At 56.3% G+C, this 285,253-nt stretch overlaps 1 protein-coding gene and 1 long non-coding RNA gene across 10 annotated transcripts; one reads left to right on the top strand and one right to left on the bottom strand.

The window, feature by feature from the left end:
• Positions 1 to 3,019: 3,019 nt before the first annotated feature.
• TNS3 (tensin 3) lies at positions 3,020 to 220,886 on the bottom strand. Of its 9 annotated transcripts, none has more exons than XM_045494223.1 (31): positions 219,610 to 219,858; positions 173,050 to 173,158; positions 166,514 to 166,551; positions 139,590 to 139,677; positions 125,371 to 125,423; positions 122,554 to 122,725; positions 120,782 to 120,832; positions 118,812 to 118,934; positions 115,433 to 115,497; positions 112,891 to 112,974; positions 104,781 to 104,893; positions 104,432 to 104,492; positions 103,287 to 103,362; positions 91,416 to 91,545; positions 91,069 to 91,134; positions 89,602 to 89,706; positions 71,093 to 72,331; positions 62,348 to 62,520; positions 61,400 to 61,526; positions 61,229 to 61,312; positions 28,974 to 29,145; positions 26,966 to 27,591; positions 26,145 to 26,231; positions 22,569 to 22,700; positions 18,649 to 18,744; positions 17,662 to 17,739; positions 16,768 to 16,845; positions 8,669 to 8,837; positions 7,114 to 7,182; positions 6,985 to 7,011; positions 3,020 to 5,535 (listed from the first exon to the last, which is right to left on the bottom strand). In XM_045494223.1, the coding sequence occupies exons 1-31, from the start codon at positions 219,717 to 219,719 to the stop codon at positions 5,391 to 5,393; spliced, it is 4,746 nt and encodes a 1,581-aa protein (XP_045350179.1). In that variant the 5' UTR covers positions 219,720 to 219,858; the 3' UTR covers positions 3,020 to 5,390. The 9 variants fall into 9 exon arrangements, with proteins under 9 accessions (XP_045350179.1, XP_045350178.1, XP_045350181.1 ...); XM_045494222.1 differs by lacking the exon at positions 219,610 to 219,858 and adding an exon at positions 175,049 to 175,185; XM_045494225.1 differs by lacking the exons at positions 139,590 to 139,677; positions 219,610 to 219,858 and adding an exon at positions 182,723 to 183,062.
• Positions 220,887 to 264,133: 43,247 nt separating this feature from the next.
• On the top strand, positions 264,134 to 265,629 carry LOC123607621. The gene is made up of 3 exons (XR_006716812.1): positions 264,134 to 264,215; positions 264,726 to 264,773; positions 265,416 to 265,629. It is a non-coding gene; the product is annotated as an uncharacterized LOC123607621 (long non-coding RNA).
• The last annotated feature ends 19,624 nt before the right edge of the window (positions 265,630 to 285,253 follow it).

Raw genomic sequence — 285,253 nt, forward strand, 5'->3', positions numbered from 1 at the left:
CTTCAGGCTCCACCAGCCTTGGCTTCCGTCGCTGAGGCTCTGTCTGGTGGGTAGGCGTCGAGGGTCGTCGTGTCTTCCCCGGGGACTGAGCCTCCACGGCTGTATGACGGGCCTCCTTGCGCCTTGCTGTGTCCTGTGCCCTGAAGTACGTGTGGTCAGACACTGGTACAGGGCCTTGGCATTTTAAAATTAACGTTGGCAAGATAGATAGTCTCAAATCCTAATTTCAACCCGCTGTCACTGAATCCGAAGCGTAAACAGCATGCAGTTGGGTCGTGTTTCGGGTCTCCTGTGCCAAGCTATGTCCCTTGGTCAGTGTGCTTAGTTCAAGCGTTTTTATTTATTTATTTACGTACATTTATTTATTTTTGAGAGACAGAGGGAGAGCACGAGTGGGGGAGGGGCAGAGAGAGAGAGAGAGAGAGAGGGATTGAAGCCCAAGCAGGCTCCGTGCTGTCAGTGTGGAGCCTCACTCGGGGCTCGATCCCACGAACCGTGACATCATGACCAGTTCAGGGACTGCAGAATTCATAGCAGACAGTTGCACAGATTTTTTTGCTGTCATTTGTCTAGTTTGGGGCTCACTCAGCTTCTTGAATCTACAGGCCGGGTCTTTTGTGGATTTGGGGTCTTTGGTGGCTGCCTCAACTACTCCGTAGCCCCTCCTCTCCTCTCCCCTTCCGGGACTCAAGGACACCGCGGTTGTGTCTTGTGTGACTGTCCCCACGGGTCCTGGAGGCGGCCCGTTTCTTGTGGCAGGCTCTCTCGCTCGGTCCCGGAAGGCAGGGCCCCTCTCCTGTCCCCTCCCTCCGTGACCCCGTTCCAGCGAGTTGTTGTTTGTACCTTTCCGTTCTGTAAGGAAACTTCCGTCTGCTTCGTTTCCATCGCCTGTTTCTTTGCTGTGCTTTTCTGTCTTTTCACTTGTGTGAGGATGGCTTGCATGTGCCGGCTGAAGCCTCGTCGGCTGCTTTGTCCTCGGCCGGGAATTCTGGCCTCGGATTCATCCAGATGTTGGGGGCAGAGGACTGTCTTTTCTCCTGTCATGAGTTTCCTGGTTCCCGGTACACGGGTCATTTTGGGATGGTTTTCTACCGTCGCCAGGATGCTTGGGCTCTTATGTTAGGAGACTCTGGCTCCTACTAACCTCTGATCGGTCAGCAGGCGGTGGCCCAGTGTACGTGTGGCCCCGGGTCCTGGCCCGCGGCAGGCTGTGCCCGCACGAATGGCTCGATCATCACTGTGTTGCCGCAGCATTTTGGTCTGTGTGGTTTCCCTGGTGCTGAGGCTCCCGTGGTCCCTGCGGCTGCTGCTGGCGGCACAGGTGTCTCAGTGGTAGAGACAGTGGAGCCGTGGCTCAGGGAGACTTCCGTGGCTGAGCCTTTCTGTGGACCCCATGACAGCGGGAGACAGGGTGTTCCCTGGGAGGGGCACAGCCTCCTCCTGGTGGCCCCCCACCACCCTGATATCTCAGATCCATGGGGACAGAGAGGCCTCGGGCCAGGTCACCTGTCATGGCATCGGGCACCCTCCCACAGGCAAAGGACTTTGGGGTCCGATACCCCCCACTGCTGCCCTGGCCCAGGCACTGCAGACCGTGATTCCTCAGGGACACTAAGGCCATTTCTTCTTGGATCCTTTTCTTGTTACCAGCCCAACAGCCTTGCACCCAAACGTGTCTGGATACAGCCAGTCCCGCGTCATGCAATGTCCCTGCCCAGCATGTGCCCACGGCCCCAAGTCTGCCTGGAAACTCCAACTTTGTGTCTGCTGTGTGAAATGTGACCTCTGAGGCCCTGAGGAAGCTCATCTCACGCTCTTGGTGACCACACATACCTCTATCAGAAACAAGAACCATGAGGGAGGATGGGACAGGAAGTCCCCCACGGGCAGGACAAGGGGCCATCTCCCAGAGATCCAGGGGTCTCCCAGTGGGCAGGACCTGGGTGCCCATCTTCAATAGACCCAGGGTCCCCTGTCGGCGGGACCCAGATGCCCATCTCCAACAGATCCAGGGCCCTGTGGGGGTGGGACCCAGACGCCCATCACAGTACCTCCATCAGCAGTAGCCCCTGGGTGACGAACACAGAGTTAATCTGCACGGCAGACTCCAGGCCGGGCAGTGCCTGGTGGTGGCTGGTCTCTGGAATCCTCTGGCAGACTCCAGGCCACCGTGACAAACCCAAACTGTGTTCCTGGAAACCCACCCTGCTGGGCTCTGCCCACCTTGACTCCTTGCTGTGACACTGGTGGTCAAGGGTCCAGCCCCTGCCCCCCAAACCTCTTGTTGGACACGACTCTCCCTTACGCTCCTGGCTGGGACTGAGCAGTTGTGTTTACGTGAATGGTCGCAGCCCTTGGCTTTATGATGACAGTGACCTCATCTGTGCCCGAGGCCTGCAGTGGGAAAGGAAGGCAGTGTGTGGTACAGCCCAGTGACCATCCCCCCACCGGGGCCTGGGCGACAGTTCTGGGCTTTAGGGACGCAGAGAGTGGGGGGCCATGGGTTCTGTGTCCCCATCAGTCACATGGGGAGGGACGTCGACCAGGGAAGGCGGCCCAGACCCAAGACGGCAAAAAGCCAGCATGATGGGCCCCCACCTGGCGGTGGGGGGAGACCGAGGAGGGTGGTTCCGAGCATGACCAGCATCTGTTATTGAAGCAACAGGTGAACCCACCAGACTTCAGGTTCAGGCCTCAACTCTGTAGACGCGGGAAGAGTCCCCTGGGGGGCTGAACATCAAAACGGATCAGTATCTATGAGCAGCACCACACGTTATGATTCAGTTCTTAGTATCTTCGAATGTAGGTTTTCGAAGGTCTCTGGGCAGAAATCTTGAAATGCATTCCTAAAGGCAAAACATGTTAATTTATCACGGAATCCAAGGACCCACAAAAAAATCAGCTTCAAACTCCCGATTCAACACATGCAGACACACACGTGCACACGCCCACGCACACACGGACGTGCACACGCACACTTTCATCCACCGCGAGAAATGCCTGCCTCCCCGAGGCTTTGCCACGTTTATAATTTTATTATACTCTGAATAGAGATGATATTTGAGAAGCAGAGAAAATGACTATACAAAGGTTTATAGAACATTCATTTACATACTGGATATATTCTTTACAATGTAAGAAAAGTAAAAATACCCACTAATAAGTAAGGCAGATAAGGAGACGTGAGGTCTAGGACGCCAGGGATACACATGGAGACCCTTAAATTCGGTTTGACTTAATGTGGTTATACGTTAGCACTGGAGGAATACAGCATACGGTTAACAAGCAGGTTAATAGGACCCTGGCTATGACACTGTGGGGGGCAGGCCTCGTGACCTCCCCAGGACAGGACCCCTGTGCCTGCTGGCGCCCGGAGGCCAGGTGTCAGGGACAGCGTCTTCCGCGGAGTGACCCCTGGCCTGCGTGGGGGGGGCGGGACAGGGCTCCCCGCGGTCTGAGCCCCCAGTTTGTGGATTCGTCTTGTTCTGTGAAACAGGTGTGTAACAGGGAGAAATCTGTCATACCAGCTTGCCAGAACCCGTGGAACTGGCTTCCCTTGGCTCCGGAGAGGGAGCGAACTTCCTGATGCCCTGACCCCTGCGAGAAGCCGCAGCTGGCCAGTCAGTTAAAAAAGCAAGCGGGTGTGGCTTCTGGAATGCTCCGGACAGGGACTGCACGGGAGGCCCTGATGCCTCGGTCATCTGATGGCCTGTGCTCCCAAATCCCACACCCACCCCTGCTTGGATTTCTAAACGAGACCTCTTCCTTCATCGGAAGGACCCGGGACCCGGGCTGCCGTCTCTGGGTCAAACTGGGTAGAAGCCATCTCAGGCTCAGGTCCCTTTGGCTGAATTTCTGCCACGAAGGGAAAGCTGTGATGCCAGTGGCCTCTGCCGAGGACCGGGCCACCAGGGCTTCTGGGAGACACCCAGAGTCTCTCACGGCCACCCCTACACCTGTCGGTGGAGAAAGTCCGCGAAGACCAAGGCAAACATTTGGCACAGAAATGAGGCACTTGTGATCGGTGCAGCTACTGGACCAGCCGGGGACCATGTCCGCCTTCTCAGCGCCCACGGGGGCTCGTGCACTCGGGCTGCGTGTGGCCCCACGTCGGTCTCTGACCCGCTTAAAGCAGAGACCTCACGAGACACACTCCCACCCCCTCCTGTGTGGCTGCCGGCGACTCTGGGAGGCCCAAGAGCTGGTCTGGACTTTGCAGAGCCGGGCAGGGCGGGCAGCTCCCGGGGCCGAGAGGCACCTTACACTGAAGACCAGGCCTTCCTTCCAGCTCCCGCTCCGGGGGACGCACAGGGCCCTCGGCATGAACGGCACAGCTGGCTTGGTCTCCAAGGTGGTGCAGAGCAACGGCCCTCAGCTCAAGAACAGGCTGGAAAGTCTGAGCCTCGTGCTGTTCCTCCTGTCTCTCCGCTCAGGACGCTAGAAACACAGGATCCACGGGGGCCGCAGAGGCGGGACGAGTGGCCGGCAGCTCACAGAGGGGCGAGTCTAAACCCAAATGTGACCCACCCTCCGGAACCTTCCTCCCCAGAAGGGACGTCACCCGCAGCCCAGAAATGCAACATTGACCATCAGGCTGCAGGCGGTCGAGGCTGTCGGGGCTGCGGACCCCGATCACCTGTGCACCCAAACAGGCTCAGCCCCGTGGCCCGCAGCGATGGGACCCGTCCCGTCCAGCAACAGGAAAGTGTCATCATAAATAATTTGGCATAAGCAGAATATAAATTACATGAAATGGCATTTCACGTCCCTCTTCTTTCTCCTCTTGCGGCCAGTGCGCTGCTCAGACTTGGCGTGTGAGCAGGAGGCTGGGGCCACCACCGCCAGCCGGGCCGAAGCTCTCTGACGTCATCGGGTGACCTCCCCGTCCTCACAGCCATCGCACTGTCCCCTCCCCAGAGTTCCGGAAGGGCCTGACCTGCACGAGCCTTCGTCAGACGTGCAAACCCTTCTCAGTTAGCCAGCGTCTCTGTCGTGGAGGAGAGAGGTCTCCTCCCGGGGGCACGGGACGGACCGGGGCCCTCCGCACCGGCGATGGCCCCACTGCTCACGCAGGGCCACAACCAAAGGGCCGGGCGCCCTCCTTCCCACAGACGCCAGCGTGCAAGGAACACGTTTCCTTACACGGCCCCTTCCAACACGGTGGAGCCCAGGTGGGTGTTGCAGGTGCCCAACTGCCTCCACCCGGGAAGCACCTGGCAGCAGGAGTGTGTGGGGAGCAGTCTTCCAGGGGAGGCAGGAGAGGGCGGGCTGTGTCCTCAGATCTATAAAGCCGGAGAGGGATCCCCTTCCCCTCCTGGGGCTGCATCAGGCTCACCAGCCGCCACCCGGCAGACGCCCCGGCCCCCCTCCTGTCTCTGGCGGGCAGGGGCTCAGATCTTCTTAGGGGAGCCGATCATGACCTTTGACACAAAGTTGACAATGGCGCTGGCAGGCTGCTCCGGGTCATGCTCCGCAAATAAGTGGCACACGTTGTCTGTGGCGCTGCCCTGCTTCCGGGCCACAAAACCGAAGACTCTGCGAAAGGAAAGCCGAGGTCAGACTGCCAGCGTCCGTCTGCTTCCTCCCCACTGCAGCCACCGCGACCCGCCACTCATGCTGCCCCCTAGCCCGACACCTGCCCACACCTGCCCGTACCTGCTTGACACCTGTCCACACCTGCCCAAGAATCTGTCCATACCTGCCTGACACCTGTCTACACCTGCCCAACTACCTGCCCACACCTGCCTGACACCTGTCCACACTTGCCTGACTACCTGTCCACACCTGCCCGACAACCTGCCCACACCTGTCTGATATCTGTCTATACCTGTCCAACACCCATCCACACCTGCCCACCTCACAGGTCAAGCAGTTGTGTGGCTGGCCACTGCCCCGGTCCATTCCTGGCCAGAATCCTGCAGACTCTGGACGGGATGGGCTCCTGGGCCCCCACCCAGCATGTGGACCCCGCCCAAGGGAGGGCTGGGGTCCTCGGGTACGGGGGCAAGCGGCTTGCTCTCTCCTCGATCAGGTTACGTGGGGGCACAGACCTCATGGGGCACCGGGGCGGTGAGGGGAGCGCTCACACCTCCAGGGGTCAGAGCTCCCCTCTCCAGCCCCCTACACCCCAGTCAAGACAACACGCTACCAAGGAGACTGCTTAGACGCACAGCACATCTAATTATTTTTCTTAGAAGAATGGAACTGTTCTCTGGACAGGCTTCCGTGAGCCCTCAGCTGCCCATAGTGACTTCCATTGTCTGGTTCCCTGGCAAAGCCCCTTCTCCATCTTCGAAAAATGAAGGATTTTTCTGTTCCTGTTTAGCGGTTTCCAAGTGGGCTCGCCTCAAGTAACCCCGATGGCGTCGCACATTCCATGCAGGCACGAGTGCCGTCAGCCCCACGTGCCAGAGCGGGGCAGTCCAGGCCCCACCTGGGGTCTCCGTGCGCTTTATCAGACCCTGAGACAAACATCACTGCGAGATGGGGACGCCAGAGCCAGACCCCTGTGATGTGACATTCCAGGCAATCAAATTTAGGTTACACCGAGGAAGCCGGCCTGGGGAGTGCACACAGCTCCGGAAAGTTCTGGGAGCGCCGTGCGGTTTCAGCCCGCCATCTGCGTCTGGGAAACACTGACCACCGTGTGGTTCATGCTCACACACGGGCAGTCCTTCCTTCCACCCTGACCTTGACGTGCCCGCCACACACACCACTCTGAGCAGCCAAAAAGCCGCGCAATCCGGTCCTCGCTACCCGACCACACGTACAGGCCGAATGGAAGTGCTGTGCCTGCAGAGAAGAGCCCGCAGAAACGCAGACCCTGGGCAGGCCCTTCCCACGGAAAGGGATACTTTCAGTTTTGTTTACGGCACAACCCAAACCCACTGGCGAGATTCAGTCATTTCCTGACGGAAACCCCATTTGCAAACCTGTAAGAGAATGTACTTTGGAGAAGGAAGGTGCGGCATCCCGGGACCTTACCTCGAGCAGGGGCCGTCTGTGATCCACCTTGTAGATTAAAAGAGGAGGAAGAGTTACGTTAGTCTCTTTATTAACTTAACGGGCAAAGGATGCTTAACGCATCGCTTCATACACACAGGGATTTCTTACTTCCTGTCCTGTGGATCCAGCGCGCAGAAAATCACACTGCTCACGGGGTAGTGCCTCCGGAAGAAGAGCCTGTGGGGACAGGGTGGAGGGGGACAGGGTCCCACCACCGGGTATCAGGGCGACGGTGATGCGTGGGGCAGCCCCCCCACCAAAGGCGGTTTTATTACTGGTCAAAGAGCCCTGTGTACCACCATCAGAGGTGGACAGAGCGGGCGTGGGGGGAGCTGGCGCTCGGCAAGAGGGAAGCTCTCAGCAGGGCAACCCTGTGCAAGTGCCAGCCGCGTGGAGTCGGGACCGAGCCCGGGAGCCCTGGCACCCAGAGAGAGGGGCCAGTGAGCCTGGCCTTCCTGTTCTCAGCCCACGAACCACCCACCATCGCCAGCTGTATTTCCTCGCTGGGGACAGGGCGTCGTCGAGGATAGGAACCCAACTCAGCTATGAGGATGCACCTGATGGTGCCAGGGGGAACTGTCACACTGGCTGCGGGGCAGGTGCCGAGGACGGGTCAGGCTGCACCGGGGAGGGTGGGTGCCAGGGGACCCGTCCTGTGCCCCGTGAAGCTCCTGCCATTCTTCTGCTCTTACTGTTGAGGACCCGGCTGTCTTGCTAACCACACCAGTCTGTTTCCGTAACAGGTAAACGGGAAGTGCATCTGAAATGCCTTCGATCCTGAGGTCAAAGGCTCCGCGGGGGCGGGGGAGGACCAGGCACTGTCTGTGCACCTGACTCCTCGGGCTGGGCTCTACACTGTTCCCGCCAGAACTCCTACTGCATAGAAACCACTCGGTGACAGCTCTGATGAAGGCCACCGAGATACTGTCTATCACCCGGATAATCAGACACCGTCTAGACACGTTAAGGTCATCACCTGTTATATAATGTCTGGATTATGATGAACGATTATTACTAGCACGTGTTACTCTTACCCAGAACTAATCACTATTAGGTTACAATCATCTGGACGCTGAAATAGTATCTAGCAAGGTCACCTGAGCTCCGTGTCACCTGAGACGGGACGACCACCCATCACATATACGGACACTGAGCAGACCGGTGGACTCTACCATGGTCCCCGGGTGTTTTTACAGAATCAACTTAAAAGATATTTGCGTTTAAACATTACACAGGCGGGGCGCCTGGGTGGCTCAGCTGGTTAAGTATCTGACTCTTGATTTCAGCTCAGGTCATGATCTCACGGTTCGTGGGTTCAAACCCCACATCCAGCTCTGTGCTGACAGTGTGGAGCCCGCTTGGGATTCCCTCTCTCTCTGTCCACCCCTCCCTTGCTCGCTTGCATCGTCTCCCTCTCAAATAAACTTAAAAAATTTTTTTAACGAAATAAAAACTATACACACGTGTGTGATACTCAAAGGTCCAAATCTCTCTCTCTTCTGACAATTTTACCACATCCTAAGAAGAAAACCTTTGGGCTGAATATCAGGGGGTTGCACGTGGCTCCTGGGAGGTGCAGAAGGGAGTGTGGGTGAGGGACGCATCCCCAGGGGCCGCGCAGGCTGGCGGGGGGTCTGGCCCCGGGGGTGCCCCGGGGACTCACTTCCTCTGGTTGTCGGTCAGGGTGATGCCCTGGGCGGACACCTTGAAGTGCACGACGGTGCACAAGGGAGGCGGCTCCTGGACCAGCGTGAGGCTCAGGGCCTTCTGGACGGCCTGGTGGCCGGTGAGGGACTCTGTCTCCACCGAGTTCAGGTACCAGACGTTGCAGGCTGCGAGACGCAACAGGGAGACGCTGTGTTAGTGTGACCCCTGCCAGGTGCCCCGGCGCAGAGCCCTTGGCCCCCGATCCCGAAGGCGTGGGGAGCGAGGGACCGGGGACACACCTGCCCTGAGGCCCCAACCCGGAGTCTCCTGGCGTCCCCGGTGGGGCTGGGGTCCCCTCCCCAGCCTTAGTGTGGGCGTGAGTCCACAGATAAGCAAATGTGCCAGAGGGAGGCATTTGTGTGATCCGCGTGGGCCAGGCTGGTCAGCCTGTCCTGCCCGTGCCACGTGCTGCCACGGGCTGGGGGCTTCTCTGCAGCAGCTTCTCTCAGGGGAAGCAAACTGCTGAGTGCGAGTGGGGCTTAGTAAACAGCCCGATGGCGCTGAGCCCGGATCCCTGCAGCTCATGCAGAAGCAGACGTCGGGCTTTGGGGGCGTGTGGGAGGTCTGCGTCACTCTGCCTGCCACCTGCTTCCTGCAGGAGCCACGGCCTTGCCTGGCCGACCACCACCACCGTGTCCCCCGGAGCATAGCCGCCTGCGCCCCTGCTGGCCGGACGCCAGGGTCCGTGTGAGTGCCCACAGCCGGCGAGCTGCTAGCCATCCACTGCTTCTAGGCAAATGCTGCAAGCCACAGCTAATTCACAGCTAACTTTTAAAGTTTGGGAAGCTCTGGGCCTCGAAGCCTCAGTGCCTCGGTGAGACCCGGGTTTGCGCCAACAAGTTCACGTGCCCTCGATCCCGGGGTGCCAGGCGCTACAAGCCTGCTGGCCAGGCTCTTTACCGACGTAGTGGGGAAAAGCCACCCAAATCCAATCGTCGGAGTCTCTGGAACAGGCCCAACTGGAAAGGCCAAGAATGAAGGAAGCAGGTTGCAGAAAACCTCCCGGGCGGCGTCTTCTGCCGGAGCGTCCCCCACAAGGAGCCTCCGACAGGCTCAGCGGGGAGTTTCCCCCAAGACACTAACTGTTCTCTGCAAAGTTCCCCGAAGCATCCGCTCACTCCCGCCCTCGCCAAGGGGAGCTGGAGACTTCACCCCTGTCGTGGCCAGACGTGCCCTGTGCCGTCAGCATCGTTCAGAGAGAAGTTTCCACCCCGAACACCAGTGTTTCCATTTCCCCGAGCTCTGCTGACGTTGCTCAGTCCTGAGGACACTCAGTGTGTGTCCGGCCGCGACAGACGCTTCCCAGACACCATCTCACCCAGTCTGCACCCTGTCCCGGGTGGAGGGGCGTATGAGTGAGGACACTGCGGCCTGGAGGTGCCAGGAAGGTGACAGAAACCTTGCAGCCCCTGGGTGTCCAAGCCCCCGTGCCACCCCAGCTTCGTGCTGGCCGCTGCAGTGCCTACCGAGAACCTACTGGGTACCAGGCAGGTTCCCTGAGAAATGTCGGCCAACGTTCTGGAGGGTGAGCTGTGGACTTTACCGTGTGCGACTCTCCCCGGCCACAGATATGCCTGCAGACGACGCCCCGTGCTCCTGCCGACCGCAGGCACCCCTTTAGACGCCCGCACCTGCACCTGCACGTTCCCACCAGGAGGGGGTGATCAGGGGCAGGCGGAAACGGGAGACGCACCCCGCTGCTCCCTGCTGGCGGCCACCGTCCCCACCATCCCCAGGGGACCTGAAGCTGCCATCTGACCTTGAGAGCTTTACAGGTGCCATCTTGGGGCAGAGCGTGGGTCAACACAAAGTCCTCACAACTGCAGCCGCCCAGTGCTCGGCCCCTGCCACGCTCTGACCAGACGGACTTTTACGAAACACAGGCGTGAACCAGGACTGCGCTGGCGGACGATAACCGGGCAGCATTTATCAGGAGGCTCGGAGAACAGGGCTGCACTCGCTGACCCAGAGGTCCCGCCTCTGAGAAGGCTTAGAAAGGAGGGCGACCAACCCGACCTTCTCACAACCAATGTGACAGGGGAGCGCGGGGGCCGCGGCTGACGCTGCGCTGTGGTTCGCAGGGAAGCCAGAAAGGGAGGAATTCTCGGCACAAGGAGAAGACGTTTTCTTTTCCTCGTGTTGTATCGAGACGAGAAGATGGATGCGGGCGGAGCCCTGGCGCGTAGCCACCTCCCGAGTTAGGTGCTCGAACCCTCACGCCTCACGCCCTCGGCTCGCGCAGTGATCGTACACCAGCTCTTTCTGGAAGCCGCACACACGGTAGAGGTTAATGGGGAAAGCGGACTAGAAACCACATCCGTGCTACGGTCAGGCGTATAAAATAACACGCATGAGTGTGAGAGCGGGAGCTGGATGGGTGCCTGGAAAATTTACCATACTGTGACTTTCGGGGGGTGGACATTCTGCCTTTGATTTCATTCCTGTCACTGTGATGCAGTTCCAAAAAAAAAGAAAAAAGAAAATTCTGATCTAACTACAGTGAAATCCCACACAGCTGGCACGGCCTGGCTCTGAGCCAGGACAGGCTGCCACCAATCTCACCCCCACTCCCTTGCGGCACCACAAATGGCCTTTTGATGAGGAGTCGGGGTTTGGGGAATCTGGGTCCCGAGGGCAGAGTCACGTGGTCCTTCCTCAAAGCAGAAAAGGGAGGTTGCCCCTCCCGGGGACTGCTCTGCTGAGCCTGAGGGTCCTGGAGCCCCTGCCTTCCAGGAGATGAGGGAGTTTGTCCTGGGGGGACCCAGCCCCGACCAGCGCTCCAGGTGGGGATGACCACGTGCAGTGGGGCCACACCCATCAGACCCCTAGGGATCAAAGCCTCAGGGACACACAGGTTCACCCAGCCCGTTTCTGGGAATGTGGGTCCCAAGACAGCGATGCAAGATTCAGAAAAACAGACGTGATGCAGACAACGCTGCCTGTACTGAGCAGCCAGAGAGAAGTCAAGCAAAGAAACAGCCAGACGAGCGACCATGAGGAGCCAAACCACGAGATGGACCATTTTGCAGCCACTAAAAACGAGACCCACATCGTGTGCAAAATACGGCGACCTTCTTACGTGACATGAAGAAAGGAAAAACATCCAGGGTGCGTGGGAAACTCACTTCCTCTCTCCAGTGTCTTCCCTTCCTTTAACTTACAGATCAGACTTCTTTTATAAAGAAAAGAAATGTTGTGACATGGCTAGTTTAAGAACACAACCTGACGTTTCTGGGAAATGTGCCAAAGGCCTGGTAACGCCTTCTCTGGACGGAACACGCAGCCGCTGCTTTCCCAGCACCAGGGAAGAGTGCGGCCCAAACCCCAACAGTCACCGAGGCCAGAACAACCCACAGGGCCTGGGCCCAAAGGAGGAGAAGACGTGTGCGTCCTTGCTGGAGCTGCCCACTCCTGCTAACACTCCCTAGTGCGGCTTCCTCAGCTTGACGGGGAGGAGACTCGGAGAATTCGGGGAATTCGAGAACCACTGCCAGTTCTGAAGGTGGATTAGGACACACGCAAAATGTAAGAAAAATCAGGGGCGCCCGGGGGGCCAGTCAATTAAGAGTCCGACTTCGGCTCAGGTCATGATCTCACGGTTCGTGAGTTCGAGCCCTGCCTCAGGCTCTGTGCCGAGGCACAGAGTGGATGTGCCTGTTTCAGATTCTGTGTCTCCCTCTCTCTCTGTCCCTCCCCTACTTGCTCTCCTACTCTCAAAAATAAAATAAACATTTAAAAAACAAAATTTAAGAAAAAACACTAAATCCATTTCCTTGAAGTGATCGCCAGTGGGACAGTCTGACCGCCTTCCGGCCACGGTCGTCCCACACTGTGGGGCCTTGGGGAGCTCCTTGCTGGCTCTGTCCTCGCTCCAGCCACGGATCTGTGTCCTGATGCCACTCCCAGCCTTGTCGCCCAGGAAGTGAGCTGCGTGGAAATTTAACCGCCTCCGTGTGTCTTAGAAACGTGAGATTTTAAAAGGACATTGTGTAAATGCTCAGCTCAGATGCTCACAGAAGACTCCAGGGTCCTGCCTCAAGTCCTGGGAACTGCCACCCTTCACAAAGGCAAACCAATGATAACTGCCGCATGTTACTGAACGAGATTATAAAGTGAACCTAAAAATGACCCCCTGCAATAGAAGAAAAGGCTTTTGTTTTCTAAATATACATATATATATATATATACACACACACACACACACACACACATATATGTATACACATATATATGTATATATATACACACACACATATATATGTATATATATACATATATATGTGTGTGTGTATATATACATGTATACATACACACACATATATATATTTATTTTGAGACAGAAAGACAGTGCGAGGGAGATGGGCAGAGACAGAAGGAGAGAAGAGAATCCCGAGCAGGGCTCAAACTCGTGAAGTGGTGAGATCGTGACCTGAGCCCAAACCAAGAGTCAGAGGCTCAACCGACAGAGCCACGCAGGCGCCCCGAACAAAAAGCTTTAACATCTAAAAATAAGGGCGATTATGGTTCCCAATTACGAGTAACTAGTTCATTGATCCATTTATTAATTGTATATTTGTTGGGAAAATGTTTGATAACCATGATGCTTAAGGAGAAACTTGCCAGGCAGCTTGCCGTGAGATGATATAAAGCCAAGTGCACAGTCCAGAGGCATGCGGGCTGGGGTGTAAACCTGAGCTGAGCACAAGCAGAGATGTCACAGCAGGGGGGAAAGGCCATTTCTCCCGGGCCAGGAAGAGCATTTTTCCGTGAAAGCACAGTGGCAGGCAAACAACAACCTTGTGGGTGACCACATTATAGTTCCCATGGCAGTTTTCAATGTCAGATTCACTTGGTCTCTGCAGCCATGCTGTGGCAAGAGATCATTATCATTATACTAAGATCTGTGTGGCTGAGTGCATCACCGGAGGTCAAAACCCTGAGTGGCAGAGCCTGGACTTGAACCCAGGACTCACACAGCCACATTCCACATTTTTGGGGTTCATGTTCTAACGCACTCGCTGTTTGGGGCAAACTCTGTCACCTTTGTTCTCGCCACACAAAACTTACCCCTCAAGGATAAGTCTGAAAAGAGTTCAACACAAAATCATTCGTTGTGAAACCAGAGAGATGAACTTTAGCTGAGCAAGAGGCAGAGAGACAGGGAGTTATCGCACAGAAGAACAATGCACGTTGTACAGAGGAAGAAAATAGCTGTATGTTTCACTGACCTCCATCACAGAGCCACAGTTGTAAGCTATTCTACAGATAAGAGGTGCAGAAAGGAGGTATTTCGAGCCCAGGCCTCCACCAGACTCCGAAATTCCCTCCCCAACATTTCCGAAAGCAAACACCCACCATGTATGAAAGGCCTCCTGTGGGGAACTGGGTTCCCTCACAGCTGCAGACCCACAGGAGTCCTGTGGCCTCAGCCTTGTCCACACTGGGGCCATAGGGCTGCATCTAATGCTGCAACAGTGACCAGGGTGACAGAGCATGGCAGGAAACAAGATTACTACACAAGTCAATCCCTTACCATCCACCAGCAGAGGACAATCACAATTTGGAACTAAAAGAACAAAACAATTTAGGTTAGCAGCTCCAAAAGCAGAATACCTAGGTATAAATCCAGTAAAATTATGTATAAGATCTATTTACGAGAAAAACTACAAAACTTTGAAAAAATAAACAATAACTGAATAAATGGAGAGATTCCACTTTATGAATAGGAGGGCTCAATTTTGTCAAGATGTCAATTCTTCCTAACTTGATCTCTAGATTCAATACAATTCCAATAAAGATCCCAGCAAGTTATTTTGTGGATATTGACAAACCAGTTCTGGAGTTTCTATGGAAGCAAAACACCAAGAAGAGCCAAAATAAGATCAAAGGAGAAGCACCGAGTTGGAAGACTGACAGTACCTGACTTCAAGATCTGTTAGAAAGCTGGAAGTCAAGGCTGTATCACTAGTAAAAGAACAGACAGAGAGATCAATGGAACACAACAGACAGCAGAGAAACAGACCCCCAACAATACAGTCAACTGATCTTTGACAAAAGAGCAAAGACAACACCATGGAGCAAAGATGGTCTCTTCAACAGATGGTGTGGGAAGGACGTCCCCATGCAAAACAGGGACTCTAGACAGAGACACCACCCCACAACACTCAGAGTGGACCACAGACCTGAATGTAACATGTAAAACTAGAACTCTTCTGGAAGATCCCACAGGAGAAAATCAGGATCACCTTGGGTTTGGTGATAATTTTTTTAGATACAACACAAAAGGCACAACCCATGAAATAAAGAAATGATGAACTGGATTTCGTTAAAATTAAAAACTTCTGCTCTGCAAGAGACAGCATCAAGAGCATGAGAAGGTGAGCCACAGATGGGAGAAAATATTTGCAAAAGACATGTCCGATAAAGGACTGATCTCCAAAATATACAAAGAACTCTTACCAGTCAACAATAAGAAAACAACCAACCTGGGGTGCCTGGGTGGCTCAGTCGGTTAAGCATCTGACTTCGGCTCAGGTCATGATCTCATGGTTCGTGGGTTTGAGCCCCACGTTGGGCTCTGTACTGACAGTTCAGAGCCTGGAGCTGCTTCGGATTCTGTATCTCCCTCTCTCTCTCTGTCTCTCCCCCTATCGTGCTCTGTATGCTCTCTCTCTCTCAAAAATAAACATTAAAAACAAACAACCAACCCAACTAAAAAATGGACAAAACACCTTAACAGATCTCTCACCCAAGAAAGTATACAGATAGCAAAGATGAAGAGATGACCCCCGTCATGGGCCATCAGGGAAATGCAGGTGAAAACATGGCACCCCACTACACACCTATTAGAACGGCCAAACTCCAGAACCCTCATGACACCCAGCGCTGGCGAGGATGCTGAGCGGCGGGAACGCTCACTCATGGCTGGTGGGAACGCAAAATGGCGTGGCCGCTCTGCAAGACACTGCTGGAAACATGCTCCCACCACCCGATCCAGCAGCCGTGCTCCTTGGCATTTACCCAGAGGAGGGGACATCAGAAACCTGCACACGATGTTTACGGCAGCTTTACTCAGTTGCCGAAAGCTGGAAGCAACCGGGATGTCCCTCAGCAGGTGAACGGATACATAAGCTGCGGTCCATCCAGATGATGGAGTATTACTTGGCACCAGAAAAAAAACAAAAATGAGCCACCGAGCCACGAACAGACACGAAGGAGACTTACACCACATCGCTAAGTGACAAAAGCCAATGTGAGAAGGCCACCAACCATACGATCCAGCTATGAGACATTCTAGAAAAGGCACAACTTCAGAGACAGTAAAAGGACCAGTGTTACCAGGGGTTTGGAGGGCAGGGATGAGGACGGAGCACGGAGGAGTTTAAGGACAACAAAGCTACTTTGGGTGACCCTCTAACGGTGGATATGCATCATTGTCACATTTGTGCAAACCCACCGAGTGACTACCACCAAGAGTGAGCCCCAGTGTAGATTGCGGACTCTAGGTGATAATGATGCGTAAACACTGTAACGGGGGGCGCCGTGCATGCAGGGGCAGGGGGGTGCGTGGGAAATCTCTGCATCTTCAATTTTGACGTGAACCTTAAAGCGCTCTAAGGAATAGTCTATTAATTAAAAAAATAAAGTGCCCAGGTGAGCCCCGTGGGGGAGCGGGGGGGGACTGTGCCCCCTGGGCTCGGGGCAGCACGGGGGAAACAGTCATCCTGTTTAGTGAAGCCCTCTGAACGCTCTTATATTTACAGCTGGAGGTGCGGCCCCCGCACCCCATCTCCCCAGATGAAACGCAGCTCTGGACTTTCTCCTACTGTCTGGTCTTGTTTGTGGTGGGGTATCTGTAGCCTGGGGAGTCCTGGTTCTGTCCCCCCGCACTCGGTGCCCACCCTATCCTGGGGTGGCTTCCAGAAAAGGAAGCTCCTTCAGGCACACAGCTGGGAAAGGAAACCCGCAGACCCGAGGTGACAAAAGAGGCCTTGTCACTGAGCCCCCTTCCGCCCCCAGGAACCGGGACGCGGGAGCGCGAAGCCAGCTACTGACCTGCCCCTTGCTTGAGGAGCTCGGCGGCTGAGTTGGCTGCCGTCTGGGGAGAACTATCGGCTATTTCCTCCAGCGGATCTGCGAGAAGGAACAAGAAAGAAAACGCAGAAATGAGTCCGGCTCATCGGAAAACAATCTTCACGACACCATTACACTCGTGACCGAGTTCCCAGGCGGTGACCAGCGCCAGTCTGCGGAGCTGAGATGGTCTCCTGGGGACCACGGCCCCACCCGCAGAAACCAGCACCAGGTTCTGAGCAGGGGGTGCAGCAACACGAGCTGGCAAGACGTCTTCCTCACCTCTGCATCACTGTGTACCAACAGTTTCAAAAGGTACATCGCACTCACCTATATTTTAAAGTCACCACTATGGGATACAGTAATATTCTGTGAAATTAATACTGCCTACCTAGGGAGCTGGGAAATATGGCCAATCCCACCGTTGGGCTTTAGTTCCCTAACTACAGAGATGGTCAGACCGTCACAAAGGCAAAGAGAATACTTTGTCACCTAAGCTCAAAAATATCAACAGCCTGCGAACTTGTAGAATCACAAAAATTAGCGCGAACGGCCTTGAAAGTCTCTCGCTGCGGGCATTTTCTATCCAGGGGAACGGTTCACAAAGCACGTCAGGTGACAGTGTTGCTGAGGGCGGCCTCGGGTCTGCAGGCTGGGGTGCATCACCGGATGCTCAGCCTTTAGGGTTTACCCACAGAGCAACACTCTGGTCTGGTTTCCCTCAATGGATCGTCACGGGCCCGGCACTGCTGTGCCCGACACGTACCCACACACCTGCGCGCGCGCACACACACACGCAAGCACGTGCACACACATACGTGGGCACACACGCATGCGCGCACACACCAGGCCAGCACCGGGGACCCGCGGGCGTACCTCTGTCTGGAATGAGCAGCTTGCAGGGCAAAGCCAAGGGTGTGATGGAATGCTGACACACCAAAGCCGTCAGGCTCCCTGCAAACAGACGAGCAGACAAGAGTTAACACGGCCCTAAATACCGCATCGCTCGGCTGATTTACCTGCGGGAAAGAAGCCGCCGCGGAGGGTGAGCCTTTATATTTTTAGCAACTAACACGCCCCATGATTGTGGGACTTTGCGCAGAACTTCAATAAAGTGACAAGTGCAGGTGAACAGCTAAGAAGTGGGGGCGCCTGGGAGCTCAAGCAGGTAACCGTCCGACTTCGGCTCAGGTCATGATCTGGAGGTCTGTGAGTTCGAGACCCTCATCAGGCTCTGTGCTGACAGCTCAGAGCAGCTCAGAGCCTGGAGCCCGTTTCGATTCTGTGTCTCCCTCTCTCTCTGCCCCTCCCCCATTCGTGCTCTGTCTCTCTCTCTCTCTCTCTCTCTCTCTCAAAAATAAAATAAAAACATTAAAAAAAAAAAAAAACAGCTAAGAGGTAAAGAAACTGCAAGTGACTCTCAGCCCAGACACACAGTCACCAATTTATAAAGAGTAAGTCGGCCGTCTGCCGAGCCTGAGGCCACCTCCGTGGACCCCGCAAGGTGCTTCTGAAGGTTAAGACAATGCCATGCTTAAGTCTGCACGTGAGTCTGGGCGTCTTCCCAGCAAGCCTGCGACGTCAGGGAGTTCTGGTCTTGCAGGGCCGCACTCCGGCTCTGACCCGGTCCATGCTCATAGCCCTGCGTGCCCACCAGAGCGTGGACATCTGTATTTCAGTCTTGAACCTGCTTCCCATCCGTTTGGTTTCGGGAAAGCTTTCAGAGCATTTCCATACCCAGTTTATTCCAGAGACGCTAAGGGAGAGAGGCACCCTCAGCGTGATAGCCCTGCCTCTCGGGGGCGGCAGGGGGATGCACACTGCGTGGGCCAAAACTGGGACTGTGCCCCCTCGGCCACTTACCGAAATAGGGCTCGTTGGGGCAGCCTTTCAACCGCACTCCCTTTGGGGTACACTCGATCAGAAAGTGCCGCACAAGCTCGTTGGCCAGATCTCCCGCTGTGGGAAGAGATTTAAAAGGAAAAAGAGAGAATTTAAAAATGGGAGTCCAGGAGGATGGGAGAGGGGGACAGAACACGGGCTAAAGGGAGGGGCCATGGGTGGGGCTGTCCTGGGAAGGAGCGCGGAGCCCCCATGGGGACATGTCCGGAGGTGCAGGGGTCCTGGGGACAGACCTGCAGACGCTGTGCAAGAACCCCCAGTGTGGGGAACGAGTCAGCAGCTGCAAGCAGGAACACGGGCGTCTGGCACCTTCCCGTGTTACGTACAGGGGGTATCAGAGGGCTCGGGACACAAGGGGGATACTCAGGAGTGAGCCACTGAGAAGAGTTGGAGGAGCCAGTCTTGTGGGTGCGACTGACCCAGGAGCCGTGTAACAGGCCCCCAGGAAGGAAGCCCCCCCCCCTCCCCGTCACTGTGACTGCACAGAACACCGGTGTCCCCGCTGGTCACGCATCCTACGAGGAGGCGCCTGACGAAAACGCAGCCAAGGGCACACCGTCTGAGGGCAGAATACAAATAACACAGTAAACACAGGGAAAGAGGCGACAGTTCTGTGCCCCCCGTGCCCACCACGGACCGCGTCTGCGGTCACTTCTGTTTCTGAGCAGGAGGCAGCCAGACAGCAGGACCCGCTGCTGGGGGTCTGGTCCCTCGCCTTCACCGTGGGCGGCTCGCACCGTGGTCCACAGACAACGGTGGTGACACAGGGACAGTGGGGCTGGCAGGAAGGGAAAGGGCCAGACTCCTCGAGAGGCAGCATGGCGCCTCATCTCTGAGGAAAATGATCCGCGTCTTCAGCACTGAAGGGGACACACGACCCTGGTGACGAGTGCCTCGGAGGGACAGCCAGCTGCCCAGAGAACAGATCTGTCCTCAGGATGACTGTTGCTGCGTGGTCTCCGGGTACCACAGGCAGGATGCTGGCATGCTGAGCTCTCTCCTCCCAAACTTATCTGTGGACTAGGGCTGGGCAAGGACAGGCAGCCTGCGGGTGCCGGTGACACTGTGCTTCATGCACCTGCTGTTCTGTGTCCTGTTTCGTCATCTTCACCTCAGGGCTGAGTCAAAGTTGGCCTGCATGGTAGACGCACACCTGGAGGCGAGAACGCACTCACGGCATCCTCTGTGCTTCCAAGGTGACAGTGTGACACTACATGCAGGAAAGATGTTGGCTGGAAGTTTCCATGGAGACCGTCCCGGCTCTCCACCGGGACCCCATCTCCGCAGACACAAGATGCTCCGGTCCCCAGACTCTTGTCTGCTATGATCTTCACCCAGGACTGGTGGGGACACACGGGGCTTCTGGAGCTGCTCTCAAGGCTGAGCTCTTCCTTTTTTTTGTTTTTTAATTTTTTTTTTTTTTTTCTTTTTGAGAAAGAGACAAAGAGTGTGAGCAGGGGAGGGGCAGAGAGAGACAGGGAGAGGGAGACACAGAATCCAAAGCAGGCTCCAGGCTCTGAGCTGTCAGCACAGAGCCCAATGTGGGGCTCAAACCCATGAACCGTGAGATCATGACCTGAGCCAAAGTCGGATGCTTAACCGACAGCCCCCCAAGTGCCTCCCAAGGCTGAGCTATTATACTTGATCTGCACGAAGCCTCCTCCCCCCTTGCTTCCAGATGCCACTATTCAGACTTGGGGTCTGTGCTGAGTCATGTGCACCCCCACCCACAGCCACCTGTGCCCAAAAGGACACCTGGGTTTCCCTCAAGCCCTTCGGTCGCGCCTGAGGCCGGACGCCTTGACTGCCAAACCTCACGTCCCTCCAGGCGCAGCCCTAAGGCCGTTTCTCCTGGAAGCCGTGGGCACAGCCTCCGCCCAGGATTTCTACACACCCTCTTCCGTCCTGGGCGCGGAATGTGGGTGAACCATGAGCTCTTCCCGCTCCCAGTGAGGCCAGTGCAGGGGAGCTGCCTCGGTTTACTGCCTCTCGCCTCACTGTGCTTCCCAGATGTTGCGCTGTTTACAACCCGACGGTTTGTGGCGATCCTGAGTCAAGCCAATCCATCGGTGCTATTTACTCGCTTCGCGTCTCTGTGCCACAGCTTTGGTGTTCTTGCAGTATTTCAAACTTTCTCATTATTATTACGTTCGTTACAGTGATCTGTGGTCAGTGATAGGCAGTTAGCTTTTTTATCAATGAAGTATTTTTTCATTAAGGTACACACGTTGACTTTTTAGACTTAAGGCTATTGCACACAGAGTAGCCCACAGTACAGAGTAAACGTAACTTCTACACGCACCAGGAGACCAAAAAGCTTCTTGGATGCCCATTATTGCGATATGGGCTTTATCGACCAGTCTGGAGATGCGCTCGCAAGGTCTCCGAGGTGGGCCTGTGTTCATGCCCTGGAAAGCTGTCAGTGAGGAAAGACAGCAACAGATAGGAGCAGTCTCACAAGTAGAAAACAACGAATCTTGGGGTGCCTGGGGGTAGGGGGCTCAGTCAGTTGAGGGTCTGACTTGATCTCAGCTTAGGTCGTGATCTCACGGTTCGAGACATGGGGCTCCAAGTCGGGTTCAGCACTGAGCACGGGGCCTGCTTGGGACTCTGTCTCTCTCTGCCCCTCTCCCCTGCTTGCTCTCTCTCTCTCACTCTCTAAAATAAAACATCAAATAAAATAAAGTAAAATAAAACAATGAATCTCATAATATGAGCAAAAGCAGGTCACAAAATACACGTTAGTTTCCTTCTATAAAGTTGAGAGCAGGCACAACTATGGATTCCTATTTTGGTGGTTAATATAATTTAGGTGGTTAATAATTTAACCTCCTACTTACAAGGCTTCCCTGGGTGATCTGAACCGTGTGTGTGTCAGGAACGGAGGAAGGGACAGGCGGGAACTGGAAGGGACACGCGTGTCACTGGGGAGGGCCCGAAAGGGCACGTGACTCCCTACTGGAACTGTATCAGCATGAACTCACCAACTTTTTAAAGTGATACAGTCCCTCCTCTGGTCACTAGCCAGAAGCAGGGACACTGTGACACCAAGAAGCCCACCCAGCACTGACACATTCCGGTTTCCAGGCTCTGTCCCCCAGCACACAGACGCGGGGACTTTTGGAGGAACGGCGGGGCAGGGAAAACTGGAGGTGCTCACAGGCCGACGGCATGATGTCAGGACATGGGGCCAGTGCCAAGGGCCTCACGGAGCCCACTCTGGGGTGGCTGGAAGGTCCCGCAACGATGGATTATGACGCATGGGAGGGGCATGCAGGGGCTTGCCCCCAAGGTTGTCTCCTGGGCCATGGGAACGTGTGTGTTTGCTTCAAGATCACGTGTGTCCTGCACCAAGGCATCGCAAACTTCTCTGCGCCCTGGTTATGTTCACGACAAAAAGGGTTCCAGAGAGTAAGCAGATTAGAACACGCCGTACATGGTTCATCAGGCCAAAGAAAGATCATGTTATGACTCCAGGCTGACACCAGCATCACTTTTAATCCACCAAAATGCTCCGCCAAGAGTAGGCACAAGAATCGTGCATGCGGGACACTGCCTTTTACGAGGGAAAGAAGGAAAAGTGCGTGTTTCCATGCACTGGACAGACGGTCGGGAAGGACACACAGGAATGTATCAAGGTTCCCGGCGCAGAACAGGGCCCAGGGGCTGTTCGCTCTGGCAGCTGGACAATGGAATGCGTTGCCTACTCGAAGCAATAAAGAAATAGAATTCACAAATAATTATCGTCCTTGCCTGAACAAGGACGGCACAGAGAGAAGGAAACCTGAGCGCAGCTGTAAGAGTCGTCTCACTGGTGGAAACGTGAGCCACACACACTCCACGTGGGTTACTTCACCCGACGGGCCCCCCCGGGTCCTTACCTTTCTTGTTCAGCTGCAGGACGGAGGGCGGGGGAGTGGCCACCTTCATGGCCAGGCCGTAGGCTCCTCGGAAGGAGTGGCTGTCCCTGACAATGAACGACCCAGGCTCCTTGTCCTTCAGCATGGCAATGGCTGGGGAGGGAAGCAGAGAAACACACACGTCTGCCAGGGCCCCCCACGGCCCAGCACGCCACCTCCATTCACGGCCTTTGCAAACTGGGTCAGGGGGAGCAGGCCCACGTCCCTTGGGGGGCGAAGGGGGGGCGGGGCTCTGTAATGACGCATAGTTTTCAAGGAGGGCCTGACTGCCAAGGACGCAGACCACCCCGCCAAATGTTGGCTCACGAAGGTACCAGTCATGGTCCCCGAGCTCTCCTGGCACACAGCACGGCCGTCACCCCACGGCACCTGTGAGCTATGAGGACCCCAGCTGACTGCCCAGGACACCGGCCCCCAGCCGAGGTGCCCGGCCCGGGTCTCCATACACACAACGTGGCAGGCAGGAAGGAGGCACAAGGTGGTCTCCCATCCCCGCCAGGGCCCCGTCCGGCACCCTCTCCCCGTGGGGAGTTTTTCTCAGAGACTTTAGAGTGTGTGCTTCCCACGTAGCAGAAGGAAAGAAGCCTCTGTTACATTTTCCAAACACAAAAGGATGGGCTCCAAAAGTTACTGAACATTTAACGCAAATCCCAACACTTGCCTCAGGGGATGGCAAAAATGTGGCCGCACGTGGCCCTCCGTCCCCTGGGTCCGTGGCAGCCTGGATGGGGCTGGGAGCCCCCTACCCACGTGGCTGTCATCAGTCAGGGCTGACAGCTGGGCCTGGCACAGCCATCCTCCCAACTTCCCGCCTAAGGCTGGGGGCTCGCAGCGAATATGCGGCTTCGAAATCACACCCCTCCCTCCACGTTCAAAACCTGGGCCCCGGGGCCTGGGCTCGGGGTCCTGGAAGATGGCAGCTTGGGGCAGACGACAACCTGTTGCCCAGACACCGGCCAGAATGTCCACTCGTAACCGGACCACATCTTACAACTTAGCTTATCGACTTGAGGAAAGAAAGGGATTTCAAGTATAAAGTGACCCAAAATGACAGCCACGGAACTGCCGTGTCTGAAATGGAGCAGGACGTCCACGGGTGACATCTCAGCAAACAGTGCCGTGGGGCCCGCTGTCCGAGGCCCAGCTCCCAGTGAAATGACCAGGTTCCCCTTCTGTCACGTGGGACGGCGCCCTCCCCCGCGTCCAGGCCGAGGCCCCTTGCGCAGGAGCGGGCAAACTGCACGCAGTGGCGGCGAGGGCTGGGCTCTCCGGAAGGGGGCAGGTTTGGGGTGGCCCTGGGAGGTGCCTTTGCCCCTGCTGCCCGACCGTCTATACGGGCTCGGGGCTGCAGGGCAGGTGGGCGCGCTGGGGCACCAGGACCCGGCCACCGACACCAGCAGGCTTCTGCTCCTGGAGTGTTTCTACATCTGGGGGCTGACCGTGGAAGCGGGAGGAAACGATCCTTAGAGAATGACCTATTTTCAACTGTGATCTACCTCACAGAGCCTTTTCTTTCCCTTTTAACGCCGTGATCTTCCCTGGCTGTGGCGGACAGAGGCGCCCCAGCCTCAAGGGCACAGGGGAGGCTGGGTCTGCTCTGCGGAGGAGGGGGGGGCGGGGCTCGAGGACAAGGTCAGACCCTGTTCTGAAACAGAATGAGCCAGGACACATCCTGGACGCGGCACAAGGCCCTGCCCAGAGCGGGCCTCACGCTCCCCTCGGAAGTCGGTGGTGGGCAGTGGCCATGTCCTCACTGTCTCGAGAAACCGGTGCTTTCAAAGCCAGAGCATGGGAGCCCAGTGCATCCTGCCGGAACAGCTGTATCTCGTATCTACCTCACCTGGAGGCCCCGTTTACCCTGCGTAACTTCTACGTGCAGGTTAAAAAACTCCCGAGGCACCGACCTGGACACGGGCGTATGTGACCAGTCTTGTCCCCAAAGAGGCACATCCCCACGGTTAAAACACAAAGCAAACCAGACCAAACTAAACCCACAGGCAGCTTTCTGCCATCTGCAGAAGGTGGGCGCTCAAGGGAACGTTAGTCGGGGGTTGGGGGGGTGACCTCTACACAAAACACGGAGAACACGGAGAAGTTGTGCTCTGTGTGGCTCAACCGGGAAACTCCATGCCCAGCGCACATGCGAACTATTTCAACATGAGGTCCCAGCAGAGAAACACTTGTACACGTGTGGCACAGAGGACCACCCCTGCATGCCTACCAGGCGCCCCCCCCATGCCCAACCTCTCCAGAACCTTCCAAGGCAGGGCCCTGCCACGTGTGTCCTACGGGACCACCTATCTCTAGGGGGAGCCCCGGCTCCTCAGAAAGCCCACCCACCCACCATCCCAGGCTGGAGGCTGCACCAGCGGAAAAGGAACTTCACACAGAATCTTCTAGAACACAGTGCGTGACAGGCCCTTTTCAGACTGTCCCACTGGACCAGGCACTTAGCACTGGGGTTCATGGCCTCAGTCATGGGGGTTCTTGCACCACGAGCAGGGAGGGGACAAGAATGCGGTGCTCCGCCACGCAGCACGGCCACAAAGGCCAATTCAGGAACTCGGAGGTCCCCCCAGGCCGCAGCTCCCCCCATGCAACGTGACAATAGGTTCGTTGAGCTCGTGGGAAGAAAGGCACATTCTTACCGTGTTTATGATCCACTTAACTGAATACAAGAATTCCAACGAGAAAGTTGAACAGTGCCGTTTTCCAGCCACTTAACTGTTTCTCTCCAGGCAGTTGTGAGAACTAATCTTCAGGACGAGGCCTGAGGACTTTGTGCAGAAACTGTCCCCCATGTGGGCTGCGTGAGGACCTGCCCTTCATCCCTCCTCCCTGCTCTGAGGCACGCTGTCCCAGCTCGGCCCCCGGGATTTGGCTCAGACAGTGCACTTGCAGCCACATCCCTGCCTCCAGCGACCCCACTAAGCCTGCGTCAGGATGACAGCTGCTCACCCCAGGGGCCGCCCCCACCTCTTCCCCAGCTGGCCGCCCCACTCCCGGACACCACTCCTGTGAATCTTCCAGGAAGAAGTGATACGTGACTTAGCTGCTCAAAAACACCAACGACTTGGAATTTTCCCAGCTGCCGCGGGGCAGGACCACAGGCACACACCGTGTGGCATGTGTGTGAGGCAGGTGGGGACGCCCACCACGGGCCCCCTGGTTGAGTGCCTGTCTTTCCGCTGTGGACAAATGCACGTGCACAGAGGCCAGGGTGTTGGGGAGACTTCCAGCCTTCCTCCTTCCCCCGAGGCTCAGGGCCTGGACAAGGACACCGGGAACATCTCTGCCTGTGACCATCCGCAGTCATCGTTGCCAATGGCAGCTGGCGGAGCCACCAGAAAGCACACGGGCATGCCGCCATGCTCACGGGCAGCGCTCACGCCTGCCCAGCTCCCTCATTAGGACCGAGCCTCTGCTGTAAAAACCTAAAGGTGCATTTTCTGCAGAGGTAGGTGATAAAGGGCAGGCCTTGCTCAAGGCCATGAGCCCTGGACGTTCCCACCCCGGGGTCCTGTCCTGCCCACGCACCTTGCTCTCGGGAGATATCCGCCTTGTACCAGAATTTGGATGTGTCTTGGACAAAGTTCACGGACACATGTTTATCACCCGCATTATCTGCAAAACAGAATGTAAAACCGGTCACTGCGGAGGGTTTATGGCAACCGCTCACGTCTCATAGAACCAAACGTTCAAAGTCCAACGCGGGGCAAGGATGGGGTGTCCTGGGAAAGAGCGCCGTATTTAACTACGCGGGAGCCGGCTGGTGCGCGTCAGGGAGCAGGGCTTCCTGACCAGCGCAGACTTGGGACGACACGGCGGCCGGCCCCGGGGAGCAGGACAGACAGGCAGACGGAGTGGCTGGGTGTGGCTTAATCGTGTCAGTATCTTATTCTTACACATTTGAAACATTTCATAGTTAAATTTTGAATGAGTTCACTGAATTCGAAAAGGGGGTAGGGGGCGCCTGGGTGGTTCAGTCAGTTAAATGTCCACCTCTTGGTTTCAGCTCAGGTCATGATCTCACAGTTCGTGGGTTCGAGCCCGGCATCGGGCTCTGTGCTGGCAGCTCAGAGCCTGCTTGGGATTCTCTCTCTCCCTCTCTCTCTGCCCCTCCCCTGCTCTCTCTCTCTCAAAATAGAAACAACAACAAAAAGAAAAATTTTCAAAGAACAAGGATTCCCAGTGGCAGGAGAAACAGAACCCACCGTGGGTCAGCGCAGAAGCAGAGGGAACAGAGACCCCACTGGACGGCTCTGGGCTCCGCTCTTAAGGCGCTGCCCAGACATCCCAGGGCACCCTCCTCGCTGAGCGAATGCACATGGGGCTCCCACCGGCGGAGACGTGCCTACCTGGGCTGGGTGCCACTGGCTCCAACGCCTTGGGGAAATCCGGGAGGATGTTGGGGAATGGGATGCTCATGGAACTCCCACTGTGGGGGCTGGAGAAGCCGCTGGATGAAGGGGAGGCTGAGCCCAAAGACCGGTCCCCCTCCGAGGCTCGCTTCTTCTCGGGTAGGGGCGGCTGCCCAGGCAGGGTCAGCGGACTGTGGTGGCCACTGTGGCCCGGCGTCACCGTGAGAAAACTGGAGGACAGGAAGCCGCTGTCACCGGCCGCTGCTGCCGTCCGCGGGGTGCTGGGGGCCTGGGGTGTTCCGTGGGAATGGACCAGCAAGGCCCCGGGGTCGTCCCCAGGGGCAAGGCAGCTCCCCACGGGGGCAGTGCCGAAGCCCAGGAAGGCCTGGCCACTCGGGGGGCCCAGAGCTTCAGGTGGCTCCGCCAGGGACAGCTGGTGGTTGTGGAAAGGGGCCTGGAGCTCGGCGGGTGGGAGGTGGGGCCTCCCGGGGCTGTCGGGGCCGAGGCTGGAGCCAGGGAACTCGCCGGAGCCCAGGACGCTTCCTGCCGGCCGGCCGCTCCCCAACAGGGCCAGCGAGGCTTTGGGGCTGCTCTCCACCCATGGGAGCTCGGCGGATGGAGGGCTGTTGGAAAGACAGAGCAATCAGAACACTCTAGGAGGCGCCCGGAGATCAGCAGGGGTCCCCCAGGCGGCGAAGACAGACGGGAAACCGGTGCTGAGGCTCCCCCAAAATGTCAGCAGTCAGACCCGCCCTTCCCTCTTCGCCGCTCACCCCAAGATGCTCAGCCCCTCGCACCCGATCACACCTTCCCTGCCTCCTCCCTCCTCACCCGGCCAAGGCCTTTCTGCTCAAGACAAAACCCAGGTCCCGGCTCTGAAGCCTCTCAGCCCCGTGTCCAGCTGGCAGTCTGTGCCTGCCCCTGCATGCACGTCGGCCACGCAGTTCACTGTGTGCGGCTTCTGGCAGAATGGCTTCCCCAGGCACAAACCACGCTCCCCATTTTCTTCTTCCCCCTCCCCTGATAGCTAGCCAGGGCACCTGACTCAGTTTCCCCTAACCAGCTGATTAAAGGAGCCCAGTAGTAATAAGAGAAGTTACCCTACCCGAAGCCAGAAATTCCAGGATGGAGGAAATCAGAAATTCCAAATTTCTGGAACTCCAGAAAGTCAGCTCCCAGCCAGCAAATCACACACACTCCCTAGCAAACACTTACTGCCCCAGGCATCACACCAAGTCCTCAGATGAGACCCTGACCCTGGTTTGAAGAAGAAGAACGGGACGCCTGGGTGACTCAGTCAAACGTCTGACTCTTGATTCGGCTCAGGTCATGATCTCACAGTTTGTGAGTTTGAGCCCCACATCGGGCTCTGTACTGATGCTTGGGATTCTCTCTCTCTCTGCCCCTCCCCTGTTCTCTCTCTCTCAAAATAAATATGTAAACTTAAAAAAAAAAAAAAAGAGGAAGGAGGCAGAATCAAGAGTGAGGCGGGGCATGACGTGTCCTAGGGAAACACCAAGAAACCGTTCCTGGTCAGGGCACGTGCAGTGGTTCAAGGGCCGGCCCCCACAAAGCACCGACATGACCTCTCTCCCTCTGTGTGCCCCTCCTGCTCTCGCAATCCACCAAGGGGGTGTCGCTGGGCTTTCCCGAACACCAGGACAAACTCCATGTCCCCAAGAGCACCGCCATCCTGGCCGCCGAGGGAGACCAAGCCCGAGCACCCCTGCTCCAGCCTTGGCTCAGAGCACGCTGTCACAGGTGCCGGTCCTGAACTGGCCACTGTCCCCAGAGTCCACCTGCCGGTGGGTTCCCTGGGGTGTCCTGTCAACAGTGGGGGGACGCTCTCAGGAGTGTCTATCTGTGATTACACTTCTCAAGAGCGACGGTTCTCAGCGCACAGAGCAGCTGCGTGTGGGCTGCAGGCCGGGCCCTCCGCCCTCCCCTCCGTGGCCGTTCCATCTGCAAGGGCGGCTCCGCTAAGCGCAAGGGCCCGTTTCCCTACCTCTCGCGCCGCTGGCCGGGGCTGCTGCTGGAGGTGGTGCTGGACGTGAACGCCCGCTGGAAGGAGGAGGGCGCGGCCGGCATGTCAGCCCGGAGCGTCGCGGCTTTGGGCCCGACGGGGCTCTCGGACATCCCCACAGCGCGATGCGGGATCTCAGGGCAGCCTCGAGGTTCTGCAGCGAGAAAACCAGAGTGGAGATGTGCTTACAGGCCTGGTCACTATTCTTCCAGAAGGGGTGAAATGGCTTCTGAAAATCTGTGCTGCAGGGGAGGGGCCCAAAGCCACTAAGCAGGGGTCACTCTGGTCTGGTGCACTCCCCAAATGCAAGACACGGACGGAACACGCGCCGAACTTCCCCACGCTACGGTGAGCTGACGAGCTTCGTGCAAAGCTTTGTTCTGCCTTGCACACGTCATCAACATCCTGCAGGCGACTTTACACAGACAGACCGACGGTGATGATGAAGCCGGCTGGCTGTCACTTTAGAAAGGGGCTTCAGAGGGCACCTGGGGGGCTCAGTCAGTTGAGCATCCAACTTCGGCTCAGGTCATGATCTCACAGTTCGTCGGTTCGAGCCCCGCCATTGGGCTCTGTGCTGACAGCTCGGAGCCTGGAGCCTACTTGGGATTCTGTGTCTCCCTCTCTCTCTGCCCCTTCCCCACTCATGCTGTCTCTCTCTCTCTCTCAAAAATTAATAAACATTGAAATAAAAGTCAGGGGTGCCTGGGTGGCTCAGTCGGTTAAGCATCCGACTTCGGTTCAGGTCATGATCTTACAGTTCATGAGATCGAGCCAGGCTCTGCACTGACAACTCAGAGCCTGGAGCCTGCTTCCGATTCTGTGTATCCCTCTCTCTCTCTGCCCCTCCCCTGCTCACACTCTTGTCTCTTTCCCTCTCTCAACAATAAACATGGAAGGAAGGAAGGAAGGGCAAGGCCTTCTCTCTGAGAAACAGCAGAAGAGACTCCACAGAAGAGACACTTTCCACAAAGTGCAGGCCCTGTGGCTGTGGCTCAGTGGGCACTTCACCTCCATGTGTCCCGAGTTGGTATCTTAGTCCACACCCTGGGCTTCGAGCTTCCTAGCATACATCCCACCTCAAGCACAGCACTGATGGCTGGTGTCCCCACCCCAGCAAGATGCAGAGACCCCGGCCCGGACCCTGTCACTCAGGGAGTGAGAAACTGAGTGCCATGGAAACCTGCTGTTTAACACCAAGCCAACACCTCCCTGGAATTTCATACATTTTCACGGACAAAATGCCCATCTGGTTATGGCCCAGCATCTCCATTATTTCTGGATATTTGTACAATCTTGCCTTTTTCGATATTTATTTTTGAGAAAGAGTGAGCAGGGTAGAGGCAGAAAGAGAGAGAGGGAGAGACAATCCCAAGCAGGTTCCACACTGTCGGCACAGAGCCTGACGCAGAGCTTGAACCCACCAGCTGGGAGATCATGACCTGAGCTGAAGCTGGACGCTCAACCGACTGAGCCACCCAGATGCCCCACTTGCCTTTTTTGTAAACTCAGCTTCTTAAAAAATCGACCATGGTCAATAAAATAACATTGTAAGAAATACAGGTTATTTTGCTTTCTGCTTTAGAACAAGGGAGACTTGGGGCACCTGGGGGGCTCGGCTGGTTAGGAGTCCGAATCTGGATCACAGTTGTGGGACTGAGACTCCCATCGGGCTCTGCACTGAGCATGGAGCCTGCTTAAGATTCTCTCGCTCTCCCTCTGCCCCCACCCTGCTTGTGTGCACTCCCAGTCTCTCTCTCTCTCCCTCTCTCTCTCTCAAAACATCTAAGTTAAAAAAAAAATAACGAGAGTTGATAAAAGCATAGTAAAGTCTTTAAAAATTCCAGATCACTCCTATGACTCATTTCCGGGAAGGGGATGGCATTAGGGCGGGTAATGCATCCTGGCCACAGACCCCTTTGAAGCACATGGAATATAGGCTGGACCCAAGTCTGTGGTCAGGGCTGTGGAAGTCCCACTGATCTAGAGAGAGAAAAAGTGAGGTTCTGAGCCACTTGGGCAGCTGGGACTTGAAGTGAGCCCGATGCCTGGTCACCAAGGCTGAGGTAGCAGTTGGGAAGCCACAAAACAAGCAGGGGTTTGGGCAGTTTCACGGTGGGGCTCTAGGCACTTACCCAGGAAGAGAGGCCCTTGCCAACAGGGATTCCAGGTGAGGCCCCAGAGGGCCACGTCGTGGGAACACCAGCACCAGAAACAGATCAGGCCCACCTGGACCTAAATGTCTGCCTGGAGAAAATCTCCCTCTCTGGAGATACACCACCCTCCACCACCTGCCTGTTTATTCATCGACTGATTGATCCATCCATCTTTCCATCTATCTACCCACCCACCTGTCCAACCACGTATCATCCATCCACCCCATCATGCATCTGTCCATTCATCATCCATTCATCCACCTATCCCATCAATCCATCCATCCATCTGCCTATCCAACCATCCATCCATCCATCCATCCACCTATCTAACCATCCAGCCAGTCAGCCAGTCATCCACCTACCTATCCAACCATCCATCATCTATCCATCCATCCAGCTACCTAACCATCCATCCATCCATCCATCCATCCAGCTACCTAACCATCTATCCATCCATCTATCTATCTATCTATCTATCTATCTATCTATCATCGATCTATAATTCCTGGACACAATTCAAATATTTAAAAAACCGATCAGGGAGCACCTGGGTGACTCAGTCGCTTAAACATCCAACTTCAACTCAGGTCATGATCTCGCAGTTCGTGAGTTGAAGCCCCGCGTCGGGCTCTGTGCTGACAGCTCAGAGCTTGGAGCCTGCTTCAAATTCTGTGTCTCCCCCGCTCTCTACCACTCCCCCACTTGCATTGTCTGTCTCTCTCTCTCAAAAATAAACATAAAAAAAATAAAAAAAACCAATCAGGCAAGCCAGGTAACAGAACAAAGAAATTTAAAACAAAGACAAAAAAAGAGAAAGAGAGAGAGAACACTCACAGCTATATATATGTTGGAGTTAAAAGGCATACATGCTTTAATTAAATGGAAATTGTTTCAAAAAATGTAAGAGAATTTCACAAAAAACCTGGAGTGCATTAAGAATAATCCAGTGTCGGGGCACCTGAGTGGCTCAGTCAGTTTAAGCGTCTGACTTTGGTTCAGGTCACGAACTCCTGCGGTTTGTGAGTTCGAGCCCCACATCGGGCTCTGTGCTGACGGCTCGGAGACTTGAGCCTGTTTCAGATTCTGTGTCTCCCTCTCTCTCTGCCCCACCCCTGCTTGTGCTCGCTCACGCATGCGCGCGCGCTCTCTCTCTCTCAAAATTAAATAAACATTAAAAAAAATTTAGAAAGCAATCCATGGAATCTAACCAAGATAAGTAAAAACAAAACTACACATTTTCACTTAATAGTCAAACTTATGAAAATCAGTGACAAACGTCGAAACACAGCACCTTGTGCAATCCTGGGAAGGGGGAAACGGAGGAACCGATTTCAGTGGTTTTTACGCACTCAGTACACTTTTCTCTACAGAGAAGCCCAGCGCTAATGTATTTTTTTTTTTAAGTTCATTTATTTATTTGTGAGAGAGACAAAGAGAGCACAAGCAGGGGAGGGGCAGGGAGAGAGGGAGAGAGGATCCCAAGCAGGCTCCCCACTGCCAGCACAGAGCCTGACATGGGGCTTGAACGCACCAACTGTGAGGTCGTGACCTGAGCCAAAACCAAGAGTCGGACACTTACCGACAGAGTCCCCCAGGCTCCCCGCTAATGCTGTACTTGTACAAACCACACTGTAAGTCCCTGAGGACTGGCACTCCTGCATCCACAGAGGCACTTGTGGGAGGGACTGCTCTGTCTGCGGGAGCTGGAGGGCTTCCTGGAGGAAGCATGTTTGATGGGAGCCGGGAAGGATGCGGGATTCCGGTAAAATGGACACTATGGGAGTGCTGTGCACCTTCTGCGGGCTTTGTTTTTTTTTTTTTTTTTTTAAATTTTTTTTTTTTTTTCAACGTTTATTTATTTTTGGGACAGAGAGAGACAGAGCATGAACGGGGGAGGGGCAGAGAGAGAGGGAGACACAGAATCGGAAATAGGCTCCAGGCTCTGAGCCATCAGCCCAGAGCCCGACGCGGGGCTCGAACTCACGGACCGCGAGATCGTGACCTGGCTGTAGTCGGACGCTTAACCGACTGCGCCACCCAGGCGCCCCCTTCTGCGGGCTTTGTGTGCACAGGGCGGGACAACCCCACTGCCCCCTGCCGGGCCCCCACCCCTGCGCCGACGTGAGTGTCTCACACCTGCTATGAAGTAATGAACGAGGCTCCGAAGTTAAAGGAAAAAGTCGAGGGCAGGATGTGGAAACAGCCCTGGGGGCTGGCCTGAGGACTCAGGGTGGTGGTCCTGATCGCCACAGGCCCGGCCAAGGAGCAAGCACCCAACTTCTGGAGTCAGAAGACCTGCTTATCGATAAAGGCCAACATGCCCGCATGAGGGTGGCTGGAGCCTGGCGGGTCACGCAAGAGCGTGCACAGCACCTCCCCCCCGGCAGGTGACTCCGTCACCAACGGTGCTCTCGGTGGTCCTGCTGCAGCCACAGGGGCACACGCTCTAGTGTTGCCGTGCCACAGCAGCCTCAGGAATCCCACGCCACAGCCGCGTGGCGCCTGAGATCGCCACCCCCGGGACCAAGGCAGGAGGGAGATGAGATCCCGCTTTGTTCCTGTCACCCCATCCCGGTTCCGGAAAACAGCATGCTCAGCGCTCCCCATGAAAGTGGCTTTGTTCACAACTCAGCACCAACTCTGGGCAGTGGCTGGGTTTTGTTCCCTGCCCCGGGCCACAGAGCTTAATTAACCCTCAATCTGGAGAAGGGACAGCCAAGGACCTCAGCGTGGAGACACTGGCTTCCCGGCCACGTTTGCCACAGAGCCAGGCCCTCCTGTGTGCTCAGAGACGCACGCACGCAGCTGAAGGTGGCCCCACGGGGCTGCAGGGCCCCCCACCCACCCAGAGGGAGTGGGGCCTCGAGGAGAAAGGGCACGACCTCCATCCTCAGAGGTGCGGGGCGCAGGCCCATCCCCGTGGGATATCCAGAGAGTGTGACACAGGAACCCCACGGGGCTGGAGAAGACACTGGAAACCTGAACCAAAAACAAGCACACCAGGTCTGGGAGTTGGCCCGCAGACGCAAACCTGCCTCGTGGACCCACCACCTTCCAGGAAGCGCACGCGGGGAGGGCAGGTGGAACACGTGCGGCTGACAGTGTTCACCTTGAACCTCTGCTGTTAGCAGTTACGGTGACGTTTTGAAAGGACTGTCCCTGGGCCCGGCCGCCTATTCCAGGCCATTGGCTTCTGCATTCTCAGTCTGGGTCCGGACGGAGGCCCAGGGGTGCAGTGAGGACGGTCGGGAGCTGGTGAGGCGTCCCGCCCGTGAGGGAGCTGCCTGGCCGGTGACATGTGAGGGCCCCGGAGGCCCTGACACGTGCCTCTTTCACGTCCCCAGCATCCTCCAGGCAAAGCCACGTTTGTGTTTCTCCTGACATATTCTCACATTTCCCCTTTCCTGCTGACACCCCAGGAGGAGGCACAATTCCATCAGTGTTTGGAAACCAGGCCCCTGGCTTCCTGGTTCCCTGGGCCAGCTGCTGTCCTGGCGCCCCTCCCTCCGGGGCTCCCAGACCTTCCAGGACCTTCCGGGCCCAGGCTCCCCTCAGCTTCCCCTTCCTGCACTTCCTTTACCCAGAACAGGGGTGACAGAGGGTCGTGGGCTTTTTTCCAAAAGGTCTATTTTTAGGCCCCTCTGGGGCCGCTGCAGGAGGTTCCGTGGGAAGCTGGATAACATCTGCTCCCCGCTGGCCGCGATTCTCAGCACAGGAAAAGTTTCCAGGAAGAAGGGGGCCCCGCATGCTCGCTGCCCGCCCAGCCCGAGCTGGCCAGACCCTGAGGTCTACGCGTGCTGGGACGTGGCCCCCACCTTAGGCGCAGGGACCACAACGTGCTGCACAAGTTGGGGTGCAGGACATCAACACAAACTCATGCCTCCTTGCCTTCTTGTGCGTGAAGAATCTTACAAAGCACAACGATTGACTCGTGCGTCAGTGACTGTTAATTACAAACTGCAGCTACACTTCCACATGGCCTTTAAGGAAACGTGAAATAAATTTAGCAGGGGGGATGTCAAGAGGATACTCACCTATCCCGGGGAAGAAAGAGGAGTTTTGCTATTTGACCACCTGACTGAGCCTCAGGCCGTGAGAAACAGGCATATTCTCGGCCCCTCTGGAAGCGAGTGTGAGGCTGTACATACGTATGGTCGATCCATCATCGATCGATCCAGCCTCCACCATCATCCATCTGTCACCACGTCCCCCCAACACCCTGCCCTCCTGCTCACACCCGGGGACTACAGAGTTAACTGTGGACCATCAGAGAGATTTCTGCACGAGTAGTATGAACACATTTTTCGTCTCAGTCCCTGTATCTCCAGGTGTGAAGGTTGGGGCTGCTGGGAAGGTTGGGGCTGCCCACACCCCCTGAGGTTCTGGACCTGGGCTCTTGGCCACAAGTCACGGACCGCTGGCCGCACTCCCAGCCTCTGGCAACTCCATCTGCAGAATCCCACCCGTGAACAGCAGCTCAGATGTCTTCTCGGGTCTGTTCAGCTCTAAATTTAAAGTGTTATTTTTAAAAAGCATGACTTTGCATGGGAAGCTGGGTAGAAGTGATTTTTTTTTTAAAAGGAAGTCCTTATCTTAGCACGCTTCTGTTATTTGTCTACGAACAGCAGGCCATTAAGCCGAGCTTCTGGAAAGCAAAGGAAGGACAGCCAAGCAACCAGATAGAAGGAGAATTAAGTAGGGAAAACCCCTGAAAGGCTGGAACAGCCAAGGCCTCCGTGTGTGTTTCTGGATGAAAATCAAAGCCGCGTACCCGCAGCCCCACAGAAGGAAATGGCGGATGACCTCCGCGTGGACGGACACGTACTTTCTCGGTCCTGAGCTTTTCCCTTCGTGCATCTTCGGGTCAAAATCTCTGACCGTGAATGTGTTCTACGGCTAAGGTCAGCATTTTCCGTGCATAGCCGGAATGCCCCCCCCCCGGGGGGTGAACTGGTTCCCTCTTCTAGAAGGACTGATGTTCTCGTTCCCCCGACAGACTCAGAAGTGCCCGGCCGACGCCGGGGTCAGGGCTCCTGTCTGGGTGCAGACGGCTGACCCCGCCGTGACGCCCTCCTCCAAGCGGGAGGTACCCCCTCCAGAAACATCTGCAGGCCTCCCCCAGCCGGGAGAACTGAGAACCTGGGCACACAGCTCAAACAGCCCATTGCAGTCGGGACCCTGTGTTTTCCAGCCTCTTTGAGGATGTCCCTTTTCCATTCAGAGGTTCTGATTCAAACACGCTGGCAGGAAAACACACTTCCCCCTAGTTAGCTGGGGTGGTGCCGGGAATTCTAATGTGGAAACGGGGAGAGTTTCCAAAGCATTTGCTACCCGTGCGATGCACCACGCGAGGCCAGTCTCTCAGGCGCTCACGGGGCCCCGTGGCAACCCACAAAATTGGGCTTTGGTGTGTGCGCCCAGGAGGACAAACTGCTTCCGTCCGCAGGGCTCAGCAAAGAACGGCATCGGGGCCGGGGGTCCTGGGGATACCGAGAACACCCGGAGCCTGGACATGGGAAGCTGCACACAGAGCGGAGAAGTAGGTGGGGGTGAGGCGTTGTGACCAAAACCCAAGGCCAGAACCTTCCTCTGCGGCTCACTGACATCTCCCTTTCCAAGAAGGAACGTGGTAAAGGACACGCAAACTTCACGATCTTAACCACCTGTGGTGTGCAGTTCACACCCGGGATGCCCACGCCGTGCGCCTCAGCACTGCCATCCTCCCAAACCAAAGCTCTGTCCCTGTTAGACACTCCTCCCCACCCCTCCCCCAGCCCCGCACCCACCTTCCTCCTCCCCGGACGGGACCCTCGCAGGACCGTGCCCACATGGAATCATCCAGTATGCGTGCTTCTGTGTCTGGCTTCTGTCCTCAAGGGTCATCCGTGTGGCAGCATGTACAAAAATGTCCTTCCTGGGGCGCCTGGGTGGCTCAGTCGGTTAAGCGGCCAACTTCGGCCCAGGTCATGATCTCGCGGTCCGTGAGTTCGAGCCCCGCGTCGGGCTCTGTGCTGACAGCTCAGAGCCTGGAGCCTGTTTCCGATTCTGTGTCTCCCTCTCTCTGACCCTCCCCCATTCATGCTTTGTCTCTGTCTCAAAAATAAATAAACGTTAAAAAAAAAAAAAAAAAGTCCTTCCTTCTTAGGGCTGATGATATTCCACTGCTGGACAGGCCATGTTTTGTTTATCCTTCATCCAAGGGTGGGTACGTGTGTGCTCAGCCCTCTGGCTCCTGGGAGTAGCCCCACGTCTTTCTCCCGTGTTCTGTCAGCCAGTTACGTGGTGGGGACCGGTCACTTGCAGCGGCCCCAGTGATAGGAGATCTTGAAGCTGCTGTCCACTGGGTAGGAATCAAGGCAGACTGGAATGCATACGGCAGATGGCGTCGGGCTACCCGGGGACAGGGCGCCAGGGAGAAGGAGGCACTGGACCTCCCTCAGGGAAGCCTTCCTTGTGCGGAGGCCAGAGCCCAGAGAAAGTGCTTTCCAGGCAGAGGGGAGCCTATGCACCTGCTGGCGGGTCAGCCGAGGAGAGACAGGGAGTGTGGTCACCACAGCCTGCGTCCCGGGATTTACACGCAGATGGAGGCCAGCAGCAGACATGGACCCCACAGATGACGCCCAGGTGTGTTGGTGAAGATGCCTGTCCTTGTGACCCCCGTTTGGTTACAAGTCCCAAGTTCCCAAAACAATTCCAGCCCCACAACGGGGCCAGGCCACAGGACAAAAATTCTTGATGCTTTCTTCCTTCGGGCACAATTCCAGCAATCGGCTTTCCGCTAGAAATGCACGTGGGTTTCATGTGAAACGCTGCCACGGGACGTCTAAGGAAAGGTCACTTCAGCCCGGCTGACATATGGACCCTGAAGAGCCTTCAACCAGTATGTGGGTGGGAGCCTTCTTCCCACCATGACTGTACTGCAGAACTTCACAGTCACGTTCAAAGGGCCTGTGGCACAAGCCTGCCTCTTGCCATGACTGGAAGACCCCATTTCCCACAGAAAATCTGATGGACATACATCCAAGGCATCCTTATGGGATGCTTACGCCCCAGAACCCCTGGGCATTTGGGGACCTGCCTCTGGGACCCCAGCAGGCTAATGGGAGGTTTCTGTCCCAATTTCAGAAACCAGAAGTCTGCCGTTTTCAGGAGATTATCACTGCTCAGATCCTAAAACCAGGTCCCTAGCCAGGCAGCAGTGAGTATGCAAAACCCGTAAATCACCCTGAGATCATGGGATCGATCGCAAGATCACAAACCCTGTTAGGTCAGTGCTGGAAATCTCAGCCTCAGTTAAAACCGCGTGGTTCCCTGGGTTCCCGCTATCACTGAGTGTGTGAAGCTGATACGTCTTCACAATGTGTGCCAAGACACAGAAGATATTTTTGTTAGAAAAAGCAAGTTTTCATAGAGTGTCAGCACATTACCAATAATCCCTACGTGCGGGGCCCTTTGCAGGCTTACTTGGTCCTCAAAACAACTGGTCAGGGTCTGCATTGTCACCAGCTGACCTGACGGGAAGCCACATCTTCCAGAAACTCCTGTGCCTCGTTGGCCGGAGGGGATTCCAGAACCTTCTCCTGAATTCCCATCGTCATGCTCCTCTTCCTTCTGGACCCGGACTCCCTGGGTCAGAGTCCTGGTGTCACACATGTACCCGCGATCTATTCCTCACACAATGCGATCTATTCCTCAGGTCCTGGAAGCTAAAGTTGGAGATCCAGGCGTGGCCGGGCTGGTCCCTCCCCAGGCCTCTCCTGGATGTAGGGACAGCCGTCTCCTCCCCGTGTCCTCACGTGGTCGTCCCTCTGCATGTCTGTGTCCTGATGTCCTCCGCTTACAAAGACGCCATCACACTGGACCAGGGCCGCCCTAATCATCTCCTTTCACGATAGTCACGTCTGCAAATCCCTGCCCCCGAATCCAGCTGCATTCTGACGTCAACATGTGAACTTCCGGGGAGGACACGCCCACAGCACTAGGCGCACGTTTTGGGGCGACGTAGCCTCTTTGGAAATGGCAGGATAAGAATGGGGGAGCATGCTTCAGGGTCATGGGGAGGACTCCCTCGGGAGGACACGAAGGGTGCTCACTACGGCGGGCAATGAGGAACGAGAGATGGGAGGAGGAGACCACCTGTCATCTTCCCTCGTCCTCGGGGCCCTGGATGGCGGCCCCGACAAGGCTGAGGCAGACGTCCAGAGGCGCAAGCAACCTCAGACTCTGGGAGCCCTCGCCGGACGGTGCAGTGTCCACGGCACCTGCCATCCCTACCTGCAGCCTGGTGGACGATCAGGAGGCTCCAAGGGGACGACACTATGGCTCCCTGGACCCTAATGTCTTCACTCTCGCTATTTTCCACTCGGGTTCCCACCCGACACCATTTCCGACAAGCAGGCTGGTCACGCCGATGCGCAAAAGGTCTTTGCTAACACAATCCTGGTGGTCAAGGTGTGGGGGAGGATGTGCACGCACGTGAGAGCTTCAGGCCTGCGTTGGGCTCTGTGCTGACAGTGGGGAGCCTGCTTGGGATCCTCTCTCCCTCTCTCTCTGCCCCTCCCTCCCCTGCTCTCTCTCTCAAAAAAACTTGGAAAAAAAACTTGCTCCAAACATCTCACTGTAACTTCCAGCACCCAGTCACCACAACAGACGCTCCCTCCACAAGAGGCCAGGCCGGACAGCAGGTGGCCGCCCCCACAGAGCCACATCCTGGGACCCTCTCCCCAGAATGACCCCTCCCCCAGGACAGGATGCAGGAAATCGCTCCACTTTGGGGGGAAGGAGGAAACAGACCCGAGGGACCTGATCCTAAGACACATTTCCTTCTCTCCAAAGCGAAGGGCAAACCAAAATCCGCAGCGGATACTGGAACTCCGCTCCTGGTCTCAGACGCCCCAGCCGCCCCCCACATGAGTGGTCTGTCCTGTCTTCACAGTCCCTTAAACAGAACCACGAGAACTGACAGGGACCAAGCGTTCTCTGACCTTCTCGGCCCTCCTGGAGGAAGGGGGATTCTCTGCGTCCAAAGCATGAGCCGTTCCCTGAGCCGTGAGAGAGGGTCAGCCTGGCCCCGGAGACCCGTACAGGGACCCAGATGGGGACCCACACTCGCCGTAGCGGGGGAGACAGGGGAGGGTGAGATGAGAACAAGCGAGCATAAACAGGAAGGGCGAATTTCATGATTAAGGGAAGAGGAAGGCAGAAAGAAGCTGGTGGAGAAGTCTGGACAGGGCCCAAGTGCATGTGCACGGAGGCCTGGACGCCCCAGACAAGTCCGGGGAGCGCTGCACCACGGTGGAAGCTTCCTGTCCTCCAGAGGGGTCCCTCATGGTGACAAGCCCCTCCTGGGTGCCGGTGCCCTTGGCCATCCACGGCCAGAACCCCCTGCAGATCCTCCAGGGGCCCCAAGAGGGAGCCGAGGCCGCTCCAGTCCTTGGGGCACCCCCGGACTCGGCGGGGGCTGCGGGTGGGGACGCAGCTCCCTGCCTGACCCTGTCCTCACAGAAACCTGAACTCTGCGTGCCCATCTTTTACTACAAGGGAGCCACGGTTTACTGACACCCCAGGTGCCTGGGTCCACAGGGCACCTCCCCGTGAGGACGCGGCTCTCCGGAGCAGGAAGCCGCGGAAGAGGAGGCAGAGCTGAGACGTGGACGCGGGAGTAGGGTCTCCGTGGCGCAGTCGCAGCTCCAGCACCATGGCCCCTGGCCTGGCGACAAGGGGGCCAATGCCTTCCCTCTTCCCGCAAGTCTGCCCAAGGTGCGCGTTCCGGGCAGCCTGTCATGGAGGGGTCCCCACCCTGTGGCCACGTCCCCAGAGGGCCATCAGGCACCACACCAACCCCTGCCAAAAGATAAGGTTCTGGGCCCTCCGGAAACATCCACCTTCCTTCAGGGCAACGGCCAGGGGTGTGCCTCTCCCCTCCCTCCCTCCCTCCCAGCAGATCCCTCAGCCACAAAGACAACACACAGTCTTACTTCTAGCCTCTTCATGATAAACTGTCCCCACGTTCTACTGCAACCCCGCCCACTCCGGGGAACAGGACAGCATCCCGAGCTCAAGGCTTCACACCCCACACGGGATCCGCTCATGGAGTCCCCAAGTGCCCCTTGCGGCTAAGGCTGGGATTTACCTCCTTGGCTCCCGCGGGCCGCTCCAGGTGCCCGTGGACCATGCCTCCGCCCCGAGAGTCACGTCCCTACTTCACCTCGGTGTCCCATGTCTCAGCACCGAGGACGTGTTTGTACAGCAAATGTTTACCGAATTAGCAAAGCTAAAAACAGTCTGGTTGGGAACTTGTGGTTCCGGCCAGAAGGGAGCAGCCTCACCGTGAAACTACACCCTGGATGTCACCGGGCCGCAGCCCAGGAGACCCGGACAGGTGCACAGGCAGCGGCTCCCCAGGGCCCTGGGACCTGTGGGGGGTGAGCCACCTGCTGGCCTTACTGCCTCCCACAGGTCCCGGGACTACCGACCAGCACGGACAAATCAGCTCCAGGAAAAGCCTGCTCACCTCTCCAAAAGGCCAAACCAACCAAACAAAAGTAAGTGGCCACACAGACACACAAAACCATTCTGGCAATACCTGCCCCAGGCCAACTCAACACCCACAGAAACCCGTAATGTGGGTTCAGGACAGCCAGGCAGAAAGCTCATCTTTCCCAACACCCCCGCTTCCCGGAGGAAGGGGGCCCTCAGGATGTGCCCCCAACCCCGGGAGACATCGGCATGGCGCAGGGCCCTCTGCCTCCAGCCAGAGGCGGAACAGCAGGGCCGGCGGGAAGGTGAATCTCACCACCACATGGTCCATGCTGCAGAAAGGAGACCAGACAAAATAAATCCAGAGCCTCCCCACATGGCATCAGGAAGGCCCCCTCGTCACACTAGGGACCAGGAAAGTCACTTGGACGAGCGCAGACTGTGAACGATGACGGCGTCAGCATGAATCGGGTGCTGGGATTACCTGGCAAGGATTTTACAGCAGCCTCAGAACCCTACTTCTGGAAACATGTGCACACTCTCTTCAAACAAATGGGGGGGAGGGGAACAACAACAAACCCAAAATCTCAGTAAGGAAGTAAAAGTTACCAAAAAATGGTAGAAATGAAACATGCAGTAAGAGAAGTGTGAACAGCAACGTGGGGGGGGGGGGACAGGGAGGGGATCCTGGCCATAAGGTCCAGCAGGAGCATTTATCCCACGTGAACAACACAGCAAAACAGGCCCAGGGGAGGGACCTGAGCGCCAGCAACAGAAGATCCGATGGCTGTGCCCTGGGGGACCCAGAACAGGGAGAGCCCGGCTGGAGGTCCTGAGACGAAACGATATCTGAAAACCCCCAAGATGTGGCCAAGCAGCTGACTGATCCCCAAACAGGATAAACAAGAAACACCCCACCCATCATGAGGAAGCTTCTGGACGCCAGAGACAAGGAGCCCATCCTACACACAGCCCCAGAGAGGAACACCTATGGGCAACTTCAGTTCAAACATGGGTAACTAATTCATCTGAAACCAAGAGGCCACAACGAACTGGCCCCCATGTCGCAATGACCGAAGGAAAAGGACTGCCAACTGGGAGTTCTATCAGGCGGCCAAAATATCCCTCCGCCACTGGGGAAAATAAGACATTCGCAGATGACGGAGAACGAACAGAATTTGTTGTTCACAAACCTACTCTTAACGAATGGCCAAAGGACACTGTCCAGAAAGAATGACAGTCACGAGGCTTGGAACGTCCAAGATAAAGGAGACATCAGAATGGGTGAAAAGTACCTAAGACAGGCAAGAAAACAGAAGCCGAGGGGCGAGATCCAGGGCAGCAAACAGAGGAACGCTCCGCCCCTACTGCTCCCAAGAACTGTGCTTGATGTTTAAGCCCCTGCCCCACCTGCACGTGACGCACACATGCGGCAGAGAGGGGTCCACGTTGCCCTTGTCGGCGTGGCAAACCGTTCTGGGATTCTCTGCAGAGCAGCCCCTTTCCGGTGGACAGCACCCCCTTTTCTCGAACCAGACTTCTAGTCGCTGTGAGTCTGGTCTCACCTTCACCTCCCAGGTGATGGACAGGCCCTTTGCACGCTCAATTCTCCGGCTCGCTGGCAAGTCCTCGCGTCCGGTGGCGGGACCCTAACTAATGAAGATCCTTTACTCCGTGACTTCTAAAAGCACTTCATCAAGTCCCATTGCAAGAAACCCATCGGTGTTCTGATTGGAACTACATTAAATGCACACACGAGGTTGGTAAGATGTGACACCTTCACGACGTTATCTTCCTACCCAGGAACACGGTCTTTCTCCTCCTTTATTTGTATCTTTTTAAACATCTCCTTACTAAACTTGTAAACGTTCCCCTATTAACAAAAGAAGTGTCACTTCAGACAGTGTGCAAGCAGCTTTATTACCCCAGTTTTCCTTCAGCTGCCTCCATGTCACTCCTGGCTTGCCTTCGCCCAGCCCAAAGGCCAAGACCCTGCTGAAGACAGAAAGTCTACAGACAGCAGAAGGGACAAGACAGCTGGAAAACGGCATCCTTCTCAAAGGTTCTGCCCTGGACAGACTGTGTCACATCTGCTCCTGTAACAGCCACAAGGAGGGGCCCCAACACCCACATCTTCTAAGACCAAATTTCATCTTCAGGGGACCCTTCTTCTTACCCCCTCAAGCGCTGTCAAGGAGCTCCATAACATTCTAGAAGCTTCTCTCTCTGCACTCAGTCACCCGGGAAAGCTGGCTCATCCTTGGGTCCTCCAACCCCATTCTCTCCCACTGAGTTTGTAAAAGTCTGTGTCACTTTCCTTGACCTGGTTTACCTGGCACCCACCTGATCTCCCTGAGGCTAATCACCTGTCAAGTATCAGACAGAGAACATGGCTCGAGGCCGACACTAGTTAGTGGCAGAAAGGGAAGCTGAGCTGGTCCACTTCCCTCAACTTACATCCTGGCAGGATGGAGTGGACAGTGGGCATGGTCTGGACCCCAGCTCTCACTGTCCCTGTGACCCAATTCCCTCCATGTCACAGGGGAATGCCAGCATGGACGACTGGTCTCAGGTGACCTTAGGTAAAGTGAATGGGGAGGAATTCGCCACGGACCCAACTTGGCACCAAGGCCAGCGGGCCACTGATGCCTGCAGAGCCACCAGCCTCCACGGGTCACTTAACGTCCTTCAGCCACACAACCTCACAGCCACCTTCCTGACTCCAACTCAGCTCGGCAGCCTAATGCTTTCGGATGGCACTTTGCTGCTTTCTTCAAATACAGGGAGAAGACACAGAAGGACAGGACACACAAAAGTCAGACAGGTAGCAGTCGGGGACATCTTTCCACAAGCGGTCCTGAACGCATAATCTGTGTGCCTCCAACTGACAGAGGGACCCTCCAACCCAGACCTTCACCCGGCCCTCAGCCCAATGCTGTGTGAGCAGCTCTGGATGCCCATGGCTTTCACATCAGATTTCTCCAAAAGGTTTTAAAATCCCGGTTACGTCACACATATCAACTTTCTTTAATCCTCATGAAAACGTTCCGTGTGCAAACCATTAGCCCTGCATTGTGGACGAGCTTCTGAACAGTGAGGTTAATTAAGAAACTTGGGGGGCGCCTGGTGGCTCAGTTGGTTGACTGTCTGACTCTTGATTTCAGCTCAGGTCACCATTTCACAGTTCATGGGTTCGAGCCCCGTGTCAGGCTCTGTGCCGACAGCTCAGAGCCTGCCTGGGATTCTCTCTCTTTCTCTCTGCCCCTCCCCTGCTCATGTTCTCTCTCCCCGAAAATAAATAAAAATAAACTAAAAAAATACACTTAATTAAAAAAAAAAAAAAAAAAAGACCCTTGGTCAAAGGAGACCAGCTCATCTCTGTGACTCGGAAACCTATGTTCTTGCCCCGAGACGACTTCGCCCCGCACTGGGGAGACGTCCAAGTCAAAACCCAGCCCTAAGGTACTGACTCTTCCCCCCCAAATACAACAGATGCCACCGTGGGCAGGGAGTCCCCTGCATGTTGAGAAGGCACAGGTGCAGGTGAGGCATCTCCGGCCACTGACACTGATGGAAGGACAGAACGACCTCTCTTCTCCTGCAATCAACGGACCAAAACTCTCGAATCTCACACCTCAGGAGTCAGAAAAACACTCCCATGCTACCCAATTTCTAGTATCTTGATGTGTGCAAGAAATTCACAGGAAATTACTCCCATGTATGAACTGTGTACATTTTAACGCATTAAACCGGGGGTAACACTGGAACAGACACTACCTTCTGGGCAGGAGCAGAGGAATCTCCCAATTCTGGAAGGGAGCACACACAAGACCCTCCGGGGAAAGAACCAGAAGGCGACGACTGATCGGTTTGGGCTTCTCTTTCTTCAAGAGGCTGAATACCTTTGAACCCTATGAAGCATCTGGGGTTTTCCCATCTCTCCCTCTTACCCATCCCCATCCTTCCAGCTACAGCACCGGCACGGTGTGGCACCAGCCCAGGGGTCAGCAGATGTGGAGGCCAGCACTACCCTTGGGCACGGGTGCCGAGTGGCCCCTCAGACCCAGGCACCTGCTCTGTCCACGTCCTGTAGACTCTCATGGGTGCAGTCGGAGGACAGATGCAGGGAGGGACCCCATCCCCCACCCCCACCCCCGCCAGGTTCTGGCTGCAGGGAGGGACTCCCACCCCCACCTCCCAGGTTCTGGCTGCAGAGAGGGACCCATACTCCCCTCCCCCAGGCTCTGGCTGCAGGGAGAGACCCCCCACCCCCACCCCCCAGGTTCTGGCTGCAGGGAGGGACCCCCCCCACCCCCCCCCCCCTCCCCACCCCAGACTGCTCCCAGTGCCTCCTCTCACACTCGCTGACAGTCTACAGCTCCCAGGAAGCTGAGTACAGCACCTGGGTGCAGCCCGGGCCTCCACCACGGGGAAAGCTGACGTCCCCCAGGGCCTGGGGCAGACGGGACAGCCCTGGAACAGGGCAGGCAGGCTTGCTCAGTCTCAGCAAAAGAATGTGCTGTGCTGGGAAGCAGCCGGGCTCCCAAAGCCGCACATCTGTGAACCAGGCTTTCGGCAGAGACAAAGCGTGGCTTTCTTCTGGCAGGAGGGGCCCCCTGGGCTCTGGGGCTGGGGTGTCTATTGCAAAGTCTTAGGGCCCAAGGGCTGTCACCAAGTGACAGGGGACACGGGGAGGGGAGAGTTACCCTCCTCCCAAGTCTAGCTCCCCAGCTCCCAGGCCCTGGGACTCTGCACCCCTGTCCCCTCCCCCCGCCCCTCCCCCACCTCCAGGGAGCTCAGGTTTCAGCCTGCCCCCCCCTCCCAATGCCAGCAGGCTTCGGGTGGACCAGAGAGGCCGCTTACCTGGGCAGCTCGGGGCGCCACTCAATCCACGGAAGGGCCCGGGAAGTCGTGGGCCAGGCGGAAGGCGCTCCCTCCGCGGGCTGTCCCTAGCGGCCCAGTGTGTGAGCAGCGTCCCCCACCCCTGGGGCAGGGCGACTCTGGGTTCCGGTGTCCCGGGGGGGTCGGGGCGGGACGGGGGCGGCCACCTCCGTGGAGGCCCATTCAGAGGGCGGCAGGGGAGAGCCCGTCCACGGAAAGAATCCGGGACTGCTGTGCGGGCCGCCTGCCCAGTCGCTGCCTCCAGACGCGGCCCCGCCTGCTGGCCACGCGGTTCGCTTCCTCTCAGTCTCCCTTCTCCCTGCTTTAACCTCTTACAAACCCCCCAGCTGAAGCCGTCCCCAGCTCTGGTTCAGCCCCTCGGCCGGTGTCACCCAAGGGATGAACAGAGAGTCCAGGGGGCCCTGCAAGCCCCCCTTCCTGAGAAGGACTAGCACCCCAGGACATGCTCTTCCAGCCCCACCTCCCCCAAAGTGGACCAGATCCTCTGGGATCTCCGCTCACAATGGAGAAGCTCCAGCAGCCACCGGAGTCCCTGGTCAGCCCTGCCCTGACTACCAGGGTCCCCCGGATGGGGGCACACCGCTCACCGGGGCTGCCCCCACCAGCCCGGGGCAGCCAGGGACCTGCCTCCTGTTCAAACCCTGGAGGTTTCCTTCCTGACCACGGTGGACTCCAACACCCGCCACCCGCCGCCTGCCACCTTACCATGTCTTTCCAGCTCTTAGCTGGGTCCCCTGGCTGCCGGCCCATTTCCCCAGCAGGCTGCTGGCGGGCCTGAACATTAGGTCCCTCTCCTCCCTCTTCTCTGTTCCTGTCCTTCCCTCTATCTGAAAAGCCACACTGCCGCCCCCACAAACAAACTGGTGAAGAACTCCTCCTATACACTCTTCAAAGCCCATTTCGAATGACCCTGCATTTTTACATGACTTGGAACACCATCGCACTCAGTCACACGGAGGTATGTGCTCCATCCCCCTGCGGCCTGGCTTCCCCCAAGGCCCCAAGGCCCCCTCAGAGCACGAGGTCCCTCCCAGGACACCCGTTTCTTGCTCTCGTCCCAGCGGGGCCTCCGGAGCACTGCAATGGCCCTGGGTGCACACACACAGGGGAGCTTCCAGCCACTGCCTGCCTGGCCCTCTGATGCACTCATCACCCTGTTGAAAGCCGGCAGGCCTGCGCCCCTCACTAGGACCCCCGGGGCCACCTCTCTGTTACTGGCCAGGAAGATCCCTGGATTGCTGTCCTCGAGGTCCAGGCAGGGCACTTCCTGCGGATTGTTTATGTGCCTGAGGGAGAGCAAAGGATATGTCGGAAATGCCTGACCATGGCGCAGGGCAGCCTCAGCCGGCGGATGGACGGGCCCTTCCCGTGGTCGACTCTGCCTGAACAGAAAGGAAGGATCACGTCGTGTGGCTGGGCCCAGGAAGGCACTCCTCAGGGTGGGTCCTTCCCGTGGTGCCCGGCAGACGCCACCGCAGGCCTGACGAGTATGGGGCAGCTGTCGGGGCGGTGGGGGGGGGGGGGGGGGGGTGCAGAGGGGAAGCAGCACAAGCTTTCTGCAAATGCCGCTACCGTATGGCTTTGGTGCAACTCTTCCCTGACCTGGGCTCTCGGCGTGGGCGGGAGTCTACAGACATTTTAGAACCTTCTGGAGATGTGTCTGCCCTGCCTCCTTCTCCTCTTTGCTTGGGGGTCCCAACAGGGATGAAACTTGTCTCATGGCTGTGCTGTGAGTAGCAGCAAGTCAACCGATGAAAAGTCAGGAGATTGTCTCCTGAAACTGCTGACCCCCACCTTGCAAGCCCGACCTGGGTCAGCGGGAGGACACTCCTGAGCTCACCCTCACCTCGCTGGGCCCCGGCAGGCTCACCCCCAGGTCGGTAAGGTCACAGATCAAATGCAGATACGGCCCGTCTACTGTGCTGCCCCACACGCACGGCCCGGCTGCCCTCCCTCCACGCGCTCGGCTCAGACGGCACCCACTGGAATCAGGTCCTCACCAGGCCCGGATGAGCACCCCGCCCGCCTGGGGTTCACCCAATGAAGCTGAGCCTGACACCCAACAACTGGGGTATCAGCAGGATACGTCTTAGGACTAAAAGCTCCTCCTGTGTGCACAGGAGGGGGCCCCGGGACCCCAGAGAGGAGGCATCGGAGACCCGCACGCAGGACTTCAGCAAGGGCTCTGCCCTAGAAACACAGAAGTGAGGGATCTCCGGAAGGTCCTGAACGACACACATCAGACAGGGGTCCTCAGGGTGGTTCTGACACCCTCCCCCTGCTTTCCCAGGGGTCCACTACCCCCCCCCCCAGCATCTGGGGAGGCGCTGCTCTGGGCTGCTTATGATCCAGTCCACTGATGGGCTTTTGCAGAGAAGGGATGAAAAGCAAACACTAAAAGCAACCGCACAAGCTCAGTGATACTCTGACTACACGGTCACCCAATGTCAAGGTCCTCCAATGCCTGGTCAGACCGCCCATCTGCCTAGTATGAGACCACCTGCACCCATGGGCACACAGAACTCACCCACAAACCCACTGGAGCGCACGCTGGGCCCGGGAGCATCTGAAAGGAAACTCTCCCTTTTCTCCCCACTATTGAATTCTTACTTCCCTGGCTTCTGGGTTTTCTATACATTCGCTCCCTTACAGAAGCACACATGAAGGCATGGCACGTAATAAACGCTGAAAAAGCGACGAATCCCTCAACGTAGGCCTACCTAGGCATATGTGCAGGCGCTAGTCCACGCCACATGTGTGCGGTCACGCGCTGACACGTGATGGTATTTAAACCAATGACTGTGTTTCTTTGCCTAAACGGTGGTTTGGTCAGGGCCTCTGTCCCTCGGGGACACACCCTAACCTGAGGGCTCAGGTGGCAGCCAGGAACGCGGGGGGGGGGGGGGGGGGGGGGCGAGAGACGTCTGGCCCTCCTCAGGCCTCGTAACCCACGACCTCCCTGAGTGTACCCAGCAGCACGTGGTGTTTACCCGGTGCTCCGTGGCGCTCACCTCTGGGTGCGAGGTGTGTGCGGGGCGGGAACGGGGCCTCTGTCAGGAGGACTGTGCCCGCGTTTCCTTTGGGTCCCTCCCCCCCATTCCAAGAGGTGTCCGACTGGCCGTGGGGACTCCCCACCGCACACACGCCAGGGGCCGCTGCAGGGCGGACAGGAGGCCGACCCACCCATCCAGTCCCAGGACCGAGCCCAGTGTTTCAATGTTGATAACCGACGGGGCTTTGGAAGTGCATTCAGAATTAAAACAAACAAACAAAAAACTTACAGGAAGGCAAATTTTTGGCAGGTGATCCTCCACAGACTGGAATCCACCTTCCTTTCTCAGAGACCGCCCCCCATGCCACCCACAACACAGCTCCTTAAACTGTTGTTTAAGTTTCAAAGATGCCAGAGGTCCCACAACTTGTGTAAGACCAGAGAGCAGGGCCCCCGGAGGCTGTCACCAAGGCCTGGGGCTGCAGGGCTCAGGATCAAGGGGATAGCAACCTCTCCACACACACACACACACACACACACACACACACACACACACCCTCCCTTCTCCCCCCCACCTCCAGCCCCCACTGGGGAAACACAGAAGTTCAGCGCTCTGAGATTCAGGAACAGTCCAGCAGAGGGGGAAGCAATGAGCTGAGTCCACTAAATTGGGAAACACAAAGACCCCTCTAAGCCAAAGGAAAGCACACAAAAGACTGCATTCATCGCAGTCGGACACAGTCAGTTCATGCGGGCACTTGCAAGCTGGCCGGCTCAGCAGACGAGGTGCTTGCACAGAAGGCCAACGTGCGTATTTTCAGGGCTGCATTCACTCAAGTGAATGAACGCTCTCATTCCCAAGCCTGGCCGCACACGGACTCCACCAGCCCACCAGGATGTTTACTTAAAAAGAAAAAACTTTTTAATGTTTATTTGTTTTTGTGAGAGAGAGAGACAGACAGACAGAACACAAGCAGGGGAGGGGCAGAGAGAGAGGGAGACACAGAATCCGAAGCAGGCTCTGGGCTCCGAGCTGTCAGCACAGAGCCCGACGTGGGGCTCGAACCCATGAGCTGTGAGATCATGACCTGAGCCGAAGTCGGACACTTAACCAACTAAGCCAACCAGGCGTCCCAGGATGTTTATTTTTAAATAGATTTTGAAACACTCAATCTTTCTTTCTTACTTTCTTAATCTGGGGCCTCAGGGGTCAGGGGTCTGGGCAACAGTTGTTCATCCATAGCCATTTTGTGGGGTCAGGGGGCCCTGTTGTGCATGGGTCAGTGTGCAAGGGCATCACACGTGTGCAGAGACGTGGATATGCCCTTTCCGTTCACACACAGGCACCTAAACACGGACACAGGATCAGTATATACGTAAATGTGCTTGTTTTTAGGATCTGCAAGATTCAAAGCAATCAGGGCCATCTGTAAACGTCACACACGTTCATGTTCAGCACATGCCTTTACTCCTACCGTAAACACTCTCATCGCAAGTTCATCGCATTTCAAAAAAAAAGCCAACTCGGGTACAGGAAGGAAAGGGGATGCTTGGTGGAAGCATTTTGCAATTTGTCAAGCTTTGAAGAATGACAACTTTTTTTTTTTAATTTAAACAAAAAGAAAGCATTGCCTCCAAGTACTCTCTCTCACTCTCTCTCAACGAGACATTCCAGGCTGCTCCCTCTGGCAAACGTCCCCTGTCTCGGCCCTTTGAATCCAACTCCAAGGGGTCCCAGCAGCACTACCCCAAGACCAGGGGTGAAGCCCTATATACTCTGTCCTGCCGGGGGATCAGAATTCCTCCTGGTCTCAGGGCACCCGGGTGGTGCAGTCGGTCAAGCATCTGACTCTTGATCTCAGCTCAGGTCATGATCTTACAGTTCGTGAGTTCAAGCCCAAGTCAGGCTCTGCACCAACAGCACAGAGCCTGTTTGGGATTCTCTCTCCCTCGCTCTCTCTCTCTCTCTTTCTCTCTCCCCCCCACTCGCACACTCTGTCTCAAAATAAATAAATAAACTTGAAAAACAAAACAGCTAGTTTTATGTTCCATTTTACTCTAGTTAAAAAAAAAAATCTATCATGGATTAAATTTGAAGCTGATATACATCAGAGGCAAATTTTGTAATGAAACATTTTCTCATTTTTTCCCACTTTGCAAACAAATATCAAGGCTAAGTATTGGATCAGAAATGACAGAACAGCTCACATCCTGAACTCCATCATTCTGTCTCTTTCCTGTATGAGGCTTGCAAGCAAATCACCCCTTCACGCAAAGTCTTCAAACTTTGTTTTCAAGAAGCACATTTCCTCCTGAGGCTTTAAAAGCTTCACACCCAATTCCAAAGTGTGTAGGGGGTCCCCACCCCAACAAGCAATTCTCCGACACGACACAGCTGGGGCTCCTACAATTCGCCTTGACTCTGACACCATCTACCCGGTGAGACAGCGTCAGACCCCCAAGCTGAGGGCTCATCCTCCAGCACGGCCCCTCCCCCTCCAGACACCAGTCCACGTGTCACCTGGGTTCTGACCCACCAGCTACAAACTAGAGGCTCTCACGACCCCTCCCAGGGTTTGGTGAACTGGCTGGAGCCGCTCACAGGACTCGGGGGACAGATCGCTCACTAGATCGCTGGTCTGTTGTAAAAGGATTAAGTCAGAACAGAGGGAAGGGAGAGCTGCCCAGGGCGCGGATGCGGAGGGGGCGCCGAACTCCCTGCCGCCCCGGGGCCCACTGTCCTCCCGTCTCCACGTGCTCACCAACCCAGAAGCTCTCGGGATCCGTCTGTTGGGTTTTATGGGGGTGTCATTACAGGAGCCTGATTGATGAAATATCGGCCATTGGTGATGGATCCAACCTGCAGCCCCTCCTCCGGAGGCCAGGGGGTAGGGCCGACAGCTCCCCCTGTAACCACGTGGGAGGTCCCGCTGTAGCCCCTCCTCCCGAGGTCAGAGGGTGGGGCCAATAGCCACGCTCCTGTGACCACGTGGGCGGTCTCCCTACAGCCCCTCCTCCCGAGGTCAGGGGGTGGGGCTGACAGCCCCGCCACTGTGGCCACGTGGGCGGTCTCCGTGGCAACCAGTCCCCACCCCCAGGTGCTTTTCCAAACTCCTGTTAGCACTAGAGACACCTTTCTGCTCCTCCACTTAGGAAACCCCGAGGGTTTGGGAGCTGTGCTGGGAGCGCGCCTGGAGACCTGATCTGTCTTACTATAAACCAGAGTCCCAGGGTCCATTCTGGAATCGCTGAGAAGTCTAAGGATGGCGTCCCCGCGTGCACGTGTTTCCCGGGCGTAACCAGGCAGGTCAGAGGGGCATTTCACACACACACACCATCAACCGTCCGGGGCTGCCACTGCAGGCTGGCGCTGGAGGGTCCTGGGTGGGAGACCTGCCCGTCTCCGTCCTCACGGGGCTCCCTGCGTCAAATGTGAAACCTCAAAACCTCACAGGACGCCACCCTGTGTCCCCTCCTGTCCCCAATCCTTCCAGTTAACCAGCACCCCTGGTGGTTACAACCCGCCTCCTGGAGAATTAAATAGTATCTGATCTGAATTCAGATTGAAGTGCTGATTATTTGGGACAAGTGTTTAAATGTCCCTCTCGGTCCCTGAGCAGGCGCTGTGAGAGCAGCTTACTGAGGCCCCCCAACAGCAGGGAGGGGCTGTCTGGGCTCTGACTCTCCCCCACCCCCACTCCGGCTTCTCATTCCTGAATCTCCCAGTACTCCTGGCGCACAGGCTGACACACTTTCTGTTTATCTGGCTTGTTCACTGCGGAGGGGCTGGTGTCTGGTGAGGGGTGAATGAATGGCAGGAGGCTCCGCCAGGCAGGCCGCCACTGAAACCAGGTGGCCAGAGGGAGACCAGAGCACAGGACCCGTGGCCCAGGGAGCACCGCTGCACCCAACGCCAAGCTGCAGGATGGGCCTGACCTGCGACAGAGTGCCTCTGTGACCAAACAGGACTCAGGACCTGGGAGCCCCTTCTCCAGAGGCCCCTTGGCCAGCCGGCCTCGGAGCGCCCTGATGTGGCCAGGATTCTGCAAAGTCATCCCCACCCTGTGTCCAAGCCTCTGCCCTCCAGCAGCAAGAATCCTGCTGGGCCAGTTTTGCAAAACGCCCCCTTCCCTTGCCCTGCCTCTCAGTAACTTTCCACCCACTGACCTGTCCCTGTGCTGAAGTGTAGCCCAGATCTCCCCTGCAGGCTGTCTTTCCCACCTGCACCCGGTGCCTATCACCCTCTCTGACACCTGTCTGGTGGGTCTGGGTTTCTGCAGACTCAGAGGGACACAGAGAGGGTTTCTGCAAAGTAGAGTTCTGCTAACTGTGTGCTGAAACGAAGCCAGAACGTCCCTGAGACTGTAATGTTCACAGCAAAAAAAATGAGAAACCCGCTATTTCTCCCTTAGCCTAGTTAGAGCTTAGCCCTGCTCCCCCTTCAAACTCGCAGACCTCCTCAACAGGCAACAACCGGTGCGAACTGGCCGAGCACACTGGGTCCTCTCCTGGGGTCCTCGCCGCCCCAGGATCACTGATCCTCCCGGATCACGCCCTGCACTTCCAGGAGGGCGGGGCTGGTTGACCACAAGTGCCCAGGGCACTCGTGAGGACCACACCCACCACCAAGGACTCTCTTACCTATACTTTAACTTCTCATCATGCAGAATCCCAAACACATACAGAAGGAGGCAGAACCATAGGATTAACCTCCGTGGAAACCACCCCCCCACCCCCAGCTGGTCAACTGGCAGCCAATACTCTCTCTTCAACCACACCTGAACCGTCTCCCCCAGTGGGATTTACACCGAACTTATGAGTTTGAACCCCTTGTAAATTCACACACAGCTATCAAGCGTTACACAAGGATGCCCCATACCCCCCCCTTTTTTTTTGCAATAAAAAATTATATTAGTCTAGAAGTTCTTAAATTTAAATTCAAGTTAACATAGAGTGTAGTAATGGTTTCAGGAGAACCCAGTGGTCCATCTCTTATATGTAACAGCCGGTGCTCACTGCAACAGGTGCCCTCCCAATGCCCATCCCCCAGCCAGCCCATCCTGCCAACCACCTACCCTCCATCAACCCTCACTTTGCTCTCTGTATTTAGTAGTGTCTTATGGTTTGCCTCCCTCTGTTTTCATCTTAGTTTTCCTGCCCTTCCCCTACTACTGTGTTCATCTGGTTGTGTTTCTTAAATTCCACGAGTGAAATCATACAATATCTTCGTCTTGACCTCTTTCACTCAGCACAATACCCTCCAGTTCCATCCACGCTGTTGCAAATGGCAAGATGTCATTCTTTTTCATCGCTGAGTACTATTCCGTTCCATCATACATCCCATCTTCTTTATCCATTCATCCTACCCTACAACCCAGCGATTACACTACTTTGGAATTTATCCAAAGGATACAAAAATGCTGATTCAAGGGGTGCCTGGGTGGCTCAGTCAGTTAAGCATCTGACTTCAGCTCAGGTTATGATCTCACGGTTGGCAAGCTGGGGCCCTGTGTGGGGCTCTGTGCTGACAGCTCAGAGTCTGGAGCCTGCTTCGGATTCTCCCTCTCTCTCTTACCCCTCCCTTACGTGTGCTCTCTCTCTCTCTCTCTCTCAAAAATAAACTTAAATACATAACTAAATAAGCAAATAACTAAAAGGAAAGACTGAATTTTTAAAAATGCTGATTCAAAGGGGGCACATGCACCCCAATGTTTATAGCAGCACTATTTACAATAGCCCTATCCTCCTTATCCCCTTTGCCCCAAAGGCAGAATCTGACAGAAGGACACCAGGACCTTGACGTTGATACAGCCAACACAGGCAACATCCTCACCCACAAGGGCCCCTCTAAAACCACACCTTCCCCCACATCCTTCCCCCCTCTGTCCTTCCTATAAACCCCTAGAAGACACTATAATTCTTTCTACAATTCTGCCATGGCAAGGGCGTTACAGACATGGAACCATACAGTATGTCAACTTCAGGGAATGACTTTGCTCTGGAAACTCATCCAGGTTATTCCATGTTATCAGGAGTTGGCTGGGTTTCACCGTGTGGACGGAGCTCGGACCGTGTGACCATTCACCTGCTGAAGGACATCTAGGCTGTCTCCTAGACAGCTGTGGGCTACTAAAAACAGAGCCGCTACAAATCCCTGCGGAAGGGTTTTTGTGTGACTGGAAGTCTATTTCTTCAGGATAAAAACTCAGGGGTCCACTGCATAGGTTTTTTTTTTTGTTTTTTGTTTTGTTTTTTTTTTTTAGAAAGTGCCAGACCATTTCCCACGAAGAGGCAGCACCATTTTACACCCCCACCAGCAGTAAACGAGACTTCCCATTTCTCCACATCCTCACCAGCATTTGGTGCTGACGCTATTTTTTATTTTTCCCATTCTGCTAGGTCCGTATGATCCTGAAGACTACACTAGCATCTCGCTGGTGGCTCATGGTGCTGGATGTCCTTCACATGCTTATCTGCTGTCTGTCCATCCTCCTCAGTGAGGGGTCTCTGGGCTTATACCCGCGTTCTGATCACGTTGTTTCTCGGTATGTAGAGGGCAAAGACTTTCTCTCAGCCTGCTGTTTCCCTTTCAACCTCTTAGCAGTCTCTTCCTGAAGCAAACTCTTTCAATTTTGATGGAGTCTAACTTTATCAATCTTCCCTTTTGTGCTCTGAGTGCTAACTCTCGCTTAGCCTGGGATCCCAAAGATTTTCTATTTGTTTTTCCTAAAAGTTTTATAGTTTTATATTTTAGTTTGTGATCCATTTAAGGTTAGTTTTTGTATAAGATACAAGACTTTGGTTGATGTTCTTTTTGGGGTTTTTTTTTTGTTTGTTTGCTTACTTATTTTTGAGAGAGAGAGCGAGCGAGCACAGAGGAGGAGCACAGAGAGAGAGGGAGACACAGAATCCGAAGCCTTCTTCAGGCTCTGACCTGTCAGCACAGAGGCAGATGCAGGGCTCAAACCCACCAATTGTGAGATCATAACCTGAGCTGAAGTCGGAGGCTTAACTGACTGAGCCACCCAGGCGTGCCCCCCCCCTTTTTTTTTGACTGTGTGTCCCCAGTGGCTACAGATTTGTGAAAAGGACAGTTTTTCTTTCATCGAACTTGCTTTTGCACCTTTTCCAAAAGAAATCAGTTGGGCATATTTGTGGGGGTGTATTTTGGGGTTTTTTATTCCATTCCACTGGTTTTATGTCTGTACCACGCCCCACCCCACACCACACAGTCCTGATTTCTGGTGACCCAGAAAGTCTAGAACTTAGTTAACCCATGCCTCCTACTTTATTCTTTTTCAAAATTATTTTAGCTATCCTGGGGCGCCTGGGAGGCTCCGTCGGTTAAGCGTCCAACTTTGGCTCAGGTCATGGTCTCTTAGTTCATGACTTCGAGCCTGGAGCCTGCTTCAGATTCTGTGTCTCCCTCTCTCTCTGACCCTCCCGCACTCACGCTCTGTCTCTCTCTCTCTCTCTTAAAAATAAATAAACATCAAAATTATTTTAGCTATCCTAGTTCCCCTGAATTTCCATATAAGCTTTAGAACTGTCTTGCCTAGATCTACAAAAAAAAACCTTGTTTGGATTTTATAGGAATTGTGTTAAAACTGTACATAAGTTTGAGAAGAACCAACATGTTCACCAGGGTGAGTGTTCCAACTCATGAACACGGTATTTCTCTCCACTTACGTATATCTTCTTTGATTATTCTTCACCGACACCATGGAGTTTTCGACATATGAGACTTGCATGTTTTCTTTGGCTTACGCTTTAGTATTCGCTTTTTCGAGCTATTATAAATAGCACTGTATATTTAACTGAGGTCTATACGTGTTCACTGCTGGTATATAGAAATATAATGGATTTTTGTGTGTTTCTCTGGTGCTCTGCAACCAGCTGACTTAATTGTTCTGGGAGATTTTTTTATAGATTCCTGGGAATTCTCCACAAAGATAAATCGTGAATCTGCAAGAAGGGGCAGCTTTATTTCCTCCCTTCCACTCTCATCTTGTATTTCCTTTTCTTGCACAATGCCCCCTGTAGAATTTCCAGCATTATGTGCAAGCTGCAGGGTTTTTTAGATTCTTTTTTTCAGGCTGAGGAAGCTCTCCTCTGAGCTATTCTACCGGGAATTTACAGTCATGAACAGATGTGGATTTTGTCCAAAAAATTTCCTTTGCATCTACGAATATAACATCATGTGGTTTTTCTTCTTTATCCATTAAATATGATGGATTACACTGACGGATACGAAGGAGCTTTGCATTTAGAATAAATCCCATCTGGTCAAGGTGTGTAATTTTTTATATATACTATGGTTCTATTTACTCATGTTTGGTTAAGGGATTTTGAGTCTGTTCATAAGGGATATCGGTCTATCTTCCTTTTTGTTGTCTGTGTCTGGGTTTGGTACTAGGGTAACTCTGTCTTCATAGAACAAATTCTATGTTTCTAGGAGTTGTGTAAAATTAGTGTTAATTGTTCTTTAAATATTTGGTACAATTCTCCAGTAAAACCATCAGGGCCGGGAGATTTCTTCTGGGGGAAAATGTGTAAATTACAAATTCAATTTCCTTGATAGTTACACAGCATCACACTGTCTGTTTCACATTGGGCGAGTGGTCACCACACGTGCTCACCACTAACCCCTGGGTATGGAGCCACTGTCCCGATCCTGTCTGCAGGGTCTGTGGTGACAGGCCCCCCCTCTTCACTGCTGACATTACTAATCTGTGCTTCCCCCTTTTTTGTCTGTCTTTAGAGAGATCTGTCAACTTTCCTGGTCTCCTCAAAGAAGCCGCTTTTTTTTCATTTACTTTTTCTCATTTCCTTATTCATAACTTCATTGATCTTATATTATATATTATCTATTATATTATTGTAATTTCATTGGTTCTGCTTATATGTATTATTTTCTCCCCTCTGGCCATCTTGGGGTCCTGGAGGCAGGAGTTCAAACATACCCATTCCAGACAACGGGTATGTTTATGGCCGTGAACTTTCCCATCAGCACTGTTTGAGGTCTCTCCCACCAATTTTGAAATGTTTTACTTTTGCTGTATTCAGGTCAAGATGGTTTCGGATTTCCCTTGAGAGTTCCTCTTGGACCCACGAATTACGGGCTGCTTCATTTCCAGGCGTTTGGGAATTCTCCCGTTACCGGGAGGAAGCATGGCACGCTTTCTTTTGGCTCTGTGATTTCACATCCCAGGATGCGGTCCCCTCGGGTTCCGTGGTCCCAGTACCTATGGTCAGTCTGCTTTTTCCCCCCACCATTCAGCCTCTGGCACCTGTTCCACACAGACCGCCAGGTGTGCAGTCTCACCTTGCGGGAGGAACGGGGAAAACAACATCTAGTCCATGCAAGGATGACAGCGCCACCCTCAAGATGCGGATCTAAAGCAAATCCTCTCGTGTGTCCACACAGTGGCATTTGGCTCTAAGTGACACAGAAGCAGGCATTAAGTTGCCTAGCAGATCCCACCCCGACACGGCACACTGGTCCCAAACGGGGCACTGTTGTACCTGCAGATGAGGAAACAGGCTCAGAGGGGCGCTGAGTCGGAGGCATGGTTCTTCCATGATAGGACTCAAATCCCAGCCCCCTGAGACCATCCCTGTGCTTTCCCAGCACTGACACGAAGTCACTCCTGGTCTAGCTGAGGAAAGTGAAAACCGAGTCCTGTCTACTCTAACACCCTGGATCAAAAGCCCCCGGCTGGGGAGTGAGGCGGACCTGGGCCTGCTGTGTGGCTCAGGGGGATGTGCTTCACCTCTCTGTGTAGGTTCCTTACCTGTGAGTAGGACGGCCCCGTCACGTGACCACAACGTGAGAGAAATCACACTGGGAAGAACACAGAGCCAACGTGGACTACGCATGACCTAGTGCAGTCACCACGGAGCCACCCGCGGTCTGGGAAAGTCACCCACCACCCAGGGGAGTCACCCGCCGCCCAGAATGAGGGACCAACCGCGTCAGGACGGCCGGACGAAAACTCCAGAAGACTCACGGGTGTTCTTAGGATGAAATACACTCCCTGTAACGCGTTCGCTTCTTGTATCTGAAATCAAAGCCCTACATCTCCCACGGGGACATTTACACAGGGAAGGCACTAGGACGACGCGCTGGATACACTGATGCCGAATGTGCGCTGGCTGCGTGGGGCCGTGGACCCGACCCCACCAGCCCCACCCACACCGTTCCCCTCTCCGGGCCTTTCTCAAGTTCCGGAAGGGTTGATACTCCACACAGGGACCCCAGAGGCCAAGTCAGGGGCTGCTGCTCAACCTGAAGGTTCTTTCCGGCATTTTCTGTCCTCGGGCTGATCATCCACACCCCCCAGCCACCACCAGCACGTCTCCAACAAAGCTGGTCTCGATACGCCGACATCAGCCCTTGGTCGTGGTGGGCTGGTGGAGGAGGAGGTGGGAACGAAGTCCCTGTGTTTGCCACCATCTACATCGTCCCAGTACAGGACAGACTTCTCCGCATGACGCTTACGGAACACACACGTGCACCAGCACCGAGCACCCTCTCCCTACTCCGCGCTTTACTCCCACCTGCTAGGAAAGGGGGCAGTGTGACCGCGGGGCTCTGCGCGGACAGAGACACAGTATGGTCCTGGAGCCACAGGGGACTAGGGGAGAAGGACAGCCCTTCCTCTAAAGGACGCACAGATCTGGTTTTCTCTAGGAAAGGAAGGACGGGGCACCGGCTGTCGTCACAACAACCACTGCTGGGGAAGGAGGCAGGAGTTACGTGCTCTCCCAAAAACTGTGCGAGACGACCATTCAGGGAGCCTTCTTCCGCAGGAGACAACCAGCAGAAGGAATCCACACTCACAGAGAAGAAAGATTTTCAAATGCGTCTGGGGGGCTCAATCGAGCATCTCGTTTCAGCTCAGGTCATGATCTCATTGTTTGTGGGTTTGAGCCCTGCATCGGGCTCTGTGCTGGCAGCTCAGAGCCTGGAGCCTGCTTCGGATTCTGGGTGTCCCTCTCTCTCTGCCCCTCCCCCGCTCATGCTGTCTCTCTCTCAAAAATAAATAAACATTAAAAAAATTTTAAATAATAAAATGAACACACATTTAAAAAATAATACTAAATGGACGTTGGGCTCTAACTATAGCCCCTCTCCATGTGCCTGAGGTCATGCTTGAGGTCAGCCCGTCCTGGACTCTCAAGACAAGTGGTGGGGGTGTCCGCAGGAAGGGGTGTAGAGCAGCCCCTTCACTGCTGCTCAGCTACCATTCCCTCCCGGGGCCCACATGTCGTACTTGAACACCGCGCTGCGTATGGGAAGTGTTTGGGGGCTGCGACAGACCCCTCCTGACAGCCGTCGCTCCCCTGGGAAGATCCAGGACAGTGGCCGGGGGTCTCGGGTGGGCGGCCCTGCTGCGGAGCAGGGAGCTCCCCGGCCCTGGGGCCCCAGTTCCTCTGTAAAGGGCAGGCCTTCTTCCAGCTTCTGGGCAGGGAGGAGTGGAGAAGCAGGGACTCTCCGCCCCAGAGCCCACCGCCCCTCCCACCTTGCTCAAGTGGCAGGCCCGGGATGTACCACAGACGTGCACCCACAGGACACAGGTGGTGGTCACCCCCAGCATCTGCACGGCACAGTGACAGCCCTCCTCGCTTTCCAGGCTCCGGAGATTGGACACCCGCGAAAAGGTTTCTGCGTGAGACGCCCAGGCGGGGGGAGGACAGACTCTTACCGTGAGCGCCTCTGTACAGACCGCTGGCGCTGCCCGTCTGCGACCCGGGCGGGCTGAACGGCGCATAACGCGGGGGCGTCGTCACTGGAAAAGAAAGAAGAGCGGAGCCCTTGTGGCTGCGTCCTCCCTGACAGGGCGCCCTGCCCACCTCGAGCCTGGCTCCGTTCTTACCATACAGTGTTTCCGGAGACACGGGAAACGCGGGCGTGGGAGAGGGTGAGTCACTGCCGCTTTTGGTTGGAGAGAAGTTCCTGCCACTGATCCCATCGGGGTCTGGGGGGTACGCGGCAGCCACCGTCTGGAATTGGCACAGGGAGTCAGGTGAAGGCCACCTCCTGACGGCGGGCCTGGACTGGCCCACCGTGCGGGGACAGGAGGCCGCGTCCCCGCGCACAGCCCTGCCACTGGCGGCCACAGAAAACTGGGAAGAGCTTCAGTAACACGAAGGAAGAGGGACATCCCTGCGGCCTGTCCACCCCCCCTGCCACGGAGCTGGCAGAGACGGCTCAGCCTGGGGACGCGGGCGCTCGGGGGAAAAACAGGATAAAAATCATCGCTACCTGTGGTGTGCCGGTGGGTACGTGAAAGAACACAGACACACCCACGGCACAGAGAACAGTCTGGAAGTATTCATCCCAAACGTCTCTCTTCTGGTCTATTCTGGGCTCCAATCTTCTCCCCCCAACCCCCGACGAGGAGGAAGACACGGAAGGGGAGGGCTCAGAGTACCGGGTTCTGACCCGTCTACCTGCAATATCTCAGCCGCACCCCCCTGGAAGATGCTCCGTGGATCCCACCATGGGGCCCCACACCCACCCCGACCCACTTCCTTCCTGCTTCCCTCCCGGGGAGTCTGTGTGCCCCTGGCCACCGCCGTCCACCTTCAGCCACCTGCCCGCTCCCACCTCACCCCACTGTGCAGTCAGGGCGCAGAGGCTCAGAGGAGCCTACGGTGGCCACGCCGTGCCCTCTGGGGAGGGCCGTGCACCCGGGCTCTCCCGACCGCACCCCCTGCTCTTCCGGGAGGAACCCCATCTGTGAGACAGGAGGGACTCTGGGGTGTCAACAGGACCGCGATCGGGAAGTGTGCAGGCCCCGCTGTCAGGTGGCGGTGCGTACCTCCTTGGCATCCGCCGGAGACAGGAAAGGCGCCAGGCTCACGGCCTGTTCCGCACCCGGGGTCTTTCCCCATCCACACTTGGGGAAGGCCGGCTGCCCCGCACCATCGTTGTCATACTGCCCGAGGCTGAGCTTCCGGAATCTTCCTCCCGGTGGCTCGTCCCCTGGGGAGCCTGACAGAGAAACACGTGGGCTGCAGGTGATTTTACTGCAGCGAGCACACAGACCTTAATTAAGACCCGACCACACTTTCTCAAAGGGTGCTTCCTATTTTCTTTCACTTTTTGTTTGTTCTAGTTCCAAAACATTTTCATCTCCCAAAAGGAAGCCCCACGCCCCCTCCCTCCACCCCCGGCAGCCTCTGTGGACTGGCCTGTTCCAGACGTTTCCTATGAACGGAATCACACACCACGTGTCCTTTGCTGTCTGGCTTCTGTCACCGAGTGTGGTGTCCCAACCTGCCACTGTCTCACCTACCTTTGTTCACTTCCTGTTTCTCCCAGGAGGGATCTTGGTGCACCTGAGGCCAGGACGGAGCCCGCCCTCCCCTCGCCGAGGGCGCACGGAGGATCCTTGGTGGCTAGAACCCGACCCGGCCAGGCCCCCTGATGGCTGCAGGCGCCTGGGGACTTTATGATCTGAGACCCCTCACCCCTTATCAGGCTTCGGGGTCCACTTTGGGGTCAGACTACTTGCATTTTGCTTTAGGACAGCCCAGGACTGAGCAGAGACACAGGATGTTTCCCTGACTCATGAACATGCCCCGTACGCACCTGCCTGCACAGACATCTCCCTTGTTCAGATGCTGTCCCTCCTCTTTAACTAGGCACCCTGTCCATCCCCTATTTGCTCACACGCATGACCCCAGCACACGTGGATAGTAACATCACATCTGTTAAGTCGTTCACCCTTAATTTCCTGCCTGGTCGGTGGTGCTTGCTCAGGGAGACACGGGGGTTGCTGTCGATGGATGTGCACGCGACAGGGGTGTCCTCACCCTTGGGGTGCACAAGGCAGCCCCGCCAGAAACCAGCAGCTCCTGCAACCGAGCCCCCCCACCCCCCCACCCCCCGCTGCTGAGCCGGATTCGGGGCAGGACAGAACCTTAGGACGCACCCACCATACCGAGAAAGGACTGGACAGGTGTCCAGTGGCAGGTGAGCACCAGGGACCTGTGGACCCATCGTTTGCATGAATCAATACCTCCTGCTTCTGAGCCTGTAAGAACATGGTCCAGGCAGCCACTAAGGGTCTGCTGCTGGCATGAGGCCCAGGCAGCCACTGAGGGTCTGCTGGAATAGGGTCCAGAGCATGCTCGACGGAAGTGGGGGGCATTTTCAGGCTATGATCTGCACAGAAGCATCTCATGAAAGTTTCCCTTCCCAAAGGAGCAAAAACACAGGCCACATAGTCAGCAGAGGCCAGGCCTGTCTCGGTGACAGTCCCTGGCCTCCTCTGGGACCGAGAGCCTTCATCCCAGGGTGACACTCCTGGAAAAACAGGGCAGGTGTGAGATGCGGCCACAGCACAAGGACAGGCCAGCAGGAGCAACCCCTGCCAGGTGGGCAGGGCAAACCGAGTGAACCCGCAGCATGGAAAGTTAGGAGTTCGCTTTGAGGAGTAAAAAAATGCACCAAAATGTTCATCGACGGCTGTCTCTGGTTGTGGGGTTCCAGGCAGCGTTCATGTTTCTTGTTCGTTTCCACCTTCTCTCAAGTTGTCACTAATGACATGTATTACTTTTTAATATTTATTTATTTTGACAGTGCATGAGCACGAGCAGGGTGTGGGCAGAGAGAGAGAAAGAGAGAGAGAGAGAGAGAGAGAGAGAGAGGATCCCAAGCAGGCTCTGCTCTGTCAGCACAGAGCCCAACGTGGGGCTCGAACCCCCCAACCATGAGATCGTGACTTGAGCCAAAACTAAGAGTCATACACTTAACCGACAGAGATACCCAAGTGCCTCTGATATGTATTACTTTCAAAGCCAGAAAAATAAGACGCATATGGTCTCCCAGGAGGAAGGTTTCCTTCCGCTCCGCCAGGTCCTGTGTGCCGATTCCCACCCCCCGATGCGTCTCTGTGGCTCTTCCGCTGGCAGAACCGATTCTGTGCCGGGGCGACTGTCTCTCTGCTTAGGGCCAGAGCCCGAGTCTGCGCCACGTCTGGGGGGGCGGGGCTGGTGGGGGGCGCACAGCCCAGCGAGGGCAGGACAGTGTCCCCAGAGGCGGACACAAAGGCAGCCCGCCCTTCGGTCACTGGGCAAACTGGAAGGCAGGCCTGCCCACCTGCCGGGAGGGCCTCCCTTGGACTTGCATAACGAAATGCTGCACGCCTACTCCCGAACTGTATGAAGAACCTGCGCCATCACCCCGGTGGTGCCCACGTTTTTCCTTTTCAGTGAAGAAGTCAAATCCAGGGAAAGGAGAAAACGAGACCGAACGAAGGCAGGAGAGACTCTCTGAGCTAAAGCTGCATGCCGGGAACACCGGCAGGTGGGCTCAGTCCCCAACGGGGAGGGGTCAGCTCTGAGAAGGCTCCCTCTCTGGGCCCCTGGGCACCTGCTGTCCCCACGCACCCCCTGCCCTGTCCCAGCCCTACATCCCCGTTCAGACCCCCCGCCCCCACACTATGATTCACCTGCTTCCTGCCACTTCCCAGCCAGTAGCCAAGGCACCGGGACCTCACCAGCCCTGCAGGGTCACGCAGGATGCTGGAATGGATGCAGAAAACAAGGCAGTCCAGGGCCGCGGGGGTCTGCGAAAATCCCTGGGGACCTGCACATCCGCCCACCTGCCCTGATCACGTTCTCAGTGCGATGTCCACAGAGGGCAGGTCAGAGGGCTCCTCCTTTACCGGCTGCTGTGAGCCTGCCCCACCCGGGGACCTGCTTCTCCTGCCCACATGCGGCATGTGGCCTGCCACACGATGGTCACACAATTGGACGCCGCCAATTCCTGCGGTCCCCGTGCTGGGTATGCACGTGTCTTCAGGCTGGTCTCCTTTCCTCCCGCCACCGGACACTACTTCCCAGGCTTAAAGTGGGGCAGGTGTCCCCGGGAGACCCCCTCCTTGCCATTCCCAAACACCAGTATGTCTCATGTTTGCAATTTGACTTTATTCCCGGGGAGGGGGGAGGTACTGGGGTCACACCCTGGACTGTTCAGGTGTCACTTGGGCCTCGGCCAGGCTCGAGGAGGCTCAGGCTCACTGAGGGATGCAGGAGCTCGCTGAACCTGAGACTCAAGCAACGCTGGGTCCTTCAGGCATTCAGGGGACACGCAATGACGGAGCCCCGCTGGGACTGAGGCATGCACACAGGACGATAGGTGGCCTCAGCCCCCGCACACCCAGTCACTCAGTCTACGGCGGATGCAACTTACACCACTCACCACCAGAAGGTGGGCAATAACGTCACCCTCGGTAACTCAGAACCCACCCATACCCTCCCTGCACCACCCCACGGGGGTCATCTGATCGGGTCTACGAAGGACTTGAGATCCTACAGGGTGGGGTCACAGCCCCTCCTCCGTCCCACCGAAATAAATACTGTGACAGGAAGGAGGACTCACCACCCTGGTCCCTGGCATGGGACCCCCTCCATCCTCCAAACTCCACAGCAGGGCTGGAAACCTGGGCGGTAGGGGAGTTACCTGCGGGCGGGGCTCTCCCGCCTCACCCGGCACTGGGTCAGCCCTCCGGGGACTGGGACCCACGCCCAGTTAGAACCACAAATCTAAAACAGCCGTTCACAAACCCGGCTGCATATTAGAATCGCACTAAAATTCCTGGCATACAGACCTCCCCGCCTTTCCCGTGCAGCCTGCGGGGAGGGGGGCCCAGATTAGAACCTCCCGGTGTTACCAACACACAACCAGGCTGAGAACCGAGGCTGGGGTCGGTCGAGCCCGGATTCACACTGGAGTCGTACAGGTGGGGAGCGCTTAGGATAATTCTGACGCCCCCGTCACAACCCTGGTCAACTCAACCTGGCCCTCTAGGGGCAGAAAGTGGCCATGCTCCTGCTCTAGAGTAGACAGAAACCCATGACCTTCTAGAACAGCGCCTTTATCTCCCATCTGGGCCGGCAGAAGGCGAGGTGCCCTCAAGCTATTTATTTGTCTTTATACCAGCAGAGAAGAGTGAAGCCCTGCGTCACACAGGCCTGCACAGCAGGTTCTGGAAACTCCCGTGCATTCTTAGGAATGAAAACAAACAAAGTCCAAACACCGCCCCACGGTGTGCTTGTGGCCTCCGCCTCCGGACTTCAGCTCATTCAGCTAAACGCACCCACCTCCTCCAGAGACAGTGGGAGAGGTCAAGGGGCAGCATGACAGTGAAAGGCCCACCCTTCCTAGCTGAAAGTTTCCAGGAGGACACGGCGAGCTTTATTTCTGCCTAAACGGAAACAGGGATTGGCTGGCCAGATCTAAGAGGCGTTTGTTAGAAAGGCCTAGTGATGGGGCGCCTGGGGGGGCTCGGTCCCATAAGCATGCGACTCAGTTTTGGCTCAGGTCCAGATCTTGTGGTTTGTGAGTTCCAGCCCCCAGCCCTGCGTGTCTGGCTCTGTGCTGACAGCGTGGAGCCTGCTTGGGATTCTCTTTCTCTCTCTCTCTGCTCCTCGCCTGCTCCCTCTCTCTGTCTCTCTCTCAGAATAAAACTTAAAACAATTTTTAAATTAAAATTTAAAATTAAAGGTTTTTAAATTAAAAGAAAAAAATTCCTAACGCTGACGACCACGCAGGACCACAGCACGAACAGCCTTCAGCAGCACAGACCTCTGCTTCTGGGGCTGTCTCCACCGTCTGTGACCCCAGCCCAGACTCAGGAGAGCCCACAGGAACGGGCCGTCACTGGCAGAAGGATGCTAAGAGGCCAAGTGAGACAAGCCTGTCTCTCTGCATTGCAACACTGAAAGGCCTTTTCACCGGACACACTGAAGCGCTCGGTCAGCTAGCTAGCGCTGCTTGCAAAACGGCCTGCTCAAAAGGGAAACGGTATGTCCGAAAAGCTAGGAAGTCTCTCCTGCCAGTATGAGAAACTTAAGCAACACGCCTCGCATGTTTCACTCCCCTAAGCTAGGACCTCAAGCACATACGGGGGAAGCCAGAGAGCCGCCGAAAGGCGAGATCGCGCCTCGACTCACACGGGACTTTCAATTTTTTTTCTTAATCTTTGTTTTTGAGAGAGAGGGAGAGAGAGAGAGCACACGAGCAGGGGAGAAACAGAAAGAGAGGGAGATGCAGAATCCGAAGCAGGCTCCAGGCTCTGAGCTGTCAGCACAGAGCCCGACGCGGGGCTCGAACCCATGAACCGTGAGATCATGACCTGAGCCGAAGTCGGACGCTCAACCGACTGAGCCACCCAGGCGCCCCTCACACGGGACTTTTACACTCAAGACACCATCAGCAAAGGCTAGGACCTGGCTTCGGTTCCCTTTTTTGCTTATTTGAATTTATCTTCCTTTTGAATGATCCTTCCCCTCCCCAAATGGTCTCTTCAGACATGTCATCTCCATTTTTAGCAGCCGTGGCGTTGACGGAGGACGGTTGCCAGAGCTGTCCACCTGCAGGGCCGCCCTCAGTGGACGTGCGGGCAGGTGCCAGCTGCTGGGCTGGAAGGAGAAATGACGCACGAGACTTCTGAACAGAAGCAGGAGTTGGGACACTCCCGGGGCCGTCCCTGCTCAGACGTCATGACCTCCCTACCCCGTTAGAGAGGATCTCACCACCCTCTATCCACAGACTGAAAAATAAACTGGCACCTGTCCAAAAGTGAGGGTGCCTGGGGCCATCACACCTGTGCGGACTGGCTGGTTGTACCACACCAGAGCCCAGAGGGTCTCCAAGGCGAACTTTCAAACATCTGAGGGGGTGGTCCCCAAGACATGTTAAACAAGAAATTGCCACATGGCCTGGAGGTTTGACTCAAGAACTGAAAACATCCCGACTAATACCTGTATGTGGTTGTTGCCGGCGGCGGTGCTATTCACGGCAGCCCCCCCCCCACCCCGTGCTCGGATGAGTGGAGACACGTGACGTGGCCCAACCACACAGGGGAGTACCATTCAGCCCCACGCGGGAACGAAGCTCTAACATACGCCACACCACGGAGGAGCGTGGAAAAGTGGACGCCCGTGAAAGCAATCAGACACGGCAGGCCACACGTTGTACGATTCCACGCACGAAATACCTGGCACAGGCCAACGCGTGGGGTCGGAAAACAAGCCAGGGGGTGGGGCCGGGCCGGACTGCTGATGGCAATGAGCTCGGCTGGGATGCGCACTGCAAAAGTTACTAAACTCGGGGCTTTGGAGAGTCGCCACGGACGCAGCGGGTCTCAGACGCTCTGGGGGCTCCTACGCCAAAATGCCACGGGCTCTTCCATTTCTCCTAATACCCGGTATCGGGGTAGGAGCTGCGGCCACCCCTCCGACATCTCCACAGGGCAGGCCTCACTGCCAGGCTCCCACTCGGGGCCCCCCGCCCCGCAGACATGCTCAGAGGCAGCCATCCTGGCGCTGAGGTGACCCTGGGCTGTGGCACGTCTGCAGGTCTCTCCCACGGGAAACAAGGTGTGCAGGGCCACGGGTTCAAGCTGCTTTCTGAGCGCCAGCAAACCCTCACGATCCCACAGCGGATCCCTTCGCTTTGGGGTTGAACGTGTAACTTAAACGGATGGGCCTTCCACAATCGATCGTTGCAAGTGGCTGCTTCTCACTGCTCTGAATTCCCCTCAGTATAAACAGTTCCCCTGACTCGGGAGTATTAGAGTGACAGACGCCCTCATCTGTGGAAGCACATGAAGACGCCGGCAGTGAGGCCCGCCCGCAGGATGGGGGCCTGCCGGGGTCCTGTAATCGTGGGCTGGGGGTTGACGTAACAGGAACAAAGTATTCGGCAACACGAAGCAAGGAGCCCTCGAGGTCCGGGAATAACAGAGCCCACTGTCTGCCGTCGGCAGGACCACAAATTTCACAGACTGGGTCATTTCTTCGGTTACCTGGTGTCATCAGGTGACGTCTCCCCCACTTAACGGATGTGACCCAAGAAACCGCCTAACCGGGCTGCAGGGAGGGGCGCACAGACGTCAGCCACAGCCAGGGAGTCAGACCAGCACGAGGGAGCCACAGAGGTACAGAGGGAGCAAACACCACGGAACCCAACTCCCCCCCACCCCGTTTCACCAGGTCAAAGCTTTCGTCAGAAAGCTCTGGACGGGGGCCAGGCTCCCCACACTGTCCTGTGATGAACCTCCTGAAGGGCCCAACTCGGCAGAGCCATCCACTTTTCCGCCAGCACCACACCCCCCTGCTGACAAACACCGTGCCGGGACACAAAGGGGTTTCCTGGCTCGTGGTGGGGTCAGGAGTTTAGCGGAAGAAGGGCTCAGCCATGCGATGCAGGGTCAGACAGACGGTAGCTCTGTGCACCTGCCACGGTAGGTGCCGAGATCACAGGTGACGCAGGGAAGCTCAAACATAACGCCTGGAACAGCACGAGCACTCAGTGACAGTGCTTACTCTCGCTGTTAACCATCGTCATGAACAACGCCAGTATCACCCTGGTGATCATCAGTCTCACCATCTCCTCCGTTACTATCTTCGTCACCATTGTCATCATCTCCATCACCACCATCCTCCTCAGAAGCAGGCAGGGCGCATGGGGGCAGGGACCTATTCCTGCTCTACTGCAGGGGATGCTGGACAGGTCACTTCATCTCTCGACGCCTCCCAAACCTCAACCATAAGATGGGAATCCATCCCGGCGGCGAAGGGGCCTGAGGGAGAGGAAGGGGGTCCGTAGAGCAACGCCAGAGAGCGGCAAGGTTGCCATCAGTGTGACCAGCTCAGCAGGACAGGTGGCCTTTGGGCCCACACACAGAAGGAAGAGGAGGTGAGAGTGTCCCCCGCTTTGTGACTCCCGTCTTCACTTACAGCAGGGACCCAGGGAGCCTGCTGACATACCAGCGCAGGACGGCCTGGCCTCGTGTGGACACCATGCTCTTGAGGGGGCGCTGGGTCCAGACCCTGCCTGAGCCCGGCCGGGCGTCTTGTCCTCGGCCTCCCCGGACGTTGGTGGCGCGCAGGCTTGGATGCCCGGCCAGACTCCCTGCAGCCTCCACACGCGGCTCCCTGCCCCTCACAGCCTCCCTCCATCCCAGCACCACTGCCCGCTGGCTGCCCTCCCAGGCTGACCCGCCAGCTCTCCGCGGCCCCCAGCTTTATGCCACCCAGACACAGAGAACAAGTCACAGACCCCGTCCCAACACCTGTCCCTACGTTCACGAAGCCACACACCCCGAGGTCACCGCCTGTCTGCTACAGCCACCCAGGCCTCCCAGGCCCCACAGCGGGACAGCAAGGCCCCACCCTGGTCCCTGCACCACACGTCCCAGGGCTCAGGACCCCGCAGCCCTAGCCTCCTGAAGTCAGCATGGCCCCACAGCAGCAGGGGCACATAAAGATGGTGCCTGGATCCGCTCGTCCCCGACTGCCTGGAACCCGCCCCTCCCTCCATCCTTCCCTACGCCTGAGCCCCCCACTCTCTGGGCCTGGCCATGAGCAGCCCCCTGCTCCCAGCAAAGCCAGCTCGGGACTGTGCACTTGCTGACCTGTCCCCACATGGTCGTGCCCAGGGGCCCGACTGTCCTCCCTACGGGCCTCCCCCAGACCCAGAAAAGAGCCCAGCGCGCGAGGCCCCGTTCTGTAAAGGCACGCATGAACGCAGTGTGCAACTGCCCGCTCACCTTGCCGCATGGGGGCCCTGCCGGGGCCCTCTCCCGTGTCCCATAGCCTGCCTCCCAGGCTGTCGGGCGGCATGGGGCCGTTGGCCTGGATGCCTGGCGTGTTCATGTGGGTGGGGACGGGCTCAAAGGTAGGGTCCAGCTCCAAGATGAGCCTGTTGAGCTGCTCGATGGACTGGTCGATGTCCAGGGTGGGCGAGCCCGGGGAGGGGTCCGCGCCGGGCTCCGGTCCGGTCCCGTTCAGGACCCTGACGTCTGGAAACCTGGGCTTGAAGGCTTTGCCGGGAGGGGGCCGCTGTGCATCGGGGAGGTGGGGCCCGGGGCCCACGCTCCTCTGCGGGGCCACTCTGCTGCCGGTCCCCCGGGTGGGGGTGACCAGAACCCGGGGCTGGGCCTGCAGCAGGCCGGACCCGTCCTCCGGGCCGCGGCCGACGAGCCTGGCCTCCCCGTCGGGAGCAAAGCTGTACTGCTGGGCGGCCACAATCTGCTGCTGGCACACCCAGGTGTGTGTGGAGTAGCCGCTCTGCCCGTACGCCTGCGTCTGCGCGGACACGGAGGGCCTCCGCAACGCGGGGGGTGGCTGCTTGGCCTCTCGGATCCCAAAAGCCCGCTCCCGCTCGAAAGGGGCGTCCACGCCGAGGCTCAGGTCGGGGGCGAGGCCGCCATGCGCATCTTCGCCAGCACTGCTGCCAAAGCCGTCAGACAGGAGGGAGTTCTGGCTGCTCTGGTAGCAGGCGAAGGGGCCCAGGTGGGCCGACTGGTGTCCCTCCGAAGACGACAGGGTCCCGATGCTGTCCACGCTGTGCAGGTCGTGGCCGGGCATGTCGTCGTCCAGGATGTCCGTCTCCCGCTCCTTGAGCGCGGCGTCTCCGTTCACGTGCACCTGAGCCGGCACAACGTGGCGTGTGCCGCTGTGCTTGCTGGGAGCATCAGTCATATCCTTGAGGGGGCTTCCGGAATCTTCCAGGCCAAAGCCACTGAGCAGCTGGTCCAGCTCGGCCTTCTCCTGGGGGCTGAGGCCCCGCCTGGGCCCCGCAGCGAGCCGTTCCTCCGTCCTGTCGGTCCTGACGGAGGCGGTGGAGTGGCCAGAGTCGCTGCTGACGGACAGGGTGTGGTCACCGTGGTCTGGGCTGGTGGCGGAGGGGACGGCAGGGGCCCCGCCTGGGACGCCGGGATCTGAGGCACTCTTCTTCCTCACCTTGGCATACAGGCTGCCATCGACCGGGCCCTGCGTGTGCGGCACTGGGGGAGAAAACAGAGACCGGCTGTGAGTCAAGGTTGAAAGCGGCCTTCAGGCTCCTGGGATGCACATGTGCACCTGCCTGAGCCAAAAGACGAACCCGTAACAGACAATGCGCTGTAATTGGGGACAAGTACTCCTCTGGGACCCCAAAATTCTGCATTCCCCCCCCCCCACACCGGCAGAGCGAGTACCAGCCCAAGCAATTATAGCAGCTTCAGGCCCCAGAACCCTTTCTACCTTTTTACGCAAAGAGCGCCATCACTGAGAGAATTTTCCAGATTCTCCAAGCTTAGGAGTCATCCTGTCTGGAGGACTGGGAGTTAATTTTGTCACGAGCCTGAACCCTGAGCACGGCCGAGCCTGCAAATCATCAGGAGGCGAGAACCCATCGTGCACGGGACACAGGGGCCGGCCAGCCCTCGGTGGGGAGAGACAGACAGGGGCCTGTCGGGACTGCCCCACGGAGCGGTGTCCTTCCACCGGGAGGGTGAAGCGAATCTTCGTGCACTGACCTCCCTCTGCCTGGCAGGACAGTCGGGAAACACAGATGAGGCCTCACATCAGGGCAGGAAGAGCGGACCCCCGCTACTATTATTAACTACGGACGGGCAGGTGCAGAGTGGGGTCCCGGGTGAGCCGGTGTCCACACCCTCTTGCCCCCCGGGACACGGCAGGGACACCAGAGCGAGGCAGCTGCCGAGGGCTGCACCCGCGCTCTGGGCACCTGGGAGCCACCACATCCAGGGGTGACTGGGCCTCTGGAGAAACTCGCCCTGAGGTCCAACTCCCGGCCTGGCGGGCTGGGTGCCCGCGACCACGGAAGTGCCCGGGTCACACTCCGACATGCGGCGGGACTCGTGCAGGGCCCGTGTTCCCATGGCCCGTGCTCCCCCGGCTGCAAATGAGGGTGTGTTCTACATGCAGGCTTGACATGAGGGTGAGGAGACACAGCGCGCGGATGAGGGGCTTCACTGGCCTGAGAAAACACGCATTCACTTTGGCTTCCGTGGGAGCCCCTCTGGCGCTGGGAGGCATCAGCCCCTGCGAGACCCACGGAGCACGCGCCTTCCCTCCCCATGAGGCCGGAGGCAGCTCTGTATGAATCTCAGACCCCGCCACGTCGACGGACAGAGGGGTCCGAGGAGGCCTGGCCAGCGGGTGTCTGGCCAGAGCACAAACCACTGGGCCGCACAGCCGGGCGGCCGTCACGAATTCTAGAAGCGCGTCCCACCTGCCAGAACTGTGCATCCATGACTTCCACATCCTTCTCCCTCAACCTCAAATAAACGCACAGGCGCAATGACTTTTTAAAGGAAGCCAAGAGTGGCACCTGGGTGGCTCCGTCGGTCAAGCATCCGACTTCAGCTCAGGTCATGATCTCATGGTTCGTGGGTTTGAGCCCCGCATCGGCTCGGAGCCTGGAGCCTCCTTCAGATTCCGTGTCTCCCTGTCTCTCTGACCCTCCCCCACTCATGCTCTGTCTCTGACTCTCTCTGTCTCAAAAATGAATAAACATTGAAAACATTTTTTAATAAAATTAAAAAACTAAAAAGTTAAAAAAATTAAAATTAAAAGAGGAAGCTAAGAATGAATGGTACAAAATTTCTTCCAGTGATTGTTCTGAGTTAGAACCCCTTGGCCAGCCCCAGGCCAGGAATGGCCTACAAGGAAGGGTCTGTGTGACGGGTACACAGACCCGTGTGCCCTGGGCCGAGGAGTCCCCAGTTACCCTCAGTACCCTCAGCCCTACCCTTAGTAGCCATCTCAAGACAATAGCAAACGCATTATGACCCCACACTGGCTCTGTGTGAGACCCAGCACTTAGGACATTGGATCCGTAGCCCCCAGGGGGCTCAGGGACCTTCCCACCCACAGTGCGGACAGGACGCAGACATATGCCACCATGGGCTTCCACCTAAATGTCCTACCACACACACAGGTTGCAAGACCCATGTCCCATCTTCAGGAAAGGAACAGGAAGCAGCACAGCCCCAAGACAGACCTGCCCAAACCTGGGGATCCCTCTGTCGGAGCTCAGGTCTTCCCAAAGGCCCAGGAGCTCTGGGGACTGTCCAGATGTGCCCACAGACACACCCACTTGTGATCTGGGGGCGGGGGAGTTGGCTGTGGGGCGAGGAGGAGGGGAGGGGCCTCGGGCCCCCACGCCCCCACCCTGTACTCTGGCCAAGGGCTAGCACTTCTACAAGCATCTGGACTGGTTTTTCACTTGAAGGAACAAGATGTCCCTGTTCCCCTGCAGCCTCGAGATGGGAGTCCCTATCCGCATTTATGCTTCTGCATTTAGCTCACTCTCTGTTCAAGCCCCTGGCTCCTCATTTACCAAACAGACTAATTATCCCTATCTTTTAGGGAGGTTACGGGAGAGAACAACACAGGGGGCCAGTAAGCTATCATCAGCAGGCAGAGAGAGGTCTGTCCCAGGTGGACAGAGCCCAGGAGTCCCTCCCTGCCCCCCCGCTGCTCCTAGACCACAGCAGGCACACATCTGCCCCTGCCCCAGGGCCTTTGCTCATGCTGTTCTTTGCCTCCATGGCTCTCCATCCCGGCTCATTCCCACCTCTCCTCAGCAGAGCTTCCCTGACCATCCTTTCCCCTGGGGTAGGGGGCTTCCTCTGTTTGTCTGTGGTACAACTACCTGCAAACACGCTTGTAGGTGTGCACACATATTATGTACTGTCTGTGCCCCCCACCACAACACGGGCTCTGGGAGGCCGTGGGGGTTTTTGCTCCTGGTGGTATCCACAAAATTAGGGAACAGATCCTGGTACCCAGTGGGCACCAAGTAACCAAGAGACACAATGCTCTATTATGTTCTCACGCAAGAAAAACTGGGGAGCTATTCTGGAAAGTTCCACCATCTCTGTGGGCAAGAGCTGAAAACCACTAACTAGGCCAAGACAAACACACAGCAGCAGGGTGTGAAGGCAGACGTGGCTGCAGCCCGGGTTCCCCACCTCCCGGCAGTGGTGTCCCCCCCACACCGGACCACCCCCCACCCCCCACCCCCGACCCCGTGAGCCTGGCCCGGGACAGTAGTCACGCTGCTGGCTGGTCTCCCCACGCTACAGAGCAAAGCTGCAGGAGTACCTGAGGGCACCCGATCCGAGGCTCCAAGACATCAAAGAAAACACATTGTGTCCCACTGTGTCCCTGGGCAGGCAGAGGAGCCAGTCGGGGGCCACAGGACGGGGCGCAACCGTGAGGAGGGCACAGCCCTGGCATACAATGGGTGCATTAACGATGGCACTGTGTCTCTGCACTTCCCGCCTCCTCCGCTGCCCTGCCTGCAGGCTTCCCCATAAGCCACGTCTTCCCACAGGTTCACGGCCCACCTCTGGCTTCTGCACCGCACACGGAAAAGCCCCACGTCACCTACAGGGGGCTGCTGTCGTGTTTCCAGAGACCCAGCATGAAAACAGCAGGGCATGGGTGGTGAAAAGCCTCCCGGTTGGGAGCCCAACGCCAGGGGCTTGCGTGGCCACCCACCCAGCCCTCCCCAAAACACTAACTCAGGCCCCACCCCCTTGTGCAGAGCCCCCAGAGGCCTCGTGCCACTGTTAAGGATGCCCGTACTTGAGGATGGCATAGGGCCCCTTATGATGCGGCCCGGGTCTAGAAAAGAAAAGTGCAAAGTGTTATCCAGGGCCCAGATGCAGCCCAGAACTCCGGCTGTGGTCCCAGGTCCCTTGTGCAGGTGTGGCTGGGCCCAGGGTCAAGAAGGACGCGGCCACTCGAGGGAAGGAGGCGCCAGGCTTCCAAGTTCCGCACCATCTGGGAACTGGACACTAGAAGCGGCCCCTGGGGGTGGGTGTGTGGCTCAGAATGGAGATTCTGGAAGGTGCAGCCAGTGGCTTCTTCTGCCCCCGGGGGATCTTTTTATCCAGTTCAACAATTCGTTTTAACTTTGTTATTTCCAGCTCAAAGGGAATCTGACTGATCCTTGTTCCGCCAGGGAAAACCCTGATCCCAGAAGGTAGGGGCCGAGGGGGACGGCACCTGTTCAGTGCCCCTGTGCTCAGAGCTTTGCAGCTGGGCATACAGACTCACTGCCTTCACTGGTCCAGCCCGGGACCAGCCAACTCCCCCCAAGCCATTCCCCCCTCTCCTGTCATCTTTCCCTTCGAGCTGCCCCCACCCCTCGGGCCGGAACCCCAGGCTCCTTTCCACAGGAGGCCTGGGAGTTGCCTGGTAATGATTTCCCCACCCCCAGGGCCTAGTTAAAAATCAAACACACAATAATTCAGCTCTGATTAGGGCTGAATGACACAGCAGGGCGGTTTATCATCTGGAAAAGAACAAGAAGGAAGAAAACACAGAACAGGCTGGGACCCCACCCCGGCCCTGCCCACCCCCACCTGCCCTGGGAAGGGGGCTTTCCTACAAAGAGGGAAAGAAGTACTCAGAAAACATTTCAGAAGTAATGCAAGAAACTGGGTAAGACCAAAAACAAACCAAAACAGAGGAGAACATACCTTCCCATGCTGGCTGAACACACATTAAGCAACACCCACCTGTGCTCACAGGTGTGTTAAAAATCAGCCAAAGGGAACGGCGGAATCTTCTCCCAGACACGGACCGCTCGGCCCCCAAAAAGGCACAGAAATGATGGGCAGGATGGGCCGCTGTCCCGGGGCCCCGCTTCCAACAAAAGTCCACTCAAAACAAAGAACAAACCCGACGGACTTATATAGCGACCTGGATTCCTTTCTTTTTTCCACATACTGACCCTGAATCTTACGTTCTATTCTTGTGTCAGGTTTGTTCAAGCCCGTTAAGCGTCCGACTCTAGACTTCAGCTCAGGTCATGACCTCACGGTTCGTGGGATCGAGCCCCTCGTTGGGCTCTGCACGGGCATCGCAGAGCCTGCTTGGGATTCTCTCTCTCTCTTTCTCTGCTCCTCCCCCGCTTTCTCTCAAAATGAATAAATAAACTTTAAAAAAAAGAAAGCTCAAGTTTCATTTCAAAAGAGAGAACAGGGTGCTCCCCATGAGTCCTCATTGGAGAAATCGAGAAAGCGCCCCGGGGGAATGTTCACCGGAGGGCCCCACACACTTCACGGCTGCCGGAGGCCAACAGAGAAGGAGGAGGAAGGGTCAGGGGACTCCCTCCTGCGCGATCAGGCCGGGCTACAGGGGGAGAAGCAGGAGGTGAGGGAGCAGCGGGCACATCTCAGGCATCCGATGGGCCGACAGGGGCAGAAGGGGGGGGCAGGATGCGAGAAGGTGAGTGCCCAGACGGGGCTATGCCTTCAGGGGAACAGAGAGGTGGGGACGCCCTTTCCCGAAATCGCCATGGCATCTGGATGACATTCTGACGGCAAAGGCTCTTCGTGCCTGGGCTCCGTGACACCCCCAGGATGGGTCTCCCTTAATCCCCAGAGCGATGCTGTGAGGCAGGAATTGGAAACCCCATTTTGCAGATGAGAAAACAGAGGCTCGGAGAGGCTGTGCAGATGTTTCAGACAAAAACAGGCCTCCGGAACGGGGGCAGAGCATCTGGGACTCCACCGACCTCGGACCCACCCCAGGTTCCTGCCGCCCGGTCTTTTAAAACACTGAACTTCCAGAGCTGACCAACTGCTTCTGTGGAATTAACAACTTAATTTTGGAGAGGAATTCGCCGGAATGTTTTCTCTGCAATTTCCACATACACACCCCACTCCCTCCTCGGCAACCGCCCGGACAGTGTGCTTTCCTCCCTAACTCCTGACGTGCCTCCTGGTGCAGATGGTGTCCCGCGTTCCCAGGCCGCTGGGCTGGTGCCAGGTTCTGTGTCCCTTTCCCAGGCTGCAGGGCGGTCGGCACCCAGGCAGACTGTGTGTCTCTGTGCTCAGAATCGTGACCTGCCCCCTCCCGCTGTGCCCACAGCCGCTGGGGACAGGACCCCCCAACCCCGAGAAAGGGAAGTCCGCCTGCCAGGACGCACCTGATTGGCCATTTCTCTGCACTCGGAGGGTCACAGCTGCCTCTGGCGGGACCCAGGGGACACGTTCCGGTCACCCTCCACGTGACTCGCTCCGGCCACCCAGCCAGACCGACCCCTTCAGCACCATGTCCCCACAGTCTGCGGTTCTCACGGCTTCCCAGCAAGGAAGAAGGAACATCACAACTGGCCCCCCATGGCCTTCTGGGATAAAGGCCCTCGAGGGGAGGCACGGAGGGGCCCCAGGGGTGATCGGCGACACAGAAACGTCCTGTATCTTGGCTGTGGTGGGAGCTTCGTAGAAAGAAAGGCAAACTTGAACAGCACACTAAGCTCAGTACATTTTACGGTACGTAAAGTACCCCGCAATCAAAACCCCCGTCGTGTGAAGTCAAGAAGGAAAGGAAACTCAGTGTGCTGCGTCCACCCTGCTGTGGCTCCCTCCCCCTCCTCCCTCTCTTCGAGGCCTTTCCTTCCTGCTCCCAGGCCCCGTGATGTGGCCAGAACTCTCCTCCCCTTGGGGTGGCGGTCCCTGGGGCCCCTCTGTGCCCCCCTCTGTGCCACAGAGTCCGTGTGGACTTTTCCACTGGAGTGGATTATGAGCATACTTTCACTCCCTTCCACAATCCATCTGGGTTCCAATCCTGATTAAAAATCCTGACCGCAGCTGTGTGACCTTGGGTGAGTTAGCCCCTCTGACCTCACTTTCCTTATCTGCGGAGAACTGACCCGGCGAGGGGGAGGGAGAGCAAGGGTGAGTTGGAGGAGAGCCGCTCTGGGATCATGGGACTATCCAGTGAGACCACCACAGACACAGTGTCACACGTAGGCCCAGGGCGAACACTGTCCCCTCCCTGTCCCGGTGACCGATTCCGGGATCCCCTACCACCTGTGTCTGTGTTCTCTGGGCCCAGAGCCTGGGGAGGAGGAGCTAGTCCCATCAATGAGTGCCTGGAATTCAGCTCAACCAACCGTATCCTTTGGGAACTGAGCTGAAAGACGGATTCTTCACAGAACAGCGAAGAAGATGGTTTTTTAAAATAACATCCCCCCAGTGCTCCCGAAGTCCCGGTCTGACCTGACCCAGACCACCAGGCAGGCTTCAACTATCCTGCACATCCCACAGCCTGGCCCTGGGACCCAGCCGCCACCCCAAGCTCCTTGGGGTCCTTAATGGTACAGAGGACACAAGTGGCCACCCTAAGCGGGAGGCGGTTCCCAGGGCCTCTCCGCCGCCCTGTTAGCTCAGCACGAGCCCTGGAAGGCGTAGAACTCCCCGCTGCAGAACCACGATGTCCAAGGGGCTCAGCAGCTGCGTGACAGTCACCCCGGCTCCAGTGGACCTTCCAGCACAACCCTGGAGCCTTCAGTCTGCACCTCCGGACCCCGGCGGGGGTGGGTAGAGACCGTGTCTCCTGCACCTGCTACCTAGGCTCTGGCACACAGATGCAGCAGCAGTGTGGACGGCCCAGCTTGCTATTCTGAGAATGGACCCTGCAGGGACACCGACCTGCGTCCAGACCTTTGGCATTGGGCCAGTGTCTCGGTGCCCGTTGTGTCATGCAGAGGGTGCACCCAGGTCCCAGCCTCTGAGACCCAGAGAACTCTGTCCCCCAGCAAGGCGCCCGGAAGGGGGATGGGACCAGACGGGGAGACGCGGGTGTCCCCGGGATGCCTCCTACCCTCAGGGGGCCATGGGGAGTGAGACCTGAGGCCCCACTTTTCACAAGTGCCCGGCAGGAGCCAGTGGGGGCGGGATCCTTCAGGTGGAGGGGCATTATCTCACCAGGTCACTCAGAGATCTCTCTCTCCTCTCGGGCACGTGTAACTGCACCCCTACAAACCGCCCCTGAAACCAGGTTTGCTTTTCTTTTACTCCAACGGGATTCCGCCCCTGTGCTGATTAAAGAACACCCTGCATTCATATCAAATTATTTCTCCTTCCAGAGTAAATCCAGAGCTATGAGCAGCGACCACGCTTAAGTCTCTGAGAACACAACCTCTCATCCCCAAAAGCAGACACGCAGTGACCATGCAGCGACTCTGACAGATCACAGAGTGACAGGAAAGCCACCCCCTACCCTGTGCCCGGCTTCTGTTTACCAAAAGCAGAAGATGCCAGAATTGCACGGCCATGAAGGCAGGGCCTGCCCACTGGACCAGGATACCCGGCTCCTCCCCTGAGGCCCAGAATTACCTGCCTCCTGGGACGGGGCTCCCCGTGGTGTGCCTTCTTACCTTGACAGTGAGCGCTGCCTGGGGCCCCCAACTCAGAGCCACCAACCCCCCGCCCCCAAAACCACAAGGCAGGAACGGGTCTCCTGCCAAGCCGGCATGGAATTCGCTCCCTCCGGAGCCCAGATGAGCTCTGGGAGAACGTTCTCTAGAAACAAGGCAGGCTGTAAATTCTCGGAGAAACACGGAGTAGGAGGGGAAAAAAATGCAGGAGTGGAACATTCCAACGGGAAGTCTGCGGGGACCCGCCTCTCCAGGAAGGGAGGCACCCACCGCGGGGGCCCAGCGCCTCAGAACTGGGACTCCAGGACTCCAGGTGATCCCTCCTGTCCCCGGGCGAGGCGCAGCACGCTGCGACGAAGGGCACTGGGGCACATGGCAGGGCCGTGCCCGGACAGCCCACACAAAACACCACGGCACGGCACCTCTCCTAGCCGACGCCCCAGCTCACGCCCGTCCTGTCCAGGGCATTTATCCGGGCAGTGTGTGACCGGCTCCCTTCGCCGCCACTCCTAACTGTGAAAACACATTCCAGACCCAGCCGGCCAGGGGAACAGGCCATCCCCGCCGCCGAATCAGAGCTCCCCCGGGCTGGCCGGCCACAAACCCCATCCCAAACCACCACTGCCTCTCTAAGAGGAGAGGCACTTATGGGGCCCCTAACCTGCAAACAGTCTTCCCTGGGCCCGCATGGTGCTCCTTCCTGCCAACCTGAAACGGATTTCTTTACACCCCAGGCGTCCTCCCCCTTTCTGGGGAGCACCGTCTCCTGCCTCCCGTGGTTCTGTCTGGTTTGCAACCTCAGAGAAGCGCGGGGCTCTGCTGCAGGTCTGCGAAGCCTCGCAGAAGCCACGCACGCACACGCTCCCCGCTCACCTTCCTTCCAAACGGCCCAGAGGTGTGCTCAAGCTATGCCCGGGGGACCCGCTTTTCCAGGCAGGACGGCAGCATCCCGCTGGGGGGGTGCAGGTCGGCCTCCCTCTCAGGCCAGGGCAGAAGGTAGAAGGTCTAGGCTAAGAGGGGGACTCGATGGCTCCAAAAAGGGCAGCGCAATGTAAACACGAGGGCGGGGTTTCGCGCAATCAGGTTCAGTGAAATTTGAACCCTGGAGGCTGAGGAGGCGGGGAAAAGTTTCTCCAGAGCCACTCAGCCAGACCTCAGCTTTGACTTCCAAGCCTCCAGCTGACACCGGGAGCCAGCCTGACCTGCGTCCTGTCGACACGCCACAGTGTGAGCATCCGACAGCCGGCCAGAACATCCCCGCCTGGCATCCTTCCTCTCTGGGGCTGTGCCTCCTTCTCCAGCTGGATGGGGCCGAGTCTGTCCTCCGTGCTAATCGCACAGCCTGCACGCGCCTCCCCTCCCCGCGTTCCCCCACATTTCAGGCCTCAGTACCTGCTACCCGGGTGGTCTGCGGACCCCAGTTTACCCCTGCCCTGGCTGCACAGCGGTGGGGCACGGTCACATGCCTTTACTCTTTAAACGAACAGAACACGCCTGCACAAACCAGCACAGACCATCCGACGCCTGCACATCCCCACAGCACAACCAGAACCCTTACCGGGGTCACTGCTCCGTCACCGTGAGGTGGGACACAACCAGGCGGTCAGCGCGGGCAGGGCAGCGCCCACCTCCGATAAGCCACCCCCAAGTGGCCACAGAGACACGAGGCATGGACAGGAGGCCACGACAAAAGTCCGCGCTCACCCAGGAAAAAGGATCTCTTCTATTAGGGGCACAACGCACGTTTCTTGCGCAAGAAGGTCTATGCAATCTGGCACCGGCAAGGTCACAGATAATCCACTTGCCATCGAGGGAGGGGACCTCACCATACCTGCTGTGCAATTAACACTGTCACCGTAATCATGGAAGTGACTCACTGAGCACATGGTATTTCCTCTGTGAAGAATTCACACGGAAAGGAAAGAAATCAGAGTTGGAAGTTCTCCGGGGCCTTCCAGGCTTTGCCGGGTTGGAGCCAGCTCTGCGTCTGGGTGTGAGCGGGGGTCCCGGCCTTCTGCTGGACGAGACCCTGGAGATCAGACCCACGCGTCTCAAGCTGGCGCCCGTGCCAGGACTCAGCGGTGAGAAGGAGACGCGAGCGTCTATACTCGGACCTGGGTCTCCTCTCTCTGTTTCTAACAGGCTGCAGGTCTCGGCGTCCACGCTGCTGGCCACTGAGCACGTTCAATATGGGGTTACCTCCCAGCACTCCCTGCCAGTGGGTTTGAGTACACGGAGCCCGTTCCGGCCGTTAGCATGAACCTCTCCCGAAACAACATGGTCTTTGAGGCTTTGCTGATGTTTGCCCGGAAGGGAGCTGTGTGGCTCAGGGTCTGGAAAGGCCTCAAAACTTTTAGCCCACACAGAGCTATTATAATTGTGCTCACAGGGTGACCCATCTAATGCAGAAAAGACGCGGTGGGCTTCCCGAGTGTCTCTGGAAGCAGTCGGCAGGTGGCACAGGAGTCCTGCAGGATGCCCGGTGGACCCTCACCTGTGGGGTCCAGGCTGAAAGATCATTCCCCTCACGCCCTGCTCGTCGGGACCTGCTCCTCGTTCAAAGGCAAAGTATCACTGCTGAAATCTTGCCTGAATTCCCAAGATCAACGCCAGTATATCCGTGGGTGTTTGGTCTAAGGGTAGTGAGAATGGATTCCAGGTAACAAATGTGCCACGTTCAATATGGATTTAAAAACAAAGGGGCGCCCGGGTGGCTCAGTCGGTTTAGCATCCGACTCTTGATCCTGGCTCAGGTCATCGTCTCATGGTTCGTGAATTCGAGCACTGACAGGACAGAGCCTGCTTGGGAATCTCTCTCCCCCTCTCTCTTTGCCCCTCTCTCATTCTCTGTCTCAAAAATAAACTTAAAAATTTTTTTAATTAAAAAACACTGCTGAGCTTTCATAGCAGGACTGTCCTCGGAACGTTTCCACCACCAATCCTGATTTACTTCCATTTCCCGTAGTGACGTCCCCAGAGCCAGGACAGCACAGGGTACAGCAGGCTGTGAACAAGCCATGGTTATGTCAGTATAAACCAACAAGGTAAGTCTCTCCATGCCTCTTGGTTTCGGGGAGATAACCTCCTAGGGACAGCTGCGCACCTGTCCAGGGCCCGTTCAGTGAGGGGGTCACTGACTATGCAGGTGACCCCACCTTTAGGACAGCCAGGCCGTGGGCAGGGCAGGCCCAGGGAGCTGTCAAGATGCTTGTCCACTGGGAACCGCTTCCTTGGCTTCTGCACCTGCCCGTCACCGCAGACACCCTCCCCGCCCCCCACCAGCCTGACATCAGCCTCCTCTCTCAACCAGACACACCTGTCACCCAGTCACCTACAGGCCAGGTCCCCACCAAGAAGGACCCTTCTAGGCACGGTGCTGCCCTGTAGCGCTAACTCCCTGGCTTTGCTCCCAGAACATGTGTCCTCCATTCAGGGGACAGGGGCATGGAGGATGCCACCTTCACTGCCCTCGATGGAAGCCCCCCTACTCACACACACACACTGAGCACTTTGAGGGCACTTGACGCTCACACTGCTGACACAGTGTCACATACTGCCACTAAAATGACCCCAATTCCCAAGAAATGGCTGGATGTTTTGTGAGCCATATGCTCTGCAATCTGGGCTGGACATGCTAAATATAACTCCAGGACAGACACTCTGTCTCACACTTGCTCCTCCCACCATCCTCCCTGCCCCTGATGACAGCTTCCAGAACAAGAACAATAAAACACAGCCACACCCTCTGTCCTTGGACCTGTAGTGAGAATAAAAACCTAATCGTATGCAATTGCGTGTGTAAAAATCTCGTTTGCTGGAGTTTGAAGGTGATTTCAACTATGTGCTGTCCCAAAACAACCACATGGGCAGTGGCTTCTGACTTCTGGCTTCTGACTTTTAATGGCAGAACCTGGTCTTCAAATAGGACCTTCTACACAATCCCGACAGGGCGGATATAGGAGACCTAAGGATGGACGATGGGCAGAGAAGGTCCCGGCAGGGGAATGGGTGGGGAGGGGAAAGTCATCTCCTGAGGTGCCTGCTGGAGACCGTAGACTTGCAGGACATGAAGCCTGTGCCCAGAGACACCCTCGCTGCCACCTGTTACCTAGCAACTCCTGGGGCCAGAGCCAGAACAACAAGACTATGTGGGCGCGCTGGGGGGCGGGGCGCGCTGGGGGGCGGGGCGCGCCGGGGGGGCGGGGCGCGCCGGGGGGGGCGGGGCGCGCCGGGGGGGGCGGGGCGCGCCGGGGGCGGGGCGCGAGAGCGCAGGTGCATCCCAGCCCCCACCCGGCTCAGGCTCTTGCTCTGCTGACCAGATAGTGAAAACTAGGAATCCTTCCCACGTGGGTGGCATCAGACACCCAAAGTGTTGCCGGACTTTTCCTGTAGCAAATGTCCTGGCCTTCCTTTGAGAGGTCACTGTCCCTGCCGACTCGACCTCAAACATCTGTTTGCAATGAGCCCACTAGGGATCAGAACTCTTAAGGTGCTGGTCCCCAAGGCAGAGTCCCAAGACTGCACTCCAGGTAAGGATCAGGGACAACCAGGAACTGCCAGGCTGTGTAAGCAGGTGCAGCCATCAAAGGGCGGGCATGACAGCCACCCCTCTCACAAAGGACAGGAGGAGAGTACAAGAGGGTATATGTGCGCTGGCCTGACTCTGAGGCGGTCCAGGAGCTGCCCCTGCCTTTCAGACCCCTGTCTGTGTGCACAGGGGACTGTCCTGAGCGCATGCCCTCACAAGGCTGTGTGCGGTAGAGGCCCATGACCCCAGCCAGACCAAGCGGCCTCTGTGCCTGTGCCTACTGTCTGTCCAGGGCTAATCTGCTCAACGGAGCCTGGCCGTCCCCAGGGGGGCTCACACGTGTTAATGAACGCAAACTGGTCCAAACGTGAATTCCGATGCACGCACTTTCCCAGATGGCACTTGGGCTAGAAAGGCCATGGTCTATGAGTGACAAGACAGCTCAGGGCCGGCTATCACTCATTAAACTGCCTCCAGCATCACACGTATTCTTGTCACAGGATCCAATCCGGTTTCAGGTTAACACCCAAAGGATGTTTGCATATGGTTCTTAGCACAGAGGGTGAGACTCTTGTATTTCAGATAAGATGTGCCGTCGCCCTCCTTCCCAACTGGTGCCTGCTGTCTGGGCAGATTAACTCTCTGGGTCCTGGGATCACACGTGACAGGGACCTTGGGGGCCAGGGACTGGAGGCGCTAAGTCAGGAGAGTAACGGGTAGGTGCTTGCTGAGGTCTGCACAGAGCAGAGCCAGGCCCACGGTCTCATCTGCCACATTCTGGCGGACCCTCCCTCTGCTAAGCTGTCGAAGCTCCAAAGCTCACTTTGCTTCTCCAAACGTAAAACCCCAGCATGCTCTCTAAGCAGAAAAGCTTTCAGATCCACTTGTGAAATGCCAACACCTGATATTACAAGTGGATCCGGAACGAGCACACCCTGCTCTTGAGCCAGCTCCACACACTCCGCAGCCACACATTTCCTGCCCAGCAGCCCCTCCGCCCCTCCCCGGAGTGTGGCGGAGCGTCCTGCACCGAAGGGGAAGAGGACCACACCTCACTGGGAAGGGGCCGAGGAATCCAAACCCCTTCAGCCATCTGCTGCAGCACTGACAGCTTTCAGGGCACCCCCATGTCACCCTCCTGGGCCCTCCGGCCAGGTCGTCCTGGACTGTCATCCACCAGAAAGCGGTCTCTGCAGGATAACACTTCCTGAGGGGACAAGCCCCCTTTCCCTCCCCCAGCAGCCACTGCTTCCTCAGGCACACCCCACGCTCCTCCACGAGCCTTCCCGCATGCCCTGCCTGCAAGAGCCCCTCCTCTGTGAGTCTCACCAAGTGACTGGCCAAGTGGCAGCTTCTCTGAGAGTTTCCTAATTCCCGGCACACACTCCAGTTCTGGCACACGGTGCATCCTATGGGGACGGCAGGGGGGTGGGGACAGGTGCATGCACAGATACACACCCACCCTCACCATATACAAATACGAGTATATTAGCATACATGCACATACCCACACATATACATATGCATACAAACATATATACACACATATCCATGCATATGTATATTCATATACACACATACACAAATATCCATATATAGTAAAGTTGTATACACAAATATATATACACATGTACGTAAATATACACATATATACACACACGAGTATACACATATACACGCATATAGTGTATTTGTACACACACATATATGTAAGCATATGCATACACAGATATGTACACACATATATACACACAGGTAGATACACATCACACATATGTACATGTGCACGTGCAGACACACATGCACATATACATAGACACATGCATATCCAGATACATACACATATACAGAAAATACACACATACCTATGTATACACATATACACATATGTACACACAAATACATACACACATACGCATATACACTATATTTGTATATACACTCACATAATCATGTACATATGCAGATATATACACACGTGGACATATCTGCATATACATGTACACATATACACACATACGACTACATGTACACACATATACATGTATTCGCACGTATACATATATTTAGATATACACAGATATACACAAACACATATGCACACATGTGTAGATGTGACTATTCAGATACACATACAGAAATACATGCATGTATGTGCACATGCACACACACACATATATACGTAAGCATATATACTTCTGTATATATACGTATACTCATAATCATGTATACATGCAAATATATACACACATGCAAATATATATGCTTATGCACATGCACACACATATGCACATACGTATACACACATACACACACACACACACCGACATATACACATACATACATACATACGCTCATGCACACACACACACACACACACACATCTCCCCCATCAGAAGGCCTGCTCGCTTCTCCCTGAGCTCCTCGCATGGCAGAAACCTGGCCGGCACGAAGGGAACGAGAGCTCAGGGCAGGCGAGCCGTGTGCACAAGGAGAAAAAAAGAACTTGCAGAGGTGGAGGAGACCTGTGGAATGATCTCCTGAAAACAGGCCATTTTCCAGGTGGAGACACAGAGGTTCAGACGAGAAGGAGGCTCAGGAGTGAGCAGAGACCCTCCCCGCGGACAGGGCGCAGGGCTGCAGGCACCCCAGCCCCGCACAGCAGAGTTGGCAAGGACGGACGGGATCGTGACCCGGCACAGCAGCCCTCGGGCAGCAGCACTGAGATCTGCCATCACTGGCCTCTGGGGAGTGACACTCCAGACTCAGGAGGTCCTGCTAGGGCAGTCCCCTCCGTGTGATATTCCGTGATGTTCAGTGACGGTGTAGTCATGTATCTTCGAGCAAAACAGGCAGAAAGGTGACACGGCGGGAACAGAAACATTTTCTATGTGGAACAACAGAGTCACTGGGGTCCCAGCACCACAGCCCCTTATCACAGACCCCGGCTCCACTCAGTTCCGCTCTGCCGTGGTGCCATCCACCGGTGCAGGGCGAGACGGGAGACTCCTGCCGTCCCACAGGCGTCTCAGGCTCCCCAGTCTCCACCGACCCCGTGTTAGGGTTCTCATCAAGCCCTGAGCTCCAGGGCAAGTGACGACAGCGTCAGGGGACCCTGTCAGCTGTGGGACATGCGTGGTGGTCACAGGGACCACGTCCACTCAGCAGCTCTGCCTGTGCGATTACTGCCCGTGGGGAGCAGAAAAGGGCACTGAGAGGTCAAGTGACTTGTTCGAAGTCACACAGCTCCCGTGGAGACGAGGGAGGAACACGTGGGCGGCCAGGGCAGAGCTGCGGCTCCCACTCCCCCCTGGAGGGAGGGACAGTCCCGCAGGACACACGAAAGGCGTGGGAGGAACTGCAAAAATCAAGGCCAGCAAGTAGATTCCCCCACCATGACCCTGACTCCATATCTGCAAGTTCACCTACTCACCAAGAATTTTTACTTCTAACCCCAGATCAACACGTGGCATTTTCGTGGCCATCCATGGAGGCACACAGAGCGGCCACGATTTGCAGTCGCCCCACGTGCATGTTCCCAGCTCTCACGCCATCAACATGCACCCTCCAGTCCTGCTTGAGGACACAGTTTTTGCATGTCTGTGCTCTTTGCTGGTACTTTTGATGTTTATGATGACTCCCCCCTGAAGGGCTGCCCAGTGTCCTGAGCGGGAGAAGCTGAGACGTGCCTTCCGGGGAAAACCCGTGTGTTAGAGACACTTTGTTTCTGCATGGGGGGTTCACTGAATCAACAGCACAGACTAAACAAGGCCTTTACGCAGAACCACACGTATGATGGAGTAAAGCACTGATGGGCTTAAGAAAATACAGTGACATGAGGCTCGCGAGAACCCAAAACGCCCCTGGGAGCAAAGGCTGGCGATCACTAATTCAGTATCACAAAGATTTTACAGAGCATGACCCCGAAATGACAGGGTGGCAGTCCTCCAACACAGGCAATGCCCTCCTACCGCTCCCAGGACCAGGCCTTCGAACAGGACGCCCCCCACGGCCTCCCGCCACCACCCACCCGCTGTGGCAGAGAAGCCTGTCGCTGAGTTCCGGCCACCGCCTGCATGCGTGAGAGCACCGTAGGACAGGCTGGGTCTGCTCCAGGAGCTCGCATGCCCGGCCCAGCAAGAACCTCGTCAAGTAAGAAACCAAACAGACACCAAGGTGGAGAAGCACAACGGGGAGAGGAGGAGACACTGAGCTGGCTCTCTGGGCCTCGTTCCTGTCACCTGACACACGGTAGCGGGGGGGGGGGGGGGGGGTTCCCTGCCCATCCCAGGGAGTGCCCCCCCCACTGGCAACGTCCAAGTCAGCCAGCCCAGTGCAGAGACACTGACACCTTCCCAGCAGCTCGCAGCCAGCGCCCCAAGGAGACCTCTCTGCTTCTCACATACTCTCCTGAACTCACAGCCCCGGGGGCTCTGGATCCCAAAAGAGGGCAGGGTTTCTGGCATCCGAGCAGACCGCAGGGACATTTCTGATCTAACCGCCAGCAGGCTGCCCTCGCTGCCCCTCCCCTGGGCCCTCACGACGGCTGCTGGACATACCTTCTCCGCCGGCACTCAGGCTCTCGTACGAGTCCCAGCGGATCAGGGGGTCTGCCGTGTTGAAGTCCACGATCACTCTGTGGTCATTGCACAAGTGTTCATAGCCTACATGGGGAGGAAGTGTCAGCCACAGCCCAGGCACGCCGCCGTGCGCCAGCCTGGAGGACCAGACGGAGGCGTGCCGGGCCTGAGTGCCGAAAGCCAGCGCCAAGACCCGCGTTCCTGCTCCCAGGAGCCTGGCGCTGACCACAGCTGGTGTGGACTCTGGCTCTCCGTCCGCTGTGCACTCAGTCCACTCTGGGCTCTGACTACTAACTGTGCACGCCAAGACCACCCAGATCACTTCCCAGACCGGGATGGAGAGGCACCGAGCAGTCAGCCCTGAGGCAGAGGGCAGAGAGGCGCGTTTATGCCCAGGCTCCAGGCTCCCAGACCCCTGCGCCACTCTGCCCACATTCTGGGGAAGCCAATGGTTGTGACCTCACACACCTCACACTTAACTAGTAACTGAATTAGGGCACTGACCTCAGAAGGAAGGGGACTATCTTCTCCAGCAATTCAAGCCTGAGTTAAAACATTCTCGGGGAGCCTGGGGGGCTCAGGCAGTTAAGCGTCCAACTTCAGTTCAGGTAACAATCTCACAGTTTGTGGGGTCAAGCCCCATGTCGGGCTCTGTGCTGATAGTGTGGAGCCTGCTTGGGATTCTGTCTCTACCTCTCTCTGCCTCTCCCCACTAGAGCACACACTCTCTCAATATTAAATAAACATTTTAAATAATAAATCAGTAAAAAATAAATTGTTTTTGAGTATGAATCTCGCTAAAGAAAGGAACCACTCCCCTTGATGATAAAGGGGCAGATTCCTCTATTTTTAGAAAAAAAAGGAGAATCTATTTGTTTGCAAATAAATATTTGTACTCAACTGTACTTCTAATCATCTTTAAACACATTCAACTGTTTGTTGGGAGAAAAGTAAACAATCAGCACGATCTCCCGGAAAGAGGGACAAAAAGCTGAGGGACCAAGGGTCCGGGCTCTTCCTCAGGCAAAAGATTCCCCATGTCTGGGGTCTTACTGATCCAACTGGGCCCTGCTGTCTGTAAGTCGCCCCTCACCACACTGAAAACTATCCTATTATTTGAAACTTGGGGGATGCCCGATGGCTCAGTCGGTTAAGCATCTGACTCTTGATCTCAGCTCAGGTCATGATCTCACAGCTCATGAGATCGAGCCCCGCTTCTGGCTCCACGCTGACAGCATGGAGCCTGCTTGGGATTCTCCCTCCCTCTCTCTCTCCCCCTCCCTCACTCACGTTCTCTCTCAAAATAAATAAACTTAAAAAAAAATTGTGATGACAATGTCCCAATAAGCACAAAGGTGGGAGAGTGTGCCGAGACCCCATGGGACCAGACCCTCCACCCAAGCTGGCGAGCACCCTGCCTCCGCGTGCATTCTGCACCCCACCTACCTTGAATCTTCTCAGGAGTGGCAGAGAAAACTAACTCAATCTTGCCGTTATCAGGAAAACGGTCATCTGAAAAACAAATCGTGTTTGGACAAGTTCAGAGATGAAGGGGCAAAAAAGCCCGTACAAACTCCAGCCAGGATGGCGCCCACACCCACCAGGGCAGGCCCCATGGCTGAGGAGTTCTTCATGTTTCCAGAACATTCTCTGGACCAGAGCTTGGTCTTCTGTGAGACCGGCAGTTAGTGGCAGGTGGGTTCAGCGCATGGGGTGTGGGGAGAACAGGGAGAGGAGCAAAGAGAGACCCACTGCTCACTGTGACCTGCGTCCCAGCAGCCCGCGGGCCTCACCTTGGCTTGCGGTGTCCAAATCCTCCTTCCCGAACACCAGCCCGCAGCCCTGGACGGCCCCGGTGTGAAACTGCAGGCGGAAGATGACGTCGCGGGTGGCCGAACGGTACTTCTTGTGGTAGCACTTGATCTGGTGTGAAGAGGGGACACACAGGCCAATTCTTGAGCAGCAGGGGGTCACGGGGTAGGCCTCCCCCCACCAAGCCCTGTGGACCAGCTGCAAATGTCACCACTTCCAAGGGACCTAAGTTCTGACGGCCACAGCCACGGCCCGTGGCCATCAGGCCAATGCGGATACTCTGGTTGCAGAGGACACGTCAGGATGAACTTCCCCAGGGTCTAGTAACTCCCTGTGGGGAAGACGTCACTTTCATCCACATTCTCTAGGTGTCACAGGTAGCTGGGCCTCACCATCCACGCTTCATGTGCTAAATGCCTATGTGTGCGCTAGGATTTGGAGAGGAGAGCACAGGAGAGAGAGAGAGAGAGAAAGGGAGAGGCAGAGGGAGGGGAGGAGAGGAAGGGGTAGATGGGAGAGGGCCTGGCATTTAAATAACCTGAGCAAGGCTGTCCCATATCCTGGACGCTCACTTGAGAGCAGCCTCCAGAATCATCACGGCAGTGATGTGAACTCAGGGCTGCGGGTGCCCTGGGTCCCCAGGGACACCTTTATGTGGAAGACCCCCTCCCCCGCCCAAGGGAATGAGAGAGCGCCGGGGCCGCGAGGAGGTCTCCCAGCCCACAGCGGGGTGATGTCTGCAGGCGAGGACCCCCCCCCACCACAAGCAGGGCAGGGGCTCCTTCCCAGGGTGCAGGCTGGAGTGTGGGTGGCCGGTCCCTCTCCTGTGCGTGCCCGGCAGGGTCGGGGGGAGGCTGGGGCTCTCAGAGGCAGCCATGCTCACAAAAAAGATTTTTCTAGGGCAAAGATGGGTGTTAAATATCCAGTACATCACAAAGGCCAACAAGAAGCAGCCACGTGGGCCGGGTCCAGACAGGCAATGCAGGAGAATGCCCCAGCTGAAGGCTCTGCCGTGCGGCTGCCCAGGCAAACTACCCCACAAAGGGAAAGTAAAGCCCCAGGAGCCTGGGCCCACTGGCCAGGAAGCGTGCCCCCCTGGACAGAGCCAGGCCGTTGTTTCGCTCTGCGTGTCTACAAGGAAACAGTCTGATAAATACACGAAGTGTGAACAGACCAAAGGGGAGTGTTTCTTGTTGACAAACATGCCCGGGGCTGCCTGGTGCATACACAGCCCAACTCGGACCTGGCCTCCGTCCTGGCCTCCGTCCTGGCCTCTGTCCTGGCCCCCAGAGCGTCTGCACCAATCACCACAAATTCCTGAGAAATGGGAACTTGGCAATCTGCTTTCAACCAACAATGGACCTTCATCCACAGGGTCTCCTCCTGCGGCCACCTGGGGTCACAGACTCCTCAGCGGGGCCCAACCGAAGGCCGATGACGGCTGGACTTCCTTCCAGAACATGCCATATGCTCCTCCCCTCCTGCGAGCCCTCACCTGCACGCACCCCGGGGACTGTGGTCTCAGCAGAGGTGCCCACCCACCTGGACCGCAGAGGAGACCCCCCAGGAGGCCCCCCCAGGATGCAGCAGGTCCCCTGGTATCCCCATCTCTCCAGGAGGACGGGAGCCGCACCTGGCAAGTACGGGTGACCCGGGGAGAAGCGGGGCGGGGGGGGGGGGGGTTCCAGGCTCACTCCAGGCCGGTTCTTAAATCTTTCTAAATGCCAAGGGGAACCAGAGCTTTAAACAACGTTCTGAGGGGGACAGTGCCCCGCCGCCAGCCTGCACGGTCACAGCGCAGTGAGGAGCGGCCTTGCCAAGCGTGGGCGCCGAGGCCTGCGTGCGGGACCCCCGGTGAACAGGGGGCGCAGCAGGCGCTGGGCAGATAAGCCCCTGCGCCCATTAAAGGGCTCATCCTGTAGCCGGCGCCCCCCAGGCCAGGCCCCGCCCTCCCCGGGGACCCCAGGGGCTCCCTGCGCCGCTCACCACGACTCAGCACAGCCGCCCCACACACGCCGTGTGGCTCAGTCACAAATCGCAGCCCCTCCAAGTGCCAGGGAGCAGAGAGGCGGAGGTCACCATGCCTGGGGCAGGGTCCAGGATGGGGATCGCCCTCCCCAGGCTGCCAGCTCCCGTCACTTCCCAGGGCCAAGTGTGACTCTGGTGTCTGAAGACTCCTGGGTTTTTCCAGGACAAGGGCTCAGAACGGAAGGAGGAGTGACCGTTACGGGGCAGCTGCCCGGTCCCGCTCTCCCACAGGGTGTCCCGTCCGCAGAATCCTGACAAGCCGGCTGGCGGACACCCCAGGCCTCCCTCCACACCTCCAGAGGCTTTGAGCTGAACCTCTCTTCCCGCAGATGGGGAGGCACCCGCCGGCCCCCCAGCCCGGCCACCTGCCCTGGGAACAGACGCCAGGTGCCTCCCGAGGACACAGAAAACCCCAGGAACCTTCCTGCACAAGGTCCGGGCAGCCACCACCACAGAGCAGCTCCGACCCAGAGACGGGACCCACCCCCACCGGGAGCCCTGCTGGGGCACGGGCACCAGAAGCAGAGCCCGTAACCATCCCCCGCCCAAGCCGACAGGTGTCAGCATCAGCGGCGAGAGACGAGAATCCCGCTCCTCGAGACGAGAATCCCGCTCCTCACACTCGGGGGAAAGAACCATCGGCAGCTACTTGACGTGAGCACCCCAAGTGCCCCCTCTAAGATACCAAGGACAGCACCTCGTAACGATCACAGTGACCGAGGCCTGTAACATCCCCTTTGTCCCTCTGGGGTCGGTGAGTTTTCATAATACATCCATCCCCTGCCTTCAGATTTTAGAATACGCATGTCTGAAACAATTCAAAGCGTAGCAGCCTGGACTCCGTACAAAAGGGGGAAGGACATCCGTCCACCACAGCCTGTCCCCAAAGCCGCAGGGGGGCACACGGGTGTGACACGAACGACACGACCCACCGGGAACTCTTGGGTTGGGGGAAGGAAGGCGCTCAGGTGGCGCGTGGATTTCTCTGGCAGCACAGCAGCTGTTCTTTTTTTTTTTTTTTTTTTTTTTTTTTTAAATTTTTTTTTTTTTCAACGTTTATTTATTTTTGGGACAGAGAGAGACAGAGCATGAACGGGAGAGGGGCAGAGAGAGAGGGAGACACAGAATCGGAAACAGGCTCCAGGCTCTGAGCCATCAGCCCAGAGCTCACAGCAGCTGTTCAAGCAGTGACCTCCCGTCTCCATCCCGAGGATGATCAGCTCTCACGACACATCCATACAACAAGCGAGCCCAAACGCACGTACCGGCCTGACGCCATCAGAGGCTGCAAGCTTCTAGAGGGAGGGGGCCCCGGGGGACGGGTCTGAGCGTTTGGAGCCTTCCTTGTCTTGACGAGACGATCCGGAAACCGTCGCCCAGCGTAAAACCCACCCGTGCCCTTGAGCGGTCGGCGCCCGGGCCTCGGTCCCCCCGCACCGCACACTGTGTGTGCAGTGGCGGTCCCGTCCGCGACAGAATTCCAAATCACACATGTCATGGATCCATCTGGTGGGCAAGGAGCCGGTAAGCTGACCTCCCTGCTTAACACTTGGGCTGCACGGATGTGTTTTTAATTCAAACTCTCCATCAACAAGAGAACGGCGCCTTGGACCAAGGGCTCAAAGCTTGAGGACGCAGCCCCGGGAGCGCCTGTGCCCAGGTCAGAGGCCAGCCCGCAGGTGTCCCCCTCCTCTGCCTGCCGCCAGCCCGTGTCTGAGGCAGCTCCTACGTGGAGCCACCTCCCACGAAACATCCCAGCACCCACCAGCTTAGTACAAACAGCAGAAGAAACAGGACCCTCGACACTCCCCACCAGGAAACAGAGTCCCCCAACTGCAACTCACTTTGCTGGTGGTCCTGGTGATGGCCGTCCAGATAGGCTGAGAGGACAAGCTACAACCTCACACTTGAAAGACTGAAAACCGTGATCTCTAACCCTGGTAAGTCTGAACACCCACATCACCCAGTGCCAACACGAACCGCAATTTCGAAATGCCGTAATTCGTGTCCACACCCATGGAAAGGTCAGCAGGTGCTGCCTACGAACGAAAGCACAGCCGTGGAGCTAGGACCGCGGGAAGGATCAAGCCCCAGCCTGGGTCTGGGAGGTGGCCCGCACAGTCAGGGAGGAAGGTGTGCGCACATAAGTCACAAGGAAACACAGAGGCAGGCACAGCGGGAAGTGTGTGGGAACTGCCTGCCGGAGGAGCAAAGTCCACAGAGGGAGCTGAGGACACGCACAGAAGTGCCCCCAGTGGGAGGGAGTAAAGGACAGTGCTGGGTGTCTGCAGCAGCTCCCGGAGCAGGCGTCCCCTCTGTTTAGAAGTTGGGTCACGGGAGCAAGGTCGCGGAACCCCACAGTCACTAGGACACAATGTGAGTGGCCACAGGGTTTGCACAAGAGGAGACAGCAAGACCAGGCACGCCGGACGGGGAAGTGTTTACAAGCCCATCAAGGCCCTGGGCCGCGGCCAGGATCCCACTGCATCCGCACCCACGCGAATTCCTCAGCGAGGTTACATAACGGCCTGGCTGTGCTCACGGAGCTCTGGCCTCCTCCCCGAGGACCTGAGGCCCTGCCCTTCGGAAGGGGTGGACCTGAGAGATGGGAGGGTCAGGTGTGCAGAGGGAGGGCGAGGGGGTGGGCCGGCGGTGCTCAGGCGGTCAGACTGCTCCCTCGGCCTCACCAGGACCAGGACCGAGCTGCGCCCTCCCCAGCGCTTTCCCGGCCCATCAGAGCCGATGCGGCCCGACTTCCCGCAAACGCAGCCCCCGATGTCTTGGCTAACGGGTCTCGGGTGAGGAAAGGGGCAAATCTATCCGGGCACACTTACCAGATCAAGGAGGGGAAAACCCAGAGGGCGAGATGCCTTCGGGAACATGATGACCGAGGACAGTGAGCCAGCCCTGGGAACTCCTCCCACCTTCGAGGGCAGGGAGGTGGGCTCAGCGAACACCAGACCGAGAGCCAAACCCGCTACAGGTGTTGGTGGTGAACCCGTAAGCGCCCTCCCTGCTCCTCAGCACACTGTCTGAGTCACGGCTGTCGCCCAGTTCTTGAGTGGAAATGAAAATGCCTTTGTGAGGGAAGCCCTGTAACTCAATCCCCCCGGGCAGGGGACCTGGGGCTTCTCCAGGCTCCCACGGCAAGGGGCAGGAGCAGGGGTGGCTCTCACCGCCCTGGAGACGCTCCACCAACCTCAGGGAAGTTTCTGTAGCATCTTTCTCCCGCGATGATCCCCGAGGTCGATTTCGGGTGGAACCAGAAGGCCTGGGGCTCCAAGCTACCGCAAAACGTGCACCCACAGATGACGACCTCCAGGCCAGCCGGTGCCTCTCCCATGACACCCCCGGGATGCTCTCCCCCCGCCGGACCCTCACGTGTCCCTCCATTGAACAAGTCACCCGCCTGCTCGTCGCACTCAAAACGGGGATGTAACTCTCGGAAGTGAGGTCTGCCTGTGACTGCCTTTCCTGTCCTCCGGGCTACGTGCACTGCCACGAACGACTGAGGTGACCCATCGTCACCAGCGGTTCTTGATTTCACTGCTAATCTCGCTGGGATAGGGCTGCGAACGAACACAGGTGTCATGGGCTGGGTTGTGTCTGCCCCCCCCCCACACACAAATTCACATGTCGAGGCCTAACCCCCAGGACCTCAGAACAGGCCTGTGTTTGGAGACAGGATTCTTCAAGAGGAGATTACGTTCAACGAGGTCACCAGGACGGGCCCTGATCCACTGCCTGGTGTCTTGTAAGAAGAGGAGATCTGGGGTGACTGGGGGGTTCTGTTGGTTGAGCAACCAACTCTTGGTTTCGGCTCAGGTCATGATCTCACTGTTTGTGAGATCAAGCCCCACACTGGGCTCTGCACTGACAGTGTGGAGCCTGCTTGGGATTCTTTCTCTCTCTCTCTCTCTCTCTCTCCTGCTCGCTCACTCTCGCTCTCTCTCAAAATAAAGAAACTTTAAAAAAAAAAGAGGGGATCAGGAGAAGGACAGCACAGAGGGACGACCACACTGGGACACAGGGAGGAATCAGCCATCCATACACCCAGGAGAGGCCTCGGGAGGGACCATCCCAGACATGCCTGGATCTCAGACATCCAGCCTCCAGCGCCAAGAGAGAAGAAATGTGTGCAGTTTACGCCCCTGGTCTATGGAGCTTTGTTAAAGCCAGCTGGCGGGCGCCAGGGAGGGCTCAGTCAGTTAAGTATCTGAGTCTTGATTTCGACTCAGGTCATGATCTCACGGTTTGGGAGTTTGAGCCCCGCATCTGGCTCTGTGCTGACAACATAGAGCCTGCTTGGGATTCTCTCTCTCCCTCTCTCTGCCTCTTCCCTACCTGTGTGCATGCTCTCTCTCTCTCTCTCTCTCTCTCTCTCTCAAAATAAATAGACACATTTTAAAAAGAAGAAAACGAAATGAGACCCTCTCTTACACTCGTGTTTCTGAGTTGGGTCGATTATTCCTTCCTGTACTCACTTGTTTATTAAACACTTGCTTGGGATTCTCGGTCTCTCTCTCAGCCCCTCCCGTTTGTTCTCTCTCTCCCTCTCAAAAATAAATAAATAAAAACTTAAAAAAAAAAAAAAAAATAGGCCAGCTGGGAAACTAACCCAAGAGGCTCAGATCCTATGTTACTGGGAGACAGATTCCTGAACTGAACGTCTCGGGACTCACTTCCGTGAACAGCACAGAAGTCACCCTGTGTGATGGAAAAATACCCCTTCCCAGCTGGAGCCCCTGCACCCTCCTTGTATCTGGTAACGCTGCAGAGAGCAAGTGCAGAGGGCACAGAACTGAATCGTAAACACAGGAAACATCAATCAAGTAACGGTACTGACAGTGGAGTCCTAAAATTACCCTGCGGCAGGAACGCACAGAGGTGGGGGAGAGGCCGCGTCAGGGCACAAGCATCTCCCGGGAAAGCAGCTGGGACACCTTCGCAGGCTCTTCTCATGGGAACACAAGCTCGTAGACAGGGGCCAACAGGAGACCAAACACTCACCCCGGGAGAGCCCCAGAGCGCCCGATCCGCACACTCCCTTCTGCCTCGGTGTGGGTGCCCCTGGGGCTGCCAGGGCCCATCCAGTCGCCGTCCACGCTCCTGAAGGCCGGCAGCCCCAGGCACAGGCTCACGAGGCGGCCTGTGGTGGAGACCTGGCTGGCCAGCGTGCTCTGGTCTCTAGCCTCAGGCGTGGGCCCAGCGGCCACCCTCACCGGCTCACAGCAAAGCTGAGCCATTACTCTTGACAAGCACAATGACCAGCTGTGCACAGACAGGACTAGCACCCGGCCCCGCACCATCCAGCATGGGACACAGAGGCGTCTCAGGTGACAGATCACAGATCACGGCCTAAAGGGGGCAGCTCAGACACCCCACCTCTGATGGATAAGACCCAAGGAAAGGGGCATCTGGTCACCAGCAGAATGAAGCTTCTCAGGGGACAAATGATCGAGGGGGCAGGAAACCCCTCGGAGACCCCGCCCTCCCCGCAGGAGGGTGCTCAGCTGTCGCAGAGCAACGCTGCATGTGGACAGGGTCACAGGACGTGGAGCACGGCTCTGGGGACGCACAGCGGCTGTGGGCTCAGGAGGTGCACGGGCAGCTCAGGACTGGGTGAGATGCGGGGCAAGTTCACACTCGGCGTCCAGGGGACACGTGGGCAGGCTCCCAGAAACCAGCACGATGGGCGCTGGAGGCTGGTGGACACGGGCCGGTGGGAGGGGTGGACCCGGGGGCCCAGCACGGTGCAGAAGGGAGCGAGGGGCAGCGTGGACCTGCAGGGAGAGGCGGGGAAGACAAGGCGCGACCAAGACGGGGGTGGGGGGAGTTTGATGGACGGTCAGGAGCAGAGGGGGCTTCAGGCCAGGAGCCGAGAGAAGAGAAACCTCTGGCCGGGACCGAGGAACTTGCAGAGACAACTAGACGGGGAGGGTCTCTAGGTCTTGGCCAGAGGCCAGGGGGCTGGGTGGGAGGGGACCCAGAGAGATCTAGAAGGCCGGGCAGGCAGGAGACCCCAGCATAGCCCTGTCCCCTCCCCGAGGCCCCCTTCTCAGCGGGAGCTCCAGGCCCCGAGGTGAAGTGGGGTGGGACAAATGGGGGCCCAGACAGGCCCCTTCCCCTGTGCTCCTGGGGTTGGCCCCACTCCCCACCCACATCCGGCCCCCTCGAGTCCCCAGCACAGGGTTCTTGCTGCCACGCATCTTCTCGTGGACCCGCCACTCGACCCACACCTGTCTGTGCTCCCCCCCTTCGTGACACCGTGGTAGGTCTCGCTTCACAGATCCCCAAGGACCGTGAGCATCGGCCGCACAGCCCCCTCCTGATGGCCCAGCTGCCAGCCCAGTCTGGCCTCATCCACCCGGGGACCCGGGGGCCCCCACGCCCACATCTGTGCCTCCGAACACCTCTGCTCTGCCCCAGCAGCTCACAAGTGCGAGCTGGGAACGAAATAGCCACAGAAGTGCCCCCTGATCGCTTTTTCAGACTTCCCGCCATAGCAAAGGAGGCCCAAGGAAGAGCCAGATGCCGCAGCGAGCCCCCTGCAGCCACTGGATCAGATCACGAGTACACCTGAGAACCATGTGGGCCAGTGCACGCAGTGACAGGCACCTGTCACGCAGCTGTAGGCACCCAGAGGCACCCTCCATGTGAATGCAGCACAGGTAGAAGCGTGCCCAACACACAGGATGGCTTCTGGCCGGAGGGACGTCACGTGGGCAAGCTCGCCGTGTGACCCGCCAGCTCTAGGCACCCGCACATCGGCCGGGCCTCCCGTCCCCGCCGGCTCCCCTCCCGACCTGCCTCCCGGACCCCAAGTGCCAGACCGGACCCCTCCCACAGCCTCCCACGCTACCTGTCAGCCGCATTCCAGCTGACCCACTCCTGAGGTTACCTTGGGCCTCCAGGGGTGGGACAGACACAGGCACGTGGCCGGGGCCTGCGGGGTTTCTGGGGTGAAGGCCGTGGAGCCAGCCATCCTAACTCACCTGACCCCCTCACCCCGTGGAGGTCCTCACTTAGCAGAAGGGGCCTTCGAGCTCATGGAGGCGGGCCTCCGAGGCCACCCGGACCCTGCAGGTCGAAGCGCTGGTGGGAGCCCAGACATGGGGCCCAAAGCCAGTCCTGGGGACGCGGCCAGTACCCACGTGCGGCCGTTCGGTGCGGCCCCGCTTCCCACCAAGGCAGGGTCCTGACCCCTCTGTCCTCCCTGCTGCTCACACTTGCGCTGACAAGGGTGACCCTCCAGGGTGAGCGGCATGTTCTCGGGTGGCTGAGAAGAGCTTCGGGAACACCAGCTTTCCCGCAGGAAAACCGCAAGCCTCCAAGCCCGCACAATCTGGCAGCAACTGACTGTCACCCAGACATCGGGACACACCCAACAAGCCTCTGGTGCCTCGAGGCCTGGGGACCCCGTGCCCTTGCCATGTGCCTGCACCCGAGTCAGACCACCCTTCCGCCCGCCCACCTCACCCACAGTGGCCCGTCCTGAGATCCGTCTCCCACAGAAGGTCCACGGCCCCACCAGCCTCCTCCGGGACGAAGATGTCACCCTGTCACTCCCTTCCTTCCTGTGCTAGGGCCCCACACAGAGACCCAGAAAGCTCAAAACATTCAAAACAGGACAGTTGCGTAAATAAATTCCTGGTAAGGAAGGAAGGAAGGAGGGAGGGGACGGGGAAGGGTGTGGAAGGGGGGAGGAGAAGAGAAGGAAAGGAGGGAGGAGGCGGGGATGAGGGACCCAGGCCGCCGGCCAGGCCTCCACCACCGCCTCACAAAGACCCCGCAGCCACCAGCCCACAATCAGGTGGGAGGGAGGCCCCCCACGTTTGAGAGTCATCTTCCACACCTCAGGGCTTCGGCCACCTCCCTCGGGTCCCCACAAGGGGACTTAGCTGCTGACCACAGGGAGCACCCATCCCAGGGACAGGGCCTCCAGAGGCCTCTGCCTTGCCCAGGAGTAGTGACTTAGGGATCTGGGTGCACGTCCTTAACAGCGTCCTCGCTAGCCTCTCCTGGCCTCCTCATCCCCGGCCTCTTTTTTAAAGCTGGAACACCAGACCGGCGCACGGAGAGGGCAGACAGAAGCCACAGCCATGTGCAGCCCCGGGAGGGGGTGGGGTCCAGAACATAGCAGGTGCTTCCTCACTGCTCTGCCCGATGGCCAACAATCGAGGAGGTCCTGGAAGACACACCCTCCCCTCTCCCCCTCGGTCTCCCCACCAGAGGGAAAAGGCTGGGAGTTGCTCTCAGAACACTCTAGAAGAGAAGCCTTTCCTCCCCGGGGACGGTGCAACACAGTGGCCCACCCGACACCTCAGTTCCGTGGCCTATGGAATGAGGACACCAGCCTCTTTCACAGCGAGGTCCCCAGGGACAGGGGACAAGCTGTGACGTGCACCTGAGGAGAACTCTCGCAGGGACACAGCAATGTAACATCGGTGCCCAGGGCACCTACGTTTGTGACCCCCTGACCTGACTTGCATGAGAATTCAGGATGGGTCAACCACTGAGAAAGGGTTTTAAGACCTTTTAGGGGCGCCTGGGTGGCTTAGTCACTTGAGCATGTGACTCCTGATTTCGGCTTAGGTCATGATCCAGGGTCATGGGATTGAGACCCACATCAGGCTCTGTGCTGAATGGAGCCTGCTTAAAATTCTCTCTCTTCTCTCTCTCCTGTCTCTCCCCTGCTTGCACACACGTATGCATGCTCGCTCGCTCTCTAAGATAAATAAAAACTGAAAAAAAAGATCCAAAGGTTTAAGGGAAATTGATAAGAATCCTCAAAAACTTGGAATGAGCCATTTCCAATCTGGTCACAGGTGCTCCCAGGCCCTGGAGACACTCAAGCAAATCAATTCAGTGTGCGTGGGAAGCCATACTGCCTCAAGGTTTCAAGGGAAATTTCTCTAAAATTCATTAGATGGAAGATTCTTTCTACATTCAAGACAGAGAAAAGGCAAAAATGTAGCAGCTAATCTCATCCCAGAACCAGTACATACAGGAATCAAACTCATCCAGAAGAACCGCTGTTTAGGACATCAGCCAAGCTGTGATTCGCTAGCTGGACTGCACACGGGGGCCTCTAAGGACGCCTGAGATCGCACATCACAGCCGGGACCAGGGACCCTCGGAAGGGCAGTGGCCGAGCCGGGACTCGCATTTCGGAGAACATACTGCTAAGCGGTTCTCACCATTCGCCCTGTCCCTTCTACTAAAATAGCTCTAGGGGTGTCTGGGCGGCTCAGTCAGTTAATTGTCCAACTCCTGATTTCAGCTCAGGTCATGATCTTGTGGTTCATGGGTTCGAGCCCCGCATGGGGCTCCATGCTGACAGCTCAGAGCCTGGAGCCTGCTTCGGATGCTGTGTCTCCCTCTCTCTCTGCCCCTCCCCTGCTCATACTCTGTCTTTCTCATTACTTGGAAATGCAATTTTACAAAAAGGAGAAACATTGGATTGATAGCAGCTACTTTTTGGGTGGGAGAAAAAGAAAGGTTGGGAAGCCTGGGGGGCTCAGTTGGTTAAGGATCCAACTTCAGCTCAAGTCACGATCTCATGGTTCGTGAGTTTGAGCCCCGCGTCGGGCTCGGTGCTGACAGCTCAGAGCCTGGAGCCTGCTTCAGATTCCGTGTCTCCCTCTCTCTCTCTGCCCCTACCTACTCACGCTCTGTCTCTCTCAAAAATAAATAAACATTAAAACAATTTTAAACCAAATAAAACAGCTTCACTCAGACAACAAGCCAGCTGCCCCAAAGTAAAGGCCACCCTTCACTCCTCGAGGCACTGACCAGGAGGGGGACACACCGCGTGCACTCACCATGATGTCCCCCTTCAGCAGCTGGGCCGGCTCGATGGCGATGTGGACCCTGCCTTGGTTTCCCGGGCCGATGTTGCTTGGGGATAAACAAGGTAGAGCTTAATGCAACCTCACGACTTAACAGAAACGCTGTGTGAGAAAAGCGACTTCGTAACGCAAACTCAGAGATGACGCGAAACATCCCGCCAGGCTCAGGGATCCAAGTTGAGCGCATCACGGCCAGGCTGCCACCCACGTGTGGGTCCACGGTCAGTCCAGACACAGGACGGCAGCTCGTTCTGAGTGGTGGCAGCACCATGAGGCCACATCTTACCTGATGCCCTTTATACTAACGCTCATAAAACATCTAGGGGCACCTGGTGGAGGGGGGTCTCAGCTGGTTAAGCGTCGGACTTCGGCTCAGGTCATGATCTCACAGTTTGTGGGTTCGAGCCCCACGTCCGGCTCTGTGCTGACAGCTCGGAGCCTAGAGCCTGCTTCGGGTTCTGTGTCCCCCTCTCTGCCCCTCCCCTGCTCATGCTCTCTCTCTCTCTCAAAAATAAACTATAAAATTTAAAATAAAAATAAAACATGTAAATGCACACAAAAGCAAACCAGAAAAGCCTAGAAACCATACAAATTCCGAGGACATGTGTCTGCCCTTTGTCTAAAATGCACAGGGGAGGGGCACCTGGGGGGCTCAGTCAGTTAAGTGTCCACCTTCAGCTCAGGTCATGATCTCACAGTTTGTGGGTTCGAGCCCCGCGTCCAGCTCGGTGCGGACAGCTCAGAGCCTGGAGCCGGCTTCAGGTTCTGTGTCTCCCTCTCTGTCCCTCCCCTGCTCTCACTCTGTCTCTCCCTCCCTCTCTGCCCCTCCCCCACTTGCACTCTCTCCCTCTCAAAAATAAGCAATAAGAAAATTAAATTAAATTAAATTTAAAAAATAAAACGCATGGGGGAGAGAAAAGCACGGGACTCTGGTATGGCTACTTCCAGACAGTTTGGGGCCTGCCCACCCTCCAGGCCCCGCGTCCACACCCCTCTCTGGAGCCAACCGTGAACCTGCCTTGACTGCTGGCCAGGCACTCCCAGCTGGACGCCCCCACCCCTTCCCGCAGGACAGGCGGCTCGGCAAGGCCCATCTCCTATGAAGGCGGCACACTTACTATATCCCCGATGTGTACACGGGCTGCATGGCCTGGTAGAGCTTCAGAAAGGGCCGGCACGCTGGAAGAGAGGCGGAATCATCTATAGACACAGGAGTGTGGCCAACAGCAAAAGAGAGACAAGGTGGCCACGGGCTGTGCCCGAGCTTCAGAAGCAGCGCTGGTATAAGGTCACCGGGGTCCCTGGGGAGAGGAGCCCCCCCTCACTGGCTTTCTCCGGCCGGTGACCAGGACACCCGGGGCGCGGATCCCATGTGAGCCTCTCCGTGGGAGAAAGGGGGGGCCTGTCAAGTGCAGGGTCTGGGATGGGCCAGCAGACCTCGAGACCCCACTGGGAGCGGACACTCACCTCCACCCGTGTCAAAGTTGGGGGTGCCGTGCAGGATGACAAAATGCAGGAACAGTGGCGAGGTGTTCATTTTCACCGTCCCCGACAGGAGCCCGCTGAGGAACTGAACGTACCTGCAAAGCGACGGCGGCTTAGGGCCCCTGCAGCAGGGGCCTAACCCCAAGCCGGACGTTTCCTGGGGTTCTGGGAGGGGCCCCAGCCCCCACTGCTCACAGCGAGGGGGGCCGCAGCATCCAGGTGTGACCCTGGGGAGCACAGCCTGGGCACGCAGCCCCGTCGGGATCTCTGGACACCCCACACTGCGGGCAGCCTCTCCGTCTGTCCCCAGCCCAGAGCCACGTGGGGCCAGGCCACAGGGCTGTCACAGTCCTCCACCCCCCCCCCCCCCACCGTGGGGGAGGAGAGGCTCTGTAAGCACCTCACACCTCTAACAGGGTCCCTCTGCCCTCACCTCCCACCCCACGCAAAGACCCTGGACAGGCCCCCTGCCCATCAGAGGGGTCAGAGCGCCCATCACCAAGCAGGCGTGGGTTCTCATATCATGAAGGTTTAGCGGGGGATGTACAATAAGCATGTCTGTGACCACAAATGCCATTAAGGAACAACGAATCCCATCCACCCCCACCCCCGCACATCACCCCACTCCTAAGACAAGCACATATGACAAATGTCACTCGTGTAAAGTGTGCGGACAGAGTGGAGCCTGCACCCGTGCCCCTCCCCCCAGCTGTGACAATCACAAGTCTGTGGCTCCTGCTTTTCGAAGGCAAGCCCCAGCTCAGCACGGGACCCTCGGCTCTGCGCGCCCAGCCCCAGCCCGAGACCCCGACCCAGGCAGGTCAGGACGGCAGCCAGAGACGGCTGGTCGCCCCTTCCGGTCTCCAGGGCCGCAGGCAGCTGACTGGCAGCAGATCCCAAATGTGCAGCCGGGCCGGTGGCCCCGCGTGTGCCCACTACCGTGTGCCTGCGTGCTGGCCAGTCCACGCACAATGCTGGCCCCAGGGGCTCCTCACGGGTGCTGGGCGCACACATCATTCAGACCCCGTCTCTACGCCCTGATTTACTCCAGCGTGCACGCAGGGAGGGGTAAGAAAACCTTGTACGGTACAACACGTGTCGAATCTCTATGAAGTTCTCTTTGGGGTGGCCTCGTCCCGCTGTCCCCCAAAGTGTCAGCACAAGCGCGAATGCCCCGGGACGACAACCACGTGCACTGCAAGCCTGCTCGGCAGCTGTGGCCGGGGTCGGCGGCCGAGCCAGCGGAGGCTGCACACGGGGGACAGGTAGCCAGGCCACGTTCCACAGGTCTACATCTGTATGCGGCCATCCGGAAGCCCCCGTCAGCGCCAAAGACCAGAAAATCGGTCCACGGGTGGACAGGAGACACAAAAGAAAATGAAAGGGCTTCCTGATCAGTTCCTCCAGCAGACTGCGGGTAGGACCGGTCCCAGCTGTGGTGTTCACCCGCGGTGAAGGCAAGAAGGAGCGCAAGGGCCCCAGCCGCCTGCCCGACTCTCGCAGCACACAGCTTGCAAATCCCGTTCCAAACAGCTCCACCGTCTCCCACCACCTCCTCCTGCTTTTGAGGGAAGAAACTCCCTGGGAGGTCATTTTCCCGCTCATCTCTGTGCAGAAGGTGCAGACACGGCGCGTGTACGGGAGGGAGACACACACGCGTCACTCATGTGCCAAAGCAGCTTGAGATCTGCCGACATTTGCCACGCTGCTTAACCAGCTGCCAAAGCGGGAATTTACGGCTGGGGCTCCCTTGAATCTCAAACACGTGATCTGCACTTGGGTAAGCCACAGGAGGGCATGGGGAGGGCCACCCTGGCTCCGAGGGACACCTGATGGCCGCAGCAGGCACGTTCCCCAAGGAGAGAGGATGGGCACCCAGTCCCTTTGCACCCACCTGCCTCCCGTACAAATGCTCTTTCAGACACACAGGCATTGTGTCAAGACTACAGAAACGTCAAAGCCAAATGAAACTATACTGGGGTGTGTCTGGCTCTCAGACACACCTACGAATCTTAAGTTTCTGCAGGCCAGACATCAGGGCTCTGGCCCCTTCACCATGCAGGGTCGGTCACAGGAAGGACCCCACCAGGGGCCTCCTCGGGACCCCTCCTGCCCTGCGCCTCTGGGAAGGTCCGCTGGTCCCTCCCTGATGGAGTCTGGACACGTGTGCCGCTGTCTCGACCCCCTCCCAGGAAGAAGAGTGCAGAGGAGAAGGGGCACAGAAACCTCATCGTTCACTCGTCACATGCACAGCGTTGATGACAAGCTAAGACTGAAGAAACGGTGTTCTAAATTATTTATCAGAGCAAAAAGAACGCCACATTCATCAGCAACCCCGGGGCTTCATAAAGGGGCTCCTCAGCATCAGCCGGAAGCCGACCGCTCTGTGGCTTTTGAGAGTAAGGAACAGGGGCGCCCGGGGTGGCTGAGTCGGCTCAGCTCATGATCTCACGGTTCGTGAGTTCGAGCCCCGTGTCGGGCTCTGTATTGACAGTGTGGAGCCTGCTTGGGATTCTCTCTCTCCCTCTCTCTCTCTTTCTGCTCCTCCCCTGCTCACCCTCTCTCTGTCTCTCTGTCTCGCTCTCTCAAAATAAATAAATAAACATAAAAAAAATAAGAGTAAGGAACAGAGTGGCAGAGAATGGACCCCCTGTCAAACAGGGTCCCGCCTTGGAGCTCATCACCAAGTATTAATTAAGCGAAAGCTTGGAGGCGGCTTGCTGTTGAGGCCCCAACAAACCCCCACAAACCCCCGGCAAACTAATTAAGTCACTTGCCACGAGACCCATTTTGAAACGGTTTCTCAAACGCAGTCCTGACATAGGCCACGACGTCCCCCCCGGGGTGGCCGGGACCACAGGGAGGGGGTCGTCAGAGCCTCTGTCACACAGATGTGTCCGTCCTGGGCTCTTTGGGCCTCAAAGTGCTTCCAGGCGTACTGTATGCACGCACTCAGTCACCTACCCACTTGAGAACATCTCCCAAGGCGGGAGCTGGGTAGAGAACATCCCTCTAGCCTGTGGGTGCAGGAAGATTCACCTGGGAATGCAGAATGGAGCCCATACGACCATTACGCAACGTCAACATTACAGCTTTCAGCGCACGCCGACAGGAAGTACACGTGGCAGGCGTGGGTTTGCGAAAGTGAGAGGGCTTTCCTCCATTTTCCACACTCTTGCACTGCTATTAAAAAGCTACAGTAAGGGGCGCCTGGGTGGCGCAGTCGGTTAAGCGTCCGACTTCAGCCAGGTCACGATCTCGCGGTCCGTGAGTTCGAGCCCCGCGTCGGGCTCTGGGCTGATGGCTCAGAGCCTGGAGCCTGTTTCCGATTCTGTGTCTCCCTCTCTCTCTGCCCCTCCCCCGTTCATGCTCTGTCTCTCTCTGTCCTAAAAATAAATAAACGTTGAAAAAGCTACAGTAAAAGGGCGCCTGCGTGGTTCAGCCGGTTAAGCATCCGACTTTGGCTCAGGCCATGATCTCACGGTCCGCGAGTTCGAGCCCCACGTCGGGCTCTGTGCTGACAGCTCGGAGCCTGGAACCTGCTTCGGAATCTGTGCCTCCCTCTCTCTTTGCCCCTCCCCTGCTCGTGCTCTGTTTCTGTCTCTCGAAAATGAATAAATGTTTAAAAAAAAATTTTTTAAAAAGCTACAGTAAATCCTAAGAGCAAAAAGAAGAAAATAAGGCAAACATTCTTCTTTGGTGGGTGCTGAGCATTTTGAGTGGATAGAAATACAAACCATATGATGGTATCAACAGATGCAGAAAAAACACTGGACAGAATACAACGTTCGTTTATGATAAAAAGTCCCAACAAAGTTGGTATACAAGGAGCAACCCTCCACATAACGAAGGCCATGCATGACAAGCCCACAGCCAACGTCGTACCCAATGCTGAGAAGCTGACAGCTTTTCCTCCAAGATCAGGAACAAGACAGGGATGCCCACCCTTGCTACTTTTACTCAACATAGTGTTGAAGTCCTAGCCACAGCAATCAGACAAGAAAAAGAAATGAGAGGCATCCAAATCAGAAAGATTTAAAACTGTCATGGTTTGTGGGTGACATGATATTATACATAGAAAACCCTAATCCTCCCTTCAAAAATTGTTATGACTAATAAATGAATTTGGTAAAGTTGTTGGGGCGCCTGGGGGGCTCAGTCGGTTAAGCATCTGACTTCGACTCAGGTCATGATCTCACGGTTTGTGAGTTCAAGCCCCACATCGGGCTCTGTGCTGGCAGATTGAGCCTGGAACCTGCTTCAGATTCTATGTCTCCCTCTCTCTCTGCCTCTCCCCTGCTCATGCTCTCTCTCTCTCTCTCTCTCTCTTTCTTGAAAACAAATAAACAGTAAAAAAAATTTTTTTTTAATTTTGTAAAGTTGAAGCATACAAAATTAACATACATCAATAGGTTGCATTTCTAGACAGCTAAGAATGTACTACCAGAAAGAGAAATTAAGAAACAGCCCAGGGGCAACTGGGTGGCTCAGTCAGTTAAGCATCCATCTGACTTTTGGTTTCAGCTCAGGGCATGATTTCACAGTTTTGTGAGTTCAAGCCCCTGCTTGGGATTCTCTGTCTGCCTCTCTCTCTGCCCCTCTTCCACTCATGCTGTCTCTCTCTGTGATAAATAAACTTAAAAAAATTTTTTAATAAAAAAAAAGAAAGAAAGAAACAACCCACTCACAACTGCATCAAAACGAATGAAACAGCTAGAAATAAACTTAACCAAGGCAGTGGAAGACCAGTACGCTAAAAACCGTAAGACGCCGATGGAAAAAACTAAAGATGACACACACAGAAAAACGTTCCATGCTGATGGATTGGGAAGAACAATATCGTTAAAGCGTCCATCCTACCAAAAGCAAGTTACAGATTCAATGCAAACCTTATCAAAATTCCAATGGCATTTTTCATCAGAGAAATAGCAAAAAGCAAACAAACAAAAAAGCACCTTAAAGTTCACATGGAACCACAAAGGAGCCTAGACAGCCAAAGCAGTCTTGAGAAAAAATAACAAAGCCGGAGGTATAACACTTCCCGATTTCAAACTAAGTTACAAAACTGTAGTAAACAAGACAGTACGGCACTGGCATCAAAACAGGTCAATGGAACAGAAGAGAGAGCCCAGAAATAAGCCCACGCACGTCCGGTCAATTCGTTTATGACAAAGGAGCCAAGAATATACAATGGAAGAAAGCAGTCTCCTCAATCAACAGTGTTGAGAAAACGGGGCCACTGTCTTACCCCGTGCACAAACTAAACTCAAAATGGATTGAAGACTTGAACATAAGACCTGAAACCATAAAAATCCTAGAAGAAGACACCGGTCTTGGTGATGACGTTTTTAATCAGACACCAAAGCAAAAATAAACACGTGGGATCGCATCAAACTAAAACAACTTCCACACAGCGAAAGAGTCCATCATCAAAAGGACGAGGCGGCCCACGGAATGGGAGAAGATACTTACACAATGTGGTTAATAAGGGGTTGGTATCGAAAATATATGCAGAAGGGATACAGCTCCACAGCAAAAAAAACAAAAACAAAAACAAACAAAAAAACAATAATCCAATTGAAAATGGGCAGAAGACATGAACAGACAGTTCTCCAAAGAAGACATCCACATGGCCCACAGACACATGGAAAGATGCTCAAATCACTGATCATCAGGGAAATGCAAATCAAAACCACCATGAGTTACCACGTGACACCTGTCAGAACGGCAAAAATAACAGCACCGGAAACTACAGGTGTTGGCAAGGACACGGAGAAAAAGGAACGCCCTTGGGCTGTTGCTGGGAATGCAAACTGGTGCAGCACTGTGGAAAACCGTGTGGAGGTTCCTCAAAAAGTTAAAAATAGAACTACCATATGGTCTGGTAACTCCACATATGGGTATTTTGCCGATGAAAACAAAAACACCTACTTGAAAAGATCATCTGGGGGCACCTGGATGGCTCAGTCAGTTGAGCATCCGACTTCAGCTCAGGTCATGATCTCAGGGTTCCTGAGTTCGAGCCCCGCGTCGGGCTCTGTGCTGACAGCTCAGAGCCTGGAGCCTGTTTTGGATTCCATGTTTCCCTCTCTCTCTGCTCCTCCCCTGCTCTCACTCTGTATGTCTCTCCCTCTCAAAAGTAAATAGACATCAAAAACATTAAAAGAAAGAAAGAAAGAAAGAAAGAAAGAAAGAAAGAAAGAAAGAAAGAAAGAAAGAAAGAAAAGGTCATCTGCACCCGTGGTTACTGCAGCATTACTGATGGTAACTGATGGAAACAGCCCAAGTGTCTATCAAAGGACAGACGAATAAAGGTGTGGCATAGATATACCACAGGATGTTAATCAGCTCTAAAAACAAGAAAGAAATCTTAACATCTGCAACAACCTGGATGGAGACTACCATGTAAAGTAAAATCTCCAACAGAGAAAAACAAATATCCTATGACTTCACTTACATGTTGAACCAGAAAACAAAACAAATGAACAAATGAAACAAGCTCCAAAGCTCACACACACAGAGAACACACTGGTGGTTGCCAGAGACAGGGGTTACTGGATGGGCAAAAGGCGGGAGAGGAGGAGGAGGGGGAGGAAGGAAGAAGGAGGAAGGGGAAGAAAAAGAAGAGAGGAGGAGGAGGAAGAGGGAGGAGGAGAAGGAGGAGGAGGGAGAGGAGAAGGAGAAGCAAGAGGAGGGAGGGGGGAAGGAAAAAGGAAAGAGGAGGAAGAGGTAAAAGGAAGAGGTGGAGGAAGAAAAGGAAGGATGTGGAGGAGGGAGGGGGAAGAGGAGGAGGAAGAGAGGAGGAGCAGAAGGATAGGAGAGGGGAGAGGAGGACAGGGGGAGGGGCAGGGGAGAAATGGGAACCCCCTTCCCTGGCGGGAGCAGAGCATCCAGGGGGCTCCCTCCTAGTTTCAGTTACACCCACACGGGAACATCTGCTGCCACCCTGGAAAGGGCTCAACAGGGAAACGCCACGTCAGGGTTCAAAACAGAACAAGGGGCTTGGTGTACCTGTAATACTAATGAAACGCTGGGTTTCTTGCAAGCGACTCACACTCCCTTGTGGGGTGTGTGGCTCAGAGTGGGTTCAGACTCAGGGTCCCACACCGCCCACACAGCCGGGTCTGAACACACACGGACCTGGACACGGGAAACACCCAGGAAAAAAGGAGGCAGTGCCTTTGGTGGTCCTTGAAATCCCTCTCCCAGATGGAACCGAAACACGCCTGTGAGCCTCCCCAAGGATTCCCTCAGAGGCTGAGGGAAGCAGGTGCAGGAGACAGAAAGCCATCCTGGCAACTGCCTCAGCCATCCTTGGCAAATCCCCTGCTGTCAGCCTTAAAATAGAAGCACAGAGGCTGTGTGCCCGGCTCCGTGTCACTGTCAGCAAGACGTGGGGCTGGGAGGAGGCCGCCCAGGACCCCTCTCGCTGGACCCTGACCCGCTGCGCACACCCTGACCCCGTCCGCCTTCTTCAGCTGGGCGCGGAGGGCGGCGTGCACTCCCCTGGGGACACATGGCGAGAGAGTCGGCTGTCCCAGGGCCCTTCCGACCCCGCACACCGAGCATCCCGGGGGCTCCAGAGAGAGGGTAGTGGGCAGGCCAGGGAGGCTAGCATGATGGAAGACGCCCCGGGCTCAGGAGCTGAGCGTCTAGCACAGGGGTCGGGGCCAACCACAAACCTGCCACAGAGCCACGTTCGCTCATTTCCGAATGCCTGTGCCGCTCTCCTGTGAGGACAGCTGTGACAGAGACCACGTGGCCTGCACAGCCCAGAACCTCCACCCGCCAGCAGATTACAGACACAGTTCACCAACCCGACCCGGCAGATAGAAACCAGTTCCAGCATCAGAGCACAAATCCACCCCTGCGCCGAGTGTGCGGGAAGGACGCCTGGGTCCCCCTCTCAGAGCCAGCCGGGGCCGGGGGCTCCCCTCCCACCCACACACAGTGGCTCATCTCTGCCACTGGGCACCCACCAGCCCTCCCCTCCCGTTCTTGCCTCGTCAGGGGAGACGCCTCTTCTGTCCCCACCTTTTGAAATATGAAATCTCACCCACCTGTTCACTCAGGCGTGGGGACACGTACGTACCGTTTCTGGGACGGCTGCATTAAATCCGAAACTTTATCATCGTAGAACTTCTTCATCGCAAATCTATCCAGGGCCTGGTCGGCGCTGGGGAAGAAGAGAGACGGACGGAGACACGGCGTTAACCCCGTGGAGTCACAGATGGCGGGGGTGACACGGGACAGGTGGTATGGCTGTCCTGAGTGACCGGCCCCCCACGGGAGCCCACCTCTGCCGCGCCTGCACGCGTGCACCCCAGCCTAGCATTAGCATCTCCTCTTGGACCCCAATCCCGGGAGTATGTTCGGGCCACCGTGGAAGCCAGGACTGCGGGTCTGGAGCTCTGTCCCAAACAGCAGGTGGCTTCCATGGGCCCCGCATGAGTCTTCGGATCACCGGGGTTTGGGGCACAGTCAGAGCTCTACGGTCAGCAACACCCAGCAAGCCCCCGGAGAGCAGTGTGGGACCCACAGGGGGGTTACGACTGTCAGCAGGCCGGGGGAGGTGGGGGTCAGAAGGCTGCGCCATCATGGTTCCGAGGTGGCCACCACGGGGAACGCTGCTCACCAACAATCCCACGCTGACCTCAGCTCTACAACGCCCACCAGCGCACACGGCAGGATCTAGGAGACCCCGTAATGGGGCATTTCACGGGCCTGCCTGATCTGACTCAGATGAATCGTGGAACGTGGGTACAAGAGGTCGCAGCAAAAAGCTTCCTTGGAAATGTGATCTACGGGTGAGCCCTCCCCTTAGCGCGTGTACGTGCACCTCCAGAAAATGGGTATTTCACCGCCTGCGTTTGTCTTAAAGCTGGACTGATGGGTTGGTCCCGTACGGAAGATCCCCTCAAGTTCTGAATATTTACCATGTCGAGGACTTATGTTTTCAAGCTGGAAAGTACGGTTACATATCCACCCATTCGCTTGTAAGCACTCCTTTCCCCGGAGCTCCCGTGTCCCACTAAACATGGGACACTGATAACGCATCTGGGCCTGTGCGTGTTCAGTATTGATGTCACTGTTAGCATCAGGAGTGTTCCCGCTCATGGTCTCTGTGATTGCTCGTCTTCAGGGAGCCGACACACGAGCATCCTCCCTACTGTTTGATTTCCAGTTTCGGATCTGATCTGGAGCACGGTTTCACGACAGCTCTTAAAAACACGTGCTCCAGGGGTGCCTGGGTGGCTCAGTCAATTAAGCGTCCCACTTTGGCTCAGGTCAGCCTGCTTTGGATTCTGCCTCTCTCTCCCTCTCAAACAAATAAACATTAAAAAAAATTTTTAAGAAAACAGAAAGGCAGGTGTCGCTCCATTTTAGCGAGAAGTACTTAACACCATTACTCGTGTGGCTGCCAACAGCATTAACAGCGGCAAATACCCGAGTACTGGTACTGGACGTTACATGCCACGATGCACTGAACGGCCACAAAACCCCACGAGGCTCAGCCACCATTCCCCTCTTCGCAGGCGAGGACCCCATGGCTCTGAGGTTCATGAAAATGGCCCGACTCTGTGGCAGAGATGGGCCCCGACTATGGAGAACAGTGGAGGATTGAGGAGGGGTGTTGCGGGTGCTCTAGGGCTCGAAGCCGCTGGGCTCTGTGCCCCCTGACCTGCCAGGTGAGCCCCCGCCCATGGAGCCCGGGTTGCAGGCGCAGCCACGTGGCTGCGGCAGAAACAGGGGACGACGCTGTGCAGGCGGCATGTGGTCTGTGTCGCAGGCTGTGGCTCGGCGGAGGGAGTCCGAGTGAGCAGGAGCCTCGGAGTCTGGCACACGCCCAGCCGCTGACTATCAGTAAGGGGGGATCCGGTTTGCACGGGGGGCTGGGTCCCCCCCCCCCCCCGGCAGCCCCAAGCTCCCTGGTCCACGTCCAGAGAAAACATTTGGGAAGTCAAATTTCACTCCTTGGCGCTGGCAAGGCCAGGATCCGTGGGCCGCTATGAACAGGGCGCGTGTCCTCAGAACTGGGGCAGCTCCCGCTTCACGGGAGGGTACGTGTGGACGCAAACCCACAGGGAACAACGCTCTGGGCTGGGTTGCAGCGTGAGTGGTTCGCACCAGGAGGTTCCTGCCAGCCTCCTGCGCCCGACGTCCCGGCCAAGGGTCCCGTGGTGGCTCTTCCGGCCCCCGGGGACCAGAGGGGACCGGAGACAGCTCCCCGAGCCTTGGTTTCCCCATCGGTAAAGCATGAGCGGTGACTAGTTCACCCCCTGGGTTACTCAGGAGGATCGAGGGAGAAAAGACCAACTTGCAAAGTACATTCCAGACGCCAAGGACACGCAAACCGCCATGGCCACTCGTCTTGACAAGGTACAAGGTATCCAGGGAGGCTACGCAGCTCTCGCTCTTAAGACGGGTGACGTCCGTCCCTGCTGTTTTCGTCACAGAACGAGGGAGCGCTCGCCAGCTGCCTCAAGGCGACGTCGGGGTCAATCAGACACCTGCACGTCCTTCTCAGCAGCGCCAACCACTAGCGGGGCGCTTTCCCCGCCCTGAGGGCCTGCCGAGCCTCCCACCCCATCCCAGAGCTTCCGACGCCCAGGGCAGCGCGATGCCCCTCGTACCTGGCCGACACGTTGGTGAAGTGCATGTATGACGATATCACCACGCCGATGCGTCCCTTTCCGCCCTGCAGGAGACAAAAGAGGGACTCAGTTTCTCTGGACTCACACCGCAGAGACGGAACGCTCGCAGATGACAAAGAGCCCGCTTTGGGGGGGATAGCCACCGTCAGCCTCCACCGGTCCCCGATCTGGGGATGGCAGCATCCAGCGGGCAGGCAGCGTGCACACCGGGTGCCCACGGCAGGTGCCACCTGGGGCATGGGGCAGATCTGCATGGAGGTGGCCGGTCAGGTCGCCATCTCCCACTGGGGACTAGCAGCATGTGCGGGGGGAGGCACGCAACGGGTGTAGACTCGCCTGCAAGTGAGCTGAAGCCCCGCCCCACAGGCCGAGGTTATGAGGGCTGCACACGCAGCCTGGAAAGCCCGGAGGGCAGATGCCAGCGTACTGGCAGCACCTCACCCCTGCCACCGCTTACCCAGCCCTGCCTGGTTACACACAGGGACCGTGGCCCAAGAATGCAGGGGCTCAGTCCGTGACCACAGACACACACAGCCCAGACGCGGCAGCCAGCCGGAACCACGGGCCAACGGGACCCACAGGACTGGGTGTGTGGCAACACCACCACTGTGACAGGCTGCCTGCCACCTTCTGGAACATACTGCCACAACCCAGCCCAGCAGTCAGCAAACCACACTCCACCAGCCCCTTCTGCCCACTACCTGTGTCCACACAACCTGCAAGCCCAGGGCTATGTTTCTGAACAGTTGAAGAAGAAGCAAAACTATGACATCTGTGACACGTGACAGTCACCTAAAGGTCAGCTGTCACTGTTTGACCCCGGCCATGCCCGTCTGCTTAGGTGCACGAGGGGTATTTCCACCGTCAACGGCAGGTGTGAGCAGTTACGGTCACCCCGCACCCGCAAAAGCCCAAAATATTCAGTCTGGGTTTTTCATGAAAAGTCAGCCAACTCGGACGTAGAGGCGCATGAAGCCAAAATGGCAGGGGCACCAGCACGCAGGCCCCCACGTCGGTCCTCGAGAAGAAATGGCCAAGCAGATCCGGTCACAGCTCTGAGGACCCACACCGCATGGGAATGTCACCTAGGAGCGGGCAGCTCTCTGCCCATGCAAGTCAGGTACACAGACACACGCCATTTACCGGCACAAACCCACTGCTAGCAAACAGCCCCTCGGCCCGGTGGGGCACTCATGGGACATTCACGGCCACCGCGCTCGGTCACTCATGGTCTCTGTGGTGCTCGCACGAGACTCCGAAAGGTTCAACTCCACCAGCTGTCTGTCCTCCACAGTTGTCAGAATCACTGACTGCACAAGTTGCTGAAGGTGAGTCCTTTGTACAGACTCAAAACCAGATGATGTGGGCATGGAAACTTCTAGAAGAACCGTCTGCTCAGTCAGCAGCTAGCAGGTGGTGGGTGGGCAGTGAAGGAGACTAGGGGCAAAACCGCACAACCCCTACCCTTCGCAGCAGACAGGAGAGCAGGGCCGTTGCAGGGCTGACCTGTGTCTGCCCCCCACCCCCGAGGCCAAGCGCCCCAGCTCTGCCCGCATTCCTGGAGCGTGCGGAAGGAAACACACACTCTGCTGAGCTCGCAGGTTTTGGCCAAGTCCCCGACGTCACCCCTGCTACGATCAAGGTGAACTTCTGTTAACGCCGACATCTAAAGTTCACACTCAGAGGGGGCTTCTCTCTCACGGCACGTTTTCTAGAACACCTCGGGAATGGCTTCCACGCCCCCAGAACGGTGCAAGGTTTTCCAGAACTCTCAAGGTCTAGTGTGCCAGAATCCTCCGGGGGCCCGGCCTGGGGGCCTATGAGCCACAGGGGCATCACCGTCGCTCCACCAAAGTCACCAGGCCACGGCAAACGAAGACCCGTTTGTTTTAATTAACAAGAATTGGTTAAAAATTTAAAAAGCCTATCTTCTTTTGAAGTGTGCAGCAAGACGCAAATTCGGAGAAGGTCCTTCCGTCTAATGCAATCCTGAAAAGCTCCACTTAGCTTAGTTTTGTAAGAAAACTAGTGGGGGGCCTGGCTGGCTGTTTGATGGAGAAGGAAAATCAAGTTAGAAATGAGAAAAAGCAAGAAAAGCAGAGAAAGAAACGTCGTCCCTGTTCGTGTGCACCTGACAGGCTTATCCTCCAAGCTGGGAGCCACCGCACTCCATGAGGGGGGCCGGGAGGTGTCCCACTGCCCCTAGAACAGGGGGTCTTTGTACCCTGGGGGGAGACTGTGCAGAAAGCCCCACACAGCCCGAGGGGGAGGTTCTCTGAAACTAAACTCCATAACGCGATGGATTTTCGTGCAGCTTTGGAACGTGAAAAGATCTGAAAAGGAGACACCCCAAGAAGGAAATGTCAACGCTTTCAAGATGCTCTGACAGTCACAGAACACGGTGTATAAGGGACAAAATGGGGAGCAGACCCCTTCCCTCTGGGACCAATGCCCACCCACCGCACCGTCCTTTCCCAAAGCACCTCCTGCATGAAGGGTATGGCCCACAGGCTTCCCCGCTCGGGAAATCTGCTCTCCGTCTGGCTGCACTCCACGGCAGCCGAATCCAAGAAGCCAGGGAATGCAGGGAGGCCGTGCGAAACCAGAGAAGAGAAAAGATCCCAGGTGGTCGGAGGCCAGGCACAGCCCGGACAGTGCCCCCACGGCCAGCGCCCGCCAGCCTGCGAGGGGGTGGCCACGTCCGGTCCCCATCCAGCTGCCGACCGGGAGACTACCACGTTTGCAACAGTGTCCTGCCCACAGCATGGGGGTGGGTACATTACAGCAGGAGTCAGACGGCACCCCCAGCCCACTGCTGTCCATCCTAACAGCACCCTTTTCCTTCTCAAAGGGCTTTCTTGGGGCGCCTGGAGGCTCAGGTCATGACCTCAAGGTTCATGGGTTCGAGCCCCGCATCGGACTCTGGGCTGACAGCTCAGAGCCTGGAGCCTGCTTCAGATTCTTCAGGTCTCCCTCTCTCTCTGCCCCTCCCCTGCTCATGCTCTGTCTGTCTGTCTGTCTGTCTCTCTCTCTCTCTCAAAAATAAACAATAAAAATTTTTTTTAAAGGGCTTTCTTTCAAAATGGCAGGAAGATAAAATGGCTCGCTATCATTCCTGCCCTTCATTCGTTTCAAAATGTTCAGCTACGTGTTCAGCAACCCAAGTCCCACAAACTCTGGAGCCAAACTCTGGGAGAGGGGAATGACGGCTCTTCATTTTTAAGGACAAGTGCGCGAACATGACCACAGAGGCTGATGGACAGCGCCATGGGCGTGACAGGCGGTCTCCTCGCCCTCCCCGCCCCGCCCCCGGCCTCCCCCACCCTGCCCTCCACCCCAGGTGTGAGGTGGCACTCACCCTGCAGTGGATGACAACCACGTGCTGGGGGTCACTGTTCAGCCAGGACTCCTGCGCCTTGCAGACGGTGCACACCTGGTCCAGGGGTGGCGCATGTAGCTCGGGCCAGCCCACGTCCAGAATCTGCAACGAGACACGGGCCCCGGGGGTCCTCTTGGGGGCTCTGGTGGCACCAGGCACCCCACCACGGCCCTTCTATCTATATTTCATCTAAGAGTAAGGAACACTGGGCCGAGTTCCTCTTCTAAAACCTGCTGGGAAGGCCCCGGGGTGGCCTAGTCGGTTGAGCATCTGACTCTTGATTTCAGCTCAGGTCATGATCCCAGGGTTGTGAGTTCAAGCCCCACATCAGGCTCTGTGCTGACAGTGTGGAGCCTGCTTGGGATTGATTCTCTCTCTCCCCCCCTCTGTCTCTGCCCCTCCCCACCTCGTGCACACACGCGTGCACGCCCTCTCTAAAATAAAAAATAATCATGATAAAACTTATTTTAAAAAATTAAAATAAATAAAACCTGCTGGAAATTGTGGCCAGGCTCCTTCACTGGAAAGAAAAACGTGAAGGATTATGTTCCCCCAGTGAGACAACTACTCTGCTTTTTGCAGCTGGGATGGCAATTCTAGAAAAGACTTTCAGAGACGCTAATGGGGCAGGGCTCGTGGGGAGAGCCAAGGCCCGGTCAGATCTGAAACTGGAGTTCTTGGCCGGAGCTACTGCCAAAAATCCCTCCGGGCAGACGAAAATCGCAGCTTGGGGAAATTCAGGGAGCCATTCCCCACGCAGAGTGCAGATAACATCTCAGAGAGAGGCCCGCTGGGTGCACTTGGGAGAAACACGGTCCTCAAAGGACAGAAGCGGGCCCACGAAGGAGGAAGCGCCTTGAGCCCCGGCTTCAATCTGGAGCCGGAACAGAGAAGGTCCTCATCGCCTGACACCAACACCAGCACCCGCCCCTGCCCCGCGACGCAAAACACTTTCTATTTTCCTTTTCCTTTCTTGAAGGGGAAGGGAGGGCCGAGCTCCCTTCCCTAGGAGTAACAGAAGTAACGTGAAACGATGGAAAATTTCAGAGAAATGCCGGCAAGCTGAAAAATATCACATACCCCCTTCCGCCACTCGGGGGAACAGCTGTAGCATTTAGGTGACACCCTGAGGTTTTTATCCACATAGCGGAGACGCTACTGTCTTATCCCAGTGGCTGCAGAACGTTCCCACGCATGGATCACGTATGCTGTTTACGCCATCACTTACACACGTGAGCAATTTCAAAAATTTCCCCTAAATCTTGACAACTAAGAATAACGGAGGGAGAACGAAACAGGTGGCAGGCAGGAGATCCTGGCAGAGGAGACGTCACACGCGTGTGCACACACGCTTGTGGCACACACGTGTGTAAACCCAGGAGTGGCTGAACGCAGTCTGTGGATCACACCAACATCGACTTCTGGCATCGACATTTTATTACTTATCATTAGTTCCACCCGGGGGAAGACAGGGGCCGGGACAAGTGGGCTCTCTCTGTATATTTCTGCAAGTTCCGGCAAATGTGTACTTCCTTCAGACTAAAGCAGCTGATTTATTTTTTAAAAAAAATTTTTTTTTAATGTTTTTATATATTTTTGAGACAGAGAGAGACAGAGTATGAGCAGGGGAGGGGCAGAGAGAGAGGGAGACACAGAATCCGAAGCAGGCTCCAGGCTCTTAGCTGTCAGTGCGGAGCCTGACGTGGGGCTTGAACCCACGGACTGTGAGATCATGACCTGAGCCGAAGTCAGACACTTAACCGACTGAGTCAAGCAGGCGCCCCTAAAGCAGCTGATTTAAAAATAACCCCCAGATAAGGCAGTTCCTGATTCCCCTAATGACGTCACATCCCACAAAGGCTTGCCGGGAACAGCTTCCGCACCAGTAGATACGCATCGTGCACGTTTGATAAAACAAAACTCAGAACATAAAGGGTGAAGGTCCGTACCTTTGGGTTAAGCTTCGTAAGGTCGTACCTCTTTTCAGAAAGGTTTAACACCTGTAAAGGGGAAGGAACAAGCCGTCAGACAACTCAGCGTCCTCGGAGGTCAAAGAGGAAACCGCTGGTTTTCACGTTCACCCGCCGCCTGCCTTCGAGGTACCGAGGATGATAAAAGGTGGAATCGTACGTAGGAACGGAGGACAGCTGAGCACAGGGGCCTGTCCAGCTGGTGCAGTTCGCCACCCGCTTTTCTCAGAGCCAAGAGCCCTCCTGCCTGATAAGACCCGTCACCCTGGGCAGCCTCGCTCAACGGCCTGCGGGTTCAGTTAGTTATACTGGCTGCATGTCCATCAGAGGATGCAGGTGTAGACGGGGAAGAGATGAGCCCATCCAGGATTCTTAACTCAGATCTGTACCAGACACGCACACGGGTCTTTCTTCAGACATTTCCAAAGGGTCCTAAGGGTCCTTGTCCCAAAACAAGGCAGGGACCGCTGCCCTCACTGTTGGCGGGGGCCAGGGGTAGGCTCTGGCCCTACAGCCGCGTGTCCAGGGCCCAGGGCCCTCCCGGGTCTCAGAGGACACCTGCAGGGGACCAGCCGTGCGCTGACCCCTGGGCCAGGCATCAGGACGGGGCAGACAGTTCCTGCAGGGCCTTGGGGAGAAAGAAAGCCCCTGGGACAAGAGTGTGATGGGACAAGAGTGTGACGCTCTCGACTAGGACAGGCTTTCCCCTGCCCGCAGCCAGGTCATCACGCCAAGGACTGGCGTCCGAGGGACCCAGGAGCCAGGACGGCGCGGCTCCAGCCCGACCCTGACCACTCAGCTCCGGGCCGGCACAGCCTGTGGGAAGCAACGCGGGGTCACCTCCGCTCGCCCTGCCTCGTTCGCAGGCAGCAGGCGGCCGATTAGTCATCTGAGACCGATAAGGGCACAATAACGGCCTTGTCGTTTAGAGCGAAGATTAGCTGCTTGGATGGAGATAAGAACAGCGTCGGGGCAGGTGCAGCGGAGGCGTGAGGGGTTGTAATTTAACCCAAGATCACACGGGGCCGCTCCCCTGGGGCTGCCACGGCGCGAACACACAGGGCAAGCCAGGGGATGTGGGAGACGCTGGCCGCGCTTACCCCCAAGCGGGGACTCTCCCCCTCCACAACATCACACGCGTTCTCGGCTGTCGGCAGCAGGGAGAGGCTTAGCCGTGATGCAGGGACGCCGACCCCACAGGGGCTGGCGGCCCCCTCCTGACGCTAGCACCCAGCGCACCAGGATGGCTGCCCACCACGCGCTCAGGGGCAGCGGCCGTGGGCAGGGGACAGCTGCACTTCCCCGGGGACACTCGTGACCTCATGCCACAGCAGGTGGCACGTGGAACAAAAGCCCCAGTGGGAGGGAGCCCGGGGCATCTTCATGAAGCCAGGCACAGAGTGAGGGACCACAGCCACCCCACAGGCTCAGTGGCCACCCCAAGACTCTCAGTGGTTTCTTCACATTTCAGGAAACTCAGTGTCTTCCCAGTCACAGTGCCCAGTGTTCCCCCACACCATCCCTGCACTCAGTGTCCCCTCTCCTACTCTCCCCGCGCTCAGTGCCCCCCCCCCCCGCACCATCCCTGTGCTCAGTGTCCCCCCCATATCATCCCCAGGCTCGGTGTCCCCTCCCCACCATCCCCACATTCGGTGTCCCCCCCCCCTCCCCAGGCTCAGTGTCCCCCCCCCACCATCCCCAGGCTCAGTGTCCCCCCCCACCATCCCCGCATTCGGTGTCCCCCCACTCACCAGGTAGTTGTCCCCGTGTTTGGACCTCAGCATGCGCGTCACCTCCTGCAGGTTGTGCAGGTAGGACTCCTCGGAGCAGCTGGCGGGGAAGGACACCGCGATGATGCGCTCAGTGATGTAGGTGAGGTCCAGCTCGCGGCCGTCCTCCATGGCGGGGCTCAGCACCGCGGGCCTAGGAGAGGGGGCCGGTCAGGACGCGGAGGTGCCCACACTGGCTGCTCGCAGGGGAGCCCCGGCGGCAGCCCCCCGGGGGGCTGTGTGTCTATTCCGAGTGTGTTTGCATCACAGGAGCCCCTGCCCTGCGGCAGAGGGAGACCCCCAGGGGACGGACTCTGGAGGGAGGAGCCTGGTCCTCACTCCTGGGGGTCAGGATGGTGGGAGCAGAGGCCCTGTGGCGGGTCCTCAGGTCTTCCTGCCCCACCTGGAGACAGGTGTGGGGGCCATGGAGGGGACACGCTGGGAAGGAGTATGGGCGGCCACCCTACAGGTGCCTCCCCTTGGCCACAGGGGCGGCCGGCTCTACCAGCAGGGCTACTGTGTGCGGGCTCCTGGGGAGTTGGGGGTGGGAGGGCAGGGGTGCGGAGGCAGGACCACCAACCACAACGGGGCCTACAGAGGGGAGGGCTGCTGAGGCTGGGACGGCACCGTGGGGATCATGTCCTGAGAGCCCTCCCTCCTCATCCTCATGGCAGGGCAGGCCCCCAGAGCTGACGGTGGCCGGGGATGAGGTGTTAGGTCAACCCCAGGGCGGTAAGACCCACAGAAAACCCACAAAGGGACACAGGACAGTCACAGGAAGGTGGTTTTGGTCCACAGCCATTGCTACCAGGAGCTTTAAGCCTTTGTGGCTGCTACCTGTTTATCGACTGCCCCTTTTATAGGTGTTTCTCTCCTAATTTTGGAAAATCCAAAAACCTACAAAAGTTTAACCAACCGCTACGGACCCACCGTCTCACTTCGACATTAACACACGTTTCCACCCACACCCCCTCGTCCACCACTCTGGCCACCGTGAAGAAATCCCAGACATTGTTACCACCTCATTTATAAACATTTTAGTATTTCCTTCTGGAAGACAGACGCTTCTTAGGAATACCTACGGTGCTGTTATTATACCCACTGGAAGGAACATCATCAGATCCAGCATCATAAACTTAGTCTTTTAAGTTGATTTATTCAAATCAGGATGCAAAACATCACCAAGATGTTTTTTCTCTGCCTTATGCACATATGGCCGCAAAAGAGTTTTGATGACTTTTAAAAATTAAATCAGGGGGCGCCTGGGTGGCGCAGTCGGTTAAGCGTCCGACTTCAGCCAGGTCACGATCTCGCGGTCCGTGAGTTCGAGCCCCGCGTCAGGCTCTGGGCTGATGGCTCAGAGCCTGGAGCCTGTTTCCGATTCTGTGTCTCCCTCTCTCTCTGCCCCTCCCCCGTTCATGCTCTGTCTCTCTCTGTCCCAAAAATAAATAAACGTTGAAAAAAAAAAAATTAAAAAAAAAAAATTAAGTCCAAAAGGAGACAGATGAAAAGAGAAGAGAAAAAGCACTGATGGTAAAAATGATAGATTTAAACCAAACCACGTCAATAGTCAGATTTAGAGTCGATGGTCTAGCCACTCCAATTAAGAAACAAAGATTGTTGGGGCGCCTGGGTGGCGCAGTCGGTTGAGCGTCCGACTTCAGCCAGGTCACGATCTCGCGGTCCGTGAGTTCGAGCCCCGCGTCGGGCTCTGGGCTGATGGCTCAGAGCCTGGAGCCTGTTTCCGATTCTGTGTCTCCCTCTCTCTCTGCCCCTCCCCCGTTCATGCTCTGTCTCTCTCTGTCCCAAAAATAAATAAGCGTTGAAAAAAAAATAATACGGCATAATATTAAAAAAATAAATAAATAAATAAATAAATAAATAAATAAATAAATAAATAAATAAATAAAAATTAAATCAGGTTTTGGGGCATGTGGGTGGCTCAGTCATTTGAGCATCTGAGTCTTGATTTCATCTCAGGTCATGATCCCAGGGTCGCTGGGTCAGACCCCATGTCAGGCTCTGCACGGAGGATGGAGCCCGCTTAAGATTCTCTCTCTCTCCCTGGGGCGCCTGGGGGGGCTCAGTCGCTTGAGCGTCTGACTTCGGCTCAGGTCATGATCTCACGGTTCATGAGTTCAAGCCCTGCATCGGGCTCTGTGCTGATGGCTCAGAGCCTGGAGCCTGCTTCAGATTCTATGTCTCCCTCTCTCTCTGCCCCTCCACCACTCACACTCTGACTCTCTCTCTCTCTCAAAATAAATAAATAAAAAATAAATAAATAAATAAATAAATAAACATTAAAAGATTCTCTCTCTCTCCCTCTGCCTCTCTCCCCAACCCCCAAATAAAATAAAATAAAACAAAACAAAACAAAATAAAATAAATCAGGTTTTTAAACACTGATATAAAAAGTAATAACGTGTCTTATCCACCAACCACAGCTCCTGAGAGACCGCCCCGCATGGAGCACTGGCCGTGGCCGTCCCAGCAGGCCCTGCCCGGACTCAGGCAGACAGAGCTTGGTGTACCTGCTGGGCTCAACTCTGGAACGCCCCCCAAGTTCACCTGCACAAAGAAGCCAGGGCTGTGCATGGAAACAATCACATTCCCACAATCTGGGCTTCAATGCTGGGAAGGTGCATCCAGGGGGGAGAAAAAAAAAGAGCTTTCTACACCTTGGAACACGACCACAGACACGCATCACCTGGAAACATGACCACAGACTTGAGGAAGACCACACTCAGGCTTCCTGTCGTATCTGGCCTGAGGCAGGGACACCAGGTTCTGGACGCTTACCTGGACGGCCCGGCACGGCAGACAGCAGCAGACGGTGCAGAGCCCCCCGGAGCCTGCAAACGACAAAGCACAGGTCAGTCCCACGCGGTCCACAGCCACCAGCCCACAGAGAAGGAAGGACGGCCACCGTTCTGTGATTTAGTCATTAAGTGGGAAGTCAAACACGGTGACTGCTGGCGCCTCTTACGGCCAGGGAGGGTCTCCAGCACGTCAGGGCCCTATGACTGCAGACCCCCAGCCACATGGTCCACGAACCCCCAGCAGGACAAACCCACCCACGGCACCTGTAAATGCCTGTCCCCTGTATACAGGAGGTGTTCGACCAACGCTCACTAGATCACTACCATTATCATCAGACTGACTCGAACAAAACAAAGCCTGATAATTCTCTATTGCTTCTACTATTTGCTTTTTAAGGTTTGTTCATTTATTTTGAAAGACAGAGAGAGAGAGAGAGAGAGAGAGAGAGAGAGGGAGAGAGAGAGAGAGGGAGAGGGAGAGGGAGAGGGAGAGGGAGAGAGGGAGAGGGAGAGAGGGAGAGGGAGAGGGAGAGGGAGAGAGAGAGAGAGAGAGAGAGAGAGAGAGAGAGAGAGAGAGAATCCCAAGCAGGCTCCACACCATCAGCACAGAGCCTGACGTGGGGCTCGATTTCATGAACCTTGAGATCATGACCTGAACTGAAATCAAGAGTTGAACACTTAACCCACTGAGTCACCCAGGCACCCCAACATCTACCATTTTTTTAAAAAGCCCATCCTGCAGGGAAAAAGCCTCAGGTGTGATGACTTTACAATTTGCAAGATCCTTCCCTCTGTGTGTGTGTTAACGTGATCCACAAAGGCCGCGTAGACACGATCTCAGGAGACACGCCCAGCAACTTTGTGAGTAGGAATTACCTCCCACATTTCAAAAGTGGGGAAACCGAGGCTCAAAGAGGTGTGCAAGGCATTGCCGAAGATGGCAGAGGCGGGAGAGCCCGTAAGCCCAGCACGGTGTTCCCGAGTGCCCTTCCTGGGACTCGGCGGCCCCTTCCCGGAGCCTGCCGCGTGTCCTGGCCCCGCTCCGCGGATGGAGTGCTCAGTGATGCTGGGAGCGTGTGGCGCAAGAAGCACAGAGTGCCCAGGGAGGCTGCCCGCTGGCTGTCCCTGGCGGACGGGTGCCTCTCGTACAAGTCCTGCCTTACAGACGAGTCCAGGACTGAGCCGGCTCCCTTGGTGCCTGGGACTCTAAGCAGCGTGGACAGCGGCTCCCAGGAGGTCAGGGGGCTGGGCCCACTCTCCCCAAAGCAGCCCTGAGGCCCAGCACTTCCCAGAGGGGTCCCAGCCAGCCCCCAGCCCAGGGAATCCCCACCTGCATCCCCTGGCATGGATGGATGGCAGATAGATCCAGGGCAGACACACGACAGGTGCATATACACGATGCGTAGACACATACGTGAAAGGCGGGTCGCTAAACACACGTGCACACACACACAAAGCAATCGGAAGGCCGGGCCGCCTGCCCCTACCCCTAGCCCCACCTGCAGCCGCCCCACGGTGCCAGTTTAAACTGAAGTAATGTGCACGGACTGAAAACCAGACAAGATCCACGCGTGTAAGTTTGTAGAGAAAGCACACGTTCCTTGAGGGCAAGGCCCTTCACGCTTTCCAGCCCACACATCACCTAACCGGATGACGGGCCAGAACCACTGCTCACCGCCTGCACCCCCTCCTCCCAGCCCGGTGGTGAGGCCTCCCCAACCCCTCAGGTGCACAGGGAGGTGGGCAGAGCCGCAGGTCAGCGTGGAGGGGCGGGGGTCCCTGCAGTGAGGGGGTCACCTCAAGAGAATGTGTCCCAGGAAGAGCACAGCTGGTGACTGACCATGAAGTAGCTCTATTCTGCATCTTGGGGACAGTGAGGAGACGGGCGTGGCCCGAACAGGTGCATGGAGGGGAAGAGCGGCAGGAGGGGTCCCTAGAACAGATACAAGGCCAGCTTGGGACCCTGTTTCTGGCCCTCTCCCTGAGGGGACGGGGTCCGGGTCCTCTGACCACGTGGCCCCCTGTTCCACCAGCAGCATCTTGTGACAGGCCACAGTGGACTGCGGTCAGAAAGCTCACCACACCTGGTGGGCCACCTGGCTCCCGGTGGGAACCCCCATAGGCAGCCTGGGAAACAGCATCCAGAAAGACCGTGTTGTGTCTAGAATCGCACAGTGAAGATGTGATAGCAACTTCTGACACTAAACCCAGGGCTCTTTCGATCCCCTGGCCCTGGTGGCCCAACGGCCCGTGCTGCCGAGCCCGACCCCGGGGGCCAGGCCAGCATCAAGGAGGTCAGGAGAGCGAGCCCAGCCCCCACCGCAGAGGACAGAGCGGCTGGGACCGAGCCACCTCTGGAAGCCAGCCTCTGAAACTCCATGCGCACCGGACTCCCTCCCTCAGAGGCTACGTTTGGAGCCAAGCAGATGACGTGTGGTTGATGGGCCCCCGGGTACACAGAGATGGTAGCCCCTTGGGTGCCCACTCTGCTGTGTAGCGGCTAGGAGACTCTACAGAAGGGGCAAGACTTCCCAAAACACGTCACTGGCCAAAAGGGTACCCTCAGGTATGCAGTCTCTATGCATCTGTGCTGGAGAGCAACGAACCAATCTGCTCGTGGGGTTCAAAAGCCGAGCCCCCCTTCAAACACCACAGCGCATTTCACGGCTGAGGAATGACCCAGAAACCAGCTTCCTGGAAATCTACCAAAGAGGAAGGTCCCTTGTGCACCAGAATCCTGCATCCTAACCCCATACAGGAAGTGGGAGAAAACCTCTCTGCGGAAAGACCCCAGGCCCCAGGGGCTGCGCTTTGATCGCAGTGCTTGGCAAGAAGACGCTACCCACCCACCTTCCCGGGAAGCCTTCTGAGGACACCGCCAGCCACTCTTATCGTTACTGACCAGAGCGACAGAGATAACACAGGCCATTCCCGAGCTGGCTCCTGGTCCCCACCTGCCTCTGCCCAGCCCCGCCTCCTTCACCCCTGTCGATCTGGCACCCGCTTATCAAAGCCCGCAACTTCTAAAGGCGCGAAGAAACCTGGCGGGAGACGGAGGGGAGGGGCACCGGTAGAATCCGTGGCAAAGGTTACACCTGCAACAGGGGAAGCGCAAGCCCACGCTGCCCCAAAGGCACTGTTTCCGGTGAGGGCCAGGCAGCGCACATGCTGGGCCCCTAAGCGGTCCTGGGACCCCGACCAAGTCACTGGCCTCCCTGGCCAGCAGTCGCTTTGGGTCCAGCACTTGGAAGGCAGAGAGAACGCAGCCCCGGAGCCCAGGACTCTGGCCAGCAGCCAGGCGGGCGCTCCAGCAGGTAACCACTCGATCGCTGCATCTGCCCAGAGGGGCTCTCTTGCCCAACACACTTTTGCAATAATCGATCCTCATTTCTTTTGCTACTGGTGTTACTTCTATGTTTGAAACGCGCTCAGAAGTAGCAACTCTGTAGCTGTGGGATATAAACCCCCAGACCCATCTTGCAGGAGGGGACACCGATCCCCCGTGATATCTGCACGCAGACACAACTGTCTTTTTTAAGAGAGGCAGACAGAGCCCGTGCTCGCTCCGGTGGGTCACCCCAGGGCCAAAGGCAGGGCTGCATGGCTTTTCTTGGGAGAAACTGGTCCAGGCCTTGTCAGGAGACACGGTTCCCCGTGAGACCGCCTTTGTGCTGTCACTCTGCACCCTGCAAACCTGGAAAGGTCCTTCACCTGCTCCGGCCTCAGCCACCCTCCTCGTCTTTCTAGAACAGGGGTTCCAGTCCCCACCTCACCTGGGGGCTAGGGCCCACACAGGACTTGCAGGAAACACCTGCTGTCCATATAGGGATCCTGCAGCGCCGGCCCTACAGGACCCAACCCCACGCTCCAGTGTCCCCTCCTACAGGACCCCCCACCCGACGGCCCCTCCTACAAGACCCCACCCCCCCGCGCCCCCTCCTATAGGACCCCGCCCCCAGTGGCTCCTCCTACATGACCCTGCCCACCCACCCGCCCTGTCCCACTGGACCCGCCCCCCAGCACCCAGTCTTATAGGGAGCCATTCCCATGACCAGTGGGTAGCACTAGAAAACTGGCCCAAATTTGGGTGACAATGGCCCAAATATGTCTGTGAGACAAAGGCTTTGCCACTAGTAACCCGGCCCCTTTCTAAGCAGATGGCCCGTGGAGGGAAAGCTGGGGTTCCAAGCAGGACCCCGAGCCCCGTCAGCTGTGGGGCCTGATCACTGGTCTCGTCTGGGATCTGATCAGCAGGCTGGCAGGGACCTTCCCCCCTCCCTGGGTACCGCAGGGTCTGCAGCTGTGGGACACCCCAAAGTCAGTGTGGGCAGCATCAGAACCAGACCAAGCCAACCCCCAAGACTCTGCCCGTTCACACACCCTGCAGCACCCCAAATGTGAACCCTCAGCGCAGAGCCTGGTACTACAAGCACACGTTGTTTCCTACTTTTTCAGACGAAAAGTACAGTCCACACATGGCATGAGACAGACACCCCGAAGACCTGACTGTTAGATGCACAAAGTCCCGTAGGACCCACAGGGCCCTGCTCTCCCACCTCAAGTGACTGGCGTCCAGGCCAGAAGACAGGACACTCTGGGTCTGAACCGACAGGTTGGATTTCCAACGATCACGTCCCAGCAGCAGAGGACTCGCTCATGGCTTCGAGGAGGGACGCTGGACAAACCTAATGCAGGGGTGAGTCTATACCAAGGACTCCTGGCCACAGAGCACGGACCCCCCCCCCCCACCAAGGGCTTCCAGAAGGACCCAGCTTGGGGGCAGGGAGGGCAGTGAGGACACCTAACACCCAGCCGGAAAACAGAGGGAGGACGCAAACAGCGTGCCCCCGACACACGTCACCTGGCAGGTAAGCAGCAGGCCACGGCTGGACGACGTCGCCCCTTCCCGGTGGCTGTGACCAGCCACGTGGGGACGGCCAGCAGGCACCTGGCCAGGGTAGCCACCCAGGCTGTCCCAGAACCGCAGGACCTCCTGCAGATGAGGGCCCTCATCTGTAAAATGGGCTCCTACATTCAGCAACCTCTCTGCAGGGGTGCTGTGGCGCCACAGCAGGCCCGGCACGATGCACCCTTAGCATCTACGATTCTGCGTGTTGTCTGGGAAACCAGGAAGATGGAGAAGACCTGCCTAATGAGACTCACGAGGTGGATGGTGCCCCCATGTCAGCAAGGAGGGCCTGTCCCCAACGCGGTGGGCTGGCGGGGACACCCCAGGTGGACGGGAGCCTGAGGAACAGAACTCACAGCCCATCTGTAGGGCTAATGCTGGTGCCGTGTCCCCACATCCCACTGCGGTGAGCCAAGGGCAGGCACCTCCCTCTCTCCACCCCTGCCCCATGGCCCTTCTCTTCCAGTTTTCCCAGCACACTCCACCCTTCCTGCCTCAGGACCTTTGCATATGCCCTGCAGGTCTGGAATGCTCTTCACCCACTTAGGCAAGCCTCACCTGGTTAGCTCCTTTTAATCCTAGACCTCTCAGCTCAGATGTCACCTCCCCAGCAAAGCGGCCCCAATCCCTGGCCCTGTTTGTATGTGCCATGATGGCACAGCCCTCAACTGCACAGAAATAACTCGCCACATGAATTCTCGCCCATGCTGTGCACCCCCCTCCGCCGCCCCAGGTAAAGACCTGCAGAGGCAGTGGCTCCCACCTTCCACCTGGGGACCACGTCCTACCCCAGCAGCTGGCAGAGCACGCAGTTTGTGGGATACAGGAGGGAATAAGCCCACCGCCAACCTCCACACGTCCAAGGGATGATCTGGCCATGTTAGAGGCACGGGGATACCGCTCTACGTTTCGGTCCTAAATGCCTGTCATGTTTATTCGTAGGATAATAAAGTCAATGCACCGAGCGGCCTGAACACCTGGCCCCTAAAAGCAACAGAATGAAAGGTAGGAAGTGTGTCCGCCTTGGTGAGGTCACAACAGAGGGAATCAATGACTCTGGGGGATACCTGGAAAGAAACTGTCCCTTGCACAGCCACAAGGCAACACGAGGCAAGAACCCGGAACGGGGGTGGGGGGTTCTGGCGCAGGTGGGAGCTCGCCCTAGCTCCTGCTCAGAGACCGAAGGCTGTGCCCCTGCTGCCCACCTCCCTTCACCCTCTCGGGCTTCAAGATGACGAGCAGAGACCCTCTGCGGCAGGGGTCCCAGCCAGGTGTGGACCGCAGGGAGCCGCGGGGCCTGTGCGCTGCTCCCAGCCGCTCAGACGGCCCTGAAACCCACAGCCACTAACAGTTCCGTAAAAAGGAACAAAAAGGACAGTTGCGTAACCGAAGCCAGATTCACAAGGAAGCAGGGCTCCGGGGCCAGGGGCAGGGAGCAGGCCAGCCGCGCGCGCAGGAAGAAAGCACAGTCCACAGACCAGCGGAAGCACACCGCACAAGGCAAACGGGAAAAAAAAAATGAAAACCTTTTGCAAAGGCAATAACCAGCCACGTTCACTGGACAAATCCGAAGGCACGGATTCGTTCACTCGCTGCCCAGCAGGCAGGGTGCAGCAGTCAAGCACTTCCCGGCTGCTTCCCGGGCTGTCCAACCTTGAGAATTTACTCAACCTTCTGTGACTCAGTTTCCACACCTGGAAAGCAGAGGTGTCGGCAGCATTGGGTGAGGAAGCACGTGGACAGAGCTAACACCACCAGCTGTGCACCCAGTCGCCGTATGGGGTGCCAGGCGGGGGCTGGCCCCGAAAGCCAGCCTCCCCCAAAAGCCCATATGGACCGCAGTGCCTGGCGAGACCCTCTCACCACCGTGCAGCGGGAGAATCGAGACCTTCCCAAAGCCAGACAGACAGACAGACAGACAGCCACTTCTCCCTTCCACAAGAAGGCCAGAAACAAAGTCATTACCAGGAGCGCCCAGCTTGAACGTCTTTCTTACCGCACTTAAACACGAGCAGCAGTGAGTGTCCAAAAAAAACATAGCAGGCTCGAGTTAGGAAATTAAAAGAACGTCACTCTGCTCCCCACCACCCCCCTGCCCCAGCTCCTCTAGGAGCAGCACGGTGTCGCTCCGAGGGAGGTTCTCTCTGAGCCAAGTCTACACCAAGCACTCAGCACTCGGCGGGAAGTAGGCTGCACCATATGGAAGGAAGGCACCCGTGAAAGCAGAGGGCAAGGAGGAAGGGGGTCCCCAGAAGGGGCAGCCCAGGAAGCCGCCGGCGGGAGAAGCGTCAGACCTGGCGCTACATGGAACTTTTACTGCCCCCTCGCAGCACAGCAAGGACGTGAGCAAACAGAGCAGGGGCACCGGGGAGAAAGCCACTGCCAAGTACACGCGGCCCCACAGATCCCTCCGGGAGCAGAACTCACGGCGCTGCTGAGGGGCCCCGGGGCCAGGGCTTCGCCTTCAGAAGCAGGCCCCTCTCACCGCCTGGCTCCTTCCCCGCTTCGAGTCCCGCGCCCTCTCCCTGCCCGTGGCCTCACAGGGAGCAGGTGGGACAGCGCCCGCCCCGCCGTGGCTGGGGAAGTCTCAAGGGCAGCGGTGCCGGAGCCGCGGGCAGGCCCAGCCCACAGCAGCAGCACGCATGCCTGCACGCCGGGCACCAGCAGCATGCGCCCAGCCCGGGCCCTGCAGGACCCAGAGGAGCAGGACAGGCTCACTAGGCAGGGGCTGCGTCCCTGACGGCAACCTGGCTTCCGGGGGGTAGGGGGGTGGAAATGGGGGCACAGTGAGAGGTGTCCGGTGTCCAAAGCCCTACCCCCACCCTCCCTCACCCCCAGAGCAGCCTACTGCACATTCCTGGGTGGGCAGGTCTCGGGCCTGCATCCCGCGCTCCACAGGTGCCTGGTGCCCACCCTCCTCTCTCTGTCCCTTACGTGCACACAAAACCACAACGTGGACACAAACACAAGGTCTGAGTGCGTAGCCGGACCAGAGAGAAGAAGCAGGGTCTCTCCTAACACGTGCCCCTCGGGCTCCAAGGCTCCCGGAGACCAAAACAGAGAGAGGGGGGCTGGACATACATCAGACAGTGGGACTACAGCGACTTTTCAGGCACCCAGGCTGTCTGCGCCTGGATCGAACTGGGCCGGTCGTCACTGAGAGCTGGGAGAGGAGGACCCGGAGCAGAGCACACACCCCACGGCCAGGTCTACGCTGGCAACCATTGGCCTGATTTCGTTACCAAACGGTCAGGCTCATCCCCTACATTCAGAGGGAGATACAAGCGTGCTCGTTTGTAATTCTGTCTTTCACACACGTTTCTTTTATTCTGATCCATTATCTCATAATGAGAACATCTCTCCCTATAAAGAGGACCACGGGAGAGCATAGTGGGTCCTCTGGGCCCCTCTCGACCCCGTCCCTGGCATGAGGGCCGGGGGACACCGGGTCCACACGGGTCTCCTTCCAGCCAGATGCGCGGCAGGCCTGGAGCCCACAGGCCGGGGTCTGCCTCAGGTGGCTTGGCTCCTGCAGGCTGGCAGGCCTTCCTGAGAGCAAGCGTGGGGACAGACAGCCGCCCCTTCACCTGTCAGGTCAGCCGACCTGGGAACAGACAGCATCGCTCACTCTTGGGAGCTCCGGCTCCCACCTCTGTGAACCAGGTTGACAAGAGAGGTGTCCCACCCTGGTTGTGAGGACGGGAGAGGCCAGAGGGACACGCGGTCCCCAGGCTGTGCATGGCGGACATCAGCACACTGCACAATCACCGGCCCCGTAAGGGGAGAGAAGGCTCTAGGCCACCTCCCATGTCGTACAAGTGCGGGATGGGACAGGGAGGCGGTGGGGGAGCTTCCTGGTGGGGGAGCAGCCCAGACGGGCCGAGTGTGGGCATGGGTCAGGCATTTATCCCTTACCGCGTGGGGACAGAGGACATGCCAAGCCAGGGATCCAGCTCTCTCAAAAATGCCCTCAAATTCCCAGCAGGAGCATTTTCAACTGAGGCAGCAACAGCTAGGGAAGTGAGCCAGCACACGGAGTGATCCTCCACGGTCGAGGAGCCACGCCGGCCACGCTCTTCCAAAGGCAGGAGGGTCCCGTCATTCATTCTGCAGTTGGAAGCTTTAGCGGCAGGGACCCGAGTCTGCTCCAGGTGTGCCCAGCGGGGCCATGTCCCCATCCGGCCCCAAGGTCCACCAAGGGCAGCCCGGATGACGCCACAGAGACCCTCAGACGCTGACAAATGTGGACCAAGAAGTAGGCCCTCCACCCCGCCCCCAGCGGTCCCCGAGGGAAGGTGGCCTGGGGTGCCCACCGAGCCTGCTAAACAGAGACAGCCGACAGTGGAGTCTAGGACATGCCGTCCCTGCCCTGAGAAGGGAACAGCAGGCCTCGGCTTTGGTCACTTATGAATCATCAGGTTTCCAGGATGGCCATCCTGGTGCCCTTGACCACCGGCAGGTGGACCACTTCCTGTGGCCCCATCTGTCCTCATGCATGCCTAAGACAGCCCAGTGAGCGTCCTCCCTACCAGCACCAGAAACACGCTCCATTAAACTGCACCATCCAGGGGCGCCTGGGTGGCTCAGTCGGTTAAGCGTCCGACTTCAGCTCAGGTCACGATCTCGCGGTCCGCGAGTTCAAGCCCCGCGTCGGGCTCTGGGCTGATGGCTCAGAGCCTGGAGCCTGCTTCTGATTCTGTGCCTCCCTCTCTCTCTGCCCCTCCCCCGTTCATGCTCTGTCTCTCTGTCTCAAAAATAAATAAACATTAAAAAAAATAAAATAAAATAAAATAAAATGCACCATCCACCCAGGCTGGGGCCTCCCGGGCTGCACCACTTGGGATCCTGGCACTGTGCCCACGTGACGAACCGAGCGATCCCCAGAGGGGCTGGATGACAGTCCCACAAGCGCAGGAAAGCAGCAAGAGCATAGGTGACGATGGTCACTGATGGGCCTAGGGACAGGAGCACCACCCAGCTACAGAAACAGGGGGAGGGGACCTTTGGGAGACCGCCCTGGAGACGGCCAGAGGAGCCCCAGGGAGGGGCCCAGACCACACAGGGACGAGGCGACAGGGGGCACTGAGGTCAGGGTTTCTGGTGCCTGAACCCAGTCAGAGCATTTCCCGGGTCAGGAGAAGTCCTGCAGAGGTCTCTGAAAAGGGGTGACAAACAGGGTCCTAGATGTGTTCTGAAGGGGTTTTCAGAACCCCTTGCTGGCAGCGTCAGCAAGGTTCACCAAAGGTGGCGCACCTGACCACAGATGGTGCGGGTGGGAACCCAGTGCCACCAGCTGTGGGGATAGGAGTTGCTCCAGCGGGTGCCAAGCGTGCGTCCCCCTCCTGTGAGGACAGTGATGGCATCGGGTGACCACTGGAAGCCTCGGTTTCCCCACTTGCCTTCTGGGGCCAGTCACTGAACACGCCTAAGCGTGGAGCCGTCGGATGAGACCCCGCCCAGAGAGAGAGCTCAGCACCGTGCCTGGCAGGCGGTAAGCGCCCATAGCATCAGCTTTATCAGTGTTGTAATCTCACCACCGAGGCCCGCCACAGACGCCAGGAGCAGGGGAAGGAGCGCAAGGGCTGCTGGGGCCAGGGCGACCCAGAGGACCTGAGAGAAGGGTGGGTGCCCACAGGACCTGGTCCCGTGGCTGAGGAGGGGGACGGAAGGGGGTCCAAGGACCAGAGCCGTGGTGCACGTGGGCAAGCCACACCCAGAGGACCCACAGGCCACGACCAACCTGACACGACAGTATTCCTCCACTTTCATTTAGTTGCTGCTAAATTTTTAACAAGAAATTCTCCAGAAAGATGAGAAAAAAAAGAAAATTGGGTTTGATCGTTCACTAGATCCCTGGTCTATTGTAAAACCATTAAGTCAGGAACAGAGGAAAGGGAGAGCCGCCCAGGGCATGGTTAGGGAGGGGGCACCGACCTCCCTGCCGCCCCAGGGCCCGCTGTTCCCCCATCTCCACGTGCTCACCAACCCGGAGGTTCTAGGGACCTTGTCTGTTGGGTTTTATGGGGGTTTTATTACAGGAGCATGATTGATGAAATCATCGGCCATTGGTGATTGATCCAACCTGCAGCCCCTCCTCCCGAGACCAGGGGGTGGGGCCGACGGCTCCGCCCCTGTGACCACGTGGACAGTCTCCCTGCAGCCCCTCCTCCCGAGGTGGGGGGGTGGGGGTGGGACCGATAGCCCCGCCCCGGTAACCACGTGGGTGGTCCCCTGCCAGCCCCTCCTCCCGAGGTCAAGGGGTGGGGCTGATAGCCCCGCCCCTGTGACCCGTGGGCGGCCCCCCTGCAGCCCCTCCTCCGGTGGTGATGGGATGACTGATAGCCCCGCCCCTGTAACCACGTGGGCGGTCCCCCTGCAGCCCCTCCTCCCGAGGTCAGGGGGTGGGGCCGAAAGCTCCACCCCTCGTAGGCAGTCTCCCTGCAGCCCCTCCTCCAGGGGTCAGGGGGTGGGGCTCCCGAGGTCAGGGTGTGGCACAGACAGCTCCGCCCCTATAACCACGTGGGCGGTCCCCCTGCAGCCCCTCCTCCCGAGGTCGGGGGGGGGGGGGGGCCGACAGCTCCGCCCCTGTAACTATGTGGGCGGTCTCCCTGGCCACCAGTCCCCACCCTCAGGTGCTTTACCTCCTTAGCACAGTAACAGCCACCTATCTGCTCCTCCACGTAAGAAACCCCAAGGGTTTGGGGCGCTGTGCTGGAAATGGGGACAAAGACCAAATCTGTATTTCTTACAAATCACAGTATCCAACGTCCCTAAATTAACCGCTGCCCAAAACCAAGCTCAAACTCCATTCCCCTTCATGCTTTCCTACCAGTGAAGATACCAGATTTCCTAATCTTCAGGGAACTTCCTAATTTCCTAATTTCCGGGGAAATTCCTTCAAATGACCACCTGAAATTGCCATTTACCAAGTTACCATTTCAAAAACCATCCCCCAAGGTTTTGGGCTCTTCACTGCCACCTAAAAGGGCGCCTCTCGCTTCCAGTCGCGTCCAGTTGCTTCCCCAGTGACCCTGGGGAAGTGCCTTCGGTGGGAAAAGCTGGGCTCAAAACCCAGCCCAGTCTCTACAGACAGGACGCTCTTGGCTCAACCGGCGAGCCAGTCCACTGGGATCCTCGTCTGCGAAAAGGGGAAGGACATTCACCCAGGGTGCTCCCAGCAGCCCGTAAACAGGGAAGCTGGCCCAAAACTACCTGCTGCCTTTTCTAACCTGCGCTTGCTTTTGCAATGAGATCTCCTTTCCGATCGCTCCGCTGACAACTAAGAGTCAGACGAGTGAGAAGGTGGCACCATCCAATAACCCAGAGAACACAGGTCACATCAGGAGAGTAGTCTCCTTGGATCAACCCCTACCCACAAAACCTACCCACAAAATGGGGTCAACCTACCCACCACATACAGAACGTGACCTGCTGGGCAAGCTTTGTGTGCAATCGTAATTCCTCACTGAAATGCTGTTCCCTCTTGTACCTGTGAGGAAGTCAAGTCCCCAGCACCAACCCAACCCGACCTGACCAAGGGCACAAGGCTCATCCGTGAAAGCCCCAGATCCCCAAGGTCGGTGCCCAGGCCCAGTCTACCCACACAGGCAGACAATGTGACACTCACCTGGACCTCAGGCAAGCACAACTTAAAAATGGTAAGTTTTTAAATGGGGGTCACTTAAAAAACAGTCAAATGGACGGGGCGCCTGGGTGGCTCCATTGGTTGAGTGTCCGACTCTTGATTCGGCTCAGGTCGTGACCTCGTAGTTCATGAGTTCAAGCCCTGCTCTGTGCTGAGAGCCTCTCTCTCTCTGCCCCTCCCTGCTCTCGCTCTCTCCAAATAAGTAAATAAACTTTTTTAAAAAATGATAAAATGGGGGCGCTTGGGTGGCTTAGTCGGTTAAGCGTCCGACTTCAGCTCAGGTCATGATCTCACGGTCCGTGAGTTCGAGCCCCGCATCGGGCTCTGTGCTGACAGCTCGGAGCCTGGAGCCTGCTTCAGATTCTGTGTCTCCCTCTCTCTCTGCCCCTCCCCCACTCATGCTCTGTCTCTGTCTCAAAAATAAATAAACGTTAAAAAAAAAATTTTTTTTAAATGATAAAATGGTGACTATTATATTTTCAGAGGTGTCCTCTAAACACAGGGCTTTGATCTGGGAATGCTTCATGGGCCAGTGAGGCCGTTTAGACCAGCTGTGCCTCCCACAATGGTTTTTCTCTCTTTTCTGTACTCAGGAAGGTCATGTGTCCAGCACATGCTGGACCTGAAAGTTTATATGATATAATTAATGCAATGATATAATTAATACAATGTGATAGGATATACAACATATAATATGATATGATATACATGATATACAATACATATATGATAGGATATAATATAGTATATGATATGACATGATATAATATAATCCTCAAATTTTCTCCTACAAAGTAGTTTTCAACAGCTGCATGGCATCCAGGGTCGAGCAGGAGCACAATTTCCTCTGTGCCTGAATGTCATTTGGGCCCCAAAATTTGTCACTCGCAAGTGGCACTGTGATCAGCCCTTTACGGTTTACAACTTTTCAGCGTCCTTAGCGGCTGCTTCAGGGTAATCACCCCTCTCTCTCTGCCCTTCCTGGGATTCTCTGTCTCTCTGCGCCTTGCTCACTTATGCTCTCTCTCTCTCTCAAAAAACAAAACAAAAAAAGCAAGAAAATGGCAGGTGAGTCTTGGCGGGAGCCATAGTGACAGCCACACGGCAGTTTGCAGATTAGACTTGAACCCTGTCTTGCCCTCCAAGAACCGAATGAATGAAGTCACTTTCTTTGAGTAAATACCCAGTAGTGCAATTATTGGATCACATGGTAGTTCCATTTTTAATTTTCGGAGGAACCCCCATACGACTGTCCAGAGCGGCTGCACCAGTCTGCGTTCCCACCAGCAGTGCACGAGGGCTCCCCTTTCTCCGCATCCTCGCCAACACCTGTTCTTTCCTGAGTCATTCATTTTAGCCACGCTGACAGCTGTGAGGTGCTGTCTCATCGTGGTTTTGATCTGCATCTCCCTGATGACGAGTGATGCTGAGCATCTTTTCATGTGTTCTGTTGGCGTCGGGAGGTCTTCTTTAGCGAAATATCTGTTCAGACCCCTGCCCATTTTTTAATCAAATTATTTGGCGTTTCAGTGATGAGTTGCATTAAGTTCTTCACATATTTTGGATATGCTCCTCTTAATGGATACAGCAAAACAATGATTGGAAGAGCTGTGTGCACCCCTTTGCTTACTGCAGTGTTACTTACACCAGCCAAGATACAGACGCAGCCCGAGTGTCCATCAATAGACGAATGGATATAGGAGACTGTAGTACACACACAATGGAATATTTCTCTGCCATAAAAAAGAGGGACATCTTTGCAACAACGTGCATCGAGCTAGAGAGCATTGCGCTAAGGGAAATAAGTCAGACAGAGGAAGACAAATACTGTATGACTTCACTCACTATGTGGCTTCTAAAAAGCAAAGCAAATGAACCAACAGAAAGCAGGAACAGATCCATAAATACAGAGAACAAACCGATGGGCTCCAGATGGAAGAGAAAGAGGAGACGCAGGTTATGGAATGAACAAGTCACAGGGATAGCATAGGAAATACAGTCGATGGTACTGTGATAATGTGGTATCATGACAGGTGGTACCAACGCTTACCACAGTCAGCGCTGTGTGCGTAACATATACAACTGTCCTATCACTACACTATACACCTGAAATCAATATAACCTTGCATGTCAACTCTATGTCTTTTTTTTTAATGTTTATGTATTTTTGAGAAAGAGAGAGACACAGTGTGAGTGGTGGGAGGTGCAGAGAGAGAGAGAGAGAGAGACATAGACAGAGACAGAGACAGAATCCGAAGCAGGCTCCAGGCTCCGAGCTGTCAGCACAGAGCCCAACGCGGGGCTCGAACTCACAGACCGCAAGATCATGACCTGAGCCCAAGTCAGACGCTTAACCCACTGAGCCACCCAGGCGCCCCTGTCAACTGTATTTCAGTGATAAAAACATTTTTAAGTAATTTAAATAAAGCCATCCCAAGACTGCCCTACTAGCCTTCAGTAATCCTTACCTGGCTGGTCATTCCTTCCGTTCCGGAAGATGGACACGGGCAGCGCAGTGCCTCCGGCTGGGCGCCCGGAGCCAGGCCCTTCAATCCTGGACCACATCCCCCGTCACCCTGCAGGTGGACCGAGAGCCCACCATGCCGGCCCCCGAGCCTGCCCTGGCCAGATGTACTGGCTGCCGTCACTGCACAAACCGACCACATGTGAGCCTCAGAAGCCAAAGACGTGCTGCTCCTGGAAGGTGGGGATCCGTGTCTGGGCTCCATCGGGCCCGCAGGGCAGCTGCAGGGCGGGGCAGAGCCAGGACTCGGGTGTGGGCAGGCCGTCCCGTAAGTCTGGTGAAGCTTTCACAACGAACCCTCTGCGGAGGCCGAACGGGGAATTTCAGGGCAGGGGAACCCCAGGCTGTCAGATGGAGACAGAGCCAGACGGGGACGGCTGTCTGTCTCAGACGCAAGTATGTGCTCAAGTGTAGGATTCCGCAAGTCAACAGACATTCAGATCCAGCAACCACCCACAACCCCTGATCGTGTTAAATGGCAGGTCTGACTGTGTGAAGCAAACAGCGCAGGATACACAAGCACCTGTCGCCATCCGTGTGCACGCCCAGCCCAGAGGCCACCTCCGTCCTACCGAGCCGGCACAGCATCCCCTGAGCTGAGGACCCTCCCACCCCCACTGCCCCCAGAGAGAGCAGAGGCCCAGGCCGGGCAGGGGGAGGCACAGCGTTAACGCGCGGCAGGGCTGGGACCCAGGGTCCCAGAGAACCTTTCTGCACAAGGACGGACGGTCTACTTCTCTCTTCCCTAGCACCCCCAAAAAGTCAAGAGAACTGCCCACCCCAGGCATGAAGGGAGGCAGCAAAAGCGGGCTAGGGTCTGCGCTGACAGGCAAGCCAGGGGTACAGGAAGTTCGCAGGTGACGACTTAACAATGGAGCTGTCTGAGGACCCCCGATCACTACCCCATCAGTGCATTCGATTCTTGGTATTCCAGATCATGCTGTCCTACAAAGTCAGGGTGAACACCCGACAGCTCTCCTGGGCCTGGAGTGCTAGACCCCGCAGCACTGCAGATGGGCATTTTCAACTGGGAGAGCACTAACAGGGAGCACCGACGTGCAAGACCACGTGCACTGAGCATCACTTGCTGGGGGCAGGTGTTCAGCTGACGCAGCACCTCCTGGGGTCCCCTGAGCTGGGGGGGCCAGGCTGGGGGGGCAGCTCCCATGGTCTCCGTCCTGCATGGGTCCGTGGGTGTCCACAAACACGCAAGGACTGTGGATTCGGGATTACAAACTCATTCCAGCAAGGCTGCAAATCCGCAGACACAAAATCTGCAAATGAGACGGTTCGACCACAGCTGAATCTATGAGAACCCGCAGATGGGGAGTCTTGGACTCACATAAGAAATAGCAGGAAAATGTCCCCATTTCTTTCCCATTTTTTTATTGATTTATTTGGGGGGGGGGGCAGAGAGAGAGAGAGAGCGAGCCAAGAAGGCTCTGTGCTGTCAGCGTGGAGCCCGATGCAGGGCTGGAACTCACAAACCATGAGATCATGACCTGAGCCCAAACCAAGAGTCCCACGCTTAACCGATTGAGCCCCCAGGCGCCCCAAATGTCCCCATTCTAACGTCCCCACAGAGTAAATCTGTCACGATAACATTACAGAACAAATCACGACCACGGTCTAGTCCAGTCGTATTTCCAAGCGTGTGACCCTGTCTCTTTCCACCGAGGATGCCTTACACTCACAGTTCAGGAGATCGCACCCAGGCTCTGACGCGGAGCCTGCTTGGGATTCTCTCTCCCTCTCTCTGTCCCCTCCCCCACTCGCACAATCTCTCTTGCTCTCTCAAAATAAATAAAATGTTAAAAAAGATCTGGGGACTCCCCCCACCCCCGGAATGGCTCACTCAGCTGTAGTGGAGCAGAGAATATGGGTCCCTAATCTCCCACCTTGACAATAAGGCTGCCGATGTGGGATCACACATTGCAGCCCACGGACCTGAATACTCTGTGCCCTGCTCGGTTTGCATGAAAAATCATGTTACCAAATGCAATGCTGGCTCGACTGAAGCATTCCTTGCTGTCACTGTTGCAGACCCCAATCACCTTAGGAAGGACCACTGCAGACTCTACTTGAATACCCCCAAGGACAGACAGCTCGCTACCTCATCACGTCCAAGCCCATTTTTAACTCTGAATTTCCCAAACTTCTCTGCCATACTGAGTCCAAATCTTCCCCCCACTCAATGCACGCACCTTGGCCCCATCTCTTCCACCAGCAAATCTTATTAAAGTTAACCTCTGGGGAGGGAACTAGATGGTCTTCCTGGGGGAACAGAATGAGAATGCCCTTGGCTACTCTGAAACAACCCCTATTCTTTATGAGGAATAATTGCTTTAAACAAGGCATAAATGAACCAAACGTTGCCATTTCAGAAAACAGTTATCAACCCTGTGTCACGTGCTGATGAACTCAGCAGGTTTGCGGTGAAACACTTCATCAAGCAGACTCGTCTTTCCAGATGTCACCAGCCCATCTGTCCATCTGTCCGGAATGCCACACTGATGACTCAGGGGCAAGCCTGAGCCATTAGGTCACACACAACAACAGAAACACTGGGGGGCAATTCCTACCAGTAAGGGGGAAGAGGTCCGGGCCCTGACCTCCGTGCTCACACTTAAGCCACATCCTGGCCGGACTCCTGAGTTCCAGGGGCCACGTGCTCACCCCCAAGAGCCCCCCCACACCCACCTGCACCCCTCCCTGCACTGTTGTAAGGCTGGCCCCACACATCACATCACCTCCTCTGTAAATGTTTCAGTAAGCGTTCTCAGAAGCTGGTTTTTGTTTTTTATTTTAGAGAGATCATGAGCTGAGGAAAGGGGCAGAGAGAGACAGAGAGAGAGAATCCCAAGCAGGCTCCACACGGTCAGCACAGAGCCCAACGCAGGGCTAGAACCCACGAACTGTGACATCATGAACCTGAGCCGAAATCGAGAGTCAGACGCTTAACCGACGGAGCCACCCAGGCACCCCTGAGTTTTTTAAATACAACCACAAAATGCCTCTAACATTAACAATAATTCCTTAATGCCACCACACAATGAATCAACATTCCCATTTCCCTGTCTTACAAGTTTTGTTTTTGTTTTTTGTTTTTTTTTTTACAGTCAGATTGTGGGAATCCAGCTCCAAATAAAGCCTGACTATGTTTATTTAATGTCTCTTCGCTTCCTTAACAACAGAGGTGCTTCCTCCTCTGGCAAGTTTTTTGGAGGTGACCACGTGCTTTCTGCCCAGAAGAACTTCCCCACCCTGGATTCTGCTGACCCGACGGGAACTTCTCCGTATCGCCTGGCCCCATGCTTCCTGTATGCTGCGGATGGGCCTGGGGTCGGTGTGGTTCTGGTCTGGTTTCTGCCAGGCCCACGTGCCTGGCCGACTTCCCCCGACGAGGCACATGACCCTAGCAGCTTCCTTTTGTGACCCAGGAGGTCACAGAGGGTCAGGGCCGCTCAGTTATTGCAACTGGGCACATTTTAACTCGGTCACTTTCTGGACATCTGCTGGCCAGCATTTCTCCTAAAACAAAACTTTCCCTCTTTGTGAAAAAAAAACAAAAAAACCAAGCTTTCCCTCTTTATCTATTTTTAACCTTGAGGTACAGCTTGTGCAACAAAAGAAGGTTAAAAGCTGGTTTCTCAGGGCGCCTGGGTGGCTCAGTCGGTTAAGCAACAGACTTTTGATTTCCGGCCTGCCTGGGATTCTCTCTCTCTCTCTCTCTCTCTCTCTCTCTCTCTCTCTCTCTCTCCTTCTTTCTCTCTCTCTCTGAAAAATAAAAAAAAAGCTTGTTTCTCTTTATTTACCAATTTTCAGGAAGAGTTGGCCCCCTAACACTCCTCAAAGGCCACTAACAAAGTTTCAGGTTTGGGTTTTTTTTTTTTTTCCTTTAGTAAGGCCTTTTACATAAAGTCTGCTGCCGAGATCAGAAAGTGACATCGCAGCCCCAAGTCGCAACGCTGACCGCTCTCACAAAGGGATCCAGCCCCACGTCTGCACCGGTCCTCGGGAGTCCGCCATCCAGACTCCGTTCAATCCGGCGACGGGCCACCGCCCTCACCACACAGCTGGACACGCGGGTGACGGCCAGCGAGGGGGCTGTGCCTGGTCCCCACCACCGGGAAGCAACGTGTGAGCCCGGTGGAGAAGCTTCTCAGAACCCGGCAGGGGCCCAGCAGCCGTGTGGCATCTTCGTTGTTCTGTCTGCACAGGCGGGCCTCAGACTGCGACGGGACAAAACCTTTCTCTTGACGGAACCGTTTCCTAATAACTCAAAGGAAAAGCCGCAGGAAGTGCACCAGGAGAGTGAGACAAGTGAGCCCGGCGGGGAGGCCAGAACTGCCCGCTGCCTGGTGGCCTTCACCCACACACGCACCCCAAACACACGGAGCGACCTCCCCAAACCTCAGAGACGCGTGCAGTGACCCCAGGAAGGTACCTGTGCCGGGCCCCTGGCTCTCCGAACAGAGACGTTCCCAGCTCGGCCGGGACACCACAGACATCACCCCAGCCAGCCCGACACCTGCTTCTATGGCTAAGGAAACAGGAGGTAGAGACCCCAGTCACATAGAACCCAGGGAGGAATCGGGTTCCGGAATGCTGGGCTCCCTAGGCTGGCGGCCAGGGTCCCTCTCCCGCAGAGACCCACACGGCTCTGGTGGGGGCGATGCTGTTGTGTGCGTTTTTGGTAGTAATTACCCCTCTCAAAGGTAAAAACGCACTCTGGTCACTTAAGTCCCATCAATGGCACTTAATGGCACAAAGTGCCACGATGGCACAAAGATGTCTCTGCCAACACTCACGGGGTCCTAACTCGGGGTATTAAACCAGTCAGTGCTCAGCCCTCCTTCAAGTGGCACACCGCTATTTCCACCCCAATCCCACTCAGCCACTGCCTTCCAGGGTCCCCCCACATTCGGAGTCTGTGGCTGCTATAGAATCCATGCCGCAAAAGAAAGGCCACTCAACCTGACCTTCTTCTCCGTGGCAGATTCCAGCCTGGGGACGTGGGGACACTCATTCACCGAAGAACGGGGCCCCCGTCGGCCCCGAGGGCCAGGGCTGCTGAGCACCGGAAGCAGCAAAGCCCACGACGCAGTCAGTGGCCCGTGCCCGTGTGTCCCACACAGCTGGCAGTGGACGTGAGGGACGCCAGTGTCACATGCTGGACGGGAACAGACGCAGACAAGCCTTGGCTGGTGTGACCGGCCTGCAGCCAGCGTGGGTGTTAATCATCAGCCAGGCTCTGCGCTCCCCCCTGGAGGTAAGCGGACACCAGGTCGTGTCCCCTGCTGTGTGTCCCTCCACCTGCCACCTGCCGCCTGGCCACCAGCAACATCTAGGTCAGCCCTGCTTATCAGCACGGGCTCATTGTGTGAGGCTCAGCATGGGTAGGGGGGCTCCTGAATTCCTGGAGGCCCGTCCCTCCTTCTCTAAGGGTCTGTGAACCGAGGCTCCCGGTCGCCCACCGGCAGTTCCCACGAGGGAGGCGCACACGGGGCCGCCTTGCCCGGTAATGCAGGCAAATGCTCCCTGGCCAGCTGGAAAACACCAAAGGCCCGGATGTAACATTAGGTGCGGGAGGAAACAGTGAAATCAAAGCAAAGTGCGGACCAAAGTCTGGCCTGTGGTTGGAAAGGGGCGGGGCCTCGGTTTCCCGGAGAAATCTGTGCCAGGTGCAGAGATGGCCCCAGGGCTGTACTGGGGGGAGGCTCAGCCAACAGGTGCAGACGGAGGCTGGGGGCAAAGGTCAATGCAAGAGGGCCCCTCCCCCCCACCCCATGGCACACTCAGGCCGACTTAATGCCCGTCCAGGCCCCGGCAGACGCAGGGGCTTGGCTGGCCTCCCCCGGAAAGCTCTGGAAGGCTGAGTCCCCAAGTTCAGAACCACTGTTCCTCCTTCAAACACCTTCCCTGCTCCACTGCATGCCCACAACGTCCATGGGGTCCGCAGCAGGGCTCAGACGGTCATGGCCAGCCATGCCCAGAGCCACAGAGTGCACCTGTCCCCCACGATGGCCCCAGCACAGGGCTGTGGTCAAGAGCAGGGAGAGCCCAGGAGCGCTGGGCAACACACGAGGGGTGGAGGGCGCGTGCACTGCGCTGCCGGCAGCCGCTCGGAGACCTCCTTCCAGCCTCTTGGGGCTCCTGGGGCTGCCGTCCCCCGACCTCTCCCGTGGCCTGCGACCACATCCCCTGCTCTGCTCTTGACGACATGGGTTCAGGCTGACTTCTCCACGTCCGCAAACTCAGCCACATCCCGGGTTCCAGATGGACAGGAATCTGGGGGGCACACAGGTCATCACCCGGGCAGGTGCGCTATCCGGGTCAGGGGCGAGGCCTCCTCTGCTCCTTCTCACTGCGGATCACTCTGTTATCTCAGATGCCAGCTGGGGGACTGCGCTGGGAGGCCCCTCTTCATCCAGGATCACTTGTTCCCTGCGAGGGCAGGGGGCTCAGTCAGGTGGGCGTCCGACTCTTGATCTCGGCTCACATCATGATCTCATGGTTCGTGGGTTTGGGACCTGCGTCAGGCTCTGCGCTGACAGCGTGGAGGCTGCTTGGGATTCTCTCCCTCTCTCTCTGTCTCTCCCCGGCTCGTGCACTCTCTCAAAATAAATAAACTTAAAAAAAAAAAAAAAGATCTGGACTACTACCCAACAGGACTCCTGAGACATTTCCCTATAAGATCTGAGCATGAAAGAACAAGGACGTTCGCAACACTCTGCTGCCTGAAGCAAGTTATTCCATCGCGGCCCCGGTGAAACACGCTTGTGTGAGATGCACAGGCGCGGCAGCCGTGGGTCCAGACACAGCCATGCATGCACACGCGTCCTAGATTTTGCGACTTCCGGAAAACAGGGGCATCGCTCAGCTAAGACCCTGCCGTGCCGAGCAGATCCGCGTCTGTGCTTCTGAGGCGTCCTGCAGCGTGGAACTAGTCTGTGGGCAGGGATGATCCACAGCCGACCACAGACCCGCACGTACTGAGGGGAAGACAAGAAAGCCGCACGGAGCCCACGGTGGACTGGAGCCGGCGAGAGAGGCCGGGCCATCCCAGGACCTCCAGCGACCCTGCTATACAAAGCCCCCTCCTGCTATTTGACAGATGGAAAGCTTGACTGTGTGTCGCTGCTAGCTAATCCTGCAATAAAATAAAGGCCGTATCATTCAAGCGGATCTCCTCTCATCCATCTCAAACTTCCAGCTGTCCCTTTTGGTGGGCATTTTTTCTGAAACAATCCAGTACGTTTCGGAGAATCCATCACGGCCACAGGCAGCATGTGCTCAACAGTCACTCGGCCCTTGTGCCCATCTCCCCCCATCAGCTCTTCCTCTGCCCCTGTGAGTTTACACAAACCACACTGAACTGCATCCCAACGCGCACACACACCCCATAACCCGCACGCACACGCAGGTGCCGCCAACAGAACCCAGTGTGGCAACTCTGGCCTCAGTGTGCGCAACCTGACACCTAAGGTCACCTGCTACAGAAACCAGCCACCGTCTTCACTTTAATTAAACACAGAGAAGTCCGGCCACGTGAGCTCGGTAAACAGCGAGCTCCAATTTCAGAAGCTATTCTGCACGGCCCCTCCTGCAGCACGAGAAACCGCAACAGCCCAGCAAAAACCACCGCTGTGTGAGCCAGGTGAGGGCTGGCACCTGCCTCCTAAGCCGAGCCTGGCGCTGCCCCGGAGGCCTGCGGCACGTGGCCACCGCAAGGCAGGGACGCGGCACCTCAGACGCCGAGGAGCCACGCTGGCTGTTGGGGCCCTCCCTGGACCGAGGCCGCTGTGTACTTCCAGGAACCCTGGCCCTGCGAGGAGTACCCGCCTGCTGGGACTCCAGCGTGTGCTGGCGAGAGCCACAGCTGCACCCGGAGAGAGTCGAGGTCCGTTCCCGCACTGGCGTGAGTCCGCTCCCCTGGAGGGACATGGAAGGCAATAACCGGGAGGGAAACACCCAATGGCACCCTGCCTGGAGCACCAGTAATCACCCACCACCGTGCCCAATGCGGGCGCCCTCGACATCTCCCAGCAGGCTCCGGGGACGCGAGTCCCCTGCGTGTCCATCCAGGCACCTCCACCCCTCACTAGCAGATGGAACGGTCTGGAACTGATCAAACCAGTTCTCCCTGGCCAGATGGCAAAGGAACAATGGTCAAAAACAAACAAACCGAAAGACCTTTACTGCCCTCCCGCATTCGCTGAACAGCAAAAAAGGCTCTTGCCCTCCCTGTGTCTTTTCCACGTGCCACAGCCTGTGCCCAGATGTTCCACGCGCTATTCCCCCTGCTCCTCGCGGCGACCCGCGAGGGAGGGGACAGCGTCCCACGTGCAGAGAGAGGTGGAGTCCCGTGCAAGGTGGTGCGGCTCTCCAGGTGGTCCGGTGCTTGCAATCACCAACGCGTTCTGTGCCCGTGTGTGCCCATGCGCACGCATGGTCGGTGTGCCCACGCTCGTCTGCAGAAACACTTCAAACAGAGGCCCAGCTCGGCCTGGGAGAGCCTGACTGCCTCTCCCATCACGAGACCTCGGCTACCTGGAGAACCAGCGGTGCCTCCACTGGTTGGGGGCCAGCCGACCGGGCTCCTGGGGGCCGTCCAGGCGGGAAGCAGACAGACCAGATGGCCAGGGTCATTCTTTCCTATCCTGGTGGGAGCGTCAGCCGGGCCGCCATGGCTCAAGCCGTGCCCCCAGCCACCGCCCGCACCCTGCATGATTTCCCATGACACACATCCCCTGCCGATTCCTGCCGCCCTCCCGCAGCCCACACCCCACGTGACTTCCCACGATGCACGCGACCCCCATGGATTCCTGCTGCCCTCCTTGCTCACAAGGTGTGCACCTTCTATCCTGGTTTCCTTTCCACACAGACGCCCTTTGACACAGGTGCCACGGCACCGTGACCCACACAGACACCCTGTGACACGAGTGCCACAGCACCGTGACCCAGACACCCTGTGACATGAGTGCCACAGCACCGTGATCCAGACACCCTGTGACATGAGTGCCACAGCACCATGACCCACACAGACGCCTGGCCACATGGGCACCATAACACACACACATCCTATGACACTGGTGTCACAGCACCATGACCCATACAATCGCTCTGTGACATGGACACGTTATGGACTGAGGTATCTTCTGTCACAGACCAGGAAACCCAGGCTGAGCACAGGAACCCCTGACGTCTGGAGATCTGAAAGGCAGATGTTACAAGGGCGAGCCTGGAAAGCGTGAAAATGGCCTGAGGCCAGGGGTCTGTGCAGAGGCTCTGTGAGGAGAGCAGGTCCTGTCTGAGGTCCACGGGGGGCCTGACAGCCCCAAAGAACGCCCCACACGAAGAAAGAGACAGTCCCGCGTGACAAGCCCGGGGCCCCGGGAGACACCGAGGACCCACCTGTTCCACGTGCACCTGTGGTGAGTCACCCCCGGAAATGGGAAGAAACAGGGTAAGCAGACGGGCTCCCGGGAAAACTCCATGGAACGTCAGCCCGGGCACGGCCCCCGAGGCTGAGCCCATCGGACCCCGCTCACGGCCACGAAGCTGCAGCATCAAAGACAAGACGTGTAGTTAAGAAAGTCCAGATTTTTCCTCACTTTTACGAGGTCTAGCTCCTTTTAGAGAACGTCATAAAAAGCATGGAGCCTCCCCTCCGGAGCAGCACCCCCTGCTCCCACAGAATCTCCTCTGCAATTTCAAGCACGCAGCGGACTCCCAGGCTAGGAGCTCAGGAGCCAGAGGGGGGCCCTCCCCACTGCAGCGTGGGGATCGGGGCCACAACGAGGAGGTGGGGGCCCTGCCTGGTGGTCCTCAGGCCGCCCCCACACCGACGGCCACACCTCGTGCCCATATGCCCTCCAAAATGAACTACCTTTTCTAGAACTCTTGCCTTGAGTTGCTCTGGGGCCCGACCTCCTTCTCGGAGCAGAGGAGGCGGGAAGAGCTGGGGTGCTCAGAACAGGCCAGCACGGGACAGGCTCTTCTGCTCCGGGAGCACGAACCGCCCTGGGCAGACAGGTGAGAGGATGACACCTGTCGTGCAGTCCTGTGAGGCCAGGATCCTGGCACCTGCAGGCAGGAATCGGCCCCTCGTGAGCCGCTGCCCCCCAGGGCCCTGGGACTGCCCCCCACCCCATCCTCAAAGTAGAAATGTGCACAGACCCCAGGGATCTGACTCACTGTCCCTGCGGCCTGGAGTGGGTGGCAGCATGACCTTGGCTCTGGCCGTGAAGACTATTTATAACCCCCTTGCTTATCTTCAGTTCCTCAAGGAACATGACACACGGTCACTGGTTTGTCTGGAACGTCCATCGCTCCAATGCTGACTCATATGCTCGTCTGGGGCAGGGCTCTGTCTCCTGACATCCACGCCCCCCACCCGCACCCCCTCCCCACACACAGCCCCTCGCTGCCCAGATCTGCCCACCCGATGGCCAGCGTCCCTGCGCTGACTGATACCTTCCGGAAACAGGAACATATCTCCGTGACACGTGTGGCCTCAGCTCCACACACACACGTATCAACGTTTCACGAGTGTGGGAGGGAATACGTGAACAGATACACATAAAGCAAAAAGAAAAGGAAGAAAAACGGTCTCTGGAAATATGGGGAGTTAGACAGGCCCTACAGGGTGGTGACAGCCAGACAAGCCAGCCCATGGAGCATGGAGGTGAAGTCTGTGCGTGGAACTGTCCACGCAGCACCTGCACAACCCAGTGCTCCCCTCGATGGGGACTTGCGAGGCAAGGACTTGCGAGGAATTGGGGCTCCTGTCTTTGGAAAATCACTACCTGGGACGCCTGGGTGGCTCAGCCAATTAAGAGTCCGACTTCGGTTCAGGTCATGATCTCACGGTTCGTTAGTTCGAGCCCCCGCGTCGGGCTCTGTGCTGACAGCTCAGAGCCTGGAGCCTGCTTCGGATTCTGTGTCTCCCTCTCTCCCTGCCCCTCCCCTGCTCATGCTGTCTCTCTCTCTCTCTCTCTCAAAAATAAATAAACATTAAAATAAAAGTCAGGGGCGTCTGGGTGGCTCAGTCGGTTGAGCATCCCACTTCGGCTCAGGGCATGATCTCGGGGTTCGTGGGTTCGAGCCCCACGTCGGGCTCTGTGCTGACAGCTCAGAGCCTGGAGCCTGCTTCGGATTCTGTGTCTCCCTCTCTCTCTCTGCCCCTCCCCTAACTCATGTGCTCACTCTCTCTCTCTCAAAAATAAACATAAAAAAAGAAAAATCACTACCTATATTCCACGCCAGGGAACTTGTTCAGCAATAAAAAAATATGAAAAGACACAGAGGAATCCCAAAGGCATATCACCCAGAGAACGAAGCCAGTGGCACAATTCCAACCTTGGGACATTCTGCTAAAGGCAGACCAGTGGGGACAGAAATGAGATGGGTGGTTGCCCTCGGGGCAGGTGCGGGGTTGGGGTGGGGGGAGTAGAGCACAGAAAATTTTTAGTGAAAATGGTCTGTGTGACGCTATGAAGGTAGATGCATGTGATCCAGTGGTCCAGATCCACAAAACGCACACCACCAATGTGTAAACCATGGACTGCGGTTAATAAAATGTATCCGTATCTGCTCATCAAGAGTAACAAATGTGCCACATTACAGCACGATGGTTAACAAGGAAATCACGAGGGCAGAGGGCTATCCACCTTTGCTGTAAATCTAAACCTGTCCTAAAAAATAAAGTCTACTCACTATTTCTCATTGTTCACAGTCTGAAAGCAAGCGTTTGCTGGGTGAGTAAAAGGAAAATGTATATTCAATCTCAGAAACGGGAGTCTCGGGCGCCTGGAGGGCCCAGTCGGTTAAGCCTTTGACTATTAAGTTTCAGCTCAGGTCACGATCTCACGGTTCGTGAGTTCGAGCCCCGCATCGGGCTCTGTGCTGACAGCTCAGAGCCTGGAGCCCACATCGGATTCTGTGTTTCCCCCTCTCTCTCTGTCCCTCCCCTACTTGTGCATGCTCGCTCACTCGCTCTCTCTCTCTCTCTCTCAAAAATAAACATTTAAAAAAAAAAGTGAGTCTTAAAAACAGCAGCTACCAAGTATTCTGTCCAGAAGCCGCTGCTCCCCACACGTCCCCCAGGCCACAGGGGTGTGGGGACTTTGCCCACCTGGCCCGAGCATGTCCCCCCAGGGAATGAGTGCAGGCTCCGGACTGGCCTGATGCTCACAGCAGCCCCATCCATGGCTGACGACTCTGGAGAGCCCTGCCATTCTCCATGGGGGCAGGTCAGACAGGTCGGAGAGGAGGCCTCTCCTCTCCCATCACAAACCGCACAAACCATAGTCTTCGCTGGAGAGTGAGCAGGGGCGGGGAGGGGCGAGCGGGCTCCCCAGCTCAGAACAAGACAAGCAGAGATGCTCAACCTTTGCACGTCTCCAGTCTACGCTCATGCCCGGAAAAGAGCCTCTGGGCCAGAGAAGCGATTACAACCCGCCGCAACCAAGGTCTGTTCCCGCCGCAGCCGCACCGTTACAAACGTTACAAAATGCAAACACAAAACATCTCAGAGCTACAATGCGTTTGCAAATAAAATTGCACAAGAAGCACCAGGTCACAGAAGAGGGTGTGGCCTGGGAAAGCCACCTGCCGGTAAAGAGAAAACAGTAATATTTACGTCAAGAACCACAAGCACCTAACTTGGCAAAGACCGCTGTTGAGTGGACGCAGTGGGCACGTGTTCCTCCGGCGTGGCTCAAGCCGATCATCACAGGGTGGGAGGGAGCTACGTAAGAACAGACTGCACGTTCAGGCTGCGTCCCCTCCCTTGGAACAAGACGGAGGAGGGCAGCAAACCGTGGCCCAGCACAACCGTGGTAGGAGGGCCCAGGGGGCACGCCTGGTCACCCGTGGGCCACGCTGCCTGGCACTGGGATGGAAGCAGCGACGAAAGAGGTACCTCTCCCCCTTGCGTATCCTAGACACTCGGGTGCTCCCTCCAGCTCTTCGGCCCGACCAGAGAGGCACCGGGCTCTCCGCCAGCCACGCACCTGCCGCTCTGACCTGGGGCCCGCCTGCCTGCCCCTGGGGACGGAGACATCAGGCCGCCACGCCACAGGCGGCTGTCCGGGGGTCAGGTCGGGTCAGCCACGGCACAGCTCACTCACCTGCTTTCTGTCCCCAACTGACTGCGACCTCAGATCACACACCCCACAGCACCCCCTGCTATTTTCATTCCACAAAATACGGCGGTGGGGACCGCTGCCGGGTGGGCCTGGCCCTCCTCGTCACCAAGGAGCTGATGCTTCTCAGTACTCAGGCCCTGCAGGAGCCGGTCTTGCCTCGCAGTCAGAGCTCAAAACCTGGCAGCACCAGGCTGGGGGACCGACGTGGCTGTGCCCCTGGGAGCGGTCCTCCAGCAGGATGCCCACAGATCCCGGGGCGCACAGCCGGTGCGTTACAGGGAGGCCAAGGCGGCACCCTGGGGGTCTGGGGAAGCCCCTTCCTGCTCTGGAGGGGGGCCCAAGCGGGCAGAGGGAGGAGAACAGGGCCCAGCTGCCGCCACCAGGGAGCACCCACGGGGATACCCACGGCTCCGCGAAGGTGCACGTTCACGTCCAGCAGGGCCAAGCGCCGTGTCGACAGGTTCCGCTCACTGGCCCTTGCTGCAACCCAGGCAGCCAGTGGGCATCCCGTCGACGCGTGAAGCGTGAGTCCCAGAGACGCCGGGCAATGTGGGCAGGTGCCACCAGGTCCCAACTCCACGTCCCCGGCTGCACTTTCTCACCACAAGCAGCCGGAGCGTGGGCGAGGGGAGGAGCCCACGGGGGAAGGGCAGGACAGCCGTACCAGCACCCCCACCAGTGACTAAGAGAGCCCCAGAGAGGTGGCGGGAGGCCCACTTCCAAACCACCTTATGGCCGTGTCATAGCTGTATTTGGGGCCCCGTCACGGTAACCAAGGACGACCACAAACAAACAGGACTGCGCCCGGCCACACCTGGCCACACCGCAAGATGGTATCTAAACCTGTCCCCCAGCCAGCAGGTGGACAGGTGACCAGAACAGAGGCGGGATGGGAGGGGCAGGGCTCACACCCAGGAGCCACTGTGCCCTAGGAATGGGAGTGTGGGTGTGAGCGTTGGTGTGCGTACGTGACGGAAGGTGTGTGCACGTGTGTCTGTGCACGTGTGTCTGTGCATGCTCACACACAACCCAGGCCTGGGGAACCAGGATCCTCCGGTCAACGCCACAGGGCTGACCCAGGCTAGGACAGTCAGGCCTCTTCTCCGCGGGGAGGGAGACTGTCCGGTAACGGCTGGCCTGACCCCTCTGTTTACTTCTGGAAATGAAGGTCCTGGGAAAGAAATTACAGTTCGTCTCTCCCGGCGCCTTCCAGAGATGGTTTCCTTTCCATCGGCTCAACAAAACAATGAACTCAGCTTTTGGTGTCCTCAGTTCTTACGAAATTTTGCTTTGCACAAAGCCACATAAAACAGGACACTTCCCACTGGTCTCTCTAGAAATGTATCCGAGGGCGCAGAGGAAAGTTAAAGTAGAGCTGACCTTCTCAGAATCCTGGACAATCCCAGTCGTGCTGGGCCACGTGAGCCAGCCCCCCAGAAGCCCGCAGAAGCCCACAGAAGTTCACAGAAGCCCAGAGAAGCCCGCAGAACCCCAGAGAAGCCTGCAGAAGCCCACAGAAGCCCACAGAAGTCCACAGAAGCCCGCAGAAGCCCACAGAAGCTGGCAGCTAGGTCTTCTCTCCGGCCATTCTTCCTACCTGCTCTCCAGGTAATTCTGCCCACAGTTAAATTCTCCCCAGTCTGGCCTCAAGCCAGCACGCAAGAATTCTCATGCCCAGGTTCCAGAAGGGGGCATCACCTCGCGAGTACCAAGTTATTAAGATGCATTAAATCGGGGCGCCTGGGGAGCTCAGTCCGCTGCGCATCCGGCTCTTGATTTTGGCTCAGGTCACAATCCCAGGGTTCCTGAGCTTGAGCCCCATATTGGGCTCTGCGCTAACAGCCTGGAGCCTGCTTGGGATTCTCTCTCTCCCCCTCTGCCCGCCCCGCCCTCTCTCTCAAAAAAAAAAAAAAAAAAAAAAACCAAGATGCATTAAATCAATGCACCCACGTGCCCAAAATAAACACACCCACCACCACAGACGTCAAGCAAGACAACAGGGAGAGAAAACCAGGTGGGCCACCGACTCACCTGGCAGGTGGCTTAAGAGGCCCTCACGCACAACTTGCCTCATTAACTAAAATCACTTCAGGGCAAACATGTGGATTCCAACAGAAGCTGTGCAGAACCAAGTTTACCTTCGTTCTTTACAAAGGCGATTCTTTACGAAGGAAATGCTGTGTACTGAGATCACGCTGCAGCCCCTTCCTCCCGAAATGCTAATCCCACAGACCCCCTCCCTGCTCCCTCATGCCCTGAGCCAGCCTGGACAGACGGATGCCCCGGTGCAGGGCCTGCCACCAGCCCCACGAGTGCACAGAATCTCGAAGTCCCCAAATCTCTGCACAGAACAGCAGCCCGGAGGGAGGAGGGCAGGAATTTCCTCCAGAATCTTCAATATTCTCTTCATCTTTTATTATTTTACAGCCTAAACCTCTTAGGCTGTCGTGTTACGACCGATAAAACACCAGGTGTTTTTATCCCCCCATGACATAGAATGGAGAAAAGATAAAAGTTCAATTGTGTTCACTCGTGTTGGTTATAAACAGGGGGCAGAGTGATGACAAGAAGGAGGCCCCTCTCCCCGTGACAGTCGGCTGGGCGGTCGGAGAAAAGTCCTGCAGACCCCGCACCTGAATCAGACGTCTATTCCCTCCCATCCCTGAGGGTGCGAGTGCGCGATCCGTGCATGGCAGGGCCAGATCCCCCCCTCCCCTTGGTGCCCTCCCCTTGGTGCCCACGGCCACCTGCTCCCCATGTCCACACAGTGGTCCCTCCGTGTGCGTGTGGGTCCTGATCCCCTCTTCTTATAAGACCGCTGGTCCTATGGGATCACTCCAGCCATGTCACTGAACCTCGATCACCTCTCTCGAAGCCCCGTCTCCAGATACAGTCATATTCCAAGGGTCTGGGTCAGGGCTTCAACTTGTGGATTTGGGGGCGGGGGCACATTGAGCCACAGTGCCCCCAACAAAGGTCTGACAGGGCTGGCGGAGAACCACGGTCAACACAGGACCTGCCCACAAGCCCAGAGGGAACAGGGTCCTCCAGGCAGGGCCCCGGCGGCTGCCATGTGGGCAGGTAACTGGGCTCCTTGCCCGAGTTTGCCTGGAAATGCTCCTCCGGGTGGGGCAGGAGGCCACAGAGTCCTCTGAACAAGGACAGTGACGATGCAAAGGGATGGGCACACAGAGCACAGAACGGAATTAAAACAATACAATACTGCCCGGCATTCATCTGATTACAAACATTTGCTGGAGACCAGAAACCTCAGGGGAGTCTATTGTGGGAACAATGTCCCAGTCACGCCTCTCAAGGGGGCGTGGAAGAGCCCCCATGAGCCCACTGTGGTACGCTCGCCCAGTGACCAGCTCGCACTCCTGTCCTGGGTCTGCGTGACCAGATCAGGCCAAGTGGGGAGGCCTGGCACCTCCCTGATGGTCTCACTTTCCAGGAGAGGCAGCTGGGGGCCTCAGAGGCAAAGTGTCGTGTGCAGGACTCCAAGCACCTGAACAAGGCCAGAATCGAGCCCTACAGACCCCCTGGCCTGGGCCCCTACCAGAATTCTGACTCCAATGTTTTTGCAAAGAGAGAGAGAGAAAAAAAAGACATTATCCAGTAGCTTAATAAGATGACAATGGCTTGCTAAAGAACCAGAAAAAAATCTCATAAATACAATTTAATCGTATAAAGGCAATTATATATTATGTAACTTAAGCAGCTTTGAAAAAAAAAACGTGTTTACTGTCTGGTCATTCGAAAGACCAAGACCAAGATGTAACTGCGCCCAACTCCCGGACCCATTTCCTCAAGAAAACTGCAGGTCTCAAATCCAAACCATTCGGAACCAGTTTCATCCTGACCAGCCTGCAAATGCATCACAAGTGACTGAGAATTGATAATCATAAGAGTATCCGAGTCGGCAGATAACCTACATTTTAATTCACTAGAAGAAACCGATGGCCACCCCTACGCCTGTGCTATGTGCAAAGCTTCCCTGTGAGGAGCCAAGCAGGTTGTGTCTTCGCGGTGGGGGCATCACCACACTTTGGAGCGCCACTCTGCTGCGCCCCGATCAGGGGGGAACAGGACAGAGGGTGGGCTGGCACCCAGGAGACGCACAGAACCAGGCAGGTCCGGCGAGCGCCGTCCTTTGCTTTATCCCCACAGGGGGACTGGAGGCAAGCAGCTCTCAACTGTCACCTTTCAAAGCACAAAGCAGCGAGGACCCCACAGGTGACGTTGGACCAAGAAAGACTATGACACCCCGGGTGTCCACCTGCTTCAGGGGCAAAGGCCACGAATCTCAGAGGCGGGGTAGACGAACCTCAGAGGGGGCAGATGGGGGAGGGTCTCCAGCGGTACAGCAGGTGCATGTGGGGCGAGAGCACTGTCCCCGCCTCCCGTGTGGTCACGCCCACCGGCCCACGGTCAGGCTGCACATTTAGGACGCAAAGCTTTTCTAACCATGTGCTTCAATTTTAAATTAAAGTTTACCTTTTAAATATAATATACACACATTTCAAAGGCACTGAGTCCGTTGGATAGGACAGAAAAGTCCCAAGAGGCACAACCCCCTGCCCTCCCCGCAAACCCATCTTCGCACGTCCTCTGTCCTCCCCCGTGCCCTCTCCTAGTGGCCTGATCAGCTCAGGTGACGCCTCTTTCCTCAGCCACTGAGGTTTCCTCTACTCCCAGCAAGCCCCTCCTCTCTTTCTTCCTCCACTAAGCCCCTCCCCTCCCCACCAAGCCCCTCCCCCACCCAGCCCCTCCTCTTTCCTCCCTCCACCAAGCCCCTCCCCCACGAAGCCCCTCCTCTTTCTCCTTCCAGGAAGCCCTGACCCTCCCCATCTAGCCCCTCCCCCACCCAGCCCCTCCTCTTTCCTCCCTCCAAGACCCTCCACTCCCCATCAAGCCCCTCCTCTTTCCTCCCTCCACCAAGCCCCTCCCCTCCCAATCAAGCCCCTCCCCCACAAAGCCCCTCTCCTCTTTCTCCTTCCAGGAAGCCCTGAGCCTCCCCGCCAAGCCCCTCCTCCCTCTCTTCCACCAAGCCCTCTTCCCCTCTCCCCCACCAAGCCCCGCACACACACTTCATAGGAACAACTGTGTGGTGGGAGGTCTTTGCAGACAGAGAGATGGGGTAAGAGCCCTCCCTGGGCTCGGACACCCGCACCAGACAGATAGGAGATAGCACTGCCGTGTGCAAGGTGCACGGGGCCAGGAGAAAGTGTGCGCTGTGCCAAAACTCCTGAGTACAGAGTGCGCGCTTTTGTTTAAGAGACCAGCCTAAGAAGGACAGGACCCCACCCCGTGACGTTTTTAACACCTTCCTCTTGCTGCCAGAGAAAGGAAAAGAAGGCACAAACATACTGCAGTCTTTTGAGGAAGGAACGGGTCCGCCCCACAGGGGGTGCTGAAGGGGACTTCCCCAAAAACACTCCTTCTGCAAGGTCCACGAATAGCACAGTGAACTGTTTGGTTTGCACCAACTCCCCTCGTGATCCAGGGAAGGGCTGCCAACACAAGGAAAAAATGACAAATTCTGACAGCTTGCAACTTCTCCTCAAATCTGAAAAGAAAACATTTAACTCAGGCATCAGGGGGCAGAGAGGCAGGCTGCCCCCCCCACCCCGAGTGTCCACAAAGACCTCCCTGGGTTCTCTCCCATCACAAGCTACACTGGAGTTCACGGTTACAAAGTCCCACCGCACCCAGAGCCGTCTGCAGCCCCATCCATCTGCCGTGGTCTGCCCAAAAACGCCAGACTTAACTCCCTGCTGGCCCTCCGTGTGCACCCCCCCATTTCCCTGTGCAGCACAGAACTTTCCAACGGGCCTCCCACAGCCGGGTCAACATGCCCCACACACTTCTTAAGTCAAAAATAAACCTCTAAAAGGACAAAAAGGCATTAAATAAAGACTCTGGAATCAGAATTGTGACGTCAGAGCCATTGTGAACCATTCAGGCATGCTGTCCTCTCTGCCCCCCGAAAAAGCAGAAGCCTGGGGTGCCCCCCTGCAAGGATCGAGGGGCAGGCCCAGCTGCGTGGGGGCAGAGGGAACCCTACGGGGCTCAGAGCTGCAGCACGGGGACACAGGGGACCCGCTCTGCACGGCCCCCGACGCCAGCGCCTGGCCCACCAAGACTGCCAGCCGTGGAAAGAATGGGCCAGGGAAGATGCACAGAGAGAAAAGCAGAGGACGGCAATGGTCTGTGAATTCTAACAGGTGCACTGCAGCCGTGGGGCAGGAGCAAAGGGTCTGGGGGAAGAGGGTCCATGAAGCCACAGGAGCACCAGGCACGGGCAGGCTGGGGAGGGCGCAGGGCAGCAGCACGGTGGTTGGTGGGGGAGACCCCGGGGAGCTGGGGAGAGAGGCTGGCGGCACAATGGGGGCATGGAGTACAGATTCTGAGCAGCTCAAAACACGCATGCTGGTCCATAAAAGGCGGTAGCAAGTCTGGAAAAGTAAATCACAAACAGGGATTAGCTCACAGGCAATGTGAGCGAGGGACAAAGAACTGGCATCTTCTAGAAAGCAGCCAGGGCCACTGTAGACACAGGCGAGTGGCAAGGCGACCGTGGAGAGTCTGGAGTGGTCTGTGGAGGGGACCCCCCCTTGGGCCCCCCTTGTATGGCAGACAGAGGTGATGAGCAGGCCACCAGGAGCATGTGGAAGTCAAACGTGGCAGCATCAGGGGCGTGTGAGCTGATCCACGCATGTGGGTGGCTTGGAAGGAGCCACAGGGGTACATCCGGCCTGGGGGTCAGCAGGTCGTAACCTGCACCTGCACGCCTGAGCAGGGCGGGGAAGGGAGTCAGGAGATGCAGAGAGTAGCTGTCACAGCAGGTAGGCGGGATGGTGCCACCCCAAGAGGGGACAGATGAAGAATTCCACATGTACCTGGCACATGCGGCCTCAGGGCCAGACGAGGGGGGAGGGCACGGAGCTGGCCAGAGCCAAGGCAGCCCCGACAGGGACGAACATGGGGGCGGCCCCGGTCTCAGGAACAACGAGCCCCCTCCAATGCCACTGGCCGGACAGAACCACGTTCAGGTTGGACCCACGCTGCATAAGAGGCACAAACTTAGCCAATTAAATGAGATTTGTCTGCTTGAAGAAGATCCTATTCCCGGGAGGAGAAAACACACCACACTTTAGCATTGCGTAAACAGTTAAGAAACAAAACGCATATTGATTTGTGCCGTTCACGCACGGGTCAACGTGCCAGGAGACGGCTGAACTAGGACAATGATGACCGTGACCGCAGAGAGTATGGTCTCCAGTTACCACAGCTGCAGAGAAATACACCTGTTTCTAGGACGCAGGATGCAAATGAGCCCAGTACTCCAGCTCAAGGCGGAGAGGCTCCCTCCAGAAGGCCCCCCCAGGCTGCTGAAGCTGGTTCTCGGAACCACTCGTGAAAGATGTCTGTGTTCCGATTCCGTGATGAAAGGGACCACAGCCAGAGCTATAGCTTCCATGGGGTGGTCAAGCTCAGGCCCGGGGTGTCTCTGTGGGCCCCCTGGTTTTGCGGGCTGCTTCTCATGGCTACACGTGGAAAGTTCTATCTTCCACTTCCGTTCTCCCAGACGGAAAGCAGGCGTGAGGACAGAGTTTCGCAAACCGGTGAATCCGGTCACTGACGCTTAGAAAGAAGGAAAGTCTTCGCGGAGCGCTCCTTCTTGGTTTTGTCCACAGTCGAGGGCCACGCGCCCCCAGCAGCCTGTCAAACCATTACTGCTGCCATTCATCCCGCTCCCCCACGTCCCATAGATGCAGGGGACACAGGACACTGGCTAATCTGTCACGCAGGCCTCCGTTCGAGGGGTCTCTGTAAAGGATAAGACACTCAGGCCAAATGTGACAAGGCAGGAAGGCCCATGCTCCCAGGAACCTTCCAGAATGTCCACATTTAAACGGCTGCGGCTCTGCATCTCCCCTCTCGTGGAGCTGACTTCAGAGGCTGAGCCAAGCCCTTTGAGGAAAACCAGTGACCGAGGCAAGAGCAGGGACCTCACCACACACTAATGCCAGCGATTCCGGGATTCATCAAAAATCCAGTCATCCCCACAGGCCCAGAGCCCCGCCACCAACAGAGTCCCGGAGATGTGCCCCCAGCCCTGCTGGCACTTCCAAAGGCAGCCTGAGAAACTAGCACTGCCCAGAACTCCAGGCTCACACTGGAGAGGAAGGACCCGAGCAAAGCCCTGGGGGGGGGGGGGGTGGACAGACATCCCGCGGGCATCATCCCTGGGACAGAAGCAGACACCGCGGGACCAGGCCTGGAGCCTCCCGCTGTTTCGGAGAAGAAGCAGAGGGTGCGGGCTGGGGGGTGGTGAGGCCCCAGCTCCACAGCCAATCCAGGAAGAGCACACGGACGGCAAAAACCTGACACCCCTGACACAGTGGCCAGTGACAGTCCCTGCTTGCGGGTCCGATGAGGGGGGCGCCCAAAGGATCACACTGGGGACACTCGCAAGCAGGGGAACCGGCAGGTGTAAGTTCATGGTTACAACGTCTCGCTTACACCAGTGGACACCTGGCAACACCAAGGACAGGCATGACGGTGGTTTCTGACGACATCTTGGGCTCTGGGCCTCGTGGCAACTCCTGCACCAACCACAGCCGTAACACAGGCATCACTAGCATGTGAGGCCGGCAGAGGCAGGAGCCGAGGGCTGAGCTGCCACGGCCCAGACATGGTTCCCGGGGAGGGGCCAGCCTGAACCTTCAGGGAGAGGAGCCACGTGCCCATTACCAAGCTCGGCATCTGGCAGGGGGAGGGGGGGTGGAGGCTAAAGGCTCCCAGCTTGGCAGCCACGTGACAGCCACAGAAAGCAGGCCCTGCGGCAGCCGGTGACCCCTCACCCCTCCTGAAGGGGGCCTCCACTCACGGAGGTACAGTCCTATACTTTATCTCCAGCAAGGCATGTCCAGAAAGGGGAGCGGCGAGCCAGCCCTGGGCAGCACACCGTGGAAGGGACAAAGGGGTCTGAGCACAGAGGCATGGCTCCCGAGACAGGTGGCAGGTGGCTCTGGCGAGACTGGCGGGGGGACCCTGCACAAGGTGTCTGCCCCACAGCCCCTGCACGTGTTCAGCTCTGCCATGTCACGTGTCAGTCCCCACGCGGAGGCCTCACTATCCGGAGGTCTGCAGAAAGAGTGCCGATTCAATACTTAACGCTCTGAACTGAGGGCGCCTCTGAGAGCACATGTGTCTGGTCTGGGCCGAAGTGGAAGGGACCACGTTGGACCACACACATCTTGGCCATCAAGTGGGAGGGACTCCTACCCTCCCACTCGCCAAAGCCCAGTGGAACCCCGCCTTCGGCACACTTGGGAGATACCGGGGAACCCCCATCCCCTGCCTTTCTAAAAAGGTTCTTTCTCCTACTTCCTTATGCTTCTGCCAGTGAGTCAACCAGCGGCCAAGGGAAAAACCAACTCATGATGCCCAAGTGATGCACAAGACTCCAGTGAATGAGCACGGCCTCCCAAGGAGCAAAATATTTGGAATCCCAAACTTTGCAGCCATTATACATAGATTGTGGGACTTCCTGAAAACCTAAACAATCAAGATTACCATAATCAACAGGGAAGAACATAATCCACGTGGACTGGGGGACCTGTTTGACCCATGAACAAACCGTAGCCCCAGAGACTTGCTCCAGCAGACAAGAAGCCCCCACAGGGATCACAGCCTGGGTCACTGCCCCCGAGTGCTCCCTGAGCTCAAGGCCTTGCCTGAGGGGCCACACTGCCCAACGGCCAGGAAGACACTGACCTAAGTCCATCCGGCCTTCTAGGTCCCAACTCGTGGTTCGGCTTCCCTGCCTGAGACCTGTGGCCTGTGGCTCAGCTGGGTTTCTGGAAGATGGCTCTCTCCTTGGCGACGACAGTACGGTGGGGTTCACCAAGGAGGTTACAGAGGGAACCCACCGTGCCTGCCTTCCCCAGGTCAGCGAGCAGCTGGACCTTGTTCTAAACCACAGTACCCCCTTTTCAGTCAGGAAAGCCAGCAAGCCCTGGGCATGTTGCACGCATGCGCGCGCGCGCACACACACACACACACACACACACACACGAGGTAAGCAGGGACCCACGCTGCCTGAGAGAGCCGCATCTCGGCTCCTGGGAGACAGAACTGTCCCCCACCCCTTATCTCCAGGGGCAGCTGGGAGTTTATGGCCCCTCTAGGCGCGGCAGCAATGGCGCTATGGATCTGGAATAAGAAGGGGCTTTGTTATTGCTGGTGGAATGCCCTCCTGCCTTTCAAAGCTGGCTATCGAAAAAACCGAATACGGATACATTTCCCCTACCCTGATCTACTGAGAGAGAACGCTTATCTACCTCTCAGCAAACTGCCAATTACTGCGGCTAGAAATGCCAGAATCGGTGATAGCTAAGACTTCTGGTATAGTCTCTGAGCCAAAGAATTCAATCCCATAAGTAGCCGGCTCTGGGCCCCTTCAAGAAACGGCGCCAACAGGAGCGGGGCTCAATTCTTCTCTGTCAGGCAGGCGTGGCCGGGCCTGTGATACCGTCACAGACAGAGGCGCACAGTGGCACACACACAACACACACTCGCATGCAAGCATCTGCATGTACACATATATGCACATCCAGGCACACACGCACATGCACACACATCCAGGCACACACACAGGATGACAGGACAGCCAGCACTGCTGTTCGGATGCACATCATCTGACAGCTCTGAAAGGTGGGGGAACCAGGGGTTCGAAGAGGACGGTGCTGCCGGCCCCCAGGCTGGGTGACCCTCTCCACTCCCAGTGCGCTCCAAATCCCCCATACAAAAAGTTTAAAAAGAAAACTCATTTAATCTCTTCCTTGAAAAAAAACACAGGGCCGGACTAGCCTTCCACCTGTGTGTGCATGTGAGGGTATATGTGTCTGTGTGTGAAGAGTGTGACTGTGACCTGTGTGAATTGTGTGTGTGTGTGGGGGGGGGGTATTCCTGCATGGGTGTGAAGTGTGTGTGCATGTATGCATGTGCATTCCTGTATGGGTGTGACCTGTGTGTGTGTGCATGTGCGTGCATGTGTGTGCGCGTGTGTGCCTGTATGGCAGTGGCCGTGTGCATATGTGTGTGCATGTATGTTTCTGCATGGGTGTGAGCATGTGCATGTGTGTGTGTGCATTCCTGTACAGGTGTGACATGTGTGGGCGCACATGTGTGTGCGTGTGTGTTTCTGTATGGCTGTGGCTGTGTGCGTGTGTGCACATGGCATTCCTGTATGGCTGTGACCATGTGCGTGCATGTGTGTGCGTGTGTTCCTGTATGGCTGTGACAGTGTGCGTGCATGTGTGTGCGTGTGTTCCTGTATGGCTGTGACAGTGTGCGTGCATGTGTGTGCGTTCCTGTATGGGTGTGAACTGTGTGTGTGTGCACACATGTGTGTGCATGTGTTCCTGTATGGGTGTGACTTGTGTGTGTGTGCGTGCATGTGTGTGCCTGTGTGTGCCTGTGTGGCAGTGACCATGTGCGTGTGTGCACATGCATGTGTGTGTATGTTTCTGTATGGGTGTGATCATGTGCATGTGTGCGTGTGCATTCCTGTACAGGTGTGATGTGCGTGTGTGCGCACATGTGTGTGCGTGTGTGTTCCTGTATGGCTGTGACTGTGTGCATATATGCATGTGCGTTCCTGTATGGTTGTGAACTGTGTGCATGTGCATTCATGTGTGTGCATGTGTTCCTGTATGGGTGTGACTTGTGTGTGTGTGCGTGTGTGTTCCTGTATGGCTGTGACTGTGTGCGTGTGCGCACATGTGTGTGCACATGGCGTTCCTGTATGGCTGTGACCATGTGCGTGCATGTGTGTGCGTGCGTTCCTGTATGGCTGTGACCGTGTGCGTGTGTGCGCATGTGTGTGCGTGTGGCGGACAGGGTGAAGGGACTCGGCATCCCTGGCCCCCCCACATAGAACTTCACGAGAAGCCAGCTCAAGTGCGAGCCCGCCCCCAGCACCCAGCCCTGCCCGGAGCCGGCGCCAGTCGGAAATTCCCAGCAACAGCTGCCCAGGAGGAGCCCGGCAGCCACAGAATCCCAAGGCTCTCCAAAAGCCCATCTCCCCTGGGGCCTCCAGCCACGGGGCCTGCGGGACCTGGGGGGGGGGCCTCCCACTGAAGCACGGCAGGCCAGCCAGAGTGGGGGTGCCACACGCTCAGGCCCCACTGCGGACCGCCAGCATGCCTGCAAAACTTGGAGGTGCAGACACTGTGACCCAGGCAGAAAACCAGGCCTCAGTCCAAGGGTTCCCATGATGGCCCACCGCCATCTCCAGGCCTCCTCACTGCCCCACAGAAGTCCTAACCCCACCCCAGCACCCCAGACTTCCAGTGCTCCTAGGGGTGCTTGGCAACTCAGCCCTCCAAGGAACTCAAACCCCAGCCCAACTCTCCCCGATTCAGGGCCCCCAACTCCCGTGACAGCCTGAGAACCCCAACCGATCTAAGAACAACTAACCCTAATGAGCCCCCCAAATCCCCCCCACCAGGCCTGTGCCCTAAACCCTATTCCCACCCCCACAGAGCCCCAAAAAGTGGCATGATGTAATCATGAGAAAGAAGGGGTCGCCCGCTGGGCGGGACGCCTGTGCCGAGGCCAGGGCCAATTACTTGATTCTCATCTGAAACCAAATTCTTGAGTTTTACTTTCTATAATTAGGAGCACAGAGCCCAAGGCTCTAAGGCTTCCTCCGGAGACGAAAAGTATACGTGCTATCGAAGCATCTAGCAGCCCTTTCCCGAGGGTTTCACGCCTGTGGCCACAGGCCAAGGCGTCCGTCTTCTGCACCCGCCTGCCGTGGGGCAAAGGCCAAGGCGGGGTCATGGCCCCCGGGGAAGGAGCTCAACGGGTGCTTACCTTGGCTTCACATTTCTTGTGGCAGGGATACTTGCAGGCTGCAAGACAAAGAGAAAGAAGGTGTGTAAGTGGAGCAGGTTCTGCAGCACCAGGTCTGGCACCCATGAACCCTCTGGACCCTTGGGGATCGGAGCTGCAGGGGGGCGGGTCCGCCCCCACCCAGTGGCTCCAAGCTTCGGCCCAGAGCCCAGTGCCCATGGTGTACAGGCACCCAGCTGTGGGCGGCGCTCCCGGGATCCCGGGAGGAGACCCGTGGTGGATCTGAGTTGTACGAAGCCTCCTAAGTGCCCGGGGGGATGCCAGCTTCTCCCTGTGGATGGGCGGACGGGAAACTAGAAAATCCACAACCTCCCCCCCCATCCCCCGCCAGAGCCAGACCTGGCGCCTGTCACTTAGTGAGAAAGCTGCCAGCGGAGCGCCACACTCCCCGCGCTTCCGGACGGCCTGGGAACGCACTGTCAGAATCAATCCACGTCTGAATTCCTGCAGGGGAATCCTTCAGCTGGGGCCATTGTGTGAGCAGCGGAGAGACTGTGTCAGTCCGGGGGGCCCCCGACGGTGCAGACTTAGAGCCGGAACCAATGGGGATTTCGCAGGCCCGCCCTTCAGAGGCTGTGGCCGGGCTGATGGCAGGACAGCGCCAGCGGCCCCCATGAGCCTCGGGCACGCGGCCAGTGCCCAGATGCCAGGCAGAAACCGCGGGGCAGGGAACCCCATCGTGGGGTCCAGGGGCAGCTGTGAGATGGGGGACAAGGACCTAATCGACCACACTGCCCGGAGCCGGGCCAGTGACCTCTCTGGGCCTCCATTTCCTCTCCTGGGGTGACGGCAATGCCCAGGGGACCCATTCAAGAGACCGCTTTCAGACTACAAACACAATGTCAAGGTACACAAGTGTGCGGGGTCCTGAGGGAATAAGGCCTCGGGGGTCAGGAGGCAGGCCCCAAACCCGGCTAGCACATGCGCGCGCACACCCCGTCCCTCTCTGCTCCAGGAGCTGGACTCAGAAACACTGAACTGATGCAGGTCCCTGCAGGACTGACTGAGGATACCTCAAAGTAAGGCGGCCGCTGGCGGATGGTTACTGGATCTCCAGGACCAACGGCCAGGGTAGTTATCTTCGCGGGATCTCTTTTCTGAATGGTTTCTCTCTGCCTCTGAGGTTTGTGAGATTATCCACAAAGACAAATATTTACTCTCTGTGTCCTAATGGGTGCACACAGCCAACAGGCCATGAGGGATTTCCTCATCAGGATGGGCTCGCCTCCGGAAGGGGCTTCCAGATGAGAAATGCGGAGGGAAACACGGCCAGGGGCTGGAGGGCAGCGGGGGTCCCGAGGCAGAAGACGTCTGTCTGGCAGAGGCCCACGGCCTTTGCGTAAGTGAGAAGTAGCAGAAATGCACGGAGGAACCGCCCTGGCGGGACGGGTGGCTTGCAGCCTGGGACTGGGACAGGAATCTCATGGTGGTCAGACTTCCAGGATGGCCCGAGGGACCCGTGTGCCCCTGCAAAGAGCCTCATGTGGGGGAACTGAGGCCTCGTCAGCCACCGAGGGAGCCGGCTCGGAAGGCCTGGTTAGAGCCACAGGCCTCCCAAACCCCTGTCCCACAGACGCGGGGAGAAATGAGACACACTGTCGCCACGGGTCGGCATGAACTTCTGGAGGAATCCACCACGCCGTGGCAGATGATTACGACCACGGGCCAACTCAACCCGGAGAGGGCTCTGGTCAGCGGCAGGGTGACGGTAGCGTGACACATTCATGGTGAACAGCCAGCCGACTCAGCCAGAAGAGAGCCAAAGGCAAAGCCGCGACATTCACAAAGGTCGACTTTACAGCAACGTGGTACAAACCACGCAAGTGCTAAGGTGGTGACCCAAGAAGTGGGCCGTTGCTTCTAGAACGGACGCTGGCGACCCCCATAGTTTTATGGACGGCCCCTCGGGTTGTCCTCAGAGTAGCGATTTGGTGGTCAACCTGAGGCCCCACCATGTCCCCCCCATCCCAGCGCTTCACGGACACCTGCCATCTGGCCCCGTGCCGCTGTCTCTGCCTAGAGCTCCCCACACACCCTTCCGTGTCCCGCTGACTCGTTTCTTTCTCCAAGACTGAAAGCGGCAGCCGCCTTCTCCACCTGGAAGCCCTCCATCACTCCTCCTAGGCCGGGCTAAGTGCGTCAATGTGTTCCAGAAGCCCCAGCCTGCCTTCCTCTCCCACTCCCCACTGCTCAGCACTTCACAGTGATCTCTGCCCCCGTCTGCCTCCTCCGGACCGAGCTCACCCAGGACGGTGTCCTAGGTTGTACACCGCCAACCTCCCGCAAGAGCATCATGAACACAAGCAAGGGCGGCTCGTGCCGACCGAACGACCACCGCGCACAAGGTTGCCGCAATAACACCTTCCACGGCACAGGCTTGCTGGACTTTCACACGTTTCCTCTGACCGCCAGCCTCACCCTAACCTCGTACCCTTCTCAGAAGCCAACACGGCCACTCACGCCCTGCTGCTGTTTGTTCCGGCTTTCCTGCTGTATAATCGACAAAATTGTATATATTTAAAGGGTACATACAGCTTGAATACTTGACACAGGTCTACGTTGTGAGGCATTTGCCACAATCACGTTAATTATCACGTCCATCGCATGACGTGGGTGTGAACGCTTAAGATCTATTCTCACAGCGGGGAGCCTGAGAGGCTCAGTCGGTTAACTGTCCGACTTCGGCTGAGGTCATGATCCGAGAGCTCACGGGTTCGAGCCCCGCGTCGGGCTCTGTGCCGACAGCTCGGAGCCTGGAGCCTGCTTCGGATGCTGTGTCTCCCTCTCTCTCCCTCAAAACTAAATAAACGTGAAAAAAGAAGAGAGAGAGACAGAGAGCGAGTGGAGATCAATGCCACGGGTCGAGTGGGGGCTGCACTCAGCGCAGCCCTGCTGGAAGAAGGTCGAGGGTCCGCGTGGGGCCTGTGCCTCCCTCGGGCTCTGAGGCCTGGAGGACAGACAGGCATCCGGTCCGCCGCCGCGTCCCTTCACCCCCAGGGTCTGTGCGCCACACGCAGGGCTCCCCGTGCAGATACGGGGTCTGCAAAGCGCAGGTGCGAATCCCGGCCCCGCTGCCCAGGGCTGTCCCGGAAGGGCTACCCCCTCCAGAGCCTCGGGGCCCAGGCCGGGCAGCACCCTGCACATGGCACCCCGCACATCCCTCCCGAGCGAGAGACGGCCCTCGCCACTCAGCCTCAGGTTCACCAGCCTCCCCCTGTCGCCAGGAACTGGCCGGGCGGACAGGCCGGAGGGAACCGGGGGCCCCAGCCTGAGGACGCCTGCCTGGACACACACACTGCTCGGCCACACTGCTCTCTTGGTTGACTCAATGGTCCCATCTGCCACCGTGTCCCGGGGTCGTAACACAGCATCAGGCACAAAGCAGGCACTGATGGCGAATACCAGCGATCGGCCACCTACCCCAAGCTTCACCCATGATCACTTAGCATACTGTGGACTGGGATGGCTTCATAGACGGGACTCCCCACTCTGTGAGCCCCTCACACACAGGACTCCCAACTCAGACTGTGTTGCCCCCACACAGGACTCCCCCCTCAGACTGTGTCCCCCCCACCCACGCACACACACACAGGACTCCCCTCTCAGACTATGAGCCCCTCACACACAGGACACCCCTCACAAACAAGACTTCCCCTCAAACTGTGAGCCCCACACACACGGAACTCCCCCTCAGACCGTGTTCCCCCCACAGACAAGACTCCCCCCTCAGACCGTGAGCCTCCGCACACAGAGCACAGTTTCCTCATCCCGTCATTCTAGCAGGTACTTAAAATGTGTGTTGTTTAGTGAAGGGGCAAAGCCATCATCAAATCCTCCCGACAAAACCACCTCCCTCCGCTTCCCTCCGGCCTCCTTGTTGCTCCCTCTCTCAGCCCTCATCTCCTCAGGCTCCTCCCTAGAGTGCTCCGCTCCACAGCCTTCCTTCATTCTGTCACTTTTCCACCCGATCTGTCCTCCCCTATCCAGTCTGAGATCCGCGCAAAGCCTTTCCGGCGGGATCAGTGCTGTGTGGCCGGGGCCCCGTGTCCTCCCGGATCCGTCTTCCCCTCGGGGCAAAATCCCCAAGCTCACATCTGTCAGACCCACTCAGAACCACAACAGTGAGGGCACCCGCACCTGTACCCTCCACTGGCTTATCTCACATGTGACCAGACTGGGTGTGTGAGAGCATTACCCGTGGAAACTGAACCCCTCAAGCCACCCGAGGGGACCTGGCGGAGCCGCGGGAACAGGTTACCACACACCCTAACTGTGGCCGGTGCACGTGCTCAGAGCAGCTTGAGGCGAGCCACAACCAGACACGTAGCCCCACCAACACCCTCATTTCCATCTCTGCATGTCCCTGGAAAGTTCCAGAAATAGGGATAAAATAGCCCCAATGTGCAAGCGTAACCGCTTCTTAAAAATGAAGCATTTTCGGGGCACATGATGGCCCAGTCAGTTGAGTGTCCGACCCTTGATTTCGGCTCAGGTCATGATCTCATGGTTCGTGAGTTCGAGCCCCGCATCGGGCCCTGCACTGACAGCATAGAGTCTGCTTGAGATTCTCTCTCTCCCCCTTTCCCTCTACCCTTCCCTGGCTCGCTCACTCGCTCTCTCTCTCTCTTTCTCAAAATCAATACACTTTTTTAGAAACTAAACTTTTTCTTCTAACCTAGTCACATAGGAAATATGTGGTAAGTCAAGAGGTTAAAATGTGAAAACAAGGCATTTGAAAGTCAAGAAGGAGCCAGAAAAGGAACAGCAAAAACATGAGCCTGAGTCACAGAATATACCCCAACCCTTCTCCACCATCACCGTCAGCATCATCTCCATTGTCCCATCGTCACCATCATGATCACCATGGTCACCAACACCATCACCAACGTCACCACCATCACCATCACTAACACTTTTGGACACTTTCCTGAGCCAGTCGGTCAACGAGCTCTGTGTTCCACGTGTACTTACATGCTCAAAAGGAAAATTCAAGCACAGACAGGCAGAGCGAGAAATCTCCACCGTCCATGCTCCCCTCCAGCACACCCACTGCTCCTCCAGAAATGAACCAAAGAAAGGGCCTCCCACCACAACCTCATGAAGCTCGCATGCGTGGCTGCTCAGATGACACGTGACGGGCAGGCCTTACCGTCCACGGGCGCCACGCACACAGGGGCTCGACACGCAAACTCACGTGACGGGTATCGATCACAGGACAGAAAACGACTCACGGTCTCTTTTCTGTCTCTAGTTTACTGAGAAAAGGAAGAGACCATAGAGACAAACTATGTTTTGTCAGGTGCACCAAACAGAACCACAGAAGGGCCATGATTTCCCCTGAGCAGCCAGTCACTCACCCTGCCGGGCCCCGTCTACACCGGCAATGACCCTGCCGAGCTCCCGACTCCAGCTCTGGGAGCAGCATGCCCACATCCTGCCCCCATATGTCCACAGGTGTGTCCATGGGGCAGGGGAAAGGCCCGGTCCTCAGAATGCCGAAAATACCCCAACTCTCCTGATTTACCCCCATGAGATCAGTCTTTCCACGGGCCTTTATCCCCTGACAATGTCACGGCCACATCGGGAGCCATCAGAGTGATCCCTGAACAAAAGAGTATCAAAGCCTGCCATGCAAGACCTCTCTTGGCCTGGGGTGCAGCTCACAGGGAACCAGTTGAAGGGGGTCCCCCAGACCCTGTCACACAGGCCACCTCCAGGGAGAAAGGAGAGGGCCACACACTAGCAAAGAAGAGGCCTCAAGGTCTCTTGAGATTCTAGGGAGTTGGGCAGGGGGGCACTGCTGGCAGCTGTGAGACTGATGTCTCCGGGAGCCCCATTGGCAAGCGCTGTGAGGAAGGGTCACCTCCTCACCCCGCGGAAGGAAGTCTGACCATCCTCCCCGCCCCCCCCCCCGCCGTGACGCGGACCCACAACCCCCAGCCCAGACTCCAGGGCTCAAGGGAGCCATTACTCACCGTTGTCACAGACTGATTAATGCGCAAGCAAGCAGGAGAAACACGTCGCAAACATGTCGACCGCCTGGTGCTTAAGCATCAGGCGGCGAAGCTGGTGGCTTTGTCTCCCGACGGCAGTGGCACCTGACAGCGGGCTGAAGCGCCCCACACAGCAAGCCCTGACCCCGAGGTGCAGAACGTTCATTTGCAAACTCTTAAGGGGTCAGAGCACACGACTCAATGACCAGCATCACGGACACCACGGGGCGGACAGAGGGCAGTCACGCCCGCGCGGTCACTACTGTCCCCAACCCGACACCAGTAACTCTCTGCTCCTTCTGGACAAGCTTCCTCCCGGCAGAAATCTGTGTAAATACGGCGGGTCCCTGCCCAGCACAGCTGGGGGATAAACACAGGCCAGGAAGGGGAATTCTGCGATTTAACTTCTGGAAACTCCCAAAAGAAGGTTTTCATTTTGGTTTTCTGTTTGTTTGTTTGCTATGTTTCGGTTTCACAGCAAGAGAATGAGAAACACAGACTCACCTCGGCATGAAATTCCTTGGCTGTCAATAACCTGCTTGCAAACCCCGCACACCTTGGGTTTTTTGAAGGCTGTGCTCTTAAAGCTGTGCAGGCTCGGTAACTCTTCTGGCTGAAAACGCAGAAGGAGAAGCCGTCAGCTCTACAATTCCTAGGGCGTTTGCTCGCTCTTTTCCCTTCCAGGAAACAAGGCGTCCAGGCGGAGTTTGGGAAGAGCTAAAAGAGGAACTTGACCCGTTACACAGAGAAGAAGGAGAAGCCGGCACTGGGATTCCCCGGGGGAGCCTCGGATACCCCGTCAGCATCTCGACGCCAGAGACCCCACGGAAGCGCACCCCCACCCTGCCCACAAATCCCCCTGTAAATGGGTGATGGGAGTCGGGAGCCGGCACTCATCAGTGCTGTTCATGTGATCGCGTGTTAGCTCCCACGCTGTGGGCGCACAACCACCTAGTTCCCGGACAAAGTACCCCAGAGGCATTCCCGGACCTCATCGCTTGCTTGCTCCTCTGGAAGAAGTGCTCGGCCAACAGCACTACTGTGTTCAGGGGAAGCCAAGTGACTGATAATCCCGGCCCCTTGGCTTCTCCGAGGGAATGTGCACGTCTGTGGAAGGAGAAGCGGTCACGGATGACCAGCGTGTCAGATTCATGGTTCCTCCCTAAACCTGGCACAGCATGGAATCCGCTACACACACTGGTCCTGAGAGTAAACGAACCACTTACCTACCCAACCCGCGTTGGGAGGGTCAAGGCTCACGGCCGCATCTGATAATCTTACAAAACTTCAACCTGCCTCAGAAACCAAACACCAGTCCTCCCATCCAATTGGTGATACGTGGCGCTGCGTCCCCCACCCCCACCCAGTAACTGACACCCACGTGGATTCACGAGGCCCCACACCGACCACCAGGTGAAGCCTCGACTCCCTGGGAGATGAAATGTTACCAAGAATGTAACTCCAATGATACAAATACAGTTTCTTATAAATGTTTTTAGATCTACACCAGTTCTGTGACCCAGCAATGTTACTCCTGCAGACGCTAAGGCAGATATAAGTGCATATGCCCACAAGTCTTGTGCAAGAATGGTCAGTGCTGCCTTACTTAATAGTGCCCGAGGGACGCCTGGGCAGTGCAGTCGGGTAACCATCAGACTTCAGCTCAGGTCATGACCTCACGGTTCGTGGGTTCGAGCCCTGCGTTGGACTCTGTGCTGACAGCTCAGAGCCTGGAACCTGCTTCCGATTCTGTGTCTCCCTCTCTCTCTGCCCCTCCCCTGCTCATGTTCTCTCTCTCTCTCTCTCTCTCTCTCTCTCTCTCTCTCAAAAATAAATAAACATTAAAATAGAAGTCAGGGGCACCTGGGTGGCTCAGTTGGTTGAGCATCCCACTTCGGCTCAGGGCATGATCTCACAGTCTGTGAGTTTGAGCCCCAGGTCGGGCTCTGTGCTGACAGCTCAGAGCCTGGATCCTGCTTCAGATTCTGTGTCTCCCTTTCTCTCTGCCCCTCCTCTGTTCACACTCTGTCTGTCTGTCTCTCTCTCTCTCTGTCTCTCAAAAATAAACATTAAAAATAAAAAAAAAAAAGAGTGCCCCAAAGAGGAAATAACCCAAATGTCCATCAGAAGGAGACTGGACAGAGAAAGCCTGATATATTCCTACCATGGAACACTGTCTCAGGTGCACGCAACAGCTTGCTACTAATACACATGACGTCACGCATCCCGGGTGGGCATCGAAAGCATGACTGTGCTAAACAAAAACACTCCGACACAAAAGCACACAGCGATGCCTATTTATAGGAGGTTCACGAACAGGCGAACCAATCTATCTAGTTCCTCAGAGGCAGGGAAAAAGTGGCCCGAGTTCTGTGACTGTCCCAGATTCCTGCACCGAGCAAGGTCCCAGGATGCAGGGAAGAAGGGGGCCAGGGTACCTACTACCGGGATGGAAGAGACGGTGCTAAGCGTCCACAGAACAAAGCAGAAAGGGTTCACTCACCCGAACACCACAAGACACAGCTGCATGGAAGGCCTAAGATGTGCAGAGGGCCCTCTGAACCGTCCAGCCGGGTACTGATGAGCACGTGCGTGTGGATTGTGCGAGCGGCACGGTATGAACTGCCCGAAACAAGACACAGAAAGAAGAGACCCCCTAAGTAAAGAGATAGATGAACAGAGCATCAGTGAGAGGGGGGAAAGCTCGAGCAGCCTAACACAGGTGTCACTGGGGCCTCTGTAAAGGAAGGAGGGGAATAGTTGAGAAAATAATGGCTAAAACTTCTCCAAAATCTGAGCAGAACTCTAAACCCATAGACTGAAGAACAAATCCCAAGTACAAGAAGTGTGTCAGTGGGGTTGCCGACTTTGGCTCGGGTCATGATCTCACAATTTGTGAGTTCGAGCCCCGCGTCGGGCTCTGTACTGACAGCTCAGAGCCTGGAGCCTGGTTCAAAGTCTATGTCTCCCCCTCTCTCTGCCCCTCCCCTGCTCTCTCTCTCTCTCTCTCTCTCTCTCTCAAAAACAAACATCAAACACTAAAAAAGGAAGTGTGCCAGAAATGACACACAATAATCACACTGCTTGAACCCAGTGATACACAGAAAATTGTGCCCCCCGAGGGTAGGAAAAGGCATGTTAGGACAGGGGATGACCATTAACAAAACAGCAGATTTCTCTCAGAAAATAAAGCAAGTAAGAAAACAGAAGAGAGATACAAAGTGCTGAGAGAAAATGTGCCAACCTAGAATTCTGGACCCGGCAGAAAGAGCTTTCAAAAACTCAAGTGAATTTAAAAATTCTTATGATACACAAAAGCTGAAATAATTCATCACCAGCTGACATGACACCACAAGACAAGCTGCACGTCGTCTGAGCGCAAGGAAAATGATTGCGAGCGGAAAGATGGCTTTACGCAGAAGGTACAGCACCAGAAATGGTTAAGTATGTGCACAGATCGGTACGTAAGATTTTCTCGTACTGGAAACTCACTACAAGATAATTGGCCAGGCAAAAACTAATAATGATGAAACGTGAGGCTCAACACATGTAAAAGTAAATACAATAAAACGCACAAAGCTCAGGAAAAGAGGAATGGAAGCATTTTACTGGAAGGCTCTCCTACTATCTGTGAAGTTGTATACTATCACGCAAAGGCAACTGTGATACACTGTAAGCCCCAAAGCAACCACTAAAATAATGAGGGATAGATAGATAATAATCCAACAAAGCAGATAAAAGGGAATTATTGTTTACAAATTCAATTAATCAGGGGTCACCTGGGTGGCTCAGGCGGTGGAGCGTGTGACTCTTGATCTCGGGGTCATGAGTTCGAGCCCCATGCTGGGTAGAGAGATTACTTAAAAAATAAAATATTTTTAAAAAATTAAAAAATATGGGGCACCTGGGTGGCTCGGTCGGTTAAGCGTCCGACTTCAGCTCAGGTCACGATCTCGCGGTCCGTGAGTTAGAGCCCCGCGTCGGGCTCTGGGCTGACAGCTCAGAGCCTGGAGCCTGTTTCCGATTCTGTGTCTCCCTCTCTCTCTGCCCCTCCCCTGTTCATGCTCTGTCTCTCTCTGTCTCAAAAATAAATAAAACGTTAAAAAAAAAAATTAAAAAAAAATTGTTAATAAAAATGTAAAAAATAACGAATTAAATAAAAGTTCAATTAATCTAAACATGGCAAAAAAGAGAGAGTAGATCAATGACTAGGTGAGAGAAATAGAAAAGACGGTAGATTGAAACCTCACCGTATTAGGAATCACATTACACAAACAGTTTAAATACCTTAATTAAAAGGCAATGGTTGTCAGATTATACTCTTTTAAAAAGACAAGGAATAGAAAAAATATACAATGATAATGTTAATCAAAGGAAAGCTGGAGTGGCTATACTGCTATCAGACATCGTAGGCTCCAGATCAAAGAACATTACCCACGATTTCCTAATGACAAAAGCGTACATGCATCAAGAGAGCATACGATCCTAAACATGTACGCACCTATTAACAAAATGTTCAAAATACATGAAGCAAGAAATGACAGGATCACAGAGACAAAGAGACAGATGTGTAAATACAATCAGAAACTTAATTATCCCTGTGTTAGACTGAACTGTGTCCCCACGAAACTCATACATCGAAGCCCTGACCCCAAATGGGATGTATTTGGAGATGGGGCCTCTAAAGAGGTGATTAAGGCCAAATAAGGTCATAACGGTGGGATCCTAATACAGTAATTCTTGTAGGTGCCCTTACAAGAAGGGGAAGAGAAACGGGGGGGGGGGGGGGCTCACATGCCAGGGTCGTCCATTTGGGGACTCAGAAGAAGGACATCATCTACAAACCAAGGAAAAAGGTCTCAGGAAAGACAAAGCAATAAGCAAAGATACACAAAAGCTGAACAGCGTTATCAAATAACTTGGCCTAGTTGACATCTGACCCCAAGCACAGAAGACACATCCTTTTCCAGGGCATGGGGAATGCTTCCTGAGGCAGAACACAGTCTGGAACATAAAACAAGTCCAAATAAACTTAAAAGTATTCAAACCGTACTAAATATGTTCTCCGACCACAATGGCATTCTATTAGAAACTATTAAAAAAAAAAAAAAAAAAAAAAAATATATATATATATATATATATATATATATATATATATATATGTCCCTGCAAAATCCTTCAAGTACTTGGAAACTAAATAACACACTTCTAAGTAATACATCATGGCAAACAGGATTTGTTCCAGGGAGGCAGACTTAGTTGAACATTCAAATATCAATAAACTAAAAAGAAACCTACAATCTTTCAATTAATCAGAAAATAACTCTAACAAAATCCAAGATCCATTTCCTGAGAAACACTCTCAAATCAGGACAGAAACTTTCTCAACTTGGTAAAATCTACCACAAACCCCATATTTAACGACGACAGACTGCTTTCCCTTTAAGCTCTGGAACAAGGCAAGGATGTCTTCAATCAACATTTCTATTTAATGTTGTTCTAGAGGTTCTAATCAGTGCAACTGGGCAAGAAAAATAAATAATAGGTATCCAGTTTGGAAAGGAAAAGGTAAAACTGTCTTTAATCACTGATGACACCACTATCTATTAAAAAAAAAAAAAAGGGCACCTGGGTGGTTCAGTCGGTTGAGCATCTGACTTCAGTTCAGGTCATGATCTCACAGTTCATGAGTTCAAGCCCCACATCAGGCTCTATGCAGAAAGCTTAGAACTTGGAGCCTGCTTCAGGTTCTGTGTCTCCCTCTCTCTCTGCCCCTCCCCTGCTCATGCTCTGTCTGTCTCTGTCCCTCCCCCACATGTGCTCATTCTCTCTCTCTCTTTCAAAAATAAATAAACATTTGAAAATAAATAAATAGGGGCGCCTGGGTGGCTCAGTGGGTTAAGCATCCAACTTTGGCTCGGGTCGTGATCTGACAGTTCATGAGTTCAAGCCCCACATCAGGCTCTATGCTAACAGCTCAGAACCTGGAGCCTGCTTCGGATTCTGTGTCTCCCTCTCTCTCTCTCCTTGCTTGTGCTGCCTCTCTCTCTCCCTCCCTCTCTCTCTCTCTCTCTCAAAAATAAAGCTATAAAAATTAAAACATAATAATAATAAAAATATAAAGAAACAAATATCTCACAAAATCTACAAAAAAGTTCTAGAACTAACAAGCAAGTTTAGCAAAGTGGAAGGACAGGAGATCAATGAATGTACAAACTGTATTTCTACATACTAGCAATGAACATTCAGAATCTAAAATTCAAAGAACATTACCATTTACAGCATCATCAAAAATACTAAATCCTCAGGGATAAACCTTACAAATTCTGTGAAAGGCTTATAAAGGAAAAACTATAAATCATTTCAGAAAGAAAGTGAGGAAGACCTAAACAGATAGAGATATACCATGTTCATGGATAATGTAGTTAAGCTGCAGTTCTTCCATAAAATCCACAGATTCAACACAATCTGAATAAAAAAATCTGTTTTTTTTTCATTTACAGATGGATTCTAAAACTCATATTTAAATTCAAAGCACTTAGAATTGCCAAAACAACTTATAAGATGGCACATAATTAAGTGTACAATCACATTTTCTATTATATTTTGAAACTGCATCTTCTTCCAAAGTATATTCTCAGGATCCCACATCACACTAGCAAGTACGAGGTGTTGAAGGAACACTCTGAATCCTAGTTTTCGACAAATGTTGCCTTGAGGTCTACGGAAGCGCGATTCATCAGCACACAGACCACACCTCCTTACCCCCTGACCTATGGCAGACATAACTAATCACTCACAGCTCCTGTCCCCAGTTGGTCTTACAAGCTGGTCGGCAGACAACTCCACCAGCCACTGCCAAGGGACGGAAACTGGCAGAGGGGCGATTCCAGTGTGAACAGATGCTGGGGAGGGTCTCTCCTTCCCTGCAGTTCAACCTGTCCTGAGTGCTGGCAGCTTACAGCTTTCCAGGGGACCGTCTCTAGTCCCATTCTCACCCATGTCTTCCCTGACCACGTCTAGTCCCTCAGCCATCTTGTCACTTCATCAGTCATCTCGTGGTGTTTTTGTTGACCTTGCCAAGCCTAAGGAGGCAACGTGTCATGAACCAAGCAGGACACAGGTTCTGCTGCCTGCAGTACAAGCTCTGTAACCCTGGGCAAGTCACTAGAGACTTGGGGACACAGAGGATACCTTCCCCTTCTGCCTATGAAGAGAGCTCCTGTCAATGACCAACCGCTATACCAGGTGCCAGTTGTGTGCCCCGGCAGCCTAAGGGAATCACCTGGTCAGTTTTTAAAACCACTCTGCTACGGGCACCAGAGTGGCTCAGTCGGTTAGACTCCAACTCTTGGCTTCGGCTCAGGTCACGATCTCACAGTTTGTGGGTTCCAGCCCTGCATCGGGCTCTGCACTGACAGCGCAGAGCCTGCTTGGGATTCTCTCTCTCCCTCTCTCTCTGCCCCTCCCCTGCTTGCTCTCCCTCTCTCAAAATAAATAAATGAACCTTAGAAAACAAAAAAGGAAACCACTCTGCCTAAACCCCACCCAGACCAGTGAACACAGATAATCTGGAAATGGGGCCAGAACACAAACTTTTTCAAAACTCATCCCATGATTCCGATCTGCAGCTGGCCTGAGAGCCACTGCTACATAATGGACTATTCTATAAGGATCCATCCTGCATACACACAGGGCACTGTTAGCATGTGCTTGTTCACATCCTTATTATTACGGGTTTTTTCAGGAGACTCAACTTTTTTTTTTTTTTAATGTTTATTTATTTTTGAGAGAGAGAGGGCACGCAGAAGCTGGGGAGAGGCGGCAAATCCAAAGCGGGTTCCGTGCTAACAGCACAGAGCCCAATTTGGGGCTCAAACTCACAACCCGCGAGATCATGACCAGAGCCAAAGTTGGAGACTTAACCAACTGAGCCCCCCGGGTGCCCCAAGAGATTCAACTTTATGATAGCGGGGCTCCTGCGCTCGAGGTTTGCAAAAGGTGGACGCAGGAGCCCATAGGACAAGCTCAGGACATTGGCAGGCTCCTTCTGTGCCGTAACCATGACCACCACTGTCCCACAAACAGGGAAAAGATGCAAAACCGAAACCACACGGCCAAAGGAAAGGGTTGTGGGCTCAGACCCTGTCTCCACCCGTCTCGTGCTCAGACAGGAGCAGGCTCTCAGGCATCTAAAAATACAGTCCTCTGTGGCAGTGGCCCAGTTGGCACAGGCTTCCCCCCTCGTGTTTCAGTCATTTGTTTATATGCCTTCTCGCCTATGCTCTATTGCAACGTCCCAAAGGCAGGACACGGGGCTCTCATCCATTAGCCTCTGAGTCTCCCCCCCCCCCCCCACTCCCCGCGAGGCGCCTGGCAGAAGGGCGAACCTTTGGACCTTCAATTAACATTTGTTAACGGAATGAATTGGCCCCAGTTCCTGGGCCAGTGGAGGATACTGTGACCTTTTATTCCTTACAAATACCTTTATTGGAACCGGGGAGAAAGAGGCACTGTGTTCCTGCGGTTTCCTGGCCCGCTGGGCCGCCTCTAGAAGACCGGAGGGGGAAACAGCAGAGGTGCTGTTCGGAAGCCGATGCCTGGTCGGTGGCCGCGTCCCCGAGGACCCCGCTCCAGATAGTGTAATAACATCTGCTCACGCTTCATCTGTACATAACATCTCCATTGTGAAATGAGCTAGACGGGATTAGACTGCCTTTGTTTTCACCTGATACTTTGCTTTCATTTCTCCAGGGGAGGTGGGGCCGCGGGGTGCGCGGGGGAGGGGAGGCTTCAGTGCTGCCGCGTTTAGCAAGCTCGGGTTCAGGAATCTAAATTGCATTTAATTGTCGGGAGCAGACAGTTGGAAGGGCAGCGAGCAGGGCTGCCCGGTCCACGAGGACTCCCCGAGGGGTACCCAGTAATTAGTGCCGCTCTTAATTGTGAAGTCTCTTTTCAGACAAAAAATTTTTGCAAAGCTGAGCAAGGAAAGCCCCACGTGAGCGGGGAAGGGTAACCCTCTGCTCCGCTCTACGCAAGTGCAAAACTGCACAGACCTCTCTCCCTACGGTCAGGGGGCTAATGTTACAGTAGCGAGGCAGGGACCCTCACAAAGGCTGAATCAGCACACCCTGAGCTGTTCTCCTCTTGGGAAAGAGGATCTCGGGGTGAGTTCTGGTACTTGGCATTCTGGCCAGCAGACGGGGGAACCAACTTGACCCTGAAGTTCAAGGGCCACAAAACCCTTCTGCAGGGACACAGTGGCCCCTAAAGCCGCCCACCGAGGTTTCCACCCCATGGCAGCCACAGATCACAGGCGTCCAGACAGATGCCCTTTCCGCACAGCACACTACACACAGTCCCCAAGCTTCCCAGCAAGAGTGCCTGGCTGCTAAACTGAAAATCGCAATGGAGGACAACCCAAAGTGACTCAAAGAGGCTGACATTTTGACTTCTCCTTTCTCAGAACCTTAGAAAAGTTTCCTGGAAAAAGAATGCACTAAATGCCTAACCATTAGATTCAAAGAAAGGGGTGCTCAACCTTCTGGGGGAATCTGCTGGGTCCAATGCCAACGCTGCGGAGGACTGTCCCCTGCACCACGGACTCCAATGTGGCCCCGGTGACCTTGCACTCTGACAACATGCTAGCGCATCCCCGACATCAGCACAGGGCCAGCGGCCCTCTCCCTTTGAAAGAAACCTGCGCTGCGCCTCAGGTCTGCGTCACGACCAGTGTCCTACTCCCACTCGGGAAAAGGAGTCCACGGAAACGGGTTCGAGAGGCAGCTGGATTGGAGAGTTAACCGTGAACCGCCCCCCACTCCACGTGGGCTCACCAGGGCCCCCGCCTCCCACCAGGCAACGGCTGGCATCCCCGCTAGGGGCCCCCTGCGCGCGCACACAAGGTACTCACGCGCGTGCACACAGAAACATGCGGGAAGGTGCACGCTAGCGCACAGAGAGGGCACGCGAGCACACACGGGCGCGCACAGCCACGGGCGCACGGACGCACGTGGGCGCAAGGACACGCTTCCACCCGCGCGCGCACCGGTCTCAAAGCGCTCCCCCCGCCCCGCGCCCTCGCTCCCAGCTCCGAGCGCCCCGCTCCCCCTCTCCAAGAAGCCCGAGCCGCAGCGCCCCCTCTGCCCCGCGCCCCTGCGGCCCCGCACCCACTCACCTGGCGCCGGTGCCGGCGCGCCCGGGCCCCGCGCGCGCACCCTCCAGGGGGCCCCGAGGTCAAGGCGCGCAGCCGCATGGCCGCCCGGGCGCCCGCAGAGAGCACAGCCCGGCCCCGCGAGGTCGGCCGCGGCGGGCGCTGTCCCCTCTCCCGCGCCCGAGTGGGGCTGGGATGCCTCCAGGGCCCCTACGCCTGCAAGTCCCAGGAAAAGTTGGACCCCGGAGCCCCGAAAGGACGCAGCCGGCACCTCCACGTCCACTCTACCGTCAGGAGTCAGACGCCGGGAACAAAAGCCAGGCGAGCGAGCGCACGGTCCCCCGGGCGCCCCTCCATCTGACACGAATTAGCCCTCCCTCCCCCGCCCCAGACCGCAGCTCCAGAGCAGGCAAAAGGCTTCTCAGCCAAACGCAGGCAAAGTGGAGAAGAAACGCCTCCCCGGGCAGGGCTGGGGGGCAAACCTTCCGCTGCCATCAGACTTGATTACCCACGCCTTTGGCTGGAGGTCAGCTTGGCTAGGATTTCAGACCTCTCCGGGAATGCCAACCCAGGGGCTTAACATCAAACCTGCCGGCTCTCAGGCTTCCAGGATTTTAAAATCCTGAGTGTCGTTCACTAAACCTGCATCTGTAATGCTCAGTATTGAGGGCAGTCTGCGCAGCTAACCAACAGTGCGTTTGGGGTGGAAAGAAGGAAAATTCCAACGCAGAAAGGTTCTCTTTCCAGTGCACCTCTTCAAGCGAGGAAAGCAGGCAGCCCTCCCTGCTAGAGATGGCTGAGGACCACGTGCGGGTCCCAGCAAGCTCGCAGCTAATGATTGGGGTCCTTCCACAGCTGGGGGGCTGGGATCCCCGCTCTCTTCCCCGCCTCACCATCCTCGGGACCGTCCAGCTGCTGGACAATCACATCCTGCTTTCTAGAGTCCTGCTTTCCTCTCTGGCTCTGCAGCTTTAGAAAGAAATTTAAAACCCCAAGCGTGGGAGGTGAAGGTGACCCGGAGGGTCCGGGCAGAATGTCACAGGAAGAGGAAGCCGGACACCTGGAAAGTGGAAGGGTCACTTAGCCTGTAGGGCAGCCCAGAGCCAGGCTGGATGCACGGACAGAACAGCTCGCTTCCTAAGCTCACCAGAACCACCCCCCCCCCCACCTGCCTCCACCGGACTGAGGGGACACGGCTGTCACTGTGGAGCAGTGGATCTCAGCTCACTGGCCTGCCTCTGTGCCCGGCCCAAGAGCCATCCTAACCCCCACCCCCACCCCCACCCCCCACACACCACAGCTCAGCCCTGCGTGGTTCTAACACTCTGTTTCGCATCTCTGATTCCGTGAGCGACTCCAATGCCTTAGCGCCGGGAGCAGTCGGGGTGGGCTAGAGCTAGGCCTTTATGGCTAACACATGTGCGAATTCCAGCCGCGGATTCAAGGCCAGAATTAACCTCTCGGGTTCCGGCACTGAACACCCATCTTCCTGTTTCTGCAGAGAAAAAGCAAAGCTCTGACTTTCAGCCAGCCACACACACACACACACACACAACAACAACAACAACAACAACAACAGCAACATAACAAACAGCATCACGCCATTCGGATGCAGACACCTGTTTATTCTCATGGCTCCCACTCAGCTTAAGCCTCTCTTCATTCATTCATTCATTCATTCATTTCCGAGATTCATTCATCACTATTCATTTTTCTGGGTCGCATTCAGACTTGTGTTTTTTGCAAACGTTTCTCAGTCCTGTTTCTGTTAAAAATTTTTTCTTAATGTTTATTTAGTTTTGAGAGAGACAGACCGACCGCGAGCAGGGGAGGAACAGGGAGAGAGGGAGAGACACAGAATCCGAAGCAGGCTCCAGGCTCTGAGCTGTTAGCACAGAGCCCGATGCGGGGCTCGAACCCACAGGCCGCGAGATCATGACCTGAGCTGAAGTCGGACGCGTAACTGACTGAGCCACCCAGGCAACCCTCTCAGTCCTGTGTCTACTATACGTCCCTCTCCCCCACTGAGGGACACGGGACCTGAGGTGCCATCTGTGCCGAACTTGCTTCTGATTCCCCGCCATCTAATACAAGATGGGGTACCAACCAGCGTCTAGAGGCTGAGCTGGAAGCACATCATTCTGCTATCTGAAAACACTCTTTCCAGAAACCAGCTGGATCTGCCTCCAGCCTTCCCCATGGACCCAGCAGAGGTGAACCCCAGCCACCATCAGGTGCCCCCCAACGTGGTCAGGCTCCCTGACCTGGAGGCGGGGCTCCACACTCTGCAGCGGGCAGAGGACCCCCTGCAAATGGCCAGCAAGTGCTCAGGAGCTCCAGTGCCCAAGATGCTCTTGTGTCCAAAGGGACACCCCAAAACCCCTCTCATTTGAAAAGTCCATCATTCAAAACATCAGTGCACTTTAGTACTACTCGTGGGTCAGATGTACGTGGTATGTGTCACGGGTGACAAGCAATAGGTGAGAATCAACAGATGAGACCAGGGGCTTTGGGTCCGAGTCCAGAACATGACAGCCCAAGTGAGTCCCCCCAGCACACGACACTGGGAGCCCCGCCATGGCTCCCCACTTTGCCGACTGGCCACTGCTCCAGCCCCCCTTCCCCGGGCCCTCCTGCAGCGTCCCCCAGACCCAGGCTCCTGGGCTCTGTGCCCTGGCGGGTGCTGGGGTCCCCCTCAGGGCTTCCCAGAGTTTTCCGATTCTCCTTTGTTGAGTGGAAAGTACGGCCTTTCCAGGCTCAGCCCAGGACCCATCTCCTGCGCAGCCTCCCCACCTGCGCACCACCCCTCACACCCAAGCCCACCTCAGCCGTGGCCTGACTCTGCAGCGCGGCCGTCTGTCTGAGCCTCGGCCTGGGCCTGCAGGGTCCAACCTCCGTCTGGGGTTTTCTACACAACACAAGTGGGGGCAATAAATGCTGGGCAGGAATGAAAAAAACCCGTTTCTCTGCATTTCCGTGATGTCAAGGCCAGCTACTCCGTCCGTCTCAGCTCACCGTCTGGCCCCCTCGGAAGCCAGGGGTCTGGGGGCAGCGGAGTCTGGGGGTGCTGGGGAGCCCAGAAGCCAGGCCAGGCCCTGACCTCCAGCCTGCAGAGGACAGACCTCAGGGGCTCCAGGGTCCACACTGCGAGGGCAAACTGCAGTGTTGGGCGTCAGACCGGAAGCCAGGACCGGACTGGGGACGGGAGCCCAGGACGAGGCCAATGCCGACACAGGATTCGGGGCTCCCTGGGGGAGGGCGGGAGTGGGGTCTGCTCCCCACACACCCCCGCACCCACACGCTTACAGAGCCGTCCAGAAACACTGATGGAGCCACTGTGTGCCTGACATGGCTGGGAGAATGCCCACCGCTACCCCCGATGGCAGAAACACCCCCACAGGTGCCCGAGGGGCCGTGGGTCCACTCGCGGGAACGTCAGATGTTTCCCAAACAGGAAAGAGCCAGGGACCAGAGCAAGGTCACAGCACACGGCGTTTCAGTGAACTGAAGGGACCTGGGTGGCAGTAAGGTCGGGCCAGGGGATGAGTGCCAGTGTGGGGGTGGAGAGCCTGGTCCCAGGCCATATTGTCGCAGGGGGGCCTGACCCCAGCATCGGTGGGGAGACAGGAGCTGCATGAACACCGGGTCCCAGGGGCCCCACGGTGCAGCAGTTTGCAGTGAGGGCAGAGGGAGGCAGGTCGGAGGGGAGGGCCAGGAAGCTGCTGGATGTGAGGACCGGGGAGGGGTGTGGGGAGCGGAGGACATGGAGGAGGGCGGTACAGGAGGAAGGACCAGGGAGGCATCTAGGGCAAGAAGAGCAGAGCCCATCCCTTGCTAACGGGGACAGGAAGAGTCAGGAAACGCCGTGTTGCAGGCCTGAATCGGATGCTGGTCTGGCCCGTGGTTTCCATGGAGACACAGATACAGACAGAAATGAAAACTGATGTCAGTGTGCACACACACACACATCCACACCCGCGCACGCATCACCCCACGCCCCAGCTCTGTCCACGGCGAGGAAGCAGCCCCCAACAGCAGTGGCCACACCCGGCACCCAGGACTCGATTTAAAATCCTATTTCCCAGGGCGCCTGGGGGCTCAGTCAGTTAAGCATCTGACTCTGGGTTTCAGCTCAGGTTGTGATCTCACGGTTCGTGAGTTCAAGCCCCACATCGGTTCTGCAATGGCAGCTCAGAACCTGCTTGGGATTCTCTTTCTCTCCCTCTCTCTCTCTCAAAATAAGTAAACTTTAGAAATGAAATAAACTGAAGTTGAAAAGAATAGAATTAAAATAAAATAAAGTAGAAACGAATAAAATAAAGTAAAATAAAGTTGAATAGAATAGAGTGGAGTAGAGTAGAGTAGAATAATTCTATTTCCCGCTAAAAGAAACCAGGGCTCCTCGCAGACATGGCTGATTTCAGGTGTGAGTCAGGGACCGTAAAAATGAACCTACAATACCTTGTTTTTATTCTGCGGCTTTTTTTGCCGGAAAGTAAGGGAACGCTCACAGAATGATGGGGCCGTGTCTCGAGGACACCAGAGCAGCCCCGAAGAGGCTGGCAGGACCAGACACAACTTGAACATCAAAACAAACAGTGATGACACCCGGGAATAAAGTCGGACCCAGGAGTCCTGCTGGTAGAGATGAGGGAGCACCCTGAAGGTCCGATGAGGTGCCCATGTGGTCTCGAGGCACCTCCTCATCTGGAAGGACAAGGGGGGACAGGCTCAGAGGTAACTGAGGGGCGGGGCATAAGTGTAAAGTTCAGCTTCCACGCGTCATGGGAGCTTGGAGAGGAAACCCATCACCTGCCGTTCAGTCACGGTCCCCCTCTGCAGGTGGGTGCGTGGTCTCAGAGTACCTCCCCTCACTGTAACGGGGCAAAGGGTGAGCCGGCCAGAGAAGGCTGGCCGTGCCCCTTTGGCACAGGGTCAGAGCGACCGAGACTTTGGTGGGACCCGTCCCCCGTGAGAGCTCGGCTCTAGGGCACAGACCGACCCTGACCCGAACGGGGGTGTAGGGCCCCAGATCTGCGGCCCCCGGGGACTGGATGCATCCTGGATGGGACCTGCAGGGGGCCCACCAAGCACTCTGGGCAGACAGCTCGTGTCTTCACCCCCCTCCCCAGCACACATGAGACTGTCACAGGCCAGGCATTGGTCCCTGCCGGTCCACAGCTGGCCCATGGCTCGATGACCCTGAGTGCCAGGGAGTCTCCCAGAGCCACCTACGGCACTTTGAAAAGCACTTGGCCTCTGATGATGTTAGAGGCTCCAGGCCCAGGGTTTTCTGAAGCCAGCAAGCGGCTGGCAGCTCTCATCTGCAGCGACCTCTGGGCACAGCCTTCTCCCCTCGTGCGGAGGCAGGGACGCCGGCCATGCTGGGGGCTGGTCTCACACCTGGGCCTCCTCCAGCACAGGCCTGGCTCTCAGGACCTTCCTTCTCCTCCTTTCCCTGCTCCCCCTGCTCTGTTCTGCCCACGGGAGGGTGGCAGGACCCAGTGGGCCTTGAGGGGTGCTACCCACAGTCCACTTCTTCCTGACTCGGCATCACTGAGGAAGCCCCACATGCCCCTCTCACTGCTGGTGACACAGCTTGTGCCCAGACAGTGCCAGGAGGGGGAGAAGATGGGCCACTGGACAGAAGGAGAAACTGAGTCCCAGGGCATCCAGAGATGCATGGGGACCCAGGAGAGACAGAGAGCTGGCTTGCAGTGTCCCCCAAGGAGCACAGATGCGTGACCCCCCGGGACACGGGGGACAGGATCAGATGTTTAGAGCCTGACCCTGGAAGATGCTTAAAGGAGCAGGTGTGACCTACTCAGAAGGGTGCCGAACCATCAGGGGTTCCTTCTCCAGGCTCTGTCCTTCACACCTGCCTTTCTGGAGAAAGTCACAGCAGGTGCTCAGGAACCCCATGGGGAGTCCCCTGGCCTGGTGGAGGCCATACAGCCCGGTAACCAAAGTGTCTTCCAAGTGACTCCCTGCCAGAGCTCATAGCCCACTCCCCACGTCTGGTGGCTTCTTCCAGAAGCAAGATGGTGACCTCTGACACCCTCAGCACAAAGGTTTCTGCTGATGCGGAGAGAGTGAGCTCCTATTCTCACTTCCCCCGTGTCGTCCTACCCACCCTCGAAAAGCACGGAAAAGGCACTTTTGCTACAATGGCGACCTCTGAGGTGCGGGCATATGCCCCCCCCCCCAATCCTGCTCCAAAACGGCAGCTGCTTCAGGAAAAAACTAGAAGTTCGGGATGAAGGGAGGTGGATCCAGGGCCGCTGCCCCCCCACGCAGGCTCCAGGCGCCCGGACTACTTCTTCCTGTCGCCACGTGGTGACCGGGATGAGGACAGGATGGGAGGACAGAGGAGGGGCTGGGGGAGGCGGGGAGGTGTCTTTGCTGCTGCACCTGCCCAAGGTGGGGGCACGAGGGCAGGGAGGCTGCACAGACCCCCGAGCACCACGGACACCTGGCCCTGAGGTGTGTGGGCTCCTCCTGCCCAGCGGACGTCACAGCCTCAAATGCAAACCGAAAAGGCAGAAGCAAACCCCACTGGGCGCCTCTTCCCTGCGTCCACCCCAACGGGCACAGAGCACATCCTTCATCAGGTGACAGCGGACCCCCGCCCGGGAGTCCATCTGCAGGAGGGGCCGGACGGGAAAGGAAACAGACACCGAGGTTCTTGCCTCTGCACGGAGATGGCCCAGGGGAAGGGGAGCTGGGGGCCCTCGGGGAGCCTCTCTGCCACCCACACCCACAGCCTACCTGAGGCCGAGGGCCCCGGCCTCTGGTCAGCACTCACGGTCCCCGTGGAACAGACCCAGGGCGGACAAGCCCGCAGCCACCCCATCCTGTCCCAGTTACCCTGGAGGCCGGGCGGGGGCCCAGCGAGCGGCCTCTGTCGAGCACGGGGAGACAAGGCTAGGCGGGGTTGGGGGCTTGGCCTCCGCTCCCCGATGCTCTCCGCATTGACACTGCCTCCAAGTACAAGGAAACCCCCGGAATCAGCTAGTTTCTGAGCAAATCCGCCAGGCCCACGAATGCAGGATGGGACCCTTCAGTTCCTCCCCCAAACCCAGGCTCTCGGTACGCGCCCCCCCCTCCACAGTGCTCCCCACTGCCAGCAAGCTGACGGATCTCAGAGCTAGTTCTATGTCCCACCGAGGAAAATCGAGGTCCCTGTCCAGGCCTGGTGGCGGGCCTCAATACACCAACTGTGGCTGGACATTCTCCATCCCCCAGCAGGCCGGTTCTGGGGGACGCGATCTCCCGTTTCTCAGAGGTAAATGGAGGCTCTGGGAAGTGAACCTGCCCCACTGCCTGGGTAGCCCCAAACCCGTGCGTTTCCCCAGGCAGGTGTGAGGACAGGGGACCCAGGCCCGCTGCCCATCCACAGGAGCGCACGGCCCAGCAGCCCTCGAGCTCTCCAGGCACCCCCCCACGCCTCCCCCGGCCGCCCCTCCCCGGCTCGGGGGGCCTGGATCCCACGGTGAGGATGAGGATTCGCGGTACGGGACAGGTGGACAGCGCCCCCTCCCCCCGCCACGCTTGGGTCACCAAGCTGCATCTGGAACACCCTCGGGTTACCCTCGGCCCACCCATAGGCGTCTGATCTGCAGCCGGTGACACCTGGCACCCCAGCACACGCCCCGCTGTCCCCCGTGGCCTGGAGCATCATACCCCAGGAGGCTGGACCCACACAGGCCACACAGACGCAGACGAGACTGCGCTAGGCTGCGCCCTGACCCTCTCTGCTGCTGGCTGTGTGTCCACAGGTCTGCTAGCAACCACTCTGGGCCAGTTTCTTCACCTGCCGACGGGGACGGCAGCATCACTACCAACCTCCACCAGTCCAAGGGGCTGACTCTACGTGCCTTCCTCCCCCTCGCTCAGAGGGTCAGGCCCTTAACAAACAACGGAAAGATAAAGTCGAGGCGTCTGAGGAAGCGTCACTTTTGACCCATTTCTAACTCTTTATTCCTGAAGTTTTTAAAAAGGCCAAAGCGGTTTGTGTTGACTACTGTCACTGTGAGTCCGTATTCTTATTCCTGGGCAGGTGTTGATGCAGGGCTGGGGGTCGGGGGAGACGGGGACTTTGGGACCGCTCCCCTGGTACCTGGTGCCCCTCAAACCCAGGGAGGCCAGGAATCTTCTCTCTCTCCCTCACAGAGAAGCTGTGAGCCCACCTGGCCCCCCGCCCAAAGGGAGCTGATAACCAAATCCTGAGGTTTGAATTTCCACAGAAGGCAGCCTGTCCTTCCCACAGATGGGGACTCACCCAGTTCTCATGGCCCATAGCCTCGCTAAGGCTAAATGGCCACTGATCAGTCTCCCACCTGAGCCACCGTCCAGGGACGGCTTCTGTCATTCACACGGGACCCAGGCCTCACTGTTCGGAGCTGGACTGAGCCTCCCTGGGGACAGCTTTTCATTCATCTGGCTCCTGCTGACTCCAGGGCCCTCGAGCATCAGCCCACGGGGGCTGGGTGGTGCGTCTGCCGGGGACTGCTGTCTGTCCCCCCACTTCCAGAAAGGTCAGTCATGTTGCGTTTATAATTTTAAAATCTTCGAGTTAATAAATAAAGCTTTTACATTCTATACTTTTGACAAGTTTAAAAGCTTTGATTTTCAAATGAGTGCTCTGTATTAGAGTCATAACACTCATACGATAAATAAATTTATTTTCACCCTGGAGTTACCAGATCTTAAAACCAACCAACACTCTCATTTTTACAGCTAAGATACATGAAAAAAATTCTTTTTTTTTTTATTTTTTTTTATTTTTTTTTTTCAACGTTTATTTATTTTTGGGACAGAGAGAGACAGAGCATGAACGGGGGAGGGGCAGAGAGAGAGGGAGACACAGAATCGGAAACAGGCTCCAGGCTCTGAGCCATCAGCCCAGAGCCTGACGCGGGGCTCGAACTCACGGACCGCGAGATCGTGACCTGGCTGAAGTCGGACGCTTAACCGACTGCGCCACCCAGGCGCCCCATACATGAAAAAAATTCTTAAGTGCCAAAATTTTGGTTCAAGTGCTTTCTCACTCAACTTACGCATCTAGAAGGTATTCAATCTACAAATCTTAATAATCACAATTAGATGAATTTCAGGCTTGGTTCTTAACGATCTAGGAGCAGCCATTTACAAAAGTGCCCCAAATGGTATCATTTCATTCAAGGCCACCAAGCATGAGCCTGTTACGCCCTGGAAACCAAAGTCCAACGTCACAATGACATCATCTGGCAGATGAACTTGAAATCGATTCCAGCTACAATGGCTGAGTGACAGACGGTGACTTACATTAACAAAGCTTACCATGGTGACCATCTTGCAATATATACAAATACCGAGCCACTATGTTGCACACCAGACGCTAATACAACGTTATACATCAATTAAACCTCAATTCTAGAAAAGTAACGATAAAGGTCAGAAGAGTTTTTAATCAGTTCATTTTGGGAGAACAGAAAATCTACCGGCCAACGTACGTCTAGTGGGGAAGAAGGGTAGAAATGACCGTGAATTACCTTACTGACTTCCTTCCGTGGCTAAAAGACCCAGATGAAGGAAGGTTTAACAAAACCATTAAAGAGGAAAAGAGCCCACATGCATTCTGGGCTTGGGCTTACAAAAGTACAAATTCAGAAGTTAGAGAGTATGTTACAGCACAGGATCCATCCTGCTCCCCACCCTCCCTTAGGATGGGCTATTCCACGTCAGCGCCAGTCAGCACCGGGATTTTCCTGTGGCATCACTGTGCCCATCGCACAGAAGCAGCACGGCGTGTGGCTGGTGTCCCTGAGCATCCCCCCCACCACCCCGCGGGGGCAGACACATAACCGGCCGCACAGGTAACTGACTGTGGGTCAATAAAGACAGACCAGGTTTGAAGGTGGCGGTCACTGGAGGCCACACCCTGCGGTCACACCCATGTTGTATCTGCTGCCCTTTGATTTCTGATTAGCTGACGGACAGTGATTCACAGCGACCATTCACCCACCCATCATCCACTCCCCAGTTTACTATGTGGGAGGGACCAAGGGAAGACAGCGCCCTAGGAGGGGTGGTCCCGGAGGCGCCGGGGCTGGGCTCAAGGTTAGACTTGACCCCTTCGAAAACAGGGAGGCTTGTAGCCAAGGGTGGGAGCAGCAGGGGTGGAGACAGGCACTGGCCGGGACCTGCGGAAATGCCTGTGGGAAGGACTGAGGCCGCTCCAAGGGGTCAGAAGGACCCTGGCTGCGCTGAGGACTAAGGGCCATTCAGGGCAGGAATCTTCAGAGCTCATGGGCGCTGGGGCTAAGATGAGCCCCCATGCTTTCACAGGAGGACTCCCCTAAGTGTGGGCTCGGAGGCTGTCCTCCAGCTCTCGGGGTCTCCCCCGCATGGGCACAGGGGCACGGGGACACCTGTCCTTCTACTAGGTGGCCAGGTCCAGACTGTGTACTTGCTATGCACCAGGTCAGGAAGGGGAAGGTCAGGGGCACAAGCCAAGGTCACCGCCCACAAGGAGGGCTCAGTGTGGACTCCAGGAAACCTCTCCACGGGGATGCTGCGTTCATTCATTCACTCATTCACTCATTCACTCCTCTGACCACCCACCACCCTCCGTGGTCGGCACCTGTGGGTGTATAACTGCTCTGTTCTTTTTTTTTAACACTTTTTTTTGAGAGACAGAGAGAGAGAGAGAGAGAGAGAGAGAGAGAGAGAGAGAGAGAGCATGAGTGGGGGAGGGGCAGAGAGAGAGGGAGACACAGAATCTGAAGCAGGCTCCAGGGTCTGAGCTGTCAGCACAGAGCCCAATGCGGGGCTCGAACCCACAAACCGTGAGATCATGACCTGAGCTGAAGTCAGACACTCAACTGACTGAGCCACCCAGGCGCCCCCTTTTTTTTTTTTTAACTTTTTTTAATGTTTTGTTTATTTTTGAGAGAGAGACAGACAGACAGAGCATGACCGAGGGAGAGACAGAGAGAGAGGGAGACAGAATCCCAAGCAGGCTCCAGGCTCCAAGCTCACAGCATAGAGCCTAATGCAGGGCTCGAACTCACGAACCGATCCGCAAGATCACGACCTGAGCCGTAGTCAGGCGCCCCTAGCAGCTCTGTTCTACGCACACAGGAGCTCAGCTGCCGCCCCAAGTGCAGGCCACCCAGCTCGCGGACACCCTCAGCAGCTATATCCCGAAATGAACACACAGCAGGCTGCCTCCTGCCTGGAGCCCAGCCCCCCGCCCCCGAGGGACCCGGCTCTCGTTCCCTCAAGGTCCTCACCAGCTTCTTCCTCCCTGCACTACCGTCCCCCAGCAGACGCACACCCCAGCTTTAAAGACAGCCCTCCTTGGCCGCACCTCCCTTCCCTGGCTGCTGGCTACAGTGCCCACTACCCACCGTCCCGTTCACTCCAGGACCCACAACAACAGCCCACCAAAGCTCCTACCTGTCCCCAACCAGCCACCGCGGTCACACCCACAACTGACTCTGCTCCTGTCAGAGGCACCTGACGGCTCCTTCCTCCCTGGTTTCCATGACCCGTGCCCTAGACCCTCCCCTCGCACCAGACGGGCCCTAGTTCCCCTTGGGGGCCCTCTGCCCCTGGTCACCACTAAGTGTCCTGGACCCTCCCCTGCACACACACCCCACTGCTGTCCCCTCCAGCCCTTCCTCCTGAATACTGAGCTCTGGGTACCACCCACTCCTCACCCCCGCTGGGCTGTCCGGAAGGCAGCATTAACCTCAGCCCTCCCAGTCAGAGTTCGGGATTTTCTCCCCAAACATGGCCCTGGTGTCCAGGACCACCACCCTGTTCCAGGCACCAGCAAGCTGACCGTCTCCTCATCCGCAGGCCAGCTAGATGCATCGTCATAACCAGGGATCAGGACATGACAACCCTCTGGCACTCCCCAGCTTTTGCAAGGACACCTTTAACAAAAAAACCCGGTGTCCTGGGCCCATAGACCCCCTGAGCCAGCCCCTGCCCACCCGGACCTGCTTGCCTCCCAGCTCTTCTCTAACCTGCTGGGCTAGCTGCTGCCTCAGGACATTTGCACGTGCTTTTCCCGCACATACAACTGCAACTTCCCGTTGTCCATCAAAGCACAACCCCTCAGGCCTTGCCTGACCCCCTGTGGAAACAGTCCACCACCTCTGCCCACGCTGGCTCCGCCTTCCACCACGTTTTCCTTCAGGTCCCTATTACTATCTAACATCAACGTGCACGGGATGGGCAGTCAGCCCACACACCCCTCACTCTGAGGGCCCGGCCCAGAGGCTGCGTCTGGCTCCTCCTGGCAGGGAGCCCACCCTGTGCTTTGGTCTCCGTTCTGCCTTCCATTTGGGGGCATGTGACCGCCAAACGTCCACACAGGTCTCCCCAGCACAGCCCGCTCAAGACTTGGTCTGTAACCCAGACAGAAATGGAACCACTTGGAAGGTTCTGAGCAAAGGAATGCCGTGATGTGACTTGAAATGTTTAAAAAGGTTCCTCAGGCTGCCCTGTGACCAAGAGACAGGGGATGGAGGGGTGGCAGGGTGCGACCCAATGCCCCTGGCCGGGGACAAGGTGGCTCACGGATGGCACCAGGTGGGGGCAGGTGTCCGGGGAGAGGCAGAGGCAGGTGGGGGGTGGACAGCCATGGACAGGATGGTCCCGTCCCACTGCGGTGTTCACACGGCACTCGTGAAATCACGAGGCCTGGGGATGGACAGAAGGGATGGATGAGGGATGGGGAGAGACGGGGCGGGGCTCCACACAGCTGCGGTCAGCGTCCAGAACTGCAGCCAGGGGCCGGCGGCGACCTGGGGTCACACCTGGAAAGTGATTTGACCCTATGTGATCTGTCCGGAGAGCCACAAAATCGGTCCGCGCTCCTGGCCCGACCACCGCACCCCTGCGGGCCCAACTGAGGGCTCTTAAGACAGAAGCACCAGGCGCCAAGGGGTGGCCACACCATTGGCAGCGGGAGGCACCCGAAGTCCACCCACCGGGAGGATACGGTGTCCCCAGCACCTAGCCCAGGGGACACATCCCACAGACAAGGAAGAAGGAGCCTGCGAGCAAATCCATAGTTGGAATCATTATGTAAACATTAATCCTCTCCTCGCAGAAGAGACACAATAACGAAGATTGATCTCTGCTTGTTACTGGGAGGAAACACAGAACGGTATGTGGGCAGCTGGGTGGATTCCACAATGATCTGTGCCAAGGAAGCAGCAATTTCTGGGGGCGCAGGGGCTCCCTCCTCTCCCCCCCACCCCCCACCCCCACCCCCCCCACCCCCCACCCCCGCCTCTCCAAGGTATCGTGGCCGCGGCCTGTGTCATAGGACGGGGAACGTTTGCACAGACCTTGCAAAGGGGCAGCCAGCGTGTGTCTGCAGGCACCCCACCCCCAGCACATTTTTCTGACACACCCAACGCATTTCTTTTTTTTTAGTACTGTTCCCCCGAGGCTATTTTGGCTGTAAGAGAGATTCTAACAAAATAGCAGGGATTTGACAAATAAAAGAACTACTTAAAGATGCGTTCCCGTTCATCTTGCCAAGCCCGGAAGCCAGTCTACAGCGCAGCTCGTGAGCGAGCGTGAGAAACAGCCTGCCTGGGAAAACAGAAAAAATCCCTGCTCTCCCGGCCTCCGTTCCAGAAGTCCACAACACGCATACACACACACAAGCATGCACCCACACATCTATGCAATGGTACACGCGTGTGTGCATGCACCAGCATGCATACCCACATGTACACATATACACACAGCACTGCGTGTATGTGTGTGCACATACACGCATAACACGTGTGTGCCTGTATGTGCAGTTACACACCGCGTGGGTGTGCGTGCACGTGCAGCCATACACAGCGTGTGTACTCCACGGACTACTGGGCACTGGGCAGCTCTGTAGGAGATTCTGGAGAAAGTTTTATTTATTTTTTATTTATTTATTTGGGGGGAGGGGAAAGGGCAGAGAGAGGGAGAGGATCCCAAGCAGGCTCCGTGCTGTCAGCGCAGAGCCTGACATGGGGCTTGATCCTCTGAACAGTGAGATCACAACCTGAGCCAAAATCGAGTGTCAGACACTCAACCAACTGAGCCCCCCAGGCGCCCCTGCAGAAGCTTTTCAATCAAGATGTGATCTTTTAAAAATTCCTTTCGTGGGGCGCCTGGGTGGCGCAGTCGGTTAAGCGTCCGACTTCAGCCAGGTCACGATCTCGCGGTCCGGGAGTTCGAGCCCCGCGTCAGGCTCTGGGCTGATGGCTCAGAGCCTGGAGCCTGTTTCCGATTCTGTGTCTCCCTCTCTCTCTGCCCCTCCCCCGTTCATGCTCTGTCTCTCTCTGTCCCAAAAATAAATAAACGGGAAAAAAAAAAAATTTCTTTTAATTCCTTTCGTTTAATGAAACTGAAGTCGGAGACCCTGAGGTCTCCTTCTTGGTCTTGGATGCCCGTCCTGGACACCAAGGGCCATAACCCCCAGATGGGGTCTCCCCTGGCTGTCTGCAGCCCCTCTGCCCCCCACCGACACTATGTCCCACTCACAGCCCATCCCAGAGATCCTGGGTCGTCACGGGATGCTCTGCGCAGCCCACAAGGGTGTGATTACTGTTTGGTGCTTGACCTTCTTTGTGTGACCCCCATCATTGGGCCCTGCCGTGAAACAGCTGCTCTTGTCAACAGGTGTACCTCCAGGTCCCCTTCCCCAGAGGAGCAGCTGTCAACAAGTGTACCTCTAGGTTCCCTTCCCCAGTGGAGCAAAGCCGCAGCCTCCCTCGCAGACAAGACCAGAGGGGGACAGGACGAGATGTCTGAGGCAATTCAGCGCAGACCCCAGGCTGGACCGTCTGCCATGTCCCCAGACCCAAAGGGCAAGGCTCCCCCCACAAGTGCTCCTGTGCGGGCTCAGCCCCTGCGGCTGGCATGGCCCCCGTGGGTTCCGGTGCGGAGGGCGCGGTCCTCACTTGACAGGGGCGGGCTGCGGCTCAAAGGGCTGTCCCCATGCAGAGCGCTCCAGGAAGGCCACCCGAGAGCAGAAGGGTGAGTGGGCAGGGGACAGAGCACTGTGATGGACCCCCGATCCAGAGACTGACCCCAGGAGAACACCCTCATTAGAAAGGTCTGGAGCCAACCACGGGCTCGGTGCGTCTGGGAAAGTTTCCAGCACCTTACTCAAGAGATGGGTAGACTTTCCTCTCCCCGGTCTTCTTCCCGACAGGAACAAGGAACACGGAACGCCCACGCGGCCCTGAGGGGCCGTCCACAAACAGGAGCCACCGTCACCTTGACCCCAACACCGTCACCTTCACCATGACTCATTCCCGCTTGCTCTGAGCTTGCAAAGCAACCTTTTCTGAGCTCCCAAGGCAATCTTTTCACCCAAACACGGGCCACTTTAACCCAGTCCTCTGCCTGGCCAAAGCCTTCCATGCTTTAATCCTGCAACAACAGGAAATGGATGTCCACGATGGACCATGACCAGACTGCCACATCATTGTTTTCTTCCCCGTTCATTTTCTCAAGGACGGACGGCTCTGCCCAGCATCAGCGGGCACGTCAAGGGCATCTGGAAACATGAGGGACCCTTGTTTGTTTTCATTGTCACCACTGGGGCGGCCGCGAGCTTTGGGAAGGAGGAGGTAGGAGGGATGCTGTAACATCCTGGGGCAAAGCCTCCAACAAAGAATCATTCCACCCGGGACGCCACGAGGCGGGCATGAAAGGGTGGCATCCGTGTTCCGAAGCCGGCATCATGGAATTTTCCGGAGAGAGCCTACAAACTGAAAGGTGCCCTATTTTCAGAAGGCCCGGGTAGGAGGCGGGCAGTGAGCAGGCCAGGCCCTCAGGACATCCTCTCCCCTCGGTCCGTCTGTCTGTCTGTGGCCCACTCCCACCGCACAGAGGAGGCCCCAGCAAGTCATCGGGCTGCACAGGGGCGACGCTTCCTGCAGGCAGATAGGAGAAGTGCTTCCAGCCAGAACGCGGGCACCCCGACATCACAGGGAAAGGGAATGTGCTGGAAGCAAGCCGCTGCAGGCCCAGGCACCCGGATCAAAGAGGCTGGGCCAGCTCCCCACAGGCCCTGCCAGGAATGCGCCGGCTCCCTGTCTCTGTTTTTCTTTGCTTTTCGTAGCCAGCGGCCAAAAGCAAAGCTCCCCGTCCTTTCAGACCCACTGGATGCTCGCAAAGGATCCACACCCTCCCCCCGGGCGCTCCCAGACTCCCCCAGAAATGTCCCTCAGCCCAGAGAGCACCCCTCCCCTACAGTGAGGGCGGGTGGGGGGGAGGGAACAGGCCCTGGGTTTCATCCTACAGAGGCGGGGTTCATTCATGCCACTCCAGCATCACCCGCTTGCAGATTTCAACTGGCTCTTGTTTCCTGGCTGGAAAAACTGGGGCGCCTGGGGGGCTCAGTCAGTTGAGCGTCTGACTTCGGCTCAGGTCATGATCTCACGGCTCATGAGTTCGAACCCCATGTGGGGCTCTCTGCTGATAACAGCTCAGCTAGGAACCTGGAGCCTGCTTCGGATTCTTTGTCTCCCTCTCTCTCTACCCCTCCCCTGCTCTTGCTGTTTTTCTCTCTCAAAAATAAATAAACATTTAAAAAATTAAAAAAAAGAAAAAAGAAAAGAAAAGACAAATTGGGACAGAATCACCCCAACACCACACAGCACAGGGAAAGGACAGAGACATTGGGGCTCTCCCGGCCCCGACGTCTCTGTCCCCTGCACACACCCAGCAGGAAAACCCAGCCTAGCACCTTCCTCACAGGGTTGCAGGTTATGCCCAAGACAGGGGGTCAGGAGGGGGCTTTCAGGAGCCCGTCCACGGGCCGGGGTGTGGGAAAACGACCGGAAACCTGCCACAGCCCAAATTGCCACCTGGGAGCTTGAAGGACCCCAAGAGGCAAACGCCCAACTTCCATTCACAGGAGTTGCTCCCTTGACCTTTCAAGTCCCATGTCGAGTGCCTCCTTCCATTAATATGAAACACTGGGGACACATGCTCGGATTTTAGTAACGGGGGCGGACATCCCCCAGGGCGGCAGAAGCAACATTATGATGTGGACCATCTGGTGAGCTCCAAGGACCTTCCGGCACAGGCGGTGACTCAGACCCCAGGGCCACGCACCAAGAATGGAGACCCAGGGGCTGGGGCGGGGAGCTGACCTTCCCGTCATGATAACCACCATGACCCAGCAAGACCGGTCAGTTTCCAGCTCTCCTTGCCTGAGGCCTGGGCAACGCAGGGCAGGGCGTGACACCTGACCTGTCCTAGCGTCAGGTCACCAGGGCCTGGAGGCGGCTCCCCCACAGGCCATCTCTCCATCTCTGTCCCAGTCCACCCTCCGCCCTCCATCCAGCGCCCTCCACCAGTGCGGACAGAGCTGCTGGGGGTGGACGCAGAAGGACCAGCCGCCAGGAGGGCACAGGAAAAGATGCGGACTAGGCGACCAGCAGGGAGAGGAGATGCGAGCAGGTGGAGGGGGAGGCGTGAGGAGGGCAAACTGGGGAGAGGTGAGGTCCGGCATGCTGGTTTTAGGGCTACATTCCTGCTTTGGGGAGTGATCGAAAATAGTCATCATAAATACTGTTTTGCACTTTGGTTTTTTTAGTGTGGTTTTTTTTTTTTTTTTGAGAGAGAGAGAGAGCAGGGGAGGGGCAGAGAGAGAGGGAGAGAATCCCAAGCAGGTTCCACGCCGTCAGCGCAGAGCCCAAATCGGGGCTCAAACTTATGAACCGCGAGATCATGACCTGAGCCGAAACCAAGAGTCGGACGCTGAGCCCCCCTGGTGCCCCCAAATACTGTTCCTAAAGGCAGCCCTCACGCAAACAAGGACCACGCTCACTGTCAGGGGTGCAGAGCCCCAGCTCAGGAAGCCCCTTCCCAAAGCTTAGGGGACGACACTCCATGCCGTGGCTCATGCTGGCAAACACAGCTGGTGCAGTGACAGCCACCGTGGTGCAGAGTCAGGGAAACTGAGGCTCGGGTGGACGAGGAGACAAGAACTTCAGGTACTAGAAGGAGGCGGGCCTAGCAGCTGACCCTGACCTCTGTCCTCACATGTGCCCTGGCTGCCTGATGAAGCCACGAATCTCCGAAGGCAGCTGTCCACACACACACAGCCTCGCAGGCCGAGCAGGAACCCGAGCCCGGAGCCTCGGTTCTGCCGACTGGCGTCCAAGGACTGTGCCTCGAGTCCCCTGCCCAAGCCCCACAGGCTCCTGTCCTGACTCCCGGCCTCCTGACATCACAGCCCTTCCAGAAGCCCCTAGGGGAGCCCCTTGAATGCTGCCTCCCCCGCCCCCCATGGCAGGCCTCCCTCTGCTCCTGCCACACGTGGCCCCTCAGGCCGACCCCTAACCTCTGACCTTCGTGTCCGCTCGTGGGGACTGTGGGCTCACCTCCACGTGACTTCACCAAACCTCACACCACCGTCACAAGGACACTGGGGGTCAGCGCCCGGGCCCGGGTCACAGAGCGAGGCCACCATGGGGCTGGACGCTCGGCCTGTGTCTCCTGAGGGAGAGGTGCGGCCTCGGGGATGCTCAGAAAGTATGTCCCCACGGGAATGTCCTGCTAAGCCGTGTCGGGGACCAGCAGAGCACAGTCGCCTCTCTCCCCTTGACCAGCCCCCCGAATAAACAAAGGAATGTGGCCAACGTGGCAACGGCACTGTCCGGTCAGTGTGAAAACTTCCGTGGAAGCAGCAGGACTGGGGGGACAGGGGACAAGGACCGCCCAGAATGGCAGGGACCCCCAACTCCCAGAATCCCGAGGACGCCCTCCTCCCTACCTTCCCGGCAGCAAAGCCACAGGAAGGCACTGAGAAAGTTCCATCATGTCCAAGCTGAGACCTGCAGCCGGTGTTCAACATGCCCAGGACACAGGCCCCGAAGTGTCACTGCAGTCACCAAGGGCAGCTCCTGACGCGCCTCCCACCTGCCCCTCCCATGGGACCTGAGCCCATGCACAGGATGGAGCCTGGTCATCAGAGGCTGGGCACGTCTCCTCCAGCACCGGCGACCTCCTCTGCCCCGTGTCAGCACATCGGGACACCCCTGGACCCGCCCGCCCGCCCGACAAGCCACGCGAGCCACACAAGTGTCTCCCATTTTACAGCGATGACATTTCAGAAAGAAGCAGGTGATGTCGACTGTAATGATGTATTTTCTGTAACCCAATACATCCGAAGGTCACCTGCGTGTAACTGAAACGAAAACCATCAGGGAGACAGTCAGCCCTTTTCTGTACGGTCTTCAGAATCGCGTGCATTATATATCCTGCCCGCCCATCTCCATTTGGACACATTTCCAAGTTACAGTGAAATGCAGTCTTAGCAAAAGCAGCGTTTTTTTTTTAAAGTTTATTTATTTTGAGAGAAAGAAAGAGAGAGTGTGAGCGGGTGAAGGGCAGAGAGAGAGAGGCACAGAACCCAAAGCGGGCTCCAGGCTCTGAGCTGTCAGCACAGAGACTGATGCAGGGCTCGAACCCACGAACCGCGAGATCATGACCTGAGCCGAAATAGGAGTCGGATGTCTAAACCACTAAGCCACCCAGGTGCCCCCCCAAACAGCTTTTAAATTGAATTATAATCCACAGAATATCGGTATCGTCCTCCCTCGTCACCCACCACACCTGGCGCGTGGCCAGGAGAACACGCGCTCCGCCGAACAGACTCAGCCCACGTCAGGTTCAGAGGAAGACGGCTCAGCAACACAAGGGTCTCTGCGAGGACTCACCAGGCCAGCCGTGTTCGAGCCCGTTGTGTCAAATTGTGGCAGCGCGGCCCCCAAGGCGCCCCAGGGAAGCTATTGCGGGCATGCACCGCTCGGAGGGCACAGTGGGGAATGTACGTGGCCACCTCTGTGGCCCTTGGAAGGCTGAGTCCATTCTCCTGTGGTCCCGGGACACCCTGTGCAGTTTCATGTTTGCATCCAGGACACCTGGGTCCCTAGGAACGTTCCTCCCACAGACCCGTATTTCTGGCCGATGCCCTTGGCCGCCACCCAGGGCGTTCAAGCCCGTGTGTTCCCCCAGCGTGTTGGATGGACAGTGTGGGGGGACCCCCAGAGGCATTTCCCTCAGGACTCAGCCTCAGAAACACCTCCGCTCCCTGGATCAACTTGGGTTCCCGTTATCTGCTTTTAGCGTGATCCATTGTGTTTTATTTCATGGACACGGCAGAACTACTGACAGCAATGGTTTCCCTTCCCGCGCTGCTGCCAGGAAGCTCACGGCCAAATCCCTGCGATCACGGGGACTTCGTGCCGGACCCGCCAGATGCTGACCTTCCACAGGCTCCACGGTCTTGTCAGATCGTTTCTCTGGGTCGTGCATTTTTTTTTTTTTTTTTTAATATTTCATCCCTCTGTATCTGTTTCCGTGTGCTTTTCTTTTTTTTTTTTTTTAATTTTTTTTAACGTTTATTTATTTTTGAGACAGAGAGAGACAGAGCATGAACGGGGGAGGGTCAGAGAGAGGGAGACACAGAATCTGAAACAGGCTCCAGGCTCTGAGCTGTCAGCACAGAGCCCGACGCGGGGCTCGAACTCACGGACCGCGAGATCATGACCTGAGCCGAAGTCGGCCGCCCAACCGACTGAGCCACCCAGGCGCCCCTCCGTGTGCTTTTCAAATCATTTTGGGAACTTGGCAGGGTATTGAATTATGAAAATGAATTAAGATTCTGTGGGTTAGGAGAGGCTTCTGGGGCCCAGAGGCCACCATGGGAGACCCTGAACTCACCTCCCCCACGGACACGCTAATTCTATAGCTGTGCACAGAGCCATTCCCCCTGAAGAAGAACCGAGGGCACAGGGACCACACTGAGAACACCAGGGAGACATGGGCGCCGGGGGACCCGCTCCCCACACAGCAACTGGCAGGAGGGAGGGAGCTCACTGCAGATCCCACGCACGCTCCCCGCCCTGGGACGAGAGGAGACAACCAGGCTGTCAGTGAAGGAGATCCATGTACGAACCCTGGAGCATCTGCCAAACAGGCCAGGAATCGCTGGAACTCTCTCCAAGGTTGGAGGCCCCGTCCAGGATCACTTCCTATCTTCCCCTTTACCCTTAGTGCAGATGTGAGCAGGGTCCAGGCACTCTGCCAGCCCTTCTGGGAGCCCCCCTGCAAGCCCGTGCCCCCAGCCCACAGCAGTTCCTGCCGTCCCACCACGGTAGTCCTGGCAGGGCTTGCCTCGGGACACACCCAGCCCACATCTGCTCTAGGCCACCTGGTCCACCAAGGTGAACCCAGTGAAGCTCACACCGGGAGCCTCTGACCCACATGCCCTCCAACTCCAGCCGTCCCACCACGACAGCCTAGGCACCTTGAACCCCAGTATCCCCAGGACCTTACCCGCAGCAACGCCAGCACACCTGCCAAGACAGCCCCAGTGAAGGGCACCCAGGACCTCCCCACCCCAGGCAGTACTCACTCCAGACCAAATTGGAAACACAATGGTCCAAAATCTATGGGATGCACCAAAAGCAGTTCCAAGAGTAGAGTTCATAGCAATACAAGCCAAATATGAAAAATCCCAGGGCACATGGGCGGCTCAGTCAGTTAAGTGTCCAACTCTTGATTTCAGCTCAGGTCATGATCTCACGGCTCATGGGATCGAGCCCGGTGTCGAGCTCTGTGCTGACAGCACAGACCCTGCTTGGGATTCTCCTTCCCTCTCTCTCTGCCCCTCCCCCATTCTCACTGCCTCTCTCAAAATAATTTTAAAAAAGAAAAGAAACGTGAAAAATCCTCAATAAACAATCTAACTTTACACAAAGAAGAGCAAACAAACTCCTAAGTTAGTAGAAGGAAAGAAATGATAAAGATGAGAGTGGATATAAATGAAACTGAGACTAAAACAAAATTTTAAATACCAATGAAACTACAAGCTGCTTCTCTGAAAATATAAATGAAATCAATAAACCTCTAGCCTGACTCATCAAGGAAAAAAGAGCAGGTCCAAATATAGAAAAGCAGAGGAGACGTTACAACCAGCATCACAAAATACAGAGGCTCGTAAGAGACTGCTACAAACAACTATACACCAACAAACTAGACAAATTCCTAGAAACATACAACCTTCCCAGACTGAATCACGAAGCGACAGAAAATCTGAACAGACTTATTACAAGGAATGAAAGTGAATCCGTAATTTAAAAACTCCCAAAGCACAAAAGTTTAGGATGAGACAGCTTTGCAGGTGAGTTCTAGCAAACATTTAAAGAGTTAGCACCCATCCTTCTCAAATCGTTCCAAAAAATACAAGAGAAAGGAATGTTTCCAAACTGATTCTATGAAGCCAGAATTATCCTGATACCAAAGCCAAAGATACAGACACACACACACACACACACACACACACACACACACACAGGCACACACACAAAATGATGCTTCAATAACCCTGATAAACACAGACACAAAAATCCTCAAAAAAATACTAGCAAACCAAATTCAACAGTGCGTTAAAAGGATCATTCACCACGATCAAGTGGGATTTATTCCAGGGATGCATAGATGGTTGGACATCTACAAGTTGGTCAGTGTGATGCACAACATTAACAACACGAAGGATAAACATCACATGATCATCCCAATAGATGGAGAAAAGGCACTTGACAAAATTCAATATCCACTAGTGATAAAAACTCTCAACAAAGTAGGTATAGAAGGAACATATCTCAACATAATAAAAGCCATGTATAAGAAGCCCCAGCAACATCATACTCAACAGTGAAAAGCTAAAAGCTTTTCCTCTAAGAAACAAAACAAGGATGTCCAGTCTCACAACTTTTACTCAACACAGTTTTGGAAGCCCAAGACACAGCAATTACACAAGATGAAGAAATAAAAGGGATCCAAATTGGAAAAGAAGTAAAACTGTCACTATTTGCAGATGACATGATACTATCTGTTGAAAACCCTTAAGACTCCACCAAAAAATTATCAGATCTAATGAATGAATTCAGTAAGGTCACAGGATACAAAATCAACATACAGAAATCTGTTGCATTGTTTTTTTTTTTTTTAAATTTACATCCAAATTAGTTAGCATAGAGTGAAACAATGATTTCAGGAGTAGATTCCTTAATGCCCCTTATCCATTTAGCCCATCCCCCCTCCCACAACCCCTCCAGTAACCCTCAGTTTGTTCTCCATATTTATGAGTCTCTTCTGTTTTGTTCCCCTCCCTGTTTTTATATTATTTTTGTTTCCCTTCCCTTATGTTCATCTGTTTTGTCTCCTATGAATACAGTCATATGATATTTGTCTTTCTCTGACTAATTTCACTTAGCATAATACCCTTCAGTTCCATCCACGTAATTGCAAATGGCAAGATTTCATTCTTTTTGATTGCAGAGTAATACTCCATTGTGTGTGTGTGTGTGTGTGTGTGTGTGTGTGTGTGTGTGTGTGTGTGTATATATATATATATATATATATATATATATATACTACATCTTCTTTATCCATTCATCCGTCGATGGACATTTGGGCTCTTTCCATACTTTGGCTATTGTCAATAGTGCTGCTATAAACATGGGGGTGCATGTGTCCCTTCGAAACAGCACACCTGTATCCCTTGGATAAATGCTTAGTAGTGCAATTGCTGGGTCGTAGGGTAGTTCTGTTTTTAGTTTTTTGAGGAACCTCCACACTGTTTTCCAGAGTGCCTGCAGCAGCTTACATTCCCATCTGTTGCATTTCTATACACCAATAACAAGTTATCAAAAAGAAATTAGGAAAATAATCCATTTACAACAGCCGGGAATAAATTTAACCAAAGTGGTAAAAAAATCCGTACACTGAAAACTATAAGACACTGATGAAAGAACTTGAAGATGACACAAACAAACACAAAGATATACCATGCTCATGGATTAGGAGAATTGATATTGATAAAATGTCCATACTCCAAAGTGATCTACAATACAATGTAATCCCTACCAAAATAGCAATAGCAATCGCTTCTCAGTCTTTTGGCTAAGATCAAGTGTGAAATACCAACAGCATTTTTCACAGACGGAACTAGACCAAAGAATCCTAAAATGTGTATGGACAGCCACAGAAGACCCCTAATAGTCAAAGCCATCTTGAGAAAGAACAAAACTGGACATACCATGTCGTTCATGTCAACTGTACAAAGCTGTAGTGATCCAGTGTGGTCCTGGCACAAAGACAGACACAAAGATCAATGGAACAGAATAGAGAACCCAGAAATAAACCCACAATCGTATGGCCAATGAATGTATGACAAAGCAGAAAAGACCATCCCCAATAGAATAAAGGACAGTCTCCTCAGCAAGTGGTGCTGGGAAAACTGGACAGCGACATGCAGAAGAATGAACCTGGACCACCACGTTCTCACATCAAACACAAAAATAAATTCAAAGTGGATTAAAGACTTGAGTGAGATCCAAAACCATAAAGCTCCTATTAAGTTCTTTACATTGGTCTTAGCGATATTTTTGGGGAACAGTCTGCTGAAGCAAGGGCAAGAAAAGCTACTGTAAACACGTGGGACTGCATCAAACTAAAAAGCTTCTGCACAACGGAGGAAACAACCAGCAAAACTAAAAGGCAACCACGGAATGGGAGAAGATATTTGCAAATGACATGTCTGATAAAGGATTAGTATCCAAAATCTATAAAGAATTTATACAACCACACACACACACACACACACACACACACACACACACACCAAACATTATCCAATTAAAAGTGGTCAGAAGACATGGGGTGCCTGGGTGGCTCAGCTGGTTAGGCGTCCAACTTCGGCTCAGGTCACGATCTCACAGTTTGTGAGTTCAAGCCCCACGTCGGGCTCTGTGCTGACAGCTCAGAGCCTGGAGCCTGTGTCTCCCTCTCTCTCTGCCTCTCCCCTAACTCACGCTCTCTCTCTCTCTCTCTCTCTCTCTCTCAAAAAAAAACTAAACATTAAAAAAAAAAGCGGTCAGAAGGCATGAACAGACACTTTTCGAAAGAAGACATCCAGATGGCCACAGACACATGAAAAGGTGCTCAACAGCACTCATCATCGGGGAAATACAAATCAAAACCACAAGAAGATACCACCTCACACCTGTCAGAATGGCTAAAATTAACACAAGAAACAACAAGTGTCGGCGCGGATGTGGAGAAAGGGGACCCTCTTGCACTGCTTGGTGGGAATGCAAACTGGTGCAGCCGATCTGGAGAAGAGAACAGAGGCTCCTCAAAAAGTTAAAAATAGAACTGCCCTCTAATCCAGTGATTTTACTTCTGGGTATATATCCAAAAGAAATAAAAACATTAATTAGAAAAGATACATGCACCCCTATGTCTACTGAAGCATTATTTACAGTAGCTAAGATACGGAAGCGGCCCGAGTGTCCATTGACGAATGAATGGATAAAGGAGAGGCGGTGTTTGTACACAATGGGATATTACCCAACCATAAAAGTGAATGAAATCTTGCCATCTGTAACAACATGGATGGACCTAGAAGGTATCATGCTAGGTGAAATGAAGTCAGACAGAAGAAGACAAATTCCATTTGATTTCACTTACATGCGGAATCTAAAAACAAGAAAACACAGACAGACTTCTAGAGAACAATGTGGTTGTTGCCAGAAAGAAGTGGGTGGGGAATGGGCAAAATAGGAAAAGAGAATTAAAAGGTACAAACTTCTAGTTATAAAAGAAAAAAAATGAGGCGCCTGGGTGGCTCGGTCAGTTGGGCGTCCGACTTCGGCTCGGGTCCTGATCTCAGGGTTAGTGAGTTCAAGCCCCACATCGGGCTCTGTGCTGACAGCTCGGAGCCTGGAGCCTGCTTCGGATTCTGTGTCTCCCTCTCTCTCTGCCCCTCCCCTGCTCATTCTCTCTCTCTCTCTCTCTCTCTCTCTCTCAAAAATAAACATTACAAAAAAATAAGATGCTGGGATACCATGCACCACATAGGGATTATAGTAACAGAATGGAAGCACTTTGTATGGGACAGATCATATCTAGATTTACGGTAGTGGTCACTTCATAATGGGTATACATGTTGAACCACTATGTTGTACTCCTGAAACATACAACATGGTATGTCAGCTACACTTCAATAAAAAAGGAAGAAAGAAAGAAAGAAAGAAAGAAAGAAAGAAAGAAAGAGCTAAGTAAACATTTTAAAAAGAGCCCCAGACTGGGCCTCCAGTCCCTGGGACACGGGAGGTCACAGTGAACTGGACAGGGGCGCCCCTCTCTGAGACCAGCCGCACCATCCCTGGGGACAGGTGCATGGGGGGGGGGGGGATGTGCTCCGTCCTATCCCTCCTGCCGGCGCGGTGGGTGACTTTGCCTGTAACCTCTCCTGCTGGTGGACAGCCGAAAGAAGAGAAGCAGGGACCCCACAGGGTCTGGGGACACCTCTCGGGGCCTGCTGGGGGGAGGGGGGGGCAGCCAGGTAGCAGCTGCGCCAGAGGAACATGTCCAGGCAGACACAGCCAGCAAGCCGGTGGACCCGCTGCCCCCACCCCTTCAGTGTGCTGAGGGTCAAGAGCACCAGGAGCTCAGCTGGGGTGCAGTAAACATCAGGTGCCCAAAAGCACTGAGTGAGGGAGGGGACAAGCAGACAAAGGACTGGTGCCCCTCCTGCCCATTTTCGGACACCAGCCTGGGGCCTGTGAAGTGACACGCGCCATGTCAATCCTTAAGCGGGGGACACACGCGCACACTAGGGAAACAGAGCCAGGCAGTGCAGTCACACCATGGCCCTCGAGAGGCCAGCTGCCCACTGAGAGAAGGGCACACGGGCCAGAAGACATAGGGACGGCAGGACCAGCGAACGAGGCCAGCCTGGTGCTATGTACCCCCCGCCCCCGTCCCTCATCCCAACGGCGAGCTGTGGGCTCCCGCCAGCAAGCATACACACAGCAGATGGAAACAGCTCTCCGAAATTTGGCCAGGTTTGTTAATGTTCATTTGTTTATTTTGAGAAAGGGAGAGTGTGCAAGCAGGGGAGACAGAATCCCAAGCAGGTTCCGTGCCACCAGCACACAGCCAGACGCGGGACTCGAACTCACAAACCGTGAGATCATGCTCGACCTGAGCCGAAACCAAGACTCAAATACTTAACCGTCTGAGCCACCCAGGTGCCCCGAGGCCAGTTTTTTGTTTTGTTTCTTTTTGTTTCCTTTTGTCTTGTTTTTTTTTTTATGTGTTCCATGCGAAAGAATTTATGAACGTGACCTCGGCAGGCTGGACAGAAAGCCGGTTAAGGAGGACGGGCCACTGCTGTCCCCGCAGGAGTCTGCTGGGTGCCCCGCGTTTTTACCAGAACAAAACCCTCGTTTAAATATTAGACAAGAGATTACACATCCTGGTGAGTCTGCATCAACACTGGAACCCATTCTGAGCGTGAGACAAAGGAAATCATTCTTGCCATTTTTTTACAGTGCGGGTTTCAAGGAAACCCCACCACTCGCTCGGTCCAAAAAGAATATTCTTTTGTGCTGCGCGACCAGTAAACTCAGGCCTTGTGTTCGCGGCTCTGGTCGGGGAGCCTGCATGGGTTCCTAGCGGGCATTTACTGGCAACTCTCAATAATATGACAACTTGAAATGTGGCAGTTTTCCAAGGAAATAACAGTGGGTCGGATTCTCAAGTCTGTAAGAGGCCGTGTCAGCGGCCCTCGCCTGAAAGTTAATGGAGCTCACTGCAAAGCAAACCTTCCAGAAAAAAGAAAATGGCGGCCCTGAAAAAATTACTGAAACCCTGGGGTAATGCGTGAGCACGCCCCTCTTTTCCAGTAAAGAATCAGCTTCTAGAAGGTTTCCCTTGGGGTGTGGAACTGTGTCCTTGGTTTGTGAAGCACGCCAGGCGTGCTGCCGATGAGGGGGGGACAGGGCTCCCGGGACCGGTGACAAAACGTCTTGCCCAAGGGCACACCGTTAACTCTGTGCAGCTTCCAAAGCTCTTATCTTACAAAATCGAAAGCAGCAGCCTTGGAAGAGCTCAGATGTTAGTGAGAGAGACATGTGAACACAAATGAGCGAGCTGATCCCAGAGCGCGTCAGGAAGGGTACACGGGCTGTGACGGCCAAGGTCCGCAGCCCACCTCCTTCCCAGGTGCCTGGCAGGGTACGTAGGGGTCAGAAATGCTTACTTGGGATGGAGTCTTCTGAAAAGGCTGAGAAACTGAAGATGAAAAGGAAGGAAAACGCAGTGTGTCCTCAAGATGACCTCACACGCATGCTGTCACCAGGGAGCGTCCTTAGGCTGTTCAGCAAGGCTGCGAGAGAAGCTCCCTCCGTGGCTGTCCCGGGTCCAGGACTGCAGGCCGGCTCCCATTCTGCCCCAGCCCCAGGGTATACAGCCAGCTGCCCCCAGCCAAGGGCCTCTTCTCTGCTCAACACCATCTGGCACCACAGGATGTAGACATGCTGATGTCCTCAGAGCACTCGGGTCTCACACCAGGCAGAACACAGCGGAAACAACAGGTTTAGACCAATGGAAGGCAGGCAGGCAACCCCAAAGTCAATGGGGGGCAAACAAGAGAGACTGAGGTTGGCCAAAGGCTCAGGCAGCCCCCAGCCCGTTGACCCAACCCATCTTGGCTCGAGATCCAGGAAGCTGAACCCGTCCAGACCCCACAGAACACTCCAGGCTGCAGAGCTGAGCTCGGCCCCTCCAGGTCCTGGCCACACGATTACCCAGAGCACTGGTCACAGAGCCTCGTGAAGCCACGGCCAGCCTGCCTGTGGCCTCAGTGCCCACCATCCTGACACACGTTGTCAGCTACCGACTGTTGTTCACCCTGCACGTGGTGACCCCGTAAGGAGACCTACATTGGCAGGGCCCTGGCTGCCAGCCCGAGGAGTGGCGCAAGAGACCTGGACGCTGGGGACCGTGGACACCACGGGGCCTCCCAACTGCACCCACCCGGTGGCCACATCACCGTGGTAACAGCAGTCGGGCGATGGCATCTCCAGCAATAACGGAAACGCTGTGACAGCTAACTATGCTCTCCAAGATGACGCACACCATGGGCATTCCCCTAGAAACAGGGTGGGAAGGGGCGAGGACAAGAGAACTCGACTCTGCCATTGCCCCTGACCTCATCCAAACATCTCATCCGGTCACAATCACAGGCTTGCAGGTGGGTGACCAGAAAGGGCTTTGTGGGGCACCTAGGAGCTGCCAGGGCCATTCCAGAAGTGGAGGTGCACAGGCTTTGGGAGAACAGACCTCGGATGCTCCCAGCGTCCCCCCATGCGGCACCGGATGGGCAGGGCCTCCCAAGGACCAGGCGGCGCATCAGAACTTCCTCAGGGCTCCAGCCCCCGAGCTGCCTGCCCAGAAGCGGGTCAGGACCCCGTGTGCCAGTGCCCTCCTTCCCCGCAACTCCCAACAGCCCCCAGCCAGGAGACCTTACTATCCCCTATGCTGGGAAGTGTCCTCATCAGGGGCCTGTGCGCAGCCCGGGACGCAGGCCTGGTCCACACCGGCTGCTCCTGTGGGCTGAGTGTCTCCCCCCACCCCCAGATGCAGAGGGCCAGGACCCCTCCCCGCTGCAGAGGGCCACTTCGTCCGGCGCCCCTCCTGTGTGGCTGCCTGCACTTGGGGCAGCCTGCTGCAGCTCCTGGCCACACTAGAGAGCTCCCATGGGCCCCGTCGCAGACTTCGCCCCCACTGGTTAAACAGCGTGGAGACTTGAGGCTTTGACACTTTCCCCAGGTTAGCAAGTGGAACGTTCCATCCTGTGCCTTCTCATCCCCTTTGCCCTCCTCCACCCCATCCCTCCTCCAGGGCCTCACGCTCCCAAGGCCGCTTCCCCGAGGGCTCCTTCCCCAGAGCCCCCAGGACTCCCCCTCTCCCAGCTTCCCTGCAACTCTGCGATCCAACTCCAGTCCCCTTTGAAAGAAGGCCCCAGGCCCAGCCTTCAGGGAGCCCCGTGCCTGGCCTCAGAAGAAGCTTCCATAAGGGGGAAGCCTGTAAGAATGTCTGCCCCTCCGCGTCCCCCAAACCTGACCAATGCCGCCAATACCCACGTTGGAAAAGATGCCAGTGAATCTGGTCCAACTGCAAGGCAGGGGAGATCTAGGGCCTGCTCCTTGGCATCCCTGACTCGAGATCCTACACGCATTCTTGGAAGATAAAAATTAACCAGCGACCACCAGGCTTGGGCCTCTTGCTCTCAAGGCACAGGTCGGGACCTGTGCACAGGTCGGGAGGGTGGCCTGTCCCCAAAGCTCAGCACCTGCAGAGCCCCGGCACCGAGGCCAAACCAAAGCAGGCCCGGGTCCGAAAAGCGGCCGATGGAGCCCTGGGTAATTGCGCTCATAGATCATAGACTCTGGCATGCGGTTCCCAGACTGAACTATTTATCCAAATTAAAACCATTCTCCAGAAACAGAATCAGACCCTTTTAATTGAAAATAAAACCAAGCAACTCTGAAGGCTCTTTTTTTTTTTTTTTTTAAATGAAAGACATTCTTCCTGCCTCGTTCCATTAATCACTGAGTTTACACAATCTGTCAAAATAGCTCAGTAAGAAGTCTCCGTCTTCCTTCCCCTGCGGGCCTGGTTTCTACCCTGTGGGCGCCAACTAGGCCCAGCAGTCAGGGATGCTGGGCAGACACAGAGAGGCTCTAACGAGCACATTGCGATGCGACTGTATATATCAAGGGGACATCCAAAAGTCTATGTCCTCTCCTGGGCACATGCCCAGCAGAAAGGAAAGCGGGGGCTAAAAAACAGATACCTGCACGTCCTCGACCACAGCGGCCCTGCTCACAACAGCCAAACCCGAGTGACCCTCTCCGAGGGAGAGAATGTGCTCCATCCACACGAGGGAATATTCTTCAGCCTTGAAACAGAAGGACATTCTAACACCTGCTGCAAGACAAGTGAACCTCAGAGGTCGTGATGCCGAGTGGGATAAGCCCAAAAAGACAAATTGTGGGGCGTCTGGGGGGCTCAGTCAGTTAAGCGTCCAACTTCGGCTCAGGTCAGGGTCTCAAGGTTCGTGGATTCAAGCCCCATGTCAGACTCTGTGCTAACAGCTCAGAGCCTAGAGCCTGCTTGACTTAAAAAAAAAAAAAAAAGACAAATCGTGTGTGACCTCACTTGAATAAGGTCCCTGGAGGACTCATTCACAGAGACAGAATGTAGGGGGGATAGAGCGGGGGGGGGGGGGGGGGGGCCTGGGGGAGGGGGTGGGGAGTTAGTGCTTCATGGGGACAGGGCTTCTCCAGAGGGAAACGGATCTGGGGATGGACAGCATGAATGTGCTCAACGCCACTGAACTGTGCGCTTGAACTCTTCAAGTTAACGTGGAAAATGTTATGATTTATGTATTTTTACCACGATACCAAAAAGAAGTTTGTGTTCTGACCTCGGTCAGACTGGCAAGTCCTTCCGCGGACATGACGGGCCAGGATCTTGCTCAACAGCCCCCGTGCAGGGATGATGCATGCAGGCGGTGCATGCAAAGGACACACGGCCCTCACGTCCGCTAGGACACATCCCTCTCCTAGGGCACTGTCACCCATGCCTGCGCGTGTGCAGAGGTAGTTACAGGGGGCAGGGGGGCAGGGCAAGGGATGCATTTACTGCCTTGTTGGTGCTAAAACTGCACGTGATCTCAGCGAGGTAAAGTCCAGAAGCACAGCCCTCCAGAACACTGCCTCCGGGCCAGTGCTTATAAAAAGACGGCTCTCCAAGTCAACAGCCAGCACGTGTTGCGTGACAATTATTTTGTAGAAAGAGTCCGAAATCAATTTAAGAAGCTAAGACATCCACTACCTGGGAAGCTTCTCTGACTGGGGAACAATGTTGGTGACAACTGTCCCCTCCCCTCCTGGCCCAGGACAAGGGGAAATGCCTGCCCAACCAGCTGAGGGCATAGATAGGCCCCTTCCTTCCCTCACTGCCCAACCCCCCCCCCCCACCCCGGGGGACTTCAGATCCCGTCCCCAGATCACTAGGACAAACGAGTCCCACCACTTCCTCCAAGGATCACACTGCTGGCCCCCGTGGGGGATCAGATAGCGCCTCCAAGAATGCGGAAGTGGTATTCCAGCAGGAGACCCCGGAGCTATGGAAATTCAGCAGTGGCCCTGGGCCACAAGCAGCGAGGAAACCCCAACCTAACTCCAAGAGGCAACCCCAAAGTTGCCTCCACGGGGCACAAAACACCACCACGGGGGCTTGCTGGGCGTGCTGGTGTGAGTCCCCTGGAGGGCACCGAGGCCCGAGACTGCAGGTGGGGAGCCCCAAGGATACTCCCCACGACAAAGGGCAGCTTTACCCCAAGTCTGTGGCCACCAGAACCCACTCTTTCCTCCCAGCAGGCTGCCCGAGCCGTGCCTTTGATCTGCGTCCAAAATCCCCAGTAGGGAGGGAGTGAGGCTCAGGAAGCCCCTGGGAGGTGATGAATTAGGAGGGAGGAAGGCCAGGACCCAGTCAATGGAGCCCTTTTGTTCCCCCAGCCAGCTCCAGCCCGGCTCCGGGAGGAATGCGCACAGAACGCAGACGCCCAGCTAATGGCCCGGCCTGGCCCCAGGGCGCCTCGCCAGCCAGATGTGGGCCTGCCCACGCTTCTCCTGCGGCTCACGATGAGTGACAGGCAGCACCCTGCAGCTGTGTGCCGGGAACTGGAGAAGGGTCCCCACTCCAGGCCCGTCCTGCCCACAGCAGAGCCGCCAGAGGCCGGCAAGGCCTTCCGGGCCACTCCAGTAGACACTTGCCTTCTCTGTCGGCTGCAGCTAGTTCTTGGGCCTTCCGAACCTCAGGGGGTGGTTTCCCTGCTCACAGCCGCTCTCAGAAAGTCTACACTCAGGGCACACCCTGCGTGGCCTCTGAGCACAGTGCCGGCTGCCTGGAGCCTCAGCCTCCTGGACGGGGCCCACGGGAGCGTGAGCGGTTCGCCACTCGGGAAGCTGGAACGGGGGCCCACAGATGACTCCTAAAGCTGAAGAACAAAGCCGGGGCTGCCAAGGGTGCAGTGAGCGCTCTCCGGTCTCCCCAGGAGAGGAAGAGGAAGGCGGGAGCCCCCACGCGCCACAATGAGCACTGACGGAGGAAGGAAGAGAGGCAGAAAGCGACAACAGGCTCCCTGTCCGAGGAAGCAGCTGGGGCAGGAGCCCCGCCAGCTGCGGACACCTCGCCAGCCCCTCGCGGGGACCCATGGAGACCCCTGGTCTTGGGAACAAGTCCCAAGATTGCAGATGGACCTGGGTTCCAATCCGGGACGCCCCCCCACCCCCCGCCCCCAGCACCACACCAAGGCATGCACTCAGAGGCTCTGCCCACCCGCCCATCACTAAGGCAGGACAGACTGTCCCCATCAGACCAGGGTTCCAACCAGCCCCAGGTCTTGAGAGCTCTGGAAAGCGGAGACAAAAACCACGCCTTGCGAGGAGGGTGGGGGAAGATCAGGTCCTGTGTTGGTGAGGACAGCTAAGCTGTCAAAAAGGTGCTACTGCAAGGCCATTAGCTGAGCACAGAGGCCCTGTCCAGCCCAGGGACGAGGGACAGATGCATCAGAAAGACTTCTCTCCCAGAGCTGGTGGCTCCAAGTTGCCTGATCAGGAATGCCCCACCAGAGGGAATTTTCCTGATTACCGACCAAGACTCCTTAAACACACATTTTTCACCAAATTAGCCCATTTGGGACAATATATATTAATACTAGATCACTGCCTTCTTTTTTAAAAAAAATTAACATAATTTTTAAAACGCGCAGGGGTCATCGCTGATGACACGGGCAGGGGGCAGTGACACAGGGGGGCACTCTGACCGCTCCAAAGGGCTCCCGCAACCTGTGGTGGTCATCCTTGCCCTCGCAGGCCTCCCCCGCTCCAATTCAGCGGCTCCCCAGGGGGATTCTGGGACACCCGGCAGGGCTGTACCAAATCCAGGCACAGCAGATACCCAGATGTCCCCGAATGCACAGCCTCGTGGATGTGACAGAGCCCCCCTGACCCACACTGCCCCATGGACATTCACCAAACACTGTGCAGACAGGCAGAAGGCAACAGGAAGTTCTAGAAACCAGGAGATTCTCGTTTCCTGCCCTTCTAGGAAAGGGACAGTCGTGAAGAGATAACCGTGCCTACCCTGAGCCCACTCCAACTGTGGAACCACCCCGCCCGCTGTCCACAGGGTTCAGCCCATGAGAACAGACTCACAACATTCACTGAAGCCAGCAGAATTCACGTTCAACGGCACTTTGATGGAAGCGATTCTGAACGTCTAGGTGTTTTAAAAGCAGCGGCGGAATGGTGTTCGATACCAGCTCCACATGGGCACCCCCAGAAAGGCGCCCCCCTGCATGCACCCCGCCCCCCGCTGGGCAGCAAAGTTTCCAGCAGCTAGAACAGTGCGCGGGACCCAGACATTGACAGTGACCAGTGATGGCTTCCTACACCCAAACAGTAGCTCTGACTTAACCAAACACCTACTGAACTAACCAACTAACCAGGAGTCCTTTTTCGGGATCAACAGAGGTGACTACAGGGCCCTCCAGGTGCACAGGGCACAGATCACCCCGTGCTTATGGAGTTCTACCAGAAAGGGCCTGTGTCTTCCGGACCCCAGCCCAGCTCCTGGGGGCAGAACCAGACCCCGCCGGAGGCCCAGCCCGGAAACAGGGCCTCTCCCAGAGAAAGTCATGGCTGGGAGCCACCCTAGGGAAGCCTCCCACTCAGAGAGTGGCGGCCCCACAACAGTAACACTGCTGGCTAAGGCTGGCGGGTACTCCAGCAAGAACGCGCTGCACCTCTCCACCCAACAGGAGCTGGGGGGGGGGGGGGGGAGGGGAGGGGAGGGTGCTGGGAGGGAACAGAAAGCTTTCTCCCCACAGGGGGTGGTTTATGCCAGGCTGGTCCTAGACAAGGAACCTGAGCGCCAGGGCACCAGCCAGAGCTTTGATGGGATCCCTGTTTGTCAATTTACTCATTTGTAAAATGGGCCAGCCAGCAGTGGGTCAGAAACCTTTCCCACTAGGCCCCTCCCCTCACTTTTCTTGCCTTTTAGCCTTCTTCCCAGGCCTTTCCCCCCCCCCCCCAAATCCCCATCAGCAACATCCCCTTCAGGACCATAATATTTAACCCTGTGACCTTCACCTCCCACAGGCACATTTGCAAGTTGCTCCTTTTGAAACCATTAGGTGCCAAACCTACACTTTGTAAAATCTGGTCAATTTGCATCCAGGAGCACCCGGTTCCCAGCAGCTACTACTTTTTCCACCTTCTGAGTGCTTTGCAAAGCAAGAACTCAGCTGCTCCCACAGCTCACAGTTTGCACCTCAGCTGAGGAACCTGCTGTCAGAACCTGCATCCAACAGCAGGGGCGACGACAGGGCCCTGCAAACCTCCATCCCGGCTGGAGCCCTGCACCACACCACATTTCATCAACCTGAACAAGATGCTCGGCCTTTCTCTGCCTCCATTTGTGCACCTGCAAAATGGGGCAACAACCCCAGTCCCATCTGAGGAAGGCCACTGGGATGAAATGCAATAAAGGCATAAGGAGCATTTAGCACAAGCAAATGCTCACTAAGTACCTGCTGTTACTATGTGATTACTTTGCCTCAGAGGTCACTAATCCTTGGCAATATTGCAAAGTAAGATACTATTACTTTGTCTTTGAGGTCAGGAGTCTGGCCTTCAGCCAGGTCCCAGGCAGCTCCCTGTGCACAAAGGTCCCCTCATTCTCCGGGACTGGCCTTGTTCCCTCCACCCTCCAGCTGCACAGACTCGCCGGCCCCTCCCAGGCTCCTCCAGGCCTCTCCACAGAAACGCCTTTCTTAATACTTGTTGATTGATTTGCAAATATAACCTCCCAGGCCCCACAGAGGAGAGAATCCAATCTCTTTCAAAGGGCAGAGAACTAACTACAGCACTTCAAAGACGGCAACAGGCAGACCAAACACACCAAAATGTCAAACCGGCTAGTTCTGAAACGCTTTGCAACTTTAATGCAATGAAAACTTTAATGAAATGAAAACTTTTACCCGATTTTCAGTGCATTTTTAGTCTTTGAGGATCACGTTCATGAAAACCTCCAGAAGGTCAAAGTGTGTGGAGGACTGGAGCCCCCTCAGGGTCGGGGGACTTCTGAACAGGCAGTGACCGCCCTCCACAGTGCGCCCTGCTGGCCCCACTTCCCTGGGCGCTTTTATTAATCGCGGTGGGGAACGGGGTCGCCTTCTGGCAGCTCCGGAGTCCCTTCCCGCCACACCACAGATTTTCACATCCCTTCAAGCAAAGACCCCAGCGCCCCGGTAGGGCCGCGGCGCCCACCCCGAACGCAGCCCCCCGCGGGCGCCCCGCGCGCCCCGACCCTTCCCCCTGCCGCTTGTCAGCGACCGCGCCGGCCGGCCGGGGGGCACGTGCCACAGGTGGCGCCGGCCCCGAGCGCCCCCCGCCCCGGGCGCCCCCCGCGAGGCTCCTGCGCCTTCAGAAGTCAGGAGGGAGCGCCCGGGGACCCCCGCCCCCGGCTCCCGCCCACCTCGGGGACCGGGACAGGGCCCCGGCGCGGCTCTCCGCCCTGCGGTCTCGGGACGCGTCCCCGAAAGCGAAGTCCGCAGCGCAGCGCCGCCCCGGCCGCGCCCCCGGACCCCAGATCCTCGCCTCCGACCCCGCTCTGCGTCCCCGAGCCCCTCCCCGCGCCCGGCGCGCGATCGCGGCCGCCGGCCCGACACAAAGCGGGCGGCGGCGCGGCCCGGTACCTGGGCGAGCGGCGGGTCCCGCGGGGCGATGGCCGCAGCAGGCCGGGCGCCGAGCAGCGCGGCGGCAGCGCGGGCGGGCCGTCCTCCTGGCTCGCGGCCGCGCCCGCCGCAGGGCCCCCTCGAGGCGGCGCGGGCAATCGCCACCGCCGCGCCCGGCCGCCGGTCACCTGGCCCCGTGCGCCTCCGCGGGACCGCGAGACGATGAACCCACCTGGGGGGCCCCTGCTCCCAGTGTCCGCGGGCTGCGGGTGGGGCGCGAAGGGCTGCTGGGGCCGGATCCCTGCAAAACTGGCTCGTTCGTTCACTCCTGCATTCACTCATTCATTCAGCCACGCACGCGTGCATCCGGCGCTAGGGTTACGCGCTCTCGGGAACCCAAACCTCCCTGCCCGCCTGCAGCTTACAATCTAGTAGGGTCGTGCAGACGCAAAGCCGCACAGCCACGACAGGCAAAGCACAAGATGCTTAACAAGTCCCTGGAAGGTCAGGCCAGTGGAGGGAGGGGTCAGGGAAGACTTCAAAAGTCACATGACTTCTTAAAATGAGCCTGGAGAAAGGAGCAGGATTTAGGCTGGCCAGGAGCATTCTGGAAGAGCGGGTCCGGGGAAGAGGGGTGCTCAGGGGAGGAAAGGCAGAGAGATGCCATCATCCCCCAGACCCACATATCCCCTCAGTCAGCCTCTAGGCCTTGGTTTTCCCACTAGTGAAATCCGGGAAGTGGGCAGCAACCTCCAAACATCCCCTTGGAAAACGCACACCCTTTGGCAGAATTAGAAGCGCTGTACCTTGGGACGCCTGGGGGGCTCAGCTGGTTGAACGTTCAACTCTTGATTTCCCCTGGGGTCATGACCTTGCAGTTTGTGAGATCCAGCCCCACCTGGGGCATATGGATTCTGCTAGGATCCCACCAGGAGAGGGCTGGGCTTGCCTTGAAGTGCAGTTACCAGGAGCGTCCCCTGATCAGGGGCCCAGCGCCTCTTCTCAAGTGCATTGCTCTCCGGGGTAGCATTATTTCTCAAGCGGTCAAAAGCACATAACTCATTCTCAGACTGAGCTGTGCATTCTTACTCTGGGGTAAATGCTTCCTGAGCATTGAACCCCAGGCCTCAGGAATAGGACAGACATTTTTCCTGCCCTCTAGGAGACCCCAGCCCCAGGGCTGACAGGAGGGGGAGGGGGGACCCAAAATGGAGCCTCAGGGGAGGAGTCCACAGCCAGCTGACCCCTAAATGGGGCTGAGGCTGGTATTGACTATTCTTTTTACCCATAGGGAAACAAGCTGAAATCCTAGATAATTTGTCCAAGGTCCCCCAGCTGCTCAGCAACAGAAAATGAGAAAGATCCAGAACCATCAGGACAACAAGCTATGCTTACCCCTTTCGGAGCTGCCCGGCTCGCCCCCACCCCCCCCCCCCAACATTTGCACCAACTGGCTCTTTGCTTGAACATCCCGAGCCTACCAGGTCTATCCATCTTGCATGTCAGAATCTGTCACGATGTCCAGGTCCCTAAGTGAACTCGAACTTCATAAGGTATCAGGATGTCCACTTGCCGGAACAAGGCCAGATACGCTCACGGCTGGGAAGCTGGGTGTCTTCATCCTTACCAGGCAGCCTCTTCTAGAATTTCTGTCCTCAAATTGCTCTCCCTCAAAGTCCCACCCACCCCACTGCCTCTCGCCAGCTGGCCAGCCGCACCACCTCCTTATTTCTGGGGCTGTGGGGACTTGGAGGCCTATTGAGACAGTGTCTGTCCTCATTCCCCCCTCAGAGCCCTAAGAAGGGAGGAGGCACCCTGCACCTGGTGTTCTCGAATATTCTACCTGCCGTAGTCCGTGCCACTGGCTCCCTGATTCAACAAAGTGCAGGTGGCCACACATGCGGGGTGCTTTCTCAGGTCCGAGGCCGCCCTCCTTCACTGCCCACAACTTTGAGTTTCCAAGAACTTCAACAAAGAGTGGGACAGCCACAATTATCTGAAAAAGCGACACGCATTTTTTCCATTCTTACCCATCCAAAAATATCTCAATCTGAAAGGAAAAGTCTCAAACCAGTTTAGCTAAGGGAAAAATGGCTTCTCAACAAGAGCTGCCAGTCCCTTCCCAGCACAGCAGACAGGACAGGGGGGAGTCTGGGCGAGGGCTCCGCCGAGTCTCTAGCACCCTGAGCCCCTCTGTGCTGCCTCACTCTTGTTCCCACTGGAGTACAGAAAGAACTTTCTGGAAGCTTGTCTTTGCTATGAAGATGGTCTTGGCCGTGGCCAAAGCCTGATAATTTAGTATCCCTGGGTCAAAGGAAGCATGTGGCCAAGGACTTGGATAATTTTCTCACTTTCTTGAGCTGAAAATGAGCATTTTCCAGAGAGCCAGTTGGAAGAGGCAGCAGAAAACAGGACAAAGTTCACGGTGCTGTAGAAATCATGAGGCCAGAGCATGGCCCCAAGCCTGCGTGGCACATGTCAGTAGTGTGCTCCTTGAGAGATCTCTGGGATACGGTATCCTCTCCCCAAACACACAACCCAGCAGCTGGCCTCTTCTGATTCCCAGAGCCTTCCCCAAACCCGCGGGACCTTGGTTCCCTCTCCACCACAGTGCGTGCACACACCCTCTTCTGTGGCTGTGGCCCTGTGGCCCAGTGCCTGTGCGGTTGCGGGGGCCGAGGGTGTGGGTTCTGAGACAGAGATGAGCAGGGTCATCCCCCCAGAGATGAGAGGGAGGGGAGGCAGCGGGTGTGGTGCTGCAGGAGGCGTGCTAGGACACATGGGTCGGTCTTGGGGGTGGGCCACCCTGGGAAGGTGGACCCCTGCAGAAAGACACTCTTTGCAGAGGAGGCCGACCCCCAGAGCCTGGCCGGCGGCAAGGGCTCATCGAAGGGAGCCAGCTGGTTATTGCAGGCCCCTTGCGGGTCCCACTGGGCTGGCACCCTCTCCAGAATGACTGGCTGGCTCTTGGGGCTCCGGCCATGCTCAGAAGAGTTGGGGGGCGGGGGGAGACCTGCCCCAGCCCCGCGAGCAGCCTGAAGACCGAACCCAGCAGGGCCCCATCCTACAGGTACTTAGAGTGGGAGCCCAGGAGACCCAAAGCCAGGAGTGTGAGGACAAACATGACATCGGCCAAGGGGAAGGGAAGATGCCACTGGGCAGACCCCATTGGGGCTTCTGGTGCCTGCTGTCGAGGCCCCCGGCTGCCAGGTTTTCTGTTCCTGCAGCTAGGTGCCTTCCTAACTGGATCAAGATACACGGACCCACCTGCCGGTGCTTCCCAGGACTTCTGAGCCATGGGGAGGTCCCTGGCCACCCGAAGGGGGAGCTGCTTGGAGGGTCTGGACTCTGCCTCCTGCCCCACCCCACCTCCCTTCACCCCGTGGTCCTGCGTGGCAGGGGCAGAGCCCCAAAGCCCCAGCAGTGAGGAGCTCACACGTCTAGCCAGCTGGGGGCTCTGGTCCAGAAGGAGAGCCCCAGCGGTCATTGGTGCTCCTGCTGCCTTCTCCCCAATAGGTCTTTTCTCCCCGATGCTGCACTGGGTGCATGGGCCACAGAGCGTCTCCAGCGAGGGTTCATGTTGAAGAAATGGGAGATTCTGGAAGAATGGACAAATCCAGGGAGAGGTCTGGAAAGTCGGGGGGCGCTAAGTGACTGACGTTTAGTCCAGTGTCCCAAAGGGGTGAAACATACTGTACATACCTGTGAGAACATCTAACCCTAACCCTCCAAATGCAGAAGAGGGTCGCAAAGGTGCTTTGGTCCCATCTCAGGGTCAAGAGAGCTGAGCTCCGGGTGGTCCGGTGATCACCCGAGGTCGCACCCAAGTCAGCAGCGTTTTCTCTGGCTTCCTTTGAAATGAACTTGATCCTTTATTCAAAACACCACTGGATGGGCGCCTGAGTGGCTCGGTCAGTTGAGTGTCCGTCCAACTCTTGATTTCGGTTGGGGTCGTCATCTCGAGGTTTGTGAATTTGAGACCCACGACTGTGCCGTCAGAGCACAGCCTGCTTGACATTCTCTCTCTCTCTCTCTCTCTCTCTCTCTCTCTCTCTCTGTGCCCCTCCCCCCGCTTGTGCTTGATCTCTCTCTCAAAATAAATAAATAAACTTTAAAAAATAAATAAATAAATAAAATAAAACGCCGCTGGAGAAGACTGGGAAGGAGTGACCCCAGGGCCAAGAGGCACCCCTAGCTCCCAGGCCCCGGTTCTAACCCCTCTCCCCACTAAGAGGAGCGGGGGCTCTGGGAGAGGCGGCTGGTTCTAGGGCGGGGCAGGAAACCAGTGAGCTGAGCCTGGGGCACCTCGTGGTGCCAGAGAGCGAGGCCGTGCTCACAGCCTAACAGGATGGAGGCAGCCAAAAGGGCACGGCCTCCAAGTCTGACGAGCTCTCTCTCGGTGGTCAAACCTAGAGCAACGTGGGCCACAAAATAAATACAGTTTTGGGTTGTAATTCAAAATATACATGCCAATACCCAGGCGTCCATACACATTGACTGATGGATCGATTGAAATGTATGCTGAGTGACAGAGAACAGCCAAAACTCCCTGGCAGAATTCCAAACAATCTATGTGTGTAGCTCCCCTCCAGGAGACAGGGAGACGGCGCCTCATCCCCACGCGAGTGTGGCTGCTTTGGTGACCCCCTTCCTCTGAGAGAGCAGGGGTCGGAGGCCTGGGAGCAAGTGAGGCGGGCAAACTGGACAGCAGTGACCTCAGCCTGGCGATCAGGGTGCATGGTGATGGGTGGCTCCCATGTGAGCTGGTGGCACTAGGGCCCTGCTTCTGTGCTTCCTCCCAGCTCACCCTGAACCCCAGCCTCAGGAGGAGAAGCTGGCCCGTCCCAGCTGAGGGTCAGTCCAGAAAACACCCTACCAGTCTCATCAAAACTCCCAAGGTCGTCAGAAACAAAGTCCGAGAACTGCCCGGCCAGAAGGATCCCTGGATGGGGTCCTGGGACAGAGAAAGGACAGCGGGGTCCAACGAATGAACTCCGAATACGTGTGGGCTTTGGGAGAGAGTGAGGTCCCAGCTCTGGTGTCTTAGCTGTGCCAAGGTGACACTGTAATGCAAGGTACCCATCAGAGAAGGGGGGAGGGGGAGGGGGAGGGTCTATCCGGGGACTCTCCCCTGTCCTTGTTCTCAAATAACAAGCTTATTTTCAAAAGGGCCAACGGAGCTGTAAGGAGAAACGCCTTCCTTATAGATGTGAGCACAGCCATGCTTCCCTGGCTGCAGATGTCCTGCAGATCCCGTCCCCGCATGTCCCCTCCCCCCGTGCCCCCAAGTGCCAGATGTCCTGCAGACCACCCCTCCACACCCTGGAGCGAGCAGAGCCCCCCCACCCACCCAAACTTCCTGTGAACCTTTGGCCACAGAGAAACCTGCTCTCCTTGCTTGGGGAGCTTGTCCAAACCCGCACTTGTGGACGTTTGGCGCTCTTTCCCTCAATCTCCCCAGCACATCTGCACCCTTCTTAACTTTTTTTTTCTTTTCGAGTGAAATACTAGAGTTATTCCGAGAGACGAAATGTACTGGTTGAAGAATCTGTGCAATACTTCTTCTGATTCTGTGCCTGGGACAAATGGCCACACGGTCACCGGCATCTCTCACCTGAGCACGGACAGTGGGCACTGCTTTGGGACATACACTGCAAAGAAAGCCGTACACGGGTCCGTTGCTAAACCATACATGTCCCTGCTTCAGATAATACGAATATTTCCTGAAACTTCAGAACACCAATCACACCTGACTTTCAACCTGCCGATGTAAAGGGAACTACAAAAGGTAGTACCTCCATCTTCCTTTATTCCGTGTATCAGAGTGAGGAATGCTCTAGATTCCTGAAAGTGGTAACAATCCCTGACAATCTAATTGCTTTCTGCACGAGCAGCACAGATTCCAACATCACCATGGGGGAAGCCTGTTTCAAGACAAGCCGTGATTCCTGCACCAAGCCGAGGTCCAGGCCCCCAGAAGACCCCAGAGTCTCCCCTGCAGAGCCTGGGAGGGGGAGGGCTGACCGTGGGCAGCTGCGGGAGTCCGGAGCCTCTGGCCATTGTCCCGACCAAGCCCGGGACAGCGGAGAGCTGAGGTCAGCTCTCCAATGTGAATGACAAGCCGAGGGCCAGACTGAGCTCGGATCTCCTGATCCAGTTGGACCAGCCGGAGAGCAGTACGTCCCCACCAAATATCACAAGAATGAGGCTATCTGGGGCAGGGGCCTGGGGAGGTGACATGGAGGGCCCTTCCCTCTAGACCCATAGACACATCCCCATGCACACAGCCCCACCTGCAGGGCCCAAGACACAATCACCTCCGGTGGGAGAGAGAGAGAGAGAGACCTTCAGTGGGGAAGGCCCTCTCACTAAGCCCCTCTGTCTGGGGCCTGAGGGGAGGGGAGGGGCGTGGGGGGAAGCAGGGCAGGCCTGTCTTCCTGGAAACCGGTCTGCAGTCCCAGGCCCAACACTTCAGATGGGAGCTATGACAGAGAAAGGGGGTCTGCCAAGACAGGACAGAGGGAGGCTGGGTCTCTGCAGCCACACAGAGAGAGCCCCCGGCTGCCAATGCCATGGGCACCGACATAGACGAGCCCCGGAGGGGAGCCCCAGGGCTCTGCGTGTGACAGCAGCACGGGAACGGCGGGCGGGGGCTCCCCTGTGGGACCTCGATGGGCACCTCCCCGTGTGGCGTGGCCTTCACGACATTCTCAGTCACCTGCCCCTCGTGAGGCCGCTGTGCTGAACTGGGATCCCCAAAATTCACGTGTGGGAGTTCTAACTCCCGGGATCATGGAATATGACTGTACTTGGAGATGGGGTCTTCAAAGAGGTGACTGATGTGAAACGAGGTCACTAGCGTGGGCGGGAATCCAGTGTAACCGGCGTCCTTATAGGAAGTGGGGATCAGGACACACGGGCAGGGGGAAGGACCATGTGAGGACACAGGGGAGGAGACAGCCGCGTGCACGCCCAGGAGCACAGCCTCGGGAGGGACCTGCCCGCTGATGCTCGGGTCTCCGATTTCCAGCCCCAGAAGGTGAGAGACTGCCTTCTCTCCTTCCTCAGAAGGTGTTTGACCTGCCAGCCAGCTGGTACTTCACCAGGAGCCTGAGCGGAGTAAGAAGCCCCGAGGTCACTGGCTCGCTCGCTCGCTCACCCACCCAGCAAGGTTCACCGGACCTACTGTGCGCCAGGCACGTGGCACTTAGAGGCTGTAACATCCATCCAACAGACCTTCAAAAGGGCACGTGCTCCGGCAGCCGTGCTCGTTCCCAGGCCCTAAGGGTGTGTTCACCGAGCAAACCAGTACTGAGCCCTCGTCGGTGGCAGCCGCCGGGCCCCTGCCTCCGGGACCCCTGCAGTGAGATCCCAGGGCCAGAGTTAGGCGACTGTGGGTCATGCCAGGCCCATCTGAGAAATCCAGAATGTTCGAGCTGGAGAAGTCCCCGACCTCCACCTTCCAGGTCAGGATGTCCCCTTTACCAGGCTCACACTCATGAGGCTCAGCCTGGATGCTTCCAAGCGAATGGGACCCCCCAGCCCCAGAAACGTCAGCCCACTGTCCCCAGTTCTAAGGTCCGGAGAAGCTGTGATTGTGTGAAGATGCCCCGAGGGGTGTGCAGGGCAGGTACCCTGGAGGAAGAGGAAGGTGTGGACGTGTTGACCAGCGAGGCCCGGGAAGGAGCCGGGTGTGGGGGCAAGGACAGCCCTCCTGAGCCTGGGTGCAGGCATCCAAGGAGGTGGGCCTGAGGGGAGGGGACAGGACCCCAGAGCCCAGCCGGAGTGGACAGGACCCCAGAGTCCAGCCAGAGTGGAGAGGACCCCAGAACCCAACAGGAGGGGACAGGACCCCAGAACCCAGCTGGAGGGTCCCTGCCTCAGGCAGGAGAGAGGCAGAGGTACAAGGCTCAGCTCAGGCCCTTTCAGTTCTGGGAGAGAACCTGTAAACCGAGGCCATGGCCCCTGTAGTCTTGGGGTCTGTGCAGGACGGAGGGGGGGCCTCCCTGTGGCCTCTGCACAGGGTCTGCCATCCACTGGTGCCAGTTCCGTGACCACGGAGACCTACTGCGGGGGGTGGGGGGGGGGCACAGGGCCCAGGGCCGGGGAGAGAATGCAGGGAGGGCCAGTCCGTTCTCCTCTTCCTGTTTCTAGATGGGCCAGCAGGCCAGCGGCCAGGGCTCTGTGGCTTTGTTTTGTTCCTCTGCGTTGAAACGATTATGAATTACAGAAGGAATTACTCGGGTATGCACTAAGCAGCTCTCCACCGAGAACCCCGCTGCAGAGAAAATCTGGCTCCGCAGATGCCCCGTGGTTCGCCTTGTAGGGTCTCTCCTCCCCCGTCAGACTCCCTTCAGATGCTCCGGGCCTCTCCCCACTCCGACCCAGAACTCAGCACACTCGGGGAGCGATTTCTGTTCCTCAGCGCCCCCCTTCACTCTCTGCGACCTTTTGCACAATACACCAGTGTCTACGAATTAGACCACAGGTGCATAATCTTCTGGGAAATGATGACATTTTCTTTTTTTTAAGCTTTAATTTTTATTTTCTGTTAAAGTTTATTTATTTTGAGAGAGATAGAGAGCAGGGGAGGGAGAGACAGAATCCCAAGCAGGCTCCGCACTGCTGGACGCAGGGCTTGATCTCATGAACCTCGAGATCATGACCTGAGCCGAAATCAAGAGTCGGACGCTTAACACACCGAGCCACGCAGGTGTCTCAATGATGCCATTTTCTGCTGAGAAGGGGATCCTAGGAGGAAAGAGGGACCCCTCAATCTCTGTCCCGCATCTTGAGCCAGTGGTGGCCCCATGCTGTGTCCAGGTCCCCGAAAGGCTGGCCGGAGGCTCATGGGGGCTCAGGCCCTAATCTGATATCAGTGGAGGCACCGTGACAATGAATTTTAAACTGCTCTCAGTTTATGTCTGCATAAGTTTTCTTCATAAACACCCAAAACTAAGGATCACTCCTTGAATCAAAGTCAACATTACCACTCACCTTTAGCCAGACTGCATCCCTCAAGTGCCATCAAAGGAAATGAGAAAGCCCCAGCTGTGCATTTGCCCATCAGAGAAGGGGATCTGGAAACTTCTCTGCAGGGGCTGGACCAGTTGGCCTGCCCCACAGCTCGCTCCTGATGAGTTCTTACCTCAGCATCCAGCCGGCTCAGCCTGGGGGTCCCTCCCGGCACCGCCTGGGTGGGAAAGGTCAGCAATAGGAATCCAAAAGAGAAAGCTAGGTACCGGAGTGGATGCCTGCCTTGGTGGGGCCTCTGCCCCCCCCTTCCTCCTCCTCCCCTCCACCCACACGCTCCAGGAATTAGTTATAAAATGATACTGGTTTACAAAGGTAGTCAACAGCAAGATTCTTTCTAAACATATATTCCTTTGAACATGTAACATGTAATTTATTTATTAGAAAAACAAGCTTGCATGTAACATCTCAGGAATGCATCTGTTTCTTGCAGCCGTGCTCCCCCATCCCTGGCTGAACAGCAGCCACAGGCCCCACAGACTGCACCTGACCTCGGGGCGGTGTGTTTCAGAGTTGCTTTTGGTTCTGAGGTTCGAAAGCCTCCCTATGCTGGACAAGATAGCATCAGTATGAGAAAGATAAAGGCCGACTGATCTGGCTCTTCCTTTGTGGGGTGTGTCTCTGCAGAGCTGGGGGCCTGTGCACCGCGCCCCCCACAGTGGCGTGTGGGTCCCTCTGTCTTCGCCTGGGAGCATAGCTGGGAATCAGGCCGAATGTGAAACCCTAGAGTGGCCGAGTATTTGCTATGTGACTTTGGCAAGTTAATTAACTTCTCTGTGCCCTGGTTCCCTCTTCTGTAAAAGATGGCGAGGCTGGGGCGCCTGGGTGCTCAGCCCGGTCATGATGTCACAGTTTGTGAGTTTGAGCCCTGCGTCGGGCTCTGCGCTGATGGCTCGGAACCTGCTTGGGATTCTGTCTCTCCCTCGCTCTCTGCCCCTCCCCTGCTTGTGTGCTCGTGCTCTCTCTCTCTCTCTTTCAAAATAAATAAGCTTAAAAAAGAAAAAAGATGGAGTTGATAATTGAATCAATCCCATCCGGCTGTTGGGAGCACAGGCTCCCGAGTTCTGTTTAGAACCTCGTCCCGTGCTCGGCGCAGATGCAGCCACCTTGGCCGCTCTCTGTGCGACCTCCCCCCAACCCTCCCTGTGACCCTGACACCCCTCGAGGACAGCAGCACCTCCACTGTCACCAAGGGAGGCTGGCGTGGCTTCTGCTGACTGAACCCTCTTCACCTGGGTCCCCCTACCTCCACCACCGCAGAATCTCCGGCCTGAGGTGTGGCTTCCCAGCAGGGGGATCACCAACATCTCCTAGGGGGAGGGGTGGATAAGCAGGCAGATCCCTGAGGCCAGGGCTCCAAATTCCAAGGCTGGGTCCAGGAATGTGCTGTAAAAAAAAGGCTTGTTTTTGTCATTCCCGCCCGAGCGAGAGAGAGAGAGAGAGAGAGAGAGAGAGATGTATATATTTAGGAGAGCTTTGTTTTCCCGAACATTATTAACCAGCAACTCCTTTCTATTTAAAGACCAGCTTCCGTGGGGGGGAGGGGAGGGGAAGCCCGAAGATTTTAAACTAGTCCAAGAATGTAGGTGGGCGTATTCCCAGCAGATCTAAGGGAGGAACTCTGTCCTGCAGGATTCCTTAGCCCGGCTGCCTGTGCCCCAGGGCCTGCGCTCTCAACGCCTTGTGCCCCTCCTACCTGGGCTCTCCACGGGGTCAGGTAGGACAGGAGTGTTTGGGGGAGCAAACCTTTGGTACATGAAGATTCTGACGGTCTGACAGGCACCCGGGACACTGAAGGTTTTCAGAGAAGAGGTGTGAACGGGTCCCCTGAACACACCCACTTTCGCCCAAGGGCAGAGGAGCCCCTCCGGTGTGCGTCCCCTCCCCCAGGCCTCAGGAAGTCCCTTGCCCTGCTGAGTCACTCCTGCTATCCCCTGGGGTACCCGCAGCAGGGCCCCCAGCCTACAGCTGGAACAAGTGAGGCTGGCTTGCGCCGAGTCTGCTGACAGCACCGTGAAGAGCATTAGGTCCCCAGGGCTGTGCCCCTAGAAATCTCGGGGACCCGATGGTTGCACCACCGGAGTCCCCAGATTGTATCCCAAGACATTAGGGCCCTCTGGGTTTGTATCCTGACACACAAGGGCCCCTTAGACTGCACCCTACGAAACCCCAAGCCCCCTCAGATTGCACCCTGAGAAATCTTGGGGCCCGGGGATCATATCTTGTGAAAATCCAGGACCCTTGACCCCTCCAGGGTTGCACCCCAAGAAACCCTGGGACCCCCCAGGTTGCACCCCAAAAGCCTAGCCCCTCTGGCTTGCAGCCCAAGAAACTCTGTGGCCTCTAGATTACAACCCAAAACACTAGAGCCCTCTGGGATTGTATCTTTGAGACCCAGGGGCCCCTCAGACTGCACCCCAAGAAACTCCAAGCCCCCTCGGATAGCACCTTGAGAAACCCTGGGGTCCCCCAGTTGCACTCCATGAAAACCCAAGACCCCCCACTCCCTCCAGGGTTGCACCCCCAAGGAGTCCCTGGACCCCCAGACTCCTTCCAATGATCTCGTGAATGATATTTTTAGTCCCAAGAGGAAACGTAGCATCCAATGGGGTCTCTGCTCTGCAGACCTCAGGTGAGAGACCCTCCTTGGGTCTCCATCCATGTCTTTGGAAGGGGGTCTTTGGAGAGGAGGTGGGGGCTCCACCCTGGCCTTCCCTGGCCAGGCCAGAACCACAGGGCCCCCGGGGCTGAATAAAGATGAATATCTTTATTTCTAAATAAGTAAATACATATCAGGGACGCCCTCACTGGTTTCCACCCCTTGGATCCTCCAGGGTCCAGCATGAAGGAGCACAGAGGCCACAGGTCCCCCCTCTCTGCCCCACCTGCCCCGCCCCATCCAAGGCCTCTTCAAGGAGAGCAGCAAATCAGACACCTGACAGTCGCCCATCACCGCTTAGAAACATGGAGCCTGACCTTCCCGAGGTTTCCGAGGGGAAGCCGGGCAAAGATGATGCAGACAGTAGCCGAAGTCCTGGCTGCTGCTCTTATAGATCAAACAGCGAAGAAAGGCAAGCACTTGGATAATCTATTGGTAATTAAATAAGACTTCTTCTGAGCCCCGCAGGCTCCGGGATTCCTTCTGAGCAGAGCCCCCCTTTGACAAAGGAAAGCCACGGAACATGGGACCAACAAACCACTCACCTGCCACGGCCAGCCTGAGGAGCCTCACGGAGGAGGAACCATTTGTTTTTTGTTTCGTTTTTTAACACAAGCTCTACGCCCAACATGGGCCTTGAACGCACGACCCCGAGATCAAGAATCACATGCTCTTCCGACGGAGTCAGCCTGGCGGCCCTGGAGGAACCGTTTTTATGCCCTTACATTGCATCTGGGGCGTGTGGGTGGCTCAGTCAGTTTGTTACGGGCTGGAACGCTGGCGGAAAAACCAAGCGGCACTCAGAGACCGTGGGGGATCGGAGATTTATTTAACACCGGCGGGCTCAGAGGAGACCATTTCTCCAAAGATCTGAGCCCTGAATGCGAGCGGGAAGGGTAATTTATAGTTATCAGCCTCCTTATTTGTGGGTGGGGAGTGGTTTTCATGCTCAGCAAACAAAGGAAGAAGAACCCGGAGGAGGGGTCTCTAAGCTAGAGACCAGAGTTTGTTTTAGTCCAATCAGCCACCTTTGGTGTACTTTATCCACTTCCCCAACGGGTTGAGGGTCTAACCCTTGATTTGGGCTCCAGGTCACGGTCTCACCGTTCGTGAGTTCAAGACCCACATCGGGCCCTGCGCTGATGGTTCAGACCCTGCTTGGGATTCTCTGTCTCTGTCTCTGTCTTTCGGTCCCTCCCCTGTTTTCACTCTCTCTCTCTCTCAAAATAAATAAATAAACATTTTTAAAAATTGCATCTAAAAATGTCGAAAGAAACAGTTGAAAGTATTTGTCATAAAACGAGGCCTTTCCCCCAGACAGCTCTTGATTTTAACTTTTATCCTCAAAGTGAGGGGCCAGAAGTGAGGGAGAGGTCTCTGCAGTTTTACTGTTTAACACACACTATCAATCACTAAACCCAGGGCTGCCCCAGAGGCCCCTCAGAGAGCAGGGTGACCTCCAGTGACCCGGCTCTGCCCTCCAGCACTGGCTCTCCTGCATTAAAGCTACCTTCTCTGGCCATCACTTGACCCCCCAAAAGAAGGAGGTCATGTCCCACTTTGGTCCTCTGTGGGGCCTTGATCAAGTGGCGGCTGGGATTCAGCCTCAAGGAAGCCGGCCGTGACCCCGCCTGACGTTCAGGTGCAGAGACGGTCAGCGATCTTGTTTGTAATTACAGAAACGCAACAACCGGTCAGTACTTCCTGAGGACATCACAAGCCTTCCGTAGCTACTGTGACCCGCTTCGGGGCGGAAACCCCCCCGGAGGCCGTGTGGGCCCCCGCCGGCCTGGCTCCAAGCCTGGCCTGCCTCTCCAGGGGACCTCATTAGGGGCCCCCAGACTGAAATTGGATGGAACCATTTACAAGGACAGCCTCAAAACTTCTTAGCTAAAGAACACTTTGCTCATGCTATGTGCTCATGTCTATAAAAAATACGCTCAGGAGAGACCCAGGAAGAAGGCAAGGTGTTACCGGGGTGAGTAGGGCCACCCTGGGTGATTGAGCACAGTCTCACCTTGCACGGTTCCTGGTTTTCCAGTATTCCACCGTGGGCTTTCATAATGTGCAACAAAACCACATTTGTCAGCACTTTAAAGTTTTGGGTTGTTTTTTTTTTTTTTAATATTTATTTCTTTTGAGAGAGAGAGAGAGAGAGACAGAGTGCAAACAGGGGAGGGGCAAAGAGAGGGAGAGAGGGAGACACAGATTCCAAAGCAGGCTCCAGGCTCTGAGCTGACGCGGGGCTCGAACCCATGAACGGTGAGATCAATGACCTGAGCCAAAGTCGGACCCTCAACCAACTGAGCCCCCCAGGCGCCCATCAGTATTTTAATATGATGTGTCCTCGTAACCTGGGCCCCGTCCTTATTAGCTTCTGAGACCTCACTCCCTGCAGAGAGAAGGGCGGCTCTGTTCTTTCCACCCCTGCACAGCCTCAGCCAACCCCCTGCTTGATGTCAGTGTGGATACTGTTTCTCAGGAAAGCACATTTCAGGTCTGCAAACAAAATGACACAAAGCAGCTTTTTCAGCCTGGCCAGCTCTTGCCACATACTTGGGATGCCGAAATTCTTCCTAGTCGCCTGGAAAGCCCCCAGTGACCAACCTAGACGTGCACTTCTGAGTAAATAATTTTATTTGCCAACATTCCTTTCTGGGAAGAATCTTTCAGCTTGTCCATGCGGTTCCGTCTACCAGCCCCGCACTGCGCAGCCCGGGGAGCTCCCCACAGCGTCTGCATAACTGGGGCGCTCGCGGGGTCCAGGCCCCCCCGCGCGTGGTCACTGTGAGTCTGTCACAGTGATAAACTGCTAAGATAAGCGTGACTTCCTCAGCAAGTAACAGCAGAATCAAGTTCGCTGCTGTGTGAATGTTACCCTCGTTCCTGATCTTGCCGACACACGCATGTGGGTGGTAGTCGGGGGTCGACTTGCATACACAATCCTGGCTGCGCCCGTGGGACGGTGGCCATCCTCCGCCACGGGCGTTGTGCTGGTTGGAATTCTGAGAGTTCCAGGTAACGAAGCAAATGTCGAGGAAGAGGCCTGCTCTCTCCACCATTTTGCTAAAATGGCATCTGATGTGCGGAGCGGGTAGACCAGATGTCAGCAGGGCTGACACGTTTGGTGGCTCATTTTCTGGGTGTGGGTGGTGTTGGCCTGGCCCGCACGAACCATCAGGAGATCCGGGAGAGTGGGGTGGGCTTGTCAAAGGGGCGGCCGTGGTGGGGGACACACAGAAGCCAGCAAGAGACACATCAGGGCAGCTGGGTGACCAGCTGGGGATCCTTCTCTGCTGGACCTCAGCCTTACTGCTGAATGTGGGCAAGCCTGAGCCATGGACGGCGACCACAGTGACGACGGTCAACACCCAAGGTTAAATCGTGTCTGGTCAAGGTGGGGACACGTGTGTTACGGTTCTTACCATAGATTCCTTCTGCCCACTGTGTGCTTATTAACTCTGTACAATTACAAATGGTATCTTATTTTGCATTTTTTTTAAGTTTATTTATTTTGAGAGACAGACAGAGAGAGAGAGAGAGTACGGGACCCTCACAGCTCGTGTCAAGGGGAGCTGACCACTTGGGGGAGAGATAGGGACGTCCACTGCTCAGGAGTGTGGGTGCTGAACACTGACCAGACTCGCGGGAGGATCGAATCCCCGAACGCCGGCCGCCCTCTGCATCCATGACCCTGAACCCCGGAGAGACCATCACTCACTATTGCTAACGTTCTGAGCCATGACCACATGGCCGGTGCCTGAGTGTATCAGCTTCTCTAACTTCCAAAGGCACCCCAGGAACCGCCTCTCGTGGTGACCGCACGTGGTGACCGGAGATACTGATGTGTGGGCACCGAACACACTTCTGGAGCCCACGCTGTGGCCGGCAGATCTGGGGTGTGAACCTGCAGCTTGACACGGGGCCCCGGTACCTCTACTCGGGAGTTTAGTGAGTCGGCCAAAGGTCAGTTACCAGCATCCGCGGGGACTCCCAGTGACGATACGCCCGCCCAAGCGTGAAAGCCCACCCTCAGCCCTGGTGTAGACCTACCAGGATGCTCAGATGAGGCGGAGGGCAACTTGGATGTGTCGGCTGCAGAGGGAGCTCAGACACATGCAGGAGAAACACCAGGGGCCGGGGATCTGGAGGCAGAAAGACGGGTTGGATGGCAGGGCTTGGGGTGTGCTTTGCCCCAACAGCTGGGGGAACCTCTGTAACCGCACAGCTGTAGAAGGGCATGATTCTGTCCAGCGGGAGATTGTCCAGAGAGGTGAAGTCCATCACAGACTCAGTTTCCCCACCCAGCCCTTCTCTGCCAGGCGGGCTTCCTCACCCACACGGACACAAGCCACTTCTCATTGGTCACACACAGCACTGTCGGTGGTGACCTGGCGGGGACTGACCTGGGAACGTCTGCAGTCCGTCCTCCACCGTACGGCCGCAGGCCGTCTTCCAGCCCAGAGACAGTGAGTCCTCGGGGGGCTCCACGGTTACAGCAGGCCGCACAGCTGTCCCCGGCACTGTGCTCTGCCAGCTCCCTAGTGTCCCCCTGTGTGACAGAGTCCCCTCCCCCACAAAGAATTCCCAGCAAAACAGGAGCGCAGTCAGGACCAGCCGCATCCACAGACACATCGGGTCCTGACGCTGCGGGCTGTTTGCCGAGGGGGCTGCGGTTTGTCATGAGGCTGGGAGGTCTGTCCCTCAAGGAGCAAATTCTCTACATGGCAGTTCAGTAGCTGATGGGGTTGCTGGAGAATGACAAGTGGGTTGTTAAAGGGTAACAGCTTTCCGTGGAGACAGAAACAGCCCCCATGTGGTGCCAAGAGACCCTGTCACAGCACCGGCCACCAGAGAGATGCTGGGACCCCACTGCCCACTTGGGAGCGGGTGCACCAGGCGCCGTCCCAGAAATGCCTTGCAGGTGTCTGCCCAGATGGACCGGCTTCTCCCCCAGACTCGTCCGCAAGTACGGGGGGTCAGGCCCTGCTCTCCATGTGCAGGGTCCCACGGGTGCCCGGAGGCTGGGTGGCTCCAGGACCCATCGCCAGCACTCCTGTAGCGTCTCTGGCCTGCCCCCCCCCCCCCCCCCACAGCAGCCAGAGGCCGCAGCAGGAGGGAGACGTGCTCCCTGCTTGGTCACACACTGAGAGTGGGGACACGCGCCCAGGGCGCCCAGGGCCCCCAGAGCAGACTTGGCCCTTATCTTACTGGTCAGAGAACTGCACGTGCACGTCCTGGATGAACCACTGCGGGGGCAGCAGACCTCGAATGCTGCACCCAGGGTCCCTGCTGGGGCAGCTCCTGATCAAACTGGGCACGGGGGGAGGGGAAGGCTGAGGGGGCCCCAGGAGTCAGCCTGCAGGGAGCCTCGGGAGGGCAGTCCAAGTGCCCCTGGGGGTGAGCCGAGGCCAAGAGGCAGGATTCACAGGGGGTCCCACGGGGCGGGCGCCCTGAGTCCCCAGAGAAGGACAGAGTTCTTTCTTTCTTTTTAAAGTAAGCTTAGTTATTTATTTATTTTGGGAGGGTGAGGGGCCGAGAGAGGGAGAGACAGAATCCCAAGCAGGCTCTGTGTTGTCAACACTGGGGTCGAACCCATGAATCATGAGATTGTGACTTGAGCTGAAACCAAGAGTCGGACGCTGACCAGCTAAGCCACCCAGGCGCCCTCAGATTTATTTCTTTCTAAAAAATATATATTTGATGTTTACTTATTTTTTTGGGGGGGGGAGGGGCAGAGAGAGGGAGACACAGAATTGGAAGCAGACTCCAGGCTCCGAGCTTTCAACACAGAGCCCGACTTGGGGCTCGAACTCATGAACCATGAGATTGTGACCTGAGCTGAAGTCGGATGCTTAACCGACCGAGCCCGTCTCCCCCACACCCCCAGATTTATTTCTTAATAAATTACTTGGGTAGAGGGGGAAAGGGGATGCAGGGCTGAACAGAAAAAGGTTATTGGGGCCTGAGAGAGGGCCAGATAAGTCCTTGTTCAGTGTTGGTGCTTGAGAAATTCTCCATAGGTGCCAGCTGCCCTGTGCTTCTGTCTTCTCTCTCTCTGTCTCTCTCTCTCGTTGCCTCTCCTTCTCTCTGTCTCTCTCTCTCTCATTGTCTCTTCTCTCTCTCTCGTCTCTCCTTCTCTCTCTGCCTCTCTGTCTCGTTGTCTCTCCTTCTCTCTGCCTCTCTCTCTTTGTCTCTCCTTCTCTCTCTCTGTCTCTCTGTCTCTTTGTCTCTCTTCTTTCTCTGTCTCTCTCTTTGTCTCTCCTTCTCTTTCTCTGTCTCTCTCTCATTGTCTCTCCTTTCTCTCTGCCTCTCTCTCTCTTCTTTTTAAGCATCCTTCCCTCCAAACATTGTTCTGGGTCCTAAATATTGACACGGAAGGGACACATTAGGTCTTCTCTGTGCTGGGGATTCATTAGCCTCGGACCCTTCTCGATTGTTCCCTCAAACCTTGAGCACTTTGCAAAAACGTCTTGGGTTGGTAACAAATGAGGTCAGGAGGCGCCCGAGAACAGAGCCGGGCGGATTAACACTCTCGTGGTGCGTCTGCGGGCCACAGGAAGCCCGGCCTGGCGCGAGGGCGCCCGGCTGCCGTGAACTCGCTCTTGGCTGTTTGAAAAGACCCAGCACGGCCGCGACCTTCAAACATAACTCTGTTCTGTGTGGTCACAGTTGGGCGTGGGGAATTTTCTAAAATCAAAAGCAGCTGTTGCTTCCTATTTAACCGTTAGGCTGAGTCACACAGACTCCTTGCGGGAATCACGGGGCCGGGAGACCCCTGCTCCGCGACGCCGGCCTCAGTCCCAGCGCAGAGACCCAGGTCGCTACACGGCAGCGGTTTGCGTTAGTTTGCGGGGCGCCCGGGAGTTCTGGGCGGCGGAGGCCGGGTCTCTAACCCGGGCTTTCTAGGAACTCTCTGGCGTGGACAGGGAGGGCACGTCCTCGGGTTCTCCCGGAACAGGGAACCTCTACCGAACGTGCTTTGGCTCACATTGTGATTCAGAGCCAAGAGCTGTTTTCCAGTTGCTTTTATTTTATTGCAAAAAGTATAGCAGGCATGCAATCAGAAATCCAACGTTACTGGGGCCCCTGGGGGGCTCAGTCGGTTGAGCATCTGATTTCGGCTCAGACCATGATCTCACGGTTTGTGAATTCGAGCCCTGCTTCGGGCTCTGTGCTGACAGCTCAGCCTGCTTGGGATGCCCCCTCTTTCTCTGCCCTTCCCCTGCTCGCACTCGCTCTTTCTCTCTCAAAATAAATAAATGAACTTAAAAGGGGGGGGGGCGCCTGGGTGGCTTAGTCGGTTGAGCGTCCGACTTTGACTCAGGTCATGATTTCGCGGTTGGTGGGTTTGAGCCCCACATCAGGCTCTGGGCTGACAGCTCAGGGCCTGGAGCCTGCTTCGGATTCTGTGCCTCCCTCTCTCTGCCCCTCCCCTGCTCGCGCTCTGTCTCTTTCTCTCAAAAATAAATAAACATCAAAAAATTAAAGAAAAACAAAGAAATCCGACATTGCAGGAGGGCTATAAAGCCTCCTCCCCTGCACCAAATTCCCAGCCTGACTTCTCTGACGTTACAGCTCCTAATTGTACCGGGTACATCACTCCAGAAGTTTCTCCGAAGCTGGGGGGCAGTGAGCTTTGGGAGCAGATGGCCTGGGTTCAAATACCAACTTCCTCCATGTCACTGGCTGTGTCGCCTTGCCTCCTGTAAACTCAGGGCCTCGGTTTCCTCTTCTGTGACATGGGGCACAACTTCCTGAGTCAGAGCGTTGGATGTGGTGATGCATGGGGAGTGCTTAGCATGGGGTTCGGCATGCATGCTAACTAGCTGTGAATTACTGCCACCAATCTAATATCGGGAGCTCTTTCCACCACCCACCCAAGCCAGGACGTCCTCCTAACACGTCCCTGAACAACGGTGAAAACCCCAGCCGGTCTCTGGGTTTCAGCCTCCTGGACCTGCTGCCCACTGTGCTGAAGTGACCTTTCCAAAGCACGGGACGCGACAGCTCAAATGTGTCTCTTTTTTTTTTAAAGTTTTTTCTAAATCTATATTTTTTTAAGTTTTTTTTTTTTTTTGGAGAGACTGTGCATGTGGGGGAGGTGCAAGGGCAGGCAGACAGAGGTTCTTCATGAAGCAGGCTCCGCGATGACACCAGAGACCCCAACGTGGGGCTCGAACTCACAAACCATGAGATCATGACCTGAGCAGAAGTCAGACTCTTCACCGACTGAGCCACCCAGGTGTCCCTTAAATTTATTTATTTTGAGAGAGAGAGAGCATGAGCAGGGGAGGGGCAGAGGGAGGGAGCAGAGAATCCCAAGCAGGCTCCACACTAGTGATGTGGGGCCTGACATGGGGCTTGAACCCATCACCCGTGAGATCGTAACCTGAGCCGAAATCAAGAGCCTGGTGTTCAACCGGCTGAGCCGCCCAGGCTCCCCTCTTTAATTCTTTTATTTATTTATTTATTTTTTTTTTTCAACGTTTATTTATTTTTGGGACAGAGAGAGAGACAGAGCATGAATGGGGGAGGGGCAGAGAGAGAGGGAAACACAGAATCGGAAACAGGCTCCAGGCTCTGAGCCATCAGCCCAGAGCCCAATGCGGGGCTCGAACCCACGGACTGCGAGATCGTGACCTGGCTGAAGTCGGACGCTTAACCGACTGCACCACCCAGGCGCCCCTCTTTAATTCTTTTAAAACCCCGTCCCTAGGGGTGCCTGGGTGGCTCAGTCGGTTGAGCGTCCGACTTCGGCTCGGGTAGTATCTCGCGGTCCGTGAGTTCAAGCCTTACGTCGGGTTCTGTGCTGACAGCTCAGAGCCTGGAGCCTGTTTCAGATTCTGTGTCTCCCTCTCTCTGACCCTCCCCCGTTCATGCTCTGTCTCTCTCTGTCTCAAAAATAAAACTTAAAAAAAAAAAAAATTTTTTTTAAACAAAACAAAACAAAACAAAAAACACCCCGTCCCTAGCCAGTGGCCCCAGCCAGGCTCTTAGACACCAGCGCATTATTTTGTGAATCTGGGGTCCCACAGGACGGGGCGCTTTGGTTTTGGGTGTCCATTGTCTCCCTCCTTCTCACTGCTCTGGGGGCTGGACGTCTGAGATCCGAAGCCTGCACGGTGGGCTGTCGGGTGAGGCCCCTTCCTGGCTTGCACAGGGCCACCCTCTTGGTGTTCAGGGCCTCCCCACACGGACCTTGGGGGGACGCAGACACTCAGCCCACAAACGGCATCCTGTTTCTCAAGAGCTAAGAAAGTGGGTGGAGAAGGAAGTTCTCTACCTGAGACCCTCTCTGGCCCCTCGGCCGGCGGCCTGGGCTCCCCTTGCTGGAGTCATGGGCCCTGAGACCTCTCTGTGCAGCTGATGCCCGCCGATGACGGCTCCGTCCCCGCACACTCCCCAGTGACACACGTTTACCTCCCACTTCTTTCTGTCTGCCACGAGGAGACCGCGGCTCCGGGAGGCGACAGACCTGACCCCTGCCCCTCTCACGTTCGGACAAGCACACGCCATCGCCAGATTCCCGCAGTGGGGAGGCGGGCCGTGTCCGCTCTGAACGAAACCGCAAGCTCCCTGTACCTGGCCCCACGCGGGCCCCGTCGCAGTTGCCCCCAAGGTAGAAGAGGACGGTGCTGTGTGTGAGCCATCTGCCGCCCAGACCCCCCTTCTGCCATGCCCCAGAGACTGTGAGGGGACCAGCAGCCAGCAAGTGCAGGAGGCCCCGTCTTTGAGAAAAGCGGCTGCGGGAGGGGTGACGTCGAGGACACGGCTTGTGGAGGGCGCTCGTTTTTGACACGGTGGAGCTCAAGGGGGCCACCACTCAGGAGTCCACTGGGAAATGCCGCGGCCCCTTTACCGGGGAGCCGAAAGCCCGCAGCCAGTCTGCAGAAGGTGGTTTGCCAGAGTCTGGCGCTGGCCAGGGTCCTGTCCCTGAGGACACATGGCCTGGGGTCTGGGGAGGCTCTCAGGAGAGCACGGGAGGCCCACGGGAAAGGTTCAGGTGGGGGGACACAGGGAAGGAGGCAGGGACAGGGGAGGCGGCCCACGTGCTGTGTTGTTTTTGGTTGAGTTCATTGCCAACCTTTAAGGAATCCAGCTGCTTTACACAAAATCCAGGGTTCTTGGCTTCTTGTGAAATAAGACACCACGGAAGCCACGTTCCCCAGGTGAGGACCGGAGCGAGGCCCGCCACACTCAGCTGGGGGCTGAAGTCACCCCGGCACCCGGGGTCCCTGGAGGCCTGAGCTGCTGAGCACCATGTCAGGACACGTGGCCACTACTAATCCCTGCGTGGAAGTTCTCAGGGCTTCCCTGTGCTGGGTTCCGATGCTCACTGGCTGTCAGCTGTGTGATGGTGGAGGCCCTAGGGTATGTGATGGTGGAGGTCCCCGAGTGTCTGATGGTGGAGGCCTGGGAGTGTGTGATGGTGGAGGCCCCCGAGTGTGTGATGGTGGAGGTCCGGGAGTGTCTGATGGTGGAGACCCCCGAGTGTGTGATGGTGGAGGCCCTGGGGTGTGTGTGATGGTGGAGGCCCGGGAGTGTCTGATGGTGGAAACCCCCGAGTGTGTGATGGCGGAGGCCCTGGGGTGTGTGTGATGGTGGAGGCCCTGGGGTGTGTGATGGTGGAGGCCCCCGAGCGTGTGATGGTGGAGGCCCAGGAGTGTGTGATGGTGGAGGCCCTGGGGTGTGTGTGATGGTGGAGGCCCCTGAGTGTGATGGTGGAGGCCCCAGGGTGTGTGATGGTGGAGGCCCCCGAGTGTGATGGTGGAGGCCCTGGGGTGTGTGATGGTGGAGGCCCGGGAGTGTGTGGTGGTGGAGGCCCTGGGGTGTGTGATGGTGGAGGCCCAGGAGTGTGTGATGGTGGAGGCCTGGGAGTGTCTGATGATGGAGGCCCCGGGGTGTGTGATGGTGGAGGCCCCTGAGTGTGATGGTGGAGGCCCTGGGGTGTGTGATGGTGGAGGCCCGGGAGTGTGTGGTGGTGGAGGCCCGGGAGTGTGTGGTGGTGGAGGCCCTGGGGTGTGTGATGGTGGAGGCCCAGGAGTGTGTGATGGTGGAGGCCTGGGAGTGTCTGATGATGGAGGCCCCGGGGTGTGTGATGGTGGAGGCCCTGGGGTGTATGATGGTGGAGGCCCCCGGGTGTCTGATGATGGAGGCCCGGGGGTGTGTGATGGTGGAGGCCCCCGAGTGTGATGGTGGAGGCCCCGGGGTGTGTGATGGTGGAGACTGGGGACAGTGTTATGGTGGAGCTCCAGCACCCAGGTCCAGCAAAAGGTGTGATTTAAATTGGTTTATGGCACTTTTAACTTGCATGATTCTGTAGGGGATCCTGACCCACAGCTTGTCAATCAGCGTCGGTGAGAAGCTGCGTGTTAGAGACCCACGCAGGGGTCTGAGGGTGAGGTGGCTTCTGAGGGGCGTGGGGGACAATGAGTGTCAGGAGCACCTGCTCAGAAGCCCCTCTGAAGGCCTTGGAGGATGGACAGATATGGAGGAAGACCCTCGCTGTCCCCCCGGCTCCCCGTGTCACCACCTCACACAGAGGTAGCAGGACGGAAGGCCTGGAGTCTGAACACCCCTGGGAATCAGGAAAGAGTTCTGTTTGGCCAGACCTCGGGTGGGTGTGGGAGGTGAGCCGGAACAGCAGGTGACACGCGGCCAAGGTTGGTCCTCACCGCGTGTCGCAGCCCAGGTGCCCGGGCTGGGAGGTACTAGAACCTTCCATCTGGCCCCATGCCCCATGGGGGAACCTGGGTTCTAGCAAAGCCCACTGCCCTCTCTGCCCCACAGAGACACGTGCTCTGAGATGGCTGCCCCGGTGTCATCAGGGAGCTGCTCCATAAGGTAGGGGACAGCCTCGGGGTACTGGCAAAGCTCACGCTTCACGGAGCACAAGACTGTGCTGGGAAAGCAAGACAGTGGGGCTGGGAAGGGGGGAGAGCTGCGGCTCACCCCTGTAGGGACCGGGACCCCAGATGGGGCTCCGATGGGCGTCCCCAAGGACCCGCAGAGAATGAAATGACAGCGTAGGCAAAACTCACAGTGGTCTCTGGTCCAGGGGAAGGGCCACCGCCTTTTCTTCCTGGTGGGCGTGCGCCCCTGTTCTGCTGAGTCCTGCAGTCCCTGCTGGGTGGCCTGGAGACCCCCTCTGTGGCACAGGCTTCCAGGTCACCCGCTCCCTGGTGTGGTCCGGCCAGGGACAGCCCACCCCCGTGGTAAGCCGAGCCTCCCCTGGAATGCAGGATGGTGCATCGGGGGACCCTGTGAACAGGACTAATCTGCTTTACTTTGGCAGCTCTCCCTGGAAAAAAGAAGTGTGGGGGAGGGGTGGAGAAAAGCCAGAGACCCTGGCAGGAAGCGGTTAGGGGCCTCGGGTTAGGCCAAGACATTTTGTTTTCCAGAGGATTCTGCAGGACTGAAAGTGACAAGGCCTGCCAGTAAATGATGCGTGAAGAACCCCAACACACGAAGAAGGGGACCGGCTCAGACAGCATCATTGCCCTGATGGCACAAGGCGGGGGGGGGGGGGTCACTGTTCTGTCCCCATGGGGTCAGCAGCCTATGTGTGACACGGGTGTGCATATCCTGTCCAGAGCGGGGACCCCAGGTGCCTGCCGAGCTCTGCTTGGCCACAGGCCTGTGGAACCAGCCACGTGATGGGAACCAGCCACAGTGCCCGGAGCTCTGTCCCCGCAGCACGGATGGCCAATGGTGGCTGTGATTCGGGCAGATGTTTAAGTAGATCGTCCCTCCAGACCAGCTAAGCTCGTGGGATGTGCAGAAGGAGGCCGATAAGCATGTTAGGGGTGCAAAGTCGTTGGGATTCCCTTGGTCTCTGGAGTCAGCAGCGGACCAGATGTCTGGGTGCGGCCGTACGTTGGTCTTGACCCCAGGCTTCCACCAGGTGGTGACCAGGCCACCTCTTCCGGCGTGCCCTCAGTAGAGTCCTTATCATCTGGAAGAATTTGGAAATACGGTGTTAGGAAACAACAAACAAGAGAGACAAGAACCCCGGCCCTGAGTCTCCGAGATGAGCTGACTTCTGGCGAGATTGGGAGAGGGTCCCAGGCCAGCTGCACCCTCGATTCAACGAGGGACCAAGCGCACCATCATTTGTGCGGTCGTGAATTCCTGCAGCGTTTTCTGAGCATGTGCGAACTTGTTATCTCTGCATGCTCTCAGCCCAGAAAAATAAAGCAAAACAGACTCAAAGAACTACATAATGTAAAGTAAACTGTATCCCTGCTCTGGACCCCAAACCTGGCCTTATTTTCAGAAAAACCCTCCATTTCAGAGCCAACCATTTTATTTTATTTTATTTTAATTAATTAATTAATTAAAGAGAGAGAGAGAGGCAGAGCATGAGCTGGGGGAGGGGCAGAGAGAGGGAGGCACAGAATCTGAAGCTGGCTCCAGGCTCTGAGCTGTCAGCACAGAGCCCGACGCAGGGCTCGAACCCATGAGCCATGAGATCATGATCTGAGCCGAAGTTGGACGCTTAAGTGACTGAGACCCCCAGGCGCCCCAAGAGCCAACCATTTAAAAAATTCTGCCTCCCGTGGTTTGCCACGAGCAGTAAACATCCCCGAGGAGCCGTCCTGTGCTTCCGGTCAAGTTCGAAGCTTTCGGAACAGCTGGGCTCCAGGAAAGGGTTCAGAGAAAGGGAGGGCCATCCTGTTCTGTTTGTCGTCTACGGCCAGCCTATTTTAGTCTTTAAAATCTCATTCCTTCCACTGAGGTTGTCTAATTAGAGGGTCCCGCTGGCCCCGGACTCACCTTCTGGACAGTACACTGAGGGACAACCGCCGCTCTGTTCCTGGATCATGAAATAGCTGAAAACCAAAGCCAGAAACAAAACCCACAAACAACAAACCCCCAAACACTGCAATCAGGAATGACTATGAATGCATCCTTTCCCTGGCCGACCGTGGAGACCAGAGTCCTGGGAAAGTCTCAGCCTCCCCTGAGGGTGGAGGGCGGGGGGAGGGGGGCTCGGCTCTGAGCCTCTCCCCGAGCCCAAGACGGATATGTGGATTTGAGGCTTCACAGAGACTTTCATCAGACCAAACCGCAGGAGATAGATGGGTTTCACTCCGAGATCCCTCCCTTGTTTTTGTGGAGAAAGTTGCACTGACATTTAAAAAATAGATCTGTGTCTCCATCTGAAGAGTCACCTAATTCATGAGGACATTCGGGTCGGTTTGTGGGGACGAGAAAATCGAGTTTTGAAAGAAAGCAGTAAATTATCCACCTCTCTCGCCGCCAGGAAAACTGAAACAAGATCATCTAAAAGGGGAGAGAAAAGCTTTGGAAACGCTGGGGCGAGGGGCTGGCGTACCACGCTGTGCGTAGAGGCTCCTGGGGATGTTGGGGGGTGGTTTGCACCCCTGAAACCCTCCCGCATGCCCCCCACTTGCAGGGGTTCCCACTGCAAGAGGCTTCCAGCGGCCCAAGGTGGAACGTCAGCATCCAAGAGGAAAGAGACCTCTCTGGACCAGACGCACCAACAACTTTAAAATCTGCGAGCTCACGGCTACGCTGAGAAAGGAAGCTGCCTGGTGGCCGGGAGGACGCCGGGGAACGTCGGCAGGAACTGGAAGCAGGACTTGTGGGTTTATCCCGCTTTCCCCTGGGTGACCACAGGGCCAGCTTCACCCCACCGGAAGGAAGGGACCACATTCTACCCCATCTTTGCGACGCTCAGTGTTGGGCACATCAGGAGTGGCATCTCTGTGCCTGCACAGACGCCCGCGCTCCACACTCGTGGTCACCTCAGCCGACTGAAGGAAGTGGCCGCCCCAGATTCCCACGGGAAGCCTGGCTGCTGTGCATCTCCACCAGCCAAGGGCGGGGCTGGGATGCCTTTCCCCTGAGGCTGGAGCCCCTCGTTTCCAATCTCGGGGGGCTGCGAGGTCACTGCCTTCCTCACTTCAGAAGCAGCCCCCGCTTGCTACAGTTTTCCGACCTAAAGGCCCCATCCTATGTCGTCTGCTGCTCGCCCCGGGTTCTGCTAAACTGGCTTCGTCCCAAGAGGGTCCCCAGTTACACCTCCATCTTTGAGGAGGAGCCATGTCTGGGCCTAGGATGACCCCAGAAAGGTTGGACGGGGACCAGGTTCATCTCGCCTCCCCGGGGACGGGTTGACAGCAGAGTGACATTGGAAACCCAGCACAAGGGGCATCGGGCCCTCTGTCTCCTGTCCGTGGAAGCCCCTGGAGGGCAGGGCCTGAGCTCTGTCACTCTGTAGCCCTCTCAGGGTGCAACAAACGTAATAGATCAGAGACTGAGGCTGAGAGTCATGTGCCCGAGGTCCCACTGTCAGGACGGGCCGGTCCCTGCCGGAGCCAGTGACGGACCAGTCTCTTTGTAACCCCTCAGGTACACAGGGCCTAGAGTGACCCCCGCATGCCCTTACCAGCCCCCCCACCAAAAATCCCGAAGGACAGAAAGCTCTGGATGTACGATATCACCATTTCAACACAAAACTTCAAAACAATCCCAGGCGAATTCTGGACCAAATACCCAATTCACAGGAATTTTGTAAAACAAACCACGAGCCATCTAAAACGTTTTGGGCGAATGTGGCTGTTTGCCTGGTCACCTGGGTCACCCTGGGTTGCCCGGGAAATTAGAGGTCCCCTGGGGACGAAGACTGAGAAGGTCGGCCAGAGCAGGCGTGTGATCCGAGGCCAGGGTGCTGGGAGGTCCAGGCCGGTTCCGGCCATGCACAGACGACCCCCGAGGCTCAGTTTTCTGTTTTATAAAATGGGGTAACACGACTTTCCCAAAGACCCCCCGAAATTCCCATTTTTAAAGGGTACCTGCAAAGCTCTGTGTAAACACTGATTCTCCTCTCTGGCCCTAACGTTGGAGCCTCACGTTACGTTCTGTTCTCTGCCTTGTTGCCGAGCTTAGAGAAGATGAAATGCATGTTTGAAATGAGCCGTATGCTCGCTTTTACTGTACATAATTGTCGGTGAATCCTAAGCGGGTTCTGGAGGCCGCCTCAGGAGTCCTAGGTCCTTTGGGGTGCCCAGTATTTGTGATTTCACCTACAAACGAATCCAGCTCCAGGTCAGGCTAACTTGAGGAAGAATAAACAGGCATCGCCAGTGGGAAACAACGAGCCCTCTTCTCGGATTTGCTAATTTCTTCAGCTTTTTTTTTTTTTTTTTTTTTTTTTTTAATTTCCAACCTCATGCCTTTAACCAAGACCGGTCTCCAGGCCGTGTGCCCCAGACTCTGCCCCTCCAAGCCACCATCCCTGCCTGGGCACACCCTGCTTCCTACCTGCAGACTCTCCCATTGGATGTAGCCCTCCAGCCCGCTCTAGAATCTTCCACTTGCCCAACTTCAGGCCCTCCTCCTCAAACCCCAGCTGCTTCACTCACTGCAAGGGGGTCCCCCTCACCTGGAGAACTGGAGTGCGATCAGCCCCAGGCCGGCTTCGATCCCTGGTGTGTGACCCACGCGCACCACAAGTCCTTGATTTCAAAGGAATTGTATTTAAATCACCTGGTGCCACAAGATGGCTTGGAGAGAGCAGCACGAATGAAATCACTGGGTTGAGCAGATCATTAAAAAGTGAGTATATTCCTGGGGGCCTGGGGGGCTCAGTAGGTGAAGCATCTGACTTTGGCTCGGGTCATGATCTCGCGGTTCACGGGTTCGAGTCCCGCGTCAGACTCTGTGCTGATGGCGAGGAACCTGGTTGGGATTCTCTCTCTCCCTCTCTCTGCCCCTCCTGCTCTCTCAGAACAAATAACTAAGCGTAAGGACGTGAGTCTATTACAATATTAAAAGTCCCCAGCGTGCGGGGAGGAGGGGCCAGGTCACTGCAATGAGATGATGCCCCCACTGGATCTTGTCTAAAATTACCACTGACGTTCCTTTCATGCCGACCACAGGAGCGATCTGTCCCTTCGCCCATGAGCTGTTAGAAGTACATTTCTCTGTGTTTTTTTTTTTAGTGAAAAAAAGAATGAAAACAAACATGAAGGCACAGGACCGCTGTCAATGGCCTCAGAGGCTTTAAAATAAGCCCCCAGCCGGTCCTGAGCCCGGTTTGCACCCCCCTTTCCCCCTCAGCTGCCCCCACGCTGCCATTACAACCCCCAGGGTTAGGAGAACATTGGAAAACATTCACGTTGCCTCGCTTGGAGCACAGATCCCTTAAACAGACGCAGGGCCTGAAATTACAGGCCGGTCAGTGCAATTGCAGAATAAAGTTTGCACAGGCCCAGCCCGTGCTTCTGGGAATGTGAGGGTGTGAGGAGCTCGGGCATGCTCACTTTGGGGAAATCGGGGATTGCCCGGTCCTGCGCCCCTTGAAGACTGAGGGGACAGAGGCTTGGGTCACCTGACATCTACAACAGGATGCTGTCACAGGATGCCTCCCACGCCTAGGGGCCACCCGGGGGACCCTGGACAAAACTCAAGGCTGTGAGTCCATCTGACCCTGCCTCAGGATGTGGCAGGGGTGAGGGGGGCAGGGGAGGCTTCACCCTCTCAATTCCCAGGCTGTGGGAAGGCAGCGCGCTGACAGGTCAACAGAGAAGGGCGGCCCTGGGAGGCGGCTCTTGTGGTCGGGACAGTGGCTGTTTGTGGGGTGGGTAGGGCAGGCACTGAGAGGGCCCACGGGGTGGTCCAGACTCTTGGACCATGTTGGTGGCCTCTTCCCGGCCTGGGGGTGGGGGGGGGGGTTCCACGGGTGTGTCCACTTCCTGATAAGTCATCAGGAGGTTCTGTACCCCTTTCTGTGTGTTTGTTATTCATAAAAGTTTTTTAAAGAAGTTTTACTTATTTTTTAAAAAATTTTTTCATGTTTATTTTTGAGAAAGAGAGAGAGAGAGAGAGACAGAGCATGAGCAGGGGAGGGGCAGATACAGAGGGAGACACAGAATTTGAAGCAGGCTCCAGGTTCCAAGCTGTCAGCACAGAGAGCCTGACGTGGGGCTTGAACCCATGAACCGTGAGATCATGACCTGAGCCGAAGTCGGATGCTTAACCAACTGAGCCACCCAGGCTTGCACACTCTCCCAGTTTCCTGCACATCAGACGGTGTTGGTTCAGGCAGATGATGTTGGTGGGGGGACAGGGGCTCCCCGTGGCTCTAAGATATAGTCCTAGCTCCCACCCACCACCTTTCCAGATGCTTCTCCTGGTTGCCCCTCCCCCCGATGCTGAGTGGCCTCCCCAACACACTTCTCGTGCCCTTCCCTACGAACTCTGATGGCTTCGGCTTCTCTTTCAGGGCCAAGTTTGAAGGCAGCCTCGCTTCTCCGGTACGGAGGGGGAGGGGTGGCCTCCTGCTATTGCTGCACAACCACCCTCCCTGGTGGGGGGGGGGGGCGGGAATCCGACGGTGAGAGGTTGGCACATCTCCTCCCTTCTTGGAGGACTGGGACTCTGAGCCTTCTTAAGTGAAAATATTAATTATAGTAATAATGAAATGGCAACATTATTATTTATTCAAGACTGAGAATGTGCTGTTTTGCAAAAGGCTGGGGTGCAGAAGTTGGGGTCACTCGCCTGTAGCCTCTCAGTGTAGGTTTGCAGACAGACAGCAGAGCCCAGAGCCTCTCAGGCTGGACCACACACATTACCTCACTCAGGACGCGGGCCGTCTTCACTGGCCTTCCCTGTTTGTGAACCTTCCCAAGCCTCTGAGGTGTCGCTCGCCATAAACGACGGAGGCGCACGGCCATGAAAGTCTGCAGCTAACGTCACACTGGATGGCGGAAGACTGATGTTTCTCCCCAAGAATGGGAGTGAGGCAAGAACGTCCACTCGACCAGTGGTATTCAAAATGGTGCTGGGGTTTTAGCCAGTGTGCTAAGGCAAGGAAAGGGAAGAAAGCACATGTAGATCAGGGAAGAAGAAAGATAACACGATCATCTACCTAGAATATGCCAAGGAATCAACCAAATATCTCCCGGAACCAATAAGTGAGCTCAGCAAACTCGTAGGATACATGTCGACACACGCAAATTCCTTGTATGTCAATGCAATAGCACCGAACACGTGAATCTGAAATTAAACAAATAATAGCACTTGGCATTTGCTCAACAAAAAAGGAAATCCTTAGGTACAAATTTAACAAAGCATACAGAGGGCTTGTATGCTGCAAACTACAAAAAGCATATGAGAAAAATCAAAGATTAAATCGATGGGGAGCTATGTTGTGTTCATGGATTGCAGACTCAACAGAGTGAGGATGCCAAGTCTCCCAGATGGGCAGGTTCTATTCCCAGAAAGATATGTCGTAGGTTCTCAAACTCACACGGGAAAGGAAATGGGCTAGAAGAGCTAAAATAATTTTTAAAAAAGAGAGCACCATGGGAGGAATCAGCCCACTCGATTTCAAGACGCGGTCCCTAACTACCACAATCAAGACCGGGGCAGTGGTGGAGGGACAGACACAGATCGGCAGAGGAGGGAGAACCCAGAAACAGAGGGAGAACCCAGAAACAGAGCTGCACTGACATGGGCAGCTGATGCTGGACAAAAGTGCAAAAGCTAGTCTATGGAGGGGAACTTTTTTAACAAGTGGATTCTGGGGCAATTCGGGCACCCACGGAGAAAAACTGAACCTCCACCAAAGCTGCACCGCTGTGAAAAATGAACTCAAAATGCATCATGGATTTAGAAGTAAAACTATAGAACTTTCATTAAAAAACTAGGAAAAAAATGTTTGGGATCCATGGTTAGGCAAAACGTTCTCAGGCTTGGCCATGGATGTTTGATGTTGAGCATCTTGTCTTGTCTCTAAGTGGCTGTCTGTCTTCTTTGGGAAAAGGGCTTCTCAAGTTCTTTGCCCATTTTTAAATCAGGTTGTATTTGCTGTTTTTATTGAGTGTTCTTTTTATATCATGCATAATGATCCTTTGTCAGATATGAGTGTGCAAATGTTTTCGCACAGTTTGTGGGTTGCTTTTTCGACTCTGTTGATATTTCTTCTTGATCAAATCCAAATTGTCTATTTTTCTTTTGTTTCCTGTGGATTTGGTGTCATATCTAAGAAGTCTTTGCCAAATCCAATGTCATGAAGCTTCCCTGTTATATTTTCCCCCAATCATTTGATAGCTTTAGCTCTTACCTTTGATCCATTTTGAGACAGTCTATTTAAATTTTTATTTTAGAGGAGAGAGAGAGTGCACAAATAGGGGAGAAGGGCAGATGAGGAGAGAGAGAAAGTGTGTGAGCAGGGAAGGGGCAGAAAGAGAGGGAGACACAGAATCCGAAGCAGACTCCAGGCTCCGAGCTGTCAGCACAGAGTCCGATGTGGGGTTCAAACCCACGAACCGTGAGATCATGACCTGAGGCGAAGTCAGAGACTTAACCGACCGAGCTACCCAGGTGCCCCTACTTTTTCTTTTTCCAATTTGAAAGGCGTTTCTTTCTTGCCCAATTGCTGTGGCTGGTAAATAACATTCTTGAAATGGCAAGATGCTAGAAATGGAGAGCAGATCTGGGGTGTCCGGGGGTTCAGGAAGGGAAGAAAGGAGCTAGGTGGGTGTGACTATAAAAGACCTCAAGAGGGGCGCCTGGGTGGTGCAGTCCGTTAAGCGTCCGACTTCAGCCAGGTCACGATCTCGCGGTCCGGGAGTTCGAGCCCCGCGTCAGGCTCTGGGCTGATGGCTCAGAGCCTGGAGCCTGTTTCCGATTCTGTGTCTCCCTCTCTCTCTGCCCCTCCCCCGTTCATGCTCTGTCTCTCTCTGTCCCCAAAATAAATAAACATTGAAAAAAAAAAAAAAAAAAGACCTCAAGAGCCATCCCTGTGGTGATGGAGTGTGCTGTGTCTTGACTGTATTCACGTCAGAATCCCAGATGAGGTGCTCGCCTAGGGTTCTGTAACATGCACTTTAGGGAAAGTGGGTAAAGGGTACATAAAATCTCTCTGTATTGGGTCTCACAACTGCATATAAATCTATAATTATCTCAAAAAGGAAAAATTTAATACAAAAATTTGACCTTGTAGTTCACAAATTTGAGCCTTTTGTTCATTTCATTACTCTAGAACTTTATTTCGGTTAAAGAAGAGTATTGGTATGTGATGGGCTAAAACTTATGAGGGAGAATGATCTCCCCCCTCCCCCCTCCCCCCTCCCCCAGTTTAATGGCTCTGTTTTAGCCACGATATTCAGCAAGATGGGACATACATGTCAGTGCAAAGAAGGAATCTGAGCCCTGGGAGCCGGCATGATGAGGTGCTGGGCAGGAGGACGAGAGAAACGCCTTTGAGGGTCACTTGATTTCAGGAGTCCGGCCAGCCCTCCTGTGTTCCGGTGGGTTCCCGCCAGGAGCGAGGGTTTTCTCTCCAGAGTGGGTGATGTGCAGCCGTGCCTGGTGACAACCTGGCTTTGGACTGGCTCACGCCGGGCTCTCATGCCAGCCCAGCCCTGCAAGCATGGGTGGGGAGGACAACTTATCTCGCTCAACTCCAATCCCCTCAGCAAAATTGCCGTCACAACGCCCGCTGGGTCAGATTGCCATTGGCATTCAAAGCAAAGAGCCTGGAGGTGCCTTTGGTCATGTTGGATGCTTTATTTATTTTTATCTCTGTGGATCATTGAAACCGCACAGCTCTGAAGGGCTGAAACAGTTACGCTGACATTTGCACAGTTCTCTGCTCGGGGCCATGCCACTGCTCAGGAGGCCTGTTGGAGGCCGCTCCTTGCACGGTGGTCTTTCCACTGTTTTTCTGTGTGACAGAGAGTGAGCTGTTCTCCCTCTCTGGGCTCCTGTGTCTCTGACTTGGCTGAATGGCCGGGCTTCCATCTGCAGACATTAAACTGAATCTAGGGGCACCTGGGTGGCTCAGTCGGTTGAGTGTCCGACTTTGGCTCAGGTCATGATCTCCTGGTTCGTGGGTTCGAGCCCCACATCAGGCTCTGTGCTGACGGCTCAGAGCCTGGAGCCTGCTTCGGATTCCGTGTCTCCCCCTCTCTCTGCCCCTCCCCCTGCTCATGCTCTGTCTTTCTCTCTCAAGAATAAATATTTTAAAAAAGTGTTTTAAGCTGAATCTAGTCATGATTTGTGCATCTTGGCTAAAGCCCATGAGGTCTGTGATAAGTTCAGGGAAAAGGGAATTCTTGGTAAGCAGTTGGCTTTCCTGTAATACAGACAGAGCCTGGGAGTTGGGACATTTGGCTCTGGAGCAATGAACTGAATTTTTTTTTTATTTAAAAAAATTTTTTATTTATTTTTGAGAGAGAGAGAGACAGAGCACGAGCAGGGGAGGAGCAGAGAGAGAGGGAGACACAGAATCCGAAGCAGGCTCCAGGCTCCGAGCCGTCAGCACAGAGCCCGATGTGGGGCTCGAACCCACAAACCGTGAGATCATGATCTGACTCGAAGTTGGACGCTTAAAACCGACTGAGCCCCCAAGAGCCCCACAAACTGAATTTTTAATGGTGTCTCTGGTGCAAGAGAGAAGTGGCTTCCAAGAAACAGGGGTGTCTTAGTGCTCGTCTTCTGTTTTTCCCACAGTCAAGTGGGCGGGACTTCAGAAGCCGACTTGTCTTCATGTTTCCCTGGACACATTCTTCCCCTGGCCTCGGGCCTGTAAGCTTCTTGCCAGCGCACCTGTGGGCCAGCGCACCTGTGGGCCAGCTGTCCCTTCTGTCTGGAATACCTCTCTGTCCACAGAGTCCCGTTCCCCCTCCTACACCCCACCTGCTGGTTACCCGGCAGGATTAAACCGTCCTCCTCTCGGGGCCCGTGGACTTGCCCATTGAACTGTGAAGTCGACTAACTCAAGTGGCTGAGGTCGGGAATGAGGTGGACGGCCCGGGTCTGCACCTGACTCTGCCGCAGCTCGCTGGCCGGGGAACTTGGAACACCTCTGTGCCTCGCTCCCCTGATCTGCGCACTGGGGTTAACAATTGTAGGTTCCTGGCAGCGAGTGGACATATGGGCCCCCCTGGCCCTGAGCCGCCTGCAGGCAGAAGCCGTGTTCACTGTCACGTCCCCAGTGTCACGGACAGCACACGGGCGGATTCCCCGCGTGTGGTTGATCAGGGGTGTTGTTCGTGCCAGGCCGTCCTTCCATCCCCTCCGTGGTCGAATGGAAATAGGGTTCCTCCCCCGGATCTCTCAGATTCTCCCACGTGGAGTTTACGAGAAACGTTCCCCTCCCTGCTCTTTTGCGTGGGGGGAGCTAACGGGCACCGGGCACTGCGCCGGACCTTCTACGCCTTCCTCCATTTAATCTTCTTCTAAAGGCACCGTGCACTGCTCGCGGGTCATTTTGCACGGGTGCGAACAGCTTCAGAGAAGTTAAGCAACTGCCCAGAGCCACACAGCTGTTCACAAGAGGCGCTCCCAGAGTGGGGGGCTGGGCGCCCAGAGCCGGCTCTCTGTCCCTTCACCATGTGCCATTACACTTCGTAAACTCTGTAGGGGTGGAGGACGCGTCCTGGGAGCAGGTGGTGGGGTGTTTAGGGATCTGCCTTCGCACCCGGCGGATATGGAGGCACGTAAGAGGAATGTGCCAAGAAGTGTTCAGAGCCTGATGGCGAGGCAGGGAGCGTGGCTTCTGTTCAAGGAAACCGTGGAGAATTCACAGGGGTCACCGTGAAGGAGGCCTGTGGCTCGGAAGGCCCTGGAACTCACTCGGGCTGCCCCGCCGGGCACTGCGATGTCCAGTAATCTCGGAATGGAGAGCGGGAGGGGGGAGGGAGGAGGGTCCCAAAGGCCCACACGGAGCTGCCTTCAGACCCCCCTCGGTGCCCACGCCTGTACTTCCCCACGGATCCCAGAAGATGGAATGTCCTTTATCAGGACAAAGGTCGGTCACCTCAGTAGCCCCTGCATCCTGAGGGGCTGGTCTTCAGGATGGGCCTGCTGGAAGCCCAGCTCCGTGGCAGGAAGAGGGCTTGAATCCCTTCGTGGGGATGGACCCTGGCACTCAGTTGGGGACCCAGCTCCCTCCAGCTGGGCCTGGCGGACCACAGCCTGCAGCCCTGCCAGGCCTCAGGTTTCTGGTCCCAGTGGGGGCTGGGCTCCCCAGCTGCTCAAGTCCCCCCCCCCCCACCTGCTAGAGGAGGGGCCTGACAGGCTTACCTCCCTTTTGTTTGAGCCCTTAAAACTCCACCAGCTGGAGGGGACAGAGTGCAGGGACTGCTTCTGTGCACCTGAGCAGTGACAGCACCCAGGAGTGCCCCCCCCACCCACGCCGGGGGCCTCCTGCAGACACCTGCATGCACCCCTCAGGAGCCGCCTGCTCAGCTGGGTCCTGGCCGCGCTGGCCTGGGCTCTCAGAGCCTGGGGAGCTGGAGACCCAGCGTGGCGCCTGCCCCAACCGGGCTCTTCTGGACCCGAGGGCCTCCCCCATGCTCCACTGGGGAGCCCCCGCCCCGTTTCACTGCCCCAGGAGTATTCCCCATCCTGCCTGCCTGCAGCCCCTCCTGTGATGCCCCCATTACCCCCTCCCTGTCCTTGCCTCTTGCCCCAAATCTGCCTCCTCTCCCCCACGTGCATCCTGGGCAACTTGGGGAGGGGTATGTCGGTCCCTTCACCCTGTCCTGCGGGGCAGTCCTGACTGTACCCTGGACCGGCTTCCAGAGTCACCCCCACCCGGTGCCCAGAGGACACTGCTAAGTGGAGGCAATCGCCTTGGCCCCCAAAGAGTACAGGGGTGGAGGACCACACTCTGAAAAACTCCCAGGAGCAGTTGATTTGCGCCCGACTTAAAAAAATACATTTCTAGGGGCGCCTGGGGGGCTCAGTGGGTCAAGTGTCAGACTCTTGATTTCTGCTCAGGTCATGATCTCATGGTTCATGAGTTTGAGCCCCGCGTAGGGCTCTGCATCGGCAGCACGGAGCCCGCTCGGGATCCTCTCTCTCCCTCCCTCTCTGCCCCTCCCCCCCCCACTCTCTCAAAATAAATAAGTAAACTTAAAAAAAATACATTTCTATCGTTTCAAACATGCATACAAAAGCAATTCTCTTCTGACCATGTGACAGGAGCAGATTAAAATCCTCCTGTGCTGCGTGCGTGTGTAAAGCCAGTCTATACTGTGTTGCCCCCCCGCACCGAGTACAAGAGCAGTTCGGTGTCTGCCCTTGAAAGTGCAGATGCCAGAGAAGCTCCGGGGAGCCCATGTCCCGGGAGCGGCACAGGGGGCTGGGGGCCGCCGCCCATTTGTGGCAACGCCAGCAGCCCCAGCAGCTCTAGCAGTGCCTGTTTTCGGTTCAGGTGTAATCTTCCCTCAGGTACAGTTACCAGGACTCGATGACTTCTCCCCGAGCTGCTGATTCTGCTCGTTTCTGAGTGTTCACTGGTAATGATGTCACAGCCCCGGGGGTGATGGGGACCCCTGCCCGCAGGACACAGCTGACCGGAGGGGCCCCCGGGTGTTGAGGGACATCGAAATCGCTTCTGACCTTCGTATCAAACATCACATGCCTTTAAGTTCTTTCCTGGGCGGTTGCGGTCTCAGGAGGAGACATTTCTTTATTCCAGATGCTGCCGAGCGGACTCTGGCTCACACACAGCTGGGCTTGCTGGCTCGTGCTATTTGCCTGTTTAGAGGGGGACAGCCTTCCCGGCCTCCCGGGCTGGTGGCTTCCCAGGCTGGTGGCCTCACAGGCTGGTGGCCTCGGGGGCTGGTGGCTTCCCAGGCTGGTGGCTTCCGGGGCTGGTGGCCTCCCAGTCTGGTGGCCTCCTGGGCTGGTGGCTTTCCAGGCTGGTGGCCTCTGGGGCTGGTGGCCACCTGGGCTGGTGACCTCCTGGGCTGGTGGCTTCCCAGACTGGTGGCCTCCGGGGCTGGTGGCTTCCCAGGCTGGTGGCTTCCCAGACTGGTGGCTTCTGTGGCTGGTGACCTCCCAGGCTGGTGGCTTCCTGGGATGGTGGCCTCTGTGGCTGGTGGCCTCCCAGGCTGGTGGCTTCCCAGACTGGTGGCCTCTGTGGCTGGTGACCTCCCAGGCTGGTGGTTTCCTGGGATGGTGGCCTCCCAGGCTGGTGGCTTCTGGGGCTGGTGGCCTCCCAGGCTGGTGGCCTCCCGGGCTGGTGGCTTTCCAGGCGGGTGGCCTCTGGGGCTGGTGGCCTCCTGGGCTGGTGGCTTTCCAGGCTGGTGGCCTCTGGGGCTGGTGGCCACCTGGGCTGGTGACCTCCTGGGCTGGTGACCTCTTGGGCTGGTGGCATCCCAGACTGGTGGCCTCACAGGCTGGTGGCTTCCCAGGCTGGTGGCCTCTGTGGCTGGTGACTTCCCAGGCTGGTGGCTTCCCAGGATGGTGGCCTCACAGGCTAGTGGCCTCCCAGGCTGGTGGCTTCCCAGACTGGTGGCCTCTGGGGCTGGTGGCTTCCCAGGCTGGTGGCCTCTGTGGCTGGTGGCCTCCCAGGCTGGTGGCTTCCTGGGCTGGTGGCCCCCCTGTGGCTGAACTGGGGGCCGTGTGTGCAGGGAAGGGGCAGCCTCCAGCCTCAGGAATCAGCCCGGGAAGATGCACAGTCTGAGGTGAGACTCCGGACTCTCCCAGAGATAAATTAATCAACGCCTTGTTGAGAAGGGACTGCGAGCGCTCAGGCGGGCACCACGTGCCGGGACTGCCCTGTCAGTGCGGAGGAAAGAGTGGCTTTCAGTCCAGGTTTGTTTTTCGGTCTTCCCGTCAGTCGGAAGGACAAAGAAGGTTTCTCCCTCCATCTTTGGATTTTTTTTAGAAATGCATTTTAGTCGTTCAATTTATTTTCTTCATGGAGAAAACTGAGTCCACAAATGGCACCTAGCTAATGACAAACGATCCTGAGGTCATGTTAGGAAGGGGCGACCCCTCGACATTCCAGCTTTCTGAGGGTCCACGAATAGGACCGGACCCCACTCTTCCCTGCCTCCCCCAACATCCTCTAGGACCCCGTGCAATTATTTTCACATGGCTCCCTCCCTATCAGGCGTGAGCAGGAACTCAGCGAGGTGAGCTCACATCCACACAGAATCATCCAATAAACACTACTGCTTCTGGCTGAAGCCACTGAGGGAGGCCTGTCTGCATTAGAACATGGTTTGCTTTTTAAAGTTTATTTATTTTGAGAGAGAGAGAGAGAGAGAGAGAGGTGGGGAGGGGCAGAGAGAGGGAGAGAGGATCCCAAGAAAGCTCTGTGCTATCAGCACAGAGCCCAATGAGGGGCTCGAACTCACGAACCGTAAGATCATGACCTGAGCCGAAATCAAGAAAGACGCTTATAAATGGGCAGGAAGTCTCTGTACCACCTTGCAGGGCTCTCTTCACTGGTGGGGGTCTCGGTGTCCCCAACATCCCATCTTGCCCCATCCAGCACCCCTCCCCGAGGACTAGCCCGAGGCCAGGTCTCTGGGTCAGGGGTGAGCCCCCAGCAGGGCCCTCGGGTCACCCATCCATGGGCTCTGCCGAGTGGCTGGTTTGCAGCCCTGAAGACTAGACGTTCTCAGCACAGCCCGGCTGATTTCCGGCGCCTTGTTCTTCAGGGTGATCTGCAAACACTTCCTACAACTGCTGGGTGTACCAGGCTCCAGATAAAGCTCTTCCAGGTGCTGGAGGTCCCTGTGCGCACTGGCTCCCGGCCCTCCCCACCCCCACAGCCCATGCAAGGACCCGCACGACTACAGGGGAGTCTGGCAGCACCTCCCCGTCTCAACATCCTAATCCATCTGCCAGGGGCGCCTGGGTGGCTCAGTCGGTTAAGTGTCTGACTTTGGCTTAGGATCATGATGTCACGGTTTGTGGATTCGAGCCCCGCATCCGGCTCTGTGCTGACAGCTCAGAGCTTGCCTGTAGCCTGCTTTGGATTCTGTCTCCTTCTCTCTCTGCCCCTCCCCACTTGTGCTCTGTCTCTCAAAAATAAATAAATGTAAAAAAAAAAAATTAAAAAAAAATCCTAATCCATCTGCCAGAGCCCCTTGGCCGTGCCAGGTATCACGTGAGGTCACATGATGGAGACGCCACCACCGTGCCTCCCCCAGATGCAGGGCTGGCCTGACCTGAGCCAGCCCTCAGGCCTGGACCCTGAACCCTGCCACCCCCCCCCACCCCCTTTCACCCCCCCCCCACCCCTGTCTACACGCTCCCCTACTCCCTGGCCTGGGGGCTGGCTTGTTCGCAGCTGGGACCCCCGGCCACCCCCCCAACTCTCCGCCTGGAGGCCTGGGCCTGGGTTCGGATCCCACTCTTCTTCTCTTCTCAACCACCTGCTCCGGGACCCTCCTCCCTCCCTGTTACGGATGCTCTCTTTCCAGCCAGACCTGCTCAGACCCCTTCTATCTTGAGCAGCCCACCCCCACCCTCCAGGCCTCCAGGGTAACAGAGGGTCCCTCCCACTGTCTGAGAACTAGTGGCAAGGGCTTCCGGGCATTGGTAAATGTGGTGATATCCCACCAACCTGTCCGATTCCCGCTGCAGGGGGTCACAATTTTCTCGCTTTTGTGTGATTGTGGTTGCTGGAAGCAACTGTGTTGCTTCTGGAGACACATTTACCAGAAGCACGACTTGGACCGCACACGTTCCTACTGAAGACACCTCGCTTGGGGTCAGACAACACATATTAAAATAGGGCGCCCCTGGGGATGGTGGGGAGGGGGGAGGCAGAGGGCAGGGTGGCCAGGCCGGGCCCGGGATCCTCCAGCCGACGTTCGGGGAGAGCCGTCCCCCTCACCCCTCCCTGCTACGCATGCCCCAAATCACACCTGCCTTAGAAAGTCAATGAACTTCAAGGTTCCCCGGGTGGCTCAGTCGGTAGAACACGATCTCCGGGTCATGAATTCAATCCCCACGTTGGATATAGAGATGACTTAAAAATTAACTAATTAATTTAACAAAAGAAAAAGAGAAAGAAAAAAGAAAATCCATGAACCTCAGGGTGCCTAGGTGGCTCAGTCGATAGAGCATGTGAGCCTTGATCTCTGGTCGTGAGTTCGAGCCCCACGTTGGGTGTAGAGATGACTTAAACATAACTAATCAAAAAAAAAAAAAAAAAAAAAAGGAAAATCCATGCATTTTGGGGTGCCTGAGTGGCTCAGGCGATAGAGTGGAGTCTGTCCAGCTGAGCAGGGAGTCTGAGGCTTGTGATGGACCCAGCCCCCCATGTCCAGGTGAGATTTTAACCCCAGGTGTGTTAGTCCTAAAGCGGTGCCCCTTTCGTGGCCTCTCTGGGGAATGCTATCATCAAAAAACTTCAACAATAAAATTCTTTGCACCTTTAAGGTGTTGAGCGGTGTTCGTTAGCCCAAATGCATCATTCACCCCCTCCCTGGTGCCCAGCACCTCCCAGGCAGTCTACCAGATGCAGAGACTGTCCCCATGATTAGGACGCGGTTCTTAGGTCAGCGGGGAATGGGGATCCTGACTCCCTCCCAGGACAATCCAGCCTCTGTCCACGCATCCTGTGTCACTTATGAAATCCTCACCCTCTGCCAGACGTGCAAAGGCCCTGGGGATGAAAATGGGAGGGCATGTGCCTTACCTGCAGGAGCCCACCCAGAGCAGGTGCTGGGGCACCGAGGAAGGTGTGTGGGGAGCTGGGGTGAATGGGGGGCTCTGTGGCCCTGGACCGAGCACTGGGGGAGAATTACCGTATGCAAGCCGATTCCCCCTGCCTCAGGCTTCTCTCTGCACATCCCTTTATTTAGGGAAGACAGAGAGAGTTACCTTCTCCTCTTGGCCTCGGCCAGCTCTGAGTAGGGGGTGCAGTCGAGTATGGGGCCGGGCTCCCCACTCGGGGTTTCCACCTATGGTTCCACTCTGAGTTTTCTGATTCATTCCTTGGTCAATGCATTCATTCGTGCATGGACAGTATGAGCAGATGTGAGAGGCCAGGCGTGGGCAGTGTCTGCAGACAGGTGACTGTGGTCCTTGCTCCCGGGAAATGTCAGCGTGACTGGCACCAGCAGAAGGGTTGATGGTGGGAGGGGTTGAGTGCGCTGTTCTTCGTTCACGGAGACCCTCGGCCTGTCCTGTCCTGTCCGATTCTTCTACCAGGACCCGCTCTGCCCACGAAATGGCGAAGAGAAAAAAGCCAAAAAACCTTCCCCATTAAACTAACTTTTGTCACCAACATCATGAGAATGGTTACAGTTTGCCTGCTGGAAAGTAAGTGGGGAAACAAATCCGCTGAAAGAATTCTCTGGGCCAAGCATGCTATGTGCACACGTATGGATACATGCCTGCTTTGTTCCAGAAAGGACTGGAAATCGCCTATGAAGAAACATAGGACCCCGTTAGCTAGTTGATTCTCTGACTTTTCTTGGAAGTTTGCATCCTTGTTGTGAAGGTAGAATGCTGGGCTGGCGGCAGAGAAACATGGAACGGAAGCCCCCTTACCTGCTGCAAGACCTGGAGAGGCTCGGCCCGTCCCGTGGGGACACAACCCCGTGTACTGTCTGTGCGCAGAGTGCCTGGCCAGGAGGAACCAGGAAAGTTTGCCTCCATCTGACCGTAAATTATGCATTCTGGCAAAACTCCCGAACATGGCACACACTTTTAGGGACTTCAGTCTTCCTTCCTTCCTCCCTCCCTCCCTCTCTTCCTTCCTCCCTTTTTCTTTCTTTTTAATGTTTTAGTTTTGAGATAGAGCACGAGCAGGGGAGGGGCAGAGAGAGAGGGAGACGCAGGATCCGAAGGAGGCTCCAGGCTGTGAGCTGTCAGCACAGAGCCCGACGCGGGGCTCGAACTCACGAACCAAGAGATCATGACCTGAGCCAAAAATCAAGAGTTGGACACTCAACTGACTGAGCCACCCAGGAGCCCTGGGAATTCAGTATTTCAACCAGCTCTCATGTGAATAAGGTCCAGTGAAGGTATAGTCCACTGGAAACAAAACAGATGATGTTTCTCTTTTTGTGCATTTCTTTGTATCTTTGGTGCAAATGACCCAAACCCTGAAATATCACACTTGGAAGAAAAGTGTGAGAAATACAAAGCCCTTCCTGGACATAGTGAGGACTCAGTCGGGGGTAGCTGCTCTGGTTGTTATAGAGACCACAGAGTAATGGTCTGTTTGGTGCAGGGATCAAATGGGGGGGGGGGGGTACTAGGAAGCCACCCCGAGTCCCAGCTGGGGTCCCCTGGCTCGTGTTCCCAGGAGCCCAGCGGACCAGGTCCTGGCTTCCCATCCCCAGAACCGGGGCCCTGGTCCAGCTTTGGTTGAAGGTGGAGAACTATCCCCCACCTGCCCTGGGGCGAGGCTAGGAATGCAGACCACAAACCTTTACTACTCCCAAGCAGGTCCCAACAGCCAAGCCCCTTGGAGCCGTGCACCAAGGTGCATTCAGAGCTGTGACAACAGTTGGCCGACCTTCTAGTCGGAGCCGGGGTCAGCCTCCCTGCTGGGGTGCATACAGTACCGGAGAGACCCACAGACCCCTCCGGGGTAGCAGCTCGCCCAGCTCTTTTTCCCTGTCCCTGCAGGGCTGGGGGTGCCTGAGCACACCTCCGGCCTCTCCTTCTGCCCGGAACAGCATCACATCATCTGTGGAAGGGTTTTTCCAACATGCAAAGTGAAGGACCTGGGGCCACAACCCAGTGGGTGGATCCTCCGCCGCAGGGCACCCAGCGCCTTCTCAGGCTCTTTGGCTCTCCTTGGCGGTCCCTCTGGGGGGTGGGGAGTCCTGTCCTCCAGTTCCATCTGTCAAACTCTGGGCACAGCCTTCAAGGACAGAGATCTGTGGGGCAGAAAGGAGCCTTCCCAACATGGGGTCTGAGATGGTCCCGCCTCCTCCCTGCAGGACTTTGCTCCTGTCCTGCAGAATTGATCCCTTGAGCTGTGCTGGGGGGGGTGGGGGGGGTGGGCCTCACACCTTGCCCTTGTGCGGGCTCCCAGAAGCTGTTGAGTGAAGAAGCTGTTCGTGTGCAGGAAGCTTTCGTGTAGGCCACTGCCCCTTACAAACGAGAGTGAGTGAAATGGACCAGTCAACACAGCAAGGGGCCAAGAGCCCCTGAGTGGCCTTTCAGGGTGCTCACGTGGGGGAGGGGGTGCTGTACATGGGGTTCCAGGAACCATGGAGCCCTGGGGCCCAGGAGGAGGGTGAGCATCCCAGCCAGCGAGGTTGCAGCTCAGCTGTCGAAGAACCGTCAGGAACGCCTTCAGTGTTTTCCTTCTGTGTGCAGAGTTGAGCGCCTGCTGTATACCAGCAATTGTGCAGACCCTGGGGGTGTCGCCATGGGTGAAGTCAGTGTCCCCGCTTCCAGGCACTCGCAGAGCCCAAGGGGAGGCCGGCAGGTCCATCCCCCTGAGTAAATGCGGGGGGGGGGGGGGTCTCCTTGTCCCCAGGGCGTAGAAGGTGCCCTGTGAGCAAAAGTCTCCTATTAAAAACAATCAGAGCAGTTGTTACTATTGAGTGCATCCCTATGTCAGGCGCTGACCTAAATGCCACTTTTTTTTTTTTTTTTAAGTTTATTTATTTTGAGAGAGAGCGAGCGAGCAGGAGAAGGGCAGAGAGGGAGGGACAGAGAGAATCCCAGGCAGGCTCCGCGCTGTTAGCACAGAGCCCGATGCAGGGCTGGAACTCTCCAACCCTGAGATCATGACCTGAGCCCAGATCAAAAGTCAGATGCTTAAGGGACTGAGCCCCTCAGGCGCCCCTAAATGCAGCATTCTTAACTCATTCATTCATCCCAGGACTGTCCTAATCTTACAGATGAGGAAATGGGGGTGAGCACGAGGGACGTGACGCGGGACGTACGTGGGGGCCGGACCCCAACCCTAGCCCGCCTTTCTCCATCACAAAACCCGTTCCCCTGTGAGCCGTGGTCCGAATCTGGTGCATGGGGTGGGGGTGGGGGGTCGTTTCTCCAGAAACGGCTGCGGGGACCCCAGCTTTGTTCTCCCTGTTTCTCGGGGACATGTATCGCTGCCCTGGCCTCCTGCCGGACACCGTGCTAAAGGCCCAGGAGCAGGAAACCGAGGCCGGATTCGCTGCCGCCCCCGCTAAGCCCTCCTCCAACGCGCACCTGCAGGGAGGCTGGCTGGCCTCTGGCCTCTGGCCTCTAACTTCCAGCTTTCATTTTCGGTGTTCTTTCTATTCTTAGCCTGAGCCCCACGCTTCCTCTTTGCAACATGCAAATGTCGGGCTGTCACAGATGGCTGCAAAGTCACAGCCCGGTGTTCCCAGCAGCGAGCGTGGGATTGCATAGGGCTAGGCTTTCATTTTGTAAACCCTCCTCGACTGCAGTTGGTGAGTTTTCCGCAAGCCGGCATTGCCTCGGGAGGACAATCGTTTTCCCGGGGATCAGAAGGCAGGCAGGCCTCGCCCCTTGGCTTCCCCATCTGAAAAGTGGGGCCCAACTAGCACTTTCCTCACCAGGCCGGTGAAGGGCATAGCTTACGAACATTATTAAGCACCTTGTGCATACTGGAGGTTGGGTCCTCGGGGGGCAATCAGATGTGGACCCTGCCCTTGAGGGGCTGGTGGGGAAGACAGGTTTCCACAGGCCACTAAAATTCAGGATGGTGCACACAATGGAGCAGTGATGGGCACGTCCTGGGGGCAGCTAGAGGAGGGGGCTCTCCGGGGGGCCTGGACTTCTAAGCATGGGCGTAGGGAAGGGCGAGAGAGCCCGCGGCATTCGGGGTGGACACGGTCCGTGGAGGGCACTGCATGGGGGGCAGGGGACGAGGGGTGGCACCTGGCTCCACCGGGCCCCTGCTTTATTGGCAAGACTGGACCACCTGGCACCTTCAACAGGGCTGTTTTGAAGAGATCTCTGTGACAGAACGACAGCCAGAGATATTGGTAGGTCCAAGTCAGCCCGACGGTGGGTCACGATCACCATGTTCCCGCCCCACCGCATCCTCACCAGCACGCGGGGCCCGGCCGCTGTTACTACGCTGGCGGGTGCGTCCCACAGCCTCGTGTGCGCCCACGCGGGTGTCCCCGGGTGTGTCCCCCTGTCTCGTGGGCTCTCACCGTGCGCGTCCCCGTTGGCCAACGACTGGGAGGCCATCTCTGCATGTGCCCGTCTTTCGGCTGCGTGTTCTCCAGGGGAGACTCTTGCCTGACTCTTCCTGGCCTTTTGCAGTGACATTTGGAGGGAGATCCATGCCTGCAGGGGTTCGGGCTGGGAGGGGGGGCCTGGTGGGGACAGCGACACAAACGTTCACAGGTGATTCACGACCGTAACACCCACCTGGAAGCCAGGCCGGCTCGCTGGCCTCGCTGTCTTACTGCAGCTAAGGAGGACCGGGCCCAGAGACAGGACATGGTCTCCCCGCGTGCACAGTGTGCGGCCTCTGCAGGTGCCTGTGGTTCTCTAAGTGTCTCCAAACGAGGAGTTAAAGAGCCAAGTCCGTGCCAATCTCTACGCCTGCAGGGGAGCCGTAAACCTGGCATCGTCACCGCGCAACCCTCTCCGATTAGTCCTTCGTCCTCAAACAGCTACATCTTGCACGTGTGGGCTCCATGGCCCCCGAGAAACCACAGTGTCCCGTGGGAACACTTGCCGCAGCACCTGGGGACCACGAAGATGGAGACAGGACCCGTCTCCAGGGAGCAGAGAAATGCAGGCCGGTCCCCCAGCCCCTCCCAGGGCCCATCTGCGCTGAGTGACAATCTCTTCCTAATGAGAAGCAATAAAGGCTAATTATCCACAGTTTCACAGGAGTTTCTCAACACCCTCTGCATAAAAAAGCAAGGCCACCCAGCCTGTGGATAGCAGCCTGCAGGGGTCCAGTGGTGTTGTTTAAACAGAGCTAAACAGAGGCATCAAAGGGGTTTTTACAGCAGCTGGGGAAGAGAGGCCACTGGGGGGTGGGGGGCCGTGCGCTTCCCCGTGGAGTCGAACCTGGGGGTTGGCCTCCGTGGAGCTGGGGTGAGGATGCACGTCGTAAACAGGGGACGCAGCCACACACACCCCGAGGGTCTAGGTAACAGCACCGTCTGTAGGGGATCAGCTAAGCCCACATTTATCTCACTCAACCTCCTTATCTGGCGCCTTGGAAGCAGGGTTTGGATGCGTCCCTACAGCAGGGTGTTGGCTCCAGCAGGGTGTTGGCTCAGGTTCCCCGGGTTCGCTGCCACTTTCCAGGGGGCCTGGGATCACACCTGTGGTGACGCCTGGCCACGCACGGTTTGCTCCTATGTTCCCGGGGCCCGGTCTGAGGAGTGGGGTCGGCAGGATGAGTGAGAAGTGAGCAGGGGCTCAGAGAGACCCCCAGCGGGCAGAGGCATCCGCCCACTCGCACTCCTCTTGAGGCCTGTTCTGCGAGGGGCCTGGAGGGCAGCCCGGACCAGGACCTGCCAGGCTGCGGGTGCACAAGCTTCCACTCCAGCAGTGGGGGCAACAGCGGTCCGCACGGAGGACATGGGCAGTCCAGAGAGCGCTGGGCGTCAGTGCCAGGGTGCAGACTCGGAGTCTGGGGAATTGTGGAGATTCTCAGGGGCTGTTGGCTTTTCCTGACGTGTACAACCTGCCCAGGACAGGGCACCGAGGACACACAATGTCCTGGGCTGGACAAGGGCTGGTGTAGGGGGAGGACGGCGGGGCCCGATGAGAGGTGAGTGGAGGTTTTCGAGAGTGAGCATCAGGTCAGATTCCAAAATCGGGCAGCTAGTGACAAGCATGGGAGGAGAGTGGTGGGAAATGGCAGGGAAAGCATACTCACACGGATGTGCACATGCACGCGCACACACACACACGCATGCTCATGTACACACATACCTGCACTGATATACTCATATGCATGCACACCCATGCACTGACACGCATACGTGTGCATGCTCACACACCCACACTGACATCCACACCCACGGTGACACACGTGTACATGCACACATGCACACCCACACTGACACGCACATGAATGCATGCACACACACTGACACACATGTGTGCATGCACACACGGACCCTGTCATGTGCACACCCACTCACATGGACACACGTGTGAACCCTCACACACACATACCCATACTGACACGCAAACGTGCACGCACTCACACCCACACTCACACTGACACACACGTGTGAATGCTCACACGCACACCCACATGGACATGCACGTGTGTGAACGTGCACACCTGCCCCCCCACTGGCACACACGTATGCACACGCACACCCACACTGGCATGCACACGTGTGCACACACACGTGTGCACACATGCACACGCTGACATGCACACGTGTGCGCACACCCCACACGCTGGCACGCACACACAGACACACACGCACACACACGAATGCATGCACACATGTGAATGCACACATGGGCATGCACGCAACCCATGCACACACACACTGACACACACGTGCACACACATGCACACAATGCATGCACACACACAGCAGAGGTGAAGCTCCAGGTGCTGACCGTGCACATGTAAATGAGGGAGAGACTGCACCGGCGTTGCGATGTGCCAGCCGGTTTGCTGAGGAGGCGCTGGGTTGCCCGGTGATCGTCTCTTTCCCGGTGTTAGTCCTGCTGCTCACAAGTGTAATCGGCACCCAATCAGGAGTAGAGAGAATAGTTCAGAGACGAGAAGATACACAACCCCTCAATGTCGTTTTTAAATGGCACAGAAAATTGCGACCTGGGTGTGATCTTTCTCCAGGAACATTTAACCTGATTTATGGAATTGACTTCAATTGCATAGGAGTGAATGCATTACCTGGAGGAAACAGCATCCAAGCTGTGTGCTGAAGGCCATCAGACACTTATTTTAGATTCTTTAGATTATTTCGATTTCCAACCTCACAAAGAAAGTCAAACCCTGGCTCTCTCACTTAAAGGCAACCTGATGCAGCGGTCAACACGGTGTCTTTACGTCCCGTACCCGTCGGAAGCAGCACAGAAGAGCCACGTCTCCGTCTCTCGTGCAGCCTTGGGCTGGAGCCAGGTCCAGCACCTGGCAGGATTTTGATTCCACCTTGCGATTAAAGTTTAAGAAATGACTGTTTGCCTGGTTCTGGTATCTTATCAAAGAACAATATCCATACTAATCGGAAAATGTGTTAAAGGATTCCCCCTGTCCCAACTACTTATCTGTGCCAGGCCAGATTTTCTTTACGTATTTCACCAAAAGAACCTATCAGAAGAGACAGAGCACGGAAGCGATTGAGAACCCAGCTGACTCCCAGGACAGATCTGCTTAAGAGTGAAATAGTGTTTGGGGCGCCTGGGTGGCGCAGTCGGTTAAGCGTCCGACTTCAGCCAGGTCACGATCTCGCGGTCTGTGGGTTCGAGCCCCGCGTCGGGCTCTGGGCTGATGGCTCAGAGCCTGGAGCCTGTTTCCGATTCTGTGTCTCCCTCTCTTCTCTGCCCCTCCCCCGTTCATGCTCTGTCTCTCTCTGTCCCAAAAATAAATAAACGGAAAAAAAAAAAAAAGAGTGAAATAGTGTTTGCTCATTAAATTGGTTTTGGAATGTACACTGATTTTCTTGCAAAAGCCGTCATTTATGTTCATGTGTAATTATTATGTTCGAAATTTTTTTAATGTTTTATTTATTTTTGACAGACAGAGAGAGAGAGACAGAGCATGAGTGGGGGAGGGTCAGAGAGAGAGGGAGACACAGAATCCGAAGCAGGCTCCAGGCTCTGAGCCATCAGCACAGAGCCCGACACGGGGCTCGAACTCACAGACCGTGAGATCATGACCTGAACTGAGGTCTGGTGCTCAACTGACTGAGCCACCCAGGCGCCCCTATAATTATTATGTTTGAAATAAATGTTTGGGGCTTAGCCATTTTAATTTCTACTATGGAAAATATTAACACATATAATCCACACAAACAGAAGCTCTTTGGGGTTCTTAATAAACATTGAGAGAGGAAAAGGTTCTGAGGCAGTTTAAGAGCATCTGGTGTTTATAGGGTGTTCTGGAATGAGTTTGGGAGGAGGGGCTGGATAGGGCGAATTACTCATTGGATTGGGAAGAATCTGGGGTGTGCAAGTCAATACGGGAGGAGGCAGGAAGGGAGCAGCATGGGTGCAGGACAGGTCAAGGGGTCCAGCAGGTGTGGATGGCCAGTGTGGGGGTTGTAAGAGGCTTAAAAAAATTTTTTTTAATGTTTTATTTATTTTCGACAGAGAGAGAGAGAGAGAGAGAGAGAGAGAGAGTGCGCGTGATGGGGCGGGGGGGGGGGGGGGGCGGGGCAGAGGGAGAGGGAGACACAGAATCAGAAGCAGGCTCCAGGCTCCGAGCTGTCAGCACAGAGCCTGACGTGGGGCTCGGATTCACCGACCACGAGACCACCGAGCCGAAGCTGGATACTCGACCGACCAAGCCACCCAGGAGCCCCAGACACAACCAGGCTTCAAAGAGTGCCTCGCGGTGGTGCGCACAGATGCTTAACACGTGGGCGACGTGCAGTAACGTTTGTAGGGTGCCTGCGTGGGAAAGAAATTGGACCAGATGACCTTCACCGTCTCCACAGCCCCATTCACTGAGCACCTGGTGATGGAACCACTTCCTTACATAGATACGCACATTACGTACTTAGGAACTTAAGTGAATGTACTCTATTTCATTACATATAGTTCTACTTGTTAATGACGTGTATGTTACTTACTTGCCAATTAGACATATTGGCTATTTAAATGGTTATTTTAGGGAGCTAAAGCATCTTTGTGTGGACAGCCCACTCTGACCTTCTGTGTACTTTTTTCCTCTTAAACCGAGTTGTAGTAAAACGTGTCATAGTAACAAGTGGTTGTAGGAATGAAAGGAGCGGCGGGACAGATTCCGGCGCAAACGTCCACTCCCATCCGCCCTCCCTTCCTCCCGTAATAATTGAACAGCACCCTCGGCCTGTCTGCTGTGCGAGCGCTGTGACTGTTTAAGCGTTGGTAAGGGGTTCCTCTTATTCAGGCGCTGCAAACCCCCATAATCCGGGGGACTGTATAATCTAACTAAAATCCCATTTTTACTTAAGAAAACGATACTAACCTACCTGTCTCTGTTACCCGATCTTCAAAACCACTTTTCTTTTTATGTGTGTTACCAAATAGCCCATCCGTCCTTCCTTACACGAACACAGAAAGGCTGATTTTTAAAACGTGTGAACATTCCAGGATCACAACACCCGAGAATTCTTAAGAGCCAGGACAGCAGACCCCCGGCGTGTGGATTTCCTGAGCAGTTCTGCAGGCCTGCGGGCCAGATGGCAGTGGCCGGGTGCTGTGTTTCACACCCACTGTCTTAAAATGCTCCAAGACTAGCTGGCTGTGCTCGAATCTCATCCTGTTTTGTACAGAGCTATTATACGCTGAAATACTTTTCAGACAAATGATACAACAATTTACTTGCATCTTTGATATACCATGTTTTGAACAGTTAAATATGACCTTTCTGGAATCTTATTTACAAAGAGAGACTGGTTTGTGTTAGACACAAGTAGAGAATTCCACTTTTTCCAAGAACAACGCATAATTTTTTTTAAGTCATATTTTACTCATATGGAACATGTGGTTATTGCATTACTAAAAATATCAAAATAATTTATGACTTTTAGAAAATCCACGATGCTGGTCCTTATTTTGAAAAACAACAGAGTCAGGGTTGGTGGATGGTTATTTTCTTTTAGATACTTTTAGTGTGTTTTATCACAGAAGGCTGGGAAGTAGAAACACAAAACTTGATCCTTGCATCTCAGAATATGATTTTGCCTTTTAAAAAAAATTTTTTTTAATGTTTATTTATTTTTGAGAGGGACACAGAAACAGAACGTGAGCAGGGGAGGGGCAGAGAGATAGAGAAAAGGAGACACAGAATCCAAAAAGGCTCCAGGCTCTGAGCTGTCAGCACAGAGCCCGACGCGGGGCTTGAACTCACGAACCGAGAGATCATGATCTGAGCCGAAGTGGGACGCTTAACCGACTGAGCCACCCAGATGCCCCTGGTCTCTTTAATCATTTAAAAATAAAGTCAGCAGGGGCGCCTGGGTGGCTCAGTCACTTGAGCATCTGACTTCGGCTCAGGTCATGATCTCACAGTTCATGGGATTGAGCCCCGTGTCAGACTCTGTGCTGACAGCACAGAGCCTGGAACCTGCTTCGGATTCTGTGTCTCCCTCTCTCTCTGCCCCTTCCCCGCTCATACTCTGCCTCTCTCTGTCTCTCAAAAATGAATAAACGTTAAAAAAAGTAAAAATAAAGTCGGCAATCTTTTTAAGGAGCTGCTTCAAAGACCTGACGGAGTGATATAATGCCGCTTCTCAGCTTATTTGTTCTTTCTCCTACAACAGGATGAGCACTGGAAAAATGGAAAGATGAAGTCCCGGCAGGTTGTGGTGAGAAGGGGTGTGTGGCCATAAAGTTGTGGAGGATGTGGCCGGGGAGGTGACATCCCAGAGACCCGGATGTCTCCCATTAGATCGGGAAGACACTGTGCATCTGTTCTTGGCGAGGACACACCGCCAAGTTTCAGTCCTCACGTGATCCGTCTGGAATGCGTTTCTTCCTCAGGATGCTAATCTGCTTGGCGTCTAGGACACCCACCGGGACCTGGCTGCTTTCCTCGTCACCACTCGGCTGCCCCTCACTCTGCTGTTCTCTCTCTTCACACTCCCCCGGGATGGCGGCATCAGCCCTCAAGGTTGCACCCGTCATGCACCTGTCACGCACACCCTGCCGTTTACTGCCATGCCGGTCCCTTTCCTGAGCCTCGGTCCCCGAGGCATCCTGACACCTCCCGGCCGCCTCATTGGACCCACCTTGCACCACGCTCTGCAATGCACACTCCTCGTCCGTTCCTCCCTGGTCCACTCCAGGCAGTGCTCCCCACCCAGGGCTGAGACCAGAAGAGCCTCCTGTGTCCACTTGGACACTGTCCCCGACTCCTCTGGGGACTAGGACTTTGTCACTAGTTCTGTTCCGTGGATTTTACTTCCCAGGTTCCCCTGGAAACCATCCATTCTTCTCTGCCAATCTGTGTCTTGGTCAGGACCACGGTCATCATCTCTTACCTCACCTTGAGAATCGCTGAGGACCTGGTTTCTCTCCCTCTTACCCAGTCTAACAACTGGCCGGACAGCCAGGCAGCCCCCTCAAACCCAGGTCTCCCCCCGCCCCCTAAGTGAAACGCTTCAGAGGCACTCCATCTCGTTTGAGGAAGCCCAAACCTACCGTGATGATCACAAAAAGTGCCTGAACACACACGGGCCTTTCCTGTCTGGGTGGGAGGCAGCCTCGGATGCTGAATCTGGGGGGGCCGGGTTAAGGGACAGGCGACCTGCCCGCATCTCCTGGCTCTGAGATGCATCCCTGTGCGTCGGAATTCACGGAGCCGAGTCTCCCACTACAGACAACCCCAGATTTGAGTTCGTGGGTACATCCTCTGCCCATATGGAGCTTTGTGCTGAGAAGCTCACTAAGATTTCTTGAAGAACTGCAGTGGTAGTCAGTATGGTCTGCTACAAGGAGCACTCGATCCCTGCGTGAGTTCCATTCCAGGAAATATTTAGCCTCCGCGGTTGCAGGCATCTGTTTTCTGTTGCCCACATTTTAAGTCTGCGTAACCTGGGGTCTCCTCTGGCTGTAGGCGCCGGAAAACTTGGAGCCAGATGCATTTTCCAGGGACTGTAAACCGCGTGGCTCTGGTGTCAGAGACTCCAAAGCCCGTTGCTTCCTTGAAATAGATTCTTTTCAGCCACCCCTGACCGCGGAGGCTGAACACAGTGGATAAAACACCGTATATCGCACATCCGGTTGTAAGCTTCTTAATTCATCACCTCCGGAATTCCAGGATATACGAGGAAGGCAGGAGCCGTAGTCTGGGGGAGAACTGGTGTGCAGAGCATTTGTCTCCCTCCGTGGGGGTGCTGGTGGCTCTTCTCCACTCTCTCAACCTGCCCGCCGAGTGGCGGTCCACGAGAGTCCCTGGGGAGCGGGACTTGCGACCCCATGCACGTAGAGCAGTCCAGGCCCCCTACCTGACTCTCACCCAGAAACAGCTAAAGCTGAGAGGTTGGTGGGGCCTTGGACAGAGGGGTGAAGGTGTGGGTTGCCACGGGCTAGATGGGGAATTAGGATCGAATCATTGTGGCAGGGTTCTGGCCGAAGCGGGGGGGGGGGGGGGGTGCGTTTACTGTTCTTCCTCCTCCTGGGCACCAGGGAGATCGCACCGCCCTCAAACCACTGGCGGTCGGATGCGGCCATGGGTTTGCTTCGCCCATCAGTATGCGGGCAGAAATGATGTGAGTCGCTCCCAGGTAGAAGTTTTAAAGGCCAGTGGATGCGAGTTGCCTCTGTCGCTCTGTTATGACGGCTATTGACAAATCACTGGTGGCCATTCGTTCCGTTCAGGGCCTGGCGTGCAGAGGCCACGGAAAGGAGAACCCAGCCCAACTGCAAGGGTCAAGGATCCCTGCAGGATGTCTTCTCGGTGAGGGGGGACCTGCTGCAGACAGCGCTGCACCAGGACACTGTCCCCTTCCTGCCCAAACCGGGGTGTCTACGCGCGTCTGGCTGCCGCGCACGTCCTGATGAAGGGCGTCCTGGGGACCGGCTGTCGGCAGGCTGTGCAGGGCGTCCGTCGGGTGTGCACGGTGGGCAGGGGAGGGGGGAGGGGGGAGGGGACCCCCACGTGCAGGCTGCATGGCTCTGCGCGGTGACACCTCAGCCTCAGTGACAGCCGGAGCTGGAGGACCCTGTCCGGTAAGGAGGTAGGGATGACGGCACCCCGCCCCCCCGCGGCACGCACGCACGCACGCACGCACGCACGCACAGACCCCCTCCCCCTGCGCGCGCACTCGCACACACACACGCACGCACGCAACCCCTCCCCCCGCGCATGCATGGAAACCGAGAAGGGACAACGTTAACCGGAAATCACTATAAGGGAGGCCTCGCTTTCTGAGTACAAGACGGGCTTCGCGGAGACGCGGAGGAGGATGCAGGCCCAGGTGCCCGAGCGCCAGGGGAGGAGCGGCTGCGGTTGGCGCCGGCCGAAGCCTCAATCAGGAGGACAGCCTGGAGGCAACCCCGGAACCGCAGCCTGGCTCTGTCAGAGCTTTGTAAAGACGCAGCCGCCAGCGAGCGATCCGCTGCTCCGCTCGTTCCGCAACGTCGGTTCCTCGTTTGGGAGGAATGTGTGTTGTCTTCACGGGGTCTCGGATGATTAGCACCTCCTTCGATGGAGTTTGTTCTAGGCGCTGAGCCATACATTCTGCGTAGTACATGTCGGGACTCTCACGTTACATACAAGTACGCGTGGACAAGATCTTTACGTCGTGAGGTCATTGTCCTACTTGATGGTCTCAGAGACAGCAAGGTCAGGTTGCCCAATGTTTGCCTAAGGACTTTTTATACATTTTTTTAAATGTTTATTTTTTGAGGGAGAGAGAGACAGCACAAGTGGGGGAGGGGCAGAGAGAGGGAGACACAGAACCCGAAGCAGGCTCCAGACTCCGAGCTGTCAGCCCAGAGTCCGACCCCCAGGCTTGAACTCACTAACCAGGAGATCATGAGCTGAGCTGAAGTCAGGCGCTTAACCGACTGCACCACCCAGGCGCCCCAGGACACAGAGCTTCTGGCTTTAGATTGTGTGACCACTGTGGCCCCACCGGGCAGGCACCCCTCCCCACCTCCTCCTTGGTCCAGTCAGCTGAGCTGCAGGCTGGAGGGCACCCCGGAAGCAGGGTCTGTGTGGTGGGGGGGCACAAGGTGGGTAGAAACTGCACCTGGGCTGCAGTAGGTCCCCCACTGGAAGGTCTCCAGCAGCAAACCTGGTGTTTTTCACCATCGGAGAGATTCTCTTTTTCTCGTGGAAAAATCCAGGCGAACAGAGGTTATCCACCCCACAGGTCAAGCGGTGAGGTCATTATTGCTTTAGTTCTGGGGGGGGGGGGTGGTCTCTGACATAAGGTTGGGATGGAACCACACCGTTACTCGGCATAGACTTCTACGTCCTGGACGGAGAGCGAGAGGGAGGCCCCAGACCGGGCGTGGCGCCCAGAGCCCCGCACAGGTGGTGTGGCTCACCTGTCCCGTTACCAGGAAGTTTACGGACTGTGGCCGTGGGACATCAGTGTGACCGCAGGTTAGCACCCAAGGGGAGTTTTTGTTTGTTTGTTTTTTAATTCAATGTTATAGAAAAAATTGGAAAAGATGTCAAAGATAACAACAAGGTCCGGTTATATTTATGGGAATAAAAACAGTACAGAGTGGAAGCAGACAGAGGAGAAATAAAAATGATAGAAAAGTGGAAGGAAAGAGCGGGGTGTGGATGGAGGAAGGAGAACAGGGAAAAGGGAGGCAGCTTCTTGGCAAAGACAGGTTTGCAAGAGAGAAAAAAAACAGAGGGCGGGCTGGTGGGAGGCTCCTCTGTGGGATAAAGGGGGCCCCCCAGCTCTTCTGTGGGCTCCATGCCAGCACGGGGCTCTCAAGGTTCGCAGCAACCTGGCTCCAAGACTTTAAAATATCGCCGCATCTGAGCTCAAGAATTTCCTATAAAGCTCGCGGGCTGACAGCAGGAAGCCAGGCCGGGTTCAAACCTTCTTTCTCCAGCTCAGCAGCGGGCTGCCAGCTGGGGGGCACAGTGGGAGCCGAGGGAGGGTCTGTCCTGCGGCAGAAAATGTGCAGAAGTCACGGGGACATCATTTTAGATATAATGAAAGAGGCTACGGAAAGCAGAGCGTCCCCTCCAACCAACCGACACTGCATGGGCGATCGTGCATTTTTCTGCACAGAATTCCATTTATTTACACACCACGGACATTCTCTGGCCCTACGGTGGGCATCAGCTTCAGCTTCCTGTACTAATTACCCCCAAATGAACCAGGAAAGCAGAAAGTCCTCACTTCTAAGAAGCTGGAAGTTAACAGTCCCTAGGTGAGGACTCCAGGACAGGAGCTGGTTTCCTAGCCGTCCCCACTCCTGGGAGCACATGAAGGGAAAGAACCCCGGTCCTCGGGGAGCACAGAGAAAGGAAGGGACCCTGGTGGTCCTCGGGGAGCACAGGGAAGGAAAGGAACCCCAGTCCTTGGGGAGCACAGAGAAAGGAGAGGACCTCAGTGGTCCTCGGGGAGCACAGAGAAAGGAAGGGACCCTGGTGGTCCTCGGGGAGCACAGAGAAGGAAAGGAACCCCAGTCCTTGGGGAGCACAGAGAAAGGAGATGACCTCAGTGGTCCTCGGAGAACACAGAGAAAGGAAGGAACCCGGGTCCCCCGAGCACAGAGAAGGGAAGGAGAAGTAGCTTCAAAGGGCCTTTTGAGGAGGAGGAGCGGGGAGAGGGACACGATGCAGGCCTCTGGGGTGACCAGGCAGAAGACACTTACCAATGTCCTGTGAAAGCCATGGGGGATGTCCTGGGGGTCTAAGGAGAGCGTGGGCCCTGGAGGCAGGACGCAGCCCACACTGTGGTCCCCCACCACACTCCTGGTTCACTGGCCTCCTGACTGAGCAGGACAGAAAAGCCCTTTACGCCCCTGGGATCCCTCTCTCCGCACCCCGGGGTGAGCCGGCCTGGTGGGGGCGCCCAGTGGCCTCCAGAGAGAGCCTCAGGGAAGCTGAATGGACGCGGGGCCTGCGGATGGCAGACGGGGTCTGGGACCCGGGGTGGGGAGTTCTGTCCTAGTTTGTGCCGGGCCCACAGAGACCAGAGGCCAGGCCTCAGGTCACCATGGACACAGTGCCTCCCCTGCACACCAGTGCACACCCTGCACATCCTTCCTGTCTGGCACGTTCATGTCCCCCTATGTGGCTGGAGCTATGAGCCGGCAGCTAGCACGGTTCCAGTGCCTGGGTTTGCTGCCCGGCTGGGCCCCGTGCGGATGGAGGTGGCTGGGACTCGGCGGGCTGTAGCCCGACTGCCCAGGACAGGCCTGGGAGGCGTGAGTGTGGGCGTCCCTGCCGCCTCCGCTAAGCCAGAAACAGGCGTACACCTGCTCGGCGGTGTTTCAGAGTCTCCCCAGGAGATTTTCCATGCAGTGGGGTGGACACCCGCCGTGTGGCCCTCACTTCTGACCGGAAGGGCCCGGGCCTCTGCGGGCAGCCTGCGTGCCCTGGATCGGCCTCCCGAGTCCAGGGCCCGGTGCCCGGGCAGGAAGTGCACCGTGTCAAGGACAAAACGCTGGGATTCCATCCAAATCGTGGGTGCACTGAAGGCAAATTGCTCCCTGAAATCAGAGCGGGTGACCACTCGAAGGCCGAGGGGGCCTCCAAAGACAGCTGTGCTTGGCCCAGGGCCTGCTGGGGCCCGAGGCTGGGGGCCAACCCCATGATAGGGGAGGCACGCAGAGGGTCTTCTGGAAAAGAGACCCTGGGAACGGGGAGCGCTGCAGGGGTGGCCCATTCAGGGCTCTGAGTCACGGTGGGGCCTTTGGCAGGAGCTCAGACAGTGGGACGGTGAGTGTGGGAGCTGCTAGGGTGTGGAGCCAGAACTGAGCGTGGACGCCTGGGCCCAAAGTGTCTCTGAGCACCCGAGACAATGCCACGTGCATCCACGGATGGTGCTGGCTTCTCCGAGGAGGTGATATACTCGCCTTCCTTTTTTTTTTTTTTTTTTCCAATGTTTGTTTATTCTTGAGAGAGAGACAGAGTGTGAGCAGGGGAGGGGCAGAGAGGGAGACACAGAATCTGAAGCAGGCTCCAGGCTCTGAGCTGTGAGCACAGGGCCCAACGTGGGGCGTGAATTCACAAACCGTGAGATCACGACCTGAGTCAAAGTCAAATGCTTAACTGACTGAGCCCCCAGACACCCAGCCTTCCTTTTTTTTTTTTTTTTTAAAGATTATTTTGAGGGAGAGAGAGAGAGAGAGAGAACCAAGCAGGCTCCAAGCTGTCAGCACAGAGCCCGACGCAGAACTCAAACCCATGAACCATGAGATTGTGACTTGAGCTGAAATCAAGAGTCGGACGCTCAACCGATGAGCCACCCAGGCGCCCCTGTATTTTCTTTCTTAAGCATAATTCAGAAAAGACTGGGTCACGTGCCTTTCAGGCTCCGAGGAGGCCGAGAGCAGGCCGTTTGGAAGTGAGGGGAAGGGCAGGAGTCATGAGAAAGACATGGGCAGGCAGGGGGGATGCAGGGCTACGGCCCAGTTCACGGGCTGGTTAGAAGCCCTTGGTCCCCGTGCCTCAGTTTCCGCACTGTAACCGGAACCACCAGGAACAGAGCCTCCCTCCTGGGTTTTGTGAAGAGCTGGCACGCCCCGTTGGGGTTGGCGGGTCCAGGTTTGAGACAGAGGCCCTGCGGGAGCATCTCGGGCTAGTGCCCTTGGCCGGCTGCCGGCAGCCCTCACCTGTTGAGGAGGGTCCGTCTTCCCATGGGTGCCGTATGGGGAAGGTTTGCTGCAGAAGTCCTGAGATTCTAGCACCTGCTGGCTTTTGTTTCAGGGAAACAACTTTGAGTCACTTCACGACTTCATTTTGGGGGATGGTGCCTTTGCCCATTCGTTTGACACAGACAAGTTAAAAGTGAAAGGTCTTCACCCCGCACGGATTTACATCCATATACAGCGCGTGCAATTACATTGGACATTAAGTTTGAGACACTGTTAAAGGCAAACCGCTCCAAATGGCCTCATGATGGCGGGCGATCCCACAGGCTCGGTTCCCTCCTTCATTTGACCCCCTTAGGAGAAGGCCTTGGCAGCACAGGGACAGGAGTGGCCAGGAAGGGCCGTGCTCCCAAAGTCCCACCAAGTGGCCTGGAAGCAGCCGGGAGACTCCGCTCGCGGAGTCCTGACTTCAGTCCCGCTCATGAACCTCAGAGCGGCTAACCCACAACACTCCATCTTGGCTAAATTAGCGTCTTCAAAGGAAATCCTTTAAAGTAAATATAAAAGATTGTCTTTAAATAGCACAAGAACTGAAATATTTGAGGCTAAGGGGCCCCGAAATAGACATTGCATACAGTAATAGGAACGTCATCGCACGCTGCCTCAGAGGAGACACCCTGGCGACTCTGAAAAATATAACAGGAAAAAAGATGTTTCCCCTCAATAATTACTGCAGAAGTTCTACTGAAAGCCGATTAACTTGGGGCACCTGGGTGGCTCACTCAGCTGAGCCTCCGCCTCTTGATTTCATGAGGCATGATCTCACGGTTCGTGGGATCGAGTCCCGTGTCGGGCTCTGTGCTGACAGTGCGGAGCCTGCGTGAGAGTCTCTGTCTCCCACTCTCTCTCTTTCAAGATAAAAAATAAACTTAGAAAAAAACTGATTAACTTAATTTTGGGAAGATTTCTCTAATACTGGTGATATTTAGTGTGAAATGGTCACCCTTAAGGATAACTGGTTACGTGCAAGGTGGCAAGATGTGGCCAAAACCAGAAATGCATTAAAAACATTTTTTTTTATGTTTATTTTTGAGAGAGACAGAAAGTGAGCAGGGGAGGGGCAGAGAGAGAGGGAGATACAGAATCTGCAGCAGGTTCTAGGCTCTGAGCTGTCAGCACAGAGCCCGACGTGGGGCTTGAACTCACAACCCTGAGATTGGGACCTGAGCCGAAGTCGGATGCCCAACCGACTGAGCCACTGAGGCGCCCCAAAAATGCATTTTATACTTCTTGGTCCGGTAATCCAAGTTCCAAGAATTCCTCCCCAGGGAATATTTCCAGAGAAGGCACCATTTAGATGTACCATAGTGTTTGCTGTAGTTATTTTATGCTTGAGGGAGTCATTTGTAGCAGGGGTTGGCAAACTAGGTCCCTCTGACGGTCTCCATAAATACAGTTCTATCGGAACACGTTCATTCACGCGCTGTCTGTGGTCCCGCGTGGTGTCGTGACAGAATGGAGATGCTTGCAAAGCTGAAAAAGATTTGCTATCCAGTCTCTTGTGCAGTGTTGACTTTTTAAAAATTTTGCATTCAGGGGGCACCTAGCTGGCTCATTCGGTAGAGAATGCAACTCCTGATCTCAGGGTCTGGAGTTCGAGCCCCACGTACGGCACGGAGTTTACTTAAAATTAAAAAAATTACAAAATACAATAAAATCCTACACCATGGTATCGCTCTCTTCACTAAATCATTCACCTTATATCCTTCTGTAAACCTTAAGTTTAATCCTAAGTATTTTTTTTTTACTTGAAAAAATTGTTTTACGTTCATTTATTTATGTTTTTGAGAAAGACACAGAGAGAGTGAGCAGGGGAGGAGCAGAGGGAGAGTGAGAGACAGAGAATCCCAAGCAGGCTCCATGCTGTTGGCACAGAGCTTGATGTGGGACTTGATCTCATAAACCGTGAGATCATGACCTGAGCCGAAACTAAGAGTCAGATGCTTGACCGACTGAGCCACCCAGGCGCCCCTAATCCTAAGTATTTTATATTTTGCTTATTACTATGAACAGAATACTTTTAAAAAATGATGTTCTCTTGCTGATAATATTTCTTTATTAAAAAACTTTTTTTTTTTTTTTTTTTTTTTTTTAGAGTGAGAGAGGGCAGGGCAGAAGGAGAGAGAGAGAGACTCCTAACCTGGCTCCACATTCATTGAGGAGCCCGACGTGGGGCTTGATCCCACAACCCTGGGATCATGACCTGAGCCGAAATCAAGAGTGGGACACTCAACTGACGGAGCCACTCGGGCACCACCCGGGCGCCCCGTCCCCTCAAATATTTCTGTCGTAATCAACCTCCTTCTGTACTCTTATTTGGTCAATTAACCTCTACCTGATTCTCTTAAACGTTTTGTGTGGACAGTCACATTATCTGTCCCTTCCCTTCAATGTCTGCCTCTTATACGGCGTCAGCGGAAGCTTCTAGGGCGCTGTTGGATATTAGCGGGGGTGATGAGCATCGTTCCAGCACTTCAGAAATGGCCCTCCCCTCATCACTCAGAATTCGGGAGCCTTCAGCCGACCCTAAAATCCCCCACGACGTGAGCTCCTGCTTCCTGGAGATGCTCCAGACCAGCCCATCTTCAAACCAGACAAGTGCGGCGAGGGCAGCCGAGGGGGCGGTGCTCGGGCGGACTCCTTCTCTGGCTTATCGGAAACCTGGCTCCTGTCCACTGCCTGGTCGCTGGGTGTGGGTGGCAGTACTTCAGCTTTTTCTTTCCGGGCATATAATGACAGGGGTGAGGTACAAACGGCTCCAGGCCGACCAAACAAAAGCCCCAATTCTACTGAAACGGGAGGAAGTACGCACAGAGCAGATGGCCGGGACGCGCCGGATGGGGGCGGGCTCTCGGTTGCCACCCGTGAGCACGGAGACGCGGGGCGGGTTTCTGAGCCTCGGTGTTCTCAGCTGCGAAATGGGCCTTGCGGGGCTGCGGCGAGGGTTCGAAGGGGCACTCTGGGCAGCATCCACGGGTGCTCAAGCCCGTCTCTTCTGGGCGCGTGGGGGTTGGCCGTGGTGGGGGGGGGGCGCCTACCTGCTCGCTCTTTCAGACTCTCTCTCTCTCTCTCTCTCTCTCTCTCTCTCTCTCGCAGCCCTGCAAGCCCGCGTCCAGGATGGCAAGAGCAGACAGTCGGGGGTGTTTGGTTTTTGGTTCAAGTGAGCCCCTCTTTGCTGTAGAACAGCCTCCTCTTTTCCATTCCTTTTAGCGGACTGCCCCAGTGTAAGTCCCCAGTGGGCACATGACAACTGTTGGTAGCCACAGGTCACTGAAGCCAGAAAGTACCCTCTGGGCGTCCCAGCTCTGAGACAGAGAGGCAGAGCTCGCCTGTGTGGAATGCAGGGACTGGGCACTTGGCGCAAGGGGCTGTAGCCGGGCACCTGGCTCTCCATGTGGATCTGGGCCAGCCCGGAGGAAGGAGGAGGAGGAAGGAGAGACAAGGAGGAGGGGGAGGGAGAGAGAGGAGGGGGAGGGAGAGACAAGGAGGAGGGGGAGCACAGAGAGGGGAAGAGGGAGGAGGCGGGGAAGTAGGAGGCAGCAGAGGAGGAGGGGGAGGGGGAGCACAGAGAAGGGGAGAGGGAGAAGGAGGCAGGGGAAGGGGAGGGAGAGGGGGAGCACAGGGAGAGGGAGGAGGAAGAGGAAGAGAGGGAGGAGGGGGAGCACGTGGAGAGAAAAGGGGAGCGGGAGCACAATGATGGGGAGGGGGGAACAGGAGGAGGGGGAAGAGGAGGGGGAGGATGAAGAGGGGAGGGGGGAAAGAGGAGTGGAGGGGGGAGGAGGAAATGGAGGAGAGGGAGAAGGGGGAGGGGAGGAGGGGGAGGAGGAAGATGAGGAGGGAGAGCAGGAGCAGGAGAAAGGAGAGGTGGTGTGGGGGGGGGGAGGTTGGAAGTTGCACGGGCCCACCCTTTCGTCCACAGACCTCCCTCAGTCCTTGACTTCACATTCTGCTTTCTGCCTGTTGGGCCAAGTCCCCTGGAGACCCCCTGACCATCACGGTCCCCCTTTCCCACCGCTAGGCCATCCTCTGATTTTTGCTGCTGCCCACAAGAGCCCTTGAACTTACCGTGAACTTCACGGCGATCGCCCTCCTCCCCTGGCCCGGCCGTTGTAAATAATCATGTCGATGGTAATGAAAAGGATCGGGGAGGCGGCGGCGGGAGGCCAGCCAGACTCCCAGACTCGCCCGGGAATGAGGGATGTCACGTCCAGGGGACTGCTCTATGTACTCGGCGTTAATAAATCAGAATAATTAAATACTGGTCCAAGTTATTTGGAATTCCTCTCTTTCATTCCGGGCAGCATTTATGGGAAGACAAGACAACGGCCGCCCATCCCTCCCTCGTTATTTCACACTGAATGCCCGGCCTGGGGCTTGGCGTGTAGCCTCCTTCCCATGCTTCCCCCACAAACTGGCCCCCATTTGGACCACGCACTCTTGCTGTCTCCTCCCTCCCCCACTCCCCACGATGGTCTTGGTGGCCAGGGCGCTGGCCAGGGGCTTCCTGGAGACACAGCCCGGGGCCGGGGCTTGAAAGAAATCACAGCCGGCCCTAGGTTAGGCGGCACGCTGGGCTCTCCACCTGCCACCTGCTGGAGCCTCGCAACCTCCTTTTGGGAGGTAAAGGCCCTGAGACTCCGAGCCCCCACCTGAATCTTAACCTCTGTCCTGTCCCCTCCGGCAGGTATATCAGTCAGGCGAGGCCGGGTAAGAGACGTCTCTTAAATCTCAGCAGCTTTACAAGGCAGGGCTTCACTTCTCGGGCCTACAAGTTCAGAGGGGATGTCCCCTTCAGGCACCCATCCCGCGGGGGGGGGACCCTCCTCCACAGGCGGTCAGGTTTGCCTTCACAGAAGGGGGGGGGCAGGGCACAGAGGTCTCTGCCCACATTCATGCTCCTGCCCAGACATGACACCTGTAACCCCTCTCACGGCGCTCCCGCCCAGAGGCAGCCACGTGCCCCATCTAATTGCAAGGAGTCTGGGGGTGCAGTTTCCTGAGCCCTGGGGGGGAGAGAGGGCGGTGGGTGAGCCCCATGAAGTCACTACCCCGTCTGCCGATGTCTAGGCCCAGGAAGTCTCTGCTGTAGGGGCCGTCCTGCGCATGGTGGGATGTTTAGCAGTGTCTCTGGTGTCTCCCCACCTGACACCAGTAGCAATGCCCAGGTGTGACGGCCCAGAAGGTCTCCAAACCTTGCCAAATGCCCCGTCTGAGAACCACTGGTCTGTATCACTTGCGTGTCTGTGGGGAAGTTACTCCTCCGTCCCAAACTTCCTTTACTAATTTGAAATTTGTGTCACTACCACTCACCTCACGGAGATGCCATGGAGATTAGACTTTATTAGTCTTTATCACGTGTGATCGTGCGCGGCCCTGAATCCTATGTCACTGCCCATCCGACCCCCAGGCTGGCGTAATGACTGGGGTGACGGATGGACAGATGGATGGACGGACGGATGGAGGAGTGACAAGGTCTGGCATGGCACAGCGATGAGTGAGAGCCACCTACCTTGTCCCTGTGATCTGCTTGCACACAGGTAGGGGTTTCTGGGCCTTTGCTTCCCGCGGCAGGTGTGTCCCCCCCCCCCCCCCCCCACCGCTTCCAACGTGGCTTTGTTCCCGCGGCTCTCCCAAGGCGGGGGCAGCTCCTGCCGGGGTCCCGGGCTACAGTGGCCGCAGGGAGGGCCCTGCTCCCTCTGCGGACAACCATGCTTCTGCTCGTGAGGAGCTCTGGGGACCGAGGGCACGCGCTCTGACGACTCGACACTGGCTCACACATCCACACGCACCCACACACTCCACTGTCTTCTTGCATCACGGTGATGTGGTCAGGATGGGGGGGGCACGTTTCTTGGGCCCCTGGGGTGTTTCCTCAAGGGCTTGGGGCTGCGCCTCCCCTCCTGGCCTGACCTCACGTCCTGGAGCCCTTGGTCTGGGCACCCCTGCCCGGCTTGCCCTAGGCACCCGCACCCCCTCCAGCTCCCCAGCGGGCGGGCAGGTGTCTGTCCGCACTTCGGTCCTGCACCCTGTCGTCCACCCGCCCGCTCCCCCTCACCGCTCCTCCGGGCCTTTCTCGTGCACCGTGGGTCTGGGGACAGGGAGGGCCTGGGTGCTCTGGCGGGAGGAGGTGCCAGCCCGCCTCCGGCACTCAGTCCCGGGACCGTGAGGACACCCGGGAGCTTCCATCTCCTCCGTTGCCAAGCGACAACGGTATTTACCCCAGAACTAGGACGTGGGGGTGGACCAAGTGGTTCCACCAAGTTTTGCGCAAGAAGAGTGGGGTCACACCCGGCAAAGGCTGAGACCTGCCCTTCTGCCTGGCTCCACCTGGGGCATCTCTGCAGTCACCTGGCGCCCCAGAGACAGGAGAGCATCCTGACACTATGCCGCTCCACTCGTGCACGGACCCCACACGCTTGGCCCTGGTTGGGGAATCCCGGACAAGCACGGTGGCCTTGTCTGTGTCATCCATGGCTGAGGGGGAGGGGAGCTGCAGAAACCACCACACCCTCCTAGGGATGAGTCTCTCTTGTCCTCTGTTGGTGTTTTCCTGGTTCGGCCCCTCGCAGGTTTACCGGTGTCCTTCCAGAAACGAGGCTCCTCGGTCCTGCTTTCAGGGGCTCCGCAGTCCGGGGCTGAGATGACGCTTACTGCCATCCCCCCTGAGACAAGATGGGCATGGCCTGGCAGGACGCAGGGACACCCTGTGTCAGCCCAGAGAGGCTGCGTTGGGGAAAACTGTGTTCCTGATGGTGCGGCGTGGGGCTTGGGTCTCTGAGGTGTGGCGTGGAATGCCTTGGGGTCAGGAGAGAGGAAGGAGGGGCAGGGGGGTGTCAGGAGAGAGGAAGGGGCGGCGGGGGTGGGGTGCGGGGAGAACCAGCGCAGGTGGAACAGCATGGACTTGTCACAAGATCAGGTCTGGTGCGAAATGACCCTCCTTCCTCACAAAGCGCCACAAGCATCCGAATCGCACGTGGGGCCTGGGACCTGGGTGCAGCTG

Source organism: Leopardus geoffroyi, chromosome A2 (assembly GCF_018350155.1).
Source record: "Leopardus geoffroyi isolate Oge1 chromosome A2, O.geoffroyi_Oge1_pat1.0, whole genome shotgun sequence".
Lineage (NCBI taxonomy): Eukaryota > Metazoa > Chordata > Mammalia > Carnivora > Felidae > Leopardus > Leopardus geoffroyi.

Bases quoted from the DNA above. Each gene is read 5' to 3' on its own strand.
- TNS3 (XM_045494223.1), bottom strand. From the start codon at position 219,719: ATGAGTGAATGCAGGAGTGAACGAACGAGCCAGTTTTGCAGGGATCCG. The intron at 166,552-173,049 runs GTGAGTCTGTGT...TTTGTCTTGCAG, and splicing joins CCAAGGAATTTCATGCCGAG to CCTGCAAGTATCCCTGCCAC. The intron at 8,838-16,767 runs GTCAGTAGCTGG...TGCGTCTCGCAG, and splicing joins GCTCCTCAAGCAAGGGGCAG to CCTGCAACGTCTGGTACCTG.